The sequence below is a fragment of the Peromyscus eremicus genome, chromosome 20 (assembly GCF_949786415.1).
Source record: "Peromyscus eremicus chromosome 20, PerEre_H2_v1, whole genome shotgun sequence".
In the NCBI taxonomy this organism is placed as follows: domain Eukaryota; kingdom Metazoa; phylum Chordata; class Mammalia; order Rodentia; family Cricetidae; genus Peromyscus; species Peromyscus eremicus.
The window spans coordinates 43129109-43348097 of NC_081436.1; the positions used below are offsets into that span (position 1 = coordinate 43129109).

The 218989-nt window shown below is 45.3% G+C and overlaps 4 protein-coding genes, 2 long non-coding RNA genes and 1 other non-coding gene across 9 annotated transcripts; 4 read left to right on the forward strand and 3 right to left on the reverse strand.

The window, feature by feature from the left end:
* The first annotated feature begins 12411 nt into the window (after window positions 1–12411).
* C20H8orf76 (chromosome 20 C8orf76 homolog) lies at window positions 12412–29086 on the forward strand. Its single transcript, XM_059247376.1, has 6 exons — window positions 12412–12628; window positions 14654–14749; window positions 15703–15846; window positions 19779–20236; window positions 24274–24406; window positions 28757–29086. The coding sequence occupies exons 1-6, from the start codon at window positions 12512–12514 to the stop codon at window positions 28952–28954; spliced, it is 1146 nt and encodes a 381-aa protein (XP_059103359.1). The 5' UTR covers window positions 12412–12511; the 3' UTR covers window positions 28955–29086.
* Window positions 29087–44494: 15408 nt separating this feature from the next.
* Window positions 44495–69661, reverse strand: Fam83a (family with sequence similarity 83 member A). Its single transcript, XM_059247805.1, has 4 exons — window positions 69002–69661; window positions 60212–60379; window positions 58078–58202; window positions 44495–45830 (listed from the first exon to the last, which is right to left on the reverse strand). The coding sequence occupies exons 1-4, from the start codon at window positions 69479–69481 to the stop codon at window positions 45293–45295; spliced, it is 1311 nt and encodes a 436-aa protein (XP_059103788.1). The 5' UTR covers window positions 69482–69661; the 3' UTR covers window positions 44495–45292.
* An 8443-nt stretch (window positions 69662–78104) lies between these two features.
* On the reverse strand, window positions 78105–81432 carry LOC131896960 (uncharacterized). The gene is made up of 2 exons (XR_009375554.1): window positions 81349–81432; window positions 78105–78485 (listed from the first exon to the last, which is right to left on the reverse strand). It is a non-coding gene; the product is annotated as an uncharacterized LOC131896960 (long non-coding RNA).
* Window positions 81433–88670: 7238 nt separating this feature from the next.
* On the forward strand, window positions 88671–93480 carry LOC131896945 (uncharacterized). Of its 3 annotated transcripts, none has more exons than XR_009375551.1 (5): window positions 88671–88752; window positions 90243–90404; window positions 91648–92702; window positions 92897–92968; window positions 93097–93480. It is a non-coding gene; the product is annotated as an uncharacterized LOC131896945 (long non-coding RNA). The 3 variants fall into 3 exon arrangements; XR_009375552.1 differs by having other exon boundaries at window positions 92900–92968; XR_009375553.1 differs by having other exon boundaries at window positions 92912–93480.
* Trnam-cau (transfer RNA methionine (anticodon CAU)) lies at window positions 92019–92091 on the forward strand. Its single transcript has one exon. It is a non-coding gene; the product is annotated as a tRNA-Met (tRNA).
* A 4976-nt stretch (window positions 93481–98456) lies between the features above and the next one.
* Tbc1d31 (TBC1 domain family member 31) lies at window positions 98457–160985 on the reverse strand. The gene is made up of 22 exons (XM_059247165.1): window positions 160434–160985; window positions 154835–154981; window positions 152026–152141; window positions 147987–148165; window positions 139768–139919; window positions 136364–136523; window positions 134549–134749; window positions 131555–131731; window positions 129366–129445; window positions 129132–129278; window positions 121175–121308; window positions 119328–119461; window positions 118450–118629; window positions 117305–117537; window positions 116314–116466; window positions 113847–113982; window positions 110335–110427; window positions 107848–107988; window positions 106516–106710; window positions 104739–104856; window positions 100166–100264; window positions 98457–98801 (listed from the first exon to the last, which is right to left on the reverse strand). The coding sequence occupies exons 1-22, from the start codon at window positions 160508–160510 to the stop codon at window positions 98668–98670; spliced, it is 3186 nt and encodes a 1061-aa protein (XP_059103148.1). The 5' UTR covers window positions 160511–160985; the 3' UTR covers window positions 98457–98667.
* A 16782-nt stretch (window positions 160986–177767) lies between these two features.
* Window positions 177768–206266, forward strand: Derl1 (derlin 1). Its single transcript, XM_059246937.1, has 8 exons — window positions 177768–178118; window positions 188273–188384; window positions 194382–194446; window positions 195405–195431; window positions 195914–196009; window positions 197084–197136; window positions 198969–199079; window positions 202695–206266. Exons 1-8 carry the CDS (start codon window positions 177966–177968, stop codon window positions 202831–202833), a joined length of 756 nt encoding a protein of 251 aa, XP_059102920.1. The 5' UTR covers window positions 177768–177965; the 3' UTR covers window positions 202834–206266.
* Window positions 206267–218989: the final 12723 nt, after the last annotated feature.

Below are 218989 nucleotides of genomic sequence, written 5' to 3' on the forward strand. Positions count from 1 at the left end.
AATAGTTCATTGTGCACTAAGTTTTGGCTATCCTCTCATCTGTTGATGGGCACTTGGGTTGTTTCTGCCTTCAGGTTATTAAGAATAATGTTGCAGTGAACTCTGGCTTGTAAGTCTCTGTTTGAGTCCCTGTTTTCAGTTCTTTAGGTATACAGCTTAGTGTAGTACTCTGAATTGTATGATAAATTCTGTACTTAATTTTTTTAAGAAAAAATTTAAGTTCATTCCAGACTGGTCTCTAACTCATTGCATTGCTCAGGCTGGCTTGGAACCCACAATCCTATTGTTTTCTCATTTTGAGTGCTGGGGTTACAGGAGTGTGCCACCACACCTAGCATTATATCTGCTTAACTTTTAAGGAATCACCAACTCATTTACACAGGGTCAAAATGTTTTTCACAGCATCTTAAGCATTTCACATATCATCAGCAATGTAGACGGGGTCTCCTTTCTCACATCTTTTCCAATACCTTTTACTTTCAGTCATTAAAAGTATTATTATATAGTCAACATGAGGTAGGAAATAAAGTGATAGTCATCTTGGATGTGAAGCGTATCATTGTGGTTTTGATGGGCATTTCCATAGTGGCACCATCTTTTCATGTGGTGACAACTACTTGTATACCTTTTTTAGTAAATGTCTGTTCAAGTCCTTTGCCCAATTTTTAATTGGGTTACCCTTTTGTTGTTGAGTTCTAGAAATACTTTGTATAATCTGGATGTTACAGTCTTACCTGAGATAGTTTGCAAATATAGCCAATCCTCATTATTTGTGGATTCTGTATACGCAAATACTCCTACTCATTAAAATTTATTTGCAAACCCCAACTCAATACTCAGTGCACATGTGTGGCTCTTCCTCTGTGTGCACAGAATAGCAAAACATCTGAGTTGTCTGTGAGCACATTCCCAGCTGAGGTCAGCTAGGTGGCATTCAGCTCTCCTAATGCAAAGGAATAGCCTTTTTTGCAGTGTGGTGTTATGTTTAGTATTTTTGTGCTTTTTGCCGGTGATTTCATTGTTTAAAATAGTTCCCAAATGTAATGCTGGAGTGCTGCCTAGTAAATGCAGTGAGTCTGCCTTGTGCCGTGTGGAGAAATGTGTGCTAGCTGAGCTTCATTTCAGTGGAAGCTACATGCTGCTAGCCGTTAATTCAGTGTTAATTAATTGATAGTGGATGTTAACTAGGGTGCCTTTAAACAGAAACACCTACAGCAAGTTTAGGAATTGATTGATGAAAATATGGAAGGGCCAGAAGCTTGTATTTTGTTTTTCTGGTTTGTTTTTTTCAAACAGTGTCTGATGTAGCCCAGGCTGGCTTTCAACTTTCTGCATAGCTAAGGATGATTTGAATTCTTGATCTTCCTTGCACCCACTTTTCAAGTTCTGGATTCAAGGCATGTATCACCACTTCTTGTTCAGTATTTTAAGATTTATTTTTATTAATTTTTTATGTTCTAGGAGGTCAGAGGCATTAGATTTCCTGGAGGTGGAGTTACAGGCAGTTGTGGGTACTGGGAATTGAACTCAAGTTGTCTGAAGAGCTGTTAACTACTGGGCCATCTCTCCCCTATTCAGTAATTCTAATGTGCTTTTGTGGAACATAACCATTGAAAATAATGAGAATTGGTCGTAATTTTCCCATTGTGTTGGGTTTTATTTTCATTTTATTGGTAATGCACAAATTTTAAATTTTTATGAGTCTCATTTTCAATTTCTTATTATTGCTTATGCTTTTAGTGTCATGTTTAAAAGCCAATGTTAATCCTTTTTTTTTTCTTTTTTGGTTTTTTGAGACAGGGTTTCTCTATGTAGTTTTGGTGCCTGTCCTGGAACTTACTCTGTAGACCAGGCTGGCCTTGAACTCACAGAGATCGGCCTGCCTCTGCCTCCTGAGTGCTGGGATTAAAGGCGTGCACCACCACCACCCGGCCATATATTTTTTTCTTAAGTGTTTTGTGTATTTAGGTTCTTAAACTATTTCTAGTTAGTTTTGTATATGGTATGGAGTAAGGTGTCCAACTCCACTGCTTTTTTTCCTTAAAAAATTAAAGCATATAAAACAAATGGCTTGTATTATGACACTCTCTTATTCATTTATTTGTTTGTCCAGTGCACACATTGGTGTGTGTATAGAGGTCAGAGGACACCTCTCGGGAACCAGTTCTCTCCTTGCACTCTGTGGGTCCCAAAGGTTGAGCTCCAGTCATCAGCCTTGGCAGCAAGCACCTCTTTCAGTAGAACCATCGTGCCAGCCCCATTGTGACATCTCCATATGTATCTGTCATTATAGCTTGCTCATATTTGTCCACCATGCATACTTCTCCACTTCTTTCTGGACCCCCCCCCCATCCCTTTTCTCTTTCCATGTCACGTAGATATTTAAATCTACATTTCACATCAGACACAATAAATGGTATTTGTGTTTCCCCGTATCCTCTCCTGTTCTCTTTCCTCTCCCTTTAGATCTCCTCCTTCCCACTGGAGGCCCCTCCCACTTTCATGCCATATATGGATTTATATTTAAAGCTAGATTTTGCTTCTGAGAGAGAAATGGAGTATTTGTTTGTGCCTAACTTGTTTTGCCTAACGTGAGGATCTCCAGTTCTACCTATTTTCCTGAAAATGACAGAATGTTGTTCTTTACAGCTGAGTAGATATGTCACATTTTTAATGGTTCATCTGTCCATGGCCATCCAGGCTGGTTGTGTAACTTGGCTGTTGTGAATGGAGCAGCAATAAACATTGGTGTCGTGTGGTATGTTAACTGAGATTTCTCTAGGTATATACCCAGGAATGGTTTATGGCAGTTAATATATATTTTTTTAAAACCAATCTCTCTCCCTCTATCTCTCTCTCTCTCCCCCCTCCCTGTGTGTGTGTGTGTGTGTGTGTGTGTGTGTGTGTGTGTGTGTGTGTATAAGTGCAGGTGTGCACGTGCCATGGCATGCATGTGCCGAGGTAAGAGGACAACTCTTCAGAGTTGTTCTTTGCTAGATTTGTGGAGTCCAGGGACCAAGCGTGGGTTGTCAGTCTGTGCATAGTAAGCACTTCTACCATTGAGTCATCTAGCCGACCGTACAATTCAGTGTTTTAAGGAACTTCCTAATGATTTCTTTCCCCACCAGCAATATAGAAAAGGGTCTCGGGTTGGGGATTTAGCTCAGTGGTAGAGCACTTGCCTAGCAAGCGCAAGGCCCTGGGTTCGGTCCTCAGCTCCAAAAAAAAAAAAAAAAATAGAGAAAAAGGAAGAAGAAAAGGGTTTCTTTCCCTACATCTTCACAAGTGTGTGTTGTTTTTTCTTTCTTTCAAAGAAAATTATTTACTTGTGTGTATACCTCAGGCATCTTCCTCAATTGTTCTTTCTTTCTTTCTTTCTTTCTTTCTTTCTTTCTTTCTTTCTTTTTTTTAAAAAAAAACATAACAACATAAAAAACAAAACAAAATAAATCAATATGTGTGTTTTCCCTGCATCTGTGTAAATGCATCATGTCGATGCTTGGTGGCCCTGGAGGCCAATGGCCTGCAACTGGAATTATAGACAGTTGTCTTCTGTCATATATGGGTGCTGGGAATCAAACCCAGGTTCTCTGTAAGAGTAGCCAGTGATCCTAATCATGGAACCATCTCTCCAGTCCCTGTACTTTTATTGATAATAGCCTTTTTGGCAGAGATGAAATGGAATCTTAATGTGTTTACTTACATTTATCTGATGAGTAAAGATGTTTGTTTAGTTTTTGGAATCTTTATAGATTCTAGGTATTACTTCTCTATCAGATGTATGGTTTGCAAAGATTTTCTCCATTCTGTAGGCTGTCTCTCATCTTGCTGATGGTTTTCTTGTGCCACACAGAACTCTTTATCTCTGTGCAATCCCTTCTGTCAGTTCTTGAGATTACGTCCTTTGATACTGGAGTTCTTTTGTTTGTTTGTTTTTCAAGATGGGGCTTCTCTGTAATAGCCCTGGCTGTCCTGGAACTCACTTTGTAGACCAGGCTGGCCTTGAACTCACAGAGATCTACTTGCTTCTGCTTCCCTAGTGCTGGCATTAAAGGTGTGCGCCACCACCCCTGGCTGCTACTCCAGAAAGTTTGTGCCTATTTGTCTATCTTGAAGTTTTCTCTCTACAGTCTCAGAGTTTTAGATCTTTTGTGTGTATGTGTGTATTTGTTCATGTGTTGTATGTGTTTGTGTGTGGGGATGTCTTTCACAGTCACTCTCCACATTAAAATTTTTTATTTTGGTTTTCCTACATATTTAAATCGTGCATGCATGCTGGAGAGATGGCTCAGAGGTTAAGAGCACTGACTGTTCTTCCAGAGGTCCTGAGTTCAATTCCAAGCAACCACATGGTGGCTCACAACCATCTGTAATGAGATCTGGTGCCCTCTTCTGGCCTGCAGACATATGTGCACAAATAAATTTATTTATTTATATGTACACATAATAAATAAATCTTTTAAAAAAATCGTGGTGCATGCATAAGCTGCAGCGCACGTGTGGAGGTCAAAGGACAGCTTGCAGGCTCCGATTCTCTTCTTCCACCATGTGGGTCCTGGGGATTGAACTCATGTTGGGTTTGGTAGCAAATGCCGTACTTGTTTGTGCCTTCTTGCCAGCCCTCCACCTTAGTTTTTGAGAAGGGTCTCAGTCAACCTCAAGTTCAATACTTGGTCTAGATTGGCTGGCCAGCAAGCCCATGGACTTCTTCTAGTTCTGCCTCCCCCATGCTGCAATACCAAGCCAATAAAAAATATTTAACCTGGTGCTGGAGGTCAAACTTAGGTATTCATGCTTCAAAAGCATCTTACCAACTGAGCCATCTTCCCTGCCCCACACTTGAATTTGTGTGTGTGTGTGTGTGTGTCTGTGTGTGTGTGTGTCTGTGTCTGTGTCTGTGTCTGTGGGTGTGTACGACTGCAGAGGAATCTAATTCTTGTTCATGTAGACATCTAGTTTTCTTTGCTATTTCTAGCTTCTTTCTTTCTCAAATGATAATCTAGTTGTCTTGGAACCATTTGTCGAAGCAACTATTTTCCCCTTTAAATGAACTTTGCACCCTTGTCAAAAATTAATTGGTTATATTCTTGAAGGCTTATTTTCTGGACTTTCAACTCTATCTTGTTAGTTAGTATAATTTCTGTCATTAAGCTAGCCCTGCAACCACTTAAATTTTTGTAGATTCGTAATAAGTTTTGAAATCAGGAGTGTGAATCTAGCAACTGTCTTTTTTATGACTTTGTTGGGGGGCTTGTAAGATGGCCCAGTGGGTAAAGGTGCTTGCTGCTAGTCCTGAGTACCTAAGTTCGATCCCCAGAACCACACAGTGGAAAGAGAACCAACTCTTAGAAGTGGTTCTTTGACCTCTATATATGGCCCCCCCAACACACACAAATTAATAAATAAATTTAAATGTTTTTCCTTGGGAGTTGGGGTTCTGTTTGGCTCCCTTTGCAACTCCATGTAAATTTGAGGATTGGCTTTTCCATTTTAAAGCAGATGGTTGAACATTTGATCAGATTATGTTGATTCTGTAGATTTCTTTGGGTAGCAGTAACATGCTAATGATGTTGGCTTCCTGTCTGCAAACAGAATATTTGCCATTCTATGTATTTGATCTTACTAAATTTCTTTTAGTAATGTTTTATACTTTTCAAAAAGTGTAAAAGTCTTTTACTTTTTGGATTAAATTTATTCCTGTATATTTTATTCTGTTAGATCTTGATATTAATGGGATTGCTTTCCTTTTTAATTTAATTTTATTTGTGTGTGTGTGTGTGTGTGTGTGTGTGTGTGTGTGTGTGTATCTGTGTGTGTGTAAATGTACATGTGAGACTGGGTGCCCGCCGAACTACCCAGTATGGGTGCTAGTAATTGAACTTGGATCCTCTGCAGCAGCAGTACACCATTATAACTGGTAAGTCATCTCTCTAGTCCCTGGAATTCCATAAGTTATCTTTGTTTGATGATGTGGTTAAAATGCAACTTGCCCAGTTCATTTATTAGATCTACTGGCTTTCGTGTGGGTTCCTTAGATTTTTTTTCTATACATAGGATCTCGTCATCTGTGAACAGATGTTCATTTCAGTTTGGTGCCTTTTTTATTTTCCTTGCTTCGTATCTTTTGCTGTAACTTCTAATACTGTGTTTGAAAACAGAACAGAGAGGTGTTGTAGACTATTATTTTCAGATGTGTTACGTTTGTTTATGCTGTGGAACATTTGTTTAGTGATGCAAAGGTGTGTTGCATGCTTTTATGTTGCATTTGTTTAACTCTGTGAGGTTGTGTTACTGTGCCTGTCTAAAACACCTTATTGGTCTAATAAAGAGCTGAACAGCCAATTGCTAGGCAGGAGAGGGATAGGCAGGGCTGCCAGGCAGAGAGAATAAATAGGAGAAGTCTGAGGAAAAAAAGATAGAGGAGCAAAAGAAGAAGGAGTGAGAAAAGAAGGGGCCAACCACCCAACCACACAGCCAGACATGGAATTAAGGGGGAAAGAAAAGATACACAGAAATAGAGAAAGATAAAAGTCCAGAGGCAAAAGGTAAATGGGAAATTTTAAGTTAATAAAAGCCAGAAAGAAACAAGCCAAGCTAAGGCTAGGCATTCATAAGTAATCATAAGTCTCCGTGTGTATTTATTTGGGAGCTGGGTGGCAGGCCCCCCAAAGAGTAAAAGCGAAAGAGTAAAAACAACAGCGAGGTGTTCTGTTTACAGCAGGCTGTACTTAAACCAGCACTTAGGAGTGGAAGCAAGAGGATGAGGTCAGATTGAACCCAGACCAAGTTCCAGGCAGAAAGAAACACTGACTTAACAAAAACAAGGGAGGAGAAAGAACAGAGAGAAGGGGGGTTTTCTTACAATGTGTTTTTACACAATAATGTTTAAAATAAAATTTATTTTTAAATTAAGAAAGAAGAAATGAAGGGGAAAATAAAAGGCCAAAAATATCTCAGTCTTTGAGCATGTTGGAGCACTTTGACAAGTAGCCAGGCTTGGACGAGGCTAGGGGCCACCCAGACTAAGAGCTTAGTGTCCTGCTGTGTCTTTTCTGTGCACACATCTTGCTCTGAGCATATGCAGAGCTTTCTAAAGTCTCCCAAATGCACAAGAACTTTTCAATGTGCAAAGAATCCCCCCTCCCATTCTTTTCTCTCAGGCCTTCGTGATGTTTTGTCTTGACTAGTCATCTGCTCCAAGATTTTAGAAGTTGGTAGGTTTTTTTTTAACACTTTCAAACAACACCCACTGCTTTTAAGTCAAAATTCCAGGATATATAAAGTAAGTGGATGCTTTGTAAGTCCTTCAGCAGCCCCTTGACAGAACAGACATATCTAATAATTTGTAATGGGGGCTTTTCTGCATTTTCTGGATCTAGGAGGTAGGGCTGCACACTGAGAACACAGACTAATTATTTGTCTCCTCCTAAAATAGAACTTACACTAGAGCAAGAATCTTTTATATATATATAATGAATATGAATATAGTCACAATATATGAATAATATATAACTATATATGAGTAATATATACATTATATATATAAATATATATATGTATATATAAAATTTGTCAATATGCATACCTCTGTGCAGGTACCTATGGAGGCCAGAAGAGGGCACCAGATACCCTGGAGCCAGAGTTAACAGGTGGCTGTGAGCTGCCTGGTGTGGGTGCTGGGAAGGGAACTCTGGTCCCCTCCAAGAACAGCAAGTGCCCTTCAGGGCTGAGCCATCTCTCCAGCCCTGAGTGTATGGATCTTATCTGTCTTATTTACCACTGTATGCTCCATTCTGAAAACAGTACTTTTCTTACAGCATATAAACACAGATTTTAGTTGAATCAATGAGTGTACTACTATACAAATTCTTCAGAATATGAGAAATGTATGTTGGTAATTTATTCATGAGAATTAGTGGGATAGCATTCAGGTCAGAAATAGAAGGAACAGTTTTTAGGAAAAGAAACAAACAGAAAGACCAGCAAGATGGCTCGTTGGATTAAGGCATTGGCCTCCAAACCTGATGACCTGAGTTTGACTCCTGGGAGCCACATGGCAGAGGGAGGAACTAACTCATGTAAGTTGTCTTCTGACTACTACATGGGCACTGTGGCATTTGCCCCCACCCAAATAAATAGATAAATGTAATTTTTAAAAAATTTAAAAAGATGGAAAAGTGGAAAAAGAACTGTTTACCATCTTCATAGAGCCAAAGGGGTAGCTCAAAGGAAAACTGCTTGGGTCAGAAAGGCAAAGAGATAGTTCTGTCATGGAAGGCCCTTCTCTACAGTAAGTCCAGAAAGGCCCTGCCCCTGCTTCAGTCACTCTGCTCACGGTGACAGAAACAAGGGAGGAATGGGTTGTTCGGGCTCACAGTCTCAGAGGGGTTTCAGTTTGGTATGGCAAGGGCAGCATTTTAGCACAAGTGTCTGAGTCAAGGGCTGCAGTGTGTGGGGAAGCTTTGCACATCTTGACAGACCAGGAGTGTAGACAAATTGCTAAATGATCTTATTAAATAAAAACCCAGAGCCAGATATAGGGGTGAAAACCTGAGAGATCAGAGAACTAGGAAAAGCCACAAGCTAACCTCACCTCACCGACACCTCAGGCTCCAAAGAGACCTACTTTTTTGTTTGTTTGTTTTTTGTTTTTTTCGACACAGGATTTCTCTGCATAGTTTTGGTGCCTGTCCTGGATCTCGCTCTGTAGACCAGGCTAGGCTCGAACTCACAGAGCTCCACCTGGCTCTGGCCCCCTCCCCACCACTGCCCGGCTCAGAGAGACCTACTTCTTATATACCCACACTTATATGCCTTTCTGTTCTGCCATCTGATTTGCTCTCTCCGTCCAGCTACATCATTTCCTCTTTCTGCCCAGCTCTGTCACTTCCTGTCTGTCTGTACAGACCTCCAGACCTCTATGGTTAGTGTTGGAATTTAAGGCATGTGCCACCATGCCTGGCTCTGTTCCCAGTGTGGCCTTGAATTCACAGAGCTCCAGACAGATCCCTGCCTTCTGAATGATAGGATTAAAGGTGTGTGCTACCATTGCCTGACTTCTATGTTTAATATAGTGGCTGGCTTTTTCCTCTGATCCTCAGATAAACTTTATTGGGTTGCACAAATAAAATATCACCACACAGGAGGCCTTGCCAGGAACGAAAAGCAGATAGAACCTTCAGAGACCTGCCCCCAGTGACCTCCTTCCCGTCAGGCCCCACTTCTACAGGCAGCCTTTCACACAAGCTGGGGATGAAATATTTAAAGTGTGAGCTGTGAGACACATTTTACATCCAAACCTTGATACCAGCACAACATCAAAATATGTAACTAAATAACCTGCTTGTGTCCATGTTTATCAGCTGTCCTCCCACGTTAGTATGGTCTCTACATGAGCACAGAGCTACACACATAGGCCCCCAGACATGTAGAATGATGCAGAGAGTCCATACATGAATACTCTGTGGCAAGTGTAGTTTGGATTGATCCCCTCAACAGGAGTCAGGGATGACTGGGTGCCAGACACTGCTCACATAGAGGTGAGTGACCTAGTCAAGGCCTAAATGAGCTCATGGTCTACTGTGGGTGACTGACAAATGAGCATTAGATTTAAAAAAAAAAAGCCTCAACCCCAGCCTTTGGAAATGCCAAGTGCCCTTGGACATGGTGTGTGAACCTAGACCGGGGCAATGGGAGCCAGGCTGAGGGGAGGGGAGGTTAGGAAAGGATTCTGGGAATCAGTCACATAGATAACGGGCACTGGGTTGGGGTGGCTTCCTGATAAAAGGAGTGGTGAGTTGGTACCTGGTTAGGACAAGAGGGTTGCAAGAGGAGGGGTAGACTGAGGGCCAACTGTGGCAGACCTGTTGAGAACAGCTGCTGGGGAGCAGGGCTCACTTGAGGTCATGGGGTGCAGGGAGGGTAGGCTCATGGTCTAGGCTGGGGAAACGCTTCCACAGGGAAACATTGGCTCTCCTCCCCAGATCACAGGCAGGACACCAGCATGTGACCACAGCTGAGAAGTACTTCTCCTGCCTCCCTTGGTACCCCTCCTTTACCATCACCCATCCATTCAGCAGGCATGGATTTAGCTGCTTTGGCCAAGGCCTGTCTGGGAGCTGAGTTTACAGGAGTGAAAAAGACAGCGTCTAACCTTCCCACTGTCTACAGTTCGTGGAATGCCACAGTAAGGGAAATAAGTGAGCAGAGTGTTGCCTGAAAAGGTGTCAGCTGCCTTGTGATGGGCAACTCAAACAGGCACCTCAATCAAAAATGCGACTTTCATAGCTAGTAAGCTGTAGAAACAGGTTTTTAAAAATCATAACCACTCAGTTTGATAGTTGTAGAAATCCCATTTACTCTCTAACATAGTGATTCTCAACCTGTGGCTCATGACCCCGTTGACAAACAAGTATCTCCAAAAGTATTTACATTACGATTCATAACAGCAAAATTACAGTTATGAAGTATCAATGAAAATAATTTTATGGTTGGGAGTCACCGCAACATGAGCAACTGTATTAAAGGGTCGCAGCATTAGGAGGGCTGAGAACCACTGCTCTATCACCACCAAACACCTGCATTTTCTAAGTATACATAGATTTAACTGTTACAATGTCCGATGCCCTCTTGTTTCATTGGCTTACTGTCTTGGGCTTATCAAATGCTCCCAGACCTTGGCTCCTCAACTGCAATGGGGAATTCAAACTGTATTATTGGCAAAGTCCTAATTCTAACTAGTTTGCTGTCCATCAGGCTTCCCAGGGTCCTAACAGCTATATTCTCACTTTCAGCTGGAATTCTATCATAGAATGAGGCAATGCTGGTGGACTCAAGCTGGGTAGAAGCTTGGATTGGCTGTTATAGAGGATTTGGGTTCAGCTTTTCAGAGGAAAGAGAAGCAATCATTAGTCAATAAATACAGCTTTATTTGGTACACAAATCTGCCATGGCTGCAAGAGTAAAGTAACCAAGCAGGTTCTTAGTGGCAAAAGGTTGGAAACTACTAAGCCCAGGAATCTTGAGCCCTAAGAGCAGTGAACTATCACTTACCCACATGCAGACCTAAAGCAACTGGCTGCCTTCTCAGCACAAGCTCTAGCTCAGTTAGTTGTTAGGCAGCAGGAGTCTAGAGCCAGCTGGCTTCAGAGCAGGAGGGAAGACATTCCGGGACCAAACAGCTTTCATAAAGAAAAGGCTAGAGAAATCCCCGACGCCTGCCTTTGCTCTGCTCTTACGCTTCTCCTGGAGCAGGGATTTTAAATGAACCCATGTCACCCTCTGGCCGTCTGACAAGCTTTATAAGCCTCACTTTAATCAATACCCATTTCACACACTGGGTTGAACAGCTAAGCTAGTAAAGCAAGGATCTTGAAGCCAGACACACGTGGCTCTTGCAGTTCTCCAGTAATGTGCTTCTAGGACAACATACCAGAATTAGGGCAAATATCTCTTCCTTTTTAGGACCTCATTTTTTTTTTCTTGGTGGTGGTATTATGTATTGTTTTCTTATATTTTTCTATAATATCCAAATTTTTCTTAATATGGAGTATTGCATTTCTGATGGGAAAACAAAACAACCTCACTATTAAACATGGATTTCCCCGGGACGAATCCATCAGCAGTTACCGCCTGGCCTAAGTGGAGTCTTCAGATGAGTCTGTTGAATACGAAGCTAGGTTCCACATTTTGTGAGTTATGAGCAGATGGATTTTGAAACCGGGGGAGGTGGCTTAAGTTGCCCATAGAGTCTGGAGAATAGAAAATAGAGCTGAAGAAAGAACCCTGAAAAGACAAACGGTGGAAGAGGAGCAAGTGAGAGGAAAAACAAAAAAGCTTTATTACTAGCTCTGTATTACTTTCCAGAGTCAAGACACTTCTGGAAAGTCTTAGAGTTCTGCTAGTCAGATCGAGTCTAGCTTTTTATAAATTTCTGAGTAGTTCTGGTCTCTTCTTTAGAGACGCGGGGCTTTTTCAGCTAGTTTACCTGACCTCTTCAAGCCCAATATTTTCGTTTACAAAACAGGAATTACTGCCTTTCTCGCAGTTGCTATTGGGAGAAGACGGAAAACGCAAAATAAAATGGGGGAGGGGTACCACAATGAGAATACTGCCAGTGTTTAAAACCGGTACCTAAGTTAGCCGGCTCCCCACGGACCCCGATTTTTCGAGGTAGGCAGGGAAAGAGTACTCTATTCAGCTCCTGACACGGAGAAGTCAAACTCTTCGTTGTGAGGTTCAAGAAGCCCGAGTGTCAGGTAATAATTTCTGCTCCACCACGACCCCCAACTTGGGCAACAGCCCCTACATGCGCGGCCGCTGAAAGACTACCACTCCCAGAATGCTACGCTCCGGCCGACAGCCCACCGCTTCCGGGTGGGCTGCGCGCCGGCGCCGCTCTAGGCGCTACCTCGTCTCGGCTGCCTGGCTGCAGCCGCGCGTTCCGGATGCCGGGGGCTGGGAGCCGCTCCAAGTGTTAGCCGGTTTCGAGGCCTGGCTGCGCGCGCGCGCCATGGAGGCCGGGTGCTGGGTGCTCGGCGGCGAATTTGAGGACTCGGTGTTCGAGCAGAGGCCGGAGCGGCGGCCCGAGCCGCCCGCGCCCTACGGCGCCAAGCTGTGCGAGCCACAGGTGAGATGCCTGGCTCCCGCCGCTCCGCACCGGAGCCCGCCTGCGGCGAGGCCAGCCCCCGCCACTGTCCGGCAGCCCTGCAGTCGGGGCTTGTAAGCACGGCCGCCCCCCTCTTCCAGCCTCCTGTCGTCTGTCCCCACCCTCGCACAGGTCCCGCGGGCCGGCCCGGGCCAGTGCCACACAACACCTCCCTGCCCCCAGCCCGGCCCGGGTGGTCCACAGCGCATTCTTTGCAGGCCCCCTGACAGTCTGGGAGAACAAAATAGTCTCAAGCCAATTTAGTTTCATCGTTTTCTAATAGGCTAATGAAAATGGGGTGGAAGTTTATATGTTGTTGTTAAGAAGTGGGGGGAAGGGCTAGTTAAAAATCAGTGTGACTAGATAAGCTGCAAAGGGCCGAAGCTAACTGTGGCGCAAATATCTGGTCTTGAGTGACGTGGTGTTTGAAGACTAGAGCGAAGTTTTCCCTACCGTGGTGGCTCAGGAGGAGAGAAACTAATTTAGCAAGCTTGTGATGAGCGGTGGTGGTACAGAGTGAAGTATTTTAGAAATACAGCCAAGCTATCAGAATGTGCTAACTACATTCGAGTCAACAGAATTTAGAGACAGACTTTCTTTGGCCTCAGCAGGTTTTATTGTAAAAGGGAGTAGGAGATGCGTCTTTGGCCATACAAAATGCTTTTCATCCTTTTTTGTGTCCTTTCGTCAGGAGTTAAATCTCAATCTCACTTTGTATCAAGGGATTTAAATCAGAAGAGGGAAGTGTTCTTAGAGATGCCCAGAACCCTCCCTTCAGTTGTAATTTCCTTTGCTCGGATTCTCTGTGTGACATTTTCACAATAGTAGCACCTTAACCGTAGTATTCACAGCCTCCTGTGTCCTGTGCGTAGGGTTGTCAATCCCTTTCACCCCATTGCTCTAAAAGAAAACAGATACTGCTTTAAAGAGTCCTTGGTATCGTACAGAATGCCTTTGAAAATACGTGGTTTTTTTTTTTTCTTGTTTTTGCTTTTTTTACAAATATGTTATCGACGTGTTTATACTAGTGGTCATTAAAGAATTTATTGTTAACCACATTCATTTATTTGTGTGTGTGTGTGTGTGTGTGTGTGACAGAGAGAAAGAGAGAGAGAGAGAGAGAGAGAGAGGGAGCCATGGCACTGTGTGGCAGTCGGGACAAACTGCAGGTATTGGTTGTTTCCTTCTACCACAGGGGCCCATGATCTCGGACTTGGTGACAAGTGCTTTTACCCACAGAGCCATCTCACTGACTCTGTGATCATTTTAACAAAAACCTGGGCCATTAGCGAGATGACTCAGCAGATAAAGTCACCTGCAGCCAGGTCTTGATGACCTGAGCTCTGTCACCAGAACCTACACGGTAGAAGGAGAGAACGGACTCCAGCAAAGCGTGCTCGGACTTCCACATGTTCACAGTGGCTTGGATGTGACCTCACACATACAATATATTGAAAAAATGATTTTAAAAAATCGGGCCACCATTAAGACTGTCATTGGTGGCCAGGGAGGTGGCTCAGTGGGTAAGTGCTTAATACCAAGCATGTGGATCTAAGCACCCCTATAAAAAACTGGGTATGGCAACCGGCACAGGGAGGGAGCACCCTGGGGCTTGTTGATAGACAGGCTAGCCAATCAGTAAGCTCCAGGTTCAGTGAGAGACCCTGTCTTGAAAAAAGGTGAGGACTGATAGAGAAAGACAGCCGGCCCTCACACCACACAGACACATGCATACACACACCTGTACATACATGTACTACACATATGTATCATTTGGTCTGTGCGGTCATGCCTGTAATCTCAGCACTTGGGGGGCATAATGAGATCCTGTTTCAAAAAACAGCAAAAATGTAGCCATTTTTTGTCCTCTGTTTTCCCTTGAGTCTCATCCTGAAGACGCGTGTCTTTGGTGGTTAAATGGTTGTATTATGGGAACCTGCTTTTGATCGTGATGTGGAAAACCATGGCTTCACTCTTCCTCATAAATGCTGTCTTCTTGATTTCTAGTGGTTTTATGGAGAGACAGAAAGTAGTGAGGATACTGAAGTTCTCACTCTCAAGAAATTCAGAGGGGACCTGGCCTACCGACGACAGGAATACGAGGTGGGAGTCAGCCCGTGACAGACTAGGGTACTTGAAGTGGGCTCTTGTTTTATCAAAATAGCACACGTAAAGAGCAGTGTGTGCCAAGTTAGGAGTGTGCTTTGTGGAGATGGAGTTAATCTTCGGCGATGCCTGTAGATAATCTTAGAATCCTAAATCCCAGTCTTTTCTTTAGGGTCCGTATTACGTTCTGTTTTTTTCATAATTCCAACCAAAGATTGTTTTGGGAGTCCTTATGGTCTGTTTCCCTAGACTCTGTATCGACTCACCCGTGACTCTCCAGCATGTCACAGGGACAGATTCCCCAAAATATGCAAGAGAAGGGAAGAATGAACAATCAGATGCCAGATTGCTTCACATATACGTCCCATCTCATCTTTGTGCAAATATTAATAAGGTATATAGCTGGGCCTCGTGGCATATGCCTTCAATCCAGCGCTTGCGAGGTGGAGGCAGAGGCGGAGGCAGAGGCGGAGGCAGAGGCGGAGGCAGAGGCGGAGGCAGAGGTGGAGGCAGAGGTGGAGGCAGAGGCGGGTGGATCCCTGTGGGTTCAAGTCCAGCCTAATTAATCCACATAGCAAATTCCAGGCCAGCTGGATTTACATATGTCTCAAAAGACACACAGACACACACACACACACACACACACACACACACACACACACACACACACACGTCCCAGTAAATCTAGGACTCGAAGCCTATTCTGTTTGCATCTAGAATGTTCTGTCTCTAATGCTGTGATGTTTACCATAGTTGTAGACATTATGACCTGCAGCCATCTGTCTCTACCTTTTAGAAAAACATTAATAGTACTATTTGAAGCACTTAGGTCTCCCATAGGTCACTGGAGAGGTCAGTTATAATACTACTTTCTGCGTAGGCAACGGTCATCTCTACACTGGATCCTTTCCCCACCCTCCTTATGACTTCCCTCCTTCAATAATTGTCAGAAAGCGCTGCAGGAATACTCCGGGATCTCTGAACAGTTGCCATCTACCAATGTCGCCATGAAAAGGGATGTCCAAGAAGGCCAGGCCCGGTGTCTGGCTCAGCTGGGGAGACACGAGGAAGCGCTGGAGATTGCAGCAGACTTGGTGAGTGGCTCTGTCGCTTGTTCTCACACTCCCCTGTACGTCAGAGTGTGAGACGTCGGAGTCGTTCACTCCCTGAAGAACAAACCTCCAGTGGAAGCGGGATTGGTGGGCTGGGGTTACGGAGGGAAACCGTCAGCGGTGCAGTTATTGAGGTGAAGCTCGGTGCACCAGATGTGATTATTTTCCTGGAATATTTTCCCTGTGCTAAGATGAGAATTATTGCTTAGAAATCTTATTTTCAGAAGTTTTATTTTTATGAGGAATATATACTCAGAGTTGGTACGATTATGAATGATTTTTTTTGGATTTTTCGAAGATATATTTTAAATTTTAATTATGTGTATACGTGTGTGTGTGTGTGTGTGTGTGTGTGTGTGTGTGTTGGGGTTGAAGTGTGGTGAGGAGTATATACTCAGAGTTGGTAGGATTATGAGTGATTTTTTTTTTGGATTTTTCGAAGATATATTTTAAATTTTAATTATGTATGTGTGTGTGTGTGTGTGTGTGTGTGTGTGTGTGTGTGTGTGTTGGCATCCAAGTGTGGGTATGGACATTGAGTGCAGATGCCCAGGAGCCTAGAGACATTGGATCCCCCTGGAGCTGGAGTGCAGCTGGTTGTGAGCTACCCAGTGTGGGTGCTGGGAACCAAACCTGGGTCCTCTGAAAGAGCAACGAGCGCTCTTAACCACCGAATCATCTCTAGTCCCGTTGTTTTAATATGCAGCCCTGGGAAAATCCCTGAAACACATTTAAATGGAATTTAATGTCCAAAGAGGGGCATACCAACCATGCCATCAAACCCTCCTTTATTAATTTAGCATACCAGTCGTCTTAGTTAGGGGTTCTATTGCTGTGAAGAGACACCATGACCATGGCAGCTCTTCTAAAGGAAAACATTTAATTGGGTGGTTCGCTTACAGTTCAGAGGGTCAGTCCAGTATCATCATGGCTGGGAGCATGGCAGCGTGCAGGCAGACATGATGCTGGAGAAGTAGCTGAGAGTCCTGCATTTTGCAGGCAACAGGAGGTAGTCTGATTGTCACACTGAACAAAGCTTGAGCAAAAGAGACCTCAAAGCCCGCCTCCACAGTGACACACTTCCTCCAACAAGGCCACACTTCCTGATAGTGCTACTCCCTTTGGGATTATGGAGGCCAATTACACTCAAACTGCCACACCAGTAAACTCACCTTATTAATCATATTATTAGGACCATAGTCTAGAGCCCAGCGTATTGGTGCATGCCTGTAATTCCAGCACTCGGGAGGCTGCGGCGGTAAGAGCATCACAAGTTCAAGACCAGTCAGTCTAGTATATATATACATATATATGTGTATATATATATATATATACATATATATGTATATATATATATATGTATATATATATATATGCGTACCCTGTTTTTTTTAAAAAGCAGGAGTCGGGGAGGGATCACGGTCTGTGTGTGGCACCTACTTCACACTGACATATACCTGCTTTCCCAGTGGCAACGTGTTTTTGAATAGTAGAATGTATTATAGATAGTAGCAGAAGAAGTGGAGCATTTGCTAGAGATAATCCAGACATGTTCTTATTAGAAAGAAAAGGCATAATTAAAATAGTTTTTACATGTTGTCTATTTTCTTAGAGGTGGTGGGGATTCATACGCCACAGCCTGTGTGGAGGTCAGAAGACAATTGGTAGGAGTTAGTCTCCTTCCACCGTGTGGTTTCCAGGGATTGAACCCAGGTCCTCAGGCTTGGCAGCAAGCACCTTTACACACTGAGCCAGCTCAGAAAGGCACAGCCTGGCTTTAGAGAATTCATTGTTCAGCAGTTAGGTCACATCTGCGGTACACAGGGCACTATGCCATGTCTATGTACCCTAACTCAGAATCGAACCCAAGGCTCTTATTATTGCCGTAAGCAATAGAAACAGTTAAAGCAAGGCGTGCCCAGTGCTTGGGTAGATATGGTGTCACCAAATAAGTTATGTGCATGTTTCATGTTTTCCCTCTCGGCATGGGAATGCTCCAAGAACTCAGCAGGCTTTCACTGCCTGCTGTACTGGTTCCTGTAGGCTGCATCCTGGGTGGTTTACTGGTTCCTGTAGGCTGCATCCTGGGTGGTTTACTGGTTCCTGTAGGCTGCATCCTGGGTGGTTTACTGGTTCCTGTAGGCTGCATCCTGGGTGGTTTACTGGTTCCTGTAGGCTGCATCCTGGGTGGTTTACTGGTTCCTGTAGGCTGCATCCTGGGTGGTTTACTGGTTCCTGTAGGCTGCATCCTGGGTGGTTTACTGGTTCCTGTAGGCTGCATCCTGGGTGGTTTACTGGTTCCTGTAGGCTGTATATTGGGTAGTTTGGCCTCTGTTTGACACTCGGTTTTGTTCTGTGCAGGCGTGTGACCTGGACAGGCCGGGCTTCCCTTAGATTTCACATTGGGTTGAAGGTAATTTCACTCTGCCATCTGCTCTCTGCAGACTAATTTGGAAAAAGTGGACCCTTTTCTCTAACCCACAGGGTATCTGCCATATGGCAGGTTAGGTGAGAGATGATGGCTCTTAAGGAGACTTCAAAAGGGTTTTCTGATCAGAAGGCAACAGAGCAACCTCCTGTGGCCAGGGACAGCAGGGAAGGCATTTGGGTGCAGTACCAAGCTGAGAGCTTCAGGCTTGTCCTGGGTAAGAAGTCCAAGCCAAGTCAAAGATGCAGATGGGATTCCTGCAAATCCTCAAGGAAGTTACCTCGGGGTTTAGAAACTCTGAAATATTAAAAGGAAACCATTAGGTCAGCACCTAATAAGAAAATGCACACAGACCTCACCACGGTGACAGATAGGACTCGGGGAGAGATGTGCTCATGGCTTCAGAGTCCACACTCCGGGGTCACTGGGCTTGTGTTTCTGGGCTGCAGTGAGGCGGTGTGACATGATGGAGGGGTGTAACTGAGACAGCAGCCTCTCCTGGCAGCAGGGTGATGTGGGACAGAGGCACTGGTGGACTCTCTCTTTCTCCCTGTTATTCCGTCTAGGAAGCCAGCTTATGGGGTCTACTCCATTTAACTAGTATGTTCTAGAACTGTCCTTAGATGCTCCCCTGGGTGTTTCTCAGACCTTCAGGTTGTTAGCTGACACTGGGCATCACACGTCCACCCCTCACCAGTATGACACAAGATGACCATAACAGGACTGTGGTAAAGTTGAACAATCCGTGGCATTTATATTTTTAGTGTTGAATTTTGTCAGGCCACTTATACATGAGCTGCTGCATTATGGCATTGGGGTGTTGTGGTGGTTTGAAAGAAAATGGCCCCCAAAGGGAGTGGCACTATCAGGAAGTGTGGCCTTGTTGGAGGAAGTGTGTCACTGTGGGGGCAGGCTCTGAGGTCTCCTATGCTCAGGCTATGCTCAGTATGACACAGAGTTCCTCTGTTGCCTGGGGATCCAGATGTAGAACTCTCAGCTCCTTCTCCAGCACCATGTCTGCCTGCATGCCACCATGGCACCCACCATAATGATAATGGACTCAACCTCTGAACTGTAAGCCAGTCCTAATTAAATGCTTTCCTTTATAAGAGTTGTTATGGTCATGGTGTCTCTTCACAGCAATAGAAACCCTAAGAAAGGTATCTATGAGTTGCTGGGGACCATTTCCTGGATCATTTTCCAGGTTTATGGTTTCATATTTGTGTGTGTGTGTGTGTGTGTGTGTGTGTGTGTGTATGTATATATGTATATATATACATGTGCGCATGCTCCAGCCAGCCACAGCTTTCACTGGCCCTAGGTTATGGTTTGAAACACAAAAGCTGTGGAAGTATTAAGTTCACTTGATCCATATAGCACCTAAAAATACTTCTGGTTTATAACATACACAACTTGGGCTTTTAGTTGCTTCCATTTTTATATGAAAACATTTTGTAGTTAAGATTCTTTTGTTCCTTCTCCTCAGGAAAATAAAGCAACCAACACGGACCATCTAATCACGGTGCTCTACCTCCACTTGGCTATTTTTTCAAGTTTTCAGAGCTTGGAGAAGACAATTCTGTGCTTGCAAAAACTGATTTCCCTTCATCCTCTGAACCCTTGGAACTGGTGGAAATTGGCGGAAGCATACCTGAGTCCAGGGCCAGGCCTACCGGCATTGTGTACGTCATCTCGGGGACAGACGAGTGTCACCTCAAGTAACCAAGCTATCAGTTCCTCGGGTGTGCACTCTGGAACAGGCTGCCTTCTGTATTTCCCAGCAGCCTTGCCTGAGAGTGCAGTGCTTTCCCTGGAGGCAAGTGGTCGTAACATCCATAAGGCCGAGGAGGCTCCACAGAAGATGCAGAACTGTCTGGCAGATTGGAGAGAAGCCGCAGGGCTGGAGGCTCGGATGAAGGCATGTGCCTCTTTGGTTCGTGCCAGGTAAGCCGAGAGAGGGTATGTCAGCACCTGGGGTGAGCTCGGAGAAAGGCTGGTTCTTCGTTTTAAGGAGGAAAGATTTGTTTCTTTAAGTTAATTTTTAAAGTTAGCATCCATGGTATGCAGGGAATGAGAAATCCCATACAAGGCTGGTGGGAATATAGACTAGTACAGCCACTGAGATATAGGGATCCAGAAATAAAATAAGTGAAACTAAGCTAGGGCCTGGTATGCACGCCTTTAATCCCAGCACTTGGGAAGCAGAAGCAGGTAGATCTCTGTGAGTTTGAGGTCAGCCTGGTCTACATAGAGAGTTTCAGGGCAGTCAGAGCTATGTAGAGAGACGCTGTCTCAAACAAACAAACAAACAACCCACCCCAAAAGAAAAGCCAAAAATAAAAGTACCATATGACCCAGGTGTGACGTATACCTGAAGCACTCTGAGCTCACATGCCCCGAAGATACTTGTGCACCCATGGTTATCACTGCTCTGTTCACAGTGACTAAGAAGTAGACATGACGGTTCCTGATGTCTGTTAGTACAAGAAAGCCCAGCCATCTGGGAAATGAATATAAACCACAACGGGACACAAACAAATGTTAAAATATTTCATAATGCTATTGGTATAGACCTGGAATTCCAGCACTTGGGAGCCTGAGCCAGGAGGATCATGAGTTCAAAGCCAGCCTGAACTATGTAGTGAGAATCTGACTCAAATGAACAAGACAAAGTCTCATAGTTGGGGCCGTGAGGGAGGACGGGTCGGGCCTCTGAGGAACTCAGGCGGCATTCACTGAAGAAACATTCCCTTGCATCTGTAAATCAGAAACCCACAGTCCTATGTGATGTGAGGAGGATGTGGGGCCATCTGTAGGAGTCACCTCAGTGAAAACAGCTGATGCCCACCCCAGGAGTTTGGGGAGATGGTGCAGACAGGAGGGGGAAACTGCCCAATGGTCATTACCCTGTGTGGAAAAAAAAGGCAAATAAAAAAAGACGGCTCTTGTTATTACTCAAGATAGAGTGTTAAGACTGGAAACAAACCAACAAAAAGTCTGTGATGAACAATTAAAATGTATACACATTTAAAAGGAAAAGCGTCATTTCTACAGAAATGGCTTTGTTTGTGTCTGGCAGAAATCTGAAGAAAGCCTGCTCTTTACTCAGTGCTACTAATGAACACCCAGTGCTTGGTGCACAGTACATAGTGCTAAGTGCTTAGTTCATGCCACAGAGCCTCCTGTGCTGGCTTCTGGGGACTCCAAGCACTTTGGATCCTTAAAATATATGGATCTGAGGGCAAGAGGAGGGAGGAATGCCTTTGACCAGTTCTGTGACTTGTCAATGAAGAAACAAACTGGTGGGAACGGAGGGTCTGTTTTTAATTCTGGAGAATCTATTGAAATTTAACCAAGAATTAAAAAGAAATTAGCAGATGCCCAATTATCATTGACCGTGTCACTTCTTTATGTTGTGGTTGGTTGGTTGGTTTTGTGCACAGTTCTCACTCACTGTGTAGCCGTGGCTGGCCTAGAACTCACTGGGTAGACCAGGCTGGCCTCAAATTCATAGAGACACACTTGCCTCTGCCGCCCAAGGGCTAAGAGCAAAGGCGTGTGCCACCACGCCCAGTGACTGTGTCACTTTCATTCCGAAGCACGTGTGCCAGGCACATCATAAAGATGGTTAGAAAAAACAAAAAAAAGCAAAACAGAACAAAACCAAACCAAGAGGCTCTTTCCTTGTAACAGTCACCGCGTTGAGGTCAATATACATGGAGCCAATGACTGGCACACAGCTGCTGAGGGCTGTGTCCTGGTGTGAGCAGAATACCATGGAGACCAACCAGAGGAAGAACCAGCCTTTTCCAGGCCTGTGCTCCTCTGAATATTCCTCGAGAGGAGTGCTTAGCAGCTGGCCACCAAGTACTGGGTGCTCTGTACAAATTCTTTCCTATTATTCCTCATGGTTTTCTGGGCTGCATATTGGGGTCAGTTTATAGCCCCAGAGCCCTGTGTCTAGGCAGTCCATAGTTCTTTGTGTTGTCTTGCTCACCCATGTACTGTTCCTCAGGTGAGGAAGGTGTGCTCCTGTGTTTGGTGAGACAGAGAGAAAGAATGCTCAGCTAGAAGGCATAGAGAGCAGTTACATCATCTGGAGACATTTTAGGGTTTCTATTGCTGTGAGGAGACACCATGACCATGGCAACCTTTATAAGGAAAACATTTAATTGGGGTTGGCTTACAGGTTCAGAGGTTCAGTCCATTATCATCATGGTGGGAAGCAGGCAGACATGGTGCTGGAGAGGTGGCTGAGAGTTCTTCATCTTGGGCAGGCAGGAGGAAGAGAGAGAGACACTGGGCCTGGCTTAGATTTCTGAAATCTCAGAGCCCACCCCCAGTGACACACTTCCTCCAATAAAGCCACATCTACTCCAACAAAACCATATGTCCTAATCCTTTCAAATAATGCCACTCCCTATGAACCTATAGTATTCATTCAGTATTCACACAGACAGCAATGTGGGGAAGCTCAAGGAGGCCTGGAAACCACAATACCAGGGCAAGGGAAGAAGGAGGCTGGACTCAGAGTCAGACCATCAGGACTTTAATAAATGCCTGGTGTCGACCACGTGAGCCTGGACTATTTGCTGGCCAGCTGTGTGGCCTTGCACAAATTCCATAAACTTCGGGCTCTAGACTCCTCATCCGGACAGATGGAGGAATGGGGACAGTGCCTGCTGCCTGAGGGTGTGGAGTTCAAGTTTTCTAACGTGCCTGCTGCGGGCAAGGGCTGCAGCAAGCAGCTGGGAAGTGCTGGCTATTGGAAAATGCTGAGCTGTTGAGCACTTTCATTGTGTTTGGGTTTTTTATTAGTTTAAGACTTTACCCTTTTTGCTTGTTGGTTGACTTTGAGGCAGTGCTCACTGTGTAGCCAAGGTTTGCCTGGAACTTGTATGCCATGGTGATCCTCAGACTTTCCAGTGCTAGGACGGTAGCCGTGTGCTGCCACCCCTGGCTTAGATGCCATAAAGAACTAGTCCTTTCCTTGAAGGCCCAGAGTATTCATAGGCTTGAATTGGAGTGTGATCAGAGCTGTGAGTCAGGTGTGTGTGTGTGTGTGTGTGTGTGTGTGTGTGTGTGTGTGTGTGTGTGTGTGGCAGGGTTGGGATGGGGGCTGGTGATGACTAGAAGAGGCCATTTGGAACTTTGGACAGCAGTGGAGAGGCAGTGGTCATCAGTGATAGGATCTGACCTAGAATAGTGCAGTAGGAATAGAAGTAGAAAACAGTGTCGTCATTACGGAACAGATGGGACTCGGCGACCAGCTGGGTGTATGGGCGGGATGGGAGTGAGGAGAAGGAGACGCCGAGGGGTGCCCTGGGTGCTTTTTGCTGAGATGGAGCATGCAAAAGGATGGGAAGGACAGATCAGGGCCTAAGGAAGAATGACGTCAGCTTGATGTATGACCCAGGTGCCTGTGGGACATCCAGCCCGAGCTCCTCATTAGGAAAGGGGAGTTGAGTTACAGGGTGAATGACTCAAGAGACCAGGTTAGGATCACTGGGGACATTCATAGTAAGGCAGTTGTGAAGTGGTCCTCGGAGGTCTGGCCCTGTTTTGGTACTCATGTACGCCAGCAAAGCTAAGTAGTCCTTGGGGTCCAGTCTCTGTGGAGTCAGCAGATGCCGGCATCCCAGGAATGGACCCAGGACACTCTGTGACTGGGGCTGACTGAGAGCTTTTCTCAGTGAATTGTTTTTGCTTTCAACTGCCTGCCTGCCTTATTGTTTTTAGACAAAGACTCCCTGTAACCTATGCTACCCTCAGACTCAGAGCTGCCTGAGCCCCTTGAGTCCTGGTCCTTTCTTCTAGAAGAAGATGAGAAGGGAGGCAGCTTATGCAGGCAGAAGCTGTAGGTGATGGTCCTGGTGAGGCTGGCAGGACTCCCTGCTGCTGAGGGCCTGGCTCTGTGGGAGCTCGTGCTCTCTGCTGCCCTGTGGTGGAGCCTCTCACACTGAGACTTTCTGGTTTTTCAGGCTTTTGCTTCAGCTCACCCAGTCTCAGCAAACCTCATTTGCTTTGGAGAGGAACTTGAGGACTCAGCGGGAAGTTGCGGAGAGAGTGAAGGAACTCAACTTCCCTGACAGTGCTGTGCTGTTGATGGAGGAGGTGCGTATCCCTCAGGTTTATGCAGAGCCAAGCATCCTGCTGACTTGTGCTGTTCCATACCAAAGCAGGGCCAGAGCTCATCTCATCCTGAAGGACTTCTGTCCCCCTCACTGTGTGCCTTTGGGTCACCCCGTCATCAGAGTGCTTCTTCATCATCGTTCTCCTGCTGTGTTCTTCTTGTTCTCATCAGCGATCCCTAGGGCCTGCCCCCTTGAGCATCCTAAGTAACATGCCCTTCTTAGCTGTTTCAATGTGGATTTAACTGACTGATGAGTTTTTTGGAGATTGAACCCAGGACCTTGTACGTGCTAGGCAATCTCTATGCTACCGAGTCACCCTGGTGCTGAACTAATAGTCAAGTGTCCGTACCTGTGCAGCAGTCTTATGCACACACCCCCTCCACCCATCCTACCAGCCAGTGAAGACACGCAGATCTGAAATGGAGGCTCAGAGAGGTTGTGGCGCCCTGAGGTTAGAAGGCCAGTGGCAGATTGTGTAGACCAGATGTGAGAAGTGTTCTCTGTCTACCCTGACACTCTCTTGATGTTTACAGAGAAATGAAAACGCCATGTTTAAGCCTCGGTCAGCCTTTTCGGAAGCTGGCTTTTTGTAAAGAACACGTTGAAGGTTGGCATTGGGAGATTATGTGTCAAGCTCTTCTGCTTCCTTTCTGTGCACACCAGACTTGACAGTGTCACATGCCCAAGAAACCCCAGACAGACAGATGGCTAACTGTGGTGCCTGTTAGCACACCGAAGTGTCTGCTCGGCCTCTAGGTTCAGCGGCCATGCTTTTCCCATGAGAATGACTGTGTGTGTGTGTGTGTGTGTGTGTGTGTGTGTGTGTGTGTGCGTGCACCCTGAGTGTGTGTGTGTGTGTGTGTGTGTGTGTGTGTACGCACCCTGACGTCATTGCGTTAGGAAACTAACTGTGCGTTTGTTATCATTGCCAGCTATCAGTTACTTTCCGTTTCCTGTGTGAAGTCAGCTGACAGCCCGTGTTGTCCAGGCTGGTCTTAGACTGTTGGGTTCAGGGGATCTTCCTGCCTCAGCCTCAGGACTAGTCAGCTCTGTAGATGTGTGTCAGCAAAGATGGCTTTCTTTTCTTCTTCCTTCCTTCCTTCCTGGTTTGCATTCTCCCTGTTTCATCCCCGGAATACACACACATTAAAAAATAGGTGGGTGTGGTAGTGCTGGTACTGGAGGCAGAGGCGGTGGAGCCTTGGAGCTTGCCAACCGGCGTCCCTGAGGTGGCTTCTAGGCCAAGTGAGAGACTGAAAACAAGGCAGAGGCTCGCGATGAATGACACTTGAGGTTGCCTTCTCTTTTCCACATGTACACATGTGCACCACAGATGCTCACACGTGAACATACACAAAGTTAAATGGAAGCTTGTATTATGTGCTTCTATAGGTAGGAAATAAATATCACTTCCCATGGTGGATGATAACTATAAACCCAAGTTCAAATTTAATGAAAGCACCATCATTGAAGTCTGAGTGGATGTGATTGCCTGGATTGTCTGTATTTGAAAAGAATTATTAAAGCAAGATTTAGAGAGTGTCTTAGTTAGGGTGACTATTGCTGCAACAAAACACCAACCAAAGCAAGTTGGAGAGGAAAGGGTTTATTTGGCCTACACTTCCTTATCACTGTTCCTCACTGAAGGAAGTCAGGACAGGAACTCAAACAGGGTGGGAACCTGGAGGCAGGAGCTGATGCAGAGGCCATGGAGGGGTGCTGCTTGCTTACTGGCTTGCTCAGCCTGCTCTTACAGAACCCAGAACCACCAGCCCAGGGAGAGAACCAACTACAATAGGCTGAGCCCTCCCCCATGATCACTAATTAAGACGATCCCTACAGGCTTGCCAGTCTCATGGAGGCATTTCTCAATTGAGGTTCCTTCCTCTCAGATGTCTTTATCTTGTATCAAGTTGACTAAAACTATCCAGTGCAAAGAGCTAAGAAAGTCACATTAGTACCATTTCAGTCATTATCCTTTAATATTCCAAAAATTAAAATTAAAATAGGATGTATTTCCCACGTTGCAATTCAATACTTAATCTTAGTTTCACGCACCACCTAAAATCAGATTATGTGCCATTGCTGGCGACCTCCATTTCTAATCCAGTGTGTGTATGTACCATGGATTGTATTCTGCTTCCTTGTTATTTCGTCATGCATCCCATGTTCAAAGATCCCCCTCCTCATCCTTCCTTTTAACGTATGTGGGTATGGGTGAATGCTTGGATGCAGGTGTGGGCATACATGGCACGTATGTGGAGGTCAGGGAGAAGCAGGGTTTCTCATTGGCCTGGAATTTGCTATGGGAGCCAGGCTTGCTGGCCCAGAAGCTTCCAAGGATCTACCTCTCTCTACCTCCCATCTTGTCCTCCCTGAGGTTACAGGGCTCAGCATACTGTCATGTTTTCTCATGGGTTCCAGGATTCCAAAAGCAGGGCCTCATGATCACAAGGCAAGCGTTTTACTAACATCCCCTCGGCCACCTTTTCTCACTGTTTTGTCCTGGCTGGCCTCAAATTTGACATCTCAGCTTCCCAAATAGTTTCTTTATAAGATAATGACTTCTGGTGTGTTAGCCCATAGTTTATGATACTAATTTGGTGTTTTTTGTTGTTGTTGTTTTGTTTTTTTCTTGTTTTTGGTTTTTTGAGACAGGGTTTCTCTGTGTAGACCTGGCTATCCTGGAACTCACTCTGTAGACCAGGCTGGCCTCAAACTCACAGATATCCACTTGTCTCTGCCTCCAGAATGCTGAGATTAAAGCTGTGTGTCATTACACCTGGCTGAAATATTGATTTTAAGACTAGACTTGGTTTTACATTCCTTTAATCCCAGCATGTGGGTGACAGAGACAGGTGGATCTCTGTGAGTTCAAGACCAGTCTGGTCTACATAATGAGTTCGAGGCCAGCCAGGACAACATAGAGAGACCCTGTCTCTATATAAATAAAAACTGATTTTCATTGAATCCAAGAAATCGTCACTTGTGAGACACATCATTATATGATAAGCCCCTGAAAGAGAAAGATCATGCCATTTACAATATGATGTATCAGTTCATGATTTCAGAAACATTGAAATAATAAAAAAGCCCTCAGAACGGGTGAATTAGTAATGTTTAATAAATATTAATTATTAAATTATTGACAATTACCTCAAAAAATGTGTTATTTGAGGCTAGAGAGGTGGTTTGGTGGAGAAGAGCTTGTATGCTGTAAGCAAGAGGACCTGAGTGTGAATCCCCACATAAGCCAGGCATGGTTACAAATGCTGTAACCCTGGCATTGGGAGACAGAGAAGGTGGTCTGTGAGCTGGCTCCCAGCCTAGCCAACAGCCAGGTTAAGGTTCAGTGAGAGTAAGGCCGAGAGTGACAGCAGAATTCTTCTTTGGATTTGGCATGAACAAGCAAGGGTACATATGCCCCCATACATGTGCACACACAAGCATACACCACACATGTGCACACAGAAGCATGCACCACACATGTGCACACACAAGCATACACCACACATGTGCACACACACAAACATGTGGTTTCTGAAGGGCCATTCTTTGGTTGCACTTCTGGTTTCTGTGGCCACATGAGGTCTCAAGGTTGGAGGAGCCTTAGGTTAGTGTCTCTAGTTCCCTGCACAGCATCCCTGCTGGATGGTTGTGTACGCTCTCATGCTGGTGAGTATGAACCTTGTCAGAACTCCATTTTGCTCACTGTCATTACCAAAGGATCACTTAGTGAGGTTACATAAGGGCTTTCTAGAATCTAATTTTGAGTTGTCCAGAATCCAGGGTTGGAGTCCGTGTCCCTGCAGTTTGGTTGTGACCAGGAGGGAGCAGTATTGTGCCTTTAATGGGGATGTGCTGAGGCCCTAGAGAGCCTTGGCTGTGGAGGGTTGGAGTCTCCAAGTCAGTGAGAGGTGGACACAGCAACTTGTTGCTTGATTCTTTGCTGCCTTTGGCTTCTTTGGGGAAACATGGAGCAGACAGATCTGTATCCCACATCATACCCTAGGCTCTACCTCTACCCTTTCAGCCTCAGCCTCTGGCCAGGAGGGAGAGGCCCACAGGTGCACTGTAACAGAACAGTCTGACATAGAAAGGTTGACTCAGTGCTCCCAGGAGCCCAGGAAGCACAGTTGCCACCTTAGGACTTAGGAGTTCCTTTACTGGGGAGAGTGAGAGTGGAAACCGTGCAGCTGGACCAGGCCTTCTCAGGAGAGTGGAGTGCCTCCCCGAGTGTTCTGTGTGAAAGGCTTTACAGCTGGTAAATAACCTTTCTTCTGTGTCTGCTGCTGCTAACTGGGCTAGTCTTTCCCCCTCTCTCCTACAGGCTATGGGGGAAGACATTGTCCCAGAGAAAATCAAAGATGAAGTGCATTCAGAGGTGAAGTGTGTTGGCCCCGCAGCACTGACCGCCTTGGTGATCGCATCCTCCGAAGAATTTGAAGACAAGTGGTTCAGAAAGATCAAAGACCATTTCTGTTCCTTGGAAAATCAGTTCCACGTGGAGCTACAGATCACAGCTTAGAGAAGCACGTCAAGACCCAAACATCTTGCGCTGTGTTGTCCTTGTTTACTTTAGGCAAGGTCTGTGTAATCATGGAAAACTGAAATGAAGATGGTTCTTTATACTGTTTATAAAAACTTCTCTCCCAGGTTATTTCATCTGTTTTCAGTTTTGCTATTTATTTTTGTGTTTTTGAGGCCCTCGTGTACTGTCTTATAGGTCTCTGCCAACCTAGCAGGCAGTTCTTGGGAAAACGGTAAAGGGGCTGAGCTGGCTTTTGTGAGGGTTGATTGTGACTGATGGTTCCAGACGTTTCTGTCCATCACAGTGAGGACAAGGCTCAGTCACAGTGGCCAGGAAGCAGAGGGACACAGAGAAGGGACTAGAACAATACGGCCCTCAAGGACACGCCCACAGGGACCTACTTCCTCCAGCGAAGACCCACCACCTTAAGTTTCTTCTGCCTCCTTGTGTTGACCTCAACAATGACTCTGTGAGGATAGTTCATAGTCAAGCCCTGGATGCTGGCAGAAGACAGGATTCCTGAGTCAGAGACCGGATTCCATCACTCAGGGCCAGCAAGCAGGATGAGCCTGGGCATATTTACGTCAGCTACTTTTGCCTCCAGGTCCTAAGGAGGCTGGCTGTACACGTGGGCACATAGGAATGCTTCCTGTCACACTGTGAATGTGCATTACTGTAATTCACATAACCGACGTGCCCTGCAGAAGAACCCTGGGCTGAGGAAGTCCAGATTGCTAGGATGTGTGAGTAGCCCAGATCTTTGTCCTATCCTTTAGCCACATGTACCACGGTGCCTAAAATTGTCAGCATTTACAAAGGGCCATCTTCTTACTCAAGGAATTATCCAGGATCAAGTTGCCCTTTTCTAGTGGAAGTGATAAGGTAACCCTCACCTCGGGTTGTCTTTATTCCGACTTTCAGAGGTGAGATGATCCAGCCCCCAGGTACAGTCTCCAGGAATCCCCCCACCCCATCCTTGCTGGCTTCACCTTCCTTATGCCCTTCCCCAGACAGACAAGGGGCTGATTGTGCTCAGTCTGATGATTCTGAATTAGCTTGACCAGCAAGTGCAAGGTTAGTTTCTCAAATGGGAAACAAAAGACTGTACAATTAACAGGCGTTGCAGTTATAGAAACCGTTAACAATGGAGCATCCATTCAGCCATCGTTAATTGAGTTCATATCATTTGTCACTGATTCTGGGGAGACATGGGCTGGAGTTTGTGGGCTAGCAGTGGATCACCCTCAGACATACACTGGCATGGCCTGTCTTGCCCCTCCTAGTGCAGCTGTGGGCACCTGGAGCTCTCGTCCACAATTCCTTTAGCTTTCTGAAGGACCCCTCTCCATCTTCAACAGGTAGCTTAATTCACAGGTTTGGTTTCCTAGAAGTCATCCTGACCCCCAAATGATGCTAGGATCCCCTCTTTTTTGGCCTCCCTTGCTAGTCCCTTACTCTTTGTTATTTTCATGGCTGTTTCCTGTGATAGAATCAACATTCTGTAAAGCCAAGGACTGCCTAGTTTACGCTTCTATCCCCAGGGAAGAATATCGGGCATTTTACTAAAAATTCACTTTTAAGAATGGCTGATATTTTGGGTTTGCATAAAAGCTAACATGCCTTAGATCTGATACAGGGCTGAGGCAATCCTAGTACCTGCCCATTTCTCTTTCTGTAGCTGAACCCTTTTGCCCTGTATGCCTAGATTTCCTGGAAGGGCTTCCTGTCCTCCCCCAGCCCTGGGCTCCAGCCCCACCCCATCCCCGGTCAGCTTTACCTATACTTCATGCTCTCAGTTCTCTGGTTCCCCTCCCACACTCCCCACCTACACCTGGTGGCCTGCTGGTTTCCATGACATCTTGGCACAGCTTACCACCTCACCTTCCTGGCAGGGGTGACCAGTGAGGACCAGGCTCATCTAGCTCCAAGCCTCAGCTGTCACTGAGGGTGGGAGAGGCCAGGGTAGCTGGGTTTCATCACCCAGTTACTCCGGTCATTTCCAGCACAGACAGGAAAGGTAATGAGTTGGGCAATGACTCTGCCGCTGTCTGTTCACACAACTCCACCCTCTTGCCAATGAGTGAATCACTTGTCGTGAGTGCATGGCCGCCACAGGTATTACTGCCTGCTCTCCAGCTAGGGCAGAATTTGAGAACACAGTCCATCATGGCAGGGAAGGCCTGGGGCTGGAGTGTGAGGCGGCTACTCATGCTGGATCTACAGTCAGGAAGCAGAGAGATGGATGTGTGTGTTCAGCTCCCTGTCCCCTCCCTATTGTCTGGGACCCCCACCCGTGGGATGGTGCAGAACAGTTACCACGAGTTTCCCTCCTCAGTTAAACCTCTCTGGAAAAGCCAGCCCCCTCGGACACACACACCCAGGAGCCTAGGTGATTCCAAATCCCGTCATAGTGACAATGAAAATTAGCTGTCATAGACCCCTTACACTCTTAGAGGTCCTCACTGCAGTCCTCTCTCCCAGACAGGACTCTGTAGCGGTTGAGGGACACTAGCAGGCCGGAGCATCCCGAACATGTTGCCGACAGGTTTTGCCTTTTACTCCTGTCCCTCTTGCTAAGAATCGTTAGGTTACCTTCCCAAAGCCAGTCCCCAAGGTCCATTCCCTTATTTGGCCTCTGACTCGTTCTTGAGACAAAACATCAGGGTCCAACAATCAAAATTCATTATTTGGGCCTGGAGAGATGGCTCAGTGCTTAAGAGCCCCGGCTGCTCTTCCAGAGGGCCCGGGTTCAATTCCCAGCACCCACATGTCAGCTCACAACTGTCTGTAACTCCAGTTCCAGGGAATCTGACACCCTCACACAGACATACATGCAGACAAGACACCAATGCACATAAACAAAAATACGTCTTAAAAAAATAAATATAATTCATCATTTGGCTATCATGTCCAATCAAGATTTACCAGCTGACCCCAGCACAGACTCCCCCTTTTTCTCCTTAAGAACCCACTCCTATAACAAACAAACAAACAAACAAACAAACAAACAAACAAACACACCTATTCGCTGCTGCTGCCTTTGGAGCCTCCTCTGACCCCCCCCCCCCATCCTGAGTAATAAGTCTCCTTTGTGCTGAGATTTTGGTGTCTGGATGTGTCCTGTTCTGACCCCGAGGGGCCTGACCTCCCTGACACTGTTTTTTTGAGCTGGTAAATGTCTTCTATCTTTCACAATCTTACACATCTACAAGCTTCAAACTGGAGCTAGGATCTGACCAAGGTCATTCTTTAAGTTGTCAGGAAGGCCGTGAAGTCTACAGGGTAGCCTCCTGGCCCAATGCAGCCCAGCTCACTCTCTCCTCTTGGTACTAGCTCTGGCTCTTATCCACATCTCTGGGCTCTCTAAGACCTCCCACCCATCCCTAGCTCTCTGCCCATCCAGTTGTCTCGACTGGGAACGTTCTCCCCTGTGATTCTCTACACAACCCTTGTTTCCTTCCTAAAGCTCTCCTGAACCCTACATTTGTCAGGCTCCGGGTCAAATGTTACAGTGCCCTGTGCTTTTCCCAGTGCCTGTGGGAGCTAGAATTAATAATGCACTTGGAATTACTCCTAGGCAGAGCAGAAGCCCCGGACCATCTCTTTCGTTTGCCCTTCATAGTGGAGCCCAGCTTCCCCACTGCCGCCTTCCTAGAGTGTCAGTCTCTGGAAAAGGCCACCTGAGGTACAGTGGGATTGAAGCCAGCCCCTGCAGAGTCAGGCCACCAGTGTCAAAGATGTTTCCAACATCTGTGCAGTATGACATTTTTATAAAAGCTGTGCTTCGCTTTGGGGTCATCACAGCTGCAGCAAATGAATGCAAGCTCGTATTTCCAGAAAGACAGCTTTAAACGGGAGCCTTCTCCAAAAATTTAATCTATGAAAGGTTTCTATTTACCCCCAGCAGCTTCCCAGGGCCTCGGGGGTTGATGGGAAACAAGGAAACCAGCAGAGAAACAAAGGAGGATGCAAAACCTCAGCAAACTCCGCCGCTGTGGGGCTGCGCACTCATCAAATCAGGGGCAGCCTTGCACAAATGTGGCTGCTCTCTCCCTTCCTGGTTCTGTCGTCTGGCTAAATCAGACCTGGGTTAGAGTTTTGGACCCAGCAAAGCTAATAGGAATGTCCTGAGTGAGCCGACAGACAGTCCAGTGAATGGCACCTCAGTTCCATCGTCCCATATGGTGGTCACTTGGAGACTTCTGCAGGAGCTGGGGACCCAGGTTGGAGGGAGGATGAGTGAATTGGAGGGATGGGGTGGGTAGAAGATACTCGTGTATTTCCTTTATTTTTTCTTCCTCCTTGGTACTGGGAGGCTTCATCTTCTGAAGCTTTCTGAGCTCTTCCTTCCGGGAGAGCTGGCCTCTCCTGAAGTGCTGGCATCTGGTCCAGAGACTCAGACTATTAGAGGAGTCAGAGAGAGTTGTCTGGCTCCATCTGGGCCAGATTCTCGACTGAGGATTTGGAAACAAAATATTCTTCTGAACCGACCAGGCTCAAACGATGGGAGCTGGCACTGTGCTCTTCAAAGCAAAAAGCAAGAAGAGTAGGTCTGCAGAGAGAAAACACAGACGATGCCCCTAAAGCACAGAGAACTCTCTGGACTCTGGGGCCTTTCTCGTGCCTCCATGGAAACCCCGAGGAGCAGCAGGGAGAAGAACGTCCCCCACCCCCACCCGTGGTATCCATGTTCTGATACCCAGGACCTACAAATACATTAGCTTATGTGGCAAAGGGGAGGGAGGGCTGCCAGTCAGCTGAAGTCGGGAAGTCTGTCTGGGAGGATCCGGGCAGACCCAAGGAAATCACCAGCGTCTTTAAAACTGCAAGGAGGCGCGTGGAATGTGCTGAATCCAGAGAGATGCTGTATGTCTACCTTCCAAGATGGGGTCAGAGGTTACCAGCCAAGAACTTCCGGTAGTTTGCAGAAACTAGAAAAAGCACAGTTTTCAGGAACATGTTTTTTGTTGATCCCGTGGTTTTTAGCCCAGTCTGAAAGTCAGTTTTCTGGACTGTAGAACAGGGAGGCGATCCATTCTATTAGGTTACTACCATTGTGGGCATTCTTTCAGCCGCAAGAAAAAGAGAACGTGTGAAATAATCCCACCCAAGATTAAGACCGCCTATGCTGGCTTATGTTACTTCCAACTCAGGCATCCTTGGAGGGTCCACTTGGATCTTTTTCTCTAGGTTTTAGAATGGCGCCTTTCATCCCAGAAGGCCACTGATGTTCTAAATGATATCCCTTCATTCATTCGTTTGGTGATGAAATCTTGACTAAGCATTGTAGGAGGTGTCAAAGAGAAGAGACAATACCTTTTTTTTTCTTTTTTTCTTTTTTTGGTTTTTCAAGACAGGGTTTCTCTGTGTAGTTTTGGTGCCTGTCCTGGGTCTCCCTCTGTAGACCAGGCTGGCCTCGAACTCACAGAGATCCACCTGCTTCTGCCTCCCGAGTGCTGGGATTAAAGGCATGCACCACCACCACCACCCGGCTAAAACCTGTTTTTAAGGAAGTCATAGGTAGCCAGATGAGTAGACCATCAGAAAGCGTGGAGGAGAGGGAGAGGGGTCTGGACATTGCAGGAGTACAGAGGAGGGCTGCGGCTCTCACAGAAGGTTCTGGAAGGAGCAGGTCTGAGTTGGATTTTGGAAGAGGGGAAGGTATGCAGCAGGCTTGGTGGTCAATGAGAGGCGGCTGCATCTGAAGCCTCAGTTGAGGTATGGGAAGAGCAGAGGCCTGGGGGAAATGAAGGATGGCCAGCTGGATTAGTGGAGCAAAGAGTGGGTGATGAGGTGTCAGGACCGTTAGGCCAGCTCCAAACTGTACATTGTCAGCACCAGGCTAAGTCTGACCTTATTCTGGGGCAGTGGCTATGGGAGGCTTTGGACAGGGGCAGGGCTAGTTTAGGGATGTCCCTTTGGTTGAGGGACATCTAGGTTGTTTCCAGTTTCTGGCTATTATGAATGAAGCCGCTATGAACGTAGCTGAGCAAGTGTCTTTGTGGTGTAATGCCGTAATCGTGAGTCTTGATTGTCAACTCGAACCTTGGAAACAAACCCTGGGCATGCCTGCCCATGTTTCCAATGAGGTTTAACTGAGGTAAGCCCCATATTGAATGTAGGCGGCTGCTATGGAACAATCTTTGTACACTGTAAACATGTATTGCTCTCACTGTTAATAAAAAGCTGATTGGCCGATAGCTAGGCAGAATGGTCAGCCAAAGAGAATGCTGGGAAGGAGGGTGGGATCAGAGGAGTTGCCAGACAGAAAAGGAAACAGGACATGCAGGAAAGGTAAAAGCCACGAGCCTCAGGGCAGCACATAGATAAGTAGAAATGGGTTAATTTAAGTTGAAAGAGCTAGTTAGTAATAAGCCTGAGCTATTGGCCAAGCATTTATAATTAATAATAAATCTCTGAGTGGTATTTTGGGAAGCAGCTGGAGGTACAGAGCTGCTCACTGGCCCAACGAAAAACTCCACCTGCAGGCAGCCTCATCCTATGGCTGTGGGGGTGGGTGGGTGAGGTTCTCAGATTAAGTAAAAAGGAGATAGGGAGCTGAGCACCAGCATTCACCTCTCTCTGCTTTTTAACTACAGATGCCATGTGACCAGCTGCCTCATGCTCCCACTGTCAGGCTGTCCCCGTTAGGATGGACTGTGCTCTCAAACTGTCAGAGCAAGTCTTTCCTTCTGAGTTGTTTTTGTGACATTGTCACCAAAATAAGAAAAGGGTCGGGGATTTAGCTCAGTGGTAGAGCACTTGCCTAGCAAGCGCAAGGCCCTGGGTTTGGTCCTCAGTTCTGGAAAAAAAAAAAAAGACAAAATAAACAAAACTACACAGAGAAACACTGTCTCGAAAAACAAAAACAACAACAAAGTAAGAAAAGTAATGAATACAGACGCTGAATGTAGTTTACTTTCCAAATGTTAAGTAGTCTTTGAACTTCAAAGGACGTGTGTTTTCCAGGCCCATATATGAGTGTTCACATGTGAGGAGAGTGGGGCTACAGTCCAGCTACCCAAAGGGCCCCAAAGCCCTAGAGAATTGTACAATTTGTCAATGTCTAGAAGTTTCTCACCAAATTTAGAATACAGCCAGACTCTTTCCCAGGGCTGTGCCCACTGTCTGTCAGGGTCTTCCTGCCTAGCCTGGGGCTGGTTTCTCACTTTTACACCTCAGTGCCTGTGTTTCCTCAAGTCCAGCCCTGTCTCCCTCAGACTGAAAAAGCTCAGGGAACACACACATGGCAGCTCCAGGATCTTGATGCCAACATACCCACAGGAACACGTCTCTGTCTCCTGGAGACTGAACACATGCAGCAGGCCCTCTGGAGCCAAGCCTGACCTCCCAGGCCCAGACCTGCGGACTACCCACTGTTCCTTTCTTAGTACTACCAGAGGGTGGAATAGAACATTCAGGAAGGAGATGGCTTCCCCCATGTGTCTCTGTGTTACTATTATGGTGAGGACTCCCAGAATGATACTCTAGGCCATGCCTCTTGGCAGGTGTCCCTGCCCCAGACTAGGAAGAGATGATACACATGGATATCCAGAACAGCCCTGGGTCCTTCCTTCAGCTTCAGGACTACTGTGTGTTGGAGGAATAGCTGCTAAGGGTAACCCTTTGACTGCTGGTGGAACTAATTTTTTGTTTTGCTTTGGTTTTCTCAGACAGTGTCTTGCTATAAGGCCTAAACTGGCCTGGAACTTACGTAGCACAGGCTGGTAAACCTGACTCTTCTGCCTCAGCTTCTGTAGTCCTGGGATTGTAGATGACTGGGCTAGTCACCGATCTATGAGTAGAGCAGAATATCATTAGGAATCATTTTGTTCTTTTTTTTTTTTTTTTTTTTGGTTTTTCGAGACAGGGTTTCTCTGTGTAGCTTTGCACCTTTCCTGGAACTCACTTGGTAGTCCAGGCTGGCCTCGAACTCACAGAGATCCACCTGGCTCTGCCTCCCAAGTGCTGGGATTAAAGGCGTGCGCCACCACCGCCCGGCTCATTTTTTTTTTTTCTTTCATAGGTCTCTAGGCTGTCCAGTCGTCCAGGCAGTGTTGGGCATGGTCTCCTTCTCATGGTGTGGACCTCAAATCAGACCAGTTATTGGTTGGCCATTCCCACAAGTCTCCATTGCCCCAGCATACCTTGCAGGTGGGATAGATTGCAGGTTAGGTTTTGTGGTGGGTTCGTGTCCCAGTCCCACCCCTGGAAGCCTTGCCTGGTTACTGAGGATCTCCAGCTTAGGCTCCAAATCCTCCATGACTAGGAGTCCCTGCTGGGGTCACCCTCATAGAATCCCGGGAGTTCCTACTGCACTAGGTTTCCACATTGCACCCCTCCCCATGCCTTCCAATTCCAGTCCCTCCCAAAACTCTCTCGGTCCATTCCCCTCCAACCTGACCCTCCTGTTCCTATTCCCACCTGCCCCCAGTCCACCCACAAAATCTATTCTGTATCCCCTCCCAAGCAGATCTCCTAGAGCCCTCCTTGTTACTTAGCTTCTGAGTCTGTGAATTATAGCATGATTATCATGTACTTAACATCTAATATCCAGCTATAAGTGAGTACATACCATGTTTGTTGTTCTGGGTCTGGGTTACCTCACTCAGGATGATTTTTTTTTTCCAGTTTCATCTATTTGCCTGCAAATTTTATGATGTCATTGTTTTTTACTGCTGAGTAGTAATCCATTGTGTAAATGTCCCACATTTTCTTTATGTACTCTTTGGTTGAGGGACATCTAAGGTTGTTTCCAGTTTCTGGATATTATAAATAAAGCTGCTATGAACATAGCTGAGCAAGTGTCTTTGTGGTATGACTGAGCATTCCTTGAGTATATGCCCAGGAGTGGTGTAGCTGGGTCTTGAGGTAGAGTGATTTCCAGTTTTCTGAGGAATCACCATATTGATTTTCACAGCGGTTGTACAGTTTGAACTCCTACCAACAATGGGGGAGTGTTCCCCTTGCTCCACATCCTTGCCTTGGGATGGATAAGCCAGGCCTCCCCGGGCACCCGAACCTCCATAAAATGCCTGCTTATTAGGGACTAAGTGGTGACGTGGGCTGTCCTGTACATTGCGAATATGTGTTGCTTTTATTGGTTAATGAATAAAGCTGCTTTGGCCTGTGGCAGGGCAGAATATAGCTAGGTGGGAAAGCCAAACTGAATACAGGGAGAAAGAAGGGCCGAGTCGAGAGAGAAGCCAGCCAGCTGCCCACGGAGCGAGATGGCAGCAGACTGGTAATGCCACGGCCACATGGCAATACATAGATTAATAGAAATGGGTTAATTTAAGTAGTAAGAGCTAATTAATTTAATTAGCTAGTTAGTAATAAGCTTGAGCTGTTTGGCCAAGCAGTTTGTAATTAGTATAAGCCTCTGAGTGATTATTTTACAAGCGGCTGTGGGATCAGGTGGAACACAGAAAAGCCTCCAGCTACCAAGTGGTGTTGTAAGGCCCTAAACCCTAGTGCCTCAGAATGTGACTGTTTAGAGGCAGGACGTTTATTTATCTTCACGGTATTAAAATTTGCATTAGCCAAGATTCTCCAGAGAAACAGAACCAATAAGCCAGAGGGGGAGAGAGTGACAGAGACAAAGAATGACTAGCTAATAAAACCCTGAATCATGGGATCATGGAGACTGGCAAGTCCCAAGATCTTCCGGATGCTTCTGCAAGTGAGAGCTAACAGTGCAGTTTCTGGATGTAGGCCACGGACTCAAGGCCAGCGAACTGTTTTAGGTCAGGTTAAAAAGAAAAAGTAGTGGTTTAGGTGGAAGGCCACCAGAATTCTCTCTTGGCTGTGGAAGGCAGATCTTTCTATTTTGTTTGGCTTCAGCTGCCTAGATGAGGCCTACCCACACTGAGGAGGGAAATCTGCTTTTCTAAATCTAGGAGTTAATCCCATCCATAGACAATCAGAATAATGTCTTATCAAACATCTGGGTATACCACAACCTTGTCATGTCAACACATAAACCATTTAAAGTCCATCCCTTATCAACTTGGCACCCAACTCCTTACATTCTCACTCTTTCCAGTTTGACTAGTATACTTAGAAGGGCATTCAAGGACAGGCATGTTGAAGTAATCTTGTGGGTTTTTTTTTTTTTTTTGTAGCTATGAATGACAAAAAGCCTTAAAAAAAATCTTAAGGGAAAAAGAATATATTTTGGATTTCAGAGGTTACAGATGTAGGATTCTGGCTCTGTTGTTTCTGTTGATTCTGTGAGGCAGAGTCTTACAGTGGAGATAGAGCAGAACTGCTCACCTTATGGTAGAGAGAGAAGGAGAGACAGACAGAGAGACAGAGACAGATGGAGAGAGAGACATAGACAGAGACACACACAGAGAGGCTGAGAGTCAGGCAAGGTAATCTTTCAGGGACATGGCCCTGTATTAATCACTTTTCTATGACTGTAATAAGGCAACTTATAGCAGAAAGAGTTTATTTGGGCTTATGGTTCCAGAGCGCTAGGGTCCACGATGCTGGAGCGAAAGGAGGCGCAGACATGGCAACTGAAACAGAAGCTGGGGGCTCACATCTTTTTATTTCTATTAAATGGGTAACAGAATTTATTAAGCTATAAAGTGAGGAAATACACTCACAATTACACCATGGAGTAGACATCTGAAGGTGTCCTCTGATCTGAGGCACAAGGCCTTTGAATTCTCAAAGCCCACTCCTAGTGACCTGCTTCCTTCAATGAGGCCACACTTCCTAAGCCTCCCAAACAGTGCTACACAACTGGGGACCAAGTATTCAAGGTCCTGGGCACCTATCTCAAATCCCCACATTCCCAGTGCACCTACTTTGTCCAACAAGACCAACTTCCATCACCTCTCAGTCCTCTCTTCTTCAGTAGATTCAAATTCTTCAGTAGAGTCAACCACTGGTTGATCACAGCCTTCATGGAACCAACCATATAAGGAAAATCCTTCACAGACATCCCCGGAGGCAGCCTTTATTAGTCTCCTTGGTGTCTTTCAATCCAAGTTGACGATCAAGATTCACCACCACGGCTGTTTGCAGTAGGATAGGAGCCTTCTGCAAAGGAGAGAGGCCACTGAGGAACCGACTCGGGTGGCACTTGAGCTCAGACTTCAGAACCGTAAGAAAACAAATTGCTTGCTGTTGAGGCTGCCTGATCAGTGGTATTTACGGCACAGTGGTTCTAGGCATGTCTTGTCCCTTGAGAGGACACAGTCATTGCCCCTTGGTTCCTCACACGCCTTTTTAGCGTGGCCTGTAGCACCTCACTTACCTCCAGTGTTCACTTTCTTTCTCTACATTCCTGAGAAGTCAAGGGAGAGGCCAGGACAGTGCTGCTCAGAGAGACAGGAGACAGGACCTCAGGGAGTCTGGGCTTCTTCACAAGTACCTGTATCAGTGGGAACATCTAGGAATCTGTTCCCAAGCCAAGGCCACTAATCTAGAAGGCAGGGACTCTCTCTCCTGTCTTGGGGATGACAGTGAAGGGGCCGCCCTCAGCTCTGCACACACAAGGAACCACTGGGCTATAGCCATCTATGCAGGACTTCCGTCCGGCATACTACTCAGGATCGCCGCCGGCCATCTTCGCCGGCTCTGCAGAGGAAGGATGGGCGGGTGCTCTGAGGAGCGCGATCTATCTCAGAATGCATTGAACCACAGTGAGGAGGGAGGGCCTGCATCTCTGCTCGTCTGTATGTGTCTGCAGTGTTTACATTCCTAATGACAGTTTTTCTGACACACAGACACTCTTGAGGAGGAAGCCGAGAAAGTGACTGACAGTTTCTCCGTGTCCAACAACGTCTTGGCCCAAGGCCAGAAAGAGAAGCATTTGAAGAAGCTGCCTTGGCACTTGGGCGACAGGCCAGCAGGGCAAGCTGCGAAGCCACGCGAAGGTGGGAGCTCCTTTTTCCTGCCCTGGGGAGGCAGTCTTGGGGTGTCACAGTGGCCATCTGCCCTGCTGGAGGAAACCTTCTCACCAGCACTCAGCTGAGGAGGCTTGATAATGAATACACGTGGACTAGCCACGGCATCGCTGCAGGCCTGTCGGGGCCTGCAGGGGCCTGCAGAGACAGTGTTGGTCTCTGGGCTCTTACAGTGTAGATGGAGGAATGTAAGGTCAGTGTTTATGAAGATCAATGATTGCAACAGACTGTCAAGAAGATTCTAGAAGCATGTGGTCATTAGCAGCCAATACGTTCAGTCAGTGCAGGCCTTCTCATGGGTGAAGCACTGCCTTCCATGGGAGCCTCTACAACATAAGAGCCCTGCCAATTCTTTCATTTTCTTCTGGTCCCTCTGGTGCCTTCATGGGTAGGTCTTTCCTACCAGTCCTGGGTCCTCAGGGCAGAGAGATGTGCCCATGGAGGATGTCCAGGTGCCATTGTTGAACTTCACTCTGTCGTAGAGACTGTCGGTTAAGGACCGCTCCAGCAAGCAGCCCCTAGTGAGGGAGACCCAGAAGGGATTATAACTCCAAGAGGAACCAAAGATAGCATGAAAACAATAGGGATGGATGGGTATGTGCACCTTTGTATTCCACACTATAAGACCACACTTATATTCCATATAATAGTATGGAAGCTCCCCATGCACATTATTAATACCTTAGCATGTGTATACTGTCAATAGCCTGCATGTTCTGCGTTAACTCTGCTTCTAGAGTCCAGACAGGGTTTAGACCAGCAAACACTGACTATACCCAGGGTTCCACGAAGTGCCTGTGTCCAGACACTTGGAGAATAAAAGAGTGCACGGGGTCATAATGAGAGGGATTCGGACACAAGTCTCAGAAACGTGTCTGAGAAAATCTCAGGGCCAGGAAGTGGGATACTTCCCTAGAAGCTGTTGGCCAGAGAGGCCCCAGAGCCTCCCCCAAAGTATAGATTTATTGCTGTTGCTCTTGGCTGCCTACCAGAACTAGACGGTAAGGCCTTATGGGTGAAGACACAACACACTTTGGTTTTAGGACATAGAGGAATCAAGTCCAAACTGACGTGGAGACTTCCTCCCTGCTGGCTAGCTGTCACTGAGCCGAAAGGTGTTGTGAAGTTTGTAGGAGGTGAGGGGTGGGGAAAAAGAGACATGAGTGCTACACCTTTGGATAGCCCTGAATCCTGTCATGTCATCCTGCCAGGAGAGATGTGCCCACTGGTACAGTGGTGGCACAAAGGTTTATGGGGTAACCAACTGCTTTTGTTCGTCATGATCTGAAGCCTGCTCCGTAGGAGGAAATTCATGCCTGGTGCCACAAACTGTCACAAGCCCATGACTGGAGAGATCATAGACCTTAGGGGGAGCCTACTACTCTTGGGCTATGTTGTCAGACTGCATTCTGACTGTTGATGTTTATATTCACAAATTAGTGCTGCCCTCCATCTTGGCCAGAGAAACTTCTCCTTGTAAATGCAGAGACTTATAACTTCTCGAAGTGCTGAGAATAAATTACTATTGAGTGCCCAGCCTTAAACAAGACATTTACACCACCACCACCACCACCACCATCATCATCATCATCATCATCTCTCTCTCTCTCTCTCTCTCTCTCTCTCTCTCTCTCTCTCTCTCTCTCCATGGCTTAGGGGACATCACGGAAGAGGAGGCAGAAAGAATGTAAGAGCCAGAGGATAGGGTGGAGTGTTGTGGAATGCTGTCTTGTGGGCATGGTATGACCAGTTTCAACCTCAAACTCACCGTAGCTATGATTACTTGCACAAGACCTGTATAAGACCAAGCCAGCAAGAGCAGTCAACATTCCAACCGGCAGCACCAGGTGGAAGCGGACTTGGTGGTTCCTGGGAGCTGGTCATCGGGGTGTGTATGATGGAGTTGCATTGTTTACGTGTTCGAAATTGTCAAGGAATAACTAAAAATATTCTTTACACAATATGGCTGACCACTTGGCCAGAGGGGCAAGACTGATTTCCTGAATGACTGACTGCCTTTGTCCCAGCTTCCCGGTAAAGCCTGCTGGTGGGAGGTGGTAGGGGAAGGTCGCCATTTTCCTGCCGACTCGGATCTCAGGCTCTCTGAATAGAGCTCAGCCTGAGGATTCAGCTCCTCCCTCTGTTCCTTGTGGCCAAGAGTGGGAGCTCTGGTATCCCACTTTCAAGACCAGGCTTGGCAAGACTTGAGATTTGGATGTCGTCTGGATCTGATTTTCCACCACCTACTGCCAGGCACTGAAAACTCTGGCTGGTCTGCGGTGGAAGCCGGGTCTCTAGAAGGGAGCTCAAACCACCCCAAAGGATGTCACTATATCAAGCCAGTGGGTCTCAGAGGTCGCATCAGTCAGGTTAAGCTGGAACCATGGTATAAAAGAGAAACTCCCCACATCGCAGTAGCTTAAATGGCATAGGCTTGTTCCGTGATGTTATGTATCCATTGCAAGGCAGGTGGAGGGAAAGGGGGATTCTGTGGCTTGTGGTCGCTGCAGAAGTGTAGCTGGTAGAGGAGGGCTTCAACCTGCCAGCCCCCTCTGGTTGCAAACCACAGGGTCTGCCTGGAGGTGAGCCTTACATGTCATTAATCAGAGCCATGCTGGCCTACCTCCCAGCCAGCAGGCTGTCACCAAACTGTGAGGGTTCAATAGAGTAGACATTGTGTATTTTGAATAGCCTAACACAGTGACAGGGCACTGGGAAAGCTGCTGGCTGGGAATAGCCAGGAACTGGCTGAGTCTTCCTCCTCCAGGGATGAGTCCATTCCAGCATACGTAGGGAGGCCTTAGAGCGAAGACTTTGGGAGTTTTTGTTACCCCGTGAGCTTTCTCTGCTTTCAACTTTCTCAGCCAACTGTGAAATCCAATTTAGAACTCAGCCAGGCCTGGTAATTGCACCTTCACCCTATGCTGGTGTCAGGGTGTAACAGCAGCCTCGGGGCTGCCTGGTAGGGTGGCTCAGAGAGTGAGGGAATTTGCCACCAACCCGGAAGGCCTGACTTGGATCCCTGGGCCCTGGGCACCACAAGAGACCTGAGTGCCACACACATTGTCCTCTGGCCTCCACACATGCACTGCAGCGCACACACACACACACACACACACACACACACACACACACCATATATAATTTAAAAAAATTGGAATCCCAATACGAGTGTTTTTTAAATTGTCAGAACTAAGAGAGAGCAAAGTTAAGGGAGGGTGGGAATAGACTTCAAAAGAAACAAATGGAAACCAGAGCAGCCCTGCCTGTGCCAGGAGTGTGGGATAAATAAGGCAGAGGGATGGATGAGTTGGAAACTGAGTGTGCCATCGCCGTCAGAAACGGGGGACAGGAGGAAGGAAGGGCTCTACTCCTCAGGACTGCTAAGCCCTCCTTAGTAAAGCCCAGGGTTTTGTTGTGATGGGTTATGGCTAGCAGGAGGGGTGTGTGTGTGTGTGTGTGTGTGTGTGTGTGCCAGGTCCCAGGCACCTGCCTTCTTTTGGCTGGACTAGGCTGGAGCTTGTCTTGTGACCCCATTTCCCTCCTCCCCCGAGCTGTCCCCGCAGAGGAGTAGCTGTCACATTCTTCAGGAATGAACTAATGATGGCCTCGTGAGGGTTCCACATTTATTTCTCAGGGCATCAACAGGACAAGCAGAGACCTCAGACCTGGAGGCAGGTGGCCGCCTGGGGCTAGCTGAACCTTTGAAAAGTTGTCCAAGGCGGCCTTGGGCCTTGCTGAAGGCCATTTCCAGCCGTGACAGCTCACGTCCCTGCAGCCGGCCCAGACTTCAAGGCCTTCCAGAGTCTGTGAAAATGCCTTGTGGAATCAGGTTGTCGAATCCCCGCTGGTGGCAGATTCAGGTGACCCCACATACTCAAAGTTTCTGGGGTCTCATTACTAATCCATCAGGTCCGGGGAACTCCAGTTTTAAGACACTGAACAGGGGAGGGGCATTTCCTACCAGAAACATCCAGAATGTTCTCACCCTTGTCACTGAATCTTCCCTTGCTGAGTCTTTGGGGAGTGGATCCTGTTTATAAAAACATCTACCCATTTTTCCATTATGTAGACATCAATATCAAAGTCCAGGATGGCCTTTGGACGACAGGGATTCTCAGTCACATTTTGCCATTGAGGGTCCTCCGCTGCCTCCCTGGAATCTTCTAGAATGGGCTACCTAGGTCTACTGAGGAAAACCAAGGAACTCATACAGTTTGTCAAGTGGATGGTCTCAGGCCTGGGAACATTCAGAGATAGGCAGTAATCCAACCCCCTAACCCACCTCTAGTGCTTTTAGCTCTCAGGGAATCAGGCTCGATCCTATTGGCCATTAAGGCATGGCCTTTGAGTCAGAAAATTCAGAAGTGCCTAGTCCTCACTCCGGAGGAAGGCAGTGAGGGGAAAGGACCCTTCAAAAATGAGGCAAGGCCTGTAGAAAAGGCCTCCAGGGGTGAGTCACCCTGGGCACCAGGCCGAGCTGCTGCAGCTGCAGCCGGGTGGGTCTATAGGCCATGAAGCCGCTGTAGGGAGCAGATGCTCCCTCATGGGGCCTCATGGGTACCAACAGGGCCTGTGGGGCCACGGCTCTCCGGGGGCTGTGATAGGGCTGAAGCCTTGGGGCCGCGGGTGGGATGGGGGCCAGCGGACTGCCCGGCCCTGAGGATGTGGACACACTCTGGTTGAGGGTATTGCTGCCGGTAGACAGGTTGCTGAAGGGGTTGGAGGAGGTTCGGTCACCCGCGGAGCCGCTGCTACCACTGAGGTGGCCATTGGGGGCTCCTGGACCCTTGCTGGGCCGGAGTGGGGCCACGAGCCTCGGGGACTTCAGGCCCATCACCGGCTTGGAGGAGGCGTAGAGGCGTCGGAACTCCTCATCAAACAGCTCCACAGCCTGGCCGGTGAACTTGGAGAGGATGTTCCTGTGCACGTGTCCGCAGAGCCAAGAGAAGCTGGAGGGGAGAGGAGACAGTGAAGAATCATGGCAATCAGTCTTGGGTTTGTGCGACCCTCAGAGCCGCTCACCTGGGCCACTGGCCCTCTGCATGAGCAGGCACACTTCATCTGAGCAGAAGCCCTGACAACTGGTTATGTGAACCCTGCATAGCTTCGTCTCCCTTTCTGCAAACGGCAGCGCTGAGGCCCAGAGACCAGGACATGCTCGCAGATGAGTCATTGAGGTGTCGGAGTAAGCCTTTGGCTTCAAGGTTCCTAACATCCCCAACGCATCCACCCACTCACTTTTCCCGCACACACAGACACAGAGACGGACAGACAGACACCCCGCAAGGGTCAGAAAATGGCTGTGTGAGCTGAATCCTCTCTACCTCCATTCAGGAGTCATCTGATGGCGCTAGTATTGGGGGCCTTCCGTGTTCCCACCTGTAAGATGGCGCATCTGCCTCCAGCCAACATTTATCAGTTTGGAAAATTGCTCCCCAAACAGGCAAAAGGGTCGGGACTGAGAGTGTTGGATGGCCCTGCTGTGTTTCCATGAAAATCTAAACTGCCCTTCAGGCTCAGAGAGGTGGCACTGGCCTTTTATCTCAGGGCTCAGGAAGTTGAGGAAGGACGATGACTGTGAGTTCCAGGCTAGCAACAGGACCCCGCCAAATAAATAAACAAACGAACGAACGAACGAATGAATGAATGAATAAACAAACAAATAGTGCTATTGAATGAGGATTTAGCCCATTTTGCTCCTTGAAAACAAAATACTCTCTGAGGCATTTATACCTTATTTTTATGATTCTCTTATTTTAGCAAATGCTTTTGGATCTTGGATGGAAAACCTTCTCGATTTCCGGAGAAGCTGAGAACAGAAGAGATGCCCCATCAAGAGAAGGCGAGGGGCCCCAGGTTCCCTACTCAAATGGGCCATCCCTAGGGTAGGGAATGGTGCAGAGGGATAGCCAGAAAAAAGCCAGAGTCCTCAGGGTGTGGGGAGTGCCAGAGCTGATGAGAGACAAGCCTCCAAGGAAGGGCCTCTGCTCCCAGCCCTCTGCCTGCCAGCCTTGCCATCCAGCCCTGGCCCCAGACCCCGGTTGGGTTCCCTGTACTGTGGACAGGCTCACACAAGCCAGGCTAATCCTCGGAACAATTGGGATGCTTTGTTTAAGCTTCTCCTCCCACCCAGGAGCACCCACAGCTGGAGATGATGGCAGCCTCTGAGGCTGAGCGCAGGCCAGCCAGGAGGCAGGGAGCAGGGTGAACAATCAGGCTTGGCTTGGACTGAGAAATCAATCTCGCAGTGTTGTTTGGAATCAGACAAGATCAAGACACATAGGTGTGTACTTTGTTCCACAAAACAAGCCCAATGACGCCCTACGAACTTCTTAGGCCAGTGGTTCTCAACCTTCCTCCGAATGCAGCGACCCTTTAATACAGTTCCTCAGGCTGTGGTGACCCCCAGGCATAAAATTATTTCCATTGCTACTTTGTAACTGTAATTTTGCTGCTGTTATGAATCATAATGTAAATATCTGATATACAGGATATCTGATATATGACCCCTATGAAAGGGTCGTACAATTCCCATGGGGTTTCGACCCACAGGTTGAGAATCACTGTCTTAGGTCATTCCAGCCCCTGGGTGCCCCTATTCATTCTGCACTTATGTATTACTGGGCTCATACGCTTCTTTCACTAAACCCTGGGGAAGGAATGACTTTTTCTGTGTGCCGAGTTTGGACCCTGAAGGCAAAGCCTCATAAGCTTTGTCTGGTAGCCCACTCTCCTTCCTGGATAAATAAGCCTACCGACGGCTTATTTAATTCATGTATCTATTTATTTTCCTCTTTTACATAGTGGCATTAGCACGGCTGGAAATGAAAGCTAGCTGCCTTTAAAATCGTGTCTATTTATCATTGTGCATGCTGTGTATGATACATGTATGAGCGCAGGCAGGGTCCTGCTACGGTGTGTATATGGCGGTCACAGGACACCTTACAGGAATCTCCTTCCACTGGTTGGTTCTGGGGCCAGCACTCAGGTCATTAGGCTGGCACAAGTGGCTTTACCCACTGAGCCATCTCATCAGCCTGGTCTCTGGGTCACAGCCCACACCTAGTGGCCTGGTCCTCCCAGCAGCCTCGTCCTAGGGTCCTGAGCTAAGAACATGTCAGTGTGAGGTGTCCTGTGACTACAGGACCTGTGTCAGTTACATCACTGTGACCAAAACTGTTAGAAACAGCTCCGGGGACAACAGCTTTGGTTTTGGTCACGGGGTCGAGGATTTGAGTTTGTCACAGGGAAGGCATGGTGGTGTGTAGTGGGTAGCCATTCCAGCTTTGATCTGGAAGTTCCAACCCCCATTGAGACTTCGGCAACTGTCACGCCTACAAGGCGGGGCCAAGGGAGGCACCTAGATACCCAAGATCTGGATCGGCGGGGGTGCACTCGGCTCCGGGACCCTGGATGGTGGAGGTGGACCAAGCAGAGCTCCAGAGAACACCGCTGGACTGTGATACACCTTCCCCAGACCCCGCGACCTACCTGTCCCTTAATTTGTAAGTTACGCCATTAAATAAATCTCCTTTTAACTACGTGGAGTGGCCTTAATAATTTCACCAATAGCAGTATGTTCATGGAGGTTGGGACTTGTGGCGGAGATGTTCATAGGATGATGGAGCAGAGAGAGCCAGGGCCAGGCTGTAACCTTCAAAGGCACACCCCATTTAGTCTAGGTCCACCATCGAGGCCCCACCCCCTAAAGGTTCCACAGCCCTTCCAAACAGCAACACTACCGTAGAGAATCAACATCTGAAGCACAAGCCTGTGGGGACAGTTTAGATTCAAACCATACCACCAAGCTCTGCTTTTATAGTCCGTAGATAGAAATAATGCCTTAGACTTCTATTTATTCTTATAAGTAAATATTTCAATTTTAGTTTTTTTTTTTTTTAAAACATGTATGCAATCTTTTAGGATTTTCCTTTTAATATGACATTGCTAAGATGTGTCCGGTTGTTGCTTCTTGCTGCACCTTTTTGACTGTTACATACTATTCCGTTGGCGACTTCACTGATTAGGTGGGCTCTGGGTAGCTCCTGTTATTAACACTACTATCTTAACATACGTGTCTCCCACATACATGTGAACCAGCTTCTCTTGATCTATACCTAGGAGCTCAACTGTTGGGCTATAAGCGGTGAATGTTCACCTGGAGGAGAAAATCCCAAACACCTTCCAAAGCCATTCTCTAAAACAAAAGCGTTTCACAATTTTCAGTGTTTGCTAAAACCTTACGTGGTATCTCAGCCCCTTGGGAGGCCGAGGGAGGAAGGTGGAATGGTCAAGGCCAGACTGCGCAATTCATTTTGACTTCGTATCAAAATAAAAAGTAGAAAGAGGGCTGGAGATGTAGCTCAGTGGTAGTGCATTTGTCTAGCATGCATGATACCCTGGGTTCAATCCCCAGTGCCCCAAACCAAAATAACCTCACCTGGATTCTCACCTGACCCTGCACACCCCATCATGCCTACAGCCCCAACCAATGCAGAGCAATAAGCCTGGTTCCCGTCGACGGCTGTGGAACTCCACAATCGCCCCGATTCTCACCGCACACTCTTCTCTACAGCCCAAACGGGTTCAGGGTAAAGAGTTTGACCCTTCCCTTCCCCAGACTGTCACTGAGAAAGAGCTGTTAGCATTAGGTGCAGTGGACATGTGTCCAGTGCTGCCTGGCCCCGCTGCCTTGTTGGGCACACATCGTCTCAGGAAACCTGGCCGTGCTCTCTGGTGCTTTCCTCTAATAAGTCTCACAGAAGGGGTGAGGCACAGGAAGGGACCTCATCTCCTGGAATAATTCTCCACAAGTCATTGATTAATGTGCTCATAATAATCACAGCTCTTTCCTGTTCACTAGAACCTGTCAGAGAGGGCAGATTACTCTGTATAGGAGACCTAGGTGTGTTGGGTCGAGGAAACAAACTCACTATTGAACAAACCCTGCCTGGAGTTATAACTATAGCTAGCCCAATACAGGAGAATGTACATGTCAATTTGTTTTTGTTTTGAGACAGGGTCTCACTCTGTAGCCCAGACTGCCCAGAACTCACAGCAATTCTGCTGCCTCAGCACTCTGGGTGCTGGGATTACAGCATACATGAGCCATTATATCTAACATCAGTGTCATTTAACTGAAAAAAAAAATTAGTGTGTGTGTGTGTGTGTGTTTATATGTGTGTGTGTGTGTGTTGAGATGATGATGATGATGATGATGATATGTGTGTGTGTGTATGCATGTGTCTACAGCCACAGCACTGTATGTATGGAGGTCAGAGGACAACTCTCTGAGGTCCGTTCTCTCCTTCCACTGTGGGTTCCAGGAATAGAACTGAGGTCATCAGGCTTATGTGAGATGTGCCTTTACCCGCTGAGCCGGCACACCGGCCCTAATACCAACGTCTTACACAAACCTTTTGGTGCAGCTCACGCCAGGCAGGTAAGTATCTGCACTTGTCATTTACTTGATCTTCCCGACAGCCTAATGGAGCATTAGTCCATTTCGTGTGGATGAGGAAGCAGGCTGAGAGAGGCGTGCACTGGGTGTGGACATGAGCCCACAAGCTCAAGTTCTTATGATTTTCAGGGATAATGTGACACATAAGATTATGTTGACTTAGTTCAGAAGTGAACACGGTGCCAACTCGGGGATTAGACGGTGGAACGGTCCACACTTTGAGCAGTTAAAGATCAATGGAGATTGCGTTTCCCTTGACGCCGAAGGGGACGGTACAGGATGGCACAGGACGGCACAGGCCCAGCTCTGATCTCCCTGCCTCAGTCCTTTGGCTAAGATTCCCTCAGCCCCATCAGCAACAGCATCCATTTTTGTTTGCTTTTTAATCTCTCCATCCAGCACCTGAGCACATTTCCTAAGGACATGGCTCCTGGACCCTCTCTCGTCCTTGCGGGAACTCTAACAGGGCCCTGAATAACTGGTGTTTAGAAGAGAGGGCAGAGGAAACAGAAACAGGAAGACAGACATTCCGAGGGAACAGCCTGTGCCATTACTTAACACTCCAACTACAGTCTAAAAGTTATGCAAAAATGCCTACAAATGATGCAAAAACATTTTAAATAGGACATACCAGGAATACCAACTTTAGTGAGATTAAGACTAAAGAAACAAAAACACAGCATCTGGAAGAGGCTGTTTAGTGTGTCCAGTAATTATGCATTAGATTAAGTTTCGCTGTCTTAAGACTCGTTTGGTTAGGGTCTCAGGATGGCTGCAGCGTTGGTGGTAATGGAGTATTTTCAATCAGTAAGTTATGCTTCTTGATGGGGACTTCTTCCCAGAGTGTCACTAATAGGCTGAATACGCCCCTTTAGGTGTCTCCTGAAATCCTCACACCCAAGGGTGTAGAGTAGCTGTAGGCACAGGGTGACCAGGCCCTTGTGTGTAACAAGATACCGAAGCCCCTTCCATCCAGGACCAAGACACACTCTCCTGATGTGATTCCTTATGAGGCTACTGTGTGTCCGGGGTCAGACATCCTAACACCTCTCCAGTCATCCAGAGTCACCCAGGGCAGGCAGAGAGCATTAACCAATTGTGCCTTCTAACAGGACTACTTTGAAGACACCAGAACTTCTGTCTTTCTCAAGCCAATCATCTTAGAGAAAAGCGTATCAGACCAACACACAAAATAACACATAAAATTACATAAATTCAGCATGCCAAGGACGAGCTCAAAAAAGAAAGGTAAAAAGAAAGTGTCCCCCGAGGGATCCCATGGAAACAGCTAACACTGGTTCATAGGAGCTCACAGAGTCTGGACAACAGCTAGGGAGCCTGCACAGGACAGACCTCGGCCCTCTGCAGATGTGTGACAGTTGTGTAGCTTGGCCTATTCATGGAACTCCTAGCAACAGGAGTGGGACCTGTCCCCAAATGCTTGAGCTGACTTTGGAGAACCTATTCCTCATACTGGGTTGCCTTACCCAGCATTAATACAAAGGGAGGAGCTTAGTCCTACCTCAACTTGATGTGCCATGCTTTGTTGATGCCCATGGGAGGCCTGCCCCTTTCTGAACAGAGACAGAGGAAGAGTGGGTGGGATGGAGGGAGGGAGGGAGCAAAGGAGGGGATAGGAGAAGAGGAAGGAGGGGAAAGTATGATCAGGTTATAAAATAAATGAAAAAATTGAATTAATTAAAAAAAGAAATAAGAAGAAAGAAAGGAAGGAAGGAAGGAAGGAAGGAAGGAAGGAAGGAAGGAAGTGTCCTCAGGATATTAAATGACTCCCAGGAATTTGAAGGGCAGGTCAAGCTTTTGTCAACGGATATATGTATGCAACCCAGAACTAACTGCCCGTCCAGATTCTTCCCCAGCCAGGTACTAATGTAAAGTTTATAGACTCGAAATGGAAAATAGCTCAAATTAATACCCTGCAATCCAAGGGTGACTGTCCACACTGCTAGTTAAGTTCAGGGTATGAACTCTTTATTCCACAAGAACAGGTAAAGTGTAAGTAGAACCAAATGTCTGCAAACAAAGGTCCAGGCATACAATCTGTACTCCACAGTTATCAAATGAAACAAAAGAGGCCCCTAAATAATAAGAATTCCAACGTACCTTGGTTCTCTCAAACCTCTTTACAAGTGAGTGCCAACTGCACAGAGAAACTGCAGACTGTGAGAATTTACAAAACCAGAGAAATTTTTCAAATGAAAAGCAAGTAAAAAAGATAAATAAATAAACAGGAAAGCCTTTCACTTAACCAGTTTATCAATGAGACGCTTACATGCCCAGCCAACACTGCACTGAGAAATCAGGAAAATTCCAGCATCCCAGTAGCTGCTGGAGTTCCCCAGCACTCCAACTGCAGGGTTGACTGACCAGCCTGGAATTCACACTCCTGACTGGCTCTCCCCAAACTGCTTAGCAGAGTCTGGAATCTGAGATCTGTGCCTTGTGGTCATAGCAAAAGAAAACCAGGAGCCGGATGGTGGTAGTGCACACCTTTAATCCCAGCACTCGGGAGGCAGAGGCAGGTGGATCTCTGTGAGTTCAAGGCCAGCCTGGTCTACAGAGTGAGTTCCAGGACAGCTAAGGCTGCACAGAGAAACCCTGTCTTGAAAAATTTTAAAAAAAGAAAAGAAAAAAGAAAAATGATTAATTTTATGTTATATGAATTTTAATGTAGTAATAATAGAATGAGGAATAAAGTGCCCAACTACAGACGCCTTACTTCAGGAATAATTTTTTTGTATCAAGGGCAACTGTCAAAATAGAACAGAAAATTTGCAGATAATGGTGCTGTAGTTTGGATACAGGTAGTATCTGCTGAAGACCCATTCATTAAGGACTTGCTCCATAGACTGATAGTATAGGGAGGAAAGCAAACCACAGGAGTGGGGCTTAAGGAGAGCCAGTGGGAGGTATGCCCTTAAGAGGCACTGAGGGCAGGCTGGAGAAATGGCACGGGATGCTTTTCCAGAGGACTACACAGTGGCTCCCACCCATCTTTAACTCCAGTTCAGGGGATCCGATGCCCTCTTTGGCCTCTCCAGGCACCACATGGTACACAGACATGCATACAAGCAAAACACCATTATATGGATAGACGAATAAAAATAACGATAAAAAAGGCAGCGTGGCCCTGCCTCTCCTCCGTTTCTCGCCCTGGTTTTTGATGTAAGCGTGGGCTTCTACTCACACTCCTGTCCTAATAATGTACCATCTTCACCAGAGGCCAGGCTAATCTTCCCAAGCTGTAAACCAAATACGACTTTTCTCTGTATAAAGTTAGTTGTGGGGGGCTGGAGAGATGGCTCAGAGGTTAAGAGTACTGACTGCTCTTCCAGAGGTCCTGAGTTCAATTCCCAGCAACCACATGGTGGCTCACAACCATCTGTAATGAGATCTGGTGCCCTCTTCTGACCTACAGTCATACATGCTGTATACATAATAAATAAATCTTTAAAAAAAAAAAAAAAGTTAGTTGTGTTAGACCTGGACAAAAAAGAATTCATGACTGTCTGATTAAAGCAAGTTATATTTAGAACTGGCCAGCCAGCTGCCTCTCTCAAAGTCGGGATTTCAGAGAGCAGCCGCTCCCTGGCTTTTGAGCTCCCTTTTACGGGGAAGGGTCAGGGTTGATAGAAAATAGCGGCCGGGATAATTGACTGTTAGCACCTGGACAGAAGAGTGGGGGACTCAGAGCTCAGGGCTGCTGCCTGTGGAGTGGATAAGAGCAAGAATACATCCCGTGGAAGGGGAGTCCTCAAGGAATCAGGGAAGATACATTTTCGTTAGGCAAAAGGTCAATCATATCTCACAGGTTCAGGAGTTTAGCAAGGCAAAGGGGTGGGCATACATCACGGGGTCACAAGTTCAGCGGAGGTTGAAAAACATGGTTTGTAGGATACATTAGGCTTAGGAAATAGAAACTTATTCTTGTGAGGGATGCGGACTTAATAACAATGTAGAACAGTGTGGTTCCCGATTTGGTTTCACAGTAGCCTCTGGTAGTTTGCTATAAAAATGCTGACTAATACAAATGGTCTCGGAAAAGGGAGGTTTGTGTTAGAACTCAGTGTTGATGTCTCCCCCCAATCCACAAGTTAAAAATCCTCATCCTTAATGAAGCGATATTGGGGCGGGGTGCTTCAGACAGTGATTAGGTCTCGAAGGTGGAGCCCTCATGAGATTAAGTGCCTGCCATGGTTTGAATCCGAAATGCCTTCCAGGGGCTCGTCTATTGGAATTCTGGTCCCCAGATGGTGGCGTTGTTTTGGGAGGCTGTGGAACCCTTAGAAAGTGGGGCCAAGCTAGAGAGGGGAGCACTGGGGGTCAGCCCATAAGGATGACAGCCCAGCTCTGCATTGACCCCGCGCATCTATCTCCTTCCTGATCCACCGTGGAGGTTAATGTTGTCAGCTTGATAGGATGGAGACTCACACAAGAGACAAGACTACGGGCAAGCCTGGGAAGTATTAGCTCAGTCAGGTTAACGGAGATGGGAAGATCCACCATAACTGTGGTGGTACCATGTCGGGAGAAAGCAAGCGGAGCATCAGCATCCCTAACTCCCTGCTTCCGGACTGTCCTGCAATGGGACAGGGTGCCTCAAGCCCCAGCAGTTGTATCTTCCCTGCCATGAGGGACTTCCCCCTTGACCATGAGCCAAAACAAACCTTTGCTCACCTAAGCTTCATTCTTTGTGCCGGGTATTTGATCCCAGCAACAAGAGTGTTGGTTAACGTACCCATCAAGATGTAAAAGGCTTTGCTGTAAGTTCCGCTGCCGTATGTGAAGTCCGGCCACCGTGCCTTCCCCTCATGGTGAACTGTAGCCCCTTGATTTGTGAGCCCAAGCAAATCCTTCCTCCCTGAAATTGTTCCTGTCAGGTGTTAGGCCAACAAGGAATGTAACTGACAGAGGCGTGCCCTTACAAAAAAAAAAAAAAAAAAAAAAAAAAAAAAAAAAGACTACAGAGAGTTCCCTCATCCCTTTTGCTGTGTGTGGGAGCAGTGTGAACATAGCTTTTCTTAGTAAAAATGCTATCTTTGGGCATCTCATAGCAAGTATTATAAAATCACATTTGTACTTCACTCTGTAGGACAGAATCTACCTGTACCTTAGCATCTACACCCTGTTAATACTTGATTTCTGAGTTGACCTTCAATCTATTTATCTGACACCAGGTCCAAGCTGAATGAAAATCTCAGTGGCCCTGATGTATGGGCACCTTCCCTCCCACTATATAGAGAGATCCTAATGAGAAGCAGCAGAACTTCAGAGATAAGGTAGACCACCTGACCAGAGAGGCAAGACTAATTTTGAGTGACAGTTTTTGTTCTTCTTTTCTCTGTAATCTGCTGGCTGAAGATGAGATGGAAGACAGATCTTTGGGGTGGTAATCCAAGGTCTTCCCAGTAAAGACTCAGTTTCTGACTTTTTGGGGTTTTGCCTAGATGATAGATATCAAGGGCTACTTATAAAAAGACAGTGTCTAAGAGCCAGGCAATAGGCCTTTGTTAGCCACTGGGTTGGCTACTCATTTTACCCTGAACTTCCCAGCCTCCAGGACTGTGAGACATACGTCTATATTATTCATAAGCTACCCAACGTATGGAATTTTTTGGTATAGCTACACAAGTAGACTGAGACACTATGCAAATAATAGTGATATCAATGTCGTAAAAAGCACGATGTACTAAAATGAGAAGAAGAAAGCCAATCTTTATGTTTTCTCCCGTCAGTTCTCTTTCCTTTATGCTCACTTCTCCTTCGCTAGAAGCTCAGTGGCTGCCTCCACCTGGCTGCATAGTGGTTCTCTGATTCAGCAGCACTGTTGCATTAAGTGGAGAGTCAGACACTTCGTGTCCAAGTCTTGACGTGTTTGAAGACAAATGGAACCTCTAAAGAAGACATGCAAAGGGACAAAAGAGGGAGGCCTCAACATCCTTAGTCCTCAGAGAAATGCAAGGCAAACCCACAAAGAAAGAGCATGTGTCTGTCCAGGATGGCTGGGACACAAGTAATAGACAGTCAGTAACAAACACCACTCAAGGTCAGAGAGGTTGGTTGTTCTTCTTTGTTGTTTCTGCTCTTTTAAGGGGCCTGCCACCCAGCTCCCAAATAAATCTCACACACAGGCTTATTCTTAATTATAAATATTCAGCCTTAGCTTGGCTTGTTTCTTGCCAGCTTTTGTTAACTTATCCTGTCTACCTTTTGCCTCTGGGCTTTTCCTGTTCTCTTCTGTAAATCTTACTCTTACTCTGTGGCTTGCTGTGTAGTTGGGTGGCCGGACCCCTGGAGTCCTCTTCCTTCTCTGGCCCCTAGCTCTCCAATCCCTCTTCCTTCCAGATTTCCTCCTTCTATATGTTCTCTCTGCCTGCCAGCCCCACCTATCCTTTCTTCTGCCTTGCTATTGGCCATTCAGTTCTTTACTAGACCATCAGGTGTTTTAAACAGGCACAGTAACACAGCTTCACAGAGTTAAACAAAATGCAACATAAACAAAAGTAACACACCCTAAAATAATATTCTACCACAGTTGGAGCCTTCAGACATTACTGGTAGAAGCACACATGACATAGCTACTTTAGAATAAATCTCCATCAGTTCATCACAAATGGAAACACAGTTAATACCCAGCAATTCCACCACTAGGAATACACTCACGAGGATTAAAAATAACTCCACACAAAAAAAATGGTACATGAGAATTCTTACCTGAATTACTCGCTAAGTTTGAAAAGTGGAAACAGCACAATGAATGAATGCCCATTCACTGCAGAGTGGATGAATGAAATGTGGTAAGCCCACAACAGCACTACATTAAAGCACTACGCTGAGTGAAAGAAGCCAACCGCAGGAGACCGCATATATGGTTCTACTCATACAAGAAGTCTAGATGAGGCCAAGTCATGAAAACAGGAAGTAGATTTGTGGTTGCCTAGTGAGCAAGTTCCTAATTGCACTGGAGGAATAGGGCAGCCACTGCTAGTAGGAATGGGGCATCTTATGATGATAATTGACTGGGGTGATGATGGTTAAGCAGCACTGTAAATAAGCTAAGGAGAACCAAACTGCACATTTAAGTAGGTGAACTGTGCGTGGATCAATAAATCGGTTGTATTAAAACAATAAAAGTTTAGAGGGCAGGGAGATGGTTCAGTTAGTAAACAGCCTACTATGCAGTCAATGAGCACCTCACTTAGGATCCCTCGCATCCATGTGAAAAGCCAAGTGTGGTCCCATGTGTGGGTAAACCAACCCAGGGTGGGTGGAGTCAGGAAGATCCCAGCCAATGTAACCATTGGTGAATACCAGGTTCAGTGAGAAACCCTGTCTCAAAAGATAAGGTGGAGAGCCAGGAAGACGACAAAACCACCTCTGGCTTCCATAAATAATCCCCCACACTATACACATGCACGTGCACTCACACATACAAAATAAAAATAAATAAATAAAACAAACGGATCATGCCACACACAGCAAAACAAATCCACTGCTTTATAACAGTTTCTAAGAGACTTGAGAGGGTGAAAAGAGAATTCTGTGTCTGATTTCAGTACCAGGAAGGGGCCACATTTCTTGCCTCTTGCCCCGTTTATTTGATGAACTCTGTGGACAGAAAGAAGCGATGTGCCCTGGGAGCAGCTGGGGTCCAGCTGGCACCCCCCTCAGCCCTTCACTGCCAGGAAGCCTTGACAGCAGCTGAAGCCAGTACTCACCTGTATGATCCAGATAAGACAAATCTCCAGTCTGATATAATGAATTTCTCTTGGATTTGGCCAGCAAATTTCCTGCCTGACTTGGCACAATACACTTCCCCTTCCACACTCCGGATGGAAATGTTCTGTTGGAAGCAAAGCAAAGGTGTCATTTACTAACTGTTTCTCGATAAACACATAGGCTATGACTGAACATGTCCCCCCAATTCTGTGTTGAAACCTAATCTCCAATGCAGTGGTTCCGCAGTCTTTGGGAGGTAATTGGCTCACCAGGGTGGAGCCTCATAAAGGGGATTAGTGCCCTATGTCACAGACTGGCAAGCTCCCTCATTCTGTACGCCATATGAAGAAGACACAGCGCGACAGTCATTTATAAACAAGGCAGAGAGCCTCACCAAACACTGAATTTGCAGACATCTTGATCTTGGATTTCTCTGCCTCCAGAACTGTAAGAAATAAATCTCAGTTGTTTATAGACCACCCAGTCTACGACAGTCTGCTATAGCAGCCCAAACACACCGAGACAATTTGCATAGGAAATTGGAAGGATGTTCACCAAGATTTTATCTAAGCTTGGAGAGATTTTGTATTATTTACATTTTTTGTTGGCCTAGTTTTCTAAGTTTTTTTTCCCCCATTGCTCTGGCAATAGATGGTAATGGGGAACAAAAGGGTAGAATTCCAACAAAAATAAGTCAAATAAAAGAAAGACAAGGGCTGAACGACCAAGGAGCCCTAGTCTAGGCCTTCATAGACCACAAAAGGCTTGCATTGTCAAGAAGCAAGTCCATAGGTGGCCTTATGGCATGAGTTCCATACCCTAAGCTGGTCAGAGAGTTGGCCCAGTATAACAAGAGGAGGCAGTGTTGTGAAGGCCACCATGGACCCTGGACCATTTGGAGAAAAGATGTGTTCACAATTCCAATCCTAACTCTGTTTGTATCTTGTCTCCCTGACAGCATCTGGTGTCCATGCCTCTGCTGGACCCCATGGAAGAAGACCTTAGAAAGGACAAAGCAGGGGGATGTGTGGGGATTTACTGTAGGCTTCTGGCCAAGGGTTGTGGAATACTGCCAGGACCCTACCGATGCCTTGTCCATGGCCACCAATCTCTAGGAAGGGCACTCCAGTGCCTCCAGAAGTTCCTCCCAGCATCTCAGTGAAAAGAGGTCATATCCACTGCTCTGTAGGTGTGCTCTGTGAAGGCAAGGCCTGCATCGACTCTCTCAATCTATTATATTGACCTTTTGTCAAGGAGCAGAGACCCAGGGAACACCAGGCAGACCCTGAGTGACTGGTTGTAGACAGTGGCATCAGGAGGGATCTCTGAACTCAGCTGCCTCCCAGGCAATGTGTGTGTGTGTGTGTGTGTGTGTGTGTGTGTGTGTGTGTGTAAGTGTGTGTGTGTGTGTGTGTGTGTGTGTGTGTGTGTGTGTGTGTGTGTGTGTGTGTTGGGGGGTAGTGTTTTGGAGGCAGATGTTGTGTTTGAGCTGGAGGGGGAATATAAAAGGACCATCCATCAGCTGTTAAGCTAGGCCTATTCATGAAAGTTATGGCTGGTTTTCCTTTTGACTTGGACTCAATGCTCTTAAGGTTGCGTGACTAATTAAATTCCTGTCTCCGGGTTTCTTTCCTTCCTGCCAGGAGAGGGAAGTGTGTATGTGTGTGTCTAGGGGAAGATTTGACTAAGAACATCAACTTTCTGTTAGGTTCAGGGAGTTCAAGACACATATCCTCCTGGTCATCAGGGTTGCCCTGTGCGGTGGGGTGTAACAACCTTGTTTCCGAAGCTGAGAGGAGGAAAGAAAAATGTAGCTGCTTACTGGGTATTCATGGTGCCCTGAAACTTCTCAGGCCCTAGATTTCCATTCCTTCAAGGTCAAATGGTTATAGGTGGGAATGATGGACATCTCATCCAGGTCAGGGCCCAACAATAGCCTTCAGAATTCTCCAGTCCTCTTTCTCAACTACATATACCTTAGCGTATAGCATAAGTTGGAAGAGGTCTGGTTGACCTATATAGAAAGTTGAGCAAGAAATAAGCCTTCTTGAGATATTGAGGTGGGGGCATGAGCTGCCGCTGTCCTATCTGATGGATACGGGGTACCCTTAGAACTGTCCCTGGGCCCCTTACCTTGAGATGAATATCAGAGATCTGAACTTTGTCACACATCTCCTGGAAGAGCTTCACACCTCCCTGGTCCAGAAGCACACAGACGAATACCCCTCGCTTGTTGGCTGCCTCCAGAATGTCACAAAAGATCTCCACATCTGTGAACACATCCATCAGGATGGCCAGGACCTGGGCCAGGAGAGAGGGCTCCGTTACCAGAGAAGTCAGGGCAGCGCTACAAGATCTCAGCCCAACTTCCTAAACCCCAGTGGGTCTGGGGGAGCTAGAGGGGAGAGGGTGAGATAGGGGAGGGTCCGACTGGGCAGGATTAGAGGAAGGGAAAGCAAGAGCCGAGGTGGAGTTCCTGCACCTGTCATGGTCCCACCATGCCAGCCTAGGCACATGTCTCTGTGTTGAGAAGCGCTGAGGGGAAAAGTTGAGAAGAGAGTAAGGAGGTGACAGAAAGGAGTAAGGAGGTGACAGAAAGAAAAACCGGCTCAGAAGAGAGAAAGAAAACCAACGTCGCGTAGTCTCAGCCATTTGGAGGTAGAAGGCACACGTGACCACTGCTTTTCAAATGTTCTTAATCTCTTTAATATTTCATTTATTTATGTTTCTCCTTCCTTCTCTCTCTTCTCCCTCCTTTCTGCTCTCTCTCTCTCTCTCTCTCTCTCTCTCTCTCTCTCTCTCTGTGTGTGTTTGTGTGTGTGTACGCGTACGTGCACACATGTGCGAGCATGCCATTGTGTGCATGTAGAGGTCAGAGGACAACTTGTCAAGTTGGTTCTCTCCTTCTGTCGTGGAATTCTTGGCATGTCAGCGACCCTCTTTAACTGCAGAGCCATCTCATGGGCCCCTAAGTGTGCCCCTCCCTCAGAGTCCTCACTTCATAGACAACAAAACCCGGCGTGGAAGAACCATAGTCAAACTAGATCGGAGAGAGCTATCCCAATGAGATGGAGAAACCTTGATCTCCCAGAAGCCTCTGCATCGTCAGTCACCTTAGAACTTTGCTGAGACGTCTCACAAAGGACGTGATGGAAGTGTTCCTGCCTGCCAAATTCCTATTGCTCCTCCTTCTGTCAACAGCGGATTAGACTTGAAGGGATGGTCTTACCTCTCTGCTCTCTACCAATTCGATTTGGATGGAGCTACTGGTAACCACTGGTCACCGGCAGAACGTGAGACCAAGGCCAAGAGCCATGAGAGCACCACATCTCTTCCTGACCACAGAGACCGGTTCAGAGATGGTCACACCATCCACATTGTTCTAACGAACACTGGTCTAGGTCATTTGTTGGAGCTCTTGAGAAAAGGAGAGGTTTTATTTGTTTGTTTGTTCCTCCACTGACTTGCTTAGCTCGTAGTTGGTGTGCTAGAGACCCTGCTGTCCAGTGTACTGCCCCTTGTGGAAAGCAGGCACAAAAATGAAGGCAGCCTGGAGGAAGCAAGGCCAGGCAGTGGCCATGGATCCTCAGCAGCACCTGAACACTGGTTCTAGCCATACCTGAAGCCAAATCCATCCTCCTGTCTCAGCCCCTTGAGTGTTGGGATTACAGGGGTATAACTGTGCCAAGCTACTTCTGACCTTTCCACAAAGGATGTCAACAAATCTTCTCCCTTAGTTTGTTGGATTTATTTATTCCCTTCCTAATACCCAAGTGGTGGTATAGTTACAATTCCATTATTAGGAAGCCATTTAAAAAGGCAATTATGGCCGGGTGGTGGTGGCACATGCCTTTAATCCCAGCACTCGGGAGGCAGAGGCAGGCAGATCTCTGTGAGTTCGAGGCCAGCCTGGGCTACAGAGTGAGTTCCAGAAAAGGCGCAAAGCTATATAGAGAAACCCTGTCTCGAAAAAGCAAAAAAAAAAAAAAAAAAAGTAATTATGATTGTGTTAAAATTGCAAGGCACAGTGGCATCTTTGTGGTCTGAAGTAAGGCCTGTTGAATAATAAGTGCTCAACAAATGAGTGTTAGTCATGAATAAAGTGAAAAACAGCATAATAACCCCAATCGTCGTCTTCCACCATGACCATGAGTAGAACATCATAGACAGATTAAGCCAAACTAGTAGCCATGACCGCAGGGGCGTGGACAGTTTCTTCTTCAACAGTAGATGTTACTGTTTGCCAGTGAACTGTCCCCCACAGGCTCGTGTGCTTGAACACTTGGTCACCAGATTGAGGGGAGTTTGGGGGAGGCTGCAGAACTTTTGGGACTTGTTTCTGTCAGATGTCTTGTTATAGCTCTGAGACAAGTGGCTAACCTAGCTACAACAATATTGTTTTATCGTCTGACCAACAATACTCAACATAGCGTGCGTGCGTGCGTGCGTGCGTGTGTGTGTTTTCTTCATTTCGTTTTGCTTTGAGCCTCACTGTGCGGCCCAGGCAAGCAGTGACTTGCAATCTTCCCACTTCAGCCTCCAAGTGCTAGGATTACAAGCCTATGTCAAAAGGCCCTATGACGATGATTTTTGTTTTGCTTGTTTTTAAAGCACCAAAGAATTGGGAGTTAGCAAGGACAGAGAACACCTCAAGGAGGTGGCCGGGACCTGTGTGGGGATGACTGCTTAGCTGATGAGGGTATCTGTGCAAGGGAGGAGACAATGGAGAACTTGCTCTTGAGCAGCAAGGCCCATAATCCATTAAAACCACAGCTGGGGTCACATAGCTGAAAGTCTGTATAGTAAGTGTATAGGAGCCCAAATGGCCAGGACCTTCTTTCTCTGCTGTGAGATAAATACTGCCCTTCCAAGGCATAGACAGAAGAGAGCACATCCTTTCCAGGGTAGCAGAGGTGTTCCTCTGAGACAGGGTTGGTGAGAAGGTGACAGACGGGACAGATTTATAAAACAAGGCATCTTGATTTAGGTTATGGATGCTTGCAAAGATGGCTACACGGTATCTGGGTTTATCTTCTTTGCTTCCTATTGGGGTGGACTTCCAGCTAGATTCATTTGAGGCCAGTAACTGGCTTGAATTGCTATTCTTTTCTTTTTTTTTTTTCCTCAGACAGAGTTTCTATGTGTTGTTTTGGTGCCTGTCCTGGATCTCGCTCTGCAGACCAGGCTGTACTCAAACTCTGCCTGGCTCTGCCTCTGAGTGCTGAGATTAAAGGCGTGTGCCACCACTGCCCGGCTTGAATTGCTATTCTTAAACTCCCTACATGGGGAGGTGTCACCTTAGAAGGTGTAGTGGATTGAACTGTGGTTCCTCCCGGCTAAAAATACATGGTCATAGCCTAATCACTGGGACCTGTGAATGAGACCTTATTTGGAGAAAAGTCTTTGCGGATGGAATTAAGTGAGAAATGCCAAGGTGAGTTCTTCCCAGATTACTCAGTGGGCTGACAAGAGGTAACAGAGGAAGTGAGGTTTTATGGTGTAAGACTGGAGTTTTAGCTGAGGCAGGGAGATCACAGAGCCTGGGACAGCCTGGGCTACATAGACCCTGTAACCAAATGAAAGATAGCAGAGGAGAGATGCAAGAGGAGGGAGAGGCTGTGTGAAGACAGAGGCCGAGATTTGAGTTGGGTAGCCAAGAGGCCTGGAGCCTCCGGAGGCTGGGTGACATGAGCAAGGATTCTTCCTGGAGTTTGAAGAGAGCGTGGCCCAGCAGGTGCCACCATTCCATCCTCTCGGCTTCCAGAACTGCTCGAGAATAAATCCCCGTTGTTCTAAGCCACCAAATCTGTGGTGAGATGTTTTGGTGGCCCTGGAAATCAACAGAGGGTTCCCACACCATTGAGAGGACCTGCTGGGAACTAGCAGAGTTAGTCTGTCAGGTCCAAAGGAAACTCCAGTTCCCCAGACTCCCCAAGGCAGTCCAAATATCCAGAAAGGAGCTTAAACTGGACTATGGGAGGATTCCTGGCGGTGAGTTAAAAGCCAGTGTTCCTCAGGACCTTGTGAAGCCAGTTCCTGTCAACCAAAAGGAGTCATTTCCCTTACCGCCAGCAAAAGGGACTATGGCTCTCCAATTAACGTATGCCTCCTGGTACTTACTGTATATCAAGTCCACCGCTAGCCTCCAGGCTCCCTCAGTCCCTACTCACATGTACTTGCTATTCATTTAAAAGGCTCCTCACCAGTCTCCTGGCCCTTCTCTCTCCCAAGCTACTCATCCTTCTTAATCCCAGCTTCTCTCACTGTGGACAGCTCCTGATCTTGCTAGTCCCGCTACACTCCCTCTATTCTCTATGGCCTGCTAATCTCCTCTCTCCGTGTTCAGTCATGGCCATGTTCAGTCTACTTTCTCCCTCTGCTCTGGATTCTTCTGGATGCCTCTGGCTGGGTCTAACAAGCCCAGTAATGAAGATCCCAGCAATAGCAAGGAGAAAGATGGGTATTTTAACATGAGGCTAAATTAAAGTATCATTCTTCTTTCCTACGTACCGTTGGCAAGGAGGTATAGGTGAAAGCCTCATGCAAGAATGCTGCTTTAATTCAGGCTAGAGAAGAGGATTAAAACCCATGCCCGCTCATCTATGGCATAAGCCATAGGAACAGGAACAGGTGGGCTGTGTTTCGGTTGGGGCCAACCAGATGGACCACTATGGTGATGAGAGGTGAGCAGAAGAGAGAAGGAAGGCCCCTCATGTAGCCCCGTGCTGAAGAAGGAAGGTATTTTTGCAAGCAAAGCCTCGCTGCAGGCTGGCTCCAGAAACCTACAGCTTTGAAGATGTGGAAGGGATGTGAGTCAGATGGGGCAGCGCCTGCTCCTGCAACATGTCGTGTGGACCCCAAATCCTGGCCCTTGGGAGGCCCTCAGGCCGGAAACCCTTCACCCGCGGGAGGGTGGGAGTGACGGGGGACTGAGATGAGACGATGGGGTCAGAGCTGGTGCTACAGATAGGTGCTGGGGACCCTCAGCACCGCCCTGGCTTTTCTCTGTCTTCTGTGTCCCAGGCTCTTTTTGTGAACATGCCTTTGACAGATCAGTCATGCAAAGGTTCGCTGAGCATATATACTATTAGCCACAAGCTTGTCTCATGGGACTTCCTCAACACCAGTCCCCCAGCTTCCCAGGGAGGAACCAGGGGTGCAGACAGCTTTCCACAGCCACAGGGCTGGGATGTGGTCAGAGCTCCCCACACCCCATCCCGGAAACCCATGTCCTCATCATTCTGCTCCACACCAGCAAGGATGCGGATTACCCTTTTGTCCGGCTGTCTGTCTGTGTACATCAGCGACAGCCTGAGGGAAGGAGGGTAAGGAAGGAATATTCTAGAATTAAAAGTAACATTCCAGTTCTGTCTTCCTGTCAGGAATACAACCCTACTTTATCTCTGCCTCAGTTTACCTACTGGCCCTAAACTTACCCAGAGCATCTTCTTGCACTCTTAACAATGATTAATGATCTTCAAGAACTTTTGCTTATGTGTGTCACACCTACTGAGATGAGAAACTAAACCTGAAAATGTTCCTCCGGCTATTTTAAAGTATCAGCCATCAGACCCATTATAAAATACATAACAGGTTTCAGAAATAACGATTTTCGAAAGCTGTGGTGAGCAGCAATGACCCTGCTCCTCATATGTTGTATGTTTGTGTGCGGTGCTGGGGACCAAAGCCAGGACTTTGCATGTGTGTAACAGACCCCAGCCCTGACGCTTTACGTTTTGGCTAACCTATGAGTGTAGCTTCTCCTGTCCCCTGCCTCAGCCTTCTGCATGTCACTGTGAGTGGAAAATAATCTTTTCTTGGCGGCGGGGGGGGGGGTGGGGGGGGGTGGACGACTAAGTTATAGCTCCATGGGCAGAGTGATTGCCTAGCACGCATGAAGCTCCATGTTCACTTCCTAGCAGTGCATAGACTGGGTGTGGTGGTGCATGCCTGCAATCCCAGAGCTTGGGAGGTGGAGACAGGACCATCAGAAGCTACATCAGATTCTACAGGGGGAAAATAAAATAATTTTTTTTTCACACGGATAAGTACTTAGAAAGAACAGAGCATCATAGAACCACGGCCAAGTCCTCAGGGATCCTCGGGGTCTTGTGACCCAACTTGGGAAGTGCTGTTCTCACTCTTCTGCCCAACAAGGCACAACACAGTTGCTGGCCTTGCAGCCTCCATCCTGTCCCATCCCAACTCCTTAGGGTCCGACTGGGTAGATGGTGGTATCTCCCCACCTCCAGGACTGCTCCCCCCTTGACACGACCCTTCTGACCTTTGCACCTGACTCCTCTCTACCTGGAATTCTCCCTTCCTTCTCTGCCTGGAAAACTCTTACTCAGCCTTTGACTCTCAGAGGCCACCTCTTCTCAGCACCTTGCCTTAGTCACCGTCTCCGGGTGCTGAGCTTTGCCCCACCTGCAGCGTGATCCATGGCATGGCATACTCCAGTCCTCTCTCACAGCGGGAGACAGCTGACAGGGGCTTCCCCAAGGCAGGGAGACCGCAGTTTTGCTTTGCTGCTCTGGGCCGGGTGGAGTGAAGGAATCAGCTTGAAGGGAGAGAAGGAGGGCGGATCCTGCATCTTAGGGTGGGGAATGCTCTAGAGTGGACAGTCAGGCTGCACCTCAGCCTGTCTCCCTTTCCTCTCAGGGGATGCAGTTACAGGAGATGGGAGCTTAAGGCCAACTTTCTTCCCTCTTCTTATCATCTGCTTCTATGATAGCCTATCTATCTATCACCTATCCATCTCTGCCACCGTCTCTGTGGGAATAGACCACCCCTGAGCCTTTGTGCATGTGCGTGTGCGTGTGTGTGTGTGTGTGTGTGTGTGTGTGTGTGTGTATGTGTGTGTGTGTGTGTATGTGTGTGTGTATGTGTGTGCATGTGTGTGCGTGTATGTGTGTGCGTGCGCATGTGTGCGTGTATCTGTCTGTCTGTCTCTCTGTGTCTCTGTCTCTCTCTCTGTATTGGAATGTGCGCTCATGCACTCATATGAGCTTTGAATGTGTGAAGGACACCACAACGTCAGCCTGCAGGTGTCAGGCAGGCAATAAAAGTGATTGAAGCCTCAGGACATTTAGGGAACTGTGGCAGAGGGGAACCCAGCCAAAGAGGTCATAGCAACTCATTCCAGAGGATCCAGGTCTTCTTACCTGCTAAGTGGACCTGGAAGTCCACCCTTCTGGATGAACTCTTCTGATGAAAATGTGTCCTAAGATCCATACCATGCTGTGTCATACAAAGAACATGAGTGGGGCTTGGGCCTCAGAGGGCAGATACTCTGCCAGGTGGGGAGAAGGAAAGCTGGGAGACTCAGACAGAGAACCGGGTTTCACAGCCAGCCTTGGCTTCTTTCCAGGGTGTTACACTGTCCCTAAAGCTGGTGCTGTGGCCAAGGATTCATTCTCTGCACACAAGTCCCACCCTTAGGAGAGCACCAGCAGTCACCCAAGAAACCAGAGCCAGCACACTCAGCAACAGGCCAAAAGGAATCTCAGTCCAGCGTGGCAGCTGAGCCTCCAGAGGTCAAGGCACTTGTCCGAGGTGTCACAGGGCAGTCCTAGGCCTCCCAGGCTCCTGACAGCCTGCCTGGGCCCATCTGTCCACTGCTGATGCCCCCATGTCACGAAATACAGTTCCTAAGCAGCTCTGCCACACAGCGGCCCCACCCACTGACACCTTCTATTTAGTTTTCTAGAACTCTGCTCCCTCACAACCCTCCAGGCCCCCAGCCTTGGTGGCTTTCCCCAGAACTTTAAGATTTCACACAGTGTTGACCCTGGGAGGGGATCCTGGCATGAGCCCAGGATCATAGACACAAGTATATATCAGTGTATGCTTTATGAGACAGAGACCAACGGGGGGGGGGGGGGGGGGGGAGGGGAGGGGAGGGAGGGGATGAGAGGAGAAGGAATATTTTCTAGATTACTCCTCCCCACACACACCAGTGGTACAAGGGATGATTGAACTCAGGGCCTCCTATTCACTAAACAAGTACTCTACCACAGAGCCACACCCCCAACACCTGATGACAGATTTTCTGCCCTGCAGCTTCAGGAAGGAGGGGTGGGCACCCACAACCCCGTGGGAAAGAAGAGGTATCAGAAAGTGAGCCCCTCTCCCCAGCCCCCAGCTGACAGGTCTGAGTACCAGGGGGCACTGGGAACTCCTACCCCGGCTGCCACAGTGCCTCAGGTCCTCTCCGCTGAGTCCTTGTTCTGAAGGAATTTTCAGAGTCTGCCTCAATGTCTTAAAACAACAGCAGCACTCTGGCAAAAGGGAACTTTCTTTGACCCCCCTCCCCATACCATTTTTTAATTTTATTATTTTATTTTATTTTAGTGCTTAGAGATGCCTGGTACAGGGACCACGGGGCCACAGAGAAACCCTGTCTCAAAAAAAAAAAAAAAAAAAAAAAAAAAGACAAAACAAAACAAAAGAAAAAAACAGGGGTCTCAGGGTCACTTGTGGGCAGCCAGGTCTAAACAGGGGCCGAGAGGACAAAGGGAACAAGAATATCCACTAATAAGTGTCCCCACCCTTCATTTGGAAGCACAGAAGTAACATGCAGCCTGAACCAAATGAGAAGCGGGGAGATTGAGGGGCCAGGCAGAGTGTACAAAGCCCTGAAGCAAAGGGACAGGGACAGGAGAATCTGCTGGGGATTCAGGGTTGAGCGGCAGACAATGGGACAGGAGCTGGAGAGCACGCAAAGAAACGTATTCTTCCCACACAGGGGATTGTGGTGCCAGGGATGGGTGTCCATGGCCTAGGATCCAGGTTGTAACGGGCATCCAGGGGTCTGTGCTCCAGGGCAAACCTGTGAGAACAGGGTGCAGCCCCTCGCTCGCCCTGTTCTACCAGCCCAGCTCCCTGCCTGCGGCCAAGCAGACACCAGCTCTGCGTGGGTACCTGGCTGGCCCGGGAGATGCAGCGTCGGACCAAATCTCTGATGTTGTTGTGTTTGTCCATCTGGAAGTACACAGTGGCGCTGGACTTCTCCTTCAGGTAGGGCTTCTCAGCCAAGGTCCAGTTGTGCAGCAGAGCTGGTTCACTGCCTTCCGAAGCCACAGGGAAGTAGGTACCCGACTGTAGAGAGCAGGAGTCGAGTCCTCTGGACCCTGCCTCGGCCCCTCCTGCAGGATCTAGGGCACTGGGGGGCTCCTTGGCCTGAGCCTGGATGTACTGGGCCTCCACCGAGGACAGGAAGTCTACCTCTCCTTCCTGGCTGAGAGCGTGCCAATAAGCCTCAGGACCCCCATCCAAGAGGGCATCTGTGGCCAGCCGGGCGCTCTCATTGTCACTAAAGTCAGCTCTGGCTGGCCGGATCCACTGGTTCTTAACATCTTCCAGACGTTTCCGGATCTTGCCCACATGCCTTGACCGGCTCATGCTGCGTGTCCCTCAGTCGTTGAGGTGGAGGCCAACCCTGGAGCTCTTCCAGACGGAGGGAGAAGGCAGACAATACCAGGGAAGAAAGGGGCTCCAGGTATTCCTAGGAAGCTATGGGCTTCTCATACTGGCCTCTGGAGTTCTTTCCTCTCCTCTCGACTATTTGGAGAAAAGATTCCCACTGCCCAACAATGCTTCTCAGGGATCCTCACCTGCAGCCCAGGGATTGGCTTATCTCTGCCGGTCACCACCCTGCCCGCAGGCTAGATCAGTCACCGCCCTGGCACAGCCAACCATGGGATGTTTCCTCTGCTTCAGCCGCAGGCTGAACAGGCTTTCCCACTTCGTTGCACAACACTGAGGGCCTCGAGCCCCTGGGGCCTTTGTTACAGTGAGGAGGCTCCCCCCTCCCCCAACACCACCAGCCCAAGGGATAGACAGGACCAAGGACGACTGTACTCTGGTCCCCTCTGTGCTTCTTGGCTCAAACTCTGATGGGTTCATATGAGGCTAACAAAAACTTCTCCCAAGAACCCCTCCTTTCCACGCTCGCTCCCTCCTTGTCTCTCTGTCTACTATTTGCCATTGTCTTGTTTTCTCAGTCTACAAAGAGTTTCCAGGTCCGGGGCTCAAGCCGACCTTTGGGAAGTATGGTTGCTGGTCAGGCTACTACTTCCTGGCCTGGGGACCCATGGGATCCATCTGGGGGCTGGAGGAGGGACACCACTTGCGAATGAACTCTGTGACCTCTGTGGAAGTAACCTGTGCTTTCTCTCCAGACCAGATCCAGGCCAGCTGCGGGATGCAACATCTGGAAGCCTGACTGGCTTGGATTGGGTTCTACAGGAAATAGGCTGCCATGAGGGATTGAGCACAGGTGTCTTGGAAGGGGACTTCCAGAGGGCAAGTGTCGGGAGGGACATGGGGAGCTGAACAGCAGGGAAGGACACTTGTCTTGGGCAGGCTAACTTGTAGGCCACTGTAGCGGCCATCTGGGGTTCGAGGACACGACGGAACACATCAGGGGCTCAGTTCTCTCTATATGAAGATAGGGTCACACCTCAGCTTTCCTACGTGGAGGCTGAGAGCTCTGAGGTGCTGTACCTGCCAGCCCATCAGTGATGGAGGGCCTCCCATGCCGGGGTTTACCCCAGCACCTGGCCTGCCTGAGAGCACAAGCAGGGCAGCCCCGTGGTGACAAAGTGACAGGTGTGTCACAGGAAAATGTAACTGTGGGAGGGTAGCACCGGAGGACTAGAGCCAGGCTGTGGCAATGCCTGCTCAGGACCTGTGCCAGGAAACTGCAACCGTGCGTTTAGTAGAGGAGCCAGAACCCGGGAAGAGTTGATACCTCTGGGGCATTGCTACTCTCAGGGGGAAGACAGACCCAGGCTTCCAGGCTCTGAGAAAAGTGGCCCAGGTGGCCTGGTCCAGCAGGACAGTCACATGTTTAAAGTCCGATCCAAAGACAAGAGAAGCGATTTTTAAAAGGGATTTCTTCCCTCTTAGGACAGACAACGAAAGAATCCAGTTCACAGTTTCAGACAAGTCTCCCTTTGTCTCATCTTCCCTCCTCCCAAAGTCCCTGTCCCCGCAGGACAAAGCCACTCATCCCTCCTTGGCTTTCTGCCCTCTCCCTTCCTGCTCCTGGAAGTGGACTGCTTCCCGCTCCCATAGCCTCCTCCCTCTTTCTGGTTCCTGGGTCCCACTTGTGACCTCTCCCGCCATTATCTGACATCCTGCCTTCCCCAAGTCCAGTCCCCCTTCTAGTGAGACAGACCCGGGGCAGAGGGCATAAGCCCTTGGAATTTGCCATTCATGCCAAGGGGTATTATGTGCACCCCTTCCACTGGAGACTGTCTAAAATGACCCCTTGTGACCTCTTCCATCCTTGACAATCATGGAATACTTAGGCAAACCTGCTCTCTAATGTTGAGGGCAGGACAAGTGGCTGGGCTTCAGAACACAGAAGAGGAAACCAAGGACCACAAAGACTGAGTAGTTGGCCCAAGATCGTGCAGCTAAGAGGTGGCAGAGCCCAGTGAGGAGCTGGCAGAGCCGAGGCACTGGGATTTCTCTGTGAACCCCACTCTTGCTGTTTCCCTTTCTGCTTTCAAGCTCTGCAGATTCTCTCATCATCCCCGGAGGGCGAGAAGGGCAGAAAGAAAGAAGTGTGTTGTTGTAGAATATTAGTTTAAGGTGTGTTCCTTTTGTTTATGCTGTGGAACATTTGTTTAACGATGCGAAGATGTGTTGCATTTGTTTACGTTGTGTTTGTTTAACTCTGCGAAGCTGTGTTACATTGCTTGTCTAAAACACCTGATTGGTCTAATAAAGAGCTGAATGGACAATAGCAAGGCAGGAGAAAGAGCAAGAAAAGGAGGAGAGGGGGACAATAGGGGCCAGACACCCAGACACCCAGCCACGCAGCCAGCCACAGAGTAAGAAAGAAAGATATACAGAAGTAAGAAAAGGGAAAAGGCCCAGAGGCAAAAGGTAGACAGGCTAAATTAAGAAGAGCTGGCTAGAAACAAACCAAGCTAAGTCTGGGCCTTCATAAGTAGTAATAAGCCTCCGTGCCATGATTTACTTGGGATCTGGGTGGTGGGTGCCCCCAAAAGATCAAAGGCAAAAACAACCAACAACAGTATGTGGGTGTCCTCTCATCTGGACTCAACTCTGTGTTAGCTTGATAGATGATTGAGTGCTTCCCCTGAGAGAGATCTTTGTGACCTATAGGCACCATTTTTTCCCCTGTTTTCCCACAAAGCAGCTCTTAAAAAAAAATGATAAGAATCTTTGAGTGGAACCTAAACTCTTCAGAGCCCTTCTCCTGTCCCCAAGACAGCTTCTCCTGTCCCCAGCTCCTGATCTTCACAGATCCCAGAGATTCTAGTGAAATCCATTAGAAGAGTCAGCAGACATGAATGTTGGTACCCATCACTCACCCGCCCCATCCCTGTACCCTTGGCAGACATCACTAGTTGATCACAGAGCTCTTTCTAATTGAGCTGGGAACTAATTTCCCAGTGTTGTTTATAGGGGACCAGGGAATTCATGGGGAAACATCAAGACAGACTCCTCCCTCCCGGCCACAAAGTAGAAGTTAATCTACATGACAACCGGATAACAGGACAGTAGCCAAAAATGTTTTCCAGAGAAAGAAACTGAGAAACCGAGGCATAGGGAGATTAAGTTCCTCAAGCCCCAATAGCAGAGTCCAGACTGTGTTTCTCTCTGAAGCTCTTGTTCCTCCCTGAGACCAGATTCTGTAATTGCTAGAGTGTGTGTGTGTGTGTGTGTGTGTGTGTGTGTGTGTGTGTGTATGTGTGTTTGAGACAAGGTCTCACTCTCTAGTCCAGGCTGGCCTGGAACTCAGGATGTAGTTCATGCTGGTTTAAACCCGTAGTGACCCTCCTGTGACAGCTGCCGGAATGCTGAGGTTACAGGCATAATCTTAACCACACCTGGTTTTGTAATTACCAGTTCAAGTGAGAATCCTCCCTGGGAGCCTGAGAAATTTGTGGTGGCAGTGGGGGCAGGCAGGGCATGTCTTGGCTTCTTGACAACCCCTACTGGTTAGGGATTAGCACAAAGTAGGCATTAAGTCTATTGGAACAGTAAATGGTTAAGAGACCCCGATTGAGAAGGTGGCTGGTGTGGATAGGGTCTCCTGGGGTCCAGGGCTTGCTTGTGTACCCGATGGGAAGATCTAGAGGAAGGGGCTGGGCCCTGGGGGAGCAGTACCTTCCCTGCCACTTCTCATCAAGGTCTGCAGCGGTGAGAGAATCATACAGTCTTGTTACCCAGTGACCCGCGATGTGCAATTAAATTGAAAATTAGTTGGCGTATTAATTAGACAGGCAAATCGTTCCCTGTCAACACCAATCAATGCTTTCTGCATAAAATCAGATCAGCGAAGGCAGGGCAGGGTGAGGTGTTCTCCAAGCTGTGTCTGCTGGAGGCCAAGGCAGTGGGTGGGGAGGAGAAGTGTCTCAGGGGGTGGGGTGGGTCCTGCCAGGGGCCCCAAACCCCATTCACCCACAGAACCTTCTCCATTTGCTCTTCAGGGAGACCTCCCTCCAGGTTGGTCCCCACTGGCCCCCTCTTTAGCACCTTACAAAATCCCAGAGCCATTTCCAGAACCCCCACTGCAAGGCGAGTGGCTCTTTTGTCTCCTACCTTTGACTTCAGATCCATTGCTTGAGATTTCTGACATGACTAAAGGCCACAGAAGCTCCTACTTTTCCTTAGTAAACACCAAGGAGCTTTTTAAGAACTAAGCTATCACTTACATGCACTAAAATGCATCTTCGTGAATGTGCTGCTTTGAGTTCTGAGACCCACGGCCACGTAACCACCACCATAATCAAACAACATTCTCATCACCACTAAAACCTCCGGGTGTCCTTCCAACATCAGTGCTGACCCTCCCTCAGCCCTGGGAAACCACCAATCAGGGATCTGTCCCTAAAACACTTTGCTTGTCCTTGAATGTCTCATAAATAGAAGCACCCAGGCTTAGACTTCTGAATCTGGCTTCTGGCTTCTCTTTTCTTACTTAGCAAAATGCACTGTGGTTCACCCGTCCTGTGCATCAGTAACTAGCTAATTTTTATTGCTGTATAGTATTTCATTGCATAGATATACCATAGTTTGTTAATCCACTTCCTAGTGAAAGGACATTGGGTTATTTGTCTCGAGAAGTGTTTAAGAATAAAGCTGCTGCCGGGTGGTGGTGGCGCATGCCTTTAATCCCAGCACTCGGGAGGCAGAGCCAGGTGGATCTCTGTGAGTTCGAGGCCAGCCTGGGCTACCAAGTGAGTTCCAGGAAAGGCGCAAAGCTACACAGAGAAACCCTGTCTCGAAAAACCAAAAAAAAAAAAAAAAAAAAAAAAAAAGAAAGAAAGAAAGAAAGAAAGAATAAAGCTGCTATAAATAATCATAAGCAGAAGTTCACATAAACAAAGCTTATATAAATTAGGTAACTATCTAGGACAATATTTCTAAGTTCCCCGGTAGATATTTTTATAACTTTGTAAGAAACTGCTGTACTGTCTTATAAAGTCTGAACTATTCTGTATGCCCATCAGCAATGAATGAGACTTTGGTTGCACCTTGTGCATCAACTTGTGTGTGTGTGTGTGTGTGTGTGTGTGTGTGTGTGTGCAGATATTCAAGTCTGTGCACACCTGCTGAGTGTGTGGAGGCCAGAGATTAATGGCAGGATATTTTCCTCAGTTTCTTCTCCACCTTTCTTCAAGGTCTCCTTGAGCTTGGAACTCTGATTCAGCTATCCTGGTTGGCCATCGAGCCCCTGAGATCTGCCCGCCTCCACTCCCCTGGCGCAGGGCCTATAGATGCATGCCGCCACAACTGGCTTTTTACATGACTCTGGAGACCTGAACTTGGGTCCTCAAGCATACACAGAAAACATTTCACCCGGTGAGTCACTTCCCCTGTTCCAGTGTATACATTTAAAGAATAGCATCTTGTGTTGCTGGTGAGCACAGTTACACAATTTGCAGACACAACAAAATACAAACATGGATTCCTTTGTCCACAACAGAAGGAAAGAAAATACCATCGAAGATACCGAGCTGGTGGCCCTTGCCATTCTTCTTTGGTCTTTCTCTTGGCACCTCGTGGGTTGTTTATTTAGCTTTTTAAATGTGTTCTTTGATGTTTTACTGTGTTCCATGGTGTGTTTGTGTGTGTGTGTGTGTGTCTGTGTGTGTGTGTGTGTCTGTGTGTGTGTGTGTGCTGAGCAGAAATAAAGATCTATTTACGTAGTAGGACTTACAGGCTCAGGGTTGCAAGCATCATCTCAATCATTCCACGAACGCCTGCTGCAGGTGTGGGGATGCCGGTGTGCTGTGGTTCTGGGAAAGCCAAAGGAGAACAAATGTCCGCTGGGTCCCTGACCTTCTAGTAAGAGGTACTCTGTAAATAGACTTTCTTTCTGACTGTTGAATTAATGGAAGTTAATGGAAGGCCGCTAAGCCAGAGGAGGCAACTCTGTCAAGGATAGTTGTGCAATTCAGGCACAGCATTACGTTTGAAGGAAGGTCGGGGAGCTGATTTCACTGATAACAGTGAAAAGGAACGGGGCTTGGGCAGCCCAGCCCTGTGAGCTGGCATGTCAAAGCCGCAACACCCATTAGCTCTGGGAACCGGGTCCCCGTGGCTCCATGCACCAGCACTGCCCGTAGTGACAGGAGACACTGCCCTCTGCAACTGCTGTTATATGGGCTGGAACTGGAACAAAACTCCTACCTTGTTCTGGGTCTGAATTTGGAAGGAGCAGGCTCAGCTTTGGGCCCCAGGGCTGCTACACCCACACCCACCACCACCTGTCTCACCTGGCAGTAGGTGTGGAGTGGGAGGGTCCTGCCAGGTGAGCCTGTAACCCTTTCTTCTCTGGCTAGGGGTTCTTACTGTCCTGCCCATCTGGTACGTGGAGAATAGATAGGGAATATGAGTCTGCTCCTGGATAATTAGTGGAACGGTCCATTGGGATAAAAAAGTCTCAGGGTGCAACCTTGTACATCTTCAATCACATGAACTTGTAGGCAGGGAAATGAACGGGCCCTGTCTTCTAGGGAAGGCCTGTCTCTGCAGCAGGGAAGGCCTGTCTCTGCAGCAGGGAATGTCTCTTGCAGTCAATCCTCAACCCCTCAAGGCTTCCCAGTCCCCACAGAGGCACAGCATGCCCCACCGCCAGCAAAGACGGCAGTTAAGAAACCATGAAGAGCTGGGTGGCGGTGGTGGTATGTGCCTTTAATTCCAGCACCTGAGAGGCAGAGGCAGGCAGATCTCTGTGAGTTCGAGGGCAGCCTGGTCTACAAAGGGAGTTCCAGGACAACCAAGGCTACACAGAGAAACTCTGTCTTGAAAAAAAAACAAACAAAAAAAGAAAGAAAGAAAGAAAGAAAGGAAGGAAGAAAGAAAGAAAGAAAGAAAGAAAGAAAGAAAGAAAGAAAGAAAGAAAGAAAGAAAGAAAAAGAAAACATGAAGCCAGGCACCAGGATGGATCAGCCATATGGTAAAAGGCAATCTCAAGGTGGAAGAAGTGTGACTTCTTCACACACACACAGAGAGAGAGAGAGAGAGAGAGAGAGAGAGAGAGAGAGAGAGAGAGAGAGAGAGAGAGAGAGAATAGATATAAAAGAACGCAAGAAAGGAAAGGAATCTTTGTAGCCAAGCCTGGAGGCCTGAAAGTCAGGGTGAATGTCAAGGTCAGGGGAGGACAGGGACTATGAGAACACAGCACAGAGTGACTCCACCTAGCTCAAGGTTAGAAGCCTCAGGAGCGGCCAGTGGGGATAAGGGAGGATGTCTGGCTGTGGGGTGAGGTGAGATGAGCCATGGAGGGCAGACCTGAGGTCCATGAGCATGTGGCTCCACCCATGGGTGGTGGAGCCCTGAGGCTTTGGCAGGACGTAGTCCAAGTCAATGGAGCATTAGCAATGGCTACTCTAGCCATGTGGAGCCTGTGGAGTGCCTTCGGGGACATCTGGCTGCCAGCAGGGATGAGGCTGCCTCTTCCTCCGTCAGGCTGACGGCTGTTGGACACTGCCGGTAACAGCATGCTGCCTCCCGCCTGGCTGTCCATTCATCAAACGGAACCCAGGACTGGGAGGACTGTGACCTTCTGATGCCCTGAACACAGGGCAGAGGAACTGCTGGCTGTTTCCCACAGCGCGTATCCGAGCAGTCTGCCTCCTCACGCCTTGTCTCCAAGCCTCTGCTCCTTCTACTTGCATACATGGCTGTCCCCTTCCCTCGGTCCTGTTATAGCCAGACCAATAAGACGAGAGAGACTCATGGGAGCCTACCCAAGGCTAGCCAGGCAGGTTGCAACCCTAGCTGTAAGACACCAGCCCTGGGACCTTTATGTATCTCAGAGGACCATAGCACAATTTCAGCCCCTTCTTCATTCTCAGCTCTCCGTTTAGTCTTAGATTAAACAGAGGTTACTGGGAAAGAAGTGGGAGTCCTAGTGAGCCGAGGGTGGCAGCCAACTCCCCTGTCCTTGCTCCAGCCGAGCAGTCGCTACAGGGAACTGTATGAGGAAAGACCAAGGCCAGGCTAGAGGCAGCTCTTAAGCTAGTCACGATCCCCACCAAATAGCTGGAGACAATGAGCTGTGGGTGGGACAGAGGTACAGAGAGAGGTGAGGGGTTAAATGTCTCAATGTCTCATACCATCTGAGCTCCTGGTCTCAGCCTTTGAGTAGATGAAAAATCCTTCTAGGGGTGAGAGGATAGGAAAGAACCAATTTTTATTTTTTTGGTTTTTCGAGACAGGGTTTCTCTGTGTAGCTTTGCGCCTTTCCTGGGACTCACTTGGTAGTCCAGGCTGGCCTCGAACTCTCAGAGATCCACCTGGCTCTGCCTCCCGAGTGCTGGGATTAAAGGCGTGCGCCACCACCGCCCGGCCCAATTTTTATTTTGTTTTTGTTTTTGTTTTTGTTTTTTCGAGACAGGGTTTCTCTGTGTAGCTTTGCGCCTTTCCTGGAACTCACTTGGTAGCCCAGGCTGGCCTCGAACTCACAGAAATTCGCCTGGCTCTGCCTCCCGAGTGCTGGGATTAAAGGCGTGCGCCACCACCGCCCGGCCCCCAATTTTTATTTTAATCTGCCCACACGTTCTTCCACTATCCAGCACATCAATATTTCTGGTCCAAGAGCATCCATACTTCTGCTGTGTTTGTTGCTAATGAAAATGAGATCTTCTGGAATTGGAAGACTTTCCTGTGGCACCTAGAGCCACCATCACAAAGGCCCCCAGAGAGGGTAGCATGAACAACTGAAGTTTGTTCTCTCACTGAGTTGGAGGCTGAATGGCCCAGATTAGAGTAAAGTCTCTTTGGAGTTTGTTTCTCCCTAGGTCCCTCTTATTGGATGTGGACAGATGGCTGTCTTCCTCCTCCTGCATCCTCCTTGGGTCCTTCCTCTGTGTGTGCGCAGGTCGTCCTGGTCTCTCATAGACACTCCAGGCAGCTACAAAGATCAATGTGAGAGCTGCGTGTGTTACCAGGTGTGCTGGCTGTTCTTGGTTGTCAACTTGACTACATCTGGAATTAACAAAAACCCAAGCAGCTAGGTGCACCTGTGGGATCTTCCATTGGTAGACAGACATCATTGGATTAGCTGGACCACAGCCTGTAAACCACTCTAATAAATTCCCTTTATCCTCTAGAGATCCCTGACTAAGACACCAAGGAAAGAGTCCCAGCTTACTGTTAAGTGGAAATAAGAATAGTACAATCCCAGTTATGCACCTAAACCCCAGGTGTTAATTTCCACTTTTGTGGGAGGACTCTGCTTCCTAGCATTAAGGATGAGGCTGGGCGGAGGGAACTATTCACTCACATATGCATGTGCAGGTTATGTTACCCTGCTATTCTCATGTTCTTCCTCCTTCCCTTGTCTTGGAACTCTGGCTCCTCCCTCCTCTCTCTCTCTCTCTCTCTGTCTCTCTCTGTCTCTCTCTCTCTCTCTCTCTCTCTCTCTCTCTCTCTCTCTGTCTCTCTCTCTCTCTCTGTCTCTCTCTGTCTCTCTGTCTCTGTCTCTCTCTCTCTCTCTCTCTCTCTCTCTCTCTCTCTCTGTCTCTCTCTCTCTCAGGTTGAATGTATTTCCCTGACTCAATGACTTTGAACTTGGTCATGTGATTTGCTTGAACCCAGGACCTCATTCATATTCAGTAGACAGGTAGATGCTCTACCACTGAGTTATATTCCCAGCCTTCATTATACTTTCTATTTTGAGACAGGGCTCACTAAATTACCCAAGATAACCTTGGACTCACTTTGTAAACCAGACAGGCCTTGAATTTGTGACCTTCCTCCTTCAGTCTCCTACATAGCTGAGATGTATAGGTCTGTTCCACCAGGCCCCACTAGGCCAGTGGAATTTTACAGGACAGGCTAAGAGCACAGGCTTTGCACTTACCTGGCATGATATGGTCTCTTGGGCTCCTGCTACTCTTTAAGAAGAATATGCCCTGTTGTGGGATTATTTGTACACTGTGAAAGTACATTGCTATGATTGGTTTAATAAAGAGCTGAATGGCCAATAGCTAGGCAGGAGGTATAGGTGGGACTTTCAGGCAGAAAGAGGAAGTAGGGGGAGATAATCGAGGTGCAGAGGAGATGCTATGGAATAAGTCAGACATACAGAATGGGAGAGAGGTAACAGCCATGTGGTAGAATGTAGATTAATAAAAAATATGGGCTAATTTAAGTTATAAGAGCTAGTGGTACAAGCCTAAGCTAAGGCTGAGCTTTCATAATTAATAAGAAGTCTTGGGCCGGGCAGTAGTGGCCCATGACTTTAATCCTAGCACCTCGGGAGGCAGAGACAGGCAGATCTCTGTGAGTTTGAGGCCAGCCTGGGCTACAGAGCAAGATCTAGGACAGGCTCCAAAGCTATACAGAGAAACCCTGTCTCAAAAAAAAAAAAAAAAAGTCTCTATGTCATTATTTGTGAACTGGCGGCCTAAAGAGAAATCTGACTACAGTGTCCTGCAGTCATATCCATCCTTTTGACTTTGGGACACTGTGTTGTCACCTACAAAGTTACAAGGGAAAAAATGCACAGGCGTCTCATGCTGTAAGTAAGTTTACAAATTTGTGTTGGGTCGCTTGCACAGCGGTCCTTGCCTCGTGAAGCCAGGGGCCATGGGTTGGACACACCTGCTTAGAAAAGAGCTGGCCCGTGGACACAAGACAGGAGAGACCCAGCCTCAGCCTGGAGCTGGGTGGTACCACAGACCTGTAAACAAGAAAAGACAAGCTTGCCTGCTGGTGTTCCGTGACTAGATCAGGCACGGGACACCTACCACCTGTCTCTGCCTACCAAAGACCCCGATGAATTCATAGAGGTAGAAAGGACATTAGGGACTGAAAAGCGGGAATGGGGAGATATTGCTTAAAGGACAGGGCTTCTGTTTGAGATGATGGAAGTTTTGGAAACACAGGGACTGACCGGGGACATACCTAAGTTGATAGAGCACCTGCCTGACATACTCAAAGCCCTAGGTTTGATCTGACGCACCACATAAAATGGGGCATGTTGTTACAGGCCTGCAATCCCAGTAGTTGGGGGTGAAGGCAGAGGGGTCAGAAGTTCAAGATCATCCTTGGCTACTTAGCAAATTCAAGGCCAGCCTGGGCTACATGACACTTTGCCTCAAAACAAACAAAACAGCAATGTTGGTTTCACAACATTGTGAAAGTACTTCATGCTACTGAATTTTACATGTGAAGTGGTTAAGATGGTAAATCTTGTGACGTGGATTTGTGACACATAATATGTAATGTAAGAGATGGGGACACAGCTTCACTCTGCCACCCCCGGCCTGAGAAGTCCCCTTCCTCCTTAGAGATCTGGACTTGGGGAAAATCAGGACTCTCGGTTTCACAGCAAACGATTATTTCAGGGAAAGCGGTATAAAGCAGAGTTGGAATTTTTTTTTTTTTAATGTGGTACTGGGGATTGAACCGTGGGCCTTATGCATGCTAAGCACACATTCTACCACTGGGCTATATTCCAGCCCCTAAGTTGGAATTTTTTAAATGATATTTTAACTTAGGGGAAGAGAAGACATACCCACACGAGGGCATGGGCTTCCAAGGGACAGTCACTCCTGGGATTGGCTTTACAATGGCTGTCTATGTGATCCTGTGGCTTTTTAAATGACATCGTTAACGGGGTGAAATTGACATCAAGGTTTAAAATTGGAAGAACTTCCTTTGGTAAACAAAACTATGAGGTATATTTATGAGAGGCATTGTGTAGATTAGGAGTGGGAGGGGCTTAAGACTCAAGGTCATACATCGTTTGGGCAGAAGGAAGCGCATACCTGTTGTCTCTGACGTCCTGTCGTCGTAGGCATCTTGCACTGTCTTTATGGGAAGTTTTGGTTTTAGCAGTGGTGTCTGAAGACCTCCTGGCTCTGTGCGCAGGAAAGGCAGGTCAGATTTCATGCTTTTCACTCTATGTATCCATCCTCTCCTGCCTTCCTATCTCAACTGGTGCAACACTCATTGAACTGTATACGTTAGGTGAATTGTGTGTGGAAACTGTATCTCAGCGCAACTGTCTTTAGAAAACGGAACATCAAGCTTGCCGAAGTTGGGGTGACTCATTAAGTGGCAGTGTGTGGTCACAGCTGACTCATACAGTTTGTATGTATGTATCTATTTCAAAATTAGTACTTTTTTTTTTTTTTCTTGGAGACAAGATTTCTCTGTGTAGCTTTGGAGCCTGTCCTGGAACTCGCTTTGTACATCAGGCTGGCCTCGAACTCACAGAAATCTGCCTGCCTCTGCCTTCCCAGTTTTGTGATTAAAGGCATGTACTGCTACTGCCCGGCCTTTTTTTTTTTTTTCCTGTTTTTTAAATGCCCCACACCTTTATAATTTTTATTTTATGTGCATTTGTGTTTTGTCTGCATGTATTTCAGATCTTGGAATTACAGACAGCTGTGAGCTGCCACGTGGGTGCTGGGAACTGAACCCGGGTCCTCTAGAAGAGTTGTCAGTGGTTACACTGAGCCATCTCTCCAGTCCCTTATAACTAGTACATTTTATCTGTGTAATACAAGATATACAAAACCAGAATTTACTAATTTTTCACAAACAGGTCTTTTTTCCCTATTCTCCTCAGAGAGGATGCCAGGACATTTCTGGGCTCCTCATTCTATCTTCAATGACTCTTGGCATCTCTTGACGGTGAGCCAGAGCCCAGGACTGGAGGAGCCTGTGGACTGTGTCTCCACTCAGCTCTTCCTCTTCATCTCTGCAGCCACCTTCCAGTGTGTGTTTTTATTATCTCATTGGGATGTTGCCTGTGTTTCTCAGATGGTCTCCCTGCGTGGGTCTATCGAGGAATTGTTAACAGCTTTCCATTAAGTTACTCTGCCTAGCCAGCCTTGGGCCCAACTCATCCCAGCACACACAGACACACAGACGGACACAGACACACAGACACAGACACAGACACAGACACACACATACACACACAGAGACACACAGACACACACACATATACACATGCACACACAGAAACACATAGAGACACAGACACACAGATATATACACACACACAGTGAAATGGGCTGACAACTGGAGACAGATGCTGGGTAAGGGGTGTCCGATAAGTAAGTGCTCTTTCTGACCTGTGGCCGCGGCCCCCCCCCCCCCCCCCCCCCCGCCACCTCCCACACTGCAGGATACAACCACCCATGCGGCTGTGAAAATCTCCAAAACTACAAGTAAACAGCATCTGGAAAGCACTGGTGGAGAAAGTGATTCATTATTACAGACTGCAGTTCCAATCTCCACGAGGACCCGTCCGAGCTGGTGGATTGGGGAAAGTAAGGCTCCATTAGTGACTCTGGGGACTAACTGTGTAGTTAGGGTAGAATTTCAGTTTTAGATGGAGACAGAATTCTCTCTGTCCTTTGTGACTTCTTCATGGGCACAAAGTTTCCCAGCTTGTACATATGTAAATCTGAGAAGCAGGAATAGAGCCGTGCAGACCCCATCTTCCCAGAGCTGGTCAGACATCCAATTAAATGGGAGTTAAGAAAACACATTTATCTCACAGATATTTGTTTCTGATTCATTTTCTGTTGTTTATTTAATATTCATTCTTTAAATCTATAAATGTATTTACAAGTTTTGATGATGCATTTATATATAATGACAATAAAAATGCCACAATGAAACACAACTTTTGTATAATAAATAAAAATGCGTTAACAAAAAATTTTATTGCCGGGCAGTGGTGGTGCATGCTTTTAATCCCAGCACTCAGGAGGCAGAGGCAGGAGGATTCCGGTGAGTTCAAGGCCAGCCTGGTTGACAAAGCAAGTTCCAGGATAGCCAGAGCTGTAACACAGAGAAAACTTGTCTCAAAAAAAACCAAAATTAAACAAATAAATAAAATTTATTTTTGTTTTTGTTTTCTTTTATTGAAAACATTTTTTTATACAATCTATTCTGATTCTGACCCCCTACCCCTACTCCTTCCAGTTCTTCCCTACCTCCCCTCCCACTCAGATCCACAGCTTTTCTGTCTCCCCTTAGAAAACAAACAGGCATCTAAGGAATAATAATAAAATACAATAAGATAAAACAAGAACAAATTGGAATAGGATAAAACAACCAAACAAGAAAAAGAGAGGCAGAAAAAGCACAAGAAACACATATAGATGTAGAAACCGAAAGCTATGATATAGACACAAAGGACCTGTATGGCAAAAATAAAATAAAATAAAAATAAAAATGCTTGACTTTGTTGGGGTCCAGCCCCAACCTGTCAAAGGGTTCTTGGAGGGAGGAGTGAAGAATTGAGAAATAATAGGAAGAAATATTGACAGAGACACAGGCTAGCTTTGGGAGGGCCCTGGATCAATACCCCGTCATCCCAAGTTTATTCATGATGGGCTTTTTATACATCAGCAAGAGGAGGGGCAAAAGACATCCCTCCCCATTCAAGGTCTAGGTATAAAGTACCAATAAGTGTAGAACCTTCAAAACACTTGGTAACCACATCTTTGGCCAAATCATCCTATTATGCAGCCCTCTCAGAACCCCAGTCAGAAAGCTCAGACTTTCTGACCTTGAGTAAGGCCTTACTAGGGAGCCTCTGTGGGCCCCTACACGACTTAACATTGTGAGACAGAGAACCTACAAAGATGCTGTTGAGTTCCTTTCCTATTGACCCAACCACTGCTGAGCATGGGGCCTGACCTTAAGAGTGCTTTGGGCTGGAGAGATGGCTCAGAAGTTAAGAGCATAGGCTGCTCTGTCAGAGGTCCTGAGTTCAATTCCCAGCACCCACATGGTGGCTCACAACAATCTGTAATGAGATCTGGTGCCCTCTTCTGGCATGTAGACATACATGCAGGTGGAACACTATACAATAAGGAAATAAATTTTTTTAAAAAATGCTTAATTTTCACCGGGTGGTGGTGGTGCATGCCTTTAATCCCAGCACTCGGGAGGCAAAGCCAGGTGGATCTCTGTGAGTTTGAGGCCAGCCTGGTCTACAGAGCGAGATCCAAGATAGGCACCAAAATTACGCTGAGAAACCCTGTCTCGAAAAACCAAAGTAATAATAATAATAATAATAATAATAATAATAATAATAATGCTGGGTGGTGGTGGTGCATGCCTTTAATCCCAGCATTCGGGAGGCAGAGGCAGGCAGATCTCTGTGAGTTCAAGACCAGCCTGGTCTCCAAAGTGAGTTCCAGGAAAGGCGCAAAGCTACACAAAGAAACCCTGTCTGGAAAAAAAAAAAAGATGGGCTGGAGAGATAGAGATTGCTCAGCGGTTAAGAGCACTGACTGCTCTTCCAGAGGTCCTGAGTTCAATTCCCAGCAACCACATGGTGGCTCACTACCATCTGTAATGAGATCTGGTGCCCTCTTCTGGCCTGCAGTCATACATGCTCCATACATAATAAATAAATAAAATAATAATAATAATAATAATAATAATAATAATAATAATAATAATACAGAGTGCTTTGTTCCCCCATTGAGACTCTCTTGAAGAAAACTAACTCTTCATTTGCAAGGCTATCAATTGGAAATAGTTTCTGGGTTAGGAATGAGGGTGTGTGTTCATTCGAGCTCTTAGATCCCATCTGGTGCAGACCTGTACAGGCCCTATGCACGCTGCCCAGTCTCTGTGAGTTCCTATGTGCATCAGCCTGTGTCTATATGCCCTTGATTCCTTGGCATCCTCCACCCTCTCTGGCTCTGACGCCATCTCTTTCCATCTCTCTGTCTGCAGGCTTCCCTGAGCCATGATGGGAGGGATTTAATGAAGACATCCCTTTTAGGGCTTAGTGTTCTAAGGTCTCTCACTCTGCATATTTTCTGGCTGTGGATCTCTGTATTTGTTCCCATCTGCTGCAGGAAGAGGCCTCTCTGATGATGGCTGAGCAAGGCACAGGTCTATGAGTATAGCAAAATATTGTTAGGAGTCATTTTATTGCTAAATTCCTTTAGCAGGACAGCGGTACTTGAATTTCCCCTATTGTTCCTAGTCCCTAGCCTATCTAGTCTCAGGTTCTGGTCCACACAAGCAGCACTGGTATGGATTGTATCTCATAGAGTGGGACTTAGATCATATATTGGTTGGTTGCTCCTATAAGCCTCGTGGCACCATTGCCCTGGCATACCTTGCAGGCAGGTCACCATCGTAGAGTGAAGGGTTTGTAGCTTGGTTAGTGTTTGCCTTTCTCCTTGGGCAGCATGCAGAGGACCTTCCAGTACCAGTACTATTGTAGTCTGTAGGGGTGAAGGCTCTAGGGAGGGCCAGCTTGACTTCTCCATGTTCAATGAAGTGTGCAGGTGTTGTCTTCAGTAACAGGGCTTTACTCTCAATTTGTGGAGAGCCACCAATATCCTTGGGAATAGTCTGGGTTGTTTGCAGGTTCCCATGGGACCCCTTTGGACAACAACGCGATTGGATGCACCCCAATCTGGGTACTGCAAACTTCATTTGGTGACAACAGACGTCCAGTTGGGGGTCTGTCTCCTGTTATTTGGTAGCTTTCTTTTTTTTTTTTTAATTTTTTTTTATTAAGAAATTTTCCACTCACCCTACGTACTACCCACAGATCTCACCTCCTCCCTCCTCCCACCCCACAGTCTTCCCTCCCAAGCCACCCCACATCCCCACATCCCCAAAATCAAGGTCTCCCATGGGGAGTCAGCAGAGCCCGGCACACCGAGCCAAGGCAGGTCCAAGCCCCTCCCCGCCACTTGGTGGCTTTCATTTATATATAAAATAGGTTTCTATATGACCCCTCAAATGGTCCTTAGTTTTAGCTGTCCTCCAGTTTTCCCTTGCTCTCCTCTTCCCTGTCTTATCCTCCCATTTCAGCCCCACCTCCCCCGTCCACCCATAGCTATTCTATTTCTCCATCCTAGGGAGATTCATCCTTCCCCACCTCCCGGTCCCTTATTCTTTACTGACCTCTGTGGTTATATGGTTTGTAGCTTGCTTATTAATGACCTAACAGCTAACATTCACGTGTAATGTATGAAAAACAATTCATACTCTATTTGTTTTTCTGGAGCTGAGTACATAACTCAGGGTGAGTTTTTTCCCTAGTTACATCCATTACCTATAAACCTCATGATTTCCTTATTTTAATGGCTGAGTAATGTTCTGTTGTGTAAATGTACCACATATTCTTTATCCATTCATCCACTGACAGACATCTAGGTTGTTTCCAATTTCTGGCTATTTTGAATAGAACATGGTTGAACATGAATGAGCATGGTTGAGCAAATGTCTCTGTAGTAGGATGAAGCATCCTTTGGGTATATACCCAAGAGTGGTATGGTTAAATCTTGAGGTAGATCAATTCCCATCTTCCTGAGGAACCGCCACACTGATTTCCACAGTGAGTGTGCTAGTCTGAATTCCCACCAGCAATGGATGAGTGTTCCCTTTACACCATGTCCTTGCCAGCATGAGCTGTCATTTGTTTTATTGATTTTGGCCATTCTTATTGGTATATGAGGAAATCTCAAAGTAGTTTTGATTTGCATTTCTCTGATGACTAAGGATATTGACATTTGTTTAAGTTCATCTCAGTCTTTTGAGTTTCCTCTTCTGAGAATTCTTGCTGGGTGGGGGCAGTGCACACCTTTAATCCCAGCAATTGGGAGGCAGAGGCAGGCAGAGCTCTGTGAATTAGGGGCTAGCCTGGTCTACATAAGTAAGTTCCAGGACAGCTAAGACTGTTACATAAAGAAACCCTGTCTGGAAAAATAAAAATAAGAGAGAGAGAGAGAGAGAGAGAGAGAGAGAGAGAGAGAGAGTGCTTGCTGTCCTGGAACATACTCTGTAGACCAGGCTGGCCTTGAACTCAGAGACACCTCCTGAGTGCTGGGATTAAAGGTGTTTGTGGCTTTAATTTAAGACTGCCCAGCCTGTACCCCATTTTTAATTGAGTTAACTTTTTTTATTATTTAAAACAATTTCTTAAATTTAAATATACTTTGATGATATTCTTCCCCTCCCTCAAGTTCTTCCACATTCTCTCCCTCTTCTTACCTACCCAACTTCAAGCTCTTTCTCTCTCTCTCTCTTTTTTTTTTTTTTTTTTTTTTTAGTTTTTCGAGACAGGGTTTCTCTGTGTAGCTTTGAAACTCTTTCTCAAAAAAACAGACAAAAACACAGTATAACAACAAAGTCCACCAACACCAATAAAATAAAATAAAATAAAACACCACTCAAAAAGAAATAAAAACACACCAAACCTTTTTTTTTTTTTTTTTTTTTTTTTTTGAGACAGGGTTTCTCTGCGTAGTTTTGTGCCTGTCCTAGAGCTCCCTCTGTAGCCCAGGCTGGCCTCAAACTCATAGAGATCTGCCTGGCTCTGCCTCCCAGGCGCTGGGAATAAAGGCGTGCACCACCACCCAGCTCTCAGTAGCTGTTTTTATGTCTCCCTTTTCATCTCTAATTTTGTTAATTTGGATCTTCTCTCTCCATTTTTTAGTTCATTTGACTAAGGGTTTGTCAATCTTATTGATTTTCTCAAAGAACCAACTCTTTGTCTCATTGATTCTTTGTGTTGTTTTGCTTGTTTCTAGTTTATTTATTTCAGCACTGAGTTTAATTGTTTCTTACCATCTACTCCTTTGGGGTATGGTTTCTTCTTTTTGTTCTAGAGATTTAAGGTGTGCTGTTAAATTACTAGTATGAACTTTCCCCATTTTTTAAATGTAGACACTTAGTGCTATGAACTTGCCTCTTAGACCCACCTTCATTATGTCTTGTAAGTTTGGGTATGCTGTGTTTTCATTTTCATTCAGTTCTAGAAAGTTTTTAATTTCTTTACTTCTGTCTTGACTCATTTTTCGTTCAGTAGCGAGTTGTTCAGTTTCCATGAGTTTGTAGGCTTCTGTTGTTGTTGATATCCATCTTTATTCTGTGGTGGTCAGATAGGATGCAGAGTATTAGTTCAGTTTTCTTGCACCCGTTCAGACTTGCTTTGTGGCCAAAGATGTGGCCAATTCTGGAGAAAGGTCCATGAGCTGCTGAGAAGAAGGTACATTCTTTTGTGTTTGGGTGAATTGTTCTGTAAATATCTGTTAGGTCCATTGGTTTATGATGTCAGTTAGTTCCAGAATTTCTCTGTTTAGTTTTTGTCTGGATGACCTGGATATTGGTGAGAGTGGGGTATTGAAGTTACCCACTACCACTGTGCGAGAGTCAATATGTGATTTTAGGTATATGTTGTGTTTCTTTTGTGAGCTAGGGTGCCCTTTTGTTTGGTTATGTTATATATGTTAAGAATTGCAATATCTCCTTGGTGAATTTTTTCTTAGATGAATATGTGTCCTTTCTTATCTGTTCTGATTAGTTTTGGTTTGAACTCTATTTTATCAGATTTACACCCACTTGCTTCTTAGGTCCAGTTGCTTGGAATATCGTTTTCCATCATTTTCCCTGATGTGATGTCTATCCTTGATGTTAAAGTGTTTTTCTTGGATGTAGCAAAAGGATGGATTCTGTTTTTGAATCTGTTCTGTGAGTTTGTGTCTTTTTATTGGAGAACTGATACCATTGATGTTGAGAGTTAGCAATGAGCAATGTGTACTGATTCCCATCGTTTTGCTGCTGTGGTATGGATTTCTCCCTTCTTCTTTTCATTTGCTGGTCTCATATTATTTATTCCTTGTGTTTTCCCGGGTATGGTTGGTCTCTTCAGGTTGAAGTTTTCCTTCTCGCGCCTTCTGTAGGGCTGAATTTGTAGGTTGATACTTAAATTTGGTTTTCTTGTGGAATGTCTTTCTTTTCCCACCTGTTGTGACTGAATATTTTTCTGGATATGGTAGTCTGGGCTGGTGGCATCTGTGGTCTCTTAGAGTCTGTAGAACATCTGTCCATGCCCTTCTGGCTTTAGAGTCTCCATTGAGAAGTCAGGTGTTCTCAGACGGAGTCAGCGCACAGGTGGGAGGTGGGAAAAGCTTGTTTCTGGAATCCCACAAGATATAGCCTGGAAAGCCTTGTCAGCCTGTGGCTCTTGAGACACGGCTCACTTACTTCCAGCCAAGCCTGGGACCCTGTGGGATGTGGGACACCTTCCACCCTTTATTCTGGACTCATTGCACACACACACACACACACACACACACACACACACACACACACACACACAGAGCCAGAGGCTCCATCTGGAGCATCCATGTGGAGTGCTGCTGGGCATGCACTCACACACTCAAAGGCTCCCTACAGTCCTTGCTAGTGAGTGGGACCCTGTCTTAGTTACTGCTGTATTGCTGTGAAAAGACATCTTAACCAAGGCAACTTAGAAAAGAAAGCATTTAATTGGAGGCTTGCTTACAGTTCCAGAAGATTAATCCATGACCATCACGGTGAAGGGCATGGCAACGTCCAGGCATGGTGCAGTAGCTGAGAGCTTCTATCTTACCTGCATCACGGAGGCAGAGATTTCGAGATAGGGCTGGGCGTGGACACCTCCTCCAACAACCCCTCACCTCCCAAATTTTCCTAAACAGTTCACCAATGGGGACCAAGCATTCAAGCATAGGAGCCTCTGGGGGCCATTCTCATTCAAACTGCCCTGAATTATACGTTTTCCACCCCTCCGAGATTCATTCATTGATTTTAGTATTATAGGTTTTGTTTTGCGACTTAGTGAGCAAACACTAACACATGAAGGAGCCACCCTCCCCCTCCCCCATTTATTTTACAGAGGAGGTCGCCCATACTCAGACCTGTATTGGCTGTCCTTGCTGGTTGTCCCTTACAGCCTGGACTGATGAATACTTATTCCTGTTGCCTCTTGATGTCTTGACCCTTCGGAGGACACGGGCTATTTCCAGTTCTCTGCTATTCAGCACATCGCGGAACCAAAGTAGACACGGTGTGCTGTCTACGCGGGTGTTTTTTCTGTCCGGGGACTGCCAGGCCCCTGAGCGGGTCTGTTTGCTGGCATGCAATGCACACCTCCACTTGCCTGGGATCTGGAGTCTGCAGCCAGCAGGGTTTCCTCCAGTAGCCCAACCTGAGCAGAATCCTTCTATGGGATTCCCAAGGATGATCTAGTTTGAGGTCTTCCCAGGGCTAGCTGTGGGTGCGAGATTTCCCAGGCCTGGAGGGTTTCCTAGAGTCTGGACAACTCTCCTGCATGCTTGTCCCAGCTTCACTCCCTTAGGTCTGGTGAGCCCCTGACTATCCCCCCCCCACACACACACACACGTGGCATGGGGGCTTCCCCTAAATTGGTGAGATCCCCCTTCCCCCTAACTCCAGTGTCTGCAGTCACATGGAATGCCTGCTCCTCCTTAGAGTCAGGTGTACCCTCGGCATCCCAACCTATGCTTTCCTAGTCTGGGTGCCCTTAGCAGAACTGGGCAATGAATGTCCTCAGGCTCCTCCTCTGCGAGGTCCCCTGAAAGCCTCTAAGGCTCCCTGGGGCCGGGATCCCTCCGCCTCAGTCCGGTCAGCCAGTCTCTAAACTGCCTCAGCTCTCACTCTTCAGCTCCCAGCGCGTCTGCCCACGACCAAGGCTCACTTCCTACTCCCATTTAAATGTTAGCCAAGCACGGCACACCTCCCAACACTTGGAAGGTGGAGGCAGAAACTCAGAAACTCAAGGCGGTCCACAGCCACATAGCCAGTTCCGGGCCAACCTGGGATATAGGAAACCCTGTCTCAAATAATCCCACACACTCAGCCAGCCCACTCACCCAAACACCAACAGAATAGTGGCGAAATTGGCAAATCTCTAGCCTTAGTCTGGCTGGTTTTCTTTTTCTTTTAGTAGTTGTGTGTTGTTGATAACGCCAGTGAGAACAAGAACCCCAGCCGTTTCCCAGCAACAAGTTTTTTTTTTTTTTTTTTTTTCATAGAGTGCATTTAAATGAGCTTTTGTAAAGAGCCATGGGGTGGGGTGGGGTGGGGTGGGGTTTGGTTGGAGACGCTCAGGTGCTAGGTCTGGGGCTTGTACCCTTACCGGAGCTGGACCACCCAGAGCTCCTAGTGACCTCAGGAGAAAGCCTTGTGGAATCTGCACTGGGAGATTGAGGAGTGGAGGTGGGGATGGGGCGCAGAACAGTGTGCACTGGCACGCGCATGCTTGCAAATTATTACCGTAGGCTCCTTCCGCTCAGCTGCTCCGGGCTAAGAGTGTCCCCTGAGAACCCAGCATCCGGAACGAGGCCGGGAACACAGTAGGTGCCTAATACGTGTTTCCTAAGATCACGAGTGTGTAAACGCTATACAAAAGTGAGTTCACCACAGCCTCTCTCTCCCTTGCTCCCCCTTACCAGGACAATGTTAGCTAGCAACCCATTGTGTTTGGTGACGGACAGAGGGACACGAGCGAAGGTCCGCAGATCCCTAAGGGGCAGGGACCTCTGGGGTTCTGGAAGGAGAACACAGCTAAAAGAAACGCCAAGTCTCTGAGCATGCGCGCTGGGCACGTCCAGCGGAGTCTTCAGAATCAGGCCGGAAGCAGCGTCTAGGTGCCTCGTTAGCGCAGTAGGTAGCGCGTCAGTCTCATAATCTGAAGGTCGTGAGTTCGATCCTCACACGGGGCACAATACTTTTGGTGCCCTTTTACCAGGTGACGCGGTAGCAGAGCAGAGTGTCTTGCACTGGCCCGCAGTGGCTGGAACATTCTAGGCGGGCCTGGCCCTGGCCCTGTCCTGACCTTGCCCTTATGAACTGGCGATCGGTGGGGACCAGGACAGCCCCGGGTTGGGAGGGTGTACTGCTGAGGGTGTGCAGAGATGGGTACTGCGAGCCGTGCGGGGCTCTCTCCGCGGAGCCGGGCCGTAGAGCGGTGGGGACCCGCCCAGGTGCGAGGACTCCAGGGGCCTCGGCCACTCCTGCAGGCAGGCGGCTGCCGGGCCACCTACAGGTCATGCCGCACGTTAGGTGGGCATGTGTCAGGAGTAACCCACCCCACCTTCCAAACTGCAACCCTGCCCTGGATAACTGCGGCAGGGAGGACTCTTCCCGGAGTAACAGCCCTTCTTCCGTGGGTCGTGGGGCAGTGTGGGGAGTCTGTCCTTTCCCGGGGTGTCATTTTTAGTTCAGTGGCCGATCCAGGTACTCGGAAGAGAGGCACAGGTTGCTTTCCTGGCTCTCTCCGCTTCCCCCGAAGACCCCCTGGATCGCCAGCAGCCCCAACTTTAGTGGTGCGCAGGTAAGTCAGCTCGTAGTCGAGGAATCCCTGACAGCTTGGGGTTTCCTTTTCCTTCTTTTCCTTCAATAAAGAGTCCTGGGGCGGGGTGGTGGTGGGGGGGCGGGGGGGGGAGGGGAAGCGCGGGGGGGAGGCGGGGTGGTGGTGGGGCGGAGGGGGGTTCAGAGAACACTTAGCGAACGAGCACCGGTCTACAGCAGGTCCTTCCTTAGGGAGACTCTGCCTCCCCTTCAGGCAAGAGGTTTGGGGCCTGGGATACGGGAATTAGGGTAAGTGGAAACTGAGCCTCAGGTCCCCTTGTGTGACTCAAGTAGGGCTCTGGGCCATGGGGTCTGGGGTCTTCCTCTTACACACACCAAGCTACACTTAGAAGTCTGCCCGTCTGCTTCGTTCTTAGAGACACATAGTCAACAGCCAAAGGGCCCTGACTGTTACTGGCTCGCTGCACCTTGCTGACTTGGGGGATCGGAAAGCTCGTTGGGTCCCTGCTCCCACAGACTACGACTATAGGTGGTGACATTTCTTATTGTCACTGGTGGCCAGCGGAGCCACCACGGAGTTTCTCAGCTTTGCGGATGATTTCGCCGTTGGATGCCTTACTGAACGAAAGCCGTCTTTTGGGCTCAGAGCCTGGAGTTGGGTGGTGTGTGGGGTCATGTCGTTGAAGATCCTTGTCCACACCGGGGATTTCTAAGATTTTTCCACTCATGATCCCTTCCCTTTTGGCTTGAGAAATTTTTGCATGACCCTGGGTTTATAAGTATATAAATAAATAAATATGAATAAATATGAGAAGAAACTACAATTTTATTTCAGTTTTTTTTTAAGTTGAAAAATAACTTGATTGTGTTTGGGGGAGTTGTAAGATCATGATAAGAATGCTTTGAATGTCCACCATTTTCCTGGTAGGCCGAGGGGGGTATTTTTATTTTAAAACTAGTTTTTAACACCAATTCTATGTATACATATATAATTTAACCATTTATTAAAGATAAAAGCAAATCGGCATGCCAGTATGATGGAAGCACTTATTGAATTTTATACAGTGAATTAAATCCTGGCTGAGAATTTGATACTGTAATGTGTAGATTATCTTCAGCCTTCTTCAGAGTTGACTGATATTTTTTTGGGAAGGGGAGCGTGTGCCTGTCACCACGGCACTTGGCAGGTGGGGCCACGAAGATCAGTTCAAGGTCACTCTCAGACACACAGAAAGTCTGAGGCAAGCCTGGGCTGTCTGTCAAGTTCTGTCTAAGAAAGCAGGAACACACCCAAGACACCTCACAAAGTTGATATTTTGATTTTATAATTATCAGTGTTGAGAACCCTGCTTTGCATAAATATGTAGTACAAAGTGGCCAACGTATGTTCTGGGCCATTTCAGAAATGGTTGGAAATTCTGACTTAATCTCTAGCCAAAATTTGCTTAGTGATTTTTTTTTTTAAACTTGAACAGTAATTTTGACATTGCTGGGAAGATTCCAACACTCTAACATTGAGCCATATCTGCAGCCATTTTTCAAATCAAATAGTTTAACTATGATACAATCTTAAAATACATCAATTTGATGCTTGCACGCTGAGGGGTGACAGTAGGAATATATTAAAAGTTTGTTTCTGTAATTAAGCCATTATTTTTCTACAAGAACAAAAAAAACTTACCCCGTGCAGTAAAAACCTTGGAAGTTATAATATACAATAATCTTGAACCATAGCCCAGGTGTTTTAAGCAGTGGTCATTGACATTTCACAGTCTGACATAATGCACAGTGCAAAGTGCACACGTGTGTTCAGAATGGAGGCTGCAGTGATGCTGTGTGATGTCGAAATATGGATCAGCACCAGCATCATCATGCACTTGATACAGTGATGCTGTGTGATGTCACAATATGGATAAGCACCAGAATCATCATGCACTTGATATTGGACTCATTTTTGGTTGCTCATGTTCAGAAACTTCTTCCTGTTGTCGAAGTTTCATGACCCCCCACATTCAGCGACAGGATTCCATATAAGGTTATGACCTACAGTTTAAAGAGTAGGCTCTATATCAAGCCGGACAAATGTTGGCATCTCAGTTTTACCAAACAGAGGCCAATATTGAGTCTAGGTTGTCAACCAACCAAGAAAGCTTGAGCAGCGCTGATGTAGTGTTCCTGCCGATCCTGCTCTGCAGCGGTGCCCTGGAGGCCTCTTTGTTCTGTGAAGCTGCCATCTAGCTGTGTGGTTCTGCTTACTCTCGCTTCTGTCTCAGCAAAGTGTGTGTGTGTGTGTGTGTGTGTGTGTGTGTGTGTGTGTGTGTCAGAGACAGAGACAGAGATGGATGGACAGACGGACGGAGATTCAGGGGCATCCTGGAGGAGAGTGTACCTGCCTCCTGATTGATGAGTACTTCTCTGCAGGCCCAACCCAGCATGGGCAGGTTCCAGGTCCCAGCTACCAGGTGCACTTTGAGCATATAACCACCAGCCTTGGTTTGTCTGTGCATGAAGTTTGTTTCCCATGGTCCTCTGGTATGGTCATCCCACCCTGAATCTTTTTTTTTTTTAAACATAAATCTTTATTGATTCTTTGGGATTATCACACCACGCACCCCAATCCCACTCATCTCCCAGTCCCTCCATATCTGCCCCTCACCCCTGCAGTATGCTCCCCCAATTAATTAAAAACAAAACCAACCAACCAACCTACTTTGCTCCTCCATCTTTCCATCACCTCTTCATTCATCCTAGTGGCATTGGGAGCTGGGGTATGTCACACAGTATATACCCTTTTGTCCATTCAGCCCCATCCGCAAAATGTCCATTGCAGTGAGTCATTGGTCTGGTTCAAGGTCTCTGGTACAACATCATCACTGGACCCTCACCGAAACTCCTCCCAGATATCTTGCTGTTGCCCCAGGTCATGGAGATCCTGTGGGTATCGTTCCACAGGGCCAGCCCCTTTACACACTCTAGCAGGTCATAGATGGGGTAGATGTTAAGGTGGGCCAACCTAAGGCCCAGGATGTGGGTCTGCCCACCCTGAATCTTTGTGCATGCTCAGCTGTCAGGTTGGGACAGTGTGGGTCCCCGACACTGTGACACTGTTTCCTGCTGTCTGGGGACAGAGACTAGCTCAGGTAGAAAGGTGACCCTTGTAAGTCTGTCCTGGCATACTCTTCTTGGGCCTTTGGTACCCTCCAGTGTTCTCATCTATACTTGTTTCCCTCTGAGTTTATGATGTCTTTTGGTACACTTGCCCTGCTTAGTTGTGTGGACTGGACCCAGACCGGTACAATGAGATTAAGGGTCAAATTCAGCATCTCTGCTAAGCGCACCCATGTTCATAAATCAAGCCATGCACAGTCCTTGTTCATGTCAACTGCTGCTGCAGTCACTGTGGAAAGGCCTTTACCAAAATGCTCAAATCTTGTTCAGTACCTGAGAGAAGTCCTGTGAATGAATGAATGAATGAATGAATGGAAATAGACAGGGAAAGGCCTCTGGTCAAGTATAACTGATTCAACACCCATCAGTTCACACCACAGGGGCTGCCTGGTAAAGCTCAGCTGGTAAAGTCCCAACGTGAGGATCTGAGTTCAATCCCCAGAACCCACATTAAAAAAAAAAAGTCTGGGCATGGCATGTTCCAGATGGAGAGGTGGAGGCAGGGGGATCTCTGGGTCACTGGCCAGCCAGCCTAGCCTATTTGCTAAGTTTCAGGCTCGTGAGAGGCCCTGTCTCAGAAAACAAAATGGATGGAACCTGGGAAACGATGCTCAGTGCTGTCCTCTGGTCTCTACGTGCACACACACACACACACACACACACACACACACACACGCATGTACATATGTACATGTATGTATGCATAGCCCTGTGCTGTCCTCTGGTCTTCATGTGCACACATGCATGTACATATGTACATGTATGTATGCATAGCCCTGTGCTATCCTCTGTCTCCACGTGCACACACACACATATATATATGTACAGCCCCCCAATCATGTTGGAGTGTAGCCAGATGTGGACTTAGCTGAAGCCCAATATTATACAGTTTGTGCCAAAGAGAAGTCTTACAAACAGCAATTATGCAGAAGCCATTCAGACACTCAAGAATGCACCTTAGAAATTCTTTAGATGCAATCAGAATGTGAAACATTTTGGTCAAGTTCAATGTCTATTCAATTGCAGAGAATTTACATTATTATTTTTTTTAAAGTCCAAAAAATGTTAAGAAAACAAACGAAAAACTCTGGGTAAGACTCTGGACATGGTGTTAAGAAGCAGGAAGAGATCATTGGAAATGTCTTTTATATATTTAATTAAATATGATAACCTTTGAAATGCCAACTCAGAGCCTGTGGCTACTCTGCCAGGGTCTGAAGGCTGCTAAAGCCTCAAGATTACTGCAGGATTCAGAAAACACGACAATGCATAGAAAACTGTCATGCCCAAACTACTAGGGCCAGAGTAGTCCTAAATGCCTTTTGCTACAAGGATGGAAACATTAAAACATGAGGTGTTACAATTCTATGTCCAAGGACACACACACAAAGATAAGTTGACTAGGTCTGAATTCTAGTTCAAAAGGACCTAAAAGGGATGGTCCGGCAGTTACAACCCTTAATCTTGCAAAGGACCTGGGTTTGGTTCCCAGCACTTACGTGATGGTTCATAACCACCTGTGACTCCTGTTCCAGGGGACTTGACGCCTTCTGAGCTCTTGGCTCCTGCAGGTATGTAGTGCACACAAACTCACACAGGCACACACACACACACACACACACACACACACACACACACAGAGCTGGTTGTGGCAGGCAGACCCACGGCATTTTAGAACTCGAGTGCTTTTGGGTCAGCAGGCTCCTTCACTAAAGCGTCCGTCATGTTCTACATTCCACATCCTGTTTCTATGGCAGACCACCACCACATGCCTCTACTGTAAGCACGGAAAAGGTGCAGGCTTAGGGAGTGCTCCTGGGAAACTACTGTTTGCACAAAGACAGGGTGGTATTTGTGGACAAAGGAGATCATTTTCCAGATGCATTTGGTTTGCAGTAAGGTCACTCCTAGTAACCCCGGAAAACCGAATCACAGCAGTGCACCACACAGTTAATCTATGTCTAGCACTGTTTACTGTAAGGTTACTCTTAGTGACCCCAGAAAACGTAATCACAGCCGGGCACCACACAGTTACTCTATGTGTATGTAGCACTGCATCAGGAACTTCAGATACTTGTTGACCAATTCTCACAGGTCCCTCGGGGATGAAAGGGCGGCCTGGGAGGCCCACTGCGGCGGTGGCAGCGCAGTTCTGCCTACCGCCAGCAGAGGGCAGGAGAGGCTGGAGGACAGTGCTGATGGGTGGGGTCACACAGAGGCCCCACAGGCCTCACAGTCCCGGAAGTGCAAAGCAGGAGGCAGCCAGTCAGCCAATCCCACAACTGCAGGGTTCTAGCCCGATCCTGTTTGCTGCTGGAGCAAACCCCGTTTTCTTGTTAGTTTGAAATTACGTGTATTCTTTTACTTATGATGGGCACGTGAGTGTGTGGTGGTCGGAGGACAACTTGGTTCTCTCCTTCCACCCTGGGTGGCCAGGGGTTTGAACTCGGGCCATCAGGCTTGGGGCATGAGCCGGAACTCACTCTGCAGCCTCCCTGACCATGGAGCCCTGCTCTTTATTTAGTCTTTATCTTTAAAATAAACCTATCTCATCAGCTAAAGGCTCTGAAGTCTGCGCTGGCTTTGTAAACAAGGAAGACAACCCAGCTTTAACAGTTTCTAAACACCTTTATTGTGAAGTATTCCAGAGGCCCTTTACAAGCCCAAAGCATTATAATTCAATAGAAAACATAATTTTATAGACATATTTCTCTATACAAAGGGCTAACCTTTATAAAAATTTAGAATAAATAATTGAAAAATCAGTGCCATTGATTTACAAAAGATACCTCTCTGATTGTTTCATGGTGAAATGCCTTCTATGTCACCAAAAGATGAGGGGACTGACACTGGTTCCGAGCTTGGGCTGTGAGCCTCTGGCGAAGATTTCGCACTTTCTTGAGAAGATCATGTTCCATGTGGTTCCATTCTGTTGTTTTCCTACTTGAAAAAACTTGAATACGAAATTTACAGTTATTATCAGCTGAGTTTTCTGATATACTAATATAGTATTTACTGTCAGTGGAATTACGTTATAAAAATCAATAACACAACCAATATCCTAAAAACATTTCTGGAACAAAAAGCCAGCCATAATATCCAGCTCTATGTGGTTTTGTTTCCCAGCTTTTCTGTTGTTGAACTGAATGAATGTCAGCAGAGAACTCAGAGCTTCTGGCTACTGAGCATGTGTTATATATATAAATTAGGTACAAAGCTTGGCTGGGAAGCTGAGCTCTTCAGGACAGCACACATCCTGCCATGATATGATGCTCAAGACTCCAAGTCATGTGCTGAAACGCACCCCACAGCAACCTTCCCAAATGCGGGCTGTTCCAGCAGTAGCTACGGCAGGGGAGTCGGACCAAGACTAATGGAACACCCTGCCTAAAATAGCGCTCCATCCTGACGGAGGGGCTGGGAACAACGGAATCAGAATCGAGGGAGCACCCTTTACATATTTAATAGCTTTTTCAGTTTCTGAAAATGATTTCCATCCCCCAAAGGAAGGCAGCTTTCGTGCTTTCATTTCGCTGCCAAATAACCCCAGCTCAGCCGGTTCCTCCCAGCTACTCTGAAGTGCAGGTTATTCGGCCCAAGTCTAAACTCCAGTAGGGCTCTGTGTGTGTGGTCCCGGCCGGCCGCTCCGCAGGCTGGAGTGCCAGGCCTGCCCCAGCTTCCTGGGGAAGACAGTAAACCTCGTCCACAAAACAAAACACTTAAGTCTGAGAAAAAGAAAAGGTTTAATCCTGGGGTGTCAGGGTAGAGACCAGTTGTGAACCTCTTACATTACAGTGGCCTCCCACAGGATCCTTGGCTTACTTCTTACTCTGCTACAGAACTTCTGGATCCTCACAAGAGAACTCAGCAAAAGTACTTCATGGGTACTGGAATTTCATGACTTGTCATTAGCAATAGTTCTGATAAAGCTCGTCTTCTAAGAGAGCTCAAAATGCCTCAAAAAATCAAACTTTGCCTTCATCTATACAACAGCTTTATTGGAAAGCCAGTTAAAAGTCTACTAGACCAGGGGTGGGGCCGGGGGTGTGGCTGGGGCTGGGGTGTTGGATCCAGGTTACTCATCCAGTCAGTGTTGCCCTGGCTGTTCTGGGGCAGCAGTACTGGGCCTAAGACATGGAGTCACATGATCTCTGTCCGGGCTGCTCCCCACCCTGTCTTCCCAGCAGGGCTGTCCCGCTCTGGGCTTCCTGTGGTCAGTGCCCCGACATACCCCATGCTCTACCTGCTCCTTCAGCCTCCACTCTGCTTAAACGCTGTGGAATGTAACATGATAGTCTTCCTTATTTACCAACTTACTCTGTGTGGAGGAGTCCACTTCAGAAATGTCATCTAACTGTGAGGTTTGGGGCAAACAGCTTGAGGCTATGTGTTCCCTTTGCAACCAGGGCACTTCCGCTTCCGATTCCGCTAGAAAGGGGAGGAGAGGAAAAAGATGTGTGAGAGTGGGCAGAGACCCTTTCCTAAGACAGACAGTGCTTGGCAAACTCACTCTCAGGAGTGGCCCCCATCTCCTTCCTCCCGTCCTTCCTGGGAAGAACACGGCTGCCTGCTGTTCAGCAGACAGCGGAAACGCCAGCGGAAACGTGGTTTCAGACATGGAGAGCGGCACCAAAGCCCTGCTAATGGCTTTTAGGAACAGCTTCAACTAAAACAAAAGGCAACGAACAGCTAAGAAATGGGCATCAGGGGCTAAAAGCGCGGCTTGGCGGTAGAGCACTGTCCGAACACGCACAGGCTCCAGATTCCCTTCCTGGTAAGAGATGTCAAGGTGGTGATCCCGAATACTAATAAGGAGATTATGGACTGTGTTAGCCAATGGTCCCCGAGAACGGCTGTGAGCATCAGGGACAGCAAACCTGATCGGAGCAGTGAGCGCAGCAGTAAACTCCAGGACAGTGCTGGTCATTAACTGCTCTCCTCACACAGGGCTGACGGAGGCTCAGCAGGTCAAGGCACTTGCTGCCAAACCTCACTACCAGAGTCAATCCCCAGGACAATGCAGTGGAAGGAGAGAACCCTCATGCCCATACACACGCACCTAGTACAAAACATCAACAAACCACGATCGCCTTTCAGCTTTTCACCTCTGCCCTAAGCCCCACTGCCCCACATCTGATAGCAAGGCCTTGAATCTGTCTCACCTACATCATCACCACCATCATCTGTTCTAACTCCCATCCAAGGTCTAGGCTTACAAGGACAGGGGTCTCCCCGACTCACTGCGATGCCCACCTCATACCTGATCTAGGGAGAGTTAAGTGAAGTGTTTGACCTCAGGGAGTCATTAAGACAAAGCAACTGCCAGGTTACTATGTTGAACTGGTGTGGCGGAATGGGATATAAAGGCCACTATCAAAATACGGCTGTCTTGTAACAGAGGCAGCTAGTATCTGCATTGCTCCAAGGAAGAACTTCTAGAAAGAAATCATTGGAAAAGCTTTACCTAAGGGAGGAAACGGGAGCCATGCAACAAGCTGGCCAGCTTCCAAACGTCCCAGTGTAGGTGATGCCACCACTGCCATGCAGCAGAGCACCACAGGCCAGGCTCTGGCTCTTCTCACTGACCCCTCCAGAGCTGAGATCTGCCTGCCCCAGAGGCCCATGCTGCCCACTGCCGTCTAGTCCGCCGTCTCTAGAAGCTGTTCAGGGATGCTTTCCTGCTCAGACACGTACTGGCGTTCCTCTGCCTGCAGCAGAATCTCCAGCACTGACTCAGCCGACTCACCTGTGAAGCTGAGTTAGCCATGCTTCTTCAGCCCTACTCTGCTCAGTCAGCTACTGCACCAGCCCCCGAGCCAGAGCATCCCCACCAATGCGGTTCTGCACATGAGCCAGAGCATCCCCACCAATGCGGTTCTGCACATATGAGCCAGAGCATCCCCACCAATGCGGTTCTGCACATATGAGCCAGAGCATCACGATGTGGTTCCATACTGCAGTGTATTAAAAGATGCTCATCAGAGGAAACCTGAACATTCAAGGAATAAAAATAAAGTGCCTACACTTTCTGGGTTGCAGTCTGCTGTTTTCTTCCTTCAAAGCAGGCTCTTTTCGGTTCCGGAGGTGGTTCCTTTTTTTTCACGTGTGTGTGCATGGGTATGTGGATGTGCAGGCACATGTGTTCGTGTGTAAATGGAGGACAGGACACTGATGTCAGGTGTCTTCCTTCATTGCTCTCCACTTTCTATCACTCTCCACATTGAGACAGTCTCTCACTGCAACCAGAAGTTGCCCAATGCATGTAGTCAGCAGCTTGCTCCGGGGTCCTCTGGCTCTGGCTCCCTGGGATTGCAGGCGGTCTGCCATGCCCTCCTAACACTCACCTGGATGCTGAGGAATCTGAATTCCAGTCTCCATGGTGGCTCAGCAAATGCTCACTCACTGAGCCATCTTCCCAGCCCCTGACTCTTCATTTTAGAGAATTAATATTCATTTAATGAGCTGGTATCACCAGGCCTCTTGTTTCTCCTGGCTCTGAGCACTGGCCTGGAGCTCGCTGCAGGGGAGCCTGTCCCGGTGTCTCCCCAGGTTGTACCATGTAGCTAGCCGAGTAGCCTGGGGACAGGCCGGGGCCCCACTCCCCAGCCTAGCACAAGACACCCTACCATCTGTGGCTGTGTCCATCCCCCAGTGCATCTGTCCTGCAGTTGAGACTCCTGAAGTTGGCCACATGTTTTCCTGGCCCAAGACATGAACAGCCATCCATGGGCATGGACTCTCTGCTGTAGCTACTTTAATAAGACCACCAGGGTAGGCAATTGCCTACCATTGCTGAGTTACGCTCCTCACAGTTTATGAGGCATAATGGGTGATAAATCCACAAAAATTCTTAGAGAAAATGTTGTCAGTATATATTTATGTGCATGTTTATCAAACAGGCCCAGAAACGACAGGTGGTTGGGAAAACAGTATAACATAATGCTAGAACTGTAATAAAATTCAAGATTCCCAGACTCTAATCTTCTCATTTTACCAACAGGAGACTGGAGAGTAGAAAACCGAAGAAGGCATGCAGCTCACTGGCTGTGGCTCTACTCATCCCCATGAACTCAGGCGGGTCCTAGGGCCCTGTCCTGCACTGGGTCCCCTGCATGCTCATCTGTCCCATGTCGCCTTCTTTCTTCTAAGCCCTCCCTGTTCTTCCTCAACACCGAGTACTTTGAAACCTGGTCCCAGGGCCCGACCTGGCCACAGTATTTCTCAGTGTCATTTTATTGTTCACTATCACTTTGTAGTGGGTGCAGCGTGTGCACACGTGCCGAGTGTGTGGGGTCAGCACACAACCTTCGGGAGCTGCTCCTCTCCTACCGTCAGTTCGGAGGATTAAACTCAGCTCATCAGGCTCATGTGGAAAAATGAGATGTCTTGTTGACTCCCAATGTCTTCTATTTTTGAGGAACTGTCTTATTAATATATAATTTATATCTCATATACTCCCGTTTATTTGAGACAAATTCTCATGTAGTGCAGGCTGGCCTTGAACTTCTGAACCTTCTGCCTCTACCTCCCAAGTGCTGGGATTATAGTAATGTGCCACCCCACTCAGACAGTTCATCTTTTTAAAGTGAATAGTCTGGTATAATAAATATATTCACATTATAATCATCACCATCACCCCTATTTGAGAACCCTTTCATCGTCCCCCACCCATGTCCTTTAGCAGTCACTCCCCACCACTTTCTGGCCCCCTCTCGTCTCCTCCCAGCTGTAGAGACTGCCATCCTGACTCTTTCTATGGATGTGCTCTCACAGTGGGCATGCAGCCTTTCATGTCTGGCTTCTTTAACCAGACACAAGGTTTCCAAAGTCAACCATTCGGAATCACGAACATTCCTTTTGATAGCAGAATAAGATTTCACTGTATGGATACATTTGTTCTCTCTCCCCTAAAATCCACTACGTAGCTCACACAGACCTGAACCTCACGACAGCCTCATCTTCCTCAGTGCTTGGGTTACAGGCACACATGGAGCACCAAGCTTGAACACAAGCACTGACTGCGTCCTGTAAGCAGGCAAACCGTACACCAGCGGAACCATGTACCAGTGAAGCTGCTGTTTCCAAAGGGATAATCTTCCACTTACCGAAGGCAGAAAATGCAGTGAATGGAAACTCCTATCTGCACTCTACTTTAGACCGTTCCATTAGAATTCTCACCTAAAATTACGTTTATTCTGTGCATGTGTGTATACACGTGTGCTGCAGTCACGTGTGGAGGTCAGAGGTCAACAGTGCGAGTGAGCTCTCTTCTTCTGTCATGTGGATCCTGGGAACCCGACTCAGGCTGTCAACCCAACACGGCACCCAACAAATGTCACCTCAGCAGCCCAATAGAGTTTTGGTTTTCAGCTGAGACAGTTGCAAGCTTATCCTAAAGCCTGAGAGTTAGGCCCTAGAAGGCCCCCGTGGTGCTTTGACACGCTGTTGCTCTGGAGCCAACTGTTTGGTGAAGCACACGTCCTTCCTAAACTTAGAAATAGTTCTTTGGGAACAAACCAGATTCCAGAAGATGACGAGCACACCGAAGAGCACAGAGCTCTGGAGTAAACAGTTCGCCAGGGCAGCTGACTTTCCTTCCTTCTTTGTTTAGTTTATCAGGCCCTGGGCTGGAACTGAACTCAGGGCTTCTCGGACGTGAGGCAAGCTCAAGGCTGTTTTCTTGACAAGCACTCTGTTTTTTATCAGTTCTATCCCCTGGTCTACCCTCCCTCCCTAAAAGGGTACTTACCACCTTTCGGCCGAGCATGATTTGAATGAAAGTAACGAAACAGACCTGCAGAATGCATTCCTGGAAGCAGACCATGTATGTTAAGGAGGCCGTGACGGTGCAGATCCCACACACACTCACCTTCACTCAGTGGCTCTCCACCGTGTTCCAAAGCTGCACTCGTCTCCTGCCTTAAAAACCACTTTCTAGAGGCATCTGAAAGGGCAGCGGCTTTCTTTTCTGATCGCAAATGAAATTCCTTTCCTTCAGCTTCCTTCCACTGCACACAACAGGGCAAAAAGACCATTAGAAACCGGAAACAGAATGAGCCCCTTCGGTTCCTCTACCTCTCTCCTTCATGGTTGAGAAACTCACAGGACCTGTGTGGTACTGTGGGACTCGGGGTGTCTGGGGTGGCCTGTGGCTATGGAAGAACCCCGAGAGCAGAGGCAGGTCTTGCTAGCAGTGAAGTAGCAACTCTTTTTCACAGGTTCCAGGCCTTATCAGACTCAGCTAGCTTCCCACCAATGGGAATTAGATTCCTTTAATGTGAATGCTATGCCTAAGTTACAAAGACTACAAAATTCAGAGAATTAATTATTTGCTCAGCTCTGGAACACATTGATCATAAAAGTCTAGTGACTTCTTCTAGCTCCAGCTCTTTCCCCTAAAAAATGAGAAAATTCATCTTAAAATGAGTTCAGAGGATGACCAAACAGTGAATTTAAAACATCCCCAAATGCTACAGCCTTTACATGGAAACACACATACAATTTTTGTGATTAAAATACCAATTCATTAAATATAAACTTTAAAGAACCTCAAATTCTGAGGCCAGAAAGGCAGCAGAGATCATTTCCCCTTGCTGGTCAGGGCACAGAGTCTGCCTGCTTTCCCAAGACCACACTACGGTAAAGGTAACTTTAAACCCAGGATGCCGGGCACAAAGGACTGAGCAGCAGATGCCTGCACAAGGACTCACAGTCTCCTCTCCAACACAGTATCTGACCCCAAGTGAATCACACCAAGTTTTACAGTCTGCGGAGACGGTGTTAGCAATCCTCACCTCGAGGAGGCAGGGTTCCCACCACAATGTTCCTACGGCCAACAATCTCAGGATTTTGGGTACTGCCCCCCCCCATCCTTCCTACCTGTCCTTCAAAGAAAGGGCTGTAAAACAGCTGCTTTTCCTCACTGGGGTGAGGTGGGAAGGGAACTGGGACAGGGCAGTGAGGGGCTAGCTTTCAGAAAAAGATATCACAGGGCATCAGCAGGACAGGAAGGCACGGATGCTACCCACAGCCTGAGCCTCCCAGGCCAGCAGGGTCCTCAGAAAGGCCACTTTGCTAAGGTCCCAGAGTGGTTGGCAGGGCCAGCCGAAGGATGCGTAGCTGTGACACAAACTCTTCAACACCTGGTGGCTGGGACTCGGCATCATTGTGAATGGGGGACAAAGGATGAAAGCCCTACAGTAAGGAGCAGAGCAGGAAGATCAGAGTCTGAGACAGCGGAGCTGCGGAACGAGGAACGAACGGACTTCAGGCTGCCCACCTCCTCCTGAAAAAGAAAGTACTTCCGTCCTCCTCATAGATACTGCTCTGGGTTCTGCTCCTCCTGGCTAGTGTCTACCATTTAAATTCGTGTTACATTTCAAGTGTAAGAGTTAGGTAAATTAAGGCAGTAATACTATCAAATCAGCGAGAACAAACCCAGAAGTGGGTGAGCTGAGATAACAACATGAACCAGAAAGACACTGGATTACTTACATGTAGCATCAGTATCAGATGCTGTTCCTGAACAACGTAACAAGGAACAGCCCATTATATCTTGACCATTTAACAGGTTAGGGGAATAACTCAGTGGTAGAGGGCCCAGTCCTCAGCCGGCAAGGCAAGAGATGAGCTGACCACGCTAACCAGACGTTCCCAGGTCCCCTCACCTTCTTCGCCTCCTCCTGCATCATTGCGTTTAAGAGCTCTCTTTCTCTCCGTCTGTTCTTCCGGAGGAGGGTGGCGACCCCTTGGTAGCCCTCGCTGCGCAGCAGATCGTCACATTTCTGTTTATGTAAAGCCTCGATCTGCCAGTCAGCATTCAGGCAGGCTTGCTCAGCTTTTGCCAAATTGTCCTCAATTACCTAAGAAAAAGTAAATTTCAGAAACAAGGTGAAATCATATAAATATGGACGTCCACTCACTGGATCCCAGAGTCTGCTAGGTTGTGTGATGTGGTACAGTCATCATCAGGGTGTTTAAACAAACTGACTTCCAGGCCCTACCATAAATCAATTCAATCCATCACCAGGCCAGGTTAGGGAGTTTAAAAGCTCTCTTTTAGAGCAGACATGGATGGGTGGGGGGTGGGATTGTGAGTTCAAGGCCAGCTCAAGGTTAGGTAGTAAGACCCTCTCTCAAAGCAACCCTAAACTCCTGAAGTGACTGCTTTTCCAGCCAGCATTGAGAACTTTGAGGTTAGGGAAAAGGGAAGATTTAGCAACTTCTGTTTTAACATGTTGAAAAGTAGCGAGAAAACGTCCCTTTTCAGATGTACAAACACCTGTAAGAGAAACAGAACAGTCCGTTCTTCAGAGGAATCAGCCGAGAGACTGGGGCAGAAGGCTCCTCTTAGCTTGCCCATTCCTGATTTTTCAAATAGGGCCAGCCTGGGCACACACACTTAGCATTATGTTAAAGGGACCTCAGAGAAAGTTCTTTCTGAACATCTCAAGTCCTATCTCCATCCACTTAAGCTAGCATTTCTGAAAGGGCACTTCATAAGAAATGCTATAAAATAATTGGAAATTTTTTTTCTTAAGGCTTCATCAATGTACTGTATCCTCAACTCGGGCACAAGCCCCTCATTTTACACCAGTGTCTCCCATCCTGACTTGACCATCCCATGTTACTGGATAAGAGTTACGAATTTCCCACAGAGGATGCTTTGGAAAGTCTGGCTTGTACACCAGGCAGAGCCCTGAGGTTCTGTGACCTTGTGCTCTCACGGACAATTCTTGAGAACACAGCAGGACTGAATAACGTGTAAGTGATTAGTTCTCCTATGCTTTCTACCAGGTCTTAACGGTCTCTCAAAGGGCATGTGAGACGCATGTGGCCAATGCAGTCAACAACCCACAAACACAAAGCCTGGAGCTTCTAAGGGCCGAGGCAGACAAAATCAACAGCTGGACTACTGTGACTTCAAACCTTCCAAATGTGTGCTCTCAGAAGGCCAGCTCTCGGCTCCCGCTGTGGGCCCAGGTTTGGGAGGCTCTCACCTTCTGAGTCCTTCTGCTCCCCATCTGGCTGGTTTCTAGCAGCTTCTGGAACATGTGGTCTTCCAGAGCCACTTTCTGCCTGTGGGCAGCTGCATCTTTTTGGATTTTCTTTGCAATAGTGTCTTGACTTCTAGTAAGATCCTGGGGAATACAAAGAGACTTTGCTTTGTTCAGGCCTCAAGGACAACTGTCATGGTGTTGTTATCAAAGTAATAAGGAAACAGGGGTGATGTTGCTGCCAACTGCAGGGACCCTGGAAAACTTCTCCACGAATGCACGGAGAATGGCGAGCATGCTCAGAATCAACTTCTGAATTCTGGACGTTAACAAGTGTGAGGCATGCCGGGGAACACGGCTCAGGATGAAAGGATCCATTTCCACCCCACCCACAGCTCCCCATCAGCCTGTGAAACACAGCAGCCTTGGCTGGCCACCCTGGAGACCACGAGTAAGGTACAAGTCAAGGGCCATGTGCGCAGACCTGAGAGGTCCTACGCTCTCACTCTGGTTATCACTGTAGTTTCACACAATCAGAAAGTGAAACTCAAGTTGGGATTGCAAGCTGCCTGGCTGAGTAGCTGCCCTGGGCTCCTCAGCAGAGACCAGAAACGTTTGTTTCACACAGTGTATCACTACCCAGCTATGGAAAGGACTAAAGCACCAACTTATGCTACAACATGACCTTGAAAACACTGTGCTAAGTGAAAGGAGCCAACCACAGAAGACACTGTACATATGCTGCATCTAAATGAAATATCCAGACAGACAAATCCACAGAGAGGGAAATCGGAAAGTGATGCTCACAATATCGGGGGCTGGGGCATATGGGAATCACACAGCCTTCATGACGAGTAAGTTCAAAAGGCAGACCGCAAACGGTCTGTGCCAAGAGGCTCACTGACCACTGCAAGTGACAGCAGTGTTTTCTTGCAGTATTGGGATTAAACACAGGGCCTGTATGTGCTATCAAGTATTCTACCACTGAATATAGCCCCAGGAGTTATTTCTTCTTCTTTTAAGATTTAAAGTGTGTGTGTGTGTGTGTGTGTGTGTGTGTGTGTGTGTGAAGCACAGGTGTCTTCAGAAGTCCTGGAATTGGAGTTATTGATAGTTGCAAGCCACCTGACATGGATGCTGGGAACTAAACCTGCTTCTCTGCAAGCACAGTACATGCTCTAACCACTGAACTTATTCAATGTTAAAACTGTAAGATGAAATTCCAGTCTCCAGGAATTCTTTCTTAAAAAATAAAAACATTTAACGTGTATGAGTGTTCTGCTTGCATGGACGTATGTGTACCATGTGTGTGCAATGCCCATGGAGGCCAGAAGAGGGGGTTGGAGGCCTGGAGCTGAAGTCAGAGATGCTGGTGAGCCGCACTGTGGGAGCTCTTAACTGCTGTGCTGTTGATCAAGCCCCAGGAGTATTTCTGGAGTCGGAGATCTTTCTTTTATTTTTTTCTAATGATCTACAAGCAGCTTAATTACCTTCACAATTACCTAAAAGTAAAAATATTTTTTAATTACATACAGAAAAGGTACACGTACAAAGATGTTAACTGCTAAAAACTGTAAACCACTTAAGTTTAAGATTTATTATTTTTATTTTATGTGTATGGGTATTTTGTCTGTATGGATTTAAGTGCACCACATGTGTGCACATAATGCCTGTAGAGGCCAGAAGAAGGCACTGGATTACCCCACCCTTCACCCTAGAAGTAGAGTTACAGATGGTTTTTAGCTACCATGTATATGTGCTGGGAATTGAACCTGGGCCCTCTGGAAGAACAGCCAGGGATCTTACCCACTGGAATGTCTCTCCAGCCCGAACACTTAAGTTTAAATAATGTATGGCTGAATAGCAGCTACCACAGACAGTAACTATGAAGAGCCACAGCCATTCAGAAAGAGAACTGCATCATACTGTTTTAACACCAAATGAGTAAGAAAAAGGTTTTCTCAAAAACTTGCATTCACAGCTCTTTTCAATGCTTAAAAACTGAAATATATACCCTAACTATATGTTTGCTGATTTAATTTAAAGTATTTCACATTTCTTGCTTCCTGTTTCTACAAAAGGTTCGGGGATCATCTCCCTTATCTAAATGCTCATCAGGCAGCAGTTCAGACTAGGGAGGGTCCTGGATTCTGAGCACCCTACACCGTACCGGGTGGAAAAGCTCAGACTCAGGTCTTCAGATGGGGTGACTTCAGTCACTGCTACACAAACGCCTGCTGGAGAGCTTGGCAAACAGGAAGCAATCCTGAGGCCAAAGCTGGGCTCCAGCTGGTGCCACAGACCTGTGACCGCAGTGCTGGAGAGCTGGGAATCCAAGCATCACGTGACTGCATTCCAACATTTGCTAACTCACAGTCCTGGATGACATGACACTCTGCTTCAAGAGTAAACAAGATGGACAACCCACACCACAAACAAGCAGTCTACAGGGCTGAAGGACAGCGGTTCCTCCCAGACACCGGCTTCTACCTGCTCGTAAAGTCGTTTTTGTGACTCAAGCTCCAGCTGTCTCATTTCCAGGTCTCGGGCTGTGGCAGTGATTTCTTCATCTCTCATCTGTATCTGTGGACAAATCACAAATTGTCAAGGCCCCAAAGAACTCACAGCACAGTTTTTAATGATGTAGTAATCCTGTAATCTGGGTAGGCCATTAACAGCACTCACTCCCAAAACAAGCACCAGGAACTGGGATAAAGCAGAGTAACTGGCGATACAGCAGTACTCTGGGATCCAGGGCTAATCTGGGTTACGCTTATGTTTTTAAAAAGCATGCACAACTGCCATATGCCCACGGAGACAGACTGACTAGCAGGTGGCAGCTCTTCCCTGTTACGGAAAAGGAAGTAACTGCAAGTTAGAGTGGAGAGAAACAATGTTCAATCTTACTAAATAATGTATTTCGTTTAAAAACTTAAGCTTCTAAACGTTTTTATAAATTTGATTTGACAACTCATAAGTCCAGGTTTCCTGTGACCTGTGACTGTTCTGTGCTCTGCATGGACCACCAGGAGCTCACTGTCTCCATGTCTGGTTACTAGGGGCTTGCAGTTCTGTAAGACAGAGGTTGGGTAAGGGACTCTCTACAGCATCTTCAGAGTACTTGGCTGCCTACAGACCCAGCTATGTTTAAGTGTGAGAATAGAGTAAATGATATGTATTTGGAAAACAAAACAGCAAAACTATGACCAACCAACTATCCAGCTATCAATTCCCACCCATTCATTCAGCAAACATTTAAGGACTGTATCACTAGCTTGGTCACTATCAAATATCTATCAACTAAAATGCATGCTGTTAAATACTCAGAAGAGAAGAAGCAGTAAAAATGAAGACACCGTGGAATGTAGAGTCACACGTTCAAGGGGTAAAATAAACACTGCGCAGCTGACCTGAAGGAAGTTATGGGGTAAGCACTAGCTAAGGTGAGGCCTGAGCAGGAAGCCAGAGTTCTGGCAGTACAGAGAGGGGAAGGGGAGAGGGGAAAGGGAGGCTGGGCACAGCGTCGCACTCTGTGGAGGAGGGTCCAGTCATTCGATTATGAGTTTTCAGAGACACAAAGAGATCACATGAGTTTGTGAGTAGATGGCCACAGTCATGTCCACGCCCCGCTGGAGCTGGGGCAGAGTCAGAGCACAGCACTGAACAGGCAGCCAGAGGGTATGCAGGGCCTCTCCACTGCTGCTTAGAAGAACCAGGATGCCTCGCTGTATGTCAAGAGGATTTGGGATAAAGACATCAGAGTTCTGAGATTGGACCACTTTTAGGAAAGAACATACACTTTTTATTAAGAGTACAAGGCTATTAATTTGATTCACTGGATGAGGCAATTTAAAAGAACTGCAGATTGTAAAAGCCAATTAAAATTAATTAGCCTTAAACAAAACAAGAAGTATTAAATTAAATGTTTTACAAGACTTAAAAATTTAGTATTTTATTGAAACTAGGTTTTAAGCTTCCAAAACTAATGCATAAATTTAATATAATAATAAGAAGAAGAAGAATTTCAATTGGATGGGAGAGAAGATTCAGAAAGAACGACTTCTCTGTTTGGAATGTAAATACTTGAGAACACTGAGTCAAATAAAGAAGAACAGTGAGCAAGGATTAGGCTCAGGTTAAAAAGCCACAGTCGCTGTCACCCAGCGTGGTGCTGGACAGGGACAAACAAGGGAGTCCATGCAGTAATAACCCTCACCCAGCAAGTGGCTTCGCTAACACTCAACAAACGGCGTTGGGACCCTGGCATGCCTTCTACAAAGAGGTAAGCCTGGTCCCTACCTCACTCTTTACAGTCAGTCTTCAGATACACTCGGAGCTGGCAAAAAAGGCATCAGATGGAAAATATTTCAGGCTTTGAGGGTCACAGGGTTTCTGACACCACCACCACCTTGCCAATAATTTTAAAATTAAGATACTATTCAAAATAAAAACAAGCTGGGCAGTGGTGGCACACACCTTTAATCCCAGCACTCAGGATGCAGAGGCAGGTGTATCTCTGTGAGTTCAAGGCCAGCCTGGCCCACAAAATGAGTTCCAGGATAGGCTCCAAAAGCTACACATAGAAACCCTGTCTTGAAAAACCAAAAGAAACCAAAAAACAAAAACCAACCAACCAACCAAACAAACAAATGACACTATTAACATTTTTAAGAAGCAAAGGGTAAAAGCCAGTGGAACATATTTACAACAGACAAGGGTTAATATCCCAACCATACACTGCATGGCAGTCACCAACTATGTGTGACTGTTGGGCAAAAACAAACCGCAAAGGCAAATGAATGCAGGCTGCCACCTATCTGGGTAGAAATGTCAGTTAATCTGGAGACATTTCATCTTCAGAGACTAACCTGGGTTTTGTTTTTAAAAGAAAAGGGTTAATTACACAGTCTTTCCTGTGTCTCTATAGGTGCAAGGGTAACTATGTATTTTTTTATATTATATAAATTTTTATTTGCTTTCTATTTTGTACCGTGTTTAAAAAACTGACTGTTTACTGTCTTTCCATAGTGTTTTGATGTGTCAGTTTCTCTTTCCTGTGGCTATACAGCAGCTCACTGGTGAATACGCCATGGGTAAGATACACACTTAAAATACTCATACCCTAGACATCTCAGCTCTAGAAATGAGGAAGCACAGAGAGGCCCCCTCTCTAACTCCAGATGTTCTGTACTGGAAATTCTTTTTATATTGGTCACATGTGCATTTTTACAGTAGAGAAGAATATTTCCCCCAGCTCACAACTGATAGCTGACATACTTTCGCTTCTGGAGAAACAGTCACTAAATTGACTAATTTCCCCCAGTTCACAACTGATACCTGACATACTTTTACTTCTGGAGAAAGTCATTAAACTGACTGATTTCTTGGTATAAGAATAGCTGAATGGCCGATTGAGCCTGTATGATAATGAGTATTCAGAGACGGGTAATGCCTAGGGGGGTGCTCACCAACCTAAGACAGAGCGCCTGTGTCTCCATGATGGGTAAGGTGACCTGCTGACTTTCCATGCAACCTAAGTCAGAAGCTCATTTTTTAGTAAAAGGGGAACCTGTAGGTCCCTGGCCCCCGTTTTGGGTAACTGTTGCCTTGCTTGCTGACCTTGACCTTGATATCCTCCCTATGCTAATTCCCTGCCGGGTTCCACCCTCCTGAATGCTTAAGGGAAGTTCCTTGTCTGTGTATCCTGCATAATGGGCGTTAACAGCTTAGATGCAAGATTGTAAAACATCTGTAGCGAACTTCTGCCCTCCAGGGTTCTCCCATTGTGCTGTAAGCCTGTATTTAAGACCTCTTCCCTCCTTCAATAAACAGCATTCGGCATTAAAAAAAAAAAAAAAAAAAGAATAGCTGAATGGTACAGTAAATAACACTGACGGGGCTGTTGTAGTGTTTGTCATGGACACTAGCATCATTACTTAATTGGAAGGTATTCATTACATGAGGATAAACAGAGATCTTGATTAAGATTAAAGCTGACAGACCTTTCTCTCAATTTCATCCTCCAGCCTGCGCAGCTCCATTTCACGCTGATTTTGCTGAAGCTTCAGAAAACGCCTCCTAGCAGCATCCTGTAAGCATATTTCCTTCATCTTCAGCTCTCTTTTCACAGCAGCTAGCCTGAAAAACAAACCATATCAAAGCACTTTCCAACACACCTTTAATTTTTTTTTTTCTTCACTGAGTTGCTTGAGCTGTTTGGATACATTTTGTCCACTGCAACACAACTGTGTTTGCAATAAACAAAGTCAGTACTCGAAAGGGTCATGGTCAGTGCAACTAGCCATCCTTATCCTTTCTGATTCACCTTCCAACAGTCTACCTGTGAGCTCCTTTCCCAGTGCCCTGATGGAATCCAGGGGCCTCTTGCATGCAAGGCAAGTGCTCTGGCAGCAAGTGCAGCCCAGGGCTATCACATCATTTCAGTACACTGATACTCTTCAGCTGAAGAGGATGACTGCAAAACCACGACAATGGCACCAAGCAGGGTATCCACATCCTTTACGGTGTCAGTAGAGGCCATCAGCTCTATAATTGATTTTCACTGCTCATAGAAATAGGAATCAGCCAGGTGGTGGTGGTGGTGGTGGTGGTGGTGGTGGTGGTGGTGGTGGCGGCGGCGGCGCATGCCTTTAATCCCAGCACTCGGGAGGCAGAGGCAGGCGGTTCTCTGTGAGTTCGAGGCCAGCCTGGGCTACCAAGTGAGTTCCAGGAAAGGTGCAAAGCTACACAGAGAAACCCTGCCTTGAAAAACCAAAAAAAAAAAAAAAAAAAAGAAAAAAAAGAAATAGGAATCAATAAACATGGAGAGAAGTCAGTTCCTCAAGCTGAGTGTGGAGGCACACCTGTTTCCCTAGCACCAGGGGAGCTTGGGCAAGAGATGTCCCCCTTTGCCAAAGTTTAAATGTTATAACTTTATTTATCTTACGTATACAAGTGTTTGCCACATGCATGTCTGGAGCCCGAAGAAGTCATAAAGACGCACTGGACCCCTAGGAACTAAAGTTACAGAAGGTTGTGGATGTCTTGTGGGTGCTGGGAACCAAACCCAGGTCCTCTACAAGAGCAGCAAATACTCAGAACCACAGAGTCATCTCTCCAGCCTCTTGTCAAAGATCTTGGGTGTTTGTTTGCTTTGAGACAAGGTCTCATTGTGTAACCCTGGCTGTCCCTGAACTCAAGAGTTCCACACGCTTCTGCCTCCTAAGTGGTGGTATTAAAGACATGCACCACCACACCTGGCATTGCCGAAGTTCTAAATGCATAAGGAGATAACTATTTATGTTTCAATTTGTTGGATCATATAGCTATGTTTAAGCATAATTTAAAAAATTACATTGTTTTGGGCAGTGGTGGCACATGCTTTTAATCCCAGCACTTAGGAGGTGGATCTCAGTGAATTCGAGGCCAGCCTGGTCTACCCCATCTCGAAAAACCAAAAGAAAAAAAAGAAAGCCAGTGGTGGAGGTTCATGCCTTTAATCCCAGTACTCGGGAGGCAGAGGCAGGTGGATCTCTATAAGTTCGAGGCCAGCCTGGTTTACAGAATGAGTTCCAGGACAGCCATGGCTGTTACATAGAGAAACCCTGTCTTGAAAAACAAACAAAAAGAAAAAAAAATTTACCAACAAGAGTGATTTTCCAACACTCTATTTATTACAAAGCATTTCTGCCTACCATAGAATTTTTTTTTTTTTTAAATAGAGACAAGTCTCACTCTGTAGCCCAGTCTGGCCTGGAACCCCACTATGAAGCCTAGACTAGACTCAAACCTCCTAGGGTGTTGGGATGATAGGAATGAATCACGCCTGGCTTAGAATGAATATTGCTAAACAATGTTTTTCAAAATACATTAGAACTTACATTACTTCTGAAAATTCATGGGGGGGCAGATTCAACATTGCTTTAGTATTAATTTTACTACATGTAAGTTTAGGAGGCATATACACTTTTTATTACCTTACATATTTGCTTAATGGAAATTAGGCTGGGTAACTTAACATACAGTGTTCTACGTAAGAAAGGGGAGGAAACAACCTGTCTGACTCCTGTCTGAGGTTTGCCACAGCAGTGGACTGCACCCGAGTCCCCCCGGGTCACGTGGACTGCACCCGTGTCCCCGCCGAGTCACGAGGACTGCACCCGTGTCCCCGCTGGGTCATGTGGGCTGCACCTGTGTCCCCGCCGGGTCACGTGGACTGCACCCGTGTCTCTGCCGGGTCATGTGGACTGCACCCGGGTCCCCGCCGGGTCAGGAGGACTGCACCCGGGTCCCCGCCGGGTCATGTAGACTGCACCCGGGTCCCCGCCGGGTCATGTGGACTGCACCCGGGTCCCCGCCGGGTCATGTGGACTGCACCCGGGTCCCCGCCGGGTCATGTAGACTGCACCCGGGTCCCCGCCGGGTCATGTGGACTGCACCCGGGTCCCCGCTGGGTCATGTGGACTGCACCTGTGTCTCTGCTGGGCCATTTTCTCTTCCTCCTGCAGAAGCATCTCTCTTCTTGTCTCCTCTGCTCTCTGGAGCAGCTCTTGCTTCTGGTACCAAGCCTCATCCTCAGCTCTCTGCTCATCCACTTCAGCTTGCATATTTTCAACTGTCTGCCTGAAGTCGACAATATTTACTATTATAAAAATGCAGACAAGAAGTGAAGTAATTTAATTCAAAATAACCAAGATATACAATGTAGAACCTGCTGAAAGTACAATGTGTGGTTTTATTTTCAGATACAGGAGAAAGTAGGCATCTTTAAAGACACCTCTAGCCTTCACATTTGGATTTTATACACATACTTTAGAATTCAAACTTGATTTCTCATTAAAAACTTTTACTTGGGGCTGGAGAAAAGGCTCAGAGGTTAAGATCATGTGCTGTTCTTGCACAGGACCAGGTTCGATTCCTAGCACCTGCTGTGTGGATTATGTACACTGTTAATAAAATGTTGATTGGCTGATAGCCAGGCCAAAAGTATAGGCAGGGAAATCTGACTGAGGATGCTGGGGGAAAGAAGGACAGTCAGAGAGATGCCAGCCAGCCTTCAGGGGAACAAGACGTTCCAGAGGACAGGTAAAGCCATGAACCACATAGCAAAACATAGATTAATAGAAATGGGTTAATTTAACTGTAAGAGCCAGTTAGTAATAAGCCTGAGCTATCAGCCAAGCATTTACAATTAATATAAGTCTCTGTGTGGTAATTTGGAAGCAGCTCCCAGGATGGGAAAACTCTGTCTACAAGTACCCCTATCTGGTAGCTCATAACCACTTGTAACTCCAGGAACTCTGGAACTCTCTGTTTTCAATGGGCACCTTCACACACAATGTGTCCACAAGCCCATGCAAGGACACATACATATACATAAACAAAAATAATCTAAAGAAAAAAAAAACCTTTCTTATTTATAGTGTCTCATTTATCTCAAGAATAATCATTACATGATTACCTCTCTCTCAAGAAATCCAGCTCATCATTCCTAATCCTTTCTCGTTCCTGCGTCTGATAGTCCACAATAAACTTCGGGTATTGATTAAATATGGGATATTGCCCTTTTGTCAATGCAACAAAAGCATCCAGCATGCTCCTTGGATGAATATCAGCAGGTGTAGTCTCCATGAGATGATAAACTTCTCTAATTACAACATTTATGTCCAGGTTATTCCGATGGTGAAAAAAATACTGTAAGAAAACTCGATGTTTAAATCACGGTTTACTCAGCAAAGCATGCCATTACTCAGAAGAAATAAAAATAAGGATAGCATCAGATGCAGAGACACACATTCAAGGGGCAGGAGACACAGGGCAACTGACCCCAAGGAAGGAGTAGGGGAAACACTAGCTATGGTGAGGCCTGAGCTTTGAAGCCGGAGGAGGGAAGGAGAGGCTCTGGGGGGTCCAGTCACAGAGCGCTTTTGCTTTTTTGTTACTGTGTAACAGCTCAGGCTAGCCTGAGAATTGGATACAAAGCCCAAACTGGCCTCAAACTTGCGATCCTCCTGCCGGAGCCTTCCTATTGCTGACATCACAGGTCACATAGCTGTAATTCCAGCACTTGAGAGGCAAAGGCAGAAGGACCGCCATGAGTTCCAGGCTGGCCTGTGCTACAGAGCAGTTTGAAACCAGCCTGGGCTACATAACAAGGCCTTGTCTCAAAAATCCAAAACTGTCTGAGCACAAAGAAACCTCAAGTACTATTCTACACACATTTCCATACTACCACAGACCAGAGGGGCTGATGATGAGATCATTCAAAGAACAAACAACAACCAAGTGTTCAATGCTCTTACCAAGGAAAAACAACCCAGTCATAACAACCTTCTTGTCAATAATCTACACAAGGTCAGGGGTGTGATCCAACTCTTTATCTATTCTATTTCTACCACCTAGCACCAATGCCCGACCAGTAGGCTCTCAGTCAAGAAATGTACTTCTCAGTGTAAACAGCTGACAAGTGAGAGCTTCTTGTTTGGGGTTTATTGTCGACTTGGTGGGTAAGGGGATGGAACCCAAGGCCTCTCGTGTGCTAGGCAAGCACTCTACCACGGACTATACTTCCAGCCTTGAGGATCTCCTCCATGCATGGGTACTTACCTCAAAATCATCTTTAAGAGTAGAGTTGAGCAAAGGTGCTCTAGAGCAGGTGTTGTAGGCCACCACGGTCATGAGGAGGAAGGAAGGGTGATTGGAGAAGACGTTGTCAAATAATCGGAGCCACTCCTCTCTGGTCAGCACCTCTGAGAACACAGTTTCGAGGAGAGGCCAGGCATACAGCTGAAGCAAACAGAAAGGATGTGTTCCGTACTGACAATCCAAGAGTCAAAACGTCACTGGCAACTGAAGCTGTGCGGCAACATTCAGTGCATAAGTATGAAAAGAACTGTGGTAATTCGGACAATGCCTCTGCTTTGCCCCAGGCTAGAGACCAAACCAGGGCCTCGAGTACACAAGTGCTCCACCACTCAACTGCACCCTCAGCTCCTATTTGGACTCTCTTCCTAGACTTTCAGGAAGGTAACTTAAAGAAGAACGGCAAATTGATAAAAATGCAGACTGTGCCAGGAGGTGGTGGCGCACGCTTTTAATCCCAGCACTCGGGAGGCAGAGACAGGTGGATCTCTGTGAGTTCGAGGCCAGCCTGGGTTACAGAGTAAGTTCCAGAAAAGGTGCCAAAACTACACATAGAAACCCTGTGTCAAAAAACCAAAAAGCCAAAAACAAACAAACAAACAAAAATACATACTGTGTGTCAGGACAGCTCAGCAGGCACAGCTGTTTGCTATCGTGCTGGGTGACCTAAGTGTAAGTCTTGCACACATGCCCACAAATGTATATACATACACACACAATAAATTAATTTAATTTAAAAATTATAAAGTAGAATATACCTTTCATTATTCACTGGGAGAATACAGAGTCAATCTTAGCTCTCAAAATAAATGATGGCATGCTAAAGCCCTTCTATTTCTTACCTGGGAAGTCACATCTCGATCTATAAAGTGCTGTAGCAGTTCCTTGTCATGAAATGCCAAAACATTTTCTATCATGCTAAGAATATTGATGGGAGGGTTAGGAAAGTACTCAAACCAATGTTGACACCAATTGACTACAAAGGAAAAAAAAATCAGAAAATTTTTCTTTAAATAATCTTATATATTATAAAAGGATTTTTTTGAGATAGTCTCACTATATCTGTGTGTGTATGTATGTATATATTCATATTCCCAGGCTAGTCTCAAATTCCTAATCCTCCTATCTCAGCCAATCTAATGTAGGGATTACAGGCAACCACACTGGGACTTTTTATCTCTAGTCCTGTGGGTGGGACACAGAAGCCTTACACATGCTAGGCAACACTACCACTAAGCTGTACCCCCAGCCTATTTACTCATTTAGTTAGTTAGTTAGTTACAGGTTCTAAGGCAGGCCCTGAACTTGTGGTCCACCTGCCTCTGCCTCTGTCTCGGGATTAGACAGGATCACAGATCACAGGCCTGTTAACACCAGCCCCAGTGAATCCATTTTTTTTTCTCTTCAATAGGTTCATGAATAAAGAAGAGATAGTATCTTTTTGGTTTCTAGATCATGAGGATTCGAATCTCCATGGTGTTAATATAGTAATTCAGGCATAAAGACAATCTGCCAATTTCTTCAGGGCAGTCACTGAAAATGTGTCAATAAAAACATGTGCATACACACACACACTCTTCCAAACCATTCCTAAGCCAGCATGTTGGATTTTCTGGTTCCTGCTGACTCCTGTATTTTCAGTCTTTGATTAACAAAGGGATTTTCTTAGAAAAGGCCATGTGTTTTGGTTTACCCTTATTGTCAACCTGATAAAACCTGAAAACATCTAGGAGACAGACTTCTGGGCACGTCTGTGAGGACATTTCCAGAGAGGTTTAAATGAGGTGAGAAGGGCCACCATCAATATGGTGGCTCCATTCCACAGACAAGGAAAGCACGTGACGCATCGGTACTACAGGGTGCTCCTGCTGTCTGCCTTTGGATGCAGTGTGACGCGCTGCCACGGCCCTCCTCCCATGATGCACCAGAAGCCACTTTCCTTAAGCGACTTTCCTCAGGTCTTTGTCACAGCAACAAAAAAAGCTGTATTCCTTGATGTTATAACCTCTCATCTCAGGTCAGCAGCAGAAGTTCCATCAGAGTATTATACAGTTTACAAAGGTTTTCTAATTCTAGAACTCTGTTATTTCACTTATTATCATACATTTAAATTTGAGCTAATAATTAATCCAGAAGTAAAATCTCGACAAGATTTCAACTTCTTTAAATTGCTGCTGTTAGAATGACCAGGAGCAGACTGGCCTAACCCAGCCTCAGAACTTGGGGGGTCACCTGTAGAAAGAGGGTACTCATACCTATTGCACAGGGTGGCTAGGAAGGTAAACTGAGCAAAACAAAGTGAGACAGCGAGAACAATTCAGCATACGAATTGCTCGATATTATGAACCTCAGATGGTGGGGATGAGGGCAGCAGCCAGCACCTAGGCACTACCCAGCAGGCACTGTGTGCCAAGGGCTCCACCCTTCAGCAGTTCTATGAAAAGCAACCGGTCCCAACTAAGTGCGAAACTGGCTTCTTTCTAACCGAAACCACCTACAACAATACTGTCTAAAACTTCCTACTCTCCACATAAATGATTGGTGTGTCTACTTCTTGCTCTAAACTTGACTGTTTCATACTTCTTGACTCAAAAATAAAGAGATCTAGATTCCCTATATGCGGCAAAGGTACCAAGACACCAGGAAGACACATGAGACTCCGTTCTTGGTTTGGTTCTGAAGTACTTACTTATGAGAGTAGCAACAACTTCAAAACAGATGAGCTGATTGTTCTGGAACAATTTCACAAATGGAAAAGCCAAGAGTGGAAGATATGGTGTGTCACTAAAGATCGCAGACCAGTGAGCTAATGCAGAGAGGGTTCTGGAAATAAAAAAAAAAGAAAAAATGGAAATAAAGACCAGAAAGGGACAGTGTTATCACAGTGTGTCTTAGTAACTGATTCAGATTTGGTGGAGACTTTCTCTCTTTCCCCATCATACATTTCCCCTCTTTAGAATCACTGGGCAGGGGTAGCACACACCTTTGATCTCAGCAATGGAGAGGCAGAGGCAGACAGATCTCGGGGAATTGGAAGCCCGCCTGGTCTACATTGTGAGGTCCAAGCCAGCCAGGGATACATAGTGAGACCCCATCTCAAAACAAAACAAACAAAAAAACCCAACACCAATCTGCCCTCACACCAACAAAAGAACTCAACCCCACACAAATGGTGGTATTACATAAATATTGTTCTGTGTCTTGAAGTTTTCAGTTATTACTTGAAATGTTAATATCAGGATCTGGAGTGTAAATACCCTCATGGTGTTTTCTTGGTGTCTATGAGAGCTTTGTGCTGAGGAATCTCGTTTATTTAAATAAGATTCCTATTGTTGGGCCTTGGGGTCTTTCTGCTTTCATAAACAATGCCGCACTGAGTATCATTACATGTGCATCTTTCTTCAAGTGGGAAAACAGACTTGGATAAACACTAAGATATGCACAGCTGTAATTTCAATAGCCAATGACACATAATCCTCAACGGAATGTCTATTTATGTTGCTGCTGACATTGTGAAGGGATGTCTATTTTCTCAAGGCTCTTCAAAGTGTTATCAACATTTTATGATGGTTATTCCTGGTTGCCAACTTGACTATATCTGGAAATAACTAAAACTGGGCTGGGTACACCTGTGAGGGATTTTTTTTTTAATTAAATAATTTGAAGTGGGAAGACCCATTTTTAATCTGGATCTTCTGAGGTGGGAAGACCCACCTTTAATCTGGGACCCACCTTCTGGTAACAGCCTATATAAAGGACAAGGAAGAAGGAAGCTTGCTCTCTCTGTCTGCTTGCCTTGACTCCTGCTGGCAAGTCCATTCTTTCAGAGGCATTAGAGCCTACTTTTCAAGATTCTGGAGTACACCAAACACCAGCTAGGACATCCACCCTCGTGGACTGAACAACTGTTGGATTCTTGGACTTCAATTGGTAGACAGCCATCGTTGGACTAGATGGACCACAGACTGTCAGCCATTCTTACAAATCCCCTTTCTGAATATATGTATGTATGTGTATGTATATATGTATGTATGTATGTATGTATGTATTCATTCAATCAGTTCTGCTCCTCTAGAGAACCCTGACTCATACACATTTCTGTCAAAGTTCTTTTTTATCTCATTTTATTTTTAAAATTTTATTATTATTATTATTATTATTATTATTGGTTATTGGTTATTTGAGACAGTTTCTCTGAGTAGCCCTGGCTGTACTGGAACTCGGAGATCTGCCTCCCTAGTGCTGGGATTAAAGCACCACCCCCACCAGGGTCACCAAGTTGTCCTGACCCCACATATATGTCATGGCAAATGCACACACAAAATCGGGCACAGCAATCTATACTAAAGAAGGCCAATGAGAGACTCTTAAAGGAAAACAAAAAGACAAAATAGCATAGATCCTATTTCTGTTAACTGTTTGTAGTGGGAACACACACCTGCAATCACGCTCTACTTGGAAGGCCAAGGCGGGAAGATCGCCAGTTCTAGGCCAGCCTGGGCTACTTAGGGAGACTTAGGGGGAAAAAATCCAATCCAATCAAAATACCCAGTATGCCTGTGTCTGCATTATATACCTATGGAAGCCAGCCCAAAACGAGCAGCTGCTTCCAGTGCGAGCCGACTTCGGGCGGAAAAGCACAGACTCCCTAAGACCTCTGCACCGCCGCCGCAGCTATCTTACAAGGAACTCATCCAATTACACGTTGATTTTATTTTCTGTGTCTCTGTCTGTCTGTGTCTGTGGAGGCAGAAGCAGCGGTCACACACATCCCCGGGGGCAGAGTTAGAAGAGGTTGTGAGCACCTGACACAGGCGCTAGGAACCAGACTCTGGTCCTCTGGAAGGGCAGGAAGCTCTCGTACCCAAGAACTACGTTCTTTTTAAAAGATTACAATAGAGAATTTGAAGGTACTTGAAATGTTCAAAATACGAAGGTAGGAAGCAGTCATCTGTCATGCACGTGGATTTACCCTACCTCCACCACTTTACCACAGTAGCTTAGCAAATCTTTAACACATCATTTTATTCGTTAATAGTTAAATATACATCTTTAAAAAAATAGAGAGAGGGGGTGGCAGTGCTGGTAAAATGGCTTAGCAGGTAAGTGAGCTTGAATGTAAGCCTGGCAAGCTGAGTTCAGTTCCTGGGACCTGCACAGGAGTAGGAGAGAATTCTCACAAACCGACCCCTCACCTCCACAAGTGTGCACATGACATGCTCATGCTCACGCTCACACACACACACACACACACACACACACAAAATTAAATAAAGAAATAAATAAGTAGAAATATATGTAATTTAAAAAATTTTTAGTTAATTTAGTTAAAACAAGCATTCACTTATATAGTCACATCGTTATAGTACTTAAAAAGGAAACACAGTTTGTTTCTTCAGTACAATCCATAACCAGACCGGTCTCACCTTTCTGCACTTGTCTAATCAAGCTGAAAACAATTCTCTTTCATGAAATTATAATTTTGATTTAAAGTTATAAAATAAACGATAAAAATAAAATAAATTTTTTAGCCAGTGGTGGTGGCACATGCCTTTAATCCCAGCACTCGGGAGGCAGAGCCAGGCGGATCTCTGTGAGTTCGAGGTCAGCCTGGTCTACAGCGCTTGATCCAGGACAGGTTCCAAAGCTACACAGAGAAACCCTGTCTCGGGAAAATAAATAAATAAATAAATTTTTATTTTATGTATATAAGTACTTTGCCTGCCTGGTACCCTCCAAGACTAGAAGAGAATGTTCTAGTGGACTGACATAGTGGTGAGCTGCCACGTGGGGTCTCTGAAAAGCAGCCAGTACTCTTAACCATTGAGCCATCTCTAGCACCTGATTTTGAATTTCTAAATTAAAATTTAGAAAAATAAATCAGATGTGATGGCTCCTACTTGTAAACTCAGCCTGTGGGGTCTAAAGCAGGAGGATCGAGACTCTAAGGCTGGCTTGAGCTACATGGTAAGTTCCAGGCCACACTGAGCTAGATAGTGAGATTCTGTCTCAAAGAAAAGACATTAGAAAAACAGAAACTGAAAAACAAAAGGAAGAAAAAAATGAGGATATTTGAAGTATGTATACAGAATTATAATTAAAATAGTAACTTTAACTGTAAATGGATTAGTAGACACAGACTTGCTTTATGCATCCAACTGACCACATTTTATGGAAACTCTTGCCACCTTAGGTAGAGTTTAGGAAACTGGACCTCAGGAAGTGCCCATCCACACATTATGCAGGCAGAAATACAACAAGAGTGTTTCCTTCTCCGAGCGGAATCATCAGACAAAAGTCAGTATCTCGGGCGCTTTTATCTATCGACAAAACCAATTCCTGATATCCCGCAGTGATGGGATCAACAGAAGGAATACGTGCTCTGTTCATCCTCCGAACAGAGGCAAGTCAGTATTTCAGAGGAATGTGTGAAAATGATCTTTTCCAAAGGAACACATTCCCATTGGTTTACATTTCCTCCTTCATCTACAAAGACAAGGCTTCCTACCAAAGCACTTGCTGTGTTTGACTCTGCATACTTGAACCAAGAATCACAGGCAAGGCACAAGGGTATTCTGACAATTATAATGTCATTTATACCTGGAGAGATGGCTCAGTCATTAAAGGCTAGGCTCACAACCAAAAATATAATGTCATTTTATGCAGACTTACCATGCACAGCAGGAAGCATATTAAAGGTAGGGGCCAAATGAGTAAAATAAGTCTCAAAGTCAGCTGATAATTCATCGAACTCAAAGGTACATTAAAAACTTAAGGTACATCAAATTTTGTTGTTGTTGTTGTTGCTGTTTGTTTGTTTTGTTTTTTTCGAGACAGGGTTTCTCTGTGTAGCTTGGTGCCTGTCCTGGATCTCACTCTGTAGACCAGGCTGGCCTCAAACTCACAGAGATCCACCTGGCTCTGCCTCCCGAGTGCTGGGATTAAAGGCGTGCACCACCATCACCGCCCGGCAAATCTTTAAAAGTCTGTATAGGCGAAGCTAAATGACTAAGCACCCCTTAAGAGCAAAGACTGGGAACAACCCAGACGTTCCTTAGCAGGGACAGGTCAGTGAATCACTGTGCACCGGGCACGGGCAGCTACAGAAGCAGATGCAGAATGCCTCTGCACTGCTCAAACGCCCTCACCCAAAGCAGGGTCTAGACGTGTGTGATAGTCAATCCACAGTCAATCAACAGCCACATAAGGAAAAGCACAAACACACACGTGATTATGTAATGTTTACTGACAGGATTACTAATGAGCAAACAGGGTGGAGGGAACAGAAGCCAGATTGACTTAAATAAACCTTATTTTGTATGAGAGTATAAAACAAAATAAAGTTTAAATGAAACAAAAACTTCAGGGCCTCAGTGACTCTGAGGTCAACTCCAGTGAAGAAGAAACAGGACCAAACCAAAAAACACTGAAAATAAACGGAACAAATTAACCTAACTATGTAGTGAATTTGTGGCATTACCATAGTAATGATTAAGTAATTCTAAAATAATAATTTGATTATACATGCTTGTGGGCTATAGTTTAAGGAGGAAAAAAAACCCCTAGAAAGCTTCAACTATTTTCAATAATCCTAATATGAACTAGGCATGGTGATACATACATGGAGAACCTGAGGCAGGAGGATTGTCATGAGTTAAGGCAAGCTTGGCTTACATTTCAAGTATGGGGCCAGCTAGAGCTATATGGTAAGACCCCACCTCAAACACAAAATAACAAAAACATCAATCACCTACCCAAAACAATAATGTAAGATACAGCTGTCCCATTCCCACACATACAGTTTTTAACACACATACAGTACAGAGTTCAGAAGTCGGTGTATATGTAGAAAAAGTGGGCTATAGGTGTGCCTCAGTAGTAGAGTGCTTACCGACCATGTAAAAGGCCTGAGGTTTGATGCCATTGACACATACACACATGCACATCAATGTTACTATGAATCAAGATTTTTTTTTACTCTAAAAGATTCAAACACAAAATCAAAGAAGTTATGCAAAAAAAAAAAAAAGTTTTAATCCTAAATTTGATAGAAAATATCACTATAAACTCTTTCCTCACCCAGTCCACCAGAAAGGCCAATGTTTAAATCTAAGTTTATAATGTGCAAACTTATTATTTGGGGCATTATAAGATAATTAACTTACTGTTTTGAAAACTGGTAAAAATTTTAAGTTGACGATGGGAACCTTGTTCTTTCTGTGTGTGTGTGTGTGTGTGTGTGTGTGTGTGTGTGTGTGTGTGTGTGTTTTCATGTGGGGGGAGGCACATGTGTGTGTGGGAGCCCATGTGTCTGTGTGAGGTAATCAGCGGACAATTGTCCTCAGGCATCTTTCCCTTTGGTTTGAGACAAACTTCACCGACTGAGCTGAACTAACTAGTTGGCCATCGAGCTTCCAGGGATCTGCCATCTCCGCCTCCATCATCCCACCCCTGGGACTGCAAATATGCACACTGCCCCAGACTTTTATGTGGGTTCTGGGGACTGAACTCAGATCCTTTGGCCTGAAAGGCAAGTGCTTTATGAACTGAGTCATTTCCCAACCCTTGGAAAGTGTTTTTTTATGGAAACTGTCCACGTAATAAAAGAAGGAATGACAGAAGTAGACTGTCAGTGTTTTGCTAATCTCTGGGCTGCAACAGATCTAGATGATGGTCAGTAATAACCAGTGACGCCTTCAAGAGAGAAACAACCAGCGACCATAAACCTCCTAACGAAGTACACAAAACCACCTATAATGTCACCCAGCATACCACCAGGTGGAGAAACGAATATCCTGGCTCCGATCAGTTAGAGTACATTGTGGATAAAGAGAAATGGAGCAAACAACAGTAAGGAATAAACCAGCAAACCCAGACCGTGGCAGAGTATGCAAGGTGAGTCCTGGTTCCTCCACAAATACATTGCAGGGAAACAATCCGTAGACCAAAAGAGGCTCTGGGGTCGTGGCCCGGGCCCAGAACCCCAGCTCTCATGTGGCAGAGGCAGGAGGGCTAAAGTTCCAGGACAGCCTGGGCTACACAGACACTGTTCCAAAAAAGCCAAAACAAATAATAAAATTATAAAAAGAAAAGAGACTTTGAGGGGGGCAGTGTCAATCAAATACTGTGTGTGTGTAACTTGCTGGAATCCAGATTTTATGACCAAGCTTACCATAAAGTTTCCCAAGTCTATCAGTAGTGGGGATGCTGACTGGGTATGTGGGCTACAAGAGTGAGCTTTCTTGTCGGTGTGATAATGGCAGTACAAACACACACAGGCTGGAGGAAAAAAGTCTCCAGCTTTAAAGGCTCACGTGTAAACAATTAGCATGGTATGTGCATGCATGTCTAGGAAGGCAGCAGAGAAGCTGCTGTGGAGCGGGTGGAGCAACAAGCTGGTCCACAAGCCGGCCAACTGCTGAAGGTAACGAGCGCACAAGGCTGCTCTTCACCGTGTCCCACTTTTACATAAGCTTGCAGTTTTTCATCCTAAAAACTCTACAAAAAGGCCCTGGATTCTAGAGACCAGGAGCAGTTCCAGCTCTCACAAGTGACCAGATCACGTTATCCAACTTCTCTATGCCTTGGTTTCTCTACCTGTGATGTAAATTAAGTACATATTTACCTAACAATGAAGACATTAGTGCTCAGCCTTGTGATGTGACATGCTGTCACCTACAAAGTTCACACTTGAGAACTGTGCGATCCAGTTACTGAAAAAGAAAATCTTACAATGTTTTAAGTAAGTCTGCAGCTCTGTGTTGTTACCTTCATAGCCATGCTCAGCTCCATGCAGCGTGTGGGCTGCAGCTGGACACACTTGCAATACCTGCACTCGGACATACGAGGTTTACGACTAGCATTTACCAAGTGTCTACTATGAACTAGACACTGTTCTAAGTGACACTGTCTTCAAATACCCCAATAATCTCACAATGTTGGGGTGATCAGCTCCAACCCCATTTCCTGTCAAAAAATTAAGGATGGGGGAGGAAAGATATATCCTTTATTAAATGATGGAATAAAGAGTCAAGGCCAGGTGGTGGTACACGCCTTTAATCCTAGCACTTGGGAGGCAGTGGCAAGTGATCTCTGAGTTCGAGGCCAGCCTGGTCTACAGAGTGAGTTCCAGGACAGCGAAGACTACACAGAAAGCCCTGTCTTGAAAAACCAAAAGAAAAAGCAGATGGAATAGTCAAAACTGGGTCTTTTGTCTTAAAGCCCAAGCTCTTCCCACTGCTTTCTTTGCTCCTTTGGATTACCCGAGAGAGTATGATTTCCAGGAACATAACACAATCTCACATCCATACATGATGCATGTATCTTTTGTTTTTAAAACAGTCCTACAAGCTGGCAGTGGTGGCGCACACCTTTAATCCCAGCACTCAGGAGGCAGAGGCAGGCAGATCTCTGTGAGTTCAAGGCCAGCCTGGTCTACAGAACGAGATCCAGGACAAGCACCAAAAACTACATAGAGAACCCCTGTCTCGAAAAACCAAAAATAAATAAAAAAATTAAATAAAACAGCCCTACAAACCAGACAAGGAGAGTCAATCCTGACCAAGCAAGCCTCCATGAGAAGGGGGTTTGGAAACACTCAGCCCTTGGTTCCCATCCCACACACTGCTGCGGTGTGTTAAGCGTACCTCTGCAGTATTCTCAGTAGTTTTCTACTTTTGATGGGGTATTTCTTCTGAAGGTTCAGATAAGCCACATGAGTTCCCTTATCCATCAAGCTACTAAATGCTGTATGGTTTTCAGGCAGTTGTAGTAGAGAGCGCCAAATAAACATTCTGAAATAAAAATCTGATTTGAAATAAAGAAAAAAAAAAACTTGTTTTGAGTGAAACTGATTTAGAATGAGAGAATCTGAGGTTTACCTGTACTTTGTTGGATATTCCCCATAGCCTTTTAATAAGATCTGCAAACGTTTTTTATTTACTCCTTCAGAAAATTCATTCTATAAAAAGATTGTATCATAAGTGACCATCAAGCAACTGAAAACATGGTAATCTAGTTCACAGTGACTTCCAAACTTTAGAACACAGCACACAAGACAGGCAGAGTGGCCCATGCTGGTAATCTCAGCACTCAGAGAACAGGCTGGAGGATCAGGAGTTTGAAGCCAGCCTGGACTACAGGGGAGATCCTGTCTCCAACAACAGGACACAACTGAACACAATACACAGTGAGACACATTCATGCCGCTGACCCTGCCACACACGCTTCCTCTCTCCTACCCTCAAGTGCAGCCATGAACACAGCTTATGAATCCACCCATATCACCCTCCTAACAGCGCCGAGCACGAAGACTCCAACACAGCACAATGGGAGCTGACCGTCACTAAGTCGGAATCGGCTTTATACATTCTTTCCTATCCCTAAGTTTTATCATTTAAATGCTTATAGAAAAAATTATTAAAGTTAATGCGAAAAATACCAAGTGTTGCTGAGGCTATGGAATAACTAGAACTCTTTACTGTGCTAGGAATATGAATTACTTCAACAGTTTAGGAAAAACTGATAGTATTTACTAAACAAACCTATGGTGTATCAGAGGCTAAGGCGTGAGGCAGAGCACATACTTAGTTCATATGTGTAATGCAGAGTTCATACTTAGCACATAAATGTAATTCGGAGTTCATACTTAGTACATATGTGTAATGTAGAGTTCATACTTAGTACATATGTGTAATGCAGAGTTCATACTTAGTACATATGTGTAATGCGGAATTCATACTTAGTACATATGTGTAATGTGGAGTTCAATCTCCAATATTCACTCTTCCCAGCAAAGAGAGCATTATCACTGAGGCAAAGGGCAGTGTCTCGAAGGGAGTGGTAACATTCCATTCTTTGATGTGGGTGCTGGTAGCATGGGTGTATTCGGTTTGTGAAAATTCACTGTGTACTTCACACGTGTATTTTATTGTCAACAAATACGTTCCCTGAAGATAAAGTTAAACGTTTCTATTAATACTTATATTTTCTTTCTATTTCAAAGCAGAAAGAAACACTTAAAAAAGAAGGAAAACCATTTAGAAAACAGCACGGGGCAATGAGATGGCTTGGTGTCTTGGCAAAGGTGCTTGATTGCTGCATGAGCTTGGCGCCCGAGTTTGACCCTTGGAACTCACAGTGGAAGGAGAGAACTGACTTGAAAGTCATCCTCTGATCTCAACAAGTCCACACACACGCACGCACGCACGCACGCACGCATGCACGGACACTCATACTCATGCATGCACACATTTACTTCATTTTAAAACACAAAACTTCTTGAACTCTCTCTCCAGGCGACCCTACTATCGCTGCCTCCGAGGAGCACAAGGACAAACTCCAGCTGGAGCAGTGGGAAGCACGCTTCCTGTCTGCCCTGGTAACCCTCTACAGCAGCTGTCTAACAGAAATACAACACGGGTCACAAACGGGACTTACAACCTTAATAAAGGTAAAGAGAAACAGGGAAAAGTCAGTTTCAGAATATAATTTATTTAACCCAACATAACCAAAGTATCACTTTAACACAATCAATATAAAATCAATTTATAAAAAAATCAATTCATAAGACAGTTTATATTCTAGGCTTCCCTACTTTCTTACCACATGTGTTTTACACTTAAAGCATCTTTTTAAAATATTTATTTATTATATGTAGTATGTACACATGTGAATGTGTGTATGTGTGTGTGTGTGTGTGTGTGTATGTGTACAAGTGTGCGTGCACATTCCACAACACAGACGAAAATCCAAGAGTAATTGTCAGAGCTGGCTTTCTCTTTCTACTCTGTGGATTCCAAGGACGGAACTGTGCTGTCAGGGTTTGCTGTGTTTTGTTTGGAGACAATGTCTCATTATGTGACCCAGGTTGATCCCAGAGTCACAATACTGCCTCTACCTCATGCATGCTGGGATTATAGGTGTGTGCCCCATGATGGGCTACTACAGCATATCTTGATTCAGATTACCACATCTCAAATATCATCAGCCACACGCCAGCCCAGAAATCATGAGATGAGCCTACAGCAGGGTCACAGCAAGCTGGAGTTTAATTATAATGCATTCTTACCTCTTTGTTTTCTAAATTACCCATCAGGTCTTGCTTGAGTATTCTAGTTTGAATTTTGCTCTCTTTAGATCTTGCTGGTCGCTGCACTCTTCCTGACATTATTTTCATCTTAAGATTACTGGATCGCAGTGTATTGTTAGGCAAATCTTCAATCACTTTAACCAAGGGAGGAGGTGGCTAAAAGAGGAGAGAAATGGCTCCATGTATTGATGTACCTATATCTATCTTCCACAGTATTCTTAGAAAGTAAGCCTCTTAATATAGGATTCATCAACTTTACTTGAATAGCATGCTTTACTTTGTATACAGCATATGTCTGTCAAATTCCTTTACAGAACAAATAAACATACATGAATAACAGCAATAAGTAGAATTTATTCCCAAAAGGTGCTTCAAAACGGTATGATGGCAAACCACTTTCCACTTGCACGATGACGTCAGCACATGACGGTGACACAGAGAAGGCAGGGCCAGACAGATGTCCTGGAGAACGCTGAGGACAGCGCCTAACGGGCACGGGGCTCAAGTACAAATCAATCCTGGGGGAGCATGCGTCCCCTGAACCATGTGAGGTCGAGGACTGTGTTCTGCACAGCAAGGGCTGTCGGTCCCTTACCATGTCAACTGCTTAAGAGGGCAGCTCAGGCGACAGAACCCAAGAGCTCATCTTTAGGGGGCCATCAAATGGGAAAATCTAACAATCAACTTACTTGAACTGAAATGACTCACTAGGACGTTTTCTTCATAAATGGCACTCCTTTTGAAATCAAATGAACCTCCTTATTCAAAGGAAATGTGCAAATAAGGTCACCTGGGCTGAGTTCTAAAGACAAGGTACAGTGCCCACTTCTGTGATTTAATTTTTCATCTTGAGATGGATCAAAACAATTTGACCAAATTATGGTCATCCTTTAATATTGCTGAGCTGTTCATTCTTTAATTTCAGTTCATCTAAGTTTTTATTAAAGCCTCTATTCTGAAATTATTTCCCCTGCTGGGGCCTCATTTTTGGCTTCAAGCACAATCTGCCCCAGGCCAGAGCCGGAGATGTGACTGGACTTACTTGGCTCCTCTCTGCAATGAATACGTAAGAATTCACTGACTTCATCAGAACAATATCAGAGATTCTCTAATGACAGGAAATGAGGTAAAACTCAGAAGAAAGGGGCACAGGTGAGTCCAAGTTTGTACAGGAAAGGCAGCTACACATTCACACAACAGCCACAGACACCAGACGATGTGCCCTAAATGTAAAAGATGATTGGACTTGGAGGTGGCTTTCTTCCGCTGCGCTCTCAGGGGGCTAGGCACACAGCAGCCCAAGGGGGGGACACACTCAGAACAGCTCTGCTCAGTCTTCTCCCACCTCCTTGAGTCAGCAGAAGAAAATCAAATGAAAGGACTAAAGACACTCAGCAAGAGCACTTCATATACTGGTGATTTAAAAATTAAATATACTAAATGTTCCAACATACAAAAAGCACAGAGCTATGGCAGCTATAATGGAATATTTTATATAATATAGATTATATATAAGAACACGAGATTATAATCCCATATGATAGAAAATACATACTCACAAATACACACATACACGAACACATATATTAGCTGAGTCTTGTCATTTCAAGTATATAATTATATAGAATTATCTCAAGTACTGAATTAGTAGAAACAGAACCACAGATTCCAGGAAAAAGTTAGGGAGCCTCATCCACATTTCATAAACTGACTTGTAAAGCATAACTTTGCTTCCTGTTTAAAGATACCTTACTTGAAATACATTATTGACTTCCAAGCTAATAGCACTATAATTTGTGCCTAAATGAGTTTAGGATATACCATTCCTCAAGTTATGACACAGCCTTCTTGTGCTTAAGAAACCCAGGCTGTGCTTCAGCATTATTCTTGGGGGCCAGTATAAATGGTAAAATCACAACAAAAAGACCCAAACTGTAAAGTGTAAAACCTAGGATTTTATACAGACTTTGAAAGATACTTTGGTTGTAGGAGCAGAGCTAAAACAATACAAGCCTTGTCCTATTCTACCTTAGCTGGGACAAGGGTGGTAATGAGTGGAATGAATGCAACGGGAAGGGAGCTACTAAGTATTAGTAAGAGATGATAAGGAGGGATGGAGGGACAGCTCAGAGGTTAAGAGCACTGGCTGCTCTTCCAGAGGACCTGGGTTCAATTCCCAGCATGTATGGCAGCTCACAGTTGTTACTGTCTGTAACTCCAGTTGCAGGTGATTGACACCATCACACAGACATACATGCATAGGCAAAACACCAATGTGCACACATACAAAAAATTTTTACATCATTTTAAAAAATGATGAAAACATTATTTTAAAAAAACGTCATGTAGAAGAAGATGGACTGATGGGAAGGGTAGCCACTAAAGATTGATTTTAGGAAATTTGTTTAAATTACTGTAACTTGGAATTAGTTAATAAAGACCAAGATAGAGAACAGGTAGCAAAAACAGACAATAGAAGATAGATAATAACAGACAGACGATATGATAATGGACAGATGATAGACAGATAATAAGATGCTTAGACAGATAAGAAGCTAGACAGACCCTAGCAGAGATGACGGATAGATACATGATAGGTAATTGATAGGTGATAGATAAGAGAGATGACAGATGACAGGTGGATAGAGATATATCTCAAATTTAAGAAATGCTATGACGGAGCAGCGACTGGATTAGAACAGAAGGGGCCACAGCACTCCAAAGACTCCGGGATTAAAGACCTCTTCTGGAAAAGAGATCAAGGGCGGCCGGCAGTGATGGGATGAGCACCAAGCTGAGAAGGAGCCTGGTGAGAAATCAGAGCTGGAGATGTAACTCTTCGGGAGCCAGGGAAGACATCCAGAAAAACAGATGTGTCCCAGAGAAGTTAGAAAACGGCACAGAAGGAACATTTCACTCTTGGTGATACAATACTGCAGTGCAGGGAGCAGATTCAGTTACTGGATGACATACCTTATTTATTTCTTGTGTTAAAGCCTGAACTGAATAGACGTTCAGACTTCCATTTTCCATAATAGATGCTATGTACCGACCGTGTGGGCTAATTACTGATGAGCTAATTCCTTCTTCAATGCTCCCAATTTCAAAGAGAAGTTTACAAGTCTGTATGTTGACAAATCGCATGATCCCGTCTTGACTGAGCACACCAAGAACCTGAGTAGACAGAAACGATGGGGCTGTAACACCTGAAAGCCAAACGCTTAAAAGTTCATGTACACAGAGAGAGACTACGTATGTGTGTACTACATATGTGTGTACACTTACACTCATGTCATGTCAATACATTTTAAAAGTAATGCGTTCATTTTATATAATTTCTAAGAGGGCAGCTCAACTTCCAGTGAGCCGTTACACATTTTAAAACCACTAATGATGGATGTGTGTGACTCTGGCCACAGGATATGAAACACACCCTGAGAAACTAGGGAAGGCTTTGGCTTCCCCAGGCAGGCCACCTCTTCTGAGACACAGGGGTCAGCTGCTGACCCTCACCCCCACACTGGCTGTCAGAGTGAGGAAGGGGCGCATGTGCTCTTGGTGAAGGCTCCCCACTCTCTACCAGTCTTCAGCTGCTCTAACTGCTATTTGGAGAACGGACTGAGATTATGGATTCTGTACTAGATTATGGAAGAGGAGTAGGTGGGAAGCTAGTCTTCGCAGGGGAAATCACGTAAAGTCATATAACTTGAAAACGTTACACCTGTGGGCTAAGGCCAACGGCTGTAAGCTACAATCGCACACGATTCTTTGACACTCCAGTGTCATGTTGCTGTACGGCTTCAACAGGAAAAGCATGCTCTGTGACTGGCTGGCGGGCAGGGTACAGCCCTCCACATGCGCAGCAGCAGATGCAGGCTGTCTTGACGGCAACTTGGAAAGACCCTGTCCTAATTACAGATGCCTTTGGAAACTACTTCAATTCTGAGATTTTTATCCTACAAATAGGATATGGAAAAATGACATTTGCAAAAACTTAGTTATCCAGTGAGGCATCATTTCTAATGAAAAGGACTAAGAATAAGTGCCCAACAACGGAGGGATACTTTAAAGAAAATATAAGAAATATTATGAAGCCATGAAAGAAAGATATTTTGTACTAATATAGAATAATTTCCAAATTCAGAAAAAGGTATACGGTGTGCGGAAAGAGAAAACATGTTCTAGGTAACAATAGTAGTTACAGGGAAGGAGAGCGTAACTAGACAAAGAGGAGACAGGATGGGGCTTACACCCCCAATCCTTCCCTGTAAGGTTTACAATTCCAACCATATGAATGAATCAACATTTAGAACTCTTAAGTAAAACAGATAAGATACCCATGAACATACTGCATGTGTATATAACTACATGAAACACATATGAATTTAACTTTGAAATTCATGACTGTAACTGTCAATTTAAAATAAAGTTAAAGCAATTATTTATCAGTAATATTAAATAAAGAACACAAGATTTTGAATTCTTTTTTAAACTCTAGATTCTTCACACACACACACACACACACACACACAAAATACTTAACATTTTAGGATCGTGTCAGTCATGCTGTAAGTTACGTAAGAGCTGATGGAGATGAAGCTGGGATGCGGTTGGGGTGGGGGCATTATGAGGAGGTGGAGGGAGGTAGTGTGGGTGGACATGGCTAACAGACACTATATAGATGTGGAGCCTTTCAAAGAATAAGGACTGTGAAAAAAGAGAAGTGCTTGAACAACAGGGCCAACGTGGGTCTGAGAGCGGGCGCTGGCGTTTCTTTCTGTTACTAACCTGATTGGAACCAGCATCAAAGCTATCAGGAAGGAATTCCAGATGGCGAACAGCTCGGACCTTAGTGGGCATCTGGATGATTCTGAAGAGCTGTGTGGCCTCCAAGCACCACAAATGCAGGTGGTTGGATTTGCCTCCAGCAGCCAAGATCCGGCCATCTCTACATTTAAAAAGCAGAACCGAAACAGTGAGGGGACACGGGCAGTGAGCTGCTTAGGAAGCAGTGCCCCGCAGGGCTTCCTGTGAGGAAACTACCGTCACGCTGACCACCGGTGCCTCTGGCCACATACAACTATCAAACGCTGGGGACGTGGTTATGCTACCGAGGATCAGAAGGCTACATGTGGCCAGTGGACCATACAGGGTGGCTCAGGCTTACCGAAGAGTCAGACTTTTACCTGTTGCCTTGAAGTATCAGCTTAGTTTGTTGTTGATTTGTTGAATGAGTTATTAGGGGCTGAGGAACATTTACATTTTAAATACATTTTAAAAAAGATTTATTTGTTAGCCAGGTGGTGATAGCACACGCCTTAAACTCATCACTTGGGAGGCAGAGGAAAGCAGATCTCTGTGAGTTCGAGGCCAGCCTGGTCTACAAAGCGAGTTCCAGGACAGCCCTTTAAAGCTACACCGAGAAACCCTGTCTCAAGAAACCATTTGTATAAATGTTTTGTCTGAATGTTTGTATGTGCACCATGTATCTGCATGGTGCCCTTGGAGGCCAGAAGAGGGCTCTGGTTCCTCTGGAACTGGAGTTATGGGTGGGTCTGAATCACCATGTAGGTGCTGGGAACCTGTGTTCTCTGTAGAAGGCGGCAAACAAAGAAATGAACTTGACGCCAGCTAGAGAGAAACTCTGTACAGCTTCAGTAGAGGCCACAGAAGCTGGGAAGAAGACTTGCTCACTGAATGACATGAAGAGACCAACCAATGCAGGAAGATCTGGAGAAATTCTCCATGTGCCAGTAAAAGTGCAGAGGAAGGAATGCAATTCTTATATAGGAGAGTAAGAAACCACTCAGGTATGAGGAGAGCAGAGGGAAGGAAGAAGAAGAGAGGGAGGCCTGTGGCAGGTGACATCCTGGTAACAAGGCAGGAGGGTGGATTTTACTGAGGGCAGCAGAAAGTCCAAAAGGGAATGAATAAGAAAAGTGATGTGACTCAGCATAATGGTGAGCCAACTCCACTCTAGGAGTTTGGCAGAGACATATTTAGGAAGCAGGAATAAAGACAGAGACCAACCGGTATATTACTGTCTCTGAAAGAGGCTAGGGTGGCTTGGATTAGGGTAAGAATTCTATGCCAGTGAACAAAAACCATGAATAATTCAATACACAGTTTGGTAGAGTTGGTGAGATTTCCTAAGGCCTAAGAAGTGGGGAAATTCGATAAACCATCTCCTAGTCATCCACTGGGCCTGGAAAGGTTTATAAAGAATGACCAGCCATTCTTTATAGCCATCATTTCTGACCACATTAAACTCACTCTTTAGAGAAATAGCTGATTGTAGGCTTGGAACAATCTGGAACACTTAGACACACCAGAGAGCCCAGCAGCTCTGGCAGTATCACAGATGACTGAGGAGGCAGTATCAAAGGAATTTAAAACAAATTTGAAGAGGGTCCCTCTGGTCAGAAATGAGAGAACCAGGCATCACTAAAACTCTTAACTACCATGGCTTGAAACTTCCCAACAACAGTAAATCCATGAGTTTCAAAAGATTACTGATCGAAAAAAAGAGTTCAATGGCCATTTGGAAGATGCCACTAAACTAATGCATTACTTTGAAAACTGGTTTAAAAAAAAAAAAAAGAGACACACTAGGGAGGCTGAGACAGGAGGATTGCGGTATGCCATGAGTTTAAGGTATGCCTATGCTACAGAGTAAGATTCTGTCTCAAAAACAAATACAAACAAGCAAAACCCAAAATAACCAAAAAACAACAGAGGAAGCCAGGGGTGGGGACCAATTGCCCTCCCACTCTTTTCCGTAAGCTATGTCAAAGTACAAACGGCAGCAACACGAGGACATTTGCTTTTACAGTTTCTAATTTGTAAGTGAACAGCACCAGAAGCGGACGTGAAGGACCAATAGGAAAGGAACTAGTTAGTGAGGGGGCATTACAGAACTAGAGCTATTAGTAAACCAAGAGTGAAAGAGCGAGATCATCTAATAAACCAAGGAAGGGCAACAGAATCGCACAGCATTACTGTTCCAGTACCTCACGCCATGCTGGGGGAGTTGTGATTACAATTTCCACCCAAGTCCCCAGAGACAGTGGCCTAAGCTGCTCCCGATGAAAGCGCACACGCTGCCATGTCTTCCTCCCTTTACCTAGGTCAGGCCTCGTTTTCAGGAAATACAGGGGTAAGCAGTGTGCAGGGGACACAGACAACAAAGATCACACTGAGCAGCACATGGACACAGAGCAAGATCAGAGTATAGAAACAATTGCTCTCACACCTTCCCCCCACCGTTTGTGTGTGTGTGTGTGTGTGTGTGTAGACATAGGTGCATGTGGAGGCTGAAAGATACTCTCTCTCTGAAACAGGCTCTCCACAGCCTGGAACTCACCACAACAGCTAGGCTGGCTGGCCAATGAACCCTACAGACCTGCTTGTCAGCAACTTCCCAGTGGTGTGATTACAAGAATACGCTACCACATCTAGCTTTAAAAAACAACAACAAAAACCCATGGGTTTTAAGGACTGAATTCATATCTCCAAGTCCTTGCAAATATTTACTGATTGAGCAATTTACCCAGCCCTCTACAAAAAAACTACAAGGAAAAAACTTGAGCTGCACCCACCAAACAAGATGTGGAAAGCTTGCCGTGCCCCTAATTGGAGCCCAGCTGACATCAGCACCAGCTATTAGGCAAAGCACAGACATCGGAGCAATGCCTACATGACAATCTTAAGGAACGCTTGTTAATTTGTAAAACTTTGATAATAATAGTATGGTATATTCCCCAAAGGTAGAAATGCACATGGAAATATTTGCCAATGAAATGATACAGTAAGCTTTGCTCCTGAATAATACAACAGAGAAAAGGACAGAGACAGAAACAGGACCAGAATCACAGCTGGTGAGTACTCAGCAGTTCATACATTCCTCCATTTTCATATATACTTCAAAGTATGCACAGCAGCCAGGCAGTAGTGGTGCACACATTTAATCCCAGCACTCTAGAGGCAGGGGTAAGCCAGTGTGGTCTATAGAGCTAGTTCTAGGACAACTAGAGCTACAGAGAAACCTGTCTTGAAAATCAAAGTTTGCATAATAAAGTAAAGCAAAAAGTCTGCAGATCACATCTAATTCTGGAGGAATTTTTTCCTCAAGATTCTGAATGAAAATTTAGAATTTTTTTAATAGAAGCTAAATTCTTAAAAATGCCCATTACCTGGTCACAGCAAACACTTTGTATAGGATGCTAGAGCCTTCAGGTGGAGCTGGCAATTGGTACTTGCAAAACAGAGTATCACACTCCCAGGCAAAGATGGAGTTGTCTTTAAAACAGCTGAGGATCGTGTTACTGAATGGGAGAAAGAAAACCTAGAGACAGAGAAGAATACCTTTCACTTTGGGTCCACACAGTCCTCTTAAATTTAAAACTATACACAGTCATTTTCTCTCTACTTATACTAGAGAAAATACATTTTAATATATGATAGCATAATACCAGTATTCATAAGCTATAATTAACAAAAATAAATGACAAACCTTTTCAGCTAAAACATTGATGACAATGATGAAATACACAAAATTCTAAATAACAATTAAAAATTTTTTCAGCTTATATTTAAAAATTCTGATGGAAATTAGATACCTCTGGATCAAATGTTTTACAACTAGTAAACCTATTTATATACATACACAAATACACATGTATTTACGATGATACAGTCGCCTGCCTACTGTCCCACAGACGTACCGAAGATGAAGTTTACGTTACCTAGCAGCATGTTGTAAAGCTGTAGCACAATTCACTACTCAAATGTGTGACAGTGGCGGGGTCAACAGACCCGCAGTGCTGGTTGTATTCAGTGGGAAGCAGGATGTACAGGACCTAACATGGTAATAAGAAGTGATGCTTCCAGTTCACACATCTACACTGCCTTTACTCACTACTTCAGATCATAATCCTCCCACTTTAAGTGTGCTGTTTCACACTGGCGACAGCTTCAGACACTCATGCTCACGTTTCATGACTACATCAAGAGTCCTCACAGAGTGACCGACCTGCACCATCTAGACTGTGTAAGTATGTTCCCATGTTCGCACAACAAAACTGTTCAACAATGCATCTCTCAACACCACCACATCGTTCAGGGATTATGATCCTATATTCAGACGAACACTATTAAAAACACTTAACCATGCTAAAGAACACTACACATTAGTGGAAGCCTAGGGAGAGGCTGTCACAGTCCGCTGCTAGACAAGATAATGCAACACGCCTCAAAAGCCTTAGAAGCATCCCTCCTGGACCAGCCAACTAATTTATAAGAGTAAGTCCTCTGGGAATAACTGAAAAAGTGAAGATAAATGTAAATATTATGTATACAAGTAAAATGAAAGTATATCTACAACCACATTTTATTAGAGATGTAATTTACTTAATGGACAACTGAGGGTGGAATCCATTGACAGCAGAGCTGAAAAGGGCATCTTTTATCTATTTCCCACTGTTCTGTTACATAAGCTTTAACCAGTCTCTTTTTGAATACAAAAGTTTTGCTAGGACTAGGGGTGTGGTTGTGGCTCAACAGTAGAGTGATTGTCTAGCAGGCCGGAGGCCTCTGATTCCATCCCTAGCACCCCAAAACAAAACGCAAAACACTGAAATTGATCACTGACAGCTTAATATAACTCTCTGAATTTATCTGCATAAAACGCATATGTGTGTGTGTGTGTGTGTCACATATATACATGCATATGGAATAAAGCACTATGAAACGTAAGAGTCAAGGTCATTGTTAATAAGACACACAAAAGCCTAACTAAAGTACATAAGACGCCAACAGAGCCCGATGGGAAGGGCCAGATCCTCACTTGTGCTCGGCTCACACTGCCACAGGCCATCCCTGGACCTTCTGATACAGACTCACTATGTGAGAAGATTTATAACACGGTCTTAGAGAATCTGCGATGAATATATTACAATCCATAATGAACACATTAAGACACTTTCAAAACCGGTGTCAAAAAGTGACTTCAGAAAATTCGTATTTTAATTAGCAGTCATTTTTTTTTTTGTAGAAAAGTAATAAAGTTTATTCCTACTGGGAGAAGCAAAGGCTTAAAAGTTAATGAGCATCAACTGCTATTTTAGGTGAATAGCTGTGATAAGATTATTGCCGGCATGATTATTCATTACCAGATTTGTGATTTTAATTGCTAGATTTTAATGATTATAAAATTGTTCCTAATGAAACATGTCATTATTATTTAGATAATGTCATCTCCTGACAACATTAAGTGCTTAGAAAAAAACTTCAAGAACTTAAGGAAATGCACAGGAGGGGACAGCTGAGCTCCAGGGGCTGGACTTGCTTCCTCGTGGAATATGAGAACTCCAGCCTTCTGTGTTTGACATCTTCTGCTGCCGTGACAAAAGACTGCTGGCTAGGTAATTTGTAAGGGAACCAGTGCAGTTCGCTCACAGTTCTGGAGGCTGAGAGCGCAGCGCTGCTCCTGCTGGGCTCTGCAAGTCTCTGGCTGCATCACCACGCAGCATCACAGGGGCAGTGTCTGCAGACGGAGCCATCGTGGAGACACGCAGGAAGCCAGAGGCTTTCTCTCAAATTCTTTCACCTTCCTTTCTGCCTTCTCTTCTTTCTCTCGGGGTTCCTAAGAACACTGAACCCTCTCAGGTGGTGGTTCTCAACCTTCCTAATGCTGCGACCCCTTAACACAATTCCTCATGTTGTGGTGTGACCCCCCAACCATAAAATTATTTTCATTGCTACTTCATAATCATAATTTTGCTACTGTTATGAATCATAATGTAAATATCTGGTATGCAGTGTATCTGATATGTGACCCCTGTGAAAGGGTCATTCAACTCCCAAAGTGGTCGTGGCCCACAGGCTCAGATGCACCACTCTAAGGGTAGACTATCTTAAAGGTTCTGCTGGGCACCAACACGACCACATCTGGACACATTTCCAGCACACATCTTTGGGAGACAAGCACACCCAATCCAGCATTTGCTGGTCAGTTTGAGGAGGTGTATGAAGGCTTATCAAAAATTAAGAAATTCCGGCCTTCTCTGTGGTAGAAGTCTTGCCTACCATGTGCAACACTCTGTGTTTGATCCCTAGCACCGAGAAACTAAAAGACAGACCCAAAGCCAAAGATGGCAGCACACTGCCGTAACCCCAGCATGCCAAGGCTGAGGCAGGATAGCAGTTAAGAACAGCCTAGGCTAAATAGTGAGACCTTATTTCAAAACCAAAACCAAAACCAGAACAACACAATGGAAGCCAGGCGTAATATTTTACAGAAATATTAAGGAGTGTTCACTGTGTAGAGACTGACATACAAGAACCTTCGTTATGAACCATTTTCTGACAGATGTCATAAAGGGTTTACCATATATATTGAACAAAAGTAATCATGGATACAAGGATATATTCCCAACTCCTAACTGAAGAACTGAATGTAACTCAGCATCACAAGAACCCCGAGTTACTAATCTGAAGAGGTGTAACTAGTTTACCTCTGTAATTTAAGCGGAACCTTCATTGACATTGATGACACAGACTCTCAAAGAAACTTTGGGCCTTTCCCTATGCCGTAAATGTCATAATGGCCCCTTTAATCTAAAAGCGTGTCCCACTATGTGTTTCTGTGACAGGTTCCAATTAAATCACAGTACAGTACTATGGACTGCTTTGCGGTAGTCGGGTTTGGAGCCAGACCACAACCATTTTATAAGCTACGTGACACTGGACGAGTCACTTAATGACTCTGAATTTCAGTTCGTCCTTTTGGAGAGCAGCATGCCGTTTAGGATTATTTAAGATGAAAAATAGCTAATAAGCTGGTCCCGGCGGAGCTTGTTTGCATAACCTCAGCACTCAGGAGCCTAGGGCAAGAAGGTCAAGAGCTGGAGGCCAGCTGGACCCCACTTCCAGCTCTACACTCAGCTGCACAGCCAGACTCTGTCACAGAAAAGGAAGGAAGGAGGGAAGGGAGTTAGCTGCATGCTGGGCATTCAACAACTGGCATCTCTAACTACCCGTTTCTGTTCTTTAAGATGAGGTTCTCACTAAGTTCCCTGGGCTGGCTTTGAATTCAAAATTCCCCAGAGGACTGGTTCTATGGGTAAAGGCCCTTGCCACCAAGCCTGATGACCTGAGTTCAATTCCCAGGATCCATGTGGTGGAAGAAAAAACTGACTCCTGAAAATTGTTCTCTGACCTCCACGTGTACGTCATGAAAGCTTGTGCATGTGCATGCGCACACAATAAATACATGGATGCAAAATCTATTTTAAAAATACTGCATGATATTTAAAAAGTCATCCTGCCTCAGCCTCTGGAGCATCTGAGATGAAGGTGTGCACCACTGTGCCTGGCTGACTTCTAATTGCTGCTATACTACATACAAAATGCAGTGGAAAGAAGTTTGGGGTGGCAGTCCTTCAAAAGCACCTCAAGAGGCTGGAGGCACAGCTCCTCCCTCAGCAGGGCACTGGCCTAACACATGGTCCTAGGTTCACCCCCACCCCACCCCACCCCACCCCACCCCACCCCACCCCAGGAAAGAGCCCACAACACCAAGAACAACAAAGAACGCTGGACTCAAAGGTTCACGGTCACTTTTCTGGACATCTTAGGAGCGGAGATGTTTCAGACTTAGCGTTATTACCACCTTGAGAAGGTGCTGCAAGATGACACCCTGCCACAACAGGATGTGGTCTGGCCGGCAGCGCATCCTCGGATACATTCGTGCTCTGGCTGTGCCAGTTCAGTTCCGATCGGGCTGCCAGTTAACTAAGCTCAGATCATCTTTTGATATAAACTGAATTGAACACCTCTAATTTTCAAAATTATTAGTAAAGAATTGTGCACCTACAGCTCAAAAGAAAAATACGTTACTATCTAGATTTTAAAGAGTACATCTAGAGCCGGGCGGTGGTGGCGCACACCTTTAATCTCAGCACTTGGGAGGCAGAGCCAGGCAGATCTCTGTGAATTCAAGGCCAGCCTGGTCTATAGAGCGAGATCTAAGACAGGCACCAAAACTACACAGAGAAACCATCTCGAAACCGCCCCCCCCCCCAATTCATCTAGAGAGAAGCTCAGAGTGTAGCATAGTTGGTGGAGGGCTTGCCTACCATGCATGAAGCCCTGGGTTCAAGCTCTAGCACTGAATAAACTGAGCATGGTGGCATCCCTGTGATCCTAGCACACTGGAGGCAGAGGCAGGAAAATCAAGTTCAAGGCCATCATTAGCTATAGTGAGTTCAAGGCCAGCCTGGGCTATGTTAACTTGCCCCAAACACATACATACATACATACATACATACATACATACATAGCAGTTTTACTAAGCACTGTGTAAAGTACTGCATATATATCACCTTAAACACTGAAGTCAAGTCTGAGGTAGGCACAGCTACTATTCTGATCTTACACTGGCTAAAATACCACGTGGAGAAGATTACCGGGAATCTACCGAAGCCTTGAGACTAAGTTCCTGCTTTTAAGAAATATCAGAGAACAGGAAACAAGTTAAACAGTGGGATGGAACGGAGGACCCATGCAGGCTGTGAGGCCTCTCCCGAGGCGACTGATCTTTAAAAAAACTGGTGTCACAGACAAGCACAATGGGACACTGTTTAGATGAAAAGTGCCATTATGATATTAACATCATAGTGAAAGGAACATCAATGTAAATAAAGGTCCCGTTTAAATTACAAAATCAAAACCTGGAATAAAAATATCCTGTCAGTTAAAATTCGATCAGAATTAAAGTTTTATTTTGAAGACTGGGTTACATTTAGCTTCCATTTCCAACACTGTACACCAGGAACAGAAACTATTTGGCCATCTCCAAATTTTGCATAGCCCAGGAGCGAAGAATATTTTTATTATTTATTCTTTTTTTTTTTTATTTTTATATTTTAATGGCTGGCCTGTAACTGGCTACACAGATCAGGTTAGCCTTAACTTGAGGCAATCCTGGGGCCTCCTGAGTGCTCAGAGTACAGGCCTAGGCTGTACAGCAGGCTATTTTACATGTTTAAACAGTTTCATTTTAAAGGGCTATATAATCTTGGTTTCGTACTATATTTATCTTTGTGCATGAGTGTTTTTGTGTGTGCACACATGTGACCGCACACACAGGGTGGTAAGAGGACAGTTTGCCGGAGTCAGTTCTCTCTGTCCATCCCGTGGGTCCCAGGGATCCGATCCAGGTCGTCAAGCCTGGTGGTAAGTGCCCTTTCTTGCCCAGCCATCCTGCTTGCCCAACTATCTCTTTTGTAAAGAAAGAGTTTGCTGGTAACTTCTAGACTATGGGGTTCTATTATTTTGCGATATATTTACATGCATGAAAAACGGTACACACGTACACACCATCTCTCTCTCTAACTGGATTCTCATACCACTAAAATCTGGAGACGTTTTTCACTAAATGTCTGCGTGACCAGTGTTCACACTGGCATCCATGCTAAGAGCACAAGGCTCCTGTCACTGTTCCACAGCCATCTCCACTGAGGGCTCAACTCCCTCTCCTCTCTCCGCTGTGGGAGTTAAATTCCATTTAAGTGCTAAAGCAATTAAAGAAGAAAAGACCTACTAAGACATTTGGTTCATGTCCCTAATGAATATGCTGCCTACAACTTCCATCTTCTTTTTAATTATTAAAAGCACGCTAAAGAACTCTGGGATTTCCATGGAGACCGTGTGATCAATTTTTGGTTGACATGCACTATTAGCTGCTCATGTTAATAACGAAGAGAATAAAGGCAACACCACATTACAACACAGCCTAAATAACGCAATTAATCTCACAGGAGACACAGATACTACTAAAAATAGTATTTAGCTAATCAGGGAAAAAAATACTAAACATGGAAAGCAAAATAAATGACTTTTAAAAGGTAGTATATTTATTTACATATAGGGTACTAATTAGTGATTAAAAGTGATTAGTGATTAAAAATACATAAAACAGGCCTTAAAGAAATGATTACCAAATAGCTCAATTTATATGAGTTTTATAATAGAAAAACCAAACCGTAGTAAAAAAATATCAGAAATACCCGTGAAAGGCTATGACGATAAGCAGTGACGGGAAAGATCCAGTGCCCCCTGCAGAGTGGCTTCCCACATACTATGTAATTATGAACTGAGAAACGAACATGAGGAACGTAATAAAATAAAAAGAATTCAATGCATGGGATTGTTGGCTATACCCAATGGACTTTCAAGTTAGTATGTGTGCATGCAATACTGCATCCGGGTTTGTTTGCAGCCCACCACCCTCCTCTGTCCACCCTTCAGTTCACGGGTTGGCAGTCACTCTGGTGATTAAACGTTAGAGACAGTGACTTCACGGACTTCACTTGACTGGCCGACTGCCTTGCTTTATTTTGGCTTTCCCTCTGGACACCTAAGAGGATGTATGTTATATGTTTTGGTCAGCTTACTCCTAAAAAATTTGGCTTCACTCTGCAGGGATTTTACTCTCATGTTAAATTTTTTTCCTCTAAATTTAAGAAGCAGTGGCCACTGCTACCAGCAAAAGTCACAAGACTGCTAAGACTTATTGTTTGGTTAAGATGAGATAGTTCTGAACCCAAATATTAGTGGGAATAACACAATGCTGTCTGAACAGCTTTGGCTATTCCCACTGTGTGAGCTGCCATCATGGAAGAGTCAACTCAATATACACTCACCTTTAATAACTTTTACACACACAAAAAAAAAGAATCCTCAATAAAAAGAACATCTCCTTTGTGGAAAAAAAAAAGAAAAGAAAAGAAGAAAGGATATGATGAAAATTTATCAGGCAACAGTAAAGATCACCCCACACAGGTCACAAGTGTACACATCTGTCACACTCACCAAATGATGTGTAGGCATTTCATGTGTAAATATTCTATCAACGAATAATTCAACCATGATCGATTAAATGCAGGCTTAAGTACTTAAGTACAATGATGTTTGCATTTAAATAAATTTACTTTAAAATACACAAATAACAATCAATGACCAGAGGGAGATATGGTCAGTCATATACTAACATGTAACAAACTGCACAGTACAGTAACATGTTAATGAAGGACTCTAGATGACAGGTATCCGTGTTCAATATGAAATTCTTATAAATCTGCTGTATGTTTAAGGTTGTTGATAGCAAAACTGGAAAAGGGTTCACAACTAAAACATCTTAAAATCTGTCACTTCCCACAGTGGCAGTTTCACGGCTATAATCATTTAAAAGAAGAATTTCGGTGTTCTGAGTCAATCCTGACTATTCTGCCTGCGCTCTACTGTGAGATCACAGCTACTGAAGACACACAGAATCATCCGATTGCGTCCCCCTGAATCCCGTGACCAAGCAAACAGCGGGAGAAGCACAGAACAGGACACCATTGCTGACCTTCTGTATCCCCACAGACTGGCGGATGTTCAGCTTTCTTTTCCTCTGGAAAGTATCCAAGTCCCAGAGCTGAGCTGTGTCCGAGGAAGTAGTGATGGCGTATCTTCCGGACGCGTGCACAGAGATCGAACACACTGACGATTCATGTCCTCTCATCCAGCTAACCAGCTCCTTGGTGACTGCGGTAACAGTGAGATTGTTACGTGTAAAGCATCACTCACTGATAAACAAAACACTATACATAAACACTATTTGTGGGCTAACCCAACTAATGGACAGGGACACAAAGGCACCTCCTTTAACACTGGCAATGATGGGAGCCTGTGGTCAAGGTTTACCACAGGGATGTCAGTAACATACAATCACAGATACTCCCTAGGAGACCTACTCAGGGCTAAGAGTAGTCTCAGTGAGGACTAGAGCTTGGGTACCGTCCCACAGTAACAGCTTGATGTTGCAGTACGGCATATCTGCGTCTCCATTTTACAAATAGTTTGAGGCTATAGTCTATAGACGGGAAGAGGGGAAGCGACTAGACAGGGCTGTAACAATCCAGACAAGAAACGGGAGCTTACACTAAGAAATTGGCAAAGGAAAAAAGGAGCACATTCAAAAGCTATCATGCTGGAGAGATACCATCGATGCACTGAGCTATGGGCTCCAGTGGTTCCAGCTCAGCTACAGCAGCTGCTGATGCTGTGACATCGTGTGATAGTGCACAAAGAAGAACACACTTAGCACGGTGGGGGAAAGGACAAATTTGATTTAAATAACTAAGTGTGCCAGGCATAGTAACACACACTTAGGAGGTTGAGGCAGGGGTTGACTGTAAGTTTCAAGTCAGCTTGGACAGCATAGTGAATATGAGACCATTTCTGATCACACAGAGCGATCCTATTTCAAAAGAAAGAAATCAAGTCACACAGATAATCAAAACTGAAATGAATTTGGACCAGGCGTGCTGGCTCAGCACACAGCAGGCTAAAGCGGAGGAGCTGAGTCTGAAGCCTGGGCTCCACAGCGAATTCCAGGTCAGCCGGGACTACACAGCAGAACTGTTTCAATACATAAATAAATACTAATAAAAGGTTTGACTTTGAGGTAGTTTTGTGTGTGTGTGTGTGTGTGTGTGTGTATGTGCGTGTGTGTGTGTGTGTCTGTCTGTCTGTGTGTGCAGAGAAAACAGTCTGGTAAAGCAAATAGCATTGCCACTGAGGAACTAAATCTGAGTTTTATTTTATCCTCACACTTGTGTGAATGTTTCTAAACTGTCAATATCATATCACTTTTGTGATCCAGATTCTTCCTCCCAGAAAGAGTGGGAGTGAGGAGAGAAAGAGAGCAAGACAGAGATCTTGGAAACACTAAGATACAAAGTAGGTCAGAACTGAACACAGAGCAACGAGTTCCTTGGGGAAACAGCAGTTTCCCAACACCAGCCTAATGCCCGGGACTGCTCTCGTTCCTTCCTCTTGTTCTGCAGTGAAATGTGAAAAGCGGGGAAACACTGTGAGCTTTTCATAAGCTACATTTAAAGCACCACTTTTCAATTCAGTACTGTCCCTCTCAGCCTAGGTTGGAAAAATTTCCCCTTTTTTATGAAGTGCAACTTTCTTTCTGCTATTGAGTAGAAAATTCAAAGCTGACGCTGTAGTTCTTGGTCTAGAGGTGGAGCCCGTGAGATCTGTCCCTTTCAGGCTAGCATGGCCAGTGTGTCCCTGCTCAGGCTTCTTTAGGCAGCCATGTTGTTGAGCTATCACGGGTGCAGCAGCTTCCCTGGCATTTCTAGGAGACTTGGTCTCCTATCAGACTTCCTGGTCAATCCCAAGGTTGGTTTGTTTGACTGGTTGGTTTTTAGAGACAAGGTTTCTCTGTGCAACAGCCCTGGCTGTGCTGGAACTCACTTTGTAGACCAGGCTGGCCTTGAACAGATCTGTCTGCCTCTGCCACCCGAGGGCTGGGATTTTTTAAAATATGGATTATGGGACTTGAACTCAGGTCCTCATACTTACAAAACAGGCACTATACTACCTGAGCTATCTCTCCAGCTTTAAGCCCAAGTTTTGGGGTTTTTGTTTTGTTTTGTTTTGGTTTGGTTTGGTTTTTGAGGCAGGGTTTTCTGTGTTGTTTTGGTGCCTGTCCTGGATCTTGCTCTGTAGACCAGGCTGGCCTCGAACTCACAGAGATCCTCCTGGCTCTGCCTCCCAAGTACTGGGATTCAAGGCGTGCGCCACCGCTGCCAGGCTCAATTCCAAATTTTAAGTGCTACTGAGAAGCTAGACAGCAGGTTGAAGACCAAAACAATCAGGGGGCTTTCTGACCTTGGCGACTCAGGTCTTGTTATCATGGGGTAGGAGGCACAGGAGTCATCATTTATTAATGGATGCTGTGAGGAAGCAGGATTTGCCACAGACAGACAGAAAAAGGTGACTAGGAAGCTGAGAATTGGAGATAGCGTCTAAGGAACATACTGGGGTGTGGGGTTCAATGAGAGAGTCTAGGCTATAAAAAGATGAAGTGAAGACAGAAGAAAATGGTGCCTTGCAAAGAAGCTAACTGTAGCACAAAGATTTAATTTCTTAAAGAATTTTTGTCAAGCCGGGCGGTGGTGGCGCACACCTTTGATCCCAGCACTCGGGAAGCAGAGGCAGGTGGATCTCTGTGAGTTCAAGGCCAGCCTGGTCTCCAAAGCGAGTTCCAGGAAAGGCGCAAAGCTACACAGAGAAACCCCATCTCGAAAAACCAAAAACCAAAAAACAAAAAACAAAAAAAACAAAAAAAAAAATTTGTCCCAGCAGTGCTGACTGGATTTCTAGACACTACTAAAAAAGATAGTTATTTCTGCTTATTTGCATGTGGAGTACAGCATAGACATTCCAAGCTTGAATTCTGGTTGCTTTGCTTTATATAAACCTAGGACACTGGTAAGTTATCTCGTTGCCTCAGTTTCCCAGTCTGCAAAATGATGATAACATCCATTTCAGTTATTAGGATAAAAATAAATCAGAACATATAAATTCAGAAAATAGTCCTTAGAGAAGACTTCATTGTCACTATCATTAAGACTAATCATATTTATATCGTCTTAAATATTATATACCATCAATTATTTAGTAACAAAAAATACAATTAAAATTTTTTCTTTTCACTTCTGACTGGTTTGAAGAATAAGAGGTTTAATCTATAATACTCCAGAATGCCAACTTAAAAAACATAATTAATGTGATATGAAATATATGGGATTTTGTTTGTTTGTAATTTTTGTGGGGGATAACTGTATAGTAAGGAATTTGGCCTCGAAAGATAGGTCTTGTTTTTGTCCAAACTCACAGGAAGTAATCTTGGAACTTCTGGAGTTTCCCACATGATAGGAATATCTTTATTATAATATTCAGTCGCCTCTCAGCTACAGAAAAATGGCTTCTGTTAAGGATTCAGATTTGGGGCTGGTTTTACCAGAAAGACCAGCAACATTAACAGACTGAGTATCAGGAAGGCAGGAGGACTGGAAACGGAACTCATCCACACAGGCCTGGTGATAATGGGGTGAGAGATGTTACCGTCAGATTGCCCTCACATCTACACATAGGCAACAATTCAATTAATTATGTCTGTGTGATGGAGCCTCAATTAAAACTTCTGACAACAAAGTTTGAGTGAACTTCTGGCAGAGTCAGGGCATGCAGATGCTGGGAGGGAGCTCATCACAGTAGACAATGGAAGTGTTCTTCAGAAGCCTCCCAGATCCTATCCTATGCATCCCTCCCACTGGCTGGCTCTAATGTGTAGCCTATATTAAGACAATGCTTTCTTAAGTTCTGCTGAGTTTTCTAGAAGGTTATTGAAATTGAAGGTGGTTGGAAATGCCGACTCTGGAAGCAGCTAACCTGAAGCAGGAATGGTCCTTGGACCCCAGGCTCGTGGCAACCTGAAGCAAGAGCAGTCTTAAACTGACTGTTCCCGAGACTACCCAGACAGTAAGGGCCTCGCAGTGTGCTAGTCTATATTTCACTCCACTTCAAAGGACAGGACTTCTTACCTGTATCAAAACATTTAATGGAATAGTCAGCTAATGCCACAAGGAACTCTGACTTCCTACGAAGATTAAAGGCCAGGGCTGTGCAAGCTTGTGCTGTTCGCTGAACAAGAGTAAACCTATTAAGAAATAAATAGCTGCATTAGTACCAGAAATTCTACCAGTGATCACAAACTTTACAATGGTGGAGTCCTGAGAGGAGAAAATGAGACCTAGAAGATGGTGGGCCAAAAATAGACAGGAAGGTCTAAGAGACGCACTGTGAATAATGAAGGCATTCCTATCATGTGTAAATGCCACGGTTAGCTACCTCTCAGGGATTGTACTAAGGAGACGACGGGATTCTACTTTTGCAGACAGGACGCATTGCTACGTTTCTGTTAATTGAGCACAGTGGAATTACAACTGTCTTTTGGCTAGATGTTTGTGGAAGCAATGGCAATTGACAGACAGGGGCTGAGGAGAAAGGTGATTGTCTGTAAGCTCCCAGAGGAAACATCAGCCAGAGACACCAGCACACAGTGGAAAGGACACATGGGAGAGACCATGCCAAGCCAAGAGAGACCTGGCATGCGTTACACATGGGGGAAGAGAAGGACGGGGGTTCGCAAGTGTAACAGGAAGACAAGAACAGGAATCCTAAGTGTCTGATGTGACTAAGTGAAATAATACACTGTGAGTTCTTAAGAGAGAGCTTGGCACATAATTAGAACTTCATTTACTAAACATTAAGCTTCCGAGCTTAGGAAAAAGGGTAGGAGCTTGAGGATAGGGAATCTTAAATCTTATCCTAAAGATGTTGAGTTCAAGGCTCCTGTACAAGATTTAGAGCCATGCTGTCCAAAAAAATACTACACAAATACTACATAGGCCGAGGTGGGTGAGGAAGACTGGATGGGACCTCTGGGTTCACTGCTATTTTTAGTAAAGAGCAGAAATAATGGTTAGCAGATTTCTAACAGACTGCAGATAAATCTGGCTTCTTCTCCTGAACGATCATTGAGTAAGTCACCAAGACCATGTTTCCTACATGTCCAGCACCCAGTCATCAAAGTCCATCCACATCCTGCCATTTGTCTCACAGCACGCTTGACAGAGGGATGCGGGCAGACTCAGGCCTCCGCCATGCTCTTCCCTCTCCCTGCACATACAAGCTCTACTGCCTTTCCCAACCTTCGAGACTGTGGCCTCTCAACAGCTAAAGGACAGTTTTGTTAATAAACACCCCACTGGCTGCATCCAGGTTCTCTTTGGCAGGAACCACACAGAACTGTGCATTTACTCTATCTAGTCACACAGATTTTTACTGGTCCTATTAACTTTAATCATTTGATTTATAAAGTATGTGCCAGGTCTTTTCATTTTAACCATTACTCTGTTTCTCCTATAATTAACAATTTTGTGGTGAGGCTGGGGATATCTAGTAGCAGAGTGCTTACCTGTATAAAGCCCCGAGTTCATACCCCAGTACCAGAAGATAAAATAAATAATAAAAAAAAGAATTTGGTGGGGAGAAAGATTTTTGACTGTGCCATATTCCAGTCCGCAGTAAACAGCTGCCTGCAGCAGGAATGTGTGGATTTTGATTGACATCAGAGGGTATGACACATTACGTTCACTACTTACTTTAATGCTCGAATCATCTCCACATGGGCACTCCTTCAAGCTGGCTTCTGTGTCCTGACACATCCTTACTGCTGTCTGGATAATTTTTCTATCTATGAAATATTTACAGGCTCATCCTGTACTACACCCATCTCTATTCTGAAACTGGCCATTTCTGCAAGGATCTCTGGTTTCTTTTATTGAGGGATAGCTCTTGGAATCTAAGAACTGGCCATGAGGTACATTCACTGTTCCTGACATGTTCTGGCCCCGAGAGGACAACCCTGGGGAAGATATACATGTGTACTGTGCTCATACTCCCACAGACGTCTGTGTTTATTTCTATCTCTGCTTAGATATTCAAACCCACAGTCATGTGACAAATCTGACTCTAATCTAAAGCCAAAGGGTTCATTTTACTTTCTTCTTTTCTTTCCATTGAGTCCTCTTCCGGTAGGAAGCCAGGTTCTTATCTTCCCAGTGTTGTCTTATTTATCTAGACTGTCTGAGCTAACTCCGCATCACTGACACTTGCCCTGTGCAGACATCCTCCCACCTTCCCACCTTGCCTCATGGCATGGAGACTTAGAGATCAAGCCTACCTAACTGCTTCTGGACTAACGGAAGAGGAAGGAGGATGGTAATAATCCTTTGTGGTTCTTGAAAATCAAGTTTCTAAATTGCCTAATGAAGTACCAGAACTTAACAATAAATTTGCAGTCATGGAAAATTTAAGTAAAAGAAAATGTAAGCAGAGCGGGCAAGACACCTCAGTGGGTAAAGGTGCTTGCTGTAAAGCCTATCGACCCAATTTCAGTCCCTGGGACCCACATGGTGGAAGGTGCAAATCAACTTGTGAATGTGATCCTTTGACCTGTACATGCAAACTGTGACATGATGTGCATGCACACACATACAGACACACATAAGATAAATAAAATGCAATTTAATTTCTTTTTAATGAAAGGAAAAAAAAAAAAAAAAAAGCAGTCGGGATAGTGGCTACCAGCAACGGGGAGGCCAACCCAGGCTGGAAAGAGACCCTGTAAACCCAGTCCTTTATCCTTCCTTCCCTCGATCTCCATCAGCACTGAAAGCAGCTTTCTGAGAACTGAGCAGCACTTTGTAAATCAGCAGGAGGTAACGGACTAGTCAACAGTCAGTAACTTCCTGAATGATAAGGGCCATACCCAAAGCATCTGCTTACCTGTTTCCATGCAAGTCAAAAGTATAGATGTTTCCTTGGTGGTCCCCAGCAATAAAGGAGTCGCATGAGCCATCAAAAGCCACATTCAAAAACCGCAAAGCTTTCGGATGGTATTCGGAAGTGCTGTGAACAATGTTCACTATAATTCTGCCAAGACACAACAATCTAAATGTTACATTCTATGTCACATACCATCTTTTACACATTGGGTTTTACTGAAGGCATTCTGCCTGCTTATTCTTCCTGGTGCTCTTCCTTCTCTTCCCTAGACGCCATTTTATAAAAACTCCTAAATAGTTCGGAAAGCCATTCATTATGAGAGAAGCTGGCATTCATTTATTCATTAATTATTCTAAAGCTTACTGTCAGAACTGAGGAAGCCAGACACTAGGACAAACTGATAGACAAGATTCCTACCCTGCTGTCACTTACAGATACCCGGGAACAGCACATGCTATGACGAACAGGCAACAGGGTATAAGTGTCCGTTTCCGTAATATAGAACGCTCCCAGATGAGTTAAATGTATCTCCTCCTCTAACAGACCTGCACAGTACCCCAGCAGGGGTGTGCTGTGAGGACTACTTGCTCATCACTACATTCCTGCACCTGACCTATGATGACACACGACACACTCTCACCACATCTGTGGGGTGCTTTAAGTTGCTCTTTCAAACCCCCATGAATCACACTTCTCAAACAGTAAGAAATGGAGTTTATTCTTCAATATTACCCTATAGAAACATGCAGCATGAATAAAGCTGCATGAAAGTTCAAGCACCTTAACCTTAGTCTTTAAAGCACTCATACATAAATACAAACACAAGCACGCAATTAAAATAAAAATGCGAAAGGAAAGGTGTACACACGGGAAAAAGTATAAACACGTGTAAATACTGCTAGCTGTGTGCAGAGAACAGGAACATGGGTGACCTTCTCCCACTCTACTTTTCTACATTTGATACGTACTTGTTAATAATCATATACTACTTTCATGGGCAAACTTTGTAGAGAATGTACAGCAGTATTTGTTTAAATTTACTATTTTTTGAGGACTCTTGTGCCATACATCTGCTGAGAAACTGTTTATAAAACTTATAGCACTGGGCCAGTGCAGTGGGATGGCTCAGCAGGCAGAGATGCTTGCCACCGCCAAGCCTGGTGACCTGAGTTTGATCCCCTAGGTCCACATGAAGAAAGGAGAGAAGTGACATCCACAGTTGTCCTCCGACCTCCACATATATGCCAACACACACACACACACACACACACACACACACACACACACACACACACTATCAGAAAAAAGCTTGCAGCCCAAAATGACTCTTCAATATAGAGAGTTGCAGACTGATACACGCCTATAATCCCAGGACTCAGGAGGCAGAAGCAGGAGGACGTGAACCTGACTTGGGTCACACAGTGAGATCATATCTCAAGAACAAACGGAAAAGAGAAGAGAACATGCATAGTCATTCTGGTCTTAAAGAACAGTACAATCCCATTCTGTTTAAAATTATTTGTGTGTGTGTGTGTGTGTGTGTGTGTGTGTGTGTGTGTGTGTGTGTGAGTGTGTACATGCTTCAGATGTGGAGGTCACGGGACAACTTATAGGAATCGGTGCTTTCCTACAATATGGGCCCCGGGGATTAAGCTCAAGAGGCCCAGCTTGGCAGCAGCCTCCCTTACCTTCTGAGCCCCCTGGCCAGCACCCCTTCTTTATTTCAACAACAGTATTTAATAGTGGAAATTTTATCTTTTGAGTATGAGTCATTTAAAAATTATTTGTTTTCTGCGTATGGGTCTTTTGGCTGAATGTATGTCTGTGCACCCTGCCCACGTCTGCTGCCTGCAGATGCCAGGAGAGGGTGCTAGATTCCCCTGGGACTGCAGTTACGGATGGTTGTGAGGTACCAAGTGGGTGCTGGGAACTAAACCTGGATCCTCTGCAAGAGCAGACGACACACTTAAGCCCTGAGCCATCCCTCCAACCCCTTGTATAAGAGTTTTAATATTCCAAATTAAGATCTTATTTTTAAAAAAAACTTTACAGAAGTGTGCTAAATTGATACATGGATTAAACATTTTCTCCAAGGACTGAAGATGTATGTAGCTCATTGGTACAGCACTTGCCTAATATGTACAAGGCCCTAGGCTGAATACTCAGCAGTGAAAAAAATTATTTTTCCTCATGTTTATCTAAATATACAGCTTTTTAGATTGATTAGGGACAAAAAAAAAACCCCTCATTTTTATGTAGTTCCATGGTGTTAAACATACAAAAATTAGCGGTGGTGGGACACACCTTTAATCCCAGCACTCAGGAGGCAGAGGCAGGCAGATCTCTGAGTTTGAGGCTAGCCTGGTCTACAGAGCGAGATCCAGGACAGCCAGGGCTACACGGAGAAGCCCTGTCTCAAAAAACCAAACAAACAAAAAACCAAAACAACAATAACAAAGAATTAATCCAATCACGGTGGTACACATACATCTGTATATCTGCAATCCCAGCACTTGGGATGTGGAGGCAGAGGATCACAAGATCGAGGTCATTGTCAGCTAAAATGGTGAGTTTGAGGCCAGAAGAGGGTACAGTGGACCCTGTGCCAAAACAAATAAGAACATAATAAAACAAAAATTATCCTGAAACAACATCAGCGTATCTTTGGGGCTGATGGTTCAGTCAGTAAAGTGCCCCCTGCAGAGGCATGGGGACCTGAGTTTGGATCCTCAGCACTCACGGAAGAGCCTGCTTGGCGGCTCACATCCATCACCCCAGCGATGGGGAACTGGGGACAGACAGCTCCCTTGAGTTCACTGGCCAGCCAGTCTAGCTAAACCGATGAGCACCAAGTTCAGTGAGGGGCTATGACTCAAAATCTAAGGTGGGGAGCAATTAAGGACACCTGATGCTGATCTCTGGCCTTCACAGGCACACCTGCACACACATACACGAACACAGACACAAATAACATATAAACACACACGACCAACTAAACTCAGACCCAACAAATAACTTTTCCCTCTCAGCCTTTTTTTTTCTGTAACATTACAGTTTGATGACAAAAATCAAACAACGATTGTTCACAATATTAAAAATAGCCAGACATGGTGGTAAGGACCTTTAATCTTAGCACTTTGGAGGCCCAAGCCAGAAGGATCACAGGTTCCTACCCAAGCTGGGATAGAAAAGTGAGACCTTGTTTCAAAACACCAAAGCCAGGCTGTCGTGATGGCTCAGCCAGTAAAGGTACTTGCGGCCAAGTCTAAGGACCCAAGTTCAATCTCCAGGACCCTCATTCATGGTGGGAGGCGAGAACTTCCCCAAAGTTGTCTTCTGACTTCCACGTGTATACTGTGGCATGCACATACAATTAATCAACCAATCAGTCAATCAATCAAAAAAATGTGATAAAACAAACAAACAAAACCAATCAAACAACAAAAATAAGATTATGGCAGAGTAGAATTTGGCCAGGTCACCAAGGGCAGTATTCAGGTTAACAAACTGTGTTGCTAAGTGTGACTATCCCTGCTTACTGACTGATTATCTGCTCCAAGGATCCACCTGGTAAACTTGCACTTACTTCAACGAATCTTCTGGCTCATTTTTGTCTCTCTCAACCCACAGCAATATTTTTTTTTTTATTTAAAAAATGTAATTATTGCCAGGTGGTTTTGGAGCACACCTTTAATCCCAGCACTCAGGAGGCAGAGGCAGGCAGATCTCTATGAATTCAAAACCAGGCTGGCCTACAGAGCGAGTTCCAGGACAGCAAAGGCTACATAGAGAAACCTGTCTCGAACCCTCCTCCCCAAAAGGTAATTATTGGTGTGTAGTGTATGTGTATGCCATGCAGCACATGTGGAGGATGAGGACAACTTTGTAGAGTGTGGGTACCCCAGTTAGCTTTAATTATCAATGTGACACAAGCCTAGAGTCATCTGAGAGCAAAGCCTCAGCTGAGGAAGGGTTTAGATTAGACTGGCCTGTGGCATGACTGCAGGGGATTGACTTGATTGGGTGGCACCATTCCCTGGGCAGGTAGTCCTCAGCTGCATGTTTTACAAACTAGCTGAGCATGACCCAGCCAGCCAGCCAGCAAGCAGTGTTCCTTCGAAGTTTCTTTTTCAAGTTCCCGCCCGGACTTCATTCAATGATGGACTGTGACCTGGAAATGTAAGCCAAATAAATCCTTTCCTGTCCTAATTTAGTTGCTTTTGGTCAGAGTGTTTTATCACAGCAACAGACAGGAAACTGGAATACATCTTTATCTACCTAACCATCTCCCTGCACAGCATGGGTTTAAATCAGTGGTTCTCAGCCTTCCTAATGTTGCAACCTTTTAACACAGTTCCTCAGGTTGTGGTGACCCCAACCATAAAATTATTTTCATTGCTACTTCACAACTGTAAATTTGCTACTGTTATGAATCGTAACGTAATGTAAATATTTCCAATGGTCTTAGGTGACTCATGTGAATGGGACGTTTGACCCACAGGTTGAGAACCACTGGTTTGAATGAACAAAAAAGAAAGCTTTGTTTTTGTGGAAGCACATAATAAAGAACTTGTTCTTTTTTAATCTTTCATATCTATCTAGATACTCTGTAACGGCAAGAAATAGTAGGTTAGCTATAATTCTCAGACCTTTTAGAGAAGCCAGAGGTAGAGAGTGCTACTTACACAAACTCCTTATTTGGAAATGAAAACACTTTAGAATCTCCACTACTGACAAACTTTTTTATTCAACAGGTTGGTGGGTCAACAGCATTGATAAAGGGTGGCCAGCCACCAGAAACCAAAGTGGCTGGCTGGTTAAGTAAGTGGCTGACCCAACACTTTTAATTGTGTTTTCAGCCTACAAAGACACTTATTTTGATTTCTAGGGAAGCAACTAAAAGATAAACAGAAAAGTCTTCAGAGTAACCAACCTCGAGACATGTACCCAAAGTGATGAAGTCCGTGCAAGCCCAGGGAATCAGAAACACCAAGGTCACTTAGACATGCACCATGTGAACCAAAACAAATGTACTACCGGCCGCTGACGTCACACAGGAGGCCGGGTCTCAAACCCGGCCGGGCCGACTCAACAGAATGGAAAGAAGCGCTAGAAGGCCCCGCATCGTTGACAGCCCCGGCGAAATACACTCCTCGGTGCAAACTGCAGAACTTAGTTCTCAACATTAGAGATGTGTGCAATGACTTAAGGATGGCGAGCTGCGGCTTTTGGAGAGGTGGATATGCAATTGCTCTCTTTGCTCCCTCCACCTCCTGGATGGAGTCTTTTCCCAGACGGAGCAGTCATTAATAAATCAAAGCAGTGGGTGTTCTGGCACTCAGCAGAACTGCAAATTCTTTTGCATAAATCGTAGAGCCTTCCTCCTGCCTCCCGCTCCCTGGGACCCGGGACCAGAACCTGGGACGCATCTGCAGCCGACGACTTCCGGAGCTACTTGCTCCTCCTGAGGTCCCAACCCAGGGAATGCAGAGCATGGCCAGAGTCAGGACTCCGGGGCCGGCACCCCACCACCACGCTACCCCTCTCAGCCTCCCGCAGACCCGCCCCCTCGCCGGTCTCCGCAGCCCCGCGGCCTCACCCGTCGTGAGTGGCCGGCGACGGCTTGCGGTGCCATATCTTGCCGCTCTCCTTGTTGCCCAGGTCAGTGCTCTGCATGTCGAAACCCGACTCCGGACCACTGCTGGCCCGGTGGGTAACCGTCCCGAGAGCTTCCCGGCAGTCCCCGCGCGCCCGACCCGGGAAATTCGAGCGGCCGCCGCTGGGTCTCCGCCCCCGAGGACCGTACCAATCCCACGGCGGACGCCCTTTCTAGTTACAACCAATCAGAACGCCGATCCGTCCACATCCGCCCAGGTGGTCCCTCCACTCAGGACAATGGAATCGGCCAACGACTTCTCCCCTGGACTCCACCCCTTTTCTGAGGCTTCTTCCAATCCTGCGACCCAAAGGCTTCTGGGAGTCGTAGTTTTCTGAAGACGAAGCTTTGGCACCAGCTCTCCGAAGGCTTCTAGGCTCAAATAGACATGGGAAGTGTTTTTCCCCTGAGAGCGCCCTGCCTCCTGCATTCCCTTCTAAGTTGCGTTGGAGAATAAGAACAACTAATAGAGAAGCAAAAAGACAAATGCGTTGAGAGTTACAGAGTTCCTTTCCTAGAACTTCTAGGCTCCGCAGAACCTCCTAGACAAACACTCCGTTCTTTTTGCCAGTCATCATGGTTTAATTGCATAAATTTACAAGAGACTCCCACATTATGGTTTCCAGTCCACCAGTCGCAATCTAGAAAAGCAAAAACGTCAAGAACCAGCTGCATTGGCATCGGAAATCTTTTTTTCTTCAAAATTCACTTAGTGTTTATCTAGTGCTTACTACTATGTGTGGCTTTCCTGTGGCTTAACATCACTTAATTCGCAGAGAAACTTACCATTTAAATAATACTCTTAACAACACGTCAGTGCTGTTTGAAGTTGAGAATTAATTCCAGATCAAATTTGCCACGTTTGGTGTATAAAACAACAGAAATATACTCTCTCAGCATTCAGTGAATATAGTCTGCCAACAAAGATTTTCTTCTTTGTCTGGGATACCCACCTGTTTGTTACAAATCTCTCTGTATTTTCTCATGTGTGAAAATAAATGGAAAAAAATCACAATAAAGTAAAAATCAAACAAGGTTTTCAAAATAGAGTAAAAACATCTTTCAGGAAACAGGACTTGAGCTGACCTCACCGACCTTACTGAGCCTACTGTCTGGGGAAATGACTTTTGGCTCATGGTCACTTTTTAGCGATAGTCATCTAATGAGCATATTGCTCCTGAGACTTAAGGTGTCTAACCAGACACCATCAGGCTTTGCTGGAAAGTTACTAGGTGTGTGTATATATTTCCTTCTTATTGCTAATAAGTCGCATAGCACCTTCACATAGCTCCTGCTCTTCCTCATCTTCAACATAGAAACTTCTTACAACTGCTTTCTGCCTTGTACTAAATCAGCACTTATGACTCATTCATGCTCCTAGTTTTCATATCTCGTTTGGAACACTCATGCAAGACTGTTTGAATCTATATCTCCTGAACTGAAGTTCTTAAGTCTCTAACAAGGTTCTCTTGAAGTTTCAGAGCTTGAATTCATTGTCATTTACTAGGACACTTACAACTGCATTTAGGTTTCACAGGAATAATCCAGAATGATATTCTTATATAAAAATCCTTAATTACATCTTCGAAGACGTGTGTGTGTGTGTGTGTGTGTGTGTGTGTGTGTGTGTGAACATGCACATGTGTGTTTACCAGGCTTTATGCATACCAAGAGATTGGCATATGGACATATATGAGGGGGAGGGGTGAAACATTCGATCTACTACAGGTAAGTACTGTTATTATCCCTATTTTCTAGACAAGGAAATTGAAGTAGGGGGAAAGCCAAAATAGAATTCTAATCCCTCTGTTCCTGATCCCCATGATTTTTAACAACAGAAAAGCAACAACAAAAGAAGTATTTAGCCAAGCATGGTGACACATACCTACAATCCTAGCACTTGGGAGGCTGAGGCAGGATGACTTCAAACTGGGGGCCATCCATCCTGAGCCACAGAGTTATTCTTTTTTTTTCGAGACAGTGTTTCTCTGTGTAACAGCCCTGGCTGTCTTGGAACTCACTCACTTTGTAGACCAGGCTGGCCTCAAACTCACAGGGATCTGCCTGTCTCTACCTCCGGAATGCTGGGATTAAAGGTGTGCGCCACCACCGCCTGGCTCACAGAGTGATTCTTTAGCTCAGAAAAAAAAAAAATCATGTGGATCATCAGTCAATAACAGATACACACATATGCACAGCATATATGTAGCTTCATTTACATATTTAAAGTATATAATTGTGTAAGTTTTTACATGAGTACCCATTGTGAAACCACTACCAAATCAAGATGATGAACGTATCTATCATCTTAAAATTTCCCTCTATATTAGCAGGGCAGTGGTGGTGCATGCCTTTAATTCCAGCACACAGGAGGCAGAGGCAGGTAGATCTCTATGAGTTTGAGGACAGCCTGATCTACAAAGCAAGTTCCAGGACAGCCAGATCTACACAAAGAAACCCTGTAAAAATTCCTCCTATATCTTCTTTGTAATCTTTTACTATCTACTTGGTGTACAGCAACTGCTGATTCTTATCTGTTCCTTACATTAATTACTTTCTAAAAACTTATATACATGAAGCCTTATCATCACACCCCACCCCCATTTTCCTCCTCCAACCGGATTCTTTCATATACCATGAGTATGAAAGTCTTATTAAGAGATCCATCTGTTTTGTTGGGATATTAGTTAGTCACCATTTTCATTGCTAAGTGGTGTTTCATTGTATCCATATAACGTGTTTACCCATTGGTGAACACTGGCGTGTTTCCAGTTTTCACTTATTCCATGTAAAGCTGTTGTGAGCGTTCCTTTTGTTTCTCTGGGGGGTGCTCCTGAAAGTGAAGCATTGCCTTGTGTGGCAGGCATCAGTTTTGCTTTCAGGAAAACAGGAAGATGTGTTCGGCATACTTGTGCCATTCCCTTCGCTGCCCTCAGCCCAGGAGTTCAGGTGCTCGACATTTGTAATGAATCTGTCATTGTGGCCACTGTGGGAATATCCCGGTACCCACTGCGATTTTAATTCCTTCTTCTGAAAATACAAATGAGGTTCAGCATCTTTTCATGTGATTGCTTGTGTTCTACGTGTATTCTTGCTAAGTACCTCTTCAAATCCTTTATGTGTTTTTAATTGGATTGTTTGAATTCCTATTATTGCACTTTGGGAGTTGTTCATATATCCTAAATACAAGCTTTTCGTTGTACATATATATGCTTTGCAAATATTTTTCCAGTCTGTAGCTTATGTTTCCAGGTTTTCTTAAACCAGTGTCTGCCAAACAGTAGAAGATATTAATGAAGATCAACATATCATATTTTCAATTTGGAGGGGATTTTGGGAATCATATTTAAGAAACCCTTTACCTATGGGACTGGGATGATGGCTCAGCTGGTAATATGCTTGCTGTGCTGAGTTCAAAGCCCCCAGAATATACACAAAAAGGCTGGACATGGTGGTGCACACTTAAAATCCTGGTGCTGGAGAGGTAGAGACTGGCAGATCCCGGAGGGGCCCCACAGCCAGTTAGCCTAGCCTACTTCTTGAGTTTGAGAGAAGCTCCCTCAAAATAAAAAAAAATTGAAGTGGATGGCTTCTGAGGAAGGACAGCCAATGTTGACCTCTGACCTCCACATGCACACACGTGCACATACCCATATATATAATAGAGTACCTAGCTAGTACTCTATTCCCCTTATGAACCCTCAACTCCATCCTGATAAAGGTGCCTTTTCACACTTCACACATCAAAACCACCAAGGCGCCTGGCGGCGGTGGCACACGCCTTTAATTTAATCCCAGCACTCTGGAGGCAGAGCCAGGTGGATCTCTGTTAGTTCGAGGCCAGCCTGGGCTGCAGAGCGAGCTCCAGGACAGGAACCAAAACTACACAGAGAAACCCTGTCTCGAAAAACCAAAGGGGGAAAAAAAAACCCACCAAGGACAACAACAATAGCAACAATTGTTACTATCGAGTAAATGGCAGAATGAAGCAGGATTACAGGCCAAAGTCAGAAAGAAGAAGCCTGCAGGCTTACCATTTGATGGCATTCAATCTGACACTGAAAGCAGCTCAGGGAAATCCCTGTTTCTAGATGCACTTTGGTCTGCAGTGGAGACGACACTTAATAGAATTTGAGGGTGTTACTGGGGAGATGGCTCAGCTGGTAAACCTTTTGCTAGGCAAGTGTGAGGACCTTAGCTTGGATACCCAAACCCAACAGAAAAACTGGGCACGTGAGTTTTTCCTATGTGAAACGGGAGGTGGAGACGAGAGAATACCCAGAAACTCATGGGCTTACTTAGCAGTGAACAAGAAGGAGACCTTGTCCCAAACAAGATAGAAGGCAGAGACTGACTCCTGAGGTTGTCATCTGACCTACATACACATACTGTGGCACACATATACCCACACTCATACACATGAACAAGAACACACACATATGTGTGCATACACCACACGCACACATATACACAAAAGTAAAAGTAAAGAGTTCAAGGCTTTGAGATAGGAAAAGGTGGGGGAGGGGAGGAACTGTGGTTCCCAGTTAAGTCCAAAGGGGATAGGGAGTTGGCCCAGGCAGCCACTGAACAGGGACTGTAATCAGGCAACAGCCGGATGACATTGATATATTGTTTAGGAAGGCTGACATTGCAAAATGAACAGTTGTGTTTCATCAGGACAAGGCCTAGGTCCTGCTGCCAGCTGATGCAAACCCAGGCAATGCTTTGCATCTGGTTGATGACTCAGCTATGTGACCTTGGGAGAGGGAGGAAAAAGGCAGAAGCCATTGTAGGTAAACTATGATGTGGGGCATTTCCTCACTTCTTTCCTATGAGTCACAACAGGAGAAAAGAGAAATATACTCCAAGCTGCTTGAATAAACATCCATGCCTAGGTGTTCTCATAAAACATACATGAAGCAAGCAAGGGTGACATTTCATGTAGAATGGGAAGGATTTGGCCCTTACAGCTGAAACAGTCCAATGTCCCAGGAGGGGGCAGAAATGTGACGCTGATCTCCACAGGCAGCAAGTTCATGATCACAGGCAATAAGAAAACAATAATTAAAAAAAATCTTAAAAAAAAAAAACAAAAACAAACAAACAAAAAAAAAGCGGGGGGTGGGGGGTGGGGGCGGGGAGAAGACCAGAGAGTGAAGCCTCCTAGTCCATGAAAGAATGAGCTGTGCCTGCAATTTCCAGTCTTCACAGCCTTTCCCAGAGCCAAAGAGAAGGAGTGTCTGGAGTTAGTAGCCTCTGTCACATTTAAAGCTGTTCTAAATGCCAGGACAGCCTAGTGACAGGAGCTTTAGGCACACTGCATAATACTCCATCTTACGGGGGCATAATTTTAGGATTCCCCAGTTATTGGCAGGGGGATTTAAAAAGCCGCTTGCAAGTCAGAGGAATGACCCTCTAACTGTGCTACTGTGGGCATTAGTATGCACCAACCAGCTCAGGAAAATTCTATCGGTCAAACCCAAACCTTCAACATTATATTCTGCAGTAGCAGCCTAATTGAAGACTTCCTCGGGCACGTGGCTATGAAGTTAGGATGCTGGGACTGTTTCCTACAGCACTGAATAATTAGCCTGATTCACAGGCTTCTAAGTGCATCTGTGGGCTCAGAAGGGCAAGCCATCAATCAAACGTGACAGGACGCTAGTAAACGAGAAGTAGGGCTCCTGTAATTGCTGTGAGGAAGGAAGACACGCTGATTGAGGGAAACATTTATTACCGAGGAAACTGCTCTGCGGTGGTACAGCATCTTTCCTCTGGTGCCCAAGTCAGAGGACTGTGTGCAGAGAAGCCATTTGCCCACATCAGGATGGCCTAGAAGAAAGCTCTACCCATCACCCCTTCTCAAATGTTGTCACATCTCAACTGCTTTTCGGGACCTCTCATTTTCTATGTGGCTTTCCTCAGTGGTCAAATTCATCTTTCTGAAGGACTGAGGGAAGGTGTCCATGTCCGTGTGTGTGTGTGTGTGTGTGTGTGTGTGTGTGTGTGTGTGTGCATTCACGCTTGCGCATGCACATGGTGGGGGGAGAGATCAACCTCAAGTGTGTATCACCGTGCTCAGCTTTTCTGCACGGGTCCTGGGGATTGAAAGCAGGTCAACATCCTGGCGAGGCAAGTGCTTTATAGACTGAGCCACCTCCCTGGCTCTATTTTTCTTTCTTTTTTTTTCTTATGTACTGCTGAGTTTGGGAAATACTGCAAACACTTTCGAGTGAGGAAAGTGAAAGATAGGCTATACGATGAAGTATTTGATTTAACTGACTGACATTAGGAGGGTGTGGTCTTTGTCAGCGGAGCCCAATTCCAGCAGCTGAGACCCCCTAACTAACCCTGCAAGAGAATCCTACGCAAAGAAATAGGTATGAGAGCAAGGATGGGCTAATGGAATCTACATTGACTGGCATCTGTGCCCGGTGTGGATTTTCTCTTTTTCATTTCCTTAGGGCTTTTTTTTTTTTTTTTAAATTAAATCCCATGGAATCTCGTATTTACACCATATGTTAAGTAGAAATCTCTTATTCATTCTCCCCTCTGCCCGGTTCTTCTATCAGTAAACTTACACTGATTAGAGCTTACACCTAAAGTAGATATTTTGAAAATATGGATTATAGCCAGGCGATGGTGGGGCATGCCTTTAATCCCAGCACTCGGGAGGCAGAGACAAGTGGATCTTTGTGAGTTGGAGGCCAGCCTGGTCTACAGAGTGAGATCCAGGAAAGGTGCAAAGCTACAAAGAGAAACCCTGTCTTGAAAAACCAAAAAAAAAAAAAAAAAAAAAAAAGAAAATATAGATTATAAACTGAAAGACATGGGACTCAGAATACCCATATTCTTTGAGTCCACTGTTTATAAGGACTCTAACATTGGGCAAAGAATTTAATGTCTCTGTGTCTTGATTATTTCATCTGTAAAATTAGGATAATAACAGTACTTAACTTGGAATTGGGAATGATTCAGAACAGTGTCTGCCATATGGGCATTATTAAAGTCCTACTAAAAAGGGTACCACGCTGTAAATGTTTAGCAGCTAGCTCTCTGGGCTAAAGAAAAAATCCAAACTATGGCATCTATAGTGTGGCAATTCTGTGGTGTAAATATTCCTACCTTGACCGGTTATCGAAATGGTCTCTGACTGCAGAGTTGAGCTGTAATAAAGATAGGTCGTACGTAAGATTACCTCAAGCTTACAGATAATGAAATGTGGCATACTAATCAAGACATATTTGTTACCTCCTAAACCTACATTTTAATGTAAGCTTGTGTCATTTGGTTTTTAATAACAGTTATGTTTAATCATTGACTCGGAGCATCCCTGAGAGTATGGCATTAGCTCCCACAAGCTGGTAGGAGCTGTTTCACACACTGCTTTCCTCACTCACTGAGGCATTTGGTCATTTTATTCAGCTGTTTCCTACTCTATAACAAACAACCTCAAATCTTAGTGCCTCAAAAACCAATAATTTTCTGTTCCTCACCCTTTCGTGTATCTGTGCTTAGCTGAACACTTCTGATCCACATGGTACAGCCATGGTCACTCACGAGATGTTTTTTTGTTTTTGTTTTTTTTTTCATCCACCAATGCCTTTCTTCATGGGGCCTTTCACCATTCAGCAGTCTACCCTGAGCATTTTTGTATGGTACTGGCTTCTAAGAAAGGGACATTACAATAGGTAATGCTGCAGAAGCCCATGGTCAAGGTCACGATGAACTGCGGAAGCGCAAGAATTCAAGGAGATGCTTTCTTTGGGACTGGGTCTTGCTCTGGGTGTTTCTCCTGCCTTAGCCCCTATTTACTAGAATTAGAGATGTGAGCCACCAGGCCTGGCTAAGATATGCTTGATTAAAGTTTCTTCATGCAGCAGTTTTCCACGTGTGGCAGCAGGAAATCCCAGGGGGCACATCTGGAATGAGTGCACAAAGGAATGAGTCATCTTGTATTGGATGGAGGATGTCTTTGTGTGTGTGTGTGTGTGTGTGTGTGTGTGTGTGTGTGTGTGCTGAAATAAATATGCAGCTGCAAAAGGAGGAGAGGAGCAGATAAGCATCAACAGTGTCACATAGAATCCAGGGCTTCTCAGCTGGGGTGATTTTTTTTTTTTTTTTTTTTTTTTTTTTTTTTTTTTGGTTTTTCGAGACAGGGTTTCTCTGTGTAGCTTTGCGCCTTTTCCTGGAACTCACTTGGTAGCCCAGGCTGGCCTCGAACTCACAGAGATCCGCCTGGCTCTGCCTCCCGAGTGCTGGGATTAAAGGCGTGCGCCACCACCGCCCGGCTGGGGTGATTTTTACCCCATCCACTCACAGGGCATTTGACAAAGACCTGCGACACTCCAGTTGTCAGAATTGGGGAAAGGTGTTGTTTGTGGTGGTCTGGGGATGCTGCTAACCAAGTGGAGGCCCCAGTGCATAGGTCAGAGTCTCCCAAAGAACAAGCCAAGCCGAACTGTCAGCAGCGACCCCACCAAGACACTCTGGGCGCAACCTCACACAGGCACAGCACTGACTGTTGCGTACGTACACGTTCTCTTCAAAACACATTTCCCCCTATCGCTTCTGACAGCACGGACCAAACATAAAACCATCTCCGAGCTCTCTAAATGTGCCTTCGGCCTATTTGGATTGCCTTCAAACAAACACGACAGATGTAGCATTCTGAGCTCCGATGCCTTGCCAGTCAGGCATATGCACGTTTGCACATCAACAGCAATAACATCCTGTGACTAAACGAGTCGGTGCTTGGAGTGTTCACTACAGCGTCTCCAATTACCTCATTTCCCCTAAGCCTGACTTTCTTAGTGCTACGCTTTTCTCTCTTCTCCACTTGAACAAGCTGATTCCTTGTGGTACGAAGGTTACCTGTGCTGGGCTTTGACAGAGTGGATATTCATTCATTAGCTAATAATTGTTCATTGAGCTGTTACTGTGTACAAGAGCTGCTCACTGGGCTGCAGCAGTGAATGAAACAATGATACACTTGCATAGAGCTTACTTTCTAGTTAGACAGACAATAAACAAGTGGGGTTTTTTGTTTTGTTTTGAGGCCAACTCCTTATGTATCCCTGGCTGTCCTGGAACTTTGTGTGTGGGCCAGCCTAGTCCTATTGCCTGGTTTGATACTATGTCCATTTAGCAAAATAATAGTGTACGTTCATCCCTTGGGGCTGGGAGCTCCCCAATCATGGACTCTGGGCCTGAATCTAGTACCAGGCTTGTGTTTCTTTTTCTTACTATTCTTATTATTTTATTTTATTTATATTTTTTCTTCTCTCTTTTTATCCTACAGGTCCTTTGCGTACATATTATGTTTTCCAGTTTAGTGTTTTCATGGGATTCCTGAGTATGTGAATAAGTGGGTCTCTGTTTCTTGTGCCTTCTCTTGGGCTCTTTTCCTTGTGTTTGTTTTGTCCAATTACAATCTGTTAGTTTTTGTTTTAATCTCACTATATTTTATTTTGTTTTGTTATTATCCCTTAGAAACGGAGAGGACCAAACAGATGCCATAACAGGCTGCTCAGTCTTCTCTCAGATATAAGGTCTCAATTTCAGTTTCCTGAGACTGAGAGAGCAGTTTCTGAGAGAGCCACAAACGAAGGACAATCAGTCTCCAACACCCCTGATAGCGAGGATGAGGAGGCCTGGTACTGCATGTACCAGGCCTGAGCCACAGCAGCTCAAGGTGATAGGTGATAACCAAATAAGGACAGAGTGTAGGACTTGTTCAGGCCTGCCCCCAAATGGAAAAGCTGTAGCCTTCACTAGCCCCTGACTAGCCCCAGCCAATTAGAATGTACTAGTATGATTGCCACTTGCTTAAGCCAATCATATATGAAATGACCTAACTGCCCTAGGAACTCTCCTTAGCTGTGCTTAAAAGAAGCCTGCAAGTCCTCTTGGGGTCATCACCATTTTGCCTTTGTGTGGGATGGTCAACCCCAACATGCTGGAATAATAAATGATTTTGTCGATTGCATAGTGGATGGCGGTCTTTGTGGGACTTCTCCAGGACCCTAACAGAAACCTGTTTGTTTTCTTATTATTTATTTATATTTTTACATGCATTGGTGTTTTGCTTGCATGTATGTCTGTGTAATGGTGTCAGATCACCTGGAACTGGAATTACAGACAGTTGTGAGCTGCCATGCGGTTGCTGGTAATTGAACCTGGTTCCTTTGGAAGAATATCTAGTACTCTTAACTGCTCAGCCATCTCTCAAGCCCCACGGACTTGTGTTTCTTTCAGTGAAGTGGGCATTAAATCCAACCAGAAAGTAGATGGCTGTGACTCCCATAACAGTCTTGCCACTGTTGTATCCATGGGTAATATTTTGTTACACTAGTTGTTGCAGGTCACAGAGGTCACAGCTCCATAAGATTGTTGATGGCTGCTTTCCCTCACCATCCTTGCACAGCACCTTCCAGTACTTTGAAAGCTATGTGCATACTCTTTTTCTCTATTTCTTTGCATGAAAAGTAAAGTTTATAATTTGAACCTTTTTCTTCTAACTTGCCAGGACTATTGGCAGTCACATGTACTCACAAAAGAAGTCCCCTTCATCTTTTTTTACAGCTGCATGCTATCCCAAATATTAGTTGATCCAACCAATCATCTTCTACATATGCACGTTTAGTTTCTGTATGTTGCAATTATGAATAATGCAACAATAAATAACTTTGTATCTAATTCCTTGTACAATATTTGTATACTGTTACAGTTTTATTTAAAATATCCAGACAGGGTTTTCTTACATAGCTCATGCTATTCTGAACTGTCTATATGGCCTTTCCTGACTCTTATTCCCTCTCCTCATCTGCTCAGCCACTTTGGTCATGTTAATGGCTTTCAAGAAAGACTCCCTTCCTCATGTTCCTGCCGGCCTTTGCTATTCCTCTAACAGATCTGCTTTTCCCCAGCTATCTAGGCAGTCTGTTCTTTCACCATCTTGAGGTTTTGCTACAATATCTCCGTGAAGTCTTTTCTTTCTTTTACTTTTTTTTTTTTTTTTTTTTTTTTTTTTTTGGTTTTTCAAGACAGGGTTTCTCTGAGTAGTTCTGGTGCCTGTCCTGGATCTTGCTCTGTAGACCAGGCTGGCTTCAAACTCACAGAGATCCGCCCGGCTCTACCTCTCGAGTGCTGGGATTAAAGGTGTGCATCACCACCACCCAGCCTGTGAAGCCTTTTCTGATGAGCGAAAACCTCCTCCTATTTGTCCTTTTCTCAGCTTCATCCATCACTTCATCTGTTAAACACTTTTATCCCTTTCAATTACCTCTGCCTGTTGTAGAAAGGAAGCTCCGAAGGGTAGAAGTAATTGTCAAGTTGGTTAACTACCCAGAGGAGTGCTTTGTACACATCACACTTTGAAAGAAAATTATTAAATGAATAAATGAATGAATGAGTACCACCATTGGCTTTAATAGATCATGGTTTAAGTATTGTGTATGTTCTCAATAGCACATGGCAGTTTAAATATGTGGGTTTTTTTTTTGAGACAGGGTGATGGATTTGAGCTGTGGGGCCAGGGATTGGGGGTCTTGAGGAGCTGGAAAATGTAAGAATGTATGGAGATGGAGCAGAAGCCTCTCCACTGCATTACTTCCTGCAGAAGAGGGACCCCCTCACCATCTACACATTTATCTCAAGGACATGTTTATACAGAACTAAAAGTGGCTTGTTTCAAAAAAATTGTTACATAACAGAGTCCATTACAGTCTACTCTTGGGATTCCCTAGATATCTGGTGTCAGCCATTCTGTGCTGACTCATAACCCCTGATGCTCACCATCCCGTCTTGGCATTGCTGGATATCCACATCAGCATCACGTTGTCTAAACATAAAGTCTTACACTTCCCTGTTCCATACACAGGGCCTCAGTATGTTTGTAGTGTAGGTTGGCCTTGAACTCGCTGTATATCCTACATTAGCTTAACCTCAAACTCCACCTCTTTCATCTCATCCTCTTGACTGTTGTGACCACGGGTATGCATCACCACGTCCAACTGCTGCTTAACTTCTCTGCAGCTCCTTCTGCATTTATGAATGAAATAAAAGTACCTGGCTGCTGTGAAGACTCACTGAGACCAGGCCCAGGAGGGGCATAGCTCAGTGCCAATCAAAACAAGCAATGAATGCTAGCTGTTACTAAAAAGTTATTGGTGTGCAAAAATGTATATAAAGATACTCGTTGTAGAGTCATTCATAGTATTGAAAAATAGGTTTCAAAAGTCAGAAAATGGTCACAGATCATACCACATTAGTGGTAGAAAATTAGCCATCAAAATGATAGATATAACTAGTAAGACTTTGTAGAAACAGAAAAAGACTCTATGTAAGTTAAATGAAAACAAAAACAACACTCTGTGTGTGTGTGTGTGTGCTACAAGATAATATAATTTTTGTTATATTTTTGTTATTTGTCTCTTCTTGGGAGTCCTTCTCTGCCAGATCTTCTTCTAATCCACTGTTCCTTCCCAATAAATATCTCCCCTTATCATCCCTTTTGAGGCAGGGTCTCACAATATAGTCCAGACTGGTCTTGAATTCTTCAACTTCAGCTTCTTCAGTACTGGAATTCTAAATTCACACCAAACCCCTATGGTTTTAAACCACAAAATCTCATAGTTTTACTTCCGTTTTCGTTCACAGCTGGTTCCTGATGGAGATGGGAAGAGGCATCAAATCTTTGCAAGGATTAGGACTTTGTCTAATGTTCCTTTCTTCAAGTGTGTTTCTAACTTCCAACTGAAGGGCTTAAGTCTAAATGAATCTCCATATCACAGTTAATCATTTAAATCTAAGCAAGGCCCATAGGAAAGAGTCCTCTGCCTTCAAATCCACCTCACATTCTAAGTCTCACAGTAGCTGGAATAGTTTTTGACTTAGAGACACTTCAGATACACATAGGACTTCTCCAGTACATACCTGAAGAGTGTTGGTAATTGTTGTTCTAATTAGGAATGCAAACTATGGGTTGATGAGTATCAGTAATTATGGCTTAGATTGGTGTTATTCTGATTCTTTTGACTTGCAGGGATTGTTTAAAAGAAGTTGAATGTTAAGCTTGTTTACTTTTGCTTTTTTTTTTCTTCGAGACAGGGTCTGACTGTACAGCCCTAGCTGGTCTGGACCCTGGTACTAGACCAGGCTGGCTTCAAACTCACAGAGAGCTCTCTGCCTCTGCCTTTTGAGTGCTCGGATTAAAGGCTTACACCAACACGCCACACTTTTCCTTTTTTTTTTTTTTTCATTTGAGACAGATTTTCACTCTATAACCCAGGCTGTTCTCACACTTGTGATCCTGCCTCAGCATCCTGAGTACTGGAATTACAGTTGTATCCTGCCAAACTCAGCCTAGAAATTATTTTCTTCCCAGTACTTTCTACATACTTTTTGTTCCAGACAGTCCGGCCCATTGATCTGCTAAGCACCGAATGCCTCCTGTATCCAGGTCTTTTGCCTAGCAGGACAAACCTAGGACCTGTCAGATACTTTGTACTTATTGAGTCTTTCCATATATCTTGGAGGAAAGGCACAGTAGTGAGAAAATGGGCTGTCTAGTTGGAATTAAATGGATTTTTAAATTTTTCACTTACATTTAAAATTTTTATGTTTATTTGTGCGTGTGTCTGTGTGTGCACACGCGTGCGTAAGCCATGACACACACATGAGGTCAGAAGACAACTGGTAGGTGTCAGTTCTCTCCTTTTACCACATGGGGTTCCAGGGTCCAACTCAGGCTGTCCACTTGGCAGCAAGTGATTTTAACCCCTGAGCCACCTCGATGGCTCCCTGTTTTGGGCCTTTTGAGATAAGGTTTCAGGCTAGCCTTGAACTCACACAATTCTTCTGCCTCAGCCTCTCAATGGTTGGGTTCATAAGTGTGTGTTGCTGTGCCTCCCTTTATGGATTTGATGACAACTGAGCTGTATGTGACTTTGAAGAACTTTCACCTGATTTTCAGTTTGCATAATCATAGCACTCATCTCTGGGCTTTAATATGTTAAATGAGATGCTATATGCAAAGTGCAAGCACAGAACTTGGTACACAGTAGACTCTCAGAGCAAACAACCCCAGTGTAGGTGCCGTTAGGATGAGTCAGTTTCGTGAATTGTCCACACCACACAATTAGCAAACTACAGAAGAAAGAATGGAATTCAGGCTGCTTTTTAACAGGTTGACTTTACAATACATGCATGCATGCATGCACAAGTTTATGTGCATGCACACATTCACCGGCATCAAGAATAATGAATACATACTTCATATACTGCTCTGCTCAGTAGATCCTTTTCCCCCTAGTCCAGAGTGTCAAAGTTGGGAAATTTTCCAAAGCTGTGACTAAAAGACAGGACTGGTTCTGCTGGGAATGGCAGTGATAAGTCCCCATTCTTGCCACAAATTCTTCCTTTGCAAGGTGAGGCTAGTCAACCTGTTATTTAACACGGGGATTAATTCCATGCTGGCAATATGCCGTGAACTTCTTAAAGAAACATGCCATTATGTGTCAGGCATCCTGCTGGGACAGTGTTCCTATATGTGACAGAATCTTTGAGTTGCTAGCTCCCTGTCTGCTAGCACCAGAGAGCTGCACAATACAGAACTTCAGTTCTGTCCAGTCTTGTGCTCTTGACTGTTGGCCTCTCCATTTTTTTTTTTCTGATTTTTGGTTTTGAGAGAAACAATAGGAAATGGATTTTTATTTTAAAAATGCTTTTAAAATGACTTTTATGCACATGAGGGTTTTGTCTGCACAGGTGCATGGGCACCATATGCATGTCCAGTGCCTGGAGAAGTGAGAAAGTGGCACCATATGCATGTCCAGTGCCTGGAGAAGTGAGAAAGTGGCACCATATGCATGTCCAGTGCCTGGAGAAGGGAGAAAGTGGCAGTAGACCACTGGAGCCAGGGTCATGGGTGGTTCTAAGTCACCACGTGTGCGCTGGGAATAGAACCCAGGTCCTCTGCAGGGGCAACAGTGTTCTTAACTGAGCCATCTTCCCAGCCTCTTCTTCTATCCTTCTGAGTTTTTAAGACAGAGTCTTGCTACACAGCTCAGGGTGGTCTGAAACTCTTGCTCTCAAGCTTCCTGAGTGTTGGGATTGCACACCCATCCCACCACACCTCCCTTGGACTCACGGGCTTTTATGTGGATGCTGGAGCTTGAGGAGTTTGATGACTGGCACCATTACAGGTGAGGAAGCCAAAGGCCTGAGAGGCTAAGTGGTTTCCACATGATGATATTGCTAAGAAGTGGTTTTGTCACAGTATAAACTTAGGTGTTTCTAAGTCAGGCGGTAGTGGCGCATGCCTTTGATCCCAGCACTCGGGAGGTACAGGCAGGTGGACCTCTGTGAGTCTGAAGCCAGCCTGGGCTACAGAGTGAGTTTCAGGACAGCCAGAGCTACGCAGAGAAACCCTGTCTTGAAACAAACAAACAAACATCAACAAAAACCTTCTAGTGTTTCTAAAGCCAGCCGTCAAGTCCAGCTCACTTACTCGGTGAGTCTGGGAACACAGCCTGGATTTTGGTTACATGACATTTTTGTCCTTTTCTCGTGCACATGTATTGAGGAGCTCATTAGTGGAATTTTCCATAGCCATGTTGGATAACCAATTTTTCTTATTCCTTAATTCCTTATACCTTATTTAAAATGACAGTGCTGGGGATAGGAAGAGGCAGGGACAGTGATTTTCTTGCAAGGTTGTGCCATTTGAACTCTCCTGACTATGTATGAAGAAGTTTCTCCACAGACTTTTCTTACTTGAGATTCTTTAGAATTCCAAATTTTGTATCCTCTCATTAAACTGTGAAATACTTAGCACCTTTCTGTCTTGTAAAATGTGTTGTTCTTTGGTTTTTCGAGACAGGGCTTCTCTATGTAGCTTTGGAGCCTGTCCTGGAGCTCACTCTGCAGACCAGGTTGGCCTCGAACTCACAGAGATCCGCCTGCCTCTGCCTCCCAAGGGCTGGGACTAAAGGCATGCACCACCACCGCCTGGCTAATGTACACTTCTTAACACTCAAAAGAGTAGTGACCAAAACAATTTTAAATAATGTAACAATGGAAACTCTGTGGGAATGCATCAATGTACATCTTTGTCTGGAGGATGTGAGCCATCTGGGCCACTTGGACCTAAGATTTTCAATTAATTTACAAAATAATAATTTTTCACACCCCAAATTCCACATTTATTTTAAGTTTGAGGATTTTTTCCCCCCTCACCGAGTCTGCTTTTTATTTTAGGTCCAGGCCTGATGCTAATCAAACATTACACCCAGCTCTGCTCTGAGTTGTTTTGAATCTACAAAGCACTGCTGCTTCTAGTTTTTGCCAACACTCCCCTCTTTTTCTACCATCCAATAATGATGCTTTTGTTTAGTGAGATGGGTGAGCAATCTCTCTTATTGCAGTAAGTTCAAATATTTTGTTCCCTACAGGTCAGTTTACAGCTGTGTTCTCTATGGAAGGTTTTTTACCGATCCTAAAGCTCCAAAACAACAGCAACAAAACAGAATAAAAGTTCTAGTGAAATCGCTATCTTTCCACCGATTGTTTTTTCAAAGCAATCATCTTGATCTGTAGCTAATTTGAAGCCCCTTAACGAACCAGATTAAAAGTCAAGGCCAAACCCCCTTCCAGTTCCCTTTGCACTCCTGTTAAAAGCAGTCTTTTCTCTTTATGAAAAATCCTTTCCCTAGATTTTTGTCCAACCACTCCACTCAGAAGGCCACCTCTTGGATATGCCCATTCTTAAATCGGTCTCAAATCGTCTCAAGATTTTCCAGTCCTCCGCTGCCCTCTACACCATCATCTTAATATTTTTTTTTCCATATCCTTCTCTGAAATTTTCTTCATTACTCAACTGTCTACCCTGAGACTGTAACGTCCAGGTACCACGACCGTGTGACAGCCGCACTCTGCAATGTCCAGACACCTGCCTGAAGTTGTGAGCGAATTGCCCACGGTGTGACCAAAGGGGAACTATCCACTTTACCTCCTCCTTTCCCTTTAAATAAACACTCTCCAAGAGACACCCACTCGGATTACAACCAGCGAGAACTAGGTGAAGGGCATGTGACCTCCCCACTGGCTCGAAATTCTTGCCGTTGCTCTGGGCAACCACTGTTTCCCACTAGACACGTCGTCGTCGCCGCCGCCCCGCCTGTCCCAGTTGGCCCCACCCCAGGACGTCGAGCTCTTAAAAAAAAAAAAAAAACGACACTGGCCCTTTAAGCCGCGAGGGCATTTCTGGTCACGTGGTCCGCGGCCACCGGAAGGGGAAGTTTCTCTTGTGAGCGCTGCCTCGCTTGTCCGAATTCGGTGGCGCCACGTCCGTCGGTCTCCGCCTCCTGCACCGCGGCTGCGTCCCTACTGTCCCTGGCCGAGCCGGCCCGAGGAGCGCGGGGTGGGCACGGGAGGAGGCGCGGCGCTGCGCAGCCGACCACCTGACGGGTGACCATGTCGGACATCGGGGACTGGTTCAGGAGCATCCCGGCCATCACGCGCTACTGGTTTGCTGCCACCGTCGCGGTCCCTTTGATCGGCAAGCTCGGTATTATCAGCCCGGCCTACTTCTTCCTCTGGCCCGAAGCCTTCCTCTATCGCTTCCAGGTAGTTAACTGGCGTCCGGGCAGTGGAGACTACAGCCCCCAGGTGTCCCCGCGGCGGCAGGACTGGTTCGGTGGGCTGCGGGGCGCGCTAGGGCTGGTGGGATCTGTAGTGCGTCCGGCTCCAGGGGTTTAAGGCGGGGTCCTTTGGGTCTCCGGAGGTCCTGAGGTTCTGAGCTAAGGCCTGGATAACTTAAGAGTCGCGTTTTGGTGTGCTGGGAAGTGACTCACGATACCTGTCTGGCAAGATCGTGCTTCCCGCCATCCGCACTCTGAAGGAAATAGTGAAAAGGTAAGTTAGTGATGTTACCATGCTGTTGGCAGATTGGGCCCACCTGCCTTAATGTCCTCTGCCCTCCCTCCATCCCCAACGTGGTGATGCCGTCTTAATCCGTGGTGTCTACTTGACAGACTTCTAGATGGGTGGTTTGCATGTTTGCAGCTTTTCTCTCCGCCTTATAGGAGTGGTTTAAGGCCAGAGATGAAAAAAAAAAAAAAGTGTGAATTTATCTGTATTTTCTGCGGGTCCTAATCCAGCACCTGGCATAGACTAGTTAAATGTATCAGTGAATGAGGAAACTACTCAGGAGACGGGAGGTGTCAGTTTTCTTAAGCATTCAGGAAAACACTCAAGATTACCATTCTAGGCCAAAGAATATTAATTTCCTAGAGGTTATTTTTATCGTTTCTGTGATATAAAAATTTAATCAGGGGAAGCTCAGATTCCAGGATTAGATATGAATCTCAACACATTCCTTGGCCTTCTCTTTCTGCTCTTCTCTGGGTGTTACTTTGTAGTCTCCTTTGCTGATTTCTCATTTTCCTGACCTGTAGGATCCCTCTGTAGTCACTCCCTAAACATGGGAGTCAGATCTTTACCAGTCAAGGGCATAAATACGTGAATGGGAGATTGTCAGATCCACAGGTATCTCTAGTGTAGTGGTAGAAATCACCACTTGATGACCAGTAGACATCTAATCAAATTTCCTTTTTGTCTTTGCCCTAGAAGTAAATAGCAAATGCGTTGCTAGAGGAGTTTAAACTAACAGTCATAGAGGCATCCCTGAGTTTTTTTGCCTTTGCTTTCTTTTCTAGTGCTGGAACTCAAACCCAGGGCATAGCATGTGCTAGGCGCGTGCTCTACCATTGAGCTACATACCTTGTACAGCCCCTTGACAATCTGTTAAGAAGGTCCTTTTGATTCTACCTCAACTGTATATCCAGAATACAGACAGGTCTTTCTCTTTCTCCATTGCAAGCTGTTATCATGCGAGCTTTGCTCTTTCTGTTCTCAGTGGGCAGGCTAGAGTGGTCCTGTTAAAACATAGATCATGTCCAGTCAGTCTCCCTGGAATCCTCCAGTATCTGAAATTTGATGAGTAAAACCCTTGCCTGCTTGCTGTTGACCCAAGTCTACCCCGGGGCTTTTGCACATGTTCTTTCTCTACTGAGGAAGATAATCATGACTCACTCATTAACCTCTGTGTCTCCTTCATGACTCTGCCCAAATGCCAGTTTACTTAAGGCCTTCTCTGATTGCTCTCCATCAGAGAATCTCCATCCTCCTTTGCTCTGTTTCCCTTCCCTTCTCCCTTCTCTATGCTATCTGTTGGTAAGGTCTTTACCACTGCCTTTGATACCTAGACCAGTGCTGGGCCCATAGCAGCTGCTTATATATTGCTCGAGTTCATGGAAGTAAGTGGATGCTTGCTATTTTCTGGGCACTTACTACAATAGTGAATTAGACAGAGGTTCTGATCCTATAAAAAAACAGAGGGAGGCACGTGGTTAAGGAGAATGATTTAAGGTACCGGTGTTTCTGAAAAGTCTAAGAGGACACTTCGAGAATGTCTTTGATTGGATCTGGCTTTGGACTTCACCTTCCAGAAAGTAGGAATAATAAACTTGGAAGATGGGGCAAAAACTGGGAACAATAAGAGCCAACTGAAGTTGTGAAGCCTGGTAGATGAAGACAGGGAGTTAACCAGGGGTGTACACTGGAGAGCAAAGGGGGGAAGGTAGATTAGGGCTGGATCATAGAGGGCCTTGTAGTTCATGGTAAGAGGCTGAAGTTTGAATTTTTTGCAGTGCTAAGGATCGATCGAACCTAGGGCCCTAGGGCATTGCACACGCTTGGCAAATGCTCTCTACCTTTGAACTTTTCTTTGAGAGTACCAGTGAAGCCTGGGAGGATTTGAACCAAACACTGAAAGATGACCGCCTACTCTGAGGAGTGGAGTTCGTGTGTTGGGAAGTGCTGGGTAATGGAATCAGAGAGAGACAAATTAGGAGGCCAGAAAGATGATGGTTTGGATCGAGGTGGCTGTGATTGATTTGGCAGTTAGTGTGGACAGGATTGTCACTAAATGGACTCAGAAGGTGAGCAGGTGAAGAAAAGTGGACTCAAGGATAGCATTGTTTTACAGGAGTGACTGACAGAGGCCTTTATGAAGTGGGAATGTTTAGAGGGGCTTGCGTATGGTTTGAGGTGTAGATTGTGGTTGTTAAATCTTGAGGTGCTTTTTAGGCATCCTAGTAGAGACAACCTGCAGCAGTTGGTTGTGAGAACATGGTTCTAGAGCACAGCCTGAATTGCATACTGTTTTCAATTACTTGCTTTGATAATTATGCTGTTGTGCACCTTGTACCTTGTGGCATGTTGGGTAATGTGTGTGCGTGAGGAGTGTTGGCTGTAAATCATTTTATGAGAACGCGTTTGAAACAGACTCTTGGAGCCGTCTTGTGAAATCTTGCTCACTTGTAGCCAGATTGGTAGAATAATCAACATCAAAAGCCTTTCTAATAAGCTACAGATACAGCAATATTAAAAGCAGGGAACCGACTAGAGACATCATTTGTGTCACACCTCAAGTATGGATGCCTCAGCCCCTTGGATGCAGATTTGTGGCAAACCTAGTAGAAACCATGCAGAAAGATGGGAAAGCACAGAAGGTGTGCTCTCACAGTTTCTGCAGGAGCCGCCTCTCCTTAGGCACTCCATCTGTGTCCGCTCAAAGAAATTGTGGGATAATTGATTTACAATTGTACATTCACAATTTGAAGTAACTAAAGATATATTCCTCCTCCTTTGTAGATCACTTTTGTGTGATGGGATGCTTTAAAACTAGAAACTTTAAAGCGCTGCTTCTCTAGTTTGGATAACAGAACACAGCAAGTGTGCTAAGACTCACTACTTGGCTGTCCGTAGTTTCTCCCTATCAGGTACTTCCCGTGATGGAGTGTCTTCATATTTGCCCCTGATTACAAGAGAGGTGTCTGTTTCCTGAAGCCTTAGTATTTGCTGAAATTATATGCCCCTGTGGAGCCTGCATTAAGTTTCATTTTTTAAAAACAAAATAGCATCATTCCCTTTGATCAGTATTGTGCTTTTCTATATGTATGTTCTCTCAGCTTCCACACTGTCTTGAGATAGTGCTGGCTCGTTTATGAACACCTACAACTGGCTTCTGTCTCAGCTAGTTAAGAGTGGTCTAAGTTGTCTTAAATTCCTTGCTAGCCCCTCACCCCCAAGTGTTTAGCAGAACATTTTGAAAAGTGATTTCTTCCAAATTAATTATAGAAAATGATTTTTCCTTTTTTCCTAGAAGGCCATAAGGCGTCGTGTACTTGAGTCATTTAGGATAGGAAGATTGCAGGCTTTCAAGTAGTTGGGTTTTGACATCAACTCAACTACTTACAACTCAGACTCTTACAGGTTGTGTGCCATGAACTAAGTTATTTATCTGTCTGGACCTCCACTATCCTTACTGAAAAGCAGAGATAGTATAATGATGTGCAAACTCACCAGTTACAGGACTATTGACTACAGGGCTCTTCAGTTTAATGCTGGTTTTTAATGTAGAAATTACAGTAAATGAATATATTAATTATAAGGTAAGTCCTAATTTCAGAAACACAAACAAAAATGCCTTTAAATCAAGGAACTATATTAGTTGTTTCATACCCTTCAAGTATAACACACAAAATATTGTTTGTATAATAACCAACAAATAGTCTTAATAAGTAAACTATTGAAATAGTTTACTATTTTTATTTATTAGTAGTAATAAGAGATTTTAATATTAATTTAAATCAGAAATATAACCCACTGGGGAAGCAGAGGCCAGGCTGGGCTGTACAGCAGGTTTCAGGCTAGCTTTGCTAGAGAGTGAGACCCTATTCCAATAAAGTGAAAAATAAACAATGGCAAGAATAAAGAAGGTCACTGGGGGCTAGGGATGTGGCTCAGTTCGTGTGGTGCCTGCCTAGAATTCCCAAAGCCTTGGGTTTGATCCCTGATACCACATAAACACCACATAGGCATGGTGACATGTAATGTAATCCCAGCACTCCAGGGTGGAGGCAGGAGGATCCAAATTCACAATCATCCTTGGCTATACAATAGCTTCAAGGATAGTCTATCTTAGAAAAAAATAGAAAGAACTAATAAACAACAACAAAAGGCCCCTAACTTAAAATGGGAAGACTTGAGCTCTCAGACAGGTGCTTCCATTTCCCAGCTTCTGTTTATCTTGTCACATTTAACCCAGTGACTTCAGGTTGGTTTAAGTGTATTTAAGAATATGCTTTATATACAGCTGGGAGGAAAGTAAACTTGGACTGTAGGCTGACATGTAGCAGCAGCAAGAGGGCTAACACCATCATTCAGCACACACATATATGATCATCTTGCTTGGAGACCTATGTGTGTGCACGCGCGTGCGCCCGTGAGTGCATGCGTGCGCTGTGCATGCACATGTGCATGTGCATGCTCAAGTATACAAGTTCTTGAAGGCCAGAGAACCTTGGGTGTCATTCCTCGGGAGCTGTAAGCCTTGTTTTTTGAGACCAGCTCTCTCACTGGGACCTGGGCTCACTGATTAGGCTAGGCTGGTTTTCATCCTCCCAGCACTGGACTGTGCCTGGCTTTTTACATGCCTTCTAGGTACTGAGCTCATGCCCTCATCCCCTTTCCCTGTCCCCCACAATGTTGACATTCTTTTTTTTTTTTTTTAAAGATTTATTTATTTACTTTGTATACAGCATGTATGACCAGAAGAGGGCACCGGATCTCATTACAGATGGTTGTGAGCCACCATGTAACGGTTGCTGGGAATTGAACTCAGGACCTCTGGAAGAGCAGTCAGTGCTCTTAACCTCTGAGCCATCTCTCCAGCCCAATGTTGACATTCTTAACTTCAAAATAACCCTTTTGTTTCAGACAAATCTTATTTTCACTTTACCATTCCGCTTTGATTCTGGATGGCATTTGCAATTATCTCATTAGCAGGTTATTTGAGAAGTTTTAGTTAAATGATGGACACTGTTGGAAGAGTAAAGAATAACAGGTCTTTTTGAAGGGTTTATAAGGCAGTGAACGTGTAGGCTAACGTCATCCTTCTGTGAGGAGCTCTGGTTCCTCAGATTACCTAAGTTCTAGTTAGGGCCTGGCTTTTCTCTGGAAGAACACACACACACACACACACACACACACACACACACACACACACATATTTGTAGCTGGGCATGGTGACACAGACTGTAATTTGAACACCTGGTAGGTTGAGTACCAGGGCCAGTCAGGATTACATAGCAAGACCCTGTTTAAAAAAAAAAAAAAAAAAAAAAAAAAAAGGAAAGCACAACCTCCCCCCAAAGAACCTCATCCCCACCAGGGCCAAGAAAACCCTCTGTCTATTAAGGGTCTGGCCTTGGGATGCTGTGTGGTGAACAGTTCCCTCCACCAAGTCCTCTCAGTGGGAGTGAGACACACAGTTCTGTCTGCCAGTCCTTGGTTCCTGCGCTGTGCCTGGCTGCTCCCTTAGCTTTCTAGAGTTGAGAATGTACCCTTCTACTCGTGGCCCTGCAAGTAAAGCCTGTTTCCTTATCCTATTTACATGTCAGATAGAGGAGAGAAGGGGCTGTTGAGGATTGCAGAAGTAAACACTGTATCCTTCTGAAAAGACCCAGTGCTTAGTGATTTCAAATTATAATTTTAAAGTAATACAAAAATAATAAGTCTCGTAGATGAATGAAAGCAAGTATAACTCAAGGGTAAGCTTAATGAACAGGGAAGAGAAGTGAGGTATTTTGACAGACACTGATTTCTAAAGAACAGGTGCACACAGTGGCTAAAAATAGTGTTGTGTCATCAGCGTTAGAGAAAATGTAGTCAGGGGAAAAAAACCCAAGGTTTCTTTTCTAAAAGCAGGCGTTGAGTAATTTAAAGGAATATGGGAGTAGGTGAAATGTGAATTTTTAAAAACCAGGCCAGTGGGTGTTTTTTGAAAGGTTGTAATAGTAGCACACCTCCATATATTCTTTAATTTTTTTTTTTTTTAAACAGCACATTTTCAATCCACTTTCTTGATTCCAACCTTTCCAGCCCTGTGAGATAAAGGATGAGGGCAGGTGTTCAGGACAAATGTCACCAGGTAAACAACGAAAGCCAGCTCCAAAGTCTAGCCATACAGGACTCCAAGGCTTAGGCACTTGCTTCTGCCCTGTATGGCAGGGCTTTTTGAAGGCAGGGCTGGCGGGGGTGGGGGGAGGCACGGATAGGTTTACTCTTAGTTCCTTTCTGGGTCATACAAGGATAGCAGTAGTGGAAATGTTTATTAATTGTATTTGCAATACTGATGTGTCTTCTGAGAGGCATTGTAAAGATGAGGGGTTAGTCTTACAAATTCTAGTCATGCTAGGACAGAATTCTATCTCTACTAGTTATTAGCTATTATGTAACTTTTTATCATGTTGTTTCCTCATCTATAAAACTCACTTTCTGAGTCATTGCATGTAAATATACCAAGCAGCGTACTAATTCATTAATTTTTTAAAAAGCTACTAATCAAGGTCTGAGGATGTATACAGCTTAGTTGATAAAGCATTTGCCCAGCATATTCAGGTCCTGGGTTCCACTCCCAGGACTCTCTAACAAAAGACAGTAACCAAAAAGTCATTAAGCAATTGGAGGCTGTATATGATTCTCCCCTTATACTTGGAAATTGAGGCTGAGAAATGCTAACTTTACAGCAGCTTGTGTTCAGGGCCTCCCATGTCTTCTGCAGTGCCATTTTCATGAGACAGTGCTGTTTCTGTTGCCAAGCTGTGAACGGAGATGATTGAACTGGTTGCCTCACTGCTTTAGTACGGGTTCTTGGGAGGTCACGTGGACTCCATACAGAGCGTTAAGCTCTGGGGGTTGCATTTCTGTCCATGGAGAATGGACTTGGCAGCTCTGTCTTGCAGGTCTCTGACTCTTACCTTCCATTCTAGCAGCCCTGGCTCGTCAGCAACTCTCTTCTATTTATTGTGTGATTGCAGTTCTTGGGGGCTTTGTGCCAAGAGTGTATTCTCCCTTCCTCGTGCCAGCTCTTGCTCATTTTGACAGTCTTCCCATGATTGATCCAGCCATGCTTTTTGTGCTTGGCACATGATAGTGTGCCTTCAGACACATAGCTTGTAAGCCAAAGGTCAGTGTTATGCTGTTTACCGAAGTCTAGGAGGCCATCACTTCATTATTGTTGTTTAGTAATGTTTTGGAGAAGTGAGCCAGTGAATGGTGAAGTGAAAGAAGATACACAATTTGATTTGTGTATAGGCTTGTGTGCTTGGGAGGGCCAAGAGGTTCAATTTTCAAATGCTACCTGCTTTAATGGTTGATTATGAAAGGAAAACGAGAAAGTTCTGGAGAAAACTGTAGAAGTTAGGCAAGCCTATGTCAGTGTCACATTGATAAAAAAGATGGTGGGCCAGTGGTGGTGGTGGTGGTGGTGGTGGTGGTGGTGGTGGTGGTGGCACACGCCTTTAATCCCAGTACTCGGGAGGCAGAGCCAGGCGGATCTCTGTGAGTTCCAGGCCAGCCTGGCCTACAAAGTGAGTTCCAGGAAAGGTGCAAAGCTACACAGAGTAACCCTGTCTCAAAAAACAAAAAACAAAAAACAAAAAAAAAAAAAAAGAATTTGTGAAAGAAAAGGGGGAAGGAGGTTCTGTTTCCTTAGATATGAAAAATAGATTATTAAATCAGAAATTAAAATAACTTAGTATAGGCACGCATTCTAAATGATCTAATCTAAAAGTAGGCCTTAAAATGAATTAGCCTTTTGTATAATTGGAGAAAGTACAGTTGCTTTAATGGAGACCAGAAAGCTAAATGACCATCTAGAAAAGTAAGTTGTGTCTTTTCCTCATTCTGTATGAATTGTGAAGGTGTTGCAGTAAAATTGAACATGTTTCTATCCTTAGAAAAAAATGTTAGAAAAAATTTGTAAGCATGGTAGTGATGGGTGCACTTGCCTGTGTATTAAACTTTTATGTTGATCTCACAGCAACAGTCCTGTAGAAGTCAGGGTATTTAAAGACAAGGATACTATACAGATAGATCCTGCTGTGTAAACTATAGCCAAGTACCATAACAGCATGAGTCTACTGACAGAAGAGAAATGACTGTAACAAGAAACTTCCATAATATTTAAAGAAATGCCAGTCTCTCGGGGAAGTGGATGTTTTGAAAATATAGAAAAGATAGGAAGAGAATATAGTTAGAAAATATAGAAAGATGCTCAGCTGAGGCAGAGGCAGGAGGATCTCTGAGAGTTCAAACTTACCCTGGTTTACAGAGTGAGTTTCAGGACAGCTTGGGCGTTTACATAGAGAAACCCAGTCTTGGGGAAAAAAAAAAAAAAGAAAGAAAGAAAGAAAGAAAGAAAGAAAGATGCTCAGCTTTCTCAAAGCAAATAAAAATTAGTTTTCAGGTTTGTGATTGTAAAATACTCTCTGTGGTGAATAAGTGTAGAAAGATGGCACTCATCTACATTTTAGAAGGAGGTATAAATTAATTAAACATTTCTGTAGACATTTGGCAATATCTACCAAAATAAGTGCATATGTCTGTTGATCTAACAGATTGATTCACAGGCATTTACTCTCTCTCTCTGTAAGAGTGTGTGTGTGTGTGTGTGTGTGTGTGTGTGTGTGTGTGTGTATGTGTGTGTGTGTTTGTAGAGGATATATAAAAATATTCATCATGGCATCATAACAGTTTAAACGAAGTTTGGATATCCACATAAAGAAAGACTGTGAAGCCAACAGAAATATTTTGTCAAGGGAATGAAGATATAAAACTGCAATTTAAAGTATGGTGAAGAAAGAAGAATATGATAGAACATAGAAGGAAATGGGCTGTGCATGGTAGCGTGCTCTTAGGATCTTGGCACTCAGGAGGCTGAGACAGGCAGATTGAGTGTTCTAGCATAGCCTGGGCTTTGTGACCCTGTTTCAAAAGCAAAGCAAAGGCCAGGTATGGTGGCACATGCCTTTGATCCCAGCACTTGAGAAGCAGAGCCAGGCAGATCTCTGAGTTTAAGGTTAGCCTAGTCTACGTTGTGAGTTCCAGGAGAGCCAGGGCTACACAGAGACACCCTTTCTCAACAAATCAAAAACAGAAGCTGGGCCTTGTGGTGCAGGCAACTCTTGATGCAGAGGCAGGAGGATTGAAAGTTGAAGAACTATCTGCTATAGTCAGGGCCAGCCTAGGCAATGTAGTGAGTCCCTCTCTCAAAATAAAATGTGAAAAGAGGGCTGAGATGTATCTCAGTGATAGAGCACTTAACCCATCATGTATAAGGCCTTGGGTTCAGTTCACAGTATTGCCCCCAAAAGGAAACCGGTCAGTTATTGCTGGAAATAACATTTGGAGATTGAAATCAGGACTTCCCCCTTCATGTTGATTCGCGCGCACGTGTGTGTGTGTGTGTGTGTGTGTGTGTGTGTGTGTGTGTGTGTGTGTGGTGGTGTTTGCTTTTGTGTCTATATTGCCTATTTAGCACATTAACCTGCTAACCTCTAGCATTTGAGTGTGATACTTTTACCTTAGGACTATCTGTAAGCCTGATCTCAGGCAAGACTAGCCATACATTTACATAGTATTGATTTTGTTAACTTGTTTAAAAATGTTTATTGATCATTTTTGATGTCCTTTTATTTCATTGATCTGTGAATTGATGTTATATAAGCTGGCGGGAGCTGTTTTCACAAATTGTATTGATGATGTCACTTTAGCTCTCATTGAAAGATAGTTAGATTTTGTTTTGTTAAAAGGAAAAAAAGTGTTCACTCTAGCTCAGAGAAACTGACAGCTGTTTGTTTCGATCTGTTCAGATATGGAGGCCATTCACTGCCACCTTTTATTTCCCCGTGGGTCCAGGAACTGGATTTCTTTATTTGGTCAATTTATATTTCTTATATCAGTACTCTACACGGCTTGAAGCAGGTAAGTTATCCATTACTGTTTGAAGTAGTGTTTCATTCTATGTTTACTTGCATTTGAGGGTCATTAGCATTATATAAAGGAATGGATAATGATGGGTTCTTACATGCACACTTGGTCAGGACTGTATTAGGCACTTAGCCTGCATTTTCTGTTTTGTTTTTGTGTTGTCGTTTTGTTTTTTTACCCCTTTGGAGATGGGGTCTTACTGTTTATCCCTGACTAGATCCAGATGGCCTCCAACTCAGAGATCCACCTGCTCTGCCTCTTGAGTCCTGGGATTAAAGTTGTGCTCTACCACCCCCGGCCTGGCTGAGTTTTTAGTCGCAGAGTGAGTTGTAAAGTAGCAGTGTTATAGAAGGGAATAACAGCAGATGAGAATTTCACATATCTTCCTCATCTGAAAGCCTGGGCTGTGTTCTCTGCAGGGCGTTTACCCACCAGCTCCACAGTTCTTCAGAGTTTTCTTGAGTGAGAGCAGCAGGAAATATTAGATAGAAGGATTTAGATTGTGGAGATAAACAGAAAATACAGGATAACTTTGAGAGGGCCTGGAACCTATTCCACCGGCCCTGACTCTCTCTGCTCCAGGGTATTTATAGAGACGCCAAGGGGTGGAGCAAAAGACCTCCCCCTAGCACAGCCAAGTGCAGACCATCTCAGACACCTGCATTCAGGCCCGTGGTCCAATCATCCTTTCTATGCGGACCTGCTGGGTCAGGTCACAAGGAACCTGAAAATGGGCTCCCACAGTTCTCAAACTTCCTCCAGGCATTGTCCTGCTAGAGTAAAGCTGGGCTAGAGTGTAAGCATCTCTTAGACTTAGGGTGAAAGGCCTACTTCATACAGGTCAGAGCCTCGTCTCGTTCTCAGTGGTTAAAGCACCCAGCTAGGGGTTGGAGAGGATGGCTGGGTGCGCATAAAGTACAAGACTGAGGATTTGATTTCAGCTCCTTTGAGCTATGGGAATAAGCTGGGTGTGGCTCTGCACCTGCAGTTCAGTGCGAGGAGACTAAGACCCAAGCATCCTGGGGGCTCTCTGGCCACCTAGTGGAGTCAGTTGTTAAGTCCAGTTTCAGTGCCTTGCTTAAAAAATAAGGTGGTGAACAGTAGAGGAAGACACTATTGACCTTTGACCTTCACACATGCACCATGGGTACCTGCATGTGCACACATGCATATACTACACATACACTTCATGTAGTCAGTATTTGGTACTCTGGTAGTTTTTCAAATATAACTTCTTGTATGATATAATGAGAAACAATGCAATGTTTTAAAAGTGTCTTGTTGAATTATGTATTTCCTACAATATTTTATGCTATTTTGAGTTGCTTATACAAAGAAGCTAAATTGATACTCTTTCAAAATACAAATGTACTTTTGTTGAGTATAAATGATTTGCAAAGGTTGGCTGACTTTGGAGATTTTATAAAACCACTGGCTCTTACTTAGGTCAGGTTTCTGAAGCATCCTTGAATCTCCCCAAGATTTGGAAATTATGACGGTCTTACAGCTGCAGGGCAGAGTGGGATGGACATGTGCTGTGAAATAAAACTTTTCCTAAAGGTGACATTACTGGCTTTTAAAAAGAAGTCACTGTTTTAATACAAAGCATAGGGTGGGGTCCCGAACTTTGTTTGCAGAAAAACAGAAGACTGAGGCCAGTAAGGTAGCTTGGCTGGTAAAGCTGCTTGCCACCAAGGCTGATGGCCTGAGTTTGATTCCCTGAAGGCTACACAGTAGAAGGATAGAACTGACTCCCAGCAAGTTATCCTCTGACCTCTACTTACATGTATACTGATGTATATGCACGCCACACACACACACACACACACACACACACACACACACACACACAAATAAGTGTGCTAGGCCTCACCACCATACCAGGGCTCTCCTCCTGTCTCCCAGAACCTATGGTTTTCACTCTCCCTTGTTCAGTTCTTGGTAGGAGTACTGCTAGCTTAGCACACTCTTGTGATTTACCTAAGGATGATGAAGGTGTTGGAGCAGCTCTTATTTTAAATACCAGTATCATAAATTTTAGGTCAAGTGTGGAGGATCCATGACAAGTAAGTGAAGCTTTTATTATGGAAAAAATTCAAACATATACAAAATTAGAGAAAAAGTTCAGTGAACCTTTATCATCTTATTGAGAAGAATTCATCGCACATCACATTGGTTTTTTGTTGTTGTTTTTTTTTTTTTTTTGGTTTGGTTTTTCGAGACAGGGTTTCTCTGTGTAGCTTTGCGCCTTTCCTGGAACTCACTTGGTAGCCCAGGCTGGCCTCGAACTCACAGAGATCCGCCTGCCTCTGCCTCCCGAGTGCTGGGATTAAAGGCGTGCGCCACCACTGCCCGGCCACATTGGTTTTTTGAGAAAGGTTTCACTGTGTAACAGCCGTGGCTGTCCTGGAACTAGCTCTGTAGAACCACTGCCTGGTTCATTCTTAACAATTTAGCCAGGCCGGAAAATATGCAAGTAGTCTATTAACTTAAAGCTGTGTGGAGTGCAGCTGTGTTATCTCAAATAGCTGTGACTTTTGGGACATAGGATCACTGATCAGGACAACTGTTTTCCTGTCTACAAAACAGAGAGTTAAATAGGACATTATCAAAGATTCCTGTCCACAGTAATGTTCACAGCATCATTAGTCATAGAGGCCACAGAATGAACTGAAGTCAAGTGCCCATCAATTTACTGGATGAACAGAATGCAACATTATCTATATAATTGACAGTAATGAGGAATAAACTATAACTACATGCTATTCAGAAGAACCTTCAAAATATGACACTGAGTAGAACAAAACAGTCATGAAAGACCATACATGATATGATCCCATCACAATTATTACAAGAAACACTAGTATAGGCAAATCTAAAGAGCCAGAAAGGAAACTGGTAGTTTCCTATGGCTTGTATGGAAGGGAAATGGGCAACAGTAACAGGTATACTCAGGGCAAAGAAATGGTATAGACTGATTATAATAATGTTCATACAATTCTACATACTAACTGACTTGTGCACTTGAAACTCAAGTGAGGAAGCTGGGAGCCAAGAGCTTCCTTGCATGCTAAAACCTACCAATGTTCACAATCCTTGCATACAATGATAGTATTTACATAGAAACTACACACTGACATACACTGTAAAATAGATCAGATTACTTATGATCCCTTTTACAGTGTAAATTCCATGAAATAGCTGCTACAGTATGTTGTTTGGGAAATAATGAGAAGAAAACTGTACAATTCAGTAGACTCATTTTCAATTTTTCAGGCAGTTGACTCAGGACACAGAACCTATAGATACAGAGAGCAACTTTTCATCTCAAAGAAACTGTTTCAAAAATGACTCTCAGCTTGAGCATTTCAAAAATGCTCTGACTAGAAAGAAAGGGAAGCCACTTCTAAGAATAAAAGCAAACAAAAGCAACCAGTAGTCTAATAACTCACAGGTTTCTCTTACCAGGTACTCATAGACAAAATATTACAGACCAGTTTGCGTTACCTGACCAGGTTAATAAAGCGGGTAAATGGATGTAAGATCCTAAGGAAACAAGAGCAGAAGGTGGTCACATAACCATCGCAGTTCAGATCTAGCTTCCATTGTCAAAGTGAGTCCTTAAGGCTTGACATCAGAGGTTTACTGACAAATGAAATGGGATCACACGTGACATTCTGCTTCACATAACTGAGGGAAGGGCACTGACCCAGACAAAACCAGACACGCTAGGAGAGAACTGTGGTTGGGGGATGACAGTCAACAGAGAGGCACACCAACACACACACAACACGAGTACTGACGGTGCTGACGCCGAGTGAAGGAGTCAGTTACAGTCTGACCTAACAAGTGGCAAGTCCACACACAGAGTAGACGAGTGATAGCCAGAAGCTGGGCTGTGGGGATGGGGGCTTAGGAGTGGAGAGCAACTGCTTTGGGTCCACTAAAGGGTTGGTAATGAAACACTGTGAAATTAAACTGCTGTGATGGTTACAGATACACTAAAAACTGCTGAATCACATGCTTACAAAGGGTTAAAAATGAACAAAGGAAAGAAATAAATAAAAGTCCCTCCCACCCAAACCCCAGAAACAAAATACTTTAGCCAGGTGGTGGTGGCAGATACCTTTAATCCCAGCACTCTGCACTCAGGAGGCAGAGGCAAGTGAATCTCTGTGAGTTCGAGGATAGCCTGGTCTGCAGAGCAAGTTCTAGGACAGCCAGGGCTGTTACACAGAGAAACCCTGTCTTAAAAAAACAAAAGCAGCCGGGTGTTGGTGGCACATGCCTTTAATCCCAGCACTCAGGAGGCAGAGGCAGGCGGATCTCTGTGAGTTCGAGGCCAGCCTGGGCTACAAAGCGAGTTCCAGGAAAGGCGCAAAGCTACACAGAGAAACCCTGTCTCGAAAAAACAAAAGCAAAACAAAAAAAAAAAAAAACAAAAAAGAATGAAGCAGTGTTGGCTTAAGAGGTTTTTGATTTGCACTGAAAGACTACAATTTAAGACCAATTAATTGTCTTAAATTGCACACCAAATAATACAGCACTACAGTTTATGTGATCACAGTATCTTAAGTGCTTGATCTAAAGAATCCTTAGAAATCACAGAGCCAGAACCACACCAGCAAAGCATGGCTCTTCTTCACATTCAGAAGTCTTGTTGGAATCTCAGCTGTGCTTCATTACCGTAAGCCTTGAGTGCATAAGCACCCTCAACGCCGTGGTTGAAGCGTGCCTTCGAGGGAGTGAACGAGCGAGCTAGACGCAAAGGAGAGTAGGAGTGGCAGACTGGCCCCTCCTCCTTACCCTTCCCTCCTTTTCCATCTTCTGTCTTGAGAATAGGGCCTTTCTATATATAGCCCAGGCTGGCCCAGGCTGGCTTTGGGCCCCGCAGTCCTCAGCTTCCTGAATACTGGGATTATAGGTGCACACTACAAAACCTGCCATTCTGTTTTCTTTCTCCTTCAGATCCGTCCTGCTGTCTTTCTTCAGGGGTTTGAAGAATTGACGACGAGTGTCTTGTAATCATAGTGGAGTGTGGAGGGGGAAGATAGCTAATTGTTTTTCCATCTTCCCTCTGCTGCTCTTAAAATGGCCTGACTAAGGGCTGGAGAGATGGCTCAGCCGTTAAAGGCTAGGCTCACAACCAAAAATGGCCTGACTAAGGCGTTAGGAATTGTCCCTAGACTATAGCGCTGGACTGTTTTTCTTTTCCTCCCTTGGAATGAAGCACTCTTAGCAGTGATGGAATGACTTGATTTTCTCACTTTGAAGTGAGGGCTCATAGATCTGTCCCTTGCACCTCACAGACACCTTACGGAGAAAATCACATGTGGAGAGGTCTGGCCATTCCTTTGCCCAGTCCTCTTCACATTGTTTTCCCTTGTTCCAGAATGTGAGGGCCTGTAGTAGACGCCGAATCCACTCAGAATGTCAACTCAGGACTGGACAAGTGGTAGTCCATCCGTCTAGTATTGATAGTGACAACAGCAGCAGTTGATGTCCCTGTCATAATAATGGGCTCCCAACAGTCAGGCTTCAGGAACAACAGTGGTAGCCAGAATGGACGAGGCTCCTGACAAGCTTTCATCTGTGAGACAGGAATTAACCAAGTCTCGAAAGTGTGCCCATCAGATATGTTAGGACTGTGAAGGAAAAGCCAGCAGGTCATGAGGAAAGTGAAAGGGCCTCACTGGTGTCTGGGATGAAGCTTTGTATTTCTGGAATTGACTGTCCCCCTGGGTCTGTTTTAGCCCATGGCAGCCAGAGTGTGTAGCTTTCTGGAAGTCACTCAGTAGAGCATAAATTGACGGTAGTCAGGTGCCTGTGGTTCAGTTTTATTGCCATGGTATAGACTTCAGAAAAAAATTCACTTTTTAAAGAAGTGATTTTTAAATGTTTTCAGTATAATTTTTCAAAGTATTTTTCTCCGTAGATGCTACTTTCTCCCACAGTTCTGAACTCTGATGTTTGCCTTGTGTTTGTTTCTAGGAGCTTTTGATGGGAGGCCAGCAGACTATTTATTCATGCTTCTCTTTAACTGGATTTGCATCGTGGTATCCTTCAGTGCTATTTTAGGCCAGAAATGAGCTCCTCCACCCCCTCTTTTAAGGTTTTGGGAAATATAACTTGATAAAAATATTTAAATCAGTTTTTAATATAGTTTAAAAAAACTGTAGTTAATGAAAAATAACTGAGATTCTTTTTTAAAGCTAGGTTAAATTGTAGGTTTTGGGGATGCCTCCTCTTAGTCTTGCCTCTGGGATTTTTCCTTATTCAATTGAATTTTGTTGCTGTCTCCTTGAGCCTGGTTCTCTGTGTTCTCTGGAATGACAGTTTGTCCATGAAGTACAGTCCATGCTGCAGACAGCTTTTGAAATAATCTGGGTGCTTACCAGAAAACTAGTTTATAACCAGCATTATTTTCTGACTTCCTTGCTGTCCATCTTTTGAGTCCTAGATAATAATCTAGTCCCTCCATAAGGTCCCTATTGTGGGCATAGTCCATCTTTCTACGAGGCACAGTCGATAGCAAACAGTTGGACCTGACTGCCATGTGTAGTTGGCCAAGAGCCAGAAAAATATAGGGCATGGGATTCACCCTCTCCTTTAAGAGAATACGGGGGCGGGAAAGGTTATGGACTTATTCATGCTGTAAGTCCCTGTGTGTGAGCAGGATCATCCTTTGTTTCAAATGCACAGCCATCTCCATCCTGTACTTGAAGGAGAGATGCTAAAACGGTAGCAGGGCACCGGAAGAAGATATCAGTGACCAAGCTGTGCCGAGGTTGTTCATTTCTGTGTCTCCTGCTCTACTGAGTGTACAGGCTAATGGGACATTCATGCAGAGTTACCAGAACTTTGGTGTGTTCCCATATCTTAAGTAATCTGATTGATAGACAAATGCTCTTCTTTGGAACAGTGTAATGAAATTCCACTGGAGGGAAATAATCAGATCAACCTTGATATCTGTTGAATACTTTCTGCATATGATCTTTAACTTTACAAACCAAGATTACTGGTTTAGCAATGGATATGCAGGTAAGTCTTTCAACTATTTGCCCTTCTGTATGTTTTGGAAGTTAAGATTACATTGAACATATAAAATGATAACTGCTATTATTTTGAATATACTCTTAGCTAAACCTTTGAGGCTCTTGTAGGCATTATATAAATAAATAAATCATTGACTTTTCTGGTTATTTCTGGTTAATGCTTGAGCACTCAGTATGTTCTGGGCATGTGTGAGGTTATGCATTCCTTGAAAATATTATATGATTAAGGAAAAACTTTATTTTCAAATAACAGCTTGAACTGATGTTTCTGACTTCATGTAAAAACATAATTATATTGATTATAGATTTTTATAGAACTCATTGTATGATAAATGATGCAATTAGTTCGTAATTCTAATCATTAGTTTCATTTGCAGATTTTTGGAGAGTAGATGATGTAGACAGTTCATATTAAATCCTTGTTGCCTGCTCCTGGAGCAGAGGTTCATATGTCGACTTTTTTTGTAGTTGCTGATGATTCCTCTGATCATGTCAGTACTTTATGTCTGGGCCCAGCTGAACAGAGACCTGATTGTATCATTTTGGTTTGGAACACGATTTAAGGTACTTTACCTAGGTGGAAAAAAACCTTAATTCTTATCTTTGTAGTAATCCCCCCTAAGCTGTAATGTGTACCTTTCTGACACTTCCAGAAGGGGTCACTGCAGAGTAGTATAGCATAGGCTGGTACCTTCCTCCCCCTCCTCAGTCCTGTTCTAGCCATCCCAGCATCCCTTGCTGATACTGCTTCCAATCCCTCTGAACTTCAGGCTCCTCAGGATATGTCCTTCAGTGACCGTGTGTGTGTGTGTGTGTGTGTGTGTGTGTGTGTGTGTGTGTGTGTGTGTGTGTTAGTCAGAGAGATAGAGAGAACCCAAGAGAAATTGCAAGAGAGACAACATACAGGAATTCTGCTATTTCTAATCTTTTTGTCCTTCTGCACTCCCTTTTAGGTTCTAAATACTTTACCTAGAATATTACTCTCAAATGCTACCCGAGCTTACTGTTTTCTGTCTGTAATGTCCTACTCATTACAGAACTGAACATCCTTGTCTCCTGCCTGGAGTTAGACTTGTCTGGTCTGTGAGATTTTGTAGTACTTACCTCAGTTAGCCTTACAGCCATTTATGTATAACCTTCTTTTTACTAGTTTGTGAAGTTCCCTTGAAGTTCACTAAGCCTTTGGAATGAGGTCTTAAGTTTGCCCAAGGGCTCAAATGTTAGATCTGGAAAGCTAAAGCCTTGTTAGGAGAGTGTTAGTTCAAGACATCCACATACAATGTTAGATAAAAATTCAAGTTAATTATTTGTGACCATTTGCTGCTTGGAGTCTTAGAGTTTGGGGTGGTTTTACTGTGTCATCCATAGACACTTGTTTATTTCTTTGTTAATATTAACTCAGCAGGGTATATACTGTATTTGAAAGGACTCCTTCCATGCAGTTACAAGTATACAGATAAGTATAGTTTTAGATAGGAAGATGTAAGTATGATAGGGATGGTGTTAGATTTGAGAAATTTTGTAGTGACCTAGTGATTTCTTTAAAGCCCTAGTTAGTATTTTCTTCCCCATTTTTAGTTCCCATAGTGCCATGGTGTCCTCAGACATGGCTGTTCACATCCATGTCCTCTTTCCTAGGCCTGTTACTTACCTTGGGTTATCCTTGGATTCAACTATATCATTGGAGGCTCGTAAGTATTCTTAGGTTTATTTAACTGGAAACCAATCCTTGGGAAACTTAATTCATTTTTATCTTCATGTCCTAGTTTTTTAAAGACTTTAAAGAATCTCAATGTTGATTATGTTAGAACCTTTGAAAGATGTTTGGTTATAATTGGTTGCACAGCAGGACTTTAAGCACCTTTGACATTGATAGCTATCATTTTGTTAGCTTGTCACTAGATACATTGTGTTTCTAGACATATTTTTTTTGAATACATGTGCCTTTCTGTATTCAGTATTCATACTGAGCAAATAACAGAACTAATATGCCCTGATTCCTCTTAGGAACCTATCCATAAGATTACTCTGTTGTGTATTTTTAAGGCACTTCCATAATGCCTTGAAAATGGCGTACTGCCATAGAAATGGAGAGTCTCAGATAAGAAGTAGTTTTGTGCACAGTTTGATGGTATAGAACTTTGGCCAGGCAGGGCCACATTTCTTCTCTCTTGCTGGAGTTAGCACTGAGAGGTAGGACAACCTTGTATAGTTCCAGTCCACGTTCAGAGAGAGGCTGTCTGTATGGCACTGTCCTGGGCTGGAGGGACAGCACAGTGGTCAAGAGCAGGTACTGACTGCTCTTACAGAGGACCCAAGTTTGGTTCCCAGCACCCTTGTCAGGCAGCACACAACAGCCTGTAACGTTAGCTCCATGGGTGTCTGATATTTCTGGCCTGCTTGGGGACTTATATCCATGTGCACACATACATAGGCATGCACATACAAATAAGTTTTAAAGTTTCTTCTGCCTGGTGTGGTGGTGCATGCCTTTAATGCCAGCACTTGGGAGGCAGAGGTAGGCTCTCTGAGTTCAAGGCCAGCCTTGTCCACATAGTGATTTCCAGGAAGCCAGAGGTACAGAGAGAAAAATACCTGTCTTGGAAAAAAAAAAAAAAAAAGGAAAAAAGAATGAGAATGTTCTTCTTAAAAACAAAACACAGGCTAGAGATATTTTAAGAGCTCCCATTTCTTACATTACCAAATATTTTCAAAAGATAGTAGATTTTTAAAGTGCTAATCCTTCATATAGCTGATGTATTTGCCCTCTGTGGTCTTACTCCTCCTGTGTATTTACAGAGAGAAGTGAATGGACTAGAAAGGACTATGTAGATCATAGCACATTTCAAGACTGCTAAATCCCCTCTCCCTCCCCCACCCACAAGGGCAGCAGAGTGGAGAAGTTACAGGTTTGCTCGGGCAGGATCTCATTGTGGATAAAGATGAGCGTGGCGTGTGATAGCAGCAGTGGACCGTGAGGGGACTGAGTCCTGGGAAACCTGGAGATGTCAGTCTTCCTTTAGGATGCAGGGCGAAGCTCAGCTGTCCTGGGTGCTCTCTGTGTCTCATCTTACTGTCAGGGATGCAAGAGAAACCAGGGCAGTCGTTTGTTGTCCATCTTTCTCTTTTCCCATGCTCTTCTCTTGGCAGTCTGTTTTTACAAACATTGTGTGGTTCAGGAATTCAGAAACTAACTGCCTTTGCGCCTTCCCCAGCTCCTGAAATAGGCTCGAACAAGTTAATATTTTGAGGATGGGCTGGGGGCTTGGAGGAGATTTCCGAGGTGCTGTTGGTCTTGAAGAGCTGTGGGCCTCATTAGTTCTTCGGGCCTGATTTCCCTCTCCCTCAGAATACATTTGTCACTCACACTGTAAAAGGGCCCATTGTGGAGCTGTCACTGACTCCCAGGGACTCTCATGGAGTACAGTGAAGGCTGGCTCTCTTTCCCATGCTCTTAGTTACAACTTGGTGCAGCTCACTGTCTTGCCTGGATGTCTTTGCACTGACTTGACTCTCTTTGCAGGGTGATCAATGAGCTCATTGGAAACCTTGTTGGACATCTTTATTTCTTCCTGATGTTCAGATACCCAATGGACTTGGGAGGAAGGAATTTTCTGTCCACGCCTCAGTTTTTGTAAGTTTTTTCTCCTCTTATTGCGTATTGTGCTGTTCTGTGGTTTTAAGTATCCTGATTGGAGTTTTGTGAGGAGATACCTTACTTCCCTTCCTAAGGGAGAAGAAATGTGAGCCAATAAAGTTCTTACTGTGGCCACGGTCAGGACACCAGGGATTGGTGCCACATCCCTGTCTTTTTCATGATAGCTTCTAGTTAAGGATCACTGACTAGATTAAACCATTGCGAAGAGAGATCAGCTGTGCTGAGCAGGCTGAGGTCCTTGATTGTACTGTAGAGTGCCACACAGTAGGCTGAGAGGCAGGCATCATAAAGGATGACACCACAGTTTCTCTTGGAACATCAGTTTTACCCATGATGATGGTTGAGTAAGTTAGCCCATTATTTGCAGTTTTCTAAAATGTGTTTTTATTTTTGTTTTAGGGATAGGGTTCCTGCTGTGTAGCTCAGACTAGCCTCAAACTCTCCACCCTCTGCCTCAGTCTCCCAAGGGCTGGAACTACAGGTGTGCCACCACCCTGCCTGGTTTAAATTTTTATCTATGAAATATTATAGACTTTGTAGATTGTTTAGAGTTAAAATGAGAGAGGGACTTCAGATTTGTGTAGCAGTCCCAACTCCTCGGAACTATGTGCTTTATTGTTTTCTTCTTTTAGAATTAATTAAGAAGAGGCCAAGGACAATAGCTTTTGTGGGTTCGATGCCATTCCCTTTGTGTACTACTTTTGATACTGGTCAAGTTACTTATTGAAACCTCCAACCTTTGCTTCATAAGTCTGAGTTGAGAGGCTGCCCCTGTCTCACAGGACTGGATAAAGCAAGGCTCATTGTTGAATGCATAGTGGTGGAGTCTGGGTTAACTAAAGCCCTGTACCTAATGTCGAGGAATGGTGGCTGGGATGAGATGCTCAAACAGTGTGTAAGTAGCATGACCGTTCTGTCAGTGAAGCAGAAGGCTGTTAAAGAGGGACCAGTTAATCACCATCTGAGTGTCACAGCCTGCCTGACACCAAATTTTGTGCAGGGATAGGAAATAGTTACTGGTATTTAAGAGTTAAAAAATTGAACCCCATTGAATCAAGACATTATTTTTATGTATGCAGTTCTGTCTTTTTCCCAAGTGGTAGGTGAGGGGCAGTAACACCTGAGTAGTCTTTACCGCCAGCTCTGTGCAGGTTAGGGTATATTTGTGGAAGACATTTGATTGCAAACTGTAATATTCAGAAAAATTCAGTGGCTTGTTTGTTTTTAAAAGAGAATAAGAAGTAATTTGTTTCTCTTGTTGCCTTTGGGTTGCCTTCAGGCTGAAAAAACAAATGACCAATCTGTTTCTAATCTCTGAAGGCCACAGCAGGGGCAGGTTTGGATCTCTGAGCTGGGTTATCAAGGAGGTTTGGCAGATGCATAGCTTAAACAGGCTGTGCTCTGGGAGTCACCAGCAGTGACTTTACCTTCAATGGCTGCTTTCTGACTGAACAGCTTACAGAGAGTTTGGAGTTGTGGACAAAGTGTAGAAAATCCTAACAGGCAGCACACTGGAGGCTGCCTTCCGCTTGAGCTTTCTCTGTTGGTGGATGCCCTTCTGTTCAATTTTGCATAAAGATCAGATGGCAAAATGTAGCTCCTTGCAAAAGCAGTAACTGCTTTGGAATTACCATAAATTTTTGTTGATTATGTATAATTGGGTGTCTTTTTATTCTAATTACTGGCATTTAATTTCACTCTCAGCTTAAGCAGTGGAGCCGGCTTCTGTATTGTCTTGAGTACACAGTGGAGTGAGACGGCCTACTGCCTTTCTCAAGGGCTGGTCTAGTGTGGACTTCAGAGGAATAGTGTGCAGGATGTCATAGATGTTGACAATTTGGCACCTGGAAATGACACTTCAATTTAATGATAAAACTGTATTTTCTTTTATTTATTAGTTTTTTTAAAGACAGAGTTTTGCTATGGATTTCTTAATAGCTGGAGATTTGTTATCCTGCCTCAGCCTCCCAAGTGCTGGGATTATAGGCGTGTGTAACGGTGTCTGTGTGTTTAAGAGAGAGGAGCTGACTTGTAGAATTCTAAGATAATCCATATTCTGCACTCCATTTAAAAAACAGCTATATCTTTTCTTCTATACAGATTTCTTCCAACAGTTAATTTTCTGTTTAAAAGAGGTCATTCTCTTTTTTGGGAAGGAGTGTGAAGGTATTAAGAATGTTTCAACAGTAGTACTCACTGTTGTAGCAAAAAGCTTCAGTGCATATGAAGGCGTATATATAGATATTAGCTTAGAGTCAGGGGATCTGAGTTTCAATACTATTATTCCTAAAGAATCTCACTCAGTTTTTGCCTCCATTTTCTTGATTTAATAAATTTTATAGCTGGGAATTGTGGCACATGCCTGTAATCTCAGATACTTGGGAGGATGAGACCAGAGGTTCTGGAGTTCAAGGCTAGCCTGGGCAACTTAGTGGACCTTGTTACAAACAAACAAACAAACAAACAAACAAACAATTTTACAAAAGAGGCCATGAGCATAGCACAGTTGTAGAGAGCTTGCCTAGCACTCCTGAGGTTTTAGATTCAACCCCCAAGAACAGCCAAAAAGGAAAAGAAGGGAGGGGGGGAGGGGGGGGAAAGGGAGGGAAGAAGTGTGTGTGTGTGTGTGTGTGTGTGTGTGTGTGTGTGTGTGTGTGTGTGTGTGTTTAATATCCTCACAGGGTTATTGTGACAGTCCAGTGAATTTCTAAATATGACATAACACAGGAGCTCTTTGAACAGTAAGCTGCTTTCCTGTAAGATGCTGTTGGTTGTTGATGTGAATAGTCACTTGTCATGACTTACTCTGGGTGCAGAGGGTTTAAAACCAGGGTATCAGTTTATACTTCCTGCCTTCCAGCAACAGTTTAAGCTTTAGAACCCAATAACTCAAAGAGGTCCAAACACATTGTCAATTTACTAATAACGCAGACAATGAAGAAAAATGTTGGAAAATATTACTGAGAACAGAGACATAGGTTAAAGTTTTGTTAGCTGTCCTGTGATGCCTGATTTATTAATTTGTAAGGTGAGAGATCATGTGACCTTTTGGGGCCTTGACGTTGGCACTATCTGAGATGGGAAGGGTACAGTTGATGTACAGATGAGGGGTAAACTAGAAATAAAACGATAGCTTTAAGACAGAAAGCATCATGGCTCAGACATGCTGCCTGTGGGTTTGTCCTCAGAAAGTGACGTGAGTTCTTTTTGAATTCTTTGATCCATTCTGACCCATATGCTTACACACCAAGAAGCCATCGGTAGTTCTTCTGCTTTTTGGGCTTGTGTGTGTAATCTTTTTGTTTCCATATTGCTCTGCATGAATTACTTTTATAATCAGTGAAAAAAATCTGGAGAGCGTGAATTTAACTGAAAGCTTGATGAAGTTAAGAAACGTGAAAAGCAATTGCCATCTGTGGTCAGGGCATTGCACTGGGTGCTAAAAAGGAAAGCTAAGTAAGACAGTACCCCTGGCCTCTGTCATCATGTGACAGATGTTTGGGAACACCCGGGAGGGAGATGGTCCAAGTGGCCGGAGACGGTCTACAAGTGACTTTGTTCTGTCTGTCTTTTTCCTTCTCTCTACTCCAGGTACCGCTGGCTACCCAGCAGGAGAGGAGGGGTGTCAGGCTTTGGTGTGCCCCCAGCTAGCATGAGGCGAGCTGCTGACCAGAATGGCGGAGGCGGGAGACACAACTGGGGCCAGGGCTTCCGACTTGGAGACCAGTGAGGAGCAGCCCTGGCCTGCTCACCAGCCATGCTAAGCAGATGACAGTTTCCTCCCAGTGCTGGGCACGCTTAATGGCCAAGTTCTTGCTGCCGTTCTTGGACCTGACCCACGCTGAATGTAGTCTTTCCGTACAAGACGACATTTTTAAATCCTGAAGGAAAATACAAGTGTTCCTCAAGTTTCATGATGTTCATTCAAGCCCTTACTGCTCTGAAGAACAAATATCAGCTGTGCAGATTTCAAAACCAACTCCTTTTCTGGTGTCTTCTTCCTCCCTTTCCATCTGAATAATGGGCTGGGCAAGTGGGGTTGGCTAGCCAAGCCCTGTGAAAGGATCCCTTCCTCTTTCTCACACTCATGTCCCCAGAGTTGCAGCTAGAGTTGTCCACAAAATGGTTTTGCCTTTGACAAACTCTGATTTATTGACTTTTGCCAAAGCTTGGTCACAAAGAGCTTGTTCCCACCTCGTTCTCGGCTGTTACTGGCAGGACTGTGACAGGAGGGAGAAGAGTGGAGCAGCGGCTGGAGAGCTTTCTCAGCTGTGGGGACTGGAGCAGCCCTGACAGCAGTGCAGCCATTGGCCGCCGCCGCCTCAGTTACCTATATACAGAAGCACCACTGAGTCAGTGAGGGCCCAGACTGGGAGTGGTGAGGTTTAGGAGTTGTTGCTAGGCACTTTTCCCCCCTAAGCCAAGTGATCAAAACCGTAGTGGAGTGCTTCTAACATAGAGAATGGGTTTAAACTTGCTGTCTGTGTTTCTTCATGGGGTGTACTGGCTTTGTGTACCCTGAGCAGTTGTGCTATGCTGTCTGTATTGTGTTAGGAGCTTCCAGATCACACTGGCCAGACATGTCCTGGAGGCAAACTTCGGGGCACTGATTCCGTTTCCTCTGCATTGTGGGTGGGTGTTGACTGAGTCAGTGGAGGAGAGAGCTTCAGACTCTTTAAATTTTTCTTTCATTGTTTTCTGTCCCTTAACTTTTTGGTCAAGTGTTTTGGTTCCTGGTGAGGGAAGTACAGCTCTTCGGATGTGTGTCAGTCAGTCTTTAAGGCTAACAGAAGCAGACCTGAGTAAGGCACACATAAAGGTTCCAATAGCTTTAGAATTATTCATCTTTATTATCTTGGGTCATGCATGTATACACTTTGTGAATCAGACCTACTCCCTTTTTATAGGTGGGCTTTTGCCAGCCGAGCTCGGCTCATCACTAAATAAAGTTTTCTGAAGGCTACAGTGCTTTATATAGTTACTTTATGTTTTGATTCTGAAACCAGACTGCTGGGAGCAGTGTGGTGTGGCCGCTATACTTTGAATGTTGTCACAGGTTTCCAGTACTTTGGTTCCTTTCAGGAAATGTGCCCTGACAGTATGACTTGTCTTTCTCTGCTCAACTGTGATGTGTGTTGTATTAGGAAGTGGGAGCCTGAAAGTTTGTGTACCTCTCCATATTTAATTTATATGATAAACTATTGGGTGGAGAGAGGCTGGCCCTAAACTCTGGTTCTCCTGCTGACCTGAGGCTGTGATAAAAGGTGTTTTTGTAAAATTCCAGAGGCCACTCTCCCTATGGCATTGCACATGCGCTCCCTGGGCAAGGTGGGGGCTCGAACTCGGAAAGAACTCTACCAGGGAGAGAGCAAGAGATTCCATACTCTCTTACCAGGCTGGTTCCTGAGAGCACTTTTTCTGAGGGTCTGCAAGTATGTAGAACTTCTGTTCAAGGCAGAATGTTCACGAAATTGTTTCTCCTGAACATGGTTAGGAAGCTGGTAAGTTTAGTATCTTGCCTGGATTACCAGTCCTTCCAGAATAGTTTTACCAAAGCGAGCTGTTTTAGTTTTGACTTCACAAGGTTAGACATCACAGTGGGTTCTCTTTATGAATGTGAAAAAACCTTATTTTGTACAGACAGCTTTCCTTTTTGTAACTAATCCTTTTTACTGGTAAATATTGTAAATTAAAATGTGCAACTTGAAGGCTGTCTATGTTAAGTTTCCATACCTCTGCTGTGCTGTGTTATACGATGTAACTTATGTTATTGTCTTCACTGGATCAGTTTTATGTGATCTCCAGTAGTTTTTGATTAGCAGGACACAGCAAGCCTTTTTGTATATGGTTGTTCATATATTAGAGAATGTTGGAACTCCTGGAAGAATTAGTGCTGAGTTTTCCTTTGTGTGTGTGTGTGTGTGTGTGTGTGTGTGTGTGTGTGTGTGTGTATGAGAGAGAAAGTGAGAGTGTGAGTGTGTATATGAGAGAAAGTGTATGTGTGTGCAAGTGTGTATATATGTGAGAGTGAGTATGTGTGAGTGTCTAAGAAAGGGTATGTGTGAATTTGTGAGAAAAAGTGAATGTATGTGAGAGTGATTTGTGTGTGTGTGTGTGTGTGTGTGTGTGTGTGTGTGTGTGTGTGTGGTATGTATGTCTTGATTGGGTCTTGGTATGTAGCCCAGTCTGTCTGTCTAAACTTGGAATACTCCTGCCTCAGCCTCCCAAGTTCTGGGAATAGGCATATACCACCACCTCTAGCTTGGGTTTTTGTTTAATGAAGCAGGGTGCTTCAAATTTGAGGCTTTCCCCCATGGATGTGAGTGTTGTAGTTCTGGAATTATATAAACCTTCCTTATGGAAGAGCCCCAGACTAGAACACACATGCTTAGTTTTTTATCTTAAAGGTGAACAGTTTGAGTATGGCTTCCTGGCCTTGCAGTGCATTTATTCCAAGATAGCAACATGAAGAAGCCGAGCTGTGCACCTCCTTTCTCGTAATAGACAGATACGGAACAAGAAGAAGGAACGGTCCTGTTGATTTATAACGACAGGATGTTGCCAGTCTCGTGATGTTCTGAGCCCCCTTTGGAATGGACCAATGACAGGCGATGTTGCAGTTGCCGGCATCTTCCTTGCCGCCGTGTGAGGTCCATTGTACATTTGCAGTGGTGGCAATACTGGGTAACAAAACTTGCTAACCCGTGGGAAAAGGCACACATCCTCTGGACTTCTCACTGGCAGGATCTTGGAAGCCTGGCCTGGGCAAGCGTGATTGTTGGCAGTTTATTTGTTTGCTTTCCTGAGTGGCTCTGGGTTGGGATTGGGTGATGCTGTGTCCTGTGATTCCTTGGGTGTGTGGTTTAAGCCCAGGGCTCCTGCCCAGGTGTTTCCCTTCTTCCACATGGTTCTGTTCTCTCCCATCTGTCCTGACATGTTAATGTCTGCATTCAGGTGTATCCATTATGAATATTTTAGGACTCCATGGCTTTTTTTTCTGACATGAAACTCATTTGGGATTGGGGGTGGGGAGTAATTATCTGTGTCATTCCCTTCCTACATATTTTTAAAGTTCCTGGTGATTCTGATACTCAGTTGGCTTTGGGAACCAATGTTTAAACCAACGTTTTTCTTTCATTAAATGTGTTCTTTTGATAATTTCATACATGTGTCTATATAGTACATTTTAATTACTGTCACACTCATCCTCTCTTATCCCTGTCACATCTATTACCAGCTCTCTACAAGACCCTTCCTCACATTTATAGAGTTGGGTTTCGTGACCCAGAGTGTAACCAGGACTGTTTGTGTGTTTATAGGTTTGCTACTATTCACTGGAGCATGGTGAACTCATCAGTAGTTACACAATTGAAGACAATGTCTACCCTCCCCCAGAATGCATCAGTAGCTCATAGTTCAGCAGGGAAAGTAGAGTCTTACGGGCCCCTTTGTGATCTGTGATTGACTGTTGACAAGCCCAGTCTAGTGCAGGCACATTGCTGGCAGCCACTGCTGTTCTGAGATCATGATTGAAATGGCTGTGCCATACCTACACACTTTCATAGCTCTCCCTTTCTTCCAGCTCTTACACTCTTCCTGTTCCTTCTGCATTGTTCCTGCAACTTCAGAGGGAGTAGTAGAGATGGCCTGTTGAGAGCTAAGCCGTCAACTGTAACTTAGTATCTTGAACAATTCTTTCTTCATCTGCTACCTTTCGTTGTAAAGTATTCAGAGGGCAGCTTGATACTGAGTCAGTTTAGCTAAACAATCATAGTAAGTTTCCACTAGGACCTAAGGCTTCAGCCATGAGTTTTTAACTGTTTATAGTGCCAGGCATGGGTTTCTTTTTGTGGAATGGACCTCAAAACCAATCAGAGTGCTTGGTTGCCCCCATAGCAGTTGTTCCATAATCGCACTAGTGGGCATATCTTGCTTTGCAGGTTGGTATTGTAGTTTGTAGGGTTTTTAGCTGGGTAAGGCCACTCTCTCATCACATTACATTGCATCTTTAGGTACTATGAAAGCTAGCTGTCCAGGAGGAAACCTCCAGCTCAAATCCAGTTTGATTTCTCTGTCTCTTATACCCAATGTATATGGCGTCTTCAGCCATAAAGTCTTAACAACTAGTTCTGGAGGGCAGCCAAGGGGAATTTCAAGGACTTACATTGTTCTGAAAACTTCTGGAGCCTCTGACCAATAGCTTATAAGGAGGTATCCCATACTGGGCACTAGGGTTTGAGTTTAATAATGCCTGGCTTCTTAGTTTCAGCATTATTCAGCCTTGCAGGCTTATCACCCTCATAACTCTCGGATTTTTTTTTTCAAGACAGGGTTTCTCTGTGTAGTTTTGGTGCCTATCCTGGAGCTCACTCTGTAGACCAGGCTGGCCTTGAACTCACACCAGATCCACCTGGCTCTGCCCCCCAAGTGCTGGGGTTAAAGGCGTGCGCCACCACCGCCTGGCAACTCGCAGATTTTTTTACTCAACTAACAAAGTAGTAGGTTTCCATTTGACTTTTTCCTGCACTCATCATTTTGTAAACCAAATTTTGAAGTTTTTTTTTTTTTTCCAGATAAGGAAAGACTCAAAGATTAAGTTATGCAGCTAAGTGCCAAAGACAAGACCCTAACTTCATGCTGTTCTTTATTGAGATCAAAGTGGATGCCTGCAGAACACGGTCTGCCTTCAGTGTGTGTGCTTTCTACTGAGGCACTGTACTTGGCCCGCTGTAGGTGATCTCGTATTTGTTATGGAAGCAAACACAGTTACAGTTCAGCAAGCCTCCAGAATTTAAATGGTAGGCAAGAGGAGCCTGGTGTTGAGGAATTGGTAGGCAGTTGTAGGCTAAGCTAGAGAGAAGCCGTTTGTTCTGGGGAGAGGACTAGCCAGAGTAGCAACAAAGGTAAGATAATTCAGAAATCCGACTGCTAGGTGTAGCAGCTTGTGCCTGTAATCCCGTCTCCACATGGGGATATGGAGTAAGTGCATCCTTGAAGCTCATGGACCTGAATTGTGCTCCAGGTTCCATGAGAAACCCTTTCTCAAAAGACGAAGGTGGAGTGTGATCGAGGAAAGACACCTGGTGTCCACCTCTGACCTCCACACACATGTGCACAGCTGTGTGCACAAGTGCACATATACTAACAAGTATAGTACAACTCACACAAGAGAAATCTTGGAGCTGAGAGGGCTTTATGGCTGGACCTGCAGAAAACAGGTATGGTGCGGCTGGGGAAAGGCTGAGAAGAGAGGTGGGGACCAAATTCAGCGGAGGGAGTTAGGAGAGAAGGCCAGGGCAAGAAGAGAAAGACAAACTAGCCAAAGTTTTGTGTTGGTGGCTGTGGTGCAGTTTATGAGAAGGCTTGCTCTGACCCAAGGTACTGGGATGGAGGTGGGGGCGGGGGCAGGGGACCACAATGACTGGGTTGAGAGAGACCGACTACAGAACTGCTAGGACTTAACGAGGAAGAGGATTGCTTATGCTAAATGGTTTCTTCTGGCACTTGGGCTCAGGGTACTTTACAGGTAGGAAGAGGCCCGGTAGACTGTATTTACAGGCAGTGTTGGTGTTGTACATTGTCGATAACTAGGTGCTCAGGGTACTTTACAGGTAGGAAGAGGCCTGGTAGACTGTATTTACAGGCAGTGTTGGTGCTGTACATTGTCGATAACTAGGTGCTGGATGACTGGTACCCATACTCAGTTATCATTTGCACACATCTTTTTCTGTGGAAAAAGGCATCGTGAGTTCCAAACCCATCAAAATTTAAAAATGAGCATTTTTACAACATGATCTCTTGATGGCAAGGGGACAGCTCTGTAGGTCCAGGTGAGGGAGAGGCAGTTCTGATTCTGTGTCGTCCATCCTGCAGGGCCCAGCTTAAGCAGTATGTTATCAAGGAAGAGACTGAGACCTGCAGAAAAATTTAATGCCATCCCACGTGTTCCATTGGAACCCTGGTCTGTGCTTTGTGACAAACATTTTGTCATGTCATTTATCTTTTCCATGGTTGGGAATTGTCATTCCACATTCAAGACTGTTCAGGAACAGTAAAGGCACACCAAATAAAATGGAGGTAGTTTGTGGGATTTTTGTTTGTTTTGTGTTTTAGTTGGTTGGTTTCTGAGACAAGATCTCCTATAGACTCATATTGGTCCTACTGGGTAACTGAGGATGGCCTTGAACTTCTGAGCCTTCTCTTCTGTCTCCTAAATGCTTGGATTATAGGCATGTACCAACCCTGCCTGGTTTGTGCAATACTAGGGACCAAACGCAGGGTTTTGCGCAAGCCAAGAAAGCGCTTTACCCACTGACCTAGATCTCCAGCCTTGTCACTTGTCTTTTGAATTGAGTAGAGATTTTGGCCTGCTTTAGGGGAGAGCTAAGGGCCTGGTCTCCCAAGAGCATTAAAAGATTTTGTTGTTCATGTAAAAAGTCATAGTCCTCTGATACAAGGTAAAAGAGATTGGAATAATAGGAGGAACACACTCAGAGTGTTTCTTTTCAAAACAACAGAACAGCCCCCTGTCTACAGTGTGTGGTTACAGATTAATGAGCCTCATACTTGGGGTGGTTTGAGCAAAGGCTGGTACAGACTGAAGACAAGCAAGAGCCTCTGGGAGTTAATTGAAGGTGTCAATTTAGTTGCTATCTGAGAAATTCCCCTGGGGTCAGGGCAGATGTCAGCGTACTAGGGAGAAGAAAGCCCTGCTATGTCATGGGACCACACAGACCTCATGGAGTACAGAATTGAATTTAGGTACAGGACATGAGGATCGCTTTGGCAGAATAGTAGGGCTCCTTGGAAGCCTTCACCTGACCCAGATGAATCTGATTTCTCCTTGGTGTGCTGGCCTTTTCCCAAGGGCTGGCATGGACACAGTGGGTCCTTGTTAATTAAGGACAATCACCATTGGCATAAGGGAGCCTGTGGCTTTGGGCTGTACTTGTCTTGATAAAGAAGTAGTAACCTAGCTCTGAGGATGTAATGCATCCGAGCCAGGGCCTGGTTCTCTTCTGGAGGTGCCTGGACCCATTCCTGGAGAGGAGATTGAGACTTTGTGGTCATATAGGCTCTCTGTTTAAGAAGAACCTTGGCTAAGGTAAGCTCAAAGAGAGTCTATTGGAGGGGTATGGAAGAACTCATGACCGGAAGACCTGCTGAGAACTCTTACATTGGCAGGACACCCAGGATCCAGGAGGCTACCACTGGGCTCATTCATTTTGCCATTCTATTCTTGTGTTCCTTTTAGGATTCGACTCCCGAGTCTTGTTGGCCCAGATGAGATATTTTGCTCCCAGCTTTCAATTCAGGGGAAAACATTTGACTGTCAGTTCCATTACAACTATCCACAGTAGGAGGAGAGGTCATTGAAAGCACATCAGAGTACTCTTGCCGGAAGGAGGAAGAAGTGGGTGCTGGGTAGGCAGCACGCCCTGACTGGGTATGGATGCCACACATCTGGTCTTCTGGGAGAAGGCTGTGTTTCATTCTAGCCTGGAAATGAGACAGTGTCTCTGCCCTTGAGCTTGGCTACCAAGAATTTAGCAGGGAGTGTACAGTTTGCTGATTATTTGGGGGACGGACAGAAATGGTGGAGTTGACATTAACATCAGGGGCTGAGTGGCTGCTGCACTTGAGGGTAGGTACTGTGTCTCTGGCTCTCTTATCACATCTCCAACAGAGCCTTCCCTGGGTAGGCTTTTTGGGAGAGTTATCGTCTTAGGGTTTCTGTCGCTGAGACAAAACACCATGACCAAAAGGCAAGTTGAGGAGGAAAGTGTTTATTTGGCTTACACTTCAGCATTGCTGTTCATCACTGAAGGAAGTCAGGACAGGAAGATAAACAGGGCAGGATCCAGGAGGCAGGAGCTGATGCAGAGGCCATGGAGCGGAGCTGCTTACTAGCTTGCTTCTCATGGCTTGCTCAGCTTGTTTTCTTATAGAACCCAGGACTAACAGCCAGCCCAGGGATGGTACCACCCACCATGGGCTGGGCCCTCCTCCATTGATCACTAAATAAGAAAATACCTTACAGCTGTGTCTTGAGGAGGCATTTCCTCAGCTGAGGCTCCTTCCTCTGACGACTCTAAGCTTGTGTCAAGTTGACACATAAAACCACCCAGTACAGTTACTGAAAGAATAAATAGATTTCATAACCTAAATTCTTTGTTGGGACTAGCTCTCCTTTTCTCTCTATCCTTGCTTCATGTCTAGGCCCTTCCAAAGTCCTGGTTAATCCAGCTCTTGCTTCAAGCCTCTACCCAGCAAAACAAAAATTTTGTAGACCCATCTATCTCAGAACCGTATAACAAAGCTATTCACCACGTACAAGGGTAGGTGAGGGAAGCAGATGAATTCTGTTAAAGAAATGAAGGTTATTCCCTGTGGACTATTTTCCAAGATTTTACTGTACCCTGTGTAGTGGGTTGAACGGGGGTGCCAGAGTTATATGTACACATCCTGGTTTCCAAAAACCGGAGTGTGACCTCATTTGGAAAAGTAGGTCTTTGCAGTTGTAATTAAATGCTGTTGAGATGAGGTCATCTTACATTATCTGGGTGATTCTGAATCCAGTGGCAAGTGTCTTAGGAGACACATGGGAAAAGGTGATATATATATATATATATATATATATATATATATATATATATATATATATATATATATATAAATGGAGGTAGAGATTGGAGTGATGAGGCCACAAACCAAGGGATGCCTTTTAGAAGCTGAAAGGCAACAGACCATATTTTTAGGACTTTGGAGGGAAAGTTGGTCCTGCCAACACCTTGTCTCAGACTTCTGGCCTCCAGAACTGAGAGAATTATTGTCTTATTTATATCATAAAGTCTGTGATTATTTGTCACAGCAATTCTAAAGAACTCGAGTGCTGTCTTCTCGGCCCCTTCGATACAAGGAGCCCTCTTCCTTTCATCCCTGGAACTTTCTGTCTCTGGACTCTCAGGAACATTGGTCATCTGATTTTTTTTTCTTCAACTGAGCCACATTCCAGGTCCACCCAGCACACCAGTGGTTGGTCAGCATTGCCAAAGTTTGTCTGCATGTGTCTGGATCCTAGTGTCGGCCTTCTGTGTTACAGAGCACTGTTCTGGGCAGAGGGTACCTCCATCAGGTTCTCAGACTTTTTATACATAGACTCTGCTCTAATGAAACCTCAGTTCTTACTGTGTGAAAGGCAAGTGGAGCCGATCTAAGCTGTGGCCGAGATGGTCATCAACTGGACTTGCAGGTATGTGCCACTGTGCTCTCCTGGGTGAGGGAGATGGCTCAGTAAGGAAAATGCTTGCTGTGTATGCATGAGGATCTGTGTTCAGATCCCAGCATTCATATTAAAAGCCAGATGTTGGCAGTGCATGCCCATAATCCCAGCTCCTGACGGGGAGACACAGATGAATCCCTGGAGGCTACCTGGCCAGGCTGCCTAGCCAATTGGTGAAGCTGCAAGTTCAGTGAGAAATCCTGCTCAAATACAGTAGAGACTAGTAGAGACAATTTTTAGCCTCCACATGTGCACACACAGGTTAGCACTTGCTGAGGAATACATGTGTACATGTGTGCGAATGCATGCATATACATACATATTCTAATCTGGCTTCATTTCTGGGCCATTGTTGTAGAGGATATCTTCTTAGCCTCAGATTTCTCAGGGAGCTAATAAATAGCTCACCCTTCCCTCCTTAGTTTGGTAGCATGAATAAGCACTGCTCTTCAATCTACAGCAAATATTAGTATCATTGTAGAGAAGCTGTTGCCTAAGGGTGTGACTGTGTGGAGGTCCTAAAACTGAACCTCAAACTTTGAAAGGCTCCACTGGCCACTGGCACAGCTGGGTAAGGACAGTTGGTCGCTGCCTGCTTACATGGGGGAAAAACAGAGGGCAGTTCCTGGGGGTCCAGTTGTATCTCAGAGCTGCACTCAGTTTCTTACCAATTACTGGATCTTTCAGGGAAGAAAAATTAGAGGTTTCTTATTTACTTTTCCATTTTGGGAAATTACTTTCTCTTCCCTGGAAATCCAGGGAATAAATCCACTAACTACATCCTAAAAGGATTCCTTTTGATTCCCTTTCATATGACAGAAGTGCCTCTTGGGGGACTCAGGGCCTAGGTAATGTTTATGTGCATTGATAGCTGTGACAGCCCCTAAATTTCCATTTCTTATCACACTGGAGATTTAGTTCCTATTCAAATTACAGTCCAGTGTGGGTAAGCAAGCAGGATAGTGAGGGTGAAGAGGCAGGAAGTGAGTATGGGGCTCAGCTCACTGCAGGTATTTGGACACTTGTGGTCCCTTCATCTGCTGCAGGGATTTTAGATACTGTTTTGTGCCATGCTAAGAACTCTTAGCCACTCCATCTTCCAAGACCTGAGTCCACCATTGCATTCTTTGCAGGTAAGGGTCCAGGCCAAGGAAGAGAAATTGAGCAGAGAAATGTGCAAGGATATCTTTCATAATAGCCAGGCTGAAAGCAGCACATATCACTCTGCCCACACACCCACACATCATCTGTTGGCCAGAGCACCTCACAGGGTCCCAGCCAACCACAAGAAAACTCAGAAATGTAATCTGTGGCACACAGAGGGAAATCAACTGAAGGCTGGAGACAAAAACCAAGCACTGCCTTGGTACATTGTCACATTCCAGTGACTGTGACCCAGCTAGTAGAGCGATGAGACAGACACCCGTACTTGAACCTGCTACAGAGTGACTTTTTAAACAAAACAGGTGCTGTCTGGGTTTTAGGAAGTTTATATACTGCATATTCAGAAAATAATATGTATAGCTTGATGGATTTTTATAGGCTGAAAGTCTTTGCTACTTCTCTATGCTGTAGCCTAATACCTGACAGAAACAGCTTAGGGGAGTACAGGTTCACTTGGGCTCACGGGTGGAGAGGAAGTCCATCATGGTGGGGAAGGCATGATGCAGGAGTATGAAGCAGCAGGTCACATTGTGTCCACAGTCAGGAATCCCAGAGGTGACAGCTGGCGCTCAGCTGACTTTGTCCTTTCTATGCATCCAGGGCCTAAGGCCATGGAATGGTGCCATTCATATTTCAGGTGAATCTTTCCACCCCATTGTAGTCTAGAAACTCCTCATAGACACGAACAAGGCCTTGCCTCTGTTGATTCTACATGTTGTCAATCTGACAGTCAACCTTAGCCATTGCATTGGTCATGCCTGAGTAAGTAGCAACCCCATTGGAGTAGACATCACCAGTCCTCCAGGAAGTCCCTTTGAACCTTCTTTCTCCAACAACGCCCAAGGGAGCTATTGTCCTGTCTTGTAACCTCGTAGACTGATGTTGGTCCAGTTTTGAGTACTGTGTAAATGGGATCATGCCATATGTTGTTTTGTATGTAACTTCATTGATTTAACAGTGTGTTGGTGGGAGTTCCATATTTCTGGTGCTTTCATTTTTGTTGCTATGTGATAATCCATGGCATGAATAATGCATGCTTTGTCCATTTCATTGTGGGTCACATCTGGATAGACTTATGATAGTGCATAGTGCCTGCATGAGCAGTCTTTCACATATCTTGGTGAACATGTGGATGCATGTCTCATTGGTCTACACTATATCTAGTTCCTAGGAGTGTTCAAGTATTGCAGAGTTCAAGGTATGAGCATGTTTGGCCATAGGAACAGCTATTGGAAGCTAACAGGTTCCTCAGGCTGGTGAGATAGCTCAGAGGGTAGAAGTACTTGTTGTGCAAGGTGCAAGAGAAAACCAACTCGGGCAAGTTGTCTCTGACTTCCACATATGTATCATGGTATGTGTCTGCATGTGCATGTGTGCTCATGAACACACACACACGGCATAAATAAAATTGTTTGAAAGGAGAAACTTGAGTATGGAGAGATGGCTCAGTGTAGCTGAAGTTTTTTCCAGTCCCGCTCGGGCCCGCAGCTGCTCAGACCCAATTAAACACACAGAGACTTATATTACTTATAAACTGTATGGCCGTGGCAGGCTTCTTGCTATCTAGTTTTTATGTCTTAAATTAACCCATTTCTATTAATCTATAAGTTGCCACGTGGCTTGTGGCTTACTGGTACTTTACATCTTGCTTCTTATGGCTGTGGTGGCTGGCAGCGTCTCCTGACTCAGCCTTCCACTTCCCAGAATTCTCCTCCTTATCCCGCCTATACGATACTTCCTGCCTGGCTACTGGCCAATCAGTGTTTTATTTATCAATCAGAGCAACACATTCACAGCAAACAGATATTCACAGCAGCTCAGCAGTTTAGAGCACTTGTTGCTCTTTCAGAGGACCTGGGTTCAAGTTCCAGCACCCACATGGTGGCTCACAACCATCTGTAAATCCAGCTCCAGCAGATCTAACACCCTCTTCTGACATCTGCAGGCACCAGGCATGTATGTGGTACACATATATACATGCTGGTGAAACATTCATCACATACAATAAATCAATCTAAAAATAAAATAAGCAACTTAACAGGTTTCTAACTGAATAGGCTAACCCTAGTGGTGTGGTGAGAGTGCCATATGTTGTCTGCCCTCTGCGGCTCCTTAAGGCCCTCTCTCTGTCCTGCTTTCTCACCTTGCCACCTGAGACCCTGCTAGAAGCCTTGACTGCTTACATCTAAAAAGTACCCACAGCCTAAGCTCTGGAACCCCAACCCCCCTCCCTTTTCTTCACTCTTCCTGTCTTCCAGTCTGTTGTCTTCTCCATCATTCTTCCCTGTATGCAGCCTCCTCTGCGTCGAAGAACAGGCCTCATGCAAGGAAGAACACGGAGGCCATGAAGGCCCAAAAAGGCAAAGATAAATTCCCTTTAGGGATCATGGTGAGGAGGGAAGCTGAGATCAGTCGTGCATTAATGATTTTTGTATCTGCCACACAGAGAAGGGGAGTTACAGAAAAGCCCTTAAAGACCATTAAGATGAAATACCTGAGGAGAGTAGATTCTTATTAATATTCAAACCCCCAGGGCTGTGATCAGAGGGAGCAGGGCTGAAGTGAGGAGGCAGAGGGCCCACCGGAGAGGCAGGGAGGGCATGGGGGGAGGAGCCTGCTGCAGGGGCTGTTAGACACCCCGGCAGGGAACCTAGCATGACCCCTGGGCAGGGCCCGGGAGGTTCCTGTGGGTGGGTTAATGGCCAAGGTCCTAACTTCACCGTAGCCTGCCTGGCCTTGATTAATGTGCACCTAGGGAGGTGCGGAGGCTTGAGCGTTCCCATCTCCCGTGAGAAATACATAATCATTAATCAACATTACTGGGTCCCACTCAGACTAAGTGGCCTCTTGTGATTAGGAGGGGGCTCTTGAAAAAAAAAAAAGGCAATCTTTTTAGCATTTTGATATTTTGAGCATGTGCATTTGACAATGGCTTTCTTGATGGGGGGTGGGAGGAGCTCTTGTCCAGGGTGTGTTCTCTCTCTCTCTCTCTCTCTCTCTCTCTCTCTCTCTCTCTCTCTCTCTCTGTGAATACACTCACCTGAGAAACAAAGGCAGAGGGAGGATTGTGGGAGTGTACTTAGGCAGCAGGCCATGCTCTTCTCTCTAGTGTGCAGGCTGGATTCCCACTGGGCGCCTTTCTCTGAGCAGGAGCTGCAGCCTGCAGGGCAGCTGAGGCGGGCCCTTTCTTCTTTCTTAGTTATACATTCTCCAACCCCAGGGTGCCAGAATTAGGCTACAATCCAGCCTTACTTCAAAATGAGAAGGCCAGTGTGAGATTAGATCAGATTTTGTGAATACACCCTTCGACTAGCCTGAGAAACTTCACTCCCCACTCTTCACCATGTGTCCACTTAGTCCTTGCTGGTCACCCTGGAAGAGTCTGTGGCCCTGAGTTGTTGGGGATACCAGACTCAGAGGCAGCCAGTGACCACTCTGTAAGTATTTTCTGACCCGCCCCTTGGAGACCTGCCCAGCGTCCTGACCTAAAGTCCCTTTAAAAAAAGAAAACTCTCCCCACCCCCCATTCTCACGAGGTGTTCACCCTCTCCTACTCTTCTCCCCCCCATTTCTATCTTTCTCTATCTTTCTATCAAATAAACTCATTTCCACGTGGATACAGTGCCTGGGGTGGGGTGTGAGTGACTGTCCACACGCCGGCCTCATCTTCCTGGCAGTTTCCGTCACCTGCAGGACATCTTGGCCTGGGCAGCCAGGCCAACCCTCCCACCCCACCCACCCATTAACCACATTAACTAGTCAGTTGCGGAGCCCAAGTCCCTGCCCTCTGTGATCATCAGCATGGCTGCCTTCTGTGATCATCAGCATGGCTTGGGGTGCCTGGCAGGCTTCCTTAGAGCTGATGCTGCCCTTGGCCAGCTTGATGACTTGGAGCCTGTTGGTAAACCTCTCTGAGTCTGAGCTGCTCAGCTTCATAAAGAGGAAGGTCGAGCCCCAGTGCCTCAGCTGATTGCAGGAACTCATCGGGCTAATCTTGGGAAGGAACATGCTGTCCACAGCAAGCATCTGCCTCTGCTGCCTTCCTATGCTCTTCAGGCCTGACATCAGTTCGATCCTCAGAAGAGCCTATCATGATGGTGTTGTTACAAGTAGAGAAACATAGGAAGCCTGCTCATCCTGCCATGATCTGCTGCAGGGAAATAGCAGTGGCTTCACTTAGCTCTAGACTCACATTGATGTGGAGTCAACTACAGAAGATGCTGTGTACCTGGAGGTTCATCATCCACCATCAGAAACAATTCTACTTGCTTTGAAAACAGCTTGGGGAACGTAAGTTAAAAAAACAAAAAACAAACAACAACAACAACAACAAAACGAAACAAAATATAAGTTTAAAAAAAAATCACCTCATTGTCCCTGTAAAAATCTGAGAAGCCCCAAATCTACTTCTCCTCATATGACTAACTCACACTCCGGTGGTCAGAAAGGACACGTGTAAGAATGCCGACAGCAACATTCCTGTAATAAAGCCAGACAGAAACAACCCAATGTCTAGCAATACCGGAGTGGCTGAGTTCTTGTTTACCGTACAGTGAAAGCCTGTACTTGGAGGAGTCGGATCAGTATGCTGCCTTGGGAAGCAACACTGACAGATTTGAGACAAACGAAGTTCCAGGCTACGATGCTAGGAGTTAGCCTAGTGACTATACTTAGTGAGGGAATAGTTGCTGGAAAGGCCAATGGGGACCCATATAGGGCTACTGACCTACTTATTGGTATGGGTGGTGATTCAGTTTACGACACTTTATTGAGCTGTATATTCGTAATTAGTATACTTTTCTGTGAGGCTATCCTTTGGTTTTGCTTGTGGAAAAGATTGTTGGGTAGCTAAGAGAGTCATTGGGAAAGCTGGGGAATCAGGCTGGAGGCTGTACTATGGGACTAATACCAACTCTGCTGCAGAACTGATTGAATGAGGGAACTGCCATCACTCCAAGTGTATAAGCTTTATGCTTCCCAGCCCTACCAGCCTAGGGATGGCACCTACACAATGGGATGGGCCCTCCTATGTCAATGAATGATCAAGAAACATTCCACAGACATGTTCACAGGCCAATCTGATAAAGGCAATTCTTAGGCTGAGGTTCCTCTTTCTTAGATGTGTCAAGATGACAGCCAAGATTAGCTATCACACCATCCCAGCATCAAAGCTTCCTTCTTCAACAAGAGCTCAGCGAATTTTGCCACCTTCTCAAAACATGGACATTGACTGGTGCCTCTATTCCAATAGTTCCTATGTTGTGGAGTCAGTGTTCATTCTTAGCTGCAAGAGAGGCAGGCAAAGTAAGACCAACTTCTATTTGGATATAGAAGGCAGGAATTCTTCAAATGTAAGAGGGCTGTAAACAGGTACAACAGAGCCATAAAACATGGCAGAGGGCCACACTACTGTATTTATTCTAAAAAGGACCCTTGGGGA

Coding starts and splice junctions, on each gene's coding strand:
- C20H8orf76 (XM_059247376.1), top strand. CDS start 12,512: ATGGAGGCCGGGTGCTGGGTGCTCGGCGGCGAATTTGAGGACTCGGTG. Junction 15,847..19,778: donor TGGAGATTGCAGCAGACTTG/GTGAGTGGCTCT, acceptor CCTTCTCCTCAG/GAAAATAAAGCAACCAACAC. Junction 20,237..24,273: donor GCCTCTTTGGTTCGTGCCAG/GTAAGCCGAGAG, acceptor CTGGTTTTTCAG/GCTTTTGCTTCAGCTCACCC.
- Fam83a (XM_059247805.1), bottom strand. CDS start 69,481: ATGAGCCGGTCAAGGCATGTGGGCAAGATCCGGAAACGTCTGGAAGAT. Junction 60,380..69,001: donor GCATCTCCCGGGCCAGCCAG/GTACCCACGCAG, acceptor CTCCTGGCCCAG/GTCCTGGCCATCCTGATGGA. Junction 58,203..60,211: donor TCTCTGATATTCATCTCAAG/GTAAGGGGCCCA, acceptor TGCTTCCAACAG/AACATTTCCATCCGGAGTGT.
- Derl1 (XM_059246937.1), top strand. CDS start 177,966: ATGTCGGACATCGGGGACTGGTTCAGGAGCATCCCGGCCATCACGCGC. Junction 194,447..195,404: donor TTAACTGGATTTGCATCGTG/GTATCCTTCAGT, acceptor TTACAAACCAAG/ATTACTGGTTTAGCAATGGA. Junction 199,080..202,694: donor CTGTCCACGCCTCAGTTTTT/GTAAGTTTTTTC, acceptor TCTCTACTCCAG/GTACCGCTGGCTACCCAGCA.
- Tbc1d31 (XM_059247165.1), bottom strand. CDS start 160,510: ATGCAGAGCACTGACCTGGGCAACAAGGAGAGCGGCAAGATATGGCAC. Junction 131,732..134,548: donor TAACACAAGAAATAAATAAG/GTATGTCATCCA, acceptor CTCCTCTTTTAG/CCACCTCCTCCCTTGGTTAA. Junction 98,802..100,165: donor AGTGGACTCCTCCACACAGA/GTAAGTTGGTAA, acceptor TTCGTATTCAAG/TTTTTTCAAGTAGGAAAACA.